This window comes from Sciurus vulgaris (assembly GCF_902686455.1).
Source record: "Sciurus vulgaris genome assembly, chromosome: X".
NCBI lineage: Eukaryota > Metazoa > Chordata > Mammalia > Rodentia > Sciuridae > Sciurus > Sciurus vulgaris.
The window spans coordinates 28,409,983-28,660,697 of NC_136471.1; the positions used below are offsets into that span (position 1 = coordinate 28,409,983).

General features: G+C 36.5%; 1 protein-coding gene and 1 long non-coding RNA gene across 6 annotated transcripts; one reads left to right on the forward strand and one right to left on the reverse strand.

The window, feature by feature from the left end:
* Positions 1-65,840: 65,840 nt before the first annotated feature.
* STAG2 (STAG2 cohesin complex component) lies at positions 65,841-213,616 on the reverse strand. Of its 5 annotated transcripts, none has more exons than XM_079123344.1 (34): positions 213,292-213,616; positions 174,650-174,726; positions 161,679-161,823; positions 158,053-158,131; positions 153,521-153,685; positions 146,407-146,503; positions 142,169-142,245; positions 140,133-140,337; positions 137,984-138,135; positions 136,531-136,604; positions 135,164-135,287; positions 134,647-134,745; positions 134,482-134,561; positions 131,465-131,572; positions 129,410-129,521; positions 127,333-127,450; positions 126,762-126,865; positions 125,503-125,595; positions 125,267-125,356; positions 124,412-124,615; positions 122,813-122,883; positions 122,391-122,478; positions 122,192-122,272; positions 120,228-120,320; positions 117,165-117,339; positions 114,193-114,332; positions 113,888-113,989; positions 110,507-110,655; positions 108,800-108,928; positions 105,732-105,955; positions 102,789-102,978; positions 99,097-99,223; positions 97,961-98,038; positions 91,180-93,115 (listed from the first exon to the last, which is right to left on the reverse strand). In XM_079123344.1, the coding sequence occupies exons 3-34, from the start codon at positions 161,720-161,722 to the stop codon at positions 93,092-93,094; spliced, it is 3,696 nt and encodes a 1,231-aa protein (XP_078979470.1). In that variant the 5' UTR covers positions 161,723-161,823; positions 174,650-174,726; positions 213,292-213,616; the 3' UTR covers positions 91,180-93,091. The 5 variants fall into 5 exon arrangements, with proteins under 5 accessions (XP_078979471.1, XP_078979470.1, XP_078979472.1 ...); XM_079123346.1 differs by lacking the exons at positions 174,650-174,726; positions 213,292-213,616 and adding exons at positions 102,588-102,698; positions 212,302-212,437; XM_079123345.1 differs by lacking the exons at positions 91,180-93,115; positions 174,650-174,726; positions 213,292-213,616 and adding exons at positions 65,841-65,867; positions 212,302-212,435.
* LOC306650957 lies at positions 65,878-151,968 on the forward strand. The gene is made up of 3 exons (XR_013761068.1): positions 65,878-66,210; positions 66,599-67,973; positions 150,326-151,968. It is a non-coding gene; the product is annotated as an uncharacterized lncRNA (long non-coding RNA).
* Positions 213,617-250,715: the final 37,099 nt, after the last annotated feature.

Sequence of the window (250,715 nt, forward strand, 5' to 3'; positions counted from 1 at the left end):
ACTCAGTAGTTAACTATGTAAGGTGACCAAATCATGATTTGGAGCCTGTCTGAATTAATACTGTGATTCATATAAACTAGGTCCCCTGGGACCTCAGGAGAATGGGTTCAGGGATGTGTTGAGGTAACTTTGAGAAAAGAAGAGCCTCACTTCTTTTCTCTGCTTTCCTTTCTCTTTTACCTTCTGCCCTCTGGTGGAAGCACTAATGAGTTTCATGAGTCAGGGAGGAAAGGGTCAGGGTTATCACTGACTGCACAGTTCACCCAGGTCTTATCTACGTGTAATTAACATCCAGTCTTGTCTCTTTCTCCACGGCGTGGAATCAGCTTGATAAATTTTTGCCAAATTTGTAGGTTACGTTTGAGATGATAGTCTTGAAACCAGAAATGAGGACAGGCAGTTAGTGTAGAATAGAGAATCTGGTCAAATCGAGGCATGGAAGGAAGCCATCAGAGTTTGGGAAGTTGGAGACCACCCCTGGGAGATAGGAATGTCAGTGTCTCCAGAGCCCTTTTGATCACAAATGTTATCTGCCTAACTGCCCCTCCCAAAAAGCTGCAGGCAGGGAATTAATTAATGTCACTGGACCCCTACCTGTATCTCCATTTGGCCCTTCCCCCTGCCATCTGCTTCTCACCTTTTTTACCATGTCACTGGTATCTCCTGGGCCTAGTCACATAGGCAGGAAGGAAAACAATAAGGGAGGAGAGAACAGAGCAAAGGAGACCTTAATCTATAAAAGATGTGGAGTGCACCACTTCTTGGGATTCTAGAACATCAGCCACGGCCCCCTTCTCACTCCTGGGAGAAGTCTGTGTTACTACTTTTAAATAAAATCAGCTTAATATATGCTTGCCTTGGGGTGCTTCTCTGGGTGTTGTATTTCAACACCTGAGGAAACAGAACTCATCACCAGTAAGTGGCAGTATCAGTCTCACTTAAAATACATTATATTGGCAAATTTTACTTTGAGACTCTATAGGGCAACTTGGTCGTTTTCTTCCTTTCATTGTGAGTTTTTTGGCCCATCATTTTACAGATTTGTATGAGTTATGAAATGTACATTCTTTTATGGCACCGGGAGGAACAAACATAGGACCCCACCTTCTGCCACTGAATTACAAATCCAGCTCCAAGGAATTTACATTTTTGAATGGATTGAAGATGACTTTCAATAACTTCATTAATTTTTCATAATAACATTTATATTTTTCCACACAATGATGAAATTAAATGCCACAAAATTCACTCCAGAGATGAATAAATCTTAGTTTCAAATCACCAAGAAAATTTTTAAATGAGAATTTTTACAGAGATGGAAACTGTATTTGAAAGGGACAACAATGTGAGGGCTAATGGGAAAGACAGACTACTTCAAGGACAAATGAAATTGCAATAAGAAGAATGTTTGGTGAAAGATTAGGAAACTCATGTTCTCCCACAGGCAATTGAAACCAAAGTCCAGTTCAAAGGGACATTTGGCTGCTGATCAACAGATATGTGAGATACAAACTCAGATGCTTCTGCTCAAGGAAATAGTGCTTTTAAATTTGAGCTCCAAATCAACTGTGCCAAAGAATCTACGCCAGTTCTATGTCTGGAATCTGAAAGGAGAGCCTAGGTGTTCCAGTGATAAGGTCATGTTGGAACCAATTACTAAGCCTCCATTAATTATATTCCATTACAGAATCATTATTAATGGAGTGGCATCCACAATTCCAACATCTTCATACTAATCTTGAAACTATTGAGAGGAGACTAGAGTCCCCACTTTGCCAATTTCCTTTTGGGTTCTTTTCTCACAAATTTTGAAGAAAAAAATCCACAGACAATAATGGAAGGGAGGAGTAAATGAAGCAGGACTGATATTAAGCAAGAAGAGAGAGAATTCCTGCCATGTAGGAGAGGGGCCAGAGAGCAGTGTGCTGACTTAGGAGTTTACGTAAGGTTCTTGGTAGAACATGGAACAAAATCTATGTTAAACAGGCATTGAAAACAGCACCAAAATCATTGATCAAAATCTGTGTAAAACAGACATTGGAAATAGCACCAAAGTTATTGCCTTCCTATAACTTCCTTTTGGGTTCACCCCCACCTTCTCCTTAATTTTCCCACCTTTGGGACAAAAGGGTTGGTTGGGGGTGTTCCCATAGGTGAGCCTCAATGTCATTTACATTTGATTTGCTGACACTCATTAATAGGTTAGCCTCCAGATGTGGTTTCTGCAATTGAATAAGAATGACCATTGATATTCCTATTCAATATTAGAATTTCAGCTGTATTTTTCAATGAAGTGCAATAGAGAGGAATCAGTATGTAACTCCCCCAATCTGCTGGCCCACTCAAACTACCCCTTCATCTTTCAAACGCCTAAAATACCAAGTGAGAATCCCCCACCATGGCTATTAATATATCTCAAGGGCAGATGGCTCAAATAATTGGCATTGGTTTGTGTTAGAGTTGCCTCTCAGATAGGCAACACTATGTAAGGTGTTGCTGAGTGGAGAGCAACAGAGATTTACTCAAAGGTGCTCCAGAACATGACAACAAATATGGCCTCTAAAGAGTCTATTACAAAGTCAAAAAATAGCACAGCTCCAAATTAATTATTTCAACTATAGAAAATCATTACAAGTTCAACACTAATGTTTTTATTGTTTCTATAAACTTTATTTAATGATATTTACCTTTTCTCCTGTGAAATTCTAGGAGTTTCCTAGAGTCTCTTTGTTTCTTGGCACTTACACTAAAGGTCTATAAAGTTATCTTTCAGTTTTCTGTCTTATTGACAAAAGAGATCAGCCTATTAAGAACTTGGAAAACCCTCCCCAGGGACTAGAACAGACTTTGGCAAATAGTAAGTACTTAATAAATATTTTCTGAATGACTTAATGAATCACCCTTATATGACTTGAGGTTTTGGGAGTATGTGTAACAGAATCTAACTCTGGCTAACTTGGGAGAAAGTTATTTGAAACTTATTTGAAGGATACAGGAGAGCAAACTGGTTTAAGAAAAGATTGGAGAACTTGGCTGTTGAGAAGCCAGAGCATAAACAAGACCTCTTCAGAAGGCACCAGCAAGAACCGCTTAACATCTCCTTCAATCTTTTCATCATTTTGTTCATGAATCAAACAAAAGCCTTTAATTGACCTATCTTGAGTACACATTGTAAGGGAATTTCCACGAAACCACAACGGACATGGGAAATCACATAAGGGAATTTATTAAGCAAACAGCGTCTCCCTGCAGGGTAAAAGAGAAAATGAGAGGAAAAGAGAAAGGAAAAGAAAGGGTGCACGCTAGAGAGAGTGGAAAGCCAGGAGGATAGAGAAAAGTGTGTAGGACAGACAGAAGAAGGGGAAAAGATGACGGGGTAGCTATAGTAAACAGTTGAATTCCGCCGGGCTAACAGGGGACCAATATTGGAGAAGGATACTTGCAAGCTGACTGATGAACCAATAGCTAGCTAGCATGTTCACAGACTGACAGTGGTTGGGAGGCAGGGAAAATTACTGCACCTGATGGGCAGGGGAGCAGCTTCATACATTACACACATAATTACTTCTAAACTGGGAGAGGACAGGGTATCTTCATTAATATTCCTGCCATACTTTATCCAAGAATGAAATCAGTGGCCTATTGCCAAAACAAGGTGAAATGGATGCAGAACAGGAAAGAAGGAAGGGGGTCATATTTTTTTAAGTATTAAGTAAGAAAGTACTGGACTAGCGGGGGTAGCTCAGTGGATGTGTATGCTTAATGTGTGCAAGGCCCCAGGTTCAATGCCCAGCACAAAAAAAGAAAAAGAAATGGAAGGAAAGAAAAGAAGGAGAGAGAGAGACAGCAAGAGATCTTAAAAGTAAGCACATTGTAAGAAAAATTACTAAGTAATAATTTAAAGTATTGCCTTAGAAGTCTGGGTTCCTGAGACCAGGCGTAATGGTGCATGCTCAGCAACTCAGGAAACTGTGAAGGAAGATTGTAAGTTCAAAGCCAGTCTCAGTAACTTAGTAAGGTGGAGGAGGAGGAGAAGGAGAAAGAAAAGAAGGAAGAGAGGAGGAGAAGGAGAAGGAGGAGGAGAAGAAGAAGTAGTTGTTGTAGTAGTGAAGCTAAAATTGGGGACAGGCAGTTAGTGTAAAAATAGGGGATCGGGTAAAATTGAGGAAATGGAGGCCATGAAAGCCATCTGCCTCTGGAAGTTGGAGACTGCCCCTGGGAGAATGGAATGTCAAGGATCTCTGGAGCTCATTGATTACCAAATTTACCTGCCCTTGTCAAGGACTGAAAGCAAGGAACTGCTAATTAATGCCCCCTGGGCCCTTGCCTGGCTGAACCACTTTGGCCCTCCCACTGGCCCTTCCCTTCTCACTTTTTACATCTCACCTGCAAAACCAGGCCTAGTCACATAGGCAGGAAGGAGAGATAAGGGGGGAGAGAACTGGAGAACAAAAGAGACCTTAACCTATAAAAGATGTAGGGTGTGCTCACTTCTGGGGACTTCAGAACATCAGCCATGTCCCCCTTCTCCCTCCCAGGAGAAGTCTGTATTATTACTACTTTTAAATAAAACCTGCTTAATATGCTTGCCTTGGTGTTCAAACTCCAACATTAGAGGGAGCAGAACTCGTCACTGGTAAACGGCGGTATCAGTAGTAGTAGTCATCATCAACATCTGGGCTCCTGCAAGTCCCTACTGAACAAACTCCAGAACACGGAAATTACTTTTAGGGGATACTAATGTGACAGGGTCTTTGCCATTCACTATGAACATAATGCTAGGAATTGAGAGGAGATATGCTTGGTTCAGAAAAGTTGATAAAGTCTAAAACATGGGCAGAAACAATGATCTTCATTATGTACATTCTCGGTTGTTGGGGGCTGTGCCATGTTGGCGGTGCCGGGATGGCGCCTGATCACATCGGCAGTGAGGAGGTTAATTGACATAAGCACACTCAGGTGATTTTCTCGTCCACGCACACAATGTATGCGCATGTGTTCTCGAGCACTAATCGCCTGCTCGGAGCGTCTCGCCTAATCTTTGCGTAAGAGGCGTAAGAGGCGTGGCCCTGCTCTCCACCTCCTGGAGGTGATATAAGTGTAGGCGGAGCGAGACAGAGACAGCAGCCATTAGCAGAGAAGCAGTAGCAGAAGACACGCGGTGCGGCAGTAGCCAGAGAAGAAGACACACCACAGCAGCCATTAGAAGCAGCCAGAGGGAAAAACACGCTACAGCAACCATTAGCAGAAGAAAAGCAGTAGCAGAAGACACGCAGCACGGCAGTAGCCAGAGAAGACACGCAACAGCAGCCATTAGCAGAAAAGCCAGAAGAAAGAACACAGCAGTGAGTAGGGGCAGCGGCGGAAGGCAGCTCGCGGAATGGAGAACTGAGACGTATCACTAGGGCACCTTGGGCGGACGTACCCTTAGTTCACAGGATGCAGGACTTTAAGGCGTAGCAAGTTTCTCTCTTAAGCAAAGTCTCTCTCTCTGATAAGCAAAGTCTCTCTCTCTCTCTCTCTCCTCTCAAAGCAAGTAAACCTCATTTCCTCTATCCTCTATAAGTAAACAAGCAAGAAAGCAGTGCACTAAAGAGAAAGATAGAAGTGCCTCAGTTTCCACTCCACCACCCATAAGACCCGTGCAAGTTGTTGCTGCAGGCGGTGACAAATATCCACGGATTTTGGAACCACAAAGAGCCAGCGACGCTCGGTAACAATGTTGAGTGGACAAGAGCCTATGATCTGAAAGACCTAGTCTTCGATTGTGATTTACTTTACGAAGACTAAACTTGTAAGATTTAACCTCTCTTGGGCTTCAAACTTATCCACCAGATAAATGGATTTAAGCCGGGTGTCAGGTGTCAGGCACACACCTGTGATCCCAGCAACTCAGGAAGCTGAGGCAGGAGAATTGAAAGTTCGAGGCCAGCCTCAGCAACTCAGTGAGGCCCTAATCCACTTAGTGAGACCCTGTGTCAAAATAAAAAATGAAAACGGCTGGGGATTTGGCCCAGTGATTAAGTAAGTGTCCCTAGGTTCAATCCCCGGTACCAAAAAGGAAAAGAAGAAGAAGAAGAAAAAAAAAAAAAGCCAGTGTGTTGAGTACTCTAACAGAAATGAGGGATGTTTACTGGAAACTGTAGAAAAGATGATCCTTGTTATCAAGTGGCAAAGAACTTGGCTGAATTCTGGCCTAATGTTTTGTGAAAGATAGAACTTATGAATGATGAAGTTTTATATTCAGCTGAGACTTCTAAGAAAAATGTTAAAGGTACAGCCTGGGTTTTCCTAAGTGCTTAGGGTAAAATGCAAGAGGAAAATGGTGAATTAGAAAAGAAATTGTTTAACAAAGAGAAACCAGGTAATATGTAACAACAAATCCCATCTTATGTACAACTATGATTCACCAATTAAAAAATGTGAAAAGAAAAAAATGAGCAAGCAAGGCACAATGGCACACACCTATAATCCCAGTAGCTTGGGAGGCTGAGGCAGGAGGATCAAAAAGTTCAGCACCAGCCTCAGCAACTTAGTAAGGCTCTAAGCAACTCAACGAGACCCTGTTTATAAATAAAATATGAAAAAGGACTGGGGATGTGGCTCAGTGGTTGAGCACCCCTGGGTTTAATCCCTGGTACCAAAAAAAGAAAAGAATGAGCAAAGAAAAAAGAAAAAAAGAAAGAAAAGAAAAGAAAAACCAGAATTTAAAGGCTTGAAAAAGTGTCACCCTGTCCAAATTGAAAAAAAAAAAAAAGTGGCCCCGTTATCACTCCATAAAGCAATTATAACATATAGGTATACACTGCCAGTTTGAACTGAAGATGATGGAGAAGACATGAAATGAAGACTATTGAGTTTCTTGCATCCTACAGGATGACAGTTACCCAACTGCAAACTTTTCTTTTGAGAAAAGAGAAGAATAACCTCAAACGTGACTTAGAGATCATCAGGCTGCCACCACAGGTCAGGGTCAAATGCTGATTCCTCCTTGGTTTCAGAGAGTGGTCCCACCTCTGGAGTATCAACAGGCCAGCCTGCAGCAGCCCAGAGACTTGCAGGTGGCACTACCCAGTAGAGTTTCAGGTACAGGATCCCTGCCTGGGGCTGTGAGAGCAATAATATGGCCCCAATGTGTTTGAAAGGTGAGTCTTCACATCAATGTTCATAGGAGCTCAATTCTAAATAGCTAGATTGTAGAACCAACCTAGATACCCTTAAACTGATGAATGCATAAAGAAACTGTGGTATATACACACAATGGAATATTACTCAGCCATAAGGAAGAATAAAATTATGGCATTTGCTGGTAAATGGATGGAGTTGGAGAATATCATGCTAAGTCAAATAGGCCAAGCCCAAAAAACCAAAGGCTGAATATTTTCTCTCATAAGAGGATTGGGATACATAATGAGGGCTGGTGGTGGCGGGGGAGAGAAGAATGAAGGAACTTTGGATGGTGTAGAGGAAAATGGGGCAGGAGGGGTTGGGGAAGGAAAGAGAGTAGACTGAGACAGACATCATTACCCTATGTACATGTATGATTACATGAATGGTGTGAATCTACATTGTGTACAACCATAGAAATGAAAAATTGTACCCCATTTGTGTACAATGAATCAAATGCAGTCTGTAGAAATAAAAATTTAAATTAAAAAAAAGAAAGGTGAGGCTTCATGTGGGAGTGGGTTATTCTCAAGTCTTAAGGTCTAATGAAACTTTCCTTGCTAGGTTTTACACTTGGGAAACATCACCTTTTGTTTCCTTCTAGTTTCTCCCTTTTGGAATGGAAACATCTATCATATGCCTATCCCTCAATCATATTTGAAAGTACAAAATGTGTCCAGTTTTATAGATTCATAGCTAGAGAAGAATTATGCCTCAAGATGAATGGTTCCTCAAGTCTCACTCACATCTGATTAGATGATATTTAGATGAGACTTTGGACTTCAGAATCTAGAGTTGATGCTGGAATGAGTTAAACCTTCAGGGGCTGTTGGGATTGAGTGACTGTATTTTGAATATGTGAAGGATATGTATTTCCTAGGCCAGGGTCTGAATGTTATGCATTGAATTTTGTGTCCCCCATAATTCATGTATTGAGCCTCAACCACCAGTGTGGCATTATTTGGAGACAGGGCTTCTAAGGAAGTGATTAAGATTAAATGAGGTCATAAGAGTGGAGTTTTAACCCTATAGGATTAGCGTCCTCATAAGAAAAGATGCCAGAGCACATAAACTAATTCCCTCTCTCTCCCCACTTCTCTTCCTCCCTCACTCTACACAAACACACCAGAAAAGGCCATGTGAGCACACAGAGAAGGCAGCTGTCTGTAGCCCAAGGGAAGAGCCCTCACCAGACATAAAACCTGCTGACAACTTGATCTTAGATTTCCAGTCTCTAACTGTGAGAAAAGAAAGTGTGTTGTTTAAGCTACCCAGTCTATGGTATTTTGTTATGGCAGCTTGAGCAGAGGAATGTGCCCATCATACAAGATTGTTGAGATGATCAAATAATTTAAGAGGCATAAAATTATCTCATGGGGAAGAACAGCTGCCTAGATGTCCTTATTTTATTACATCTATAATTAAAGTAAAATAGAATACACTGACCATAAATCATTACATAGGAATCTCTGAAATAACTAAGTGTGAAGAACAAGTGTGTTTTCAATGTAATTATCAAAATGTGATACTGGCAATATTTCAAATCAGTGGAGGTCATGATTTATTCAATGAATTGTGTGATGCCATTTGGGAAAAATAAAGATAAATTCTCACTTCATACTGAAGACACTGAAAAAATTCCAGATGCTTTTAAAACTCACACTTAAAAATAAAAACTCAAGAGCATTAGAGAAAAAAGTTGAAAACATTTCTACAATCTTAGGGTGGGAACTAAGTTCTTAAGTTTCAAATTCGGAAGCTATAAGGGAAAAGATTAACATCACAGGATGTAAAAATTTTCAGCTTCTGTGCATTAAAAGAAAACAAATAAATTTAATGGACAAGCAAAAGACTGGGAGAAAATATTTGCAGCATATAAATCAAAGGACTAATATCCACCATATATAAAGAATTCCTACAAATTAATAAAATAAAAACTGCACAATAAAAATATATACATTCACAATACTGTGCAACCATTACCACCACCTAATTTTAGAACATTTCATCACTCTAAAAGTATATAAGTATACATTAAGCAGTCTCTCCCATTCTCTTATACCCCAGCCCATGACAACCATTAATCTACATTCCACATAAATTTGGAATGTACATAGATGTATGGATTAACTTATCCTGAACACTTCATGTAAATGGAATTATACAACATGCAACTTTTTGTATCTGTCTACTTTTATTTACTACAGTGTTTTAAGGTTCACCACTATAATGTATGTCTTATCTGTATATTATTCATTCTTATTGCTAATAATGTTAGGGAACAGACAGATGTGGATGGTGGGAACATGAGATTAAGAGAATAATTCTATAAAATGGTCCCAGAGTGCTGACTCCCACAGGCTTTCTTTTCCAAGAAGCAATTAACCTGCAGCCCTGCCTGACCTCAGTGGACAGGATATGTCACATTCATCTGCAAACTACCTGTTAACTTCAGGGGAAATACAGGCCCAAGATAATGTTGATGGGAGGAACCCAGGAGATTTTTGTGACCAGATGCTGAAACTCTGGGAGATAAGGATAGTTCTTTCTAACCATAAAATCCATAAGAATGTATAGATAGGAATCCAATTAGAACCAGTCAGCATGGGCCAAAGTGACCTAGAGTTGCCATGACAGTGGGAACTTGAAAGTCCAATGTCACTCTGCTATCAGTCAAATATCAAGAGGAGGACCTGGGTGTGGCGGGTGAGACCCAGGGCCCAGGGTTACACTACATGCATCCAAGATGGCGACTGGCAGAGAGCCAAAGGGCATGCTGAATGCACCTTGAGAAAAACAGAAAGCGTTTACCATTGGCTGTATGATGATTAGTTCAGCCGCCTAGCGCATGGACAGATATATCTTACATGTGTGCTTGAGCTCGTGATTGCTTGACCTTTTATAGGATTGGATGGACATATCTGGTTACAATTGCTTATGCATGAGACTGCTTATATATTGAGGGTGTTATTCAAATAAAGCGGAAGCTGCTTCATGAACTTCTGAAGAGTACGTGTCGTTTGTCCCACCAGTCAGCGGGTCGGCGGCAAGCGGCACCTGGGTGGAACTCTGGAAAATTTTCTGGGATCCCCAATAAAACTGGAGTGCAGGAGAGGCATGTTCTCTCTCTCCCTTGAGAGTGTCCCCCTTCCACTTTCCTATCCCTTCAATAAACTCATTCCTATTGATTTGAGCAACAAATCTGAAATATTTCTGACTTGATCCCAAGAATCGGAGTTTGAAGAGGGGGTCTTCACACTGCCTCAGTTTCTTGGAAAGCCCTAGCTCTATGACAATAATAGTCTATTTTGTTTATCCAGTCACAAATTGATGGATATTTGGGTTGTTTCCACTTTTGAGATGCTGTGAATAATGCTATTTGTGTCAAAGTTTTTTGTATGAACATATATCTCCAGTTCTCTCAAATATATGTCTAGGAGTGGAATTGATGTGTGGTAATTCTATTTTGAATTTATTGAGGAAATGGCACACTTTGCTGCAGCAGCTATTTTTATTCACATCAACAATGTATGAGGGTTCTCATTTCTCCAAATCCTTGCCAAAATTTTTTTTCCTTATTTTTAAATTACAGCCATCCTAGAGAAATGGTGTCTCACAGTGGTTTGAATTTGCATTCTTTATGATGTTGAGCATCTGTTCATATTCTTATTGTCCATTTGCATATATTCTTTAGGAAAATATCTACTTCCTTGTCCATTTTAATTAGATGTTTTTCTTTTTGTTGTTGGAATGTAATAGACTGTAATTTTGTGTGTATGTGGTACTCAGAATGAAATCCAGGGTTTGACTTTTATAGTTTTAGGCTATTTTACTTGTTTTCTTATCCATTTTAGATTAATTATTTTGTAAGGAATATGGTTGGGGTCCTTTTCCTTTTTTTTGCATATGAATATCCTGTTGTCCCAGCACCAGACTATTTACTTACCTTTTGAAGATCTTGGCATCCTTATCAAAATCCAACTGGCCACAGTTGTATACATTTATTATAGACTCTCAATTCTGTTCTTTGATCTTTATGTATGTATATCCTTATGCAATTACTATCTTGTTTGATTACTGTAGCTTTGTAATAAGTTTTGAAATTGGAAAGTGTGCATTTTCCAAATTTGTTCTTCCTTCTTCAAGGTTTTTTTTTTGTTTGTTTGTTTTGTTTTTCTCTATTTGTGACCTCTTGCAACTCCATATGAATTTTAGGAATGATTTTTCTATTTCAGCCATTATCACCATTGAGATTTTGATTTTATTAGACCTGTAGATTACTTCAGATAGTATTGCCTGCTTAACAAATTAACACTGTAAGTCCATAAACACAGACTGTCTTTCCATTTAGTTTTTATTTCTTTCAACAATAATTTTTAGTTTTCTGTATATCTTATACTTCAGGGAATTTATTCCTAAATATTTTATTTATTTTCTACTATTGTAAATGTGATTGTTGTCTTAATTTCACTTTCAGATTGTTCATTGCTTGTGTAGAAAAATACAACTCTAGTTTGTATGTTGATCTTGCAAATTTGCTGAAATTTTTTATTAGTTCTAATTGTGTGTGTGTGTTTGTGTATTCCATAGGGTTACTGTATATGAGATTAAGTCATCTATAAATAGAGATAGTTTTAATTATTTCTTTCCAATTTGGATGACCATTCTTCTTGCCTAATCAATATGGACATGCTAGTAAAGAAAGCAGGCATCTTTTCTTCTTGATCTTAGGGCAGGAGCTATCAGTCTTTCACCATTAAATATGATGTTAACTGTGCATTTTTCACTTATGTTCTTTATCATATTTAGAAAATTCCCCTTTTTCCTAGCTTTCTGGCATTTTTCTCATGAAAGAATGCTGCATTTCATCAAATTCGTTTTCTGCATCAATTGATAGGAGTAGGTGGGATTTTTCCTTCATGCCATTAACATGGTATATTACATTGTTCAATTTCCATATGTTGGAATCACTTTTGTATTCCTTGGATAAATTCTATCTGCTAAGCATCTTTTAAATATGTTGTAGGATTGAGTTTGCTGGTATTTTGTTGATGATTTTTACATCTATATTCATAAAAATACTGGTCTGTATTTTCCTTTCTTGTCAGGTATCTTTGCATGGTTTTGTTATCAGGATAACACTGACCTCATAGGAGTTAGGAAGTGTTCCTTCCTGCTCTGTATTTTAGAAGAGCTTGAGAAGGATTGATGTTAATTCTTCCTTAAACCTGTGTTGTGCTATGGCCTGAATGTGTTCTCACAAAATTCAGACCTGAAGAGAGAATCAACAATATGATGGTATTAAAAGGTGTTAGAAGGGAATTAGGTCATAAGAGCAGAGCCTTTGTGAATGAGATTAATGACTATAAAAAAATGTCTTCAGAGAGCTGCCTTGCCCATTCCACCATGTAAGGACACAGAAAGAAGGCACCAAGTCAGTCAGTGTCTTGATCTTAGACTTCCTAGCCCCCAGAATTATGAGAAATAGATTTCTGTTGTTTAAAACCTACCCAGTTTATAGTATTTTGTTATCACAGCTTGGACATACAAAGATAGTTAATTCTTTAAACATTTGGTAGAATTCATGATGAAGTCATCTGCTTCAGGAGTTCTCTTTGTTGGAAGTTTTTTGAGTACTAATTCATTCTCTCTAACATTAGCATTCTATTTGAATTTTCCATTATTTCTTGCATTATTTTTGGTAGCTCATATGTTTATAGGAATTCATTCTTTTCACTCAGGTTATCTAATTTATTGCACAAACTATTCATAGCATTGTCTTACAATCCATTTTATTTCTGTAAGGTCTGTATCAATGTTCCCATTTTTATTTTTAATTATAGTAATTTGAATCTTTTCTCTTTGTTCTTTATGTAGCTACTTAAATATTCATCAATTTTTTTGATCTTTTTTCAAAAATCAATTTTGTTGATTTTTCTAATGTTTTTCTTCTCTGTTTATCTCCATTCATCTTTTTTCTCTTCTGTTTGCTTTAGGTATATTTTGCTTTTTATTTCTTTCCTTTCTTTCTTTTCTTTTCTTTTTTTTTTTTTTTTTTTTTTTTGGTTCCTTTGGTGTCGTTCAACTTCCCTATTTCCATATTGATCTTCTGTCTAGTTGTTTCATCCATTACTGAATTTCTGAGAGTGGGTCTTAAAGTCTCCAATCATCATCATTTTTGAATTATTTCTTTCATCAATTCTGTCAGTTTTGTTTCATGTATTTTCAACCTCTGTTATTAGATGCATATTTTCAGGCTCTCATCATGTGGTAATATATGTATATTAGATGCATATTAGGTCTATAATTATTATATATTCTTGAAGTATCTTTTTTACCATTTTATCATTTTATGTCTTCTTCTCTTGTGTTAATTTTTGTCTTAAAGTCTATTCTGTTAGTCCAAAGTTTATTAGTATTACCACTGTGGCAATATTTTGGTTATTTTGGGCATGGAATATGCTTTTACACCATTTTAAATTCAATGTATTTCAGTAATTTAATCTAAAGTGGATCTTTTGTAGATACCATAAAATTAGATCATGTTTTTTAATCCATCTGTCTTTTAATTAGAGAATTTTGTCCATAAAGTCCTAGAAAGGTGGGATTTATTTCTGCTATTTCACTGTTTTTTTCTCTGTGTCTTATGTGGCTTTTCTTCCTCAATTTATCTGTTCCTGACTTCTTTTTTTTGTTGTTGTTGTTCCTGACTTCTTTTATGTTTAATTAATTCAAAAATTTTTTTTGTACCACAGATTGAACCCAGGGGCACATAACCACTGAGCAATATCCCTAGCCCTATTTTTTTTTATTTTTATGGACTGCATTTTGATTCATTGTACACAAATGGGGTACAACTTTTCATTTCTATGGTTGTGCATGATGGTTGTGCATGATGTAGATTCTTACCATTCGTGTAATCATACATGTACATAGGATAATGATGTCTGCCTCATTCCACCATCTTTCATACTCCCACCCTCTCCCCCCTCTCATTTCCCTCTATGTAATCTAAAATTCCTCCATTCTTCTCTCACCCCCCGCCCACCACCCCCATTAGAATGGCTAATATCAAGAACACAGCAATAATAGGTGTTGGTGTGGATGTAGGGAAAAAGGTACACTCACACATTACTGGTGGAGTTGCACATTGGTGCAGCCACTCTGAAGAGCAGTGTGGAGATTCATCAGAAAACTTGGAATGAACCCACCTTTTGACCCAGTTATCCCACTTCTTGGTTTATACCCAAAGGACTTAAAATCAGCATACTATAGTGATGCAGCTACATCAATGTTTATAGCAGCTCAATTCACAATAGCTAGATTGTGGAACCAACCTAGATGCCCTTCAACAGATGAATGAATAAAGAAATTGTGTTATATATACACAATGGAATTTTATTCAGCCATAAAGAAGAATAAAATTATGACATTTGCAGGTAAATGGATGGAACTGGAGGCTATCATTCTAAGTGAAATAAGCCAATCCCAAAAAACCAAAGGCCAAATGTCTTCCCAGCCCTATTTTTTGAGACAGGTTTTCACTAACTTGCTTAGGACTTTGCTAACATGCTGAGGTTGAATTTGTGATGCTCTTGACTCACACTCCTAATCCACTGACATTACAGGTGTGTACCAAACTGCTTTACTGCTTAATTCATTTTTGTAGTGTATCCTTTTTATTTCATTACCATTTCTTTTACTATATTTTTAAATGATTTGCTCAGTGGTTCCTCTTGGAATTATAATTAATATCTTCATTAATAGCAGCCAAGTTTGAATTACTAACAACTTAGTTTGACTAATATAAAAAATCTTGCTCTTATGTAGTTCCTTTCCACCTTGAAATTGGTATTGTCACTAATTACATCTTTATGTTTTGTGTGCTCACTAACATAGATTATAATATATACTGTAGACATCTGGCTTTAAAATCTTAAAGGAAAGAAGAAGAGTTAAAAACAAACATGATACTAACTTTTATTTTTGTCTATGTAGTTATATTTAATGGTGTCCTTTATTTCTTCATGTGGATATGAGTTACTATCTATGGTAATTACATTTCAGCCTTGAGGACTCCTTTTAAGATAGAGAAAAATAAGAAATTTTAAAATGAGGGAGGATCTCATGAAAATAGTAGGGAGAACAGTGGAGTAGAGGAAGAGGAATGAGGGGAAGGGAGGAGGGATGGGAAGGGGAAAAAACAGCAGAATGAAATGAGTCAAACTATGTCTTCTACATGTATGAACATATTGCAATGAATTTCACTTTGTGTATAACTATAATGCACCAATTAAAAAATAGATCAATATTTTTTTCTTTGAATAACTACCCCTTCTTTATTGGGCGCACTTTTTTTATTATAAACAAATGGGATACATGCTGTTTCTCTGTTTGTACATGGAGTAAAGGCATACCATTTGTGTAATTATAAATTTATATAGGGTAATTATGTTTGACTCATTCTGTTATTTTTTCCCTTCCCCCCACCCTTCCCACCCCTCTTTTCCCTCTATACAGTCCTTCCTTCCTCCATTCTTGCCCCTCCCTAACCCTAAACCTAACACTAACACTAACACCTCCCACCCCCCCATTATGTGTCATCATCCAGTTATTAGCGATATCATTCATCGCTTGAACCAACCTTGCATCCCTGGGATGAAACCCACTCGATCATGGTACACTGTCTTTTTAATATGTTTTTGTATGCGATTTGTAAAATTTTGTTGAGAATTTTTACATCGATGTTCATTAAGGATATTGGTCTGAAATTTTCTTTCCTCCATGTGTCTCTGTCTGGTTTAGGTATCAGGGTGATATTGGCTTCATAGAATGTGTTTGGGAGGGTTCCCTCCTCTTCTATTTCATGGAATACTTTGAGAAGTATTGGAATGAGCTCTTCTTTAAAGGTTTTGTAAAACTCGGCTGAGAACCCATCTGGTCCTGGACTTTTCTTTGTTGGTAGGCTTTTGATGACTTCTATTTCATTGCTTGAAATTAATTTATTTAAGTTGTGTATGTCCTCCTGGTTCAGTTTAGCTAATTCATATGTCTCTAGAAACTTGTTGATGTCCTTGAGGTTTTCTGTTTTGTTGGAGTATAGATTTTCAAAATAGCTTCTAATTATGTTTTGTATTTCAATCGTGTCTATAATGTTATTTCCTTGTTCATTCCGAATTTTAGTAATTTGACTTTTGTCTTCTTTGTTAGTGTGGCTAAGGTTTATCAATTTTGTTTATTTTTTCAAAGAACCAACTCTTTATTTTGTTAATTTTTCCAATTGTTTCTTTTGTTTCAATTTTGTTGATTTCAGCTCTGATTTTAACTATTTCCTCTCTTCTACTACTTTTGGTGTTGGTCTGCTCTTCTTTTTCTAGGGCTTTGAGCTGTAGTGTTAAGTCATTTATTTGTTGATATTGCTTCTTTTGTTGAATGCACTCCATGAAATAAATTTTCCTCAAAGTACTGCTTTCATACCGTCCCAGAGATTTTTACAGGATGTGTCTTTGTTCTCATTTACTTCTAAGAATTTTTTAAATTGTCTCCTGATGTATTCTGTTATCCATTGATCATGTAATAATGAATTATTTAATCTCCAGGAATTGGAGAAGTTTCTGTTTTTTACTCTGTCATTTATTTCTAATTTCAATCCATTATGATCTGATAGAATACAAGGTAGAATCTCTATCTTCTTGAATTTGCTAACATTAGCTTTGTGGCATAAAATACGGTCTATTTTAGAGAAGGATCCATGTGCTGCTAAGAAGAAAGTGTATTCGTTCTTTGTTGGATGCTATATTCTATATATGTCTGTTAAGTCTAAATTGTCTTTTTTTTTCTTTTTTTTTATTGTAAACAAATGGGATACATGTTGTTTCTCTGTTTGTACATGGCGTAAAGGCATACCATTTGTGTAATCATAAATTTACATAGAGTAATGTTGTTTGATTCATTCTGTTATTTTTTCCCTTCCCCCCCACCCCTCCCACCCCTCTTTACCCTCTATACAGTACTTCCTTCCTCCATACTTGCCCCCCTCCCTAACCCTAACTCTAAACCTAACACTAACCCTTCCCTACCCCCCATTATGTGTCATCCTCCACTTATTAGTGATATCATTTGTCCTTTGGCTTTTTGAGATTGGCTTATCTCACTTAGCATGATATTCTCCAATTTCATCCATTTGCCTGCAAATGCCATAATTTTATCATTCTTTATGGCTGAGTAATATTCCATTGTATATATATACCACAGTTTCTTTATCCACTCATCAATTGAAGGGCATCTAGGTTGGTTCCACAGTCTGGCTATTGTGAATTGAGCAGCTATGAACATTGATGTGGCTGTGTCTCTGTAGTATGCTGATTTTAAGTCCTTTGGGTATAGGCCAAGGAGTGGGATAGCTGGATCAAATGGTGGTTCCATTCCAAGTTTTCTAAGGAATCTCCACACTGCTTTCCAGAGTGGCTGCACTAATTTGCAGCCCCACCAGCAATGTATGAGTGTACCTTTCTCCCCACATCCTCGCCAACACCTGTTGTTGCTCGTATTCTTGAAAATCGCCATTCTAATTGGGGTGAGATGGAATCTTAGGGTGGTTTTGATTTGCATTTCTCTTATTACTAGAGATGTTGAACATTTTTCCATATGTTTGTTGATTGCTTGTAGATCTTCTTCTGTGAAGTGTCTATTCATTTCCTTAGCCCATTTGTCCACTGGATTATTTGAATTCTTGGAGTAAAGTTTTTTGAGTTCTTTATAGATTCTGGAGATTAGTGCTCTATCTGAAGTGTGATTGGCAAAGATATTCTCCCATTCTGTAGGCTCTTTCATCGCATTGCTGATAGTTTCCTTTGCTGAGAGAAAGCTTTTTAGTTTGAATCTATCCCAGTGGTTGATTCTAGCTTTTATTTCTTGTGCTATGGGAGTCCTGTTAAGGAAGTCTGATCCTAGACCAACAAGGTGAAGATTTGGACCTACTTTTTCTTCTATAAGATGCAGGGTCTCTGGTCTGATTCTGAGGTCCTTAATCCATTTTGAGTTTAGTTTCGTGCATGGTGAGAGATATGGGTTTAGTTTCATTCTGTTGCATATGGATTTCCAATTCTCCCAGCACCATTTGTTGAAGAGGCTATCATTTCTCCATTGCATATTTTTGGCACCTTTGTCTGCTATAAGAAAATTGTATTTATTTGGGTTTGTGTCCGTGTCCTCTATTCTGTACCATGGATCTACCTTTCTATTTTGGTACCAATACCATGCCGTTTTTGTTACTATTGCTTTGTAGTAGAGTTGAAGATCTGGTATTGCAATACCCCCTGTTTCACTCTTCCTGCTCAGGATTGCTTTAGCTATTCTGGGTTTCTTATTCTTCCAGATGAATTTCATAATTGCTTGCTCTATTTCTGTAAGGTACATCATTGGGATTTTAATTGGAATTGCATTGAATTTGTATAGCACTTTAGGTAGTATGGCCATTTTGACAATATTAATTCTTCCTATCCAAGAACATGGAAGATCTTTCCATCTTCTAAGGTGTTCTTTAATTTCTTTCTTTAGTGTTGTATAGTTCGCATTGTAGAGGTCTTTCACCTCTTTTGTGAGATTGATTCCCAAGTATTTTATTTTTTTCGAGGCTATTGTGAATGGGGTAGTTTTCCTAATTTCTCTTTCTGAAGATTCATCACTTATGTATAAAAATGCATTGGATTTATGGGCATTGATCTTGTAACCTGCTACTTTACTGAAATCACTTATGAGTTCTCAGAGTTTTCTGGTGGAATTTCCAGGTTCCTCTAAATATATAATCATGTCATCAGCGAACAGGGATAGTTTGAGTTCTTCTTTTCCAATTCGTATCCCTTTAATTTCTTTGGTTTGTCTAATTGCTCTGGCCAGAGTCTCAAGAACGATGTTGAATAGAAGTGGGGAAAGAGGGCATCCCTGCCTTGTTCCAGTTTTTAGGGGGAATGCTTTCAGTTTTTCACCATTTAGAATGATATTAGCCATGGGCTTAGCATAAATGGCCTTTACAATGTTAAGGAATGTTCCCACTAACCCTATTTTTTCTAGTGTTTTGAGCATGAAGGGGTGCTGTATTTTATCAAATGCCTTTTCTGCATCTATTGAAATAATCATGTGATTCTTGACTTTAAGTCTATTAATGTGGTGAATTACGTTTATTGATTTCCTGATGTTGAACCAACCTTGCATCCCTGGGATGAAACCCACTTGATCATGGTGCACTATCTTTTTAATATGTTTTTGTATGCAATTTGCTAAAATTTTGTTGAGAATTTTTGCATCGATGTTCATTAAGGATATTGGTCTGAAATTTTCTTTCTTTGATGAGTCTCTGTCTGGTTTAGGTATCAGGGTGATATTGGCTTCATAGAATGAGTTTGGGAGGGTTCCCTCCTCTTCTATTTTATGGAATACTTTGAGAAGTATTGGAATGAGCTCTTCCTTAAAGGTTTTGTAGAACTCGGCTGAGAACCCATCTGGTCCCGGACTTTTCTTTGTTGGTAGGCTTTTGATGACTTCTTCTATTTCAGTACTTGAAATTGGTCTATTTAAATTGTTTATGTCCTCCTCGTTCAGTTTAGGCAATTCATATGTCTCTAGAAACCTGTTTTTGCCTTCAAAATTTTCTATTTTGTTGGAGTATAGCTTTTCAAAATAGCTTCTAATTATGTTTTGTATTTCAATCCTGTCTGTTGTGATATTTCCTTGTTCATTCCGAATTTTAGTGATTTGGGTTTTCTCTCGTCTTCTCTTTGTTAGTGTGGCTAAAGGTTTATCAATTTTGTTTATTTTTTCGAAGAACCAACTATTTATTTTGTCAATTTTTTGTATTGTTTCTTTTGTTTCAATTTCATTGATTTCAGCTCTGAGTTTAACTATTTCCTGTCTTCTACTACTTTTGGTGTTGTTCTGTTCTTCTTTTTCTAGGGCTTTGAGCTGTAGTGTTAGGTCGTTTATTTGTTGAGTTTTACTTCTTTTATTAAATGCGCTCCATGAAATAAATTTCCCTCTAAGTACTGCTTTCATAGTGTCCCAGAGATTTTGATATGATGGTTCTTTGTTCTCATTTACCTCTAAGAATTTTTTAATTTCCTTCCTAATATCTTCTGTTATCCATTCATCATATAATAGCATATTGTTTAATCTCCAGATGTTGGAATAGTTTCTGTGTTTTACTCTTTCATTTATTTCTAACTTCAATCCATTATGATCTGATAGAATACATGCTAGAGTCTCTATCTTCTTGTATTTGCTAACATTAGCTTTGTGGCATAATATATGGTCTATTTTAGAGAAGGTTCCATGTGCTGCTGAGAAGAAAGTGTATTCGCTCTTGATTGGATGGTATATTCTATAAATGTCTGTTAAGTCTAAATTATTGATTGTGTTATTGAGATCTATGGTTTCTTTGTTCAATTTTTGTCTGGAAGATCTGTCCAGTGGTGAGAGAGGCGTGTTAAAATCACCTAGTATTATTGTGTTATGGTCTATTTGGTTTCTGAAATTGAGAAGGATTTGTTTGACATACATGGATGAGCCACTGTTCGGGGCATAGATGTTTATGATTGTTATATCTTGCTGATTTATGCTTCCCTTAAGCAGTATGAAATGACCTTCTTTATCCCTTCTGACTAACTTTGGCTTGAAGTCCACATTATCTGAAATGAGGATGGATACTCCAGCTTTTTTGCTGAGTCCATGTGCATGGTATGTTTTTCCCCATCCTTTCACCTTTAGTCTATGGGTATCTTTTTCTATGAGGTGAGTGTCTTGCAGGCAACATATTGTTGGATCTTTCTTTTTAATCCAATCTGCCAGTCTATGTCTTTTGATTGATGAATTCAGGCCATTAACATTCAGGGTTATTATAGAGATATGATTTGGTTTCCCGGCCATTTGGTTCATTTTTTAAATTTTATTTATTTATTTGTTTCACACAACTTGTTTCCTCCTTTATTTGACAATTCCTTTAGGATAATTCCTCCGTTTGCTGATTTGCTTCTTTGTTTTTCATCTCTTCCTCATGGAATATTTTGCTGAGAATGTTCTGTAATGCTGGCTTTCTTTTTGTAAATTCTTTTAGCTTTTGTTTATCATGGAAGGATTTTATTTCATCATCAAATTTGAAGGTAAGTTTTGCTGGGTATAAGATTCTTGGTTGGCATCCATTTTCTTTCAGGGCTTGAAAAATGTTGTTCCAGGCCCTTCTAGCTTTTAGGGTCTGGACTGAAAAATCTGCTGATATCCGTATTGGTTTCCCCCTGAATGTAATTTGGTTCTTTTCTCTCACAGCCTTTAAAATTCTGTCTTTATTTTGTATGTTCGGTATTTTCATTATAATGTGCCTTGGTGTGGGTCTGTTGTAATTTTGTGTATTTGGAGTTCTATAAGCCTCTTGAACTTGATTTTCCATTTCATTCTTCAGATTTGGGAAATTTTCTGATATTATTTCATTGAATAGATTGTTCATTCCTTTGGCTTGTTTCTCTAGGCCTTCCTCAATCCCAATAATTCTTAAATTTGGCCTTTTCATGATATCCCATAGTTCTTGGAGATTCTGTTCATGATTTCTTACCATCTTCTCTGTTTGTTCAACTTTGTTTTCAAGGTTAAATATTTTGTCTTCAATGTCTGAGGTTCTGTCTTCCAGGTGTTCTATCCTATTGGATATGCTTTCTATGGAGTTCTTAATTTGGTTTATTGTTTCCTTCATGTCAAGGATTTCTGTTTGGTTTTTTTTCAATATCTCTAACTCTTTATTGAAATGATCTTTTGCTTCCTGTATTTGCTCTTTTAACTGTCGATTGGTGTGATCAATCAATGCTTGCATTTGCTCTTTCATCTCATCATTCAGTGCGTGCATTTGCTATTTCATCTCATCGTTTGCTTCTCTGATCATTTTAATTATGTACATTCTGAACTCCTTTTCTGTCATTTCTTCTGCCATGCTGTCATTGGGTTTTATTGATGTAACATCTAGATTTGTTTGCAGCATTTTCTTTCCTTGTTTTCTCATATTGTTCAGGTATCAGAGGACCGCTGAGATATTGCAGATTTCCTCTATTGACTTACAATGTCCCTGAAGATTTCTATATATATCCCCCCTTAGCCTTCAGTAGGCTGAAGTCTTGGAGGAAGTTGATAATGCGGTGCTCCACAAGGAAGCTGCCTCTCTAGGAGTGGTGGCCTTCAGGTGGGGTATAATCCCTGCTAGTGGGCAGAGGTGCCTCCACTTGTTGACCAATGGTCATCCAAAGGGGACCTAGGCTGTGGGCTGAGGCAAGGCCTGTTTGGGCCTGAGTCTCTGGTTTTACCGTCCTTGTGGGGAAACCTCACCCAGCAGGGAAGACTCACCTGGTGGGGAGGTCTCGCTGGTCAGTTCCCTCCTAGAGGTTCCTCTCAATTTACAGCTACCGCCTGGGCTGGGCTGCCTTCCTCTGCAAAGTTCCCAGGGGCCCGGCCCTACCTCCTGGGCCTGGGAGCCTCACCCTTTGCAGATGACTCTCCTTAGGCTGCCCTTCCTCAGAGAATCTGCCCACAGGCCTGGAACCTTCGCTCTGCCCTAAGCCTGTCTCTGTGCGGCTCTTCCACCAAGAAGCCTCCTAGATCCTGGGACCCTGCTCTGCACCTAATCGCCTGGCTATGTGGCCCCTCCTCTGAGCAGCCACCTGGGGCCCTGTACAATCGCTCTGAATCCCAGACACCCGCCACACGCCTCTTCCTCCAGACAGCCGCCCAGTATTCCGGTGGGGTCACTAGGAGTCCAAGAAACTCACTGCGTGCCTCCACCTCCACCAACCACCCGTAGCCCTGGGCAATCAATCACTCCGAGTCGAAGTGACCCTCCCCGTTCCTCCTCCTTCTCCAGATAACCCCCGGGTGTTCAGGAGCGGTCGCTCTGAGTGGCTCTGAGTCCACGTGACCCGCAGCACGGGTCCTCTGGGCAACTGCCCGGAGCTCTGGTGCGGCCACTCAAGACCAAGCGTCCCACCACGCTTCTCCTCCAGGCAGCCCCCCTGTGTTCAGGAGCTGTCACTTTAAGTCCAAACAACTCACCACTCGCCTTCTCCTCTGAGCAGCCGCCTGGAGCGCTAATGCAGTCACTGCGAGTCCAAAGGACCCGCTGCGCTCCTCCTCCTCCTCCTCCTCCTCCTCCGGGCAGGCCCCGGGGTTCAGAAGTGGTCTGAGTCCAAACAGCTCGCCACACAGCCCCTTCTCTGGCAACCGCCTGTAGCTCTGGTGTAGTCACCCCGAATCCAAGCGGCCGCGCTCCTCTTCCTCCTCCTCGTCCTCAGGGCACGCCCCGGTGTTCAGAAGCGTCGTTCTGAGTCCAAACAGCTCGCCGCGCAGCTTCTCCTCTGGCAACCGCCTGTAGCTCTGGTGCAGTCACTCCAAATCCAAGTGGCCACGCTCCTCCTCCTCCTCCTCAGGGCAGGCCCCGGTGTCCTGAGTCCACACAGCTGTCCTCGCCACTCTTCCCCTGGGCAGCCGCAGGAGCCCCAGTGGTTGCTCCGAGTCCCAGCGCTGTGCCGAGCGGCCTCCTTTACGACACTCCCAGCTGTCAAGTCTAAATTGTTGATTGTGTTATTGAGATCTATGGTTTCTTTACTCAATTTTTGTTTGGAAGATCTATGCAGTGGTGAGAGAGGTGTGTTAAAATCGCCTAGTATTATTGTGTTGTGGTCTATTTGATTTCTGGAATTGAGAAGGATTTGTTTGATGTACATGGATGAGCCAATGTTCAGGGCATAGATATTTATGACTGTTACGTCTTGCTGATTTATGCTTCCCTTAAACAGTATGTAATGTCCTTCTTTATCCCTTCTGACTAGTTTTGTCTTGAAGTCCACATTATCTGAAGTGAGGATGGATACTTCAGCTTTTTTGCTGAGTCCATGTGCATGGTATGTTTTCCCTCATCCTTTCACCTTTAGTCTGTGGGTATCTCTTTCTATGAGATGAGTCTCTTGCAGGCACCATATTGTTGGATTTTTCTTTTTAATCCAATCTGCCAGTCTATGTCTTTTGATTGATGAGTTCAGGCCATTAACATTCACAGTTATTATTGTGAAATGATTTGTATTCCCAGTCATTTGACTCATTTTTGTTTTTTGACATGATTTGGTTTCTCCTTTATTTGGCGATTCCTTTAGGCTAGTTCCTCCCTTTGCTGATTTGCTTCTTTGTTTTTCATCTCTTCCTCATGGAATATTTTGCTGAGAATGTTCTGTAATGCTGGCTTTCTTTTTGTAAATTCTTTTAGCTTTTGTTTTTCATGGAAGGATCTTATTTCATCGTCAAATCTAAAAGTAAGATTTGCTGGGTATAAGATTCTTGGTTGGCATCCGTTTTCTTTCAGGGTTTTAAAAATGTTGCTCCAGGTCCTTCTAGCTTTTAGGGTCTGGATTGAAAAATCTGCTGATATCTGTATTGGTTTCCCCCTGAATGTAATTTGATTCTTTTCTCTCACAGCCTTTAAAATTCTGTCTTTATTTTGTATGTTAGCTATTTTCATAATAATGTGCCTTGGTGTGGGTCTGTTGTAATTTTGTATATTTGGAGTCCTATAAGCCTCTTGTACCTGGTTTTCCATTTCATTCTTCAGATCTGGGAAATTTTCTGATATTATTTCATTGAATAGATTGTTCATTCCTTTGGTTTGTTTCTTTCAGCCTTCCTCAATCCAAATAATTCTTAAATTTGGCCTTTTCATGATATCCCACAATTTTTGGAGATTCTGTTCATGATTTCTTACCATCTTCTCTGTTTGGTCAATTTTGTTTTCAAGATTAAATATTTTGTCTTCAATGTCTGAGGTTCTGTCTTCCAGGTGTTCTATCCTATTGGTTATGCTTTCTATGGAATTTTTAACTTGGTTTATTTTTTCCTTCATTTCAAGGATTTCTGTTTCTTTTTTTTCCAGTATCTCTAACTCTTTATTGATATGATCTCTTGCTTCCCATATTTGCTCTTTTAACTGTTAATTGGTGCGATCATTTAATGCCTGCATTTGCTCTTTCATCTCCTCCTTCAATGCCTGCATTTGCTCTTTCATCTCCTCATTTGCTTCCCTGATTGTTTTAATTATGTACATTCTGAACTCCCTTTCTGACATTTCTTCTGCTGTGCTGTCATTGGGTTTTATTGATATAGTATCTAGGTTTGTTTGGGACATTTTCTTCCCTTGTTTTCTTATATTGGTCAGATGTCAATGGGCTCTGAGATATTGCAGATTTCCTCTATTGGCTTATAGTGTCCCTGTAGATTTCCAGTATATCACCTCCCAGCCTTCAGTAGCCTGAAGTCTTGGAGGAACTTGATAATGCAGTGCTTCTGAGGAAAGCTGCCCCTAGCCCGCTACTGGGTCCAGGGCTTGGGGTCTGGTTCTGCGTGGAAATTCTCTCACTGGGTGGTCCTGCTCCTAGTAGCTGGCTATAGACAGGCCCTGCCCCTGTCTGAGGGAGCCAGGTGCTCGGGGAAAGCCTCTCCCTGACCTGCCTTGGTCCCAGAAGCTGCCTGTGAGCCGGGGCCCGCCGCTGGGTTCAGGGCTTGGGGTGGCTCTGTGCGGAAAAGCTCTCATTGGGTGGGCTTGTTCCAAGAAGCTGGCTGTGGACCCTGCCTGCCATCGGAGGGAGCAGGGCTGCTCAGGAAAGCTTCTTGCTGCCGTGCCCTGGTCCAAGAAGTCACCTGCAGGCTGGCGGTTTGGGTTGGCTCTGTGTGGAAAAGCTCTCACTGGGCGGCCTGCTCCAAGAAGCTGGCTGTGGATCGTGCCTGCCACTGGAGGGAGCAGGGCTGCTTGGGGAATACTCTCGCTGCCCTGCTCCCAGAATCTGCCCACTATCCGGGCCTGCTGTCCGGGCCGAGCTTCACCTGGTGGGAGAGACTCACCCAGTGTCTCTGAGTTGGTCCAAGTCTCTCAATACCTCCCCTTCTTGAATCCTGGGTTCTGGAGTAATGGGAGATGCAGTCACCCTCTAATCTGCCATCTTGGATCTCCTAGATCAATTTTTAAAAGGACTCTTTTCAGCTTTTCTTATGGGGAAGGTCTAATAGTAGCAAACTCCCACAGTTTTTTAAAATTGTTTGTTTGTGTGTTTATTTATTTATTTATTTATTTTTGTGATCCTGAGGGCTGAACCTGGGGGGTCTCCATCACTAAGCCAAATCTCCAGCACATGTTTTTTAAATTTTGACACAGAATCTCACTAACTTTCTGAGGCTGGCTTCAAACTTCCAATCTTCCTGGCTTGGGCTCCTGAGTAGCTGGGATTATAGGTGTACATCGCTGTGCCTGACTCCCTTCGTTTTGGGGAATGTCTTGATCTTTCTGGGAATTTCTTGATTTTTAAATTTTTTGAGAATGTCTTACTTTTTCTACTTTTTAAGAAATTATTTTGCAGAATACTGAATTCTTGGTTGACAGATTTTTAATTTTTTTCTTTTTATACTCTAAATATATCATTCTGTTGTCTTCTGTCCTCCATCGTTTCTGATGAGAAATCAGCTCTTAACCTTTATTGAGGATCCCTTGCATATGATGAGTTGTATTTCTTGCTGTTTTCAATATTATGTCTTTGGCTTTGACTTTATACAGTTTTATTATGTTTTGGTGTGAATGTCTTTGAGTTTATTCTACTTAGAAATCATTGAGCTCTTTGAGTATGAAGATTAATATCTTTCACCAAATTTGGAAAGTTTTTGGCCATCACGTCTTCAAGTATTCTTTCCATGCCTTTCTCTTACTCTCTCCTACTGGAATGCAAATTGTTCTTATTTTGGTACTCTAGATGGTATCCAATAGATCACTTAGAAACTGCTCATTTTTCTGCACTCCTTTTTTCTTCTTTATAGTCCTTGAACTGGATTATCTCAATTGAACTATCTTCAAGTTTGCTATATATTTCTTCTGCCTTCTCAAATCTATTATTGAACCCCTGAAATTGTTTTTCGTTAGAGTTATACTTTTTGACTGCAGAATTTCTACTTGGTTCCCCATTTTTCCAGTACTGGGGATATAACCTAGGGCCTTATAGATACTAAGCAAGCACTCTACCACTAAGTGACATCTTCAGTCTCTCTATTTGGTTACTTTCTGTAATTTTTATGGGATGTTTTCCTTTTAGTGAGACACCATTCTCCTAGTCTATTTTAGCTCTTCATCTATTGTTTCCTTTAGATCTTTGAGCATATTTAAAATGGTCATTTGAGGTTTTCAAGATGGCAGACTAGAGGGTGGCTGCATTTCATGTTGCTCCAGGACTCAGGATTCAAGGAGAGGAGATATTGAGACACTTGGGGCCAACTCAAAGCCGCTGGGTGAGTCTCTCCCGTTGGGGAGGTGTCCCGGGTGGGGCAGTAGTCCCAGAATGCAGGGAACGTTGTGAAGTAGAGCTGCCCAGCGAGACACCCCTCCCTCTGCTGGAGCAGTGAACTCGGACAACTGGGAGCATCATAGAGGAGGCCGCTCAGCACAGCGCTTGGACTCGGAGCAACACACCGGGGCTCTGGGAGGCTGCACAGAGGAGGAGCTGCGCGGCAAGCTGTTTGGACTCTGAGCGAACACTCCTGAACACTGGGGGACTGCCCAGAGGAGGAGGAGCACGGCAGGTCACTTGGTCTCAGAGCGGCCGCGCCAGAGCTCCGGGTGTCTGCCTGGAGGAGGAGGCATGTGGTGGGTCACTTGGACTCAGAGTCACTGCTCCTGAACACCCAGGGGGCTGCCCGTAGGAGGAGGAGAAGCACAGCGGGTCACTTGGACTCGAAGTGACTGCACCAGGGCTACGGGCGGTTGGCAGGAGGAGGAGGTGTGCAGTGAGTTGGTTAGACTCCTAGCGACCGCACCGGAACACCGGTGGCTGCCCGGAGGAAGAGGCGAGCGGCGGGTCGCTGGGACTTGGAGTGACTGTATGGGGCTCCAGGTGGTGGCTCAGAGGAGGGGCCGCATAGCCAGGCAATTAGGTGCAGAGCAGGGTCCGAGGACCTAGGTGGCTTCTTGGTGGTAGAGCCACACAGAGACAAGCTGAGAGGCGGAGTGAAGGTTCCAGGACTGTGGGCAGATTCTCTGAGGAGGGGCAGCCTAAGGAGACTCGTCTGTGAAGGGTGAGACTCCCAGGCCCAGGAGGAAGGTCCGGGCCCCTGGGAACATTGCAGAGGAAGGCAGCCCAGCCCAGGTGGTTTTTGTGGATTGAGGGGAACCTCTAGGAGGGAACTGACCAGCGAGACCTCCCCACTGGGTGAGTCCTCCCTGCCGGGTGAGGTTTTCCCACAAGGATGGTAAAACCAGAGACATGGGCCCAAACAGGCCTTGCCTCAGCCTGCAGCCTAGTTCCCCTTTGGATGACCATTGGTCAACAAGTGGAGACACCTCTGCCCACTAGCAGGGAATATACCCCACCAGAAGGCCACCACCCCTAGAGAGGCAGCTTCCTTGTGGAGTACCGCACTATCAACTTCCTCCAAGACTTCAGCCTACTGAAGGCTAAGGGGAGATATATATATAGAAATCTTCAGGAATATTGTAAGTCAATAGAGGAAATCTGCAATATCTCAGCGGTCCACTGATACCTGAACAATATGAGAAAACAAGGAAAGAAAATGCTGCAAACAAATCTAGATGTTACATCAATAAAACCCAATGAGAGCATGGCAGAAGAAATGACAGAAAAGGAGTTCAGATTGTACATAATTAAAATGATCAGGGAAGCAAATGATGAGGCAAAAGAGCAAATGCAAGCATTGAATGATCGCACCAATCAACAGTTAAAAGAGCAAATACAGGAAGCAAAAGATCATTTCAATAAAGAGGTAGAGATACTGAAAAAAAAACAGAAATCCTTGAAATGAAGGAAAAAATAATCCAAATTAAGAACTCCATAGAAAGCATATCCAATAGGATAGAACACCTGGAAGACAGAACTTCAGACATTGAAGACAAAATATTTAATCTTGAAAACAAAATTGACCAAACAGAGAAGATGGTAAGAAATCATGAACAGAATCTCCAAAAATTGTGGGATATCATGAAAAGGCCAAATTTAAGAATTATTGGGATTGAGGAAGGCTGAGAGAAACAAACCAAAGGAATGAACAATCTATTCAATGAAATAATATCAGAAAATTTCCCAAATCTGAAGAATGAAATGGAAAAGCAAGTACAAGAGGCTTAGGGGACTCCAAACACACAAAATTACAACAGACCCACACCAAGGCACATTATAATGAAAATACCTAACATGCAAAATAAAGACAGAATTTTAAAGGCTGTGAGAGAAAAGAACCAAATTATATTCAGGGGGAAACCAATACGGATATCAGCAGATTTTTCAGTCCAGACCCTAAAAGCTAGAGGGGCCTGGAAGAACATTTTTAAAACCCTGAAAGAAAATGGATGCCAACCAAGAATCTTATACCCAGCAAAACTTACCTTCAAATTTGACGATGAAATAAAATCCTTCCATGATAAACAAAAGCTAAAAGAATTTACAAAAAGAAAGCCAGCATTGCAGAACATTCTCAGCAAAATATTCCATGAGGAAGAGATGAAAAACGAAGAAGCAAATCAGCAAAGGGAGGAATTATCCTAAAGGAATTATCAAATAAAGGAGGAACCAAGTCGTGCCAAAAATATAAATAAAATTTTAAAAATGAGCCAAATGACTGGGAATACAAATAATATCTCAATAACAACCCTAAATGTTAATGGCCTGAACTCATCAATCAAAAGACATAAACTGGCAAATTGGATTAAAAAGAAAGATCCAACAATATGTTGCCTGCAAGACACTCACCTCATAGAAAGAGATACCCATAGACTAAAGGTGAAAGGATGGGGGAAAACATACCACGCACATGGACTCAGCAAAAAAGCTGGAGTATCCATCCTCATTTTAGATAATGTGGACTTCAAGCCAAAGTTAGTCAGAAGGGATAAAGAAGGTCATTTCATACTGCTTAAGGGAAGCATAAATCAGCAAGACATAACAATCATAAACATCTATGCCCCAAACATTGGCTCATCCATGTACGTCAAACAAATCCTTCTCAATTCCAGAAATCAAATAGACCACAACACAATAATACTAGGTGATTTTAACACACCTCTCTCACCGCTGGACAGAGCTTCCAAACAAAAATTGAACAAAGAAACCATAGATCTTTTCAGTAACAAAATCAACAATTTAGACTTAATGAACATTTATAGAATATACCATCCAACCAAGAGCGAATACACTTTCTTCTCAGCAGCACATGGATCCTTCTCTAAAATAGACCATATATTATGCCACAAAGCTAATGTTAGCAAATACAAGAAGATAGAGATACTACCTTTTATTCTATCAGATCATAATGGATTGAAATTAGAAATAAATGAAAGAGTAAAAAACAGAAACTACTCCAACACCTGGAGATTAAACAATATGCTATTATATGATGAATGGATAACATAAGATATTAGGAAGGAAATTAAAAAATTCTTAGAGGTAAATGAGAACAAAGAAACATCATAACAAAATCTCTTGGATACTATGAAAGCAGTACTTAGAGGAAAATTTATTTCATGGAGTGCATTCAATAAAAGAAGTAAAATTCATCAAATAAAAGACCTAACACTACAGCTCAAAGCCCTAGAAAAAGAAGAGCAGACCAACACCAAAAGTAGTAGAAGACAGGAAATAGTTAAAATCAGAGGTGAAATCAACAAAACTGAAACAAAAGAAACAATACAAAAAATTGACAAAATAAATATTGGTTCTTCGAAAAAATAAACAAAATTGATCAACATTTAGCCACACTAACAAAGAGAAGACGAGAGAAAACCCAAATCACTAAAATTCGGAATGAACAAGGAAATATCACAACAGACACAATTGAAATACAAAACGTAATTAGAAGCTATTTTGAAAATCTATACTCCAACAAAATAGAAAATTTTGAAGACATCAACAGGTTTCTAGAGACATATGAATTGCCTAAACTGAACGAGGAGGACATACATAATTTAAATAGACCAATTTCAAGTAATGAAATAGAAGAAGTCATCAAAAGCCTACCAACAAAGAAAAGTCCAGGAACAGATGGGTTCTCAGCCGAGTTTTACAAAACCTTTAAGGAAGAGCTCATTCCAATACTTCTCAAAGTATTCCATGAAATAAAAGAGGAGCGAACCCTCCCAAACACATTCTATGAAGCCAATATCACCCTGATACCTAAACCAGACAGAGACACATGGAGGAAAGAAAATTTCAGACCAATATCCTTAATGAACATCGACGCAAAAATTCTCAACAAAATTTTACAAATCGCATACAAAAACATATTAAAAAGACAGTGCACCATGATCAAGTGGGTTTCATCCCAGCGATGCAAAGTTGGTTCAACATCCAGAAATCAATAAATGTAATTCACCATATCACCAGACATAAAGTTAAGAATCACATGATTATTTTGATAGATGCTTAAAAAGCATTTGATAAAATATAGCATCCCTTCATGCTCAAAACACTAGAAAAAATAGGGATAGTGGAAACATTCCTTAACTTTGAAAAGGCCATCTATGCTAAGCCCATGGCTAATATCATTCTAAATGGTGAAAAACTGAAAGCATTCCCCCTAAAAACTGGAACAAGGCAGGGATGCCCTCTTTCACCACTTCTATTCAACATCATCCTTGAAACTTCTAGCCAGAGCAATTAGACAGACCAAAGAAATTAAAGGGATACGAATAGGAAAAGAAGAACTCAAACTATCCCTATTTGCTGATGATATGATTATATATTTAGAAGAACCTGGAAATTCCACCAGAAAACTTTTAGAACTCATAAGTGAATTCAGTAAAGTAGCAGGTTACAAGATCAATGCTCACAAATCCAATGCATTTTTATACATAAGTGATGAATCTTCAGAAAGGGAAGTTAAGAAAACTACCCCATTCACAATAGCCTCAAAAAAAAAGTAAAATACTTGGGAATCAATCTCACAGAGGTGAAAGACCTCTACAATGAGAACTACAGAACACTAAAGAAAGAAATTAAAGAAAACCTTAGAAGATGGAAAGATCTCCCATGTTCTTGGATAGGCAGAATTAATATTGTCAAAATGGCCATACTACCTAAAGTGCTATACAGATTCAATGCAATTCCAATTAAAATCCCAATGATGTACCTTACAGAAATAGAGCAAGCAATTATGAAATTCATCTGGAAGAATAAGAAACCCAGAATAGCTAAAGCAATCCTGAGCAGGAAGAGGGAAGCAGGGGGTATCGCAATACCGGATCTTCAACTCTACTACAAAGCAATAGTAACAAAAACGGCATGGTATTGGTACCAAAATAGAAAGGTAGATCAATGGTACAGAATAGAGGACACGGACACAAACCCTAATAAATACAATTTTCTCATACTAGACAAAGGTGTCAAAAATACACAATGGAGAAAAGATATCCTCTTGAACAAATGGTGCTGGGAGGTTTGGAAATCCATATGCAACAGAATGAAATTAAACCCATATCTCTCACCGTGCATGAAACTAAACTCAAAATGGATCAAGGACCTCAGAATCAGACCAGAGACCCTGCACCTTATAGAAGAAAAAGTAGATCCAGATCTTCAACATGTCAGCTTAGGACCAGACTTTCTCAACAGAACTCCCATAGCACAAGAAATAAAAGCAAGAATCAACAACTGGGATAGATTCAAACTAAAAAGCTTTCTCTCAGCAAAGGAAACTATCAGCAATGTGAAGAAAGAGCCTACAGATTAGGAGAAAATGTTTGCCAATCATACTTCAGATTGAGCACTAATTTCCAGAATCTATAAAGAACTCAAAAACCTGTACACCAAGAATGCAAATAACCCAATCAACAAATGGGCTAAGGAAATGAACAGACACTTCACAGAAGAAGATCTACAAGCAATCAACAAACATATGAAAAAATGTTCAACATCTCTAGTAATGAGAGAAATGCAAATCAAAACTACCCTAAGATTCCATCTCACCCCAATTAGAATGGCGATTTTCAAGAATACAAGCAACAATAAGTGTTGGCGAGAATGTTGGGAGAAAGGTACACTCACACATTGCTGGTGGGGTTGCAAATTAGTGCAGCCACTCTGGAAAGCAGTGTGGAGATTCCTTAGAAAACTTGGAATGGACCCACCATTTGACCCAGCTCTCCCACTCTTTGGCCTATACCCAAAGGACTTAAAATCAGCATACTACAGAGATACAGCCATATTAATGTTCATAGCTGCTCAATTCACAATAGCCAGATTGTGGAACCAACCTAGATGCCCTTCAATTGATGAATGGATAAAGAATCTGTAATATATATATATATATATATATATATATACACACACACACACACACACACACACACACACATACACACACACACACACACACACACACAATGGAATATTACTCTGCCATAAAGAATGATAAAATTATGGCATTTGCAGGCAAATGGATGAAATTGGAGAATATCATGCTAAGTGAGATAAGCCAATCTCTAAAAACCAAAGGACAAATGATCTCGCTGATAAGTGGATGATGACACATAATGAGGGGTGGGAGGGGTTAGTGTTAGGGTTAGAGTTAGGGTTAGGGAGGGGGACAAGAATGGAGGATGGAAGGACTGTATAGAGGGAAAAGAGGGGTGGGAGAGGTGGGAGGGGTGGAGGGAAGGGGAAAAAATAACAGAATGAATCGATCATCATTACCCTATGTAAATTTATGATTACACAATTGATATGCCTTACTCCATGTACAGAGAAACAACATGTATCCCATTTGTTTACAATTTAAAAATAAATAAATAAATAAATAAATAAAATGGTCAATTGAAAGGTTTTTTTGAATAAATGCAATGTCTGGGCTTCCTCATGGATAGTTTCTATTAATTTATCTTTATTACCCTGCACATGTGCCATACTTTCTTGTTTGTTTGCATGCCTCATTTTTTTGCTGAAAACTGAACATTTTGTTTTTTTATTAATTTTTATTTGTTCTAATTAGTTGCACATGACAGTAGAATGCATTTATATATTTTGATAGATCATACATAAAGATTGTAATTTCTCATTCTTCTGGTTATACATATTGTAGGATCACATTGATCATGCAGTCATATATGAACATGAGGTAATAAAGTCTGTTTCACTCTACTATCCTTCCTTCCCCCATTTCCCCTCCCCTCCCTTCACTCCCCTCTACCTAATGTAAAGTAACTCTCTTCTTCCCTAGCCCCCCTTATTGTGAATTAACATCCACATATCAGAGAAAACATTCAGCCTTTAGTTTTTTGGGTTTGGCTTAGTTCACTTGGCATCATATTCTCTAACTCCATCCATTTTCCAGCAAATGCCACAATTTCATTCTTCTTTAAAGCTAAGTAATATTCCATTGTGTGTATATCCCACAGTTTCTTCATCCATTCATCAATGGAATTACATCTAGGTTGGTTCCACAGTCTGGCTATTGTGAATTGAGCTGCTATAAACATTGATGTGGCTGTGTCACTGTAGTATGCTGATTTTAAGTCCTTTGGGTATAAATCAAGATGCAGAAAAACTGGGTCAAATGGTGGTTCCATTCCAAGTTGAAAACTGAATATTTTGAATGTGATAACATAACAACTCTGGAAATTGAACACCTTCCCTTCATAATTTATATTTAGTGACTTTTCTGAGCTGATTTTGGAAAGACTCTATTCTTTGTTATATGTGGTCTCTTAAATCCTTGTTTCATATACTTGGTGGTCCGTGACAACTGACTCAACAGAGTTCTTGAAATGCCTGAAATTTTTTAAAAAAATCAACAACCTCCCAGTCTTTACTGGGGAGTTCTACGTATGTTTGAGGTATACTTTTTTTTTTTTTTTTTGGTACTGAGAATTGAACACAGGGGTACTTTGCTACTGAGCTATACCCCAAAATTTTTATTTGTTATTTTGAGAGAGTCTCACTAAATTGCTGAGGGCATTGCTAAGTTGCTGAGCCTGGCCTTGAACTTGTGATCCTTCGTGCTTCAGCCTCCCAAATCACTGGGACTACATGTATGCACCACCACGCCTGGCCTGAGGTATACTTTTAACATTCACATAGCTTTCTACTCTGCCTGATCTTTTACTACCTGATTTTGAAGAACCTAGAGGTGAGTTAGAGGGGAGATCTTGTGGCCTTTCACAGATATTTCCTGAGTATGTATGCAGCACTGGTCATATATGTGGTCATCTAGATTCCCAAGAATGTGTAGGAGTTTTTCAAAGTCTTTAATCCCCAAAGCATCTCACTTCTCAGCCTCTTCTCCCAAACATTTCAGTATTCTATTGTTTGCCTCCACTGTTATCCCCTGCCTTATTTGGGCAAATGTAAAACGTTTGTTTCAGCAAACAACCCAGAGTAGCCATCTCATCCCTGGAAGAATTTCAAGTTAGGAAAATAAAATCAAATCCTTTTAGCCAGTCTTCAAGGGAGTCACCAGTCAGGTCGAAATGATCAACCAAACTTCTTTGAGAGTAAGGTCTATTGTACTCCCTCCAGTTTTGTATATTTGTACCTGGAATAAGGTCTATACTCTTCAAAGCCACTGCCCATCAAGGGAGTGGGGGACAATACCAGAGTAAGTTCAAATGCCACAAAGCTCTCTTTCAGTATTTCAGACATATTTTCTTAATTAAGCATTCCCCTGGTTGCTATAAGCTTTTTTTGCGAGGGGAGGGGTACCAGGGATTGAACTCAGGGGCACTTAACCACTGAGCCACATCCCCAGCCCTATTTTGTATTTTATTTAGAGACAGGATCTTACTGAGTTGCTTAGTGCCTCATCATTGCTGAGTCTGGCTTTGAACTCAAGATCCTCCTGCCTCAACCTCCCAAGTTGCTGGGATTATAGGCATGTACCAACACACCTGGCCAGCCTGGGTGATTTCTAAGAGCCGGGGATATAGCTCAGTGGTAGAATGCTTGCCTAGCATGTGGGAGGCCCTGGGTTCAATCTCCAGCACCACAAAGGAAAAAGAAGAAAAAGAAAGAGAAAAAGGTGATCAATTGTCACAAATAGCTCTCTAACCTACCAGTTTTTAGTGAAATGCTGATTAAAATGATAATACTCTTGATCCATCAGATTAGGAAAAATTAAAAAGATTGAGAATATCTAGTATGAATAATGTGTGAAGAAATAGACACTCATGTGCTACTGGTAAAGTAAGAACTTTGTACAATTGTTCAATTGGGAGTGTTCCTCAAATTTTTTAGTGTGCATTCCTTTCAACTCATTAGGTTTACTATAAGGAAATTAACTTTGGACACACACATACATACATAAGGGTATACTTACAGGGATGTCTTTTGCAAATTGTACAATGAAAATCTGAAAACAAATGGGATACTTAATAAGGGGGTAAATAAATTATGGTACCATAAAACCCTGTAATATACATCCTATGGTAACAGAAATTTCAGTCTTATGTTGTTGGCAATTGGCTTTTCCTCCACTCGAATCTCGGATGGGGAGAGCAAATGTTCTTATAGTGTTGAGGGGAGTTTTGGACTTGGAGGGGAGGGTATAATCAGACATAAATATTTCTGGTAATCTCATAGAGGGAAGTGGGAAGTTGGAGATGAATTCCCTATCTCCAGTATTCTCTGGCTCACTCTCTTCAGATTTAGTCTATGAAACCAAGTCATATGCCAAGACCTACAGCATGATCCCATTTATACCTGTGTGTAGTGTATTCATGTATATGTATTTATAAATATATGTAAATATATTTTAAAAGAACTGAAAGGTAACATGAAAACTAATAACCATAGCTACATCTGAGAAGAAAAATAGGAATGGGGAAGGGATGAAGGATTCCACAATTTTTACTATGTTTTTTTGTTTTGTTTTGTTTGTTTTGTTTTGTACTAGAGATTGAACCCAGGGGCATTCAACCACTGACCACATTCCCAGCCATTTTTTATATCTTATTTAGAGACCCAGGGTCTCATTTAGTTGCTTAGGTCCTTGCTAAATTGCTAAGGCTGGCTTTGAACTCATCCTCCTGCTTCAGTCACTGGGATTACAGGCATGCACCACTATGCCCAGTTTACTATGTATTTTTTGAAACTTTGGAACAAGAGTGAATTAATATGGCTCAAAAAGTCAACTAATTTTAAAAACTTGTTTAATAAACTTTAAAAAAACAATGTTAAAGAAAATTGGGATAGGAAAACCAGTGGTAGCCCCCTCACTCTAGCAACAACAATGATAAAAACAAGCATAGTTAGAAAATGCCAGACCCAAATTTATGGATCACAATTTTAAGAGGTGAGGCTTGCTTAAGCTGATGTAGTTAGTCAGAGTTAAAGATACAATCTAGGTTTCCTTAATGCTATAGGAAAATGGAGTTCTAAAACCAGAGGAAATTTTTCAAATTACAGTGGGAATCAATGAACTGCTTAATCTGAGGAATTTGCAAGAGGTAAGTTGTGGCTCATCCCATCCTCCACATCGGTAAACAGCTGAGAAGAGAAGGCTAAAGTCTTGTTCTGAGCCACTGACATGTGTCAGGTTGTAAGTGTTCAGGAAGAAGCTGTAGCAGATTGTCTTCTCTGAGACCACCAGTACTGGTACCTGTCACTTAGAATTCCCCAAAAAGCTGTTTGACACTTAGAAAAGAAATTAAGCACTTTATTGGTATCTGTGGAGTCATTGACTTGAAAAGAGCCCCATGCCACATTTAGCACTTAGAACCAACAGCAGCTACAAGCTATCTTTCTCTGCAAGGTGTACTTGTTGCTAATTGTTTTACTTGAAGAAGCTACAAGAGGGGTAGTGGAATCCAACTCGTGCTAATAAGAATAAAGAGGGAATTTGTCAGAATGGTATGGTCAGTGGCACACTGGTAAATGTTTAATAAGCAGCTGTTCAGAACAAAACAATACCTGATTCATAGTTTTTGCCTATTTATGACATAAATACTTCCATCACAGTCTATTGTAAGTTCTTAGTGTGACTGAGTTAGTTCTCCTCTGTCACTGTGACAACATACCTGAGATAATCAACTTAAAAGAAGGAAAGGTTTATTTTGGTTCATGATTTCAGAGGTTTCAGTCCATGGTTGTTTAGCCCTATTCCATTGAGCCTGCAGCAGCACAATGCACCATGGGAACACATGTCAGAGTGACCCTGTTCACCTCATTGTGACTACAAACCAAAGAGAGACAGGAAGTGACCAAGCCCCATAATTTCCTCCAAGGGCATAGCTCCAGTGACTTAACTTCCTTCCATGGGGCCCCATGTATTAAATGTTCCACAACTTCCGGATAGTGCCACTCTGGGGGAAAATCCCTTAACATATGGTTCTTTGGGGGACATTCCAGATCAAAACTATAGCAGTGACATCATCTAGCTCACAAATTCTTGAAAAGTTAACAATAGGCTCTCATGAGTTGGTAGGCAGAAGCTCAAAGGGTGAAGGGGAGGCAAAAGAAGATCAGTAAAGGTAGTACCTGAGAGTCTTCATACCAAGAACTACTCAAGTGTTGTCAAGTCATTACCACATTAGCTTTTCTGTGAAGACCTCTGTACTGCTCCCACCATGTCCCATAGGTTTTATGACATCAAAGGGCAAAGCCATTCATTCACTTCATTATCCACAGACTCTGTGACCCAAAAGTAATGACTCATGTCACATAGTTGCATCTCGAAATGCCGTTAATAATGGGCCCCACATTATACTTGCAAGCCTAACCCTGCAAGATTCTAAATTGTAGGAACCAAGTTTATAACAAGAGATTGGGGAAAAATATGAATCTAGGATTTCTTTCTTTCTTTCTTTCTTTCTTTCTTTCTTTCTTTCTTTCTTTCTTTCTTTCTTTCTTTCTTTCTTTCTTTCTTTCTTTCTTTCATGATGGGCTGACAGATGTGGCTCCACGAGAATGTTATAGGCCAGACTCTAAGGGAAACAACTAAACAGACTCCATTTTGCTCCGAGACTCCATGTAATGTAGGAAATAAGTTTCTCCCATGGGAACACCCCGCCTCTGTGCCCATCATCAGTTACTTGGTGTGACATGTTTAATAATATACAATGGCAACTCCTATGTAGTAAAGAATTGCTCTCTTTTGATTCCTATTGCTCCTAAACAATGTACCATGTGAATGGTGATTGTGTGGATGTTAGCAAACATTCTTTAGTTTGTACCTAGGTAAGGGTCATTTTGACCCACTTCCCCCTCTGTCGATGATCTCATGATGCTAATGTGTAATTTCAAATCATAGCAACAGACACTTATGATTAATATAATTTTTGGTATAAGAACCCCTACAACCCTGTGGTCAGGGCTGTTCTACCAATAGCCATTTTGGGGGGCCTTGTGTGAGACAGTCAGTTGGCTGGCTTAATAAAGACTCTCAAATTTGGACTTATCAGTGGTGATAGGTCTGTTCTTAAGTTGCACCCCATAACTCTTCCTTCCTTCCTTCCTTCCTTCCTTCCTTCCTTCCTTCCTTCCTTCCTTCCTTCCTTCCTTCCTTCCTTCCTTCCTTTTCTTTTAAAAACATTTACTCATGGCCAGGTATAGTAGTGGACACCTGTAATCCCAGTGGCTTGGGAGAGTGAGGCAGGAGGATCACAATTTCAAAGCTAGCCTCAGCAATTTTTGAAGACCCTAATCAACTTAATAAGACTCTGTCTCAAAATAAAAAAATAAAAAGGGCTGTAGATGTGGCTCAGTAGTTGAGCACTCTGGGGTTCAATCCCCAGTACCAAAAGAAAAATTACCATAGAAAATTCACACACACACACACACAGAACAGTACAATGAACTCACATTCATATTCACAATAACCATCAACTGTGGCCATTTTGTTCCAACTCTATGTCCATTCATTTTTTTAATGTTTTTTAAAAATACTTGTATTTTGGAATGATTCTAATTTCCAGAAAAGTTGTGAAGATTGTACAGAGTTCTGTATATGTTATGGAGAGAGGAAAAACGGAAACTTTACAAAGGTGAAACCAATGGGCCAAGGTTAAAATCACCAGTCACAAGTCATGTACACTTAATATGAAGTGATGAGAGGACACTTTACCTCTGTGCTAGTTATTATTCTCCAAATGCCCGTTCATTTTTATAAGAAGGAAAGTATCATGAGAAAGATCATAAGAGTGGTTAAGACTGTTATTTAGAAATGGAATAACCTGGAAAAAATAATAGTTACAATTTTGAGAGTAACTATGTGCAATGTGCTTCACGTAGATGATCTTGTCAGATCTTCACCCACTCCTGCTAGACTGGCATTATTATCTTTGTAATTCAAATAGGAAAACTGAGACCAGGAAAAATTAGACTTGCCCAAAGTCTAAAAGCTTTGGCAGAGTCAGAATTCAAACCTGGAAGGATATAAACTATTGTAACCAAGGCAATAGGCATTAGCAGTGGTTGCCTCTGAATGGTGTAACTGTGGGGTTTTGTTATCTTCTTAATCATTTTTTTCAACATCCCTGAATGGCATATCCATGCAGATATGCTGATGGGGGCTATGGTGTTTTTCTTTAAAGACTACTTGTTTGCTGCTAGTGCATCCTCCTGAAACAGCTTCATGATAACCCACTTAAAGGAGCTTTTAGACTATTTTGTGGGGTTAGTGAAGCTCTAGGTAGAAGTGGGCTCAGTAGTCATCATGGAGCTATTGCTACCACGTTCCTAAATATGGTCTGAGTTCACTTGGCTGCATTCAGATAAGCATAGCATCCTAGGCAGACAAGTGATCAGTCTTATCTCTTTTACACCAGTTCTTTTGCACTAATGCACACAGTGCCAAATTGATTGCATCCCAAAGACTGACAAGGATGGTGATTCATATAGAAACACATAAATGGATGAATTATTAAACATCTATTCTGTGCCATGACCTAAGATACAGTTCCTGCCCTCAAAAAACTGACTCAAGTACGGCATGGAACACAAGGAACAGCTGAGGAAAGTGGGAAATATTGTTTAACTGAAAAAGAAATGGCTCTGAGATGGCTCCTAGATGGGGGAAAAGTAAGAGGTCAAACAGAATTTGAAGCTTCTTTTAAATTCTTGGAATGAGTTTTGTGTACAAAAATTGACTTATTATATGTCATTCAAATGGCAGACTACCTTGAGAACACAGCAGAACATAGTCTACAAATAGCACTGGGAAGGGCCACACTAGGGAATTTGCTACACTCCCTGTGGTAGGATAGAAATAATTGGGAAAAGGTGAAACTGGGTTGTGTTGAAGCTACTGTGGACAAGTTAAAGCTGTCAGGCGTGTAGTGAGCATCTCACTCTTGTTCACCCAGAACCTTCCTCCCCTGCATTTCTTATGATCCTATGATCTTTTCAATCACTAGCCCCCACAGCCTTAAACACAAGGATGGGCAAATGACTGAAGATAGGCAATTCAACTTCCTCTCCTATGAATCTGACTCACATGAAAACACTTAAGGACTGAAGGAGATGGGAGTTATGTAATCCAATGATAGTATTCTGAAGAGGTGACTTATGAATTCCTGCTCAGAACCTTCTCTGGTTTCTGGTTTCCCAGTTCTTCATGTGAGAACATAAGAGCAAAAGCATCCATTACTCAGGCCCCAGTGAACAGAACAGGAGCTTGAAGAGGAACTACACCTCAAGAGGGCAACTACCTAGTTATCAGAATTAGGACCTGAACTCAGGGATGGCCCAGACGCTTCTGAGAAAGAATCTCAGTGTACTGACTTCCTTATGGCCTGAGGAAAGGGCAAGTCCTGGAGCCTAGACACACTGATGCTGTGCCTAAGGGACTGGAAAATGCTCTAGCAAATGACCCAGGTAGGGGAGTACATTTCTCATTTCTTTATGCCGAAAACTTTCAAAATCCTTTTTTCTCCTTTTTGTTTAATTAAAAGAAAGCAGACCCAATAAGTTTTACCACAAACCTTCTTTTTGAGGGGATGGGGAGGATACTGGGGATTGAACCCAGGGGTGCTTTACCACTGAGCCACATCCCCAACCATTTCTATTTTTTATTTTGAGACAGGGCCTCACTAAGTTGCTAAGGGCCTCACTAACTTGCTGAGGCTGGCCTTGAACTTGTGATCCTCCTGTCTCGGCCCCTTGAATAGCAGGGATTACCACATACACCACCACATCTAGTTACCACAAACTTATTTTTCATCTATCTATATAAAAAGCTAAAGGAAAAATAAATAAGTGTTATACCTATATACAATGAAGGAGTTGTGGCAGAGATTTAACATTATGTAATGTGGAAGCCAGTTAAACAATGTCAATTTCTCTATAAGATTGTTATCTTTACATTTGATTTTCATATATGAAGTCCACAGGGCAGACAGTGGCAAGGGAATAAAGGAAGGAAAGTATAGAAGAACAAGGACAAATTGGAAACCATAAGGCTGGACTAAAGGCCATGTCAATTTTTGTTGCCTCTGGCATTCATTCATTTTCTTTTTTTTTTTTTTTTTTGGTTTTGACATTTATTTATTTTTTTTATTGTAAACAAATGGGATACATGTTGTTTCTCTGTTTGTACATGGCGTAAAGGCATACCATTTGTGTAATCATACATTTACATAGGGTAATGTTGTTTGATTCATTCTGTTATTTCTTCCCTTCCCCCCACCCCTCCCACCCCTCTTTACCCTCTATACAGTAGTTCCTTCCTCCATACTTGCCCCCCTCCCTAACCCTAACTCTAACCCTAACACTAACCCTTCCCTCCCCCCCATTATGTGTCATCCTCCACTTATTAGCGATATCATTCGTCCTTTGGCTTTTTGAGATTGGCTTATCTCAGCATGATATTCTCCAATTTCATCCATTTGCCTGCAAATGCCATAATTTTATCATTCTTTATGGCTGAGTAATATTCCATTGTATATATATACCACAGTTTCTTTATCCATTCATCAATTGAAGGGCATCTAGGTTGGTTCCACAGTCTGGCTATTGTGAATTGAGCAGCTATGAACATTGATGTGGCTGTGTCTCTGTAGTATGCTGATTTTAAGTCCTTTGGGTACAGGCCAAGGAGTGGGATAGCTGGGTTTATTTTAACTGATGCATAAAAACAAAAAAACCATACATATTGGTGGAGTATCATGTGATGCTTCAATGCATGTATATATTGTATAATGCTTAAATCAAGTTAAACATATTTACCTCCTCAAACATTTCTCATTTCTTTATGCCAAAAACTTTCAAAATCCTTTCTCCTTTTTGAAATGTACAGCACTTCCTGTTACATATGGTCACCCTATTATGCAATAGCACACCAGAATCTCTCACTCCTAACTATAACTTAGTACTCATTGATCAACCTCTACCCATCCCTTCCTTCCTGCTACTCTTCCCAGCCTCTGGTAACCACCATTCTTCTCTCAACTTCTATTAGATCAACTTTTTTAGATTCCACATATGAGTGAGGTCATGTAGTACTTTTCTTTCAATGACCAACTTGTTCTACTTAACCTAATTACCTTCAGTTCCATCCATGTTGTCACAATTGACAGGATTTCATTCTTTTCATGACTGAATAGTATTCCATTGTGTATATGGACCACATTTTCTTTATCTATTCATCAGTTGATGGAGACTTAGATCATTTCCATTTCTCGGCTATTATAAATAGTTCAGAAATGGATATGGTAGTGCTGATGTGTTTTCAATATACTGATTTCTTTTCCTTTAGACACACACCCAGGAGTGGGATTACTGGATCACATGGTAGTTTTATTTTTAATTTTTAAATGAACCTCTTTATTGTTTTCCATAATGGCTATACTAATTTACATTATCACCAATATTTTGCAAGGGTTCCCCTTTCTCCACATCCCTGCCAGCAATTATTCTTTTGTCTTTTTGATAATAGCCATTCTTATTGGGGTAAGGCGATATAATCACTCTGGTATGTGAATTGGAGTAACTGAAGATAGGGAGATTACCTAAGAAAATATTTTTAATAATACTACATAAAAGTGATGAAATCTTAAACTAGGGCAGTAGTGGTAGAGACAGTGAAGGGAGAATGAATTTGAAAGACTATGGTGGTAGACTTAAAAGGATTTAGCAACTTCGAGGTAGGAGAGTATATTAGATGCTTCTTGGTACTATAATAAATAATCATAAACTTAGAGGCTTAAAACAATACAAAATTATTCTCTTACAGTTCTGGAGGCCAAGTGTCCAAAATGAGTCTTATAGGGCTAAAATTAAGGGTCATGTCTGGTACATAGTAGATGCTCAAAAAATGTTTATAGAATGAATGGATGAAAGTAAGATCTCAGAGGAAATCAGAGGGGAGGGGAGGGGGGGAGGGAGTTGGATGGAAGGGTGAGCTTTGGATGGAAGGAGGAATCTTTCTTCTTTGGAAAAAGAAGAATAGGTGGCAGATGAGGTGGCTCTGCAAAATAATTTAGAAATGGACAGGATATATCACAAGATCTCACTTTGGGTAGTTTTGTTATCAAAGTGAAAGGTGAAATCATCCAAGAGAAATATTACTGAGGATGGGATTGAGGTTTGAGGAAAGTAAACCACAAAATGTCAGAACTTAAAATGACCTTGAAAGGGTGGTTTATAGTTAATAATGTTGTATTGTGTTGGGCGTCATGGCACACGCCTGTAATCCCAGTGACTCAGGAGGCTAAGGCAGAAGGATTGCAAGTTCAAGGCCAGCCTCAACAACTTAGTGAGACCCTAAGCAACTTAACAAGATGGTGTATCTAAATAAAATGAAAAAAAAAAAGGGTTGGGGATGTGACTCAGTGGTTGAACAACCCTGGGTTCAATCCCTGGTGTGGGGGGTTCCCCTGCCAGGTCCTGCGTGGATGAGAGAAAGAGTTTCTGTTGGAGGATGGTGCCAGTTATCAATTAATCATCAATAAACCTATCTATCAAATAAACACAGGAGCCAATAATCTTTTCAAACGGAAGAGAATGTGGCAGACTGGGCCATACCAGATCTGGCCTCCAACAAGATGGAGGACCCCTCCTTCACCTTTATTTATAGTCCCACAGTTAAAGAGACCCTGAGGGGAGGGGCTTCTTCTGTGAGGGACAGGATGGGGTGGAGTTAGGGAAGTCATTTGCTCAGAGAATTAGCATTTCCTCAGACAGTGAGCCACTCTGTACAGAGCCACCTACTCCATCCAGGCTGTCTGAAACAGTCTCCCATAACCACCAGTTCCTGGAAGTCAGACCTTCTATCCCATGGCTCAGCCGAGCCTGATTCTGATAAACATGGAGGGGTCCCCACACTCTGCCAAAAAAAAAGTTGTATATTTCAAAATAGGTAGAAGAGAGGAATTTCAATGTTCTCACTACAAAGAAAGGATAAATGTTTGAGATGATGTATAACCTAAATATCCTGATTTGATCATTATGCAATATATACATGTATTGAAACATCACACTGTATTCCATAAATATAAACAATTATGTGTTAATTAAATTTTTTTGTTAAAAAAGTACCTTGGAGGCCTGGGGTTGTGGCTCAGTGTTAGAGTGCTTGCCTCACACATGTGAGGCACTGGGTTCCATCCTCAGCACCACATAAAAATAAATAAATAAAACATAAAGGTATTTTAAACATTACCTTGGAGAATGAATACACACACACACACACGCACACACACACATCCCTCACTTTACAGATAGGAAGCTAGAACTTCGAAAAAGGAAAAATTACACAGGTCATGAATACAAATAGTTTACTTCATTTGTGCAATAAATATTTATTGATTGTTGACTCTATACACTATGCTTATACTCTATAGGCATATGGTGGATGAAGTGTTGGGGATTAAGTAGAAAACAGACAGACATAGGCTGTTCCCCATGGAGTTTTTAGTATGGTGGGAAAGACAGAAGTAACCAGGGTGATATGTACTGTGGTAGGAAATGCCTACAGTGCTTAGGAAAGCATAGAAGAGGAAGCATGAGAGTTAAAAAGAAATGAATAACAAGACTGATCAGCTGAAATGCCAGGACAGCTGAGGGTAGACAGTGACTTGGCTGTTAACCCAGGCAGCAGTTGCATGACCTAACTGATATTTATAATTCTACAGAGAAAAAAAGAAGGCAACTACCAGGGCCTTGACCTTGGTTGCAACATTCTTTTGTACTTCTTTTCTTCATGTTCCCCAAGCAGACCAGACACACAGGAAAAGGAGCACCAGCAAATTCACTGATCAACTGGTGGATTAAATTCTATAAATTCGAACAAATATGAGAAAAACTCGGGAATTTTGTTCTACTTTGCCAAGGGCATTCAGGATTAAAGGAGCTGCCAGAACAGGGATTAGCAGAGGACTTCCTGAGAAAAGTGAGGTTTGCAATGGCAAGATTAATAGTGAAGTTCACAACAGGCAAGATTAATAGAGAGGGCAGCCCACATTGGTTCACTACTTCAATATGTCATCACATCTATCTTAAGGCTAGTCATGCTTGAATCCAATAATAACTTGAGGCTATTATGCTTTGGAAAAGAACAAATGTGAAATATAAAATTGTGCATGTGTGTGTATGTAGAAATACACACACACACACACACACATATATATATACACGCATACACACATGCATGCACATACACATGCACATCACTTATTTAACTTATGTAGCTTGAAGTAAAACAATTAAATTTTGATTGCTTTATCCCTAGCCCCTCATTTGAAGTATCATTAGAATATGCTTCTTCCCTTCCCAGGGTGCTCCATCTCACAAGAGTTGTATGAATCTCAGGGGCACATACTCAGTTGAAAGGGTCAGTACAACCTTCTGTTGACCTGAGGAGAGAAAACTAGAAGCCTGCTCAGTCCACACAGGAATTCTATTTTCCTCAGCTGTTGTTGCTGTTGCTACAACATGGCATTGCTAGGAGTCCAGCAGTCCAGCCTCATTCCTGATGCTGGCGGGTGTAACTTGCACCAGCACAGCAGAAGCTTCTTGAGATATCAAAGGCAGCTGCAGAAGGAATGGCAGGCCACATCAACCACAAGCCACAAGCCTCAGCCCCAAAGCCTGCCAAGCCTGGGTAGTGGCAAGTTTCCATCTGCATCCAGATAAAGAAAAAAGAACACTCTGGAAATGATCTCTCTCTCTCCCTCCCTCCCTCCCTCTCTCTCTCTCTCTCTCTCTCTCTCTCTCTCTCTCTCACACACACACACACACACACACACACACACACACACACACACACACACACACAAGAATATCATTTCCCAAAGAAGAAGGTGGAAATGGGGGTGGGGCTGTAGAACCAATATATTGGAAGGACTTTGGAAATCGTGAGTGCAAATGGAACACCCCTCTTATAAAGGCTGAGAATGATGAGACTTTACCACATCCACTTGTGTACTTCTAGTGAGAGGCTGAACACATAAAGCAGAGATTCCAAATGATGGACTTTGACCCACTTGAGTGCTGCCAGTGAATTTTAAGTAGGGCAAGAATTATTGATTCTCCTAGGATTTGGAGTAGTCAGGCTGAGCTCAAGGGAGCCAGAGTTCCCATACCAGTCACCAACAGCTGCTATCAACCTACTCAGACATTTTCCAGAGGGCAGACCCTGTAGAACAGAATATGGAATTGTACCTTCCAGTCTCCATAGCCAGCCAGCACTGAAGGCACTCCTGGCCCTGCACGCCCCACTGTTTCATGCTGAATATACACTAGGACATATATTTGAGGTTAGAGGAGGGAGTGAAGAGACAAACAACTGTGGGTCCCAGCCACAAATATGTACCTTCATATATGTCATATATTCACATCAGTTTGAGGCTGATATGCCCTATTTGAGTTAATAGCATCTGAGTTAGCCACATGGTGACTGCATGTGTGTTCTGTGAATTATAGCATCATTATTACTTTAAAATACTGTGCTTGATGTGAAAATTTGATTGGATTTGGAATCTATCTGTATCATCACAAGATAAGTCATCATAATACTTACCAAGAAAAGATAATGAAGAGCTGTCAGACTTATTTTTTTCAGTGCTGGGAATGGAACCCAGGGCCTTGTGCATGCTAGGCATGTGCTCTACCATTGACTTACACCCCAGCCTTAGACTCTTTAAATATAATTTCAGCCTGAGCATGTAGCTCAATGGTCTTGCATTTGCCTAACATGTGCAAGGTCCTGGGTTCCATTCCTATACTACAAAAATTGAATGAATATAATTTCAACTGTTGCAAATTTTGAAATGATTATAAAACATGGTTTAAATTTTTTCATCACCTACTTGTAGGAACCAAGTTTTTTATCAATAGTGACAATGAAGAATTCTGTCATCATTACAATATCAATAGGGAGTAGTGTATAATTATTTCGAGGATACCACCTGATTGAAGGAAACAAGTTCAAATTTTTCATTAAATATTTTTGAAAATTTATTTAATATAAATTTTAACTTCTTTAAAAATATTTAAGTTGGGCATGGTGGTGCATGCCTGTAATCCCAGCAGCTTGGGAGGCTGAGGTAGGACTATCATGAATTCAAAGCAATTTATCGAGATGCTAAGCAACTCAGTAAGACCCTGTCCCTAAGTAAAATGTAAAATAGGGCTGGGATGTGGCTTAGTGGTTGAGTGCCTCTGAGTTCAATCCCTGGTAAGCCCCCCCAAAAATTTAATATTTATTTTTCTTATTGTAGTTATATGATACAAAAAAGTAATGAATGTTGCCAATGAGTCCCATATATACATACATAAGTCCCCTCCAGCTTACTACCATGTGCCATACAAATATTATCATTTTCTATTTTTGTCATGAGTTGGGAAATGCTGAAATAAAAATCACAATAAACCTGTAATCCCAGTGCTTGAGATGAGGCAGGAGGATCACAAGTTTGAGGCCAGCCTCAGTAACTTAGCAAGATCCTATCTGAAAGTAAAAAGTAAAAAAGGACTAGAGATAAAACTGAGTGGGAAAGTGTCCCTGGGTTCAATTCTCAGTACCATGAAAAAATTAAAAAATCATAATAAGATAGAAATAAGAAAAAAAGTTTCTGGGGCTGGGGTTATGGCTCAGTGGTAGAACACTTACCTAGCATGTGTGAGGTACTGGGTTCGATCCTCAGCACCACATAAAAATAAATAAAATAAAGGCATAAAAAAGAGTTCTTAAACCACTTTATTAATCAGGATTCATTTAGTCGTAAGTGGCTGAAGCTCAAATAGAGCTAGTTCAAGTCAAATAAGTGAGGGTACTCCTGGCCTTGGATGAGGATGGGAGAGTCCTTTTACTGATCCAAGAAACAAAAATGTAAAAATGGCAGTGATGCAGTTGGTCTCAGTGACATCTGGATGGAGGGACACAAATAACACTAGTTCACTCTCATTTGCCATCTCTAGATCTTCATTTCTCATTGCTACCTCTCTTGGAAGGTTTGTTTTTCTACCTCTTGCCATCCTATTTCCCACACAGGTCAGAGAAGAGGGCTTTCAACAAATCTAGGCTTAAATCTCTATATATTGTGTCCTGTAGTAACAGGAAAAATTCTGGAGAAGAATTCTGATTAGCCCACCTTGAGTTAGGTGGTCACCCATTGACCGAGGGTTCAGGTTCTGTTAGCAGAATAGTCACCAAGAAAATCATAACTCTGATAATCCTCAAATTTTTGTTTCCCAAAATCTACACGCAGTATGCCTTTGGTCTGGAAGAGACTTGATTGGAAGATTTCTGGAAGGGAATGCTATTGGCTTTCAGGTTACCTTCCAGGACTCCATTTACAGGATTGAGGGAGAACCACTTCTTCCCAACTAAATTATTAGAGGGAAATGTTGAGATTAACAGTTGTCTTCTCCTCTTGCACAACAGACTTTAACATCCTGATTTCTCCTCTGTAAGGAAAGAAGGAACCCCTTGTGGGACAGAAAGAATGACCTATTGTATACCTGGTATATCAATCTGGATAATCTAGGGTCTGCTGGAGTAATAACCTTCAAGTCTCAGTGACTTAAAATAATAAAGATTTATTTTGTACTCATGCAAGTTCATCACACATTGCAACAGGTCTCAGCTTATCATGGTCACACATGCACCCAGCCAGATACAAAGAGAAAGCAATGTGAAACCAAATGGATGTGAAACCAAACCAATGGAAGCTTTCTCATTGATAACTAGATTATCTGCCTTAAAAGTGGCATATCATGACCACTCAGAATTCATATGGTCACACTCAACCTCAAAGAGGCCAGGAAGTGAAATCCTGCCATGTGTCCAAGCAGAACCAGAAAAATGTGCTGAATTGCACTAACGTCTGCATCATTGGTTTACAACAGTATATATTGGAGAGTGGATGAATGGGCCTACAAAAAAAAATCACACGGAGAGGTGATCGCTCAATATTATTGTGCTTGATATTTAAAAGATCCAAAATGAAGATTGCAAATTATTAAATCAGACCAAGTACATGTTAATTATTCATCAGTGCATGAATTATTTATAATTTATAAAGGATTCAGCTCACTCTTTATAACTTTGACTTTTGTTAATACATGTAAATGTTTATTTAGAGATAATTTAACTGAGAATTCTGCAACCCTTGTATTGAACCATAAGTCTTATCACTTATACCTTTGAGATTTCACTGTACCTTGCCTATCTCAATGTTTCTCAGACATAACATATCAATTAATCCATTGGATCAGTAGACTGAGTTGTAAAAAGTTCATGGTAAGTCAGAACCCCAAAAGAGAAAACTAAAATAGTTAAATCAAAACTGTGACATTAATTATACAGAATTATAAATTCTCCCTTAAGGATAAGACACAAATAATTTCTTCCCCCAGATATAAAACTATTCATTGCCTTTTAGAAGTGACTGGTTGGATTGTCCAATAAAACTCAGTAGTTGGCATATTTACACGTTAAAACAAGTAACAAAGGTATGAAAAGAAATGTTATTCCCCCAGCAATGTTGTGGTAAAAAAAAAATTCAGTAATAGTATATGGGAATACCTTCATCCAATGGTATGCCCCACACTTTGATAAACCAAAGACCAGAGCATACTTCTAGTCCTGTTAGCTTTACCAATAAGCCTAAAATCATCTGAAACAATACATAGTCAAACTTTGCCACCTCTGAGAATATGAGCTATAAAATGCCTTCAATCTCAGCCTAGCACAGTGGCATACACTGGTAATTCCAGCAACTTGGGAGGCTGAGGAAGGAGGATGGAAAGTTTGAGATCAACCTCAGCAACTTAGTGAGGCCCTCAGCAACTTAGTGAGACCCTGTCTGTAAATAAAAAATAAAATGTGCTAGGGATATCAGTCAGTGGTAGAGGGCCCTTGGGTTAAACCTACAGACTGCAAAACAAACAAAAAAGAACAGTGCCTTCAGTCTCCCTGCACACAAACTGTCAAGCAGTCCCTGGGGCAACTGCTTACAATGAGCCAGAAAAAAAGCCAGCAAATTGATGCTTTCCAAACGTGGTAGAAAACATGGCACAGATCCTCAGGGAATTTACACTTCATTTGAAAAAGAAATGATATAAAGAAAAATCACAATTACAAATATGAAAAAAAGAACAGCCTTCAAGTCAGGCATGGTGGTACATGTAGTCCCAGCTACTCTGGAGGTTGATGCAGGAGGATCACTTGAATCTAAGAGTTCAAAGCCAGCCTGGGCAACAGTGAGAACCCACATCTTAAAAAGGAAAAAGCAACCTTCAACTATTCAGGCAATATCACTAACCCAGCAGGAAAAATTGCCCCATCCTTCAACCACTTCACTAGGCTGCTTTCTCCAGGTTGTATATGGAAAATTGGGCTGCATGTCTGGGGCAAATCAAACAAGATGGGTACAAGTTCCTTCCCAGGAAAAAACAGACATTTCATTAGAGGCCTAGGCATCAGGAGAACCCTGACGCCAGGAGATACCAAAGTCTGACATTCATTCATTACTTAGGCATTCATTCACAAATGTTTTGCTAAGCCATGTGCTGTAAATTGGACAAGACAGATAAGGCCCTGGCCTTTTTTGGGAGGTGGGTATGGAGATTGAACTCAGAGGCACTCAACCAATGAGCCACGCCCCCAGCACTATTTTGTATTTTATTAGGGACAGGGTCTCACTGAGTTGCTTAGCATCTTGCCATTGCTGAGACTGGCTTTGAACTCGCAATCCTCCAGTCTCAGCCTCCGGAGTCACTGGGATTACAGCTTGTGCCACTGCTCGGGGCAGAGTTCACGCTCTAATAAGGGAGACAACTGTTAATTAATGATGCCATGAAGTTAGTCTCACAACAGAAGGGCTATGGGAGCACAAAAGAGGTGACCCCAGCACAACCTAGAAGGCTCAGGAAGAGATTTTTTGTTGGGGGGAAACGGGGTTTGAACTCAGGGGCACTTGACCACTGAGCCACATCCCCAGCCCTATGTCGTATTTCATTTAGACACAGGGTCTCACTGAGTTGCTTAGCGCCTCACTTTTGCTGAGGCTGGCTTTGAACTCATGATCCTCCTGTCTCAGCCTCCTGAGCCACGGGGATTATAGGTGTGCACCACCATGCCTGATTCAGGAGGAGATTTTGGTGACATCTAAGCTGAAGCTTAAAGGATGATAGGAATTTTCCTGATGAATGAGTTGGAGAAAGACAGTTGTGAGCAGAGCAAACAGTATGTGCAAAAGCATGGAGATAAAAACACAATTGAACAACTGGAAAAAGAATGCATAGAAGGATCTTAAGAGCACAATAGGGCAATGAGAGACTAATAAAAAGTGAAGTTAGAAAAATAAGGAACAGGGATTGAAGAGTCTTACAAACTATGTTAGTCAATTTTTCATCACTGTAACAAAATACCTGAAATAACTTAAAAATAGGAAAGTTTAATTTTGGCTCCTAATTTCCACCCATGGTCAGTTGGTCCATTGCTTTAGGGCCTGTAGTGAGGCAGCACATCATGGTGGAAATGTGTGTGGTGGAGCAAGCTCCTCACCTCATAGCTAAGACAGGAAAGAGGAAAAGAGACTGAAGTCCCACTATCCTCTTTGAGGGCATACCCCCCAATAACCTAATAACTCATACTAGGCCCAACACCTTAAAGGTTCCACCACCTCCTAATAACACCAACCTGAGTACAAACTTTTAGCACATGGGTCTATGGGGGACATTCTAAATCCAAACTATAGCACAAATCATGGAATCAGAATTTGGACTTTATCCTAATGGCAGTAGGAATTGTAAGCTGAGTGCATCCTGAACAGGTTTACAACTTGGAAAGATAAATCTGGTCACACTGGGAGGAAGGGATTGGAAAAGGGCAAGAATAGAACGGAACCCAGTTAAAGGATGGTCACCCAGACAAAAGATGATGGTGACCTGAAGAGGGTGACAGATGATATAACATACTGAGAAAAACTGATGAATTTGTGAGGTATTTTGGAAGTAGATTTGACAGCGGAGGTCATGAACTTTCAGGTCTCTGGCTTAAGCAATGAAGAGTGCTACTTTCTATGCTGGGAAGAGCAGGGGAGTTATAAAAACAAGAGAGAGTGCAATAGAAAATAAAGACATGGGAGCTATCAGCATAAGTGGTGATTGGAACCAAAGGCATAGAGGAAACCACCAAGACTCACTGCTCAAAGTGTGGTCCAGGGCCCAACAGCAGGGGCATCACCTGAGAGCTTGATAGAAATAAACGAATGTTGGCAAGGATGTGGGGAAAAGGTACACTCATACATTGCTAGTCGGGCTGCAGATTGGTGCAGCCACTCTGGAAAGCAGTGTGGAGATTCCTCAGAGAACTTGGAGTGGACCCACCATTTGACCCAGCTATCCTACTCCTCCATTTATACCCAAAAGACTTAAAATCAGCAAACTACAGTGATGCAGCCACATAAGTGTTTATAGCTACTCAATTCACAATAGCCAGATTGTGGAACCAACCTAGATGCCCTTCAACAGATGAATGGATAAAGAAACTGTGGTATATATACACAATGGAATACTACTCAGCTTTAAAGAAGAATGAAATTGTGGCATTTGCAGGCAAATGGATGAAGTTGGAGGATATCATGCTAAGTGAGATAACCCAATCCCCAAAAACCAAAGGTCAAATGATTTTTCTGATGTGCAGATGCTACTTCACAATAAGGGGGGCTAGGAAAAAAAAGCGGTACTTTGGATTAGGAAGAGGAGAGTGAAAGGAGGGGAGAGGGTTTGGGAGTAGGATGAACAGTAGAACAATCAGACATTATTACCCATATACATATATGATTACATGACCAGTGTGATTCTATAACATGTACACCCAGAAGAATAAAAAGTTATACTCCATTTATGTACAATGCATCAAAATGTCATGTATAACTAATTAAAACAAATAGAAAATTCATTTGAGAACTTTAAAAAATACATTATACTGCCATGTGTAATTAAAAAGAACAAATAAAAATGGGTGAATGAACAAAGAAAATGTGTTTTATATGCAAAATGGAGTTTTATTCAGCCATAAAGAAAAATGAAATTATGTCTTTGCAGGAAAATGGATGGAACTAGAGACCATTGTGTTAAGTGAAATAAGTCAAACTCAGAAGGACAAGGGACATATGTTTTCTGTCATATGTGGAAGCTAGAGTGGAAAAAGGAAAAGAAAGTTGGAGATGAATATAATGGAATTCAAAGGGAGATCAGTAGAGGAAAGGGATCAAGGGGTGGGAAGAGGGAAGTGCTGGGGAATGATGTTGCCCAAATTATATTGTTATATTTTGTGCATGTATAAATATGTAACAGATTCCATCATGATATTCAACTATAATGCAGCAATACAAGAAGCACTTTAAAAAACCACTGTTCTCAGTAAAACCTATAAAATAAATTTTTGTTCTATCAAGACGTAGTTTAGCCAGGTGCTGTGGCACACACCTGTATCCCAGCAACTTGGGAGGTTAAGGCAGGAGGATCTTGAGTTCAAAGCCAGCCTTGGCAATTAAGCAAGGCCCTGAGCAACTCAGTGAGACCCTATCTCTAAATAAAATATAAAATAGGACTGAGGTTTTGACTCAGTGGAAGAGTGCTTGCCTAGCATGAGTTAGGCCCTGGGTTCGATCCTTAGCACCACATGAAAATAAAATAAAGGTATTGTGTCCGCCTCCAACCAAAAAAAAAAAAAAAAAATATATATATATATATATATATATATATATATAAAGACATAGTTTATTTTTTATTCTTAATAAAAATTTTCACTCATCCAAAAAAGAAAAAAAAAACTCCTGTCCCACCCCAGGCCTTCTGAATCCAAATCTGTATTTTCACAACACCCCTAGCCATCTGCAAGCATGTTAAATTCTGAGAAGCGTTGCTCAACCTGAGCTATAGATGAAAACTGCCTGTAAAGTACTTTTTCTTCTCTCAAATGAAGTTGCTCATTGGCAATAAACAAAATTTTGAAAGGCAATATCATTTTCACATACAAACGTTTTTATTATATACATTACAGAGAAAGGACTCAGAGGTCATGTAATCATTCAAAATATGTGTGCCTTTCTAAGAAAAAGACATAGATGTATTTTTATGAAGAAATGAGCCCCCATGATAGAGTTACATGTCATGCAATCTTCTAATAAAATAAAGAAAGTTATTTTCTCAGTAACTGGTAGATCCTTAATCTTTCACTAGACAAATTTTGTGATTCCACTTAAATGCATGCACTCAATATTCTTTATGAATAGACTTTTGAAGTGTTAACCTATGATTATAACATTCATAAACCACATCTCCCCCTACCAAGGTTCCAGCAATCTAATCTTTTCCCCTGGCTCTTTGTGGAGTTGTCCCTGAGAACCTAAACAGGGTATCAGACTAACAATGGATTTTACCATTTTTTCAAAATGCCTTAAAGCATGGTTATTAGTTACAGAGGTTTTGTTTTTGTTTTTGTTTTTGTACCAGGGGTTGAACTCAGGGGCACTCGAACACTGAGCCATATCCCCAATCCTATTTTGTATTTTATTTAGAGACAAGGTCTCACTGAATTGCTTAGTGCCTCACATTTGCTGAGGCTGGCTTTGAACTTGCAATCCTCCTGCCTCAGCCTCCCAAGCCACTGGAATTATAGGCCTGCACCAACACACCCAGCTAGTTAGAGTTTTATTGATAACTTGTATAACTGAACTAAAAAGAATAAAAATTTTAAAAAACTTAGTAGATACTCTTTGTGTTGATCAAGATTCTTCTGAGAAACGGGGGGCGGGGGGAGGCAGTTTTAAGGAATTGACCAATGCAATTGTGGTGACTGAGAAGTTTGAACTTCTTACAGCAGGCCAGCAGGTTGGAAATTTAGGTATGAGTTGATGTTCCAGAATCTGCAGAGAAGGCCAGCAGGCTGGAAACTCAGGCAGATTGTCTATGTTGCAATCTCAAGACAGAAATCTTTCTTCTGCAGGAAGCAGTCTCTGTGCTTAATGCCAATCCCTTGAAAGTGTTTGGATGAGGTCCATCCACATTACAGAGTGAACTGATTGTAAAGGTTAATCACATCTAAAATATGCCTTCATAGCAACATCTAGACTAGTTTTTGACCAAATGTCTATGTACAATAGCTAACCAAGTTGACCATTAAAACGTTCACTTCTGGAGCTGGGGAGATAGCTCAGTTGGTAGAGTGCTTGCCTTGTAAGTACAAGGCAAGTTCACTTCACCACAATATCATAGTAGCCTGTGAAAACCTAAAAGGATAATGTTATTCCACATGTCCTTCTTTAAGAAGTGATAGTAGGTTGTGCCCAAGACAAATGATTCCTTCCTCTCTACCATGTACCACAGCCATACATCTGACAGGTTTACATTCTGTGACTAGGAACCACATATACTCACTTATTCTTTATGACACATCTTGCACAAAAGGAAAGAATCTTGGGCATACACCCACGTGATGAAATTTTAATATTCATCTGTGTCTGGTTTTCCTCTCCTTCCAAGCACGTGGAAAATTATACTTCTCTATCCATCATGAAGTTGGGCATGGCCATGTGGCAAGTCTGGCCAATGACCTGTGGGTTGAAGTGATGTGTACCACTTGTAGGATGGAATATTAAATCACTTTTGCAAGATCCTCAAATTCTTCTGTCCCATGTTACATTAATCAAGTTTATAATAAGCATGTGTTTAAGATGGTACAATTAGTAGATGGTGAAGCCTCCCTCAGCCTGGACAGCTTAGCTGCCTCATAGAGATAGATTTTTTAGAATTCTCAACCCTCAGACCTATGATGGTTTTGAGGGACAAAGCTTTGCTGTGTTAAACCACTAAGATTTTGAATTATTAGTTACTATGTCATAACCTATCATAACCTCAACTAATTGTCCTTGCAAACTTGGAGGACAGAAGCCGGTGACCATCTTTAACCAAATTGTTTCTTCTTTGACGAAAAAGTAGCTGCCTCCCTTCCTCCCTTTGTCCCTCTTTCTGGTGCACTTTCTACTATATACAGACACTCTCGCTCCATTTTGCATCCATACTCAACATTCAAATTTCCTTGTTTAAAGCAGATTGTTCTAAAAGTCACTATTTTGAGATGTCTCCTGTACTTCTATCAAATAATAGATGAATACATGCTGGACAGTGAGTACTAATTTTCCAATTTTAAAAACCAAAAGTTTCTTCAATTACTACCCTCTTTCTTATTCATAAGAAATTCAATGTGTCACTGATGTATTCAAACAACCTCAGCTTGTTGTTCTTAGCCAGTTGAAACACAGCTCAAAATGTTAAAGCTGGGATGGCAGGTGTAGCTCAGTGGTAGAGTGCCTAGTACATGTGAGGTCCTTGGTTCCATTCCTAGTACCACACACAAAAAATAGTTAAAGCTGAATATTCACTCTATTGTACTAAGGGATATCCACCAAAATTATTGCATTTCTGGCATATTATGGTAGAATGAAAAAAACATCATTGGAACAAAATATCACTATGGAGGTGTCCATTTCATAAATAAATATGTTCACAAGACCTATTTTGTAGCAGACAGCTTTTATGGAAAGCAGCATTGTAGGCTATTAATATTTGTTCCATTGAAAGTACTCAAGGTTGGGAAGGGGAAATATGGAGGAAAGAGGCCATTGGAATCTGCTGTTTTAATGGGAAAACAGCAGATTTAACAAACTGTCTAGGATGAATTATGAAACTTAAGAATTTTTTTGAAAATACTGATGAGGGATAGGGATGTAGTTCAATGTTAGAATATTTGCCTAGCATGAGCAGGGTTCTGAGTTCCATCCCCAGCACCACAAAAAAAAAGAAGAAGAAGAAGAAGGAGGAGGAGGAGGAGGAGGAGGGGGAGGGGGAGGTGGAGAGGAAGAGGGAGGGGAAGGAGGAGGATGAGAAGGAACGTTGAGAAAGCTTATTTAAAAACTACAAACACTGAGCTTAGAAAGTGGAAATGTGATTTCATCTTCAATTCTAACTAATTCTTTAGTGGAAGACAGTTGGAGAGAATCCTTAAATGGACCCTTCAGTTCCAGACAAGAAAAGAAAATAGCCAAGTGCAGTGGAGCACACCTGTAATCCCAGCAACATGGGAAGCTGAGGTGGAGGATCTAAAGTTTGAGGCCAGCCTCAGCCTCAGCAACTTAGTGAGACCCTCTCTCAAAATAAAATATAAAGAGGGCTGGGGATGTGGCTCAGTGACAAAGCACCCCTGGTTTCAATCCCTGGTACCAAAGAAAGCACCTCTCCTTTGTTCTTGAAACTATGAAGCAATCTGAATGAGATTCCTTATATTCCTTAGATTAATGAACTGAGTTCTCCTTGGTAATATAAATTGTTGACAAATTCATTTTGTGTAGTTGAACTAGGCTTACCTTATGTTTCTGCAGAACATTTTGCCCTGACGTACTATCCAGTGTCTTGTAACTACCGCTTATTCTTGTGGACATAAGTCTTCCTCTCTTTGAGTAATCACACACAGAAGATGAGGAACTGAGCCACGATGGGAAAGTAAAGCAGAAGAGACAGAAGACACTGAATTAAATACTAGCTTCCTGATTATTCAGATTACCCTCCTACTTAAAACAACTAAAAAAGTTGAATAAAATATAAAAACCAGTCTTAAAAACATAAAAGTCCTGACAAAAACTAAAGAATTACCAAGCCAAAATTGCAAGGGAAATATTTACCAGAAAGATGAATAAAGTCAAAGAAAATTTTCCTCTGAGGGTTTTTGTCAACCCCAAATTATTGAATTTTCACTTTGAACAATTCACAGAACAAGCGACAATGGAAAAGAAGTCAAAGCCCAGAACCCCCACAAATTGCAGATTCTCCTATCACCACACCCGGACCCTCAAAGTGCTACACCCTCAGAAAAGGGTGAGCCAGAATTGGGACAATACTCATGGAATTAGCACCCAAACCTGATTCTCTGGGTTGTTCAGAGAACTTCACACCTTGAACTAAGTTTAAGGTAGGGCCATACTGCTAGTGCCTTCAAGTGCCTAAAAGGCAAATACATAGCCTCTTTGGAGGAAGATTATATTATCCTTCATCTCAAATTATTCTTCCAAATAATATTTATTTATTTATTTATTTATTTTTGCAGAACTGCAGATTGAACCCAGTTACTCTACTCCTCATCTACATCCCCAGTCCTTTATACTTTTTTTTATTTTGAGACAGGCTCTCGCTAAGTAGCTGAGGGTCTTGCTAAATTGCCTAAGCTAGCCTCAAACTTGGAATCCTCCTGTGTCAGTGTTCCAAATCACTGGGATTACCAGTGGGTGCCACCACACCCAGTTTACAAATAATGTATAAGTACAGTGAGCAGCCAGGCATGGTGACTCACGCTGATAATCCCAGAGACTTCAGAGGCTGAGGTAGGAGGACTACAAGTTCAAGATCACTCTGGTCAATTTAGCAAGATCCCACTCAAAACAAAAAAATTACAAAGGCCTGGATATATATCTCAGTGTTAAAACATCTCTGGGTTTAATCCCTAGTACCTCAAAACAAACAAACAAACAAACAAGTAAATTAGTACAAGGAGCAGCACACAAAGATGACCATGGACTCAAGGAAACTAGACTCCAGGAGCAAGAAACAGTAACAAAAACCAATAACAAAAATAGACCCTCAAATATTTCAGATATTGGAATTTACAGATGCAGGATATGAAATAACTATGAACTATATTATACTTAACAAAATAAAAAACAAACTTGATGAAATTGGCAAAAGTACAGGAAACTATAAGAAGAGCCATTGAAGATTTTAAAAGGAACCAAATAAAACACAGAAAAACAGTAAAACAAATCTGAAGTTTAAAATTCAATGTTTTAGTGATCACATGGTGTTCCTGGAGGATAAATTAGGTGAGAGTAAATTATCAGGCTGCATAGAGAGACAAAGCAATGAAAAATACAGAAGAAAGTTACTCATACTAATACCTCTTGCTATCAGCAAGTGTTATCATTTATAAACAAACTGGATATAGTTTATCTTGTAAAATAATGCCTGTAAGGTATAAAGCCACCCTTCTCTCTGTTACAGGAATTTCCGGGCTCCCCATCACCTGTCAGTCTGCGTTCTGCCCGCCTCTTACATTACAGGAATTTCCGGCTTATGCTGCCGTCATCTTCCTGCCTCCCAAGTTACGTCCTAACATGTTATTGGTCCATCAGTCAGTCTGCAAGAATTCTCCTCTGCGATTGGTTCCTCCCAGCCCCCGAAATTCCAATATCTGGGAGAAGCGGTACTCCATCTCTTCTTCTTTTTCTTTTTTCCACCCCAAGCGGACCTTATCCGTCCGCAAAAATAAAGTCTTTTGCGTGAGATCTCCTATCTGCGGAGCGTTTTTTCTGGGAGCTACCCGTTAGCCACAACTGAGCCAGCAACCCCTAACGATGCTCATTTGGTCCAAAGAGACCTTTATTTGCATGTCTAAAAAAATAATAAAAATGTCAGTAGCAATTACAAGCTTTAAAGCCTTCTTAAAACTGAACTAAAAACATGGCTAACAGAAAAGTGCTTATGCATTCAAATCCTTTTTCTGAAGGGAATTGTCATTTAAATCTCTTTGTCACATACATTCCTCAGGGTCTGTTGTATTACCAATGACACAAGTTGGCTTGAGTTTTGTCAAATTATTCTCCAAGTTATCAGTGAAATTTTTAAATTTTTATTTAATTTTGTTTTAAAATTTTATTTATTTTATTATTTGGTACTGGGGATTGAACCAAGGGTGCTTAACCACTGAGTCACATCCCCAACCTGTTTTAAATGTTTTATTTTGAGACAGGATCTTGCTAAGCTGCTTAGGGCTTTGCAAATTTGCTGAGTCTGGCTTTGAATTTGTAATCCTCCTGCCTCAGCCTCCAGAGCCACTGGGATTGCAAGTGTGCTCCGCTGCACCTGGTGAAATTTCTTAATCTCAATATTTCACTTTAATTTTTTTTCCTTTTAGCATATTTTCTGCCATCTTCAACCATCATCTAATATTATAGGGGCAAAAGAAAAGGTGAAGCTATTGCCAGGTGATGAAGATGTGACTGGTTTATATTTAGGCTAGCAATAATAACTCCATAATTCTTTTTGTTTAATTTAAACATATTTCTTAGAAATGAAATATATAGAGTTCCTTAAACCTTGTATATTTATTTTGTATAATTTTTTCTGTTGGTTTTTTTTCCAGAATGATAGAGAAAAAGAAATGCTTGTATGGATGAGTTGCTTTTAATAGAGTAAATCCAGGAAGTCTACCTAGTGAGTTATTTCCATCCTCTGAGGATTTATTGAGAGCGGCTGAAGAGCGATGAGCAGTAACTTTGTATATTTCACTTTGGCAGAGTGATCCAGCCCAACCACTGGTCTTATCAGTAGACATCAATTGGCTGGCGGCTGGGAATGTCATGGAGGAAAGGAGAAGCTATGTGATATGGTAGTGGGAAGCCTCTCTATAACGCGTTGTTCATAGTTTCATTTTGTTTACTGTCTTGTGCTTTTGAAATGTGCTGGTTTACACTGTCATGGAGTAAATAGAACCATGGCCTATGTATTTTACGGTCCACTCCCAACCTCTTTTATATGGTTAACCTGATCTCATTAGACTGAAATATATTCACATTAATCCCTGATATCCTCACTGTATCTTTCAACGAACACTATTGAACACCATCTACATGTCAGAAACAGTTCATAATATCCAAAGACATATAAGCATGGACTCAAATAGAAAATTTCCTGGCACCAAGACAACCAGAGAGCTATTTGGGGGTAGGAGAAAGGGGCTACACCGATGACTGGCCCTTCTGATGGAGTTCAAATATCTTGAGGCTCCTCCTTTCTTCAATCCATCCCCTAATCTCCATGCTTCAGTCAACTGGAGATTTACAAAATTCCACAAGAATGAGGAGAGTCAGTATGGGGACAATCATTTTTAAGAGTTTAAAGAGAAAACAGAGAATCTAATCTTTGCCTTTAAGATTTTTACAGAAGCTTTCCTGGGACCAAAATTGCTGGAGGAGTTTTCAGAACTCTAGGCCTGAAGAAACTGAGGCAATTTTCAATGGTCTCTCACCATCTTATTTTGTAACTCATCATTCACTCTCATAGTCTCCCAAAGAGGATATTGCCTACCCTCTGTGCTCGAGGTCTTTTCTTATTCATCATCAAAGTTTACCAGTATCTACCATGAGATAAACCAGTCTATGTTAAGGTACTGCTGGATCATACAGTATTCCAAAGAATGGTTGTACTCCAATAGGGGACCCCAGAGGCATATATACCTGTCATTGGAGAGAAGTCAATGGAATAAAATAGTAACCATTCAGAAAGCCAAGAAGTTGTGATCTAAGGCCCAGTCATCATCTACGGACTCAGGAATCATGAAGTCCATGTCTCATGATGATGTTTCTTGTATTATATGGTTAAAAAACAGAACAGGTTGGGAGTGTAGCTCAGTGGGAGAACACTGCTTCATAAGGTGCAAAGCCCTGGGTTCTATCCCCAGTACCACAAAAATAAAAATAAAAACAAGTGGATGTGGTTTATAATCATTTTTGAGCCTGTTTAATATTAAATTATTTTGTTGAGGTATGATTGACATATAAAACCTTTACATATTTAATATATACATCTTGGTGTACTTGGGGATAAATATATACCCATGAAAACATCATTATCAAGATTATAAACATCACCTCCCAAAGATTCCTCTTATACTTTTGCTTCTTCTTCTTCTTCTTCTTCTTCTTCTTCTTCTTATTATTATTATTATTATTATTGTTGTTGTTGTTTTCGAGTTTTTTTGGTATGTGTGTGATAAGAACATATAACAACAGATCTATTCTCTTAGCAAACTTAAATTATACCATATAGCACATGCACTATGCTGTACAGGAGATCTCCAGCACTTATTTATCTTGCATAACTGAAATTTGGTACCCTTTAATAATCACTTCCCTATTTTTCCCTTCCTCTACTCCCTAGCAACCACTATTCTATTTCTGAGTTCAATTTTTTTTGTTTTAGATCTCATATATAAGTGAGATAATGCAGTACATACAACACATATTTGTCTTTGTCTGTCTTACTTCACTTAATATAATGTCCTCCAAGTTCATCCATGTTGTAACAAATGTAACATATGGTAGTTTTATTTCTAGTTTTTTAAGGAACCTCATGCTGTTTTCCATAATGACTGTACTAATTTATGTTCCCACCAATAGTGTACAAGGGTTTCCTTTTTTTTTTCCCCACGGTACTGGGGATCGAACTCAGGGCCTTGTGCTGGTAGAGGCAAGCACTCTACCAGCTAAGCTATCTCCCCAGCCCAGGGTTTCCTTTCTTCCACGTCCTCTCTTATGTTTGTTATATTTTGTCTTTTTGATAGTAGCCATCTTAACAAATGTGAGGTGACATTTCATGATGTTTTGGTCTGCATTTCCCTGATGTTTTAGTCAGCCTTTTCACTGCTGTGACTGAAAGGACCCAACCAGAACAACTGTAGAGGAGGAAAAGCTTATTTGAGGGCTCATGGTTTCAGAGGTCTTCATCTACAGACAGTTGGCTCCATTCCTCAGGGCTCGAGATGAGGTAGAATATCATGGCAGAAGAGTGTGTCAGAGGGAAGCAGCTCACATGATGACCTCATAGCAGCGAGAGAGAGATCTCCACTTGCCAAATACAAAATATATAGCCCATAGCCACACCCCCAATGAACCACTTCCTCCAGCCACAACCCATCTGCCTCTAGCTACCACTCAGTTAATCCCATCAGGGATTAATTTATTGATTAGGTTAAGGCCATGACCCAATCATTTTTTCTCCTAACCTTCTTGCATTGTCTCACATGTGAGTTTTTGGGGGACACCTCATATCCAAGCCATAGCACCTGATGATTAGTCATGTTGAACACCAGTTCATGTACTTGTTGGCCATTTATAAGTCTTCTGAGAAATATCTATTCAAGTCCTTTGCCTATGAGGTCATTTGTTTTTCTACTATTCAATTATATGAGTTCCTTGATGTTCTGGGGAAATCTGGTGTAAAAGAGTCAACCACAAGGTGCTGTGAGATCAAAGTAAGAGGCAGACAGATCCAAGATTGAATGCAGTTTATTGGGAACTTATTAACAGAAGTATGATCGAGGGGCAATAGTAACGCCAGGAGATCCTTGGAATTTGGGTCAGAGGAATGAGCTTCTATAATGGTCAGAACAAAAACTATGAAACATGTCAAGAAAGAAAAAGTTGAACCATCTCACTCAAAAAGTATAGTTTAACCATGGTTCATACTTATACAGAAGGGGAAAATACATCTTTTCTAACTCTTACCAAAGGTGGCAGATGTCAATTCCATGTGAACATTGAAAAAAGACTAAAAGGATAACCTGTGTTAGAGAATGAGTTTATATTCCATCATTGCTGTTCATTGTAATACACATATTGGTATGGAGATAATTTCACCAAAACTTATACTCATTATCTTGAAGTGATTCTTTTTCTTTTCTTTCAGTTGTGTTCCATTACCTTACTTCCCGGTCCATGTTTGGAGCAGTCCTTACATCTTTCCCATCAGATCTTCTCTGTTGGCTCTACCTTGTCCTGAGGATAACACCTCCCAACAAAATACCACTAACCTGCTTTCAAATCCAGGCCTTCTTATTTTCCCTAGTTTTAGGTGTTTTTAATTTTGGAAAAATTTCAGAGTTACAGAAAATCACAAGGATAACACAGAGAATTCTCATACCCTGCCCCCCAGTTTAACACCTTATGTGACCCTGATCCATTTGTCAAAGCCAAGAAACCAACATTGATACATTACTGTTAAGTAAACTGCAGGCCTGGTTTTCACCAGTTCTTTCATTAGCATCTTTTTCCTGTTCTAGGATCCGATCTAGGATACCTTATTACACGTAGTTGTCCTTCCTTTTAATCAGCAACAGAAAACCAGAAGTTTGAAGGCAACCTATCTATTGTTCAGGTTCATATGGAAGATTTGTTCTTGTTTTTTAGAAAACCACAAAAAGCATTAAAACTGGAAAGTCTGCCTAGTATGTATGTTTTCTGGTTTCAGACGACATCATCAGTCTATTGGTTCTTCCTCTCCACTCTTGAGATCCTGCCTCAGCAGTTTTCTCCAACATTTAATGTGGCTTCTTCCATCACAGAATGTTTTCCTTAAAACCTGCTATTTTCACATCCATACCTAGGGGAAATTAGAAACAGCAAGTAAACCCCAACAATTATTCAATGACTCTAGTGATGCTTTACCTCTGCAGCCTCTTCTTTAAAGAAAACACAATCCTCTTTGAATCTTCTCATTTCCTGTCTCCTACTTAAGTTCTTTCATCTTCTCACTGGTACCTTTTTTTTCTCCTTACACTCTGCTCATTCTGCTTAGTTACCCACCCTAATAGTCTTTCAAGGATCCAGCTTACAAAAGGAAGAGTTTTGGGCTGGGGTTGGGGCTCAGTGGTAGAGAGCTTGCCTGGCACGTGTGAGGCACTGGGTTCCATCCTCAGCACCACATATAAATAAATAAAATAAAGGTATGATAAAATTATGGCATTTGCAGGCAAATGGATGAAGTTGGAAAATATCATGCTAAGTGAGATAAGCCAATCTCAAAAAGCCAAAGGACGGATGATATCGCTAATAAGTGGAGGATGACACATAATGGGGGGAGGGAAGGGTTAGTGTTAGGGTTAGAGTTAGGGTTAGGGAGGGGGGCAAGTATGGAGGAAGGAAGTACTGTATAGAGGGTAAAGAGGGGTGGGAGGGGTGGGGGGAAGGGAAAAAATAACAGAATGAATCAAACAACATTACTCTATGTAAATTTATGATTACACACATGGTATGCCTTTACGCCATGTACAAACAGAGAAACAACATGTATCCCATTTGTTTACAATAAAAAAAAAAGGAAAAAAAAAAAAGGTATCATGTCCCTCTACAACTAATGCATATTTTTTTTATATAAAAAGGAAGAGATTTATGTCTCCTGGGACAGTGGTGGCAGGAGTGGTAATATTGAAAGCACAGGATGCTATGTGGAAGTAGATGTGAATGGAACAGGATAATATGATGTTCCTCTGTGTGCTATTATGTATTAGAATCATCCAGGACAGTTCTGGAGCAGAGCAAAAGTCAGGGTTAACTAGAGGGATGCGCTGAAATTTAGTTTTGGCCTGTATATTTGGCCAAAATCTGCTTTCAGTTCTGTCTGTACACTCCTATGATCTCCGAAACTGTGCAGGATGTGATCATGTATATTACCCTCATATATAATTAGTATCAAGATGTCAATAATACAAAACATATAATTTAGAATATTTTTAATATCTGAATGTTTTCAAATATAGGAAAAGCAGTCAATTGGGGTAGAAATCACCCCCCACATGCTTTAGATGTTGATGTCTTTCAGTCATTTTAAGTACAAACACATACTTCTATGGCAGGAGCAAAAATGCTGTAATAATACTGATTGTGGACGCTTTTAATTTTAGGTATAAATATAATTTTGGAATGTACAAAAAGTTAAATGGGGAATAGAGAAACAGTCAATACAAATGTTGAGCTAATATGCAAAGGCCGAATAAATTTAAGTTCATCATAATCTTTTATTTATTTATTTTTGTATTAGGTATTGAACCCGGGGGTACTCTACAGCTGAGCTATACCCCAACCCTTTTAATTTTTATTTTGAAACACGGTCTCCCCAAATTGCCAAAGCTGACCTCAAACTTGTGATCCTCTTTTATCAGCCTCCTCAGTAACTGGGATTAGAGGCATTCACCACCATGCCTAACCATCATAATCTTTCTGGGCCAATAATTTTTTAATTTAACATAAATCCAATATTAAAATTAGATATAATTCTAATTTTGTAGAATTTTGTATTAGCCTTCACAAAACAAACAAAATAACTTTTAGGGACTGTATTTAATTTTTAATTAAAATTAACTTTTAATTTTAATTAAATTTAAATTTTTAATTATTTAATTTATAATAAGGTCATGGGTGTCTTTAAAAAGTCTGGTGGCACAAGACTGTAATTCCAGCTACGTGGGAGGCTGAGGCAGGAGGACTGCAAGTTGGATGCCAGTTGGGGCAACTTAGTGAGTCCCACTTTCAAAGTAAAAAGGACTGGGGATATAGCTGAATGGCAGAGTGGCCCTGGATTCAATTCCGAGGAGAAGAGAGGAGAGGAGAGGAGGGGAGGGGAGGGGAGGGAAGGGGAGGGGAGATTAGGGATGAGGGAAGAGGTGAAAACAGGACAGGACAGGAGAGAGAAAGGGTGGGGAGGGGGGAAGTGAGGGAGAAAAGTCTTACTTGAAAATCCTTGATAGCTTTGAAGATCAAATAAAAGCTAAATGTCAACTTTTCTACCTCAGAATTCCATACGGAGGAAAATCTCCAAAATCACACAATAGCCATGATAAATCATGTTCTTCCACATCTAGTAACAAAAAATATAATGACTATAAAAAGAAGAAAGCATTAGAGACAAGTGAGATATCCAAAGTTTGATTGTCATTAAGGCAACTTCAAAACAACAGACTTTACAGGAATATGTTAAAATACTTATTGTTTTGAGCCTATTGAGTGTAAAAATAGAAACAAAACTTGTTGAAAATGATGTTATAGACTACCAACCATTTTAAGTAGTTGAAATTGAAGGATTCTCAAGATTTACTTAAGCTATGAATCCCAGCTATGAAGTTCCTTCTATAAATTATTGGAAAACATTTTAATTTATATTCCTCAGTGCTCAAAACCATTAGTGATACTATTAGATGTGCTACTTCAAATTTTTTGTGTATTGTAAACTTTGACATGAAGAAACAACCAGAAATCTTTTAAAAAATTAGACAACACAGCTGGAAGCACTGGAACATGCCTTTAATCTCAGCAACTTGGGAGGCTGAGGCAGAAGGATTGCAAGTGCAAAGCCAGCCTCAACAACTTAGTGAGACCTTGTCTCAAAATAAAATATAAAGAGTTGGGGGTGTGACTCAGTGGTTGAGTACCTGTGGGTTCAATCCCTAGTACCAAAAAAAAAAAAAAAAGAAAGAAAGAAAAAATTAAACAGCACAATGGATTAATGCCCTTGTTTTATTTGCTTACAGTATTAGCCAGCTATTGCTATGTTAAAAACCAATCCAAAACTTCATGGTTTAAGGGAACAATTATTTATTTGGCTCACAGTTCTGCAAGTTGGCAATTCACTGTGGGCTCAGTGGGGCTCCTCCATATGTCTATGGTCAACTATGACTCAGCGTCTGTGCTCCACCATGGGTCAGCTAGGAAGATTAAAATCTGGGGGTTCAATTTATATATACATGCAATCAATGCTAAGATGCAGGTAGAAATTCATACATGATTTTCGTATCTTGAGTCTGTTACAGGGCTGGGATTGTGACTCAGAGGTAGAGCACCCGCCTAGCATGTGTGAGGGGCTGGGTTCAATCCTCAGCAGCACATAAAAATAAATAAAATAAAGGTATTGTGTCCATCTACAACTTTAAAATTTTTTTAAAAAGTACATTACAGCTGAGCACACCCTCCCAGGCCTGTAATCCCAGCAACTCAGGAGGCTGAGGCAGAAGGATCACCAGTTCAAGGTTAGCCTCAGCAACTTAGTGAGATCCTGTCTCAAATTTTAAAAATAAATAAAAAGCCTGGGGATATGGCTCAGAGGTTCAGTGCCCCTGGGTTCAATCCCCAGTACCAAAAAAAGGAAGAAAGGGAGGGAGGGAGGGAGGGAGGGAGGGAGGGAGGGAAGGAAGGAAGGAAGGAAGGAAGGAAGGAAGGAAGGAAGGAAGGAAGGAAGGAAGGAAGGAAGGAAGGAAGGAAGGAAGGAAGGAAGGAAGGAAGGAAGGAAGGAAGGGAGGGAGGGAAGGAAGGAAGGAAGAAAAACAATAATAAGATAAAATTAAAAGGACTGGAGAAGTAATTACTAAGGGGTAGAACATTTGCCTAGCATGTTCAAGATCCAGGGCTCAATCCCCATTACTGCCAAGAAAAAAAAAGGAATGGCAGAATGGGGTGACTATAGTCCCATCTTTCACTCCAGAGGAGTGAATATGGGCACTCTAGAAACTAAAGTACTAGAGAGAAGGAGGGGTTCAGGAAAATGATCCCATAAAGTTGTTTTTTGAACTCCTTAGAGAACTATACACCAAAACCAGCCAAATTTACTATATGTTAAATTTTAAAAAATGCTGCTTAAAATTAAAATTAATCAAAAGGTAAAACAGCAACAGCATATACCATATCATCAATAAAAATATTAATGAGGGCAATAATCTTAAAACTGCTTCTGAAAATATTCAGAAAGCATTTTATTCAAGCAGTGCACAAAATGGATAGTGCTAAGAAATTAATGTTCCTGAATTGTAATGTTAACTGGTTTGATTTAATCAATCTATATTGTATACATATAGAAAAACATCATTGCATCTCAGAAATGAATACAATTATGATTTGTCAATTTAAAATATTAATAACATTTTTACATCTGAAAACCTTATTTTTAGGACAAACAATTTTTTTATATGCTTTGGATTTACTGTTGTTTTGCAAAGAAATTTTCTATGATGAGCATTATTTAGTTTTGGCCTTGGCTTCAGGTAAATATTGATTTTAACACTTGACCATTTTACCATTTTGCCTAAATGTGTTTTCAGACATTTCTAGTCACCAATTAAATAAGAACAGCAGAATCCATCTAACCTGCTGTAAAATTTCTGATTCATCCAACAGGCATGTGTTGTGGCTCTTCAATTTCAGCATTTGTGTGTGTGTGTGTGTGTGTGTGTGTGTGTGTGTGTGTGTGTGTCAAAAAACCCAGGGGTGCTTAAATACTGAGCCACATCCCCAGCCCTTTTTATATTTTATTTAGAGACAGGGCCTCACTAAGTTGCTGAGGCTGGCTTTGAACTTTGCAATCCTCCTGCCTCAACTTCTCGTCTCTGGAATTACAGGCATGCACCACCTTACTTGGCTCAGCTGTAAATATCACTCAGAAGTAAGAAGATAGATGTTTTTACTATCCCCACATGCAGAAAGTTTTATTGCCACAAACTAGGAATTACAGCTATAAAGAGGGACTTTGAACCAACCTTTAAAAATCAGTCACCATTTTGGGTGAACATTGTAATGTAATGTGTAAAGCTGCTCCCCCCGCCCTTTCCGTTGCAGCCATTTCCCAGCCTCCCAACCACTGTCAGTCTGTGAACATGCTAGCTAGCTATTGGTTCATCAGTCAGCTTGCAAGTATCCTTCTCCGATATTGGTCCCCTGTTAGCCTGGAGGAATTCAACTGCTTAAGGGTAGCTACCCCCCATCTTTTCTTATGCTTTTCTCTCTCCTACTCACTTGCTTTCTTTCTCCTCCTCACTTTCCACTCTCTCTAGTGCACGCCCTTTCTCTTTTCCTCTCATTTTCTCTCGTACCCTGCAGGGAGACTCTGTTTGCTTCATAAACTCCCTTATGTGATTTCCCGTGTCTGGCGTGGTTTTGTGGGTTTTCTTACAAACATTCCCCAACATATGTCAGGTTCAGTACTAATAATCTCATTGAATGAGTAAATTCATTCATTCACATAGGCATACCTTTTACAACTAGTTTCTGTCTGGTGGCCAGTTCACCAAAAAGTTACTGATGTTCAAAGCTAAATTTTCCCTGACCTTTTGCATGAGTCATATTTGATTACTGCTTCAAACTTTTTTCCAGTCTAAAATTGCTATGATCGTACTCTCTGATTTATAATTTGGGGATCCAGTTCATCTCTGTGCTAATAAGGCAGACCACAACCTGCTTTTTTCTAAAGAGTTACATTGGCCTTGACAATGAGTATTCCCATGGCCTGCCTTCACACAGAAGGGCAGTGACTTTCTATTCAAGGATAGGTTCTTGTTGGGCTCATCTTTCACTTGAGTTGACTTTTCAAATGCATGTCCCTGTACTTTGGCAAACACAGAAGAGTTGTGCTCTAAAGGTCTTGTCAGAAAGCATACCCTCAAACCCAAAGTTGCTCAATACTTATCCAAAGGTCAGACAAGAGAAATAATATTTACAGAAGATTGCCTGAAGGCTATGAGGTCCATTCATTTCTGAAGTCAAAAATTCATACCTGAATAAAAGACAATCAAGAAAACTGAATCTATGAATTGATTTGTCCCCATCCCCCACAGAATTGCTTCTTAAAAAAAGGACTTTACATTTTTTAAAAAATTTAAGATTCATGACAAAATTGAGAAGAAGGTACAGATTTCTCATACACCGTATACTCCCATGCATGTACAGTCTCCCATATGTTAACAATCCTCACCAGAGTGGTACATTTGTTACAATCATGCTCCTTCACAGACACATCATTATCACCCAGAGTGCACAGTTTACATTAGAATTCACTCTTGGTATTGAATATTCTACGGGTTTTAACAAATGTATAATGACATGTATCCACCATTATAGTATCATACAAAGTAGTTTCACTATCCTAAAATCCTGGTTCTGCCTATACATATCCCCTCCCACTAGCTCCTGGCAATCACTGATCTTTTTTACTGTCTCCACAGTTTTGCCTTTTCCATAATGTCTATAGTTGAAATCATACACTATCCTTTTCAGATCGGCATCTTTCACTTAGTAATACGCATTTAAGATTTCTCCATATCTTTTCATAGCTCATTTCTTTTTATCACTGAATAATATTCCATAATCTGTCTGTATCACAATTTAGCCATTCATCTATAGAAGGACATCTTGTTTGCTTCCAAGTTTGTGTAGTTATGAAGAATATTGCTATAAACATACATGTTCAGGTTTTTGTGTGGACAAAAGATTTCAACCCCTTTGGAGCATGATTGCTGGATAATATAGTAAGAAAAGCATGCCAAAATATTTTCCAAAATAGCTGTCATTTCCACTAACAATGAATAAAACTTCCTATTGTCCCAAATTCCCACCAGTATTTATTCTCAGCATTCTGGATTTTGGCCATTCTGATAGGTATCTAATGGTTTCTCACTGTTTTAATTTGCATTTCCTTGACAACATATTATGTGGACCATTTTTCACGTGCTTATTTGTCATCTATATATATATTTGGGTGGGGCATCAAAGTTTTGGGGCTGTTTTTTAATTGGATTCATTTTCTTATTGTTGAGTTTTAAGAATTATTTGTATACTTTGGATAATGGTTGTGGGGAATTACTTTTTATTGAGATATAGTTTATATAACATGGAATTCACCTCCTTAAAATGTACAATTATGTGGTTTTTAATATAGTCACAAGGTTATGCAATCATCATCCAGTTATTCTTTGGGACATGTTCATCACCCCTCCCCCACAAAGGCCCATACCCATCAGCAGTCATAGCCCCTTTAACCTTACCACCATCCTCACCTCTGAAGACCATTGATCTCTTTCTTTTCTTTTTTTTTTTTTAGATTTACCTATAGTGGACATTTCATTTAAGTGGAACCACACACATATATGATCTCCTGTGACTGGATTCTTTCATAAACATAGTATTTTTCAAGGTTTGTCCATATTTTCACATGAAACATTCTTTTTTTATGGATGAATACTATTCCATTGTATGGATATACCACCTTGTATATTCATTCATCAGTTTATGGACATTTGAGTTGTTTGTACTTTTTGGCTATTGTAATACTACTATAGATTTACTTTTAATGAATTATACTATAGCATTATGCTCATAGCCTCTGCTGAGGGATATAATAAGAACAAAACTACAGATGTGAGGTTTGACTTACTGTTAGGTTATTCTTTGCACTGCCAACATGCTGTTTAGGATGATTTATAAGAGGTACACTTAATATGAAAAGTTCCTTATGTTTTATATACTTACACACACTGGAAATTCTGTAACCACTGTCCACTCTTGATGATCACCTTTAGAAATCTCAGAAACAAATTCATGGCCCATTTCTAGCAGGTATGCAGTGCTCATTCCTGATTTTCTTACTTTTTTAAGATGTGTATTTTTTAATATACTTTTTATTTGTCAATCAACCTTTATTTGTTTTATTTATATGCAGTGCTGAGAATTGAACCCAATGCCTCAACCATGCTAAGCAAGAACTCTACCACTGAGTTACACGCCCAGCCCAGTTTTCTTATTTCGAATCACCTTTAGTCCTGATTATGTGCTCTTTTTTTTTTTTTTTTTTTTTTTTTGGTACTGGGGATTGAACTCAGGGGCACTTTACCACTGAGCCACATCCCCAGCCCTATTTTGTATTTTATTTAGAGACAGGGTCTCACTGAGTTGCTTAGCACCTCACTATTGCTGAGGCTGTCTTTGAATTCACAATCCTCTTGTCTCAACCTCCTGAGCCGCTGGGATTACAGGCATGCAACACCGCGCCTGGCTACTCGCTCATTTTTATATTGAGGCATTATTCTTTTTTTTAACCAAATGGGGTATAAACATTAGTAATCATTTATTGCAATCCACAGGACATGGGTGAACAGAAACGGGGCCTGAACAGTGAGAGAAAACAAACTGGAAATCAGTTTGGCAAAAGACCACACTTCTTCCCTCGTGCATTTCAATAATTACCTTAAAGTTGTAACACTGTTAAGTTACCAAAACAAACAATTCTTTTGCCTTGAACCACATTTTCCAAAAGAGGTTCTGAGAAATATTAGAGGTTGTTCAGTAAATATTTTCTTTTTAGGAGGGGGTACCAGGGATTGAGCTCAGGAACACTCCATCATTGAACCACATCCCAGTCCTATTTTGTATTTTATTTAGAGACAGGGTCTCACTGAGTTGCTTACCACCTCACTTTTGCTGAGGCTGGCTTTGAACTCGAGATCCTCCTGCCCCTGGGGTTACGAGGTGTGCACCACAGCACCTGGCCAGCAAAATATTTTCTACCAAACCTGCAGATTTAAACAACCTACAGAATAAATTTTTCTTTTGGTTGGGGTCTTTTTTTTTTTTTTTTGGTCTTTTCTTTCTTTGGAACTGGGGATCAAACCCAGGGCTTCATGTATGCAAGGCAAGCACTTTGCCACCGAGCTACATCCCAACCCCAGAATTATTTTTTTATCTGTTTTCCATATAGAGGTTCTGTGCACTATTTAAGAGGTAATTCCAAAGTGCCAGGTGTGGTGTTGCATGCCTGTAATCTCAGCTACCAGGGAGTCTGAGGTGGGAGGATCCAAGTTTGAGGTCAGCCTCAGCAATTTAGGCAGACCCTGTTTAAAAAAAAAAAGGATAGGGATATAGCTCAGTAGTAAAGCACCCCTGGGTTCAATACCCAGTACCACACACACACAGATAATTCTTCTGGTATATATGTTTGGAAACTCCTGAGAATGATGAAAAAGAGACAGGTGAGCAGGAAAACCTGGATTCCCATCTTGGCCTAGCCTTTAACCCACTTTGTTATGCCTGCATATGCTTCCTTCTGTGTAAAAGGAGATAAGCTGGATTAGGTATTTCTGAGGTTCCTTCCAGTTCTGCCCTCTGTAAGTCACAAAAGTTATGAATGCAGCCACATTATCAATTGTTAACATGGCACAATTTTACTTAAATAGCTTAGGTTGATTAAAGTTTGAGGGGTTCTACCATAATGGAGATGAATAAGCTAGCAGTAGTGTTGTTTTATTCCACCCCTGCTTTATAAAGGTACAACTGACCAATATTGTACATATTTAAGATGTCCAACATATTTTTTATGGTATTGGGGATAGAGCTCAGAGGAGCTTTACAACTGAGCTAAATCCCTAGCCCTTTTTTTATTTTTTATTTTGAGATAGGTCCTGTCTTAACCTCCCAAGTATCTAGGATTGCAGGAGGGTGCCACCATTACCTGGCACGACACATAAATACACACACACACACACACACACACACACACACACACACACACACACACAGTGATTACCACAATCAAGCTAATCCACCACCTTATATAGTTACCATTTTTTAAATGGTGAAAACACTTAAGATCTATTTTTTTAGCAAAGTTCAAGTATACATTCCTATTGATTGTCATCACCATGCTGTACATTTATCTCCAGTATTCATTTTCTTTCTAATTGAAAGCTTGTACCATTTGACCAAAGTTCCTTCAAGCCCCTGGAAACCCCCTTCTCATTCTGAGTTTAATTCTGTTAGATGCCACATTTCACATAAGTAAGCTCATTCAGTATTTTGTCTTTCTGTCTGCCTTATTTCAATTAGCATGTCTTCTAGTTCCATCCCTGTAGTAACAAATGACAGGATTTCCTCTTTTAAGATTTTCGTTCCTATCCTAATTAAAATGTTATACTCCATGTATGTATATGTCAAAATACACTCTACTGTCATGTATATCTAAAAATAATTTTAAAAATTAAAAAAAAATCTTGTTCCTTGGGTGGGGATGTAAGTTAGTAAGAGAGAATTTGCCTACCATGTGTGAGACCATGGATTCAATCCCTGGCATATCAAAAAAAAAAAAAAAGTTTGTCATTTGATCTCTAATTACAGTCACTCATATTTTTAAAACAATGGTCAGTTAAATGGTTTTCCAAAGCCACCATATATTTCCTATTGTATGATTATGCCAGTCTGTTTAGTACCAGGAATGGGTTTTCATAGATCAAATCCTCCTAGCTTAGAAGAATCGATTCTTTCTTTTCCTCCTCCCTTCATCCCTGCCTCCTTCCACTCTTTTTCAACACTCTTTTAATTTTTTTGTTGTAGATGGACTGCATGCCTTTATTTATGTGGTGCTAAGGATCAGACCCAGTGCCTCACATGTGCTAGGCAAGCACTCTACCACTGAGCTACAACCCCAGCTACCTCTTTCAACATTTTGCTATAGAAATTCCCAAACACAGAAGATGGAAGTATTTTATGGTGAACACTCATATACCCATAACCTGGAGCCTATAACTAATATTTTAACTGCATCATCATGAAATAGTCTTCTTTTTTATACACCTTAAGTTGAACACATCAGTACATTTCATACCTAAATACTTCAGTATACATAACTAGTTTGTTTTGTGGTGCTGGGGATGGAACCCAGGGCCTCACATATGGTAGGCTGTAGAGTTAGACTTTTGTTTATGGTTTTTGTTATTAGATAAAATATAATGTACAACGCCCAAATCTTTAAGTGTAAGGGCTTGAGTTACATAGATCATAATTTATCATGTTACACAGCAATTACTATCACCACAGGAAGTTCTCTCATCTCTCTCCAGTTAATCCTGGCCCATACATTCCAGAGGCAACCACTGTTGATTTTTTTCCAGATAGTTTCATTAATGGAATTTTACAATAAGTACTCTTTTTAGCTTAATAAGACACTGCCAAAGCATTTTCCAAAACAAAATGAGAATTTCACTTGTCCCACTTTGTGTTGCATTTAATCATTCTGGTAGATGTGTAGTATGTCATTGTTTATTTCCACTTCCTTCATGAGTAATACCGTTTATCATGTTTTTTTCATGTTTATTGTCACTTTATTTCCCAAAGTGAAATATGTGTTCAAATTTGGGGGGCTGGGGGCACTAGGGATTGAAACAAGGAGTCTTCTACCACTGAGCTACATTCCAGCCCTTTTTATTTCTTGAGACAGGTCTTGCTAAGTTGCTGAATCTGGCCTTGAACTTGTGATCAGCCTCCTGCATCACTGGGATTATAGGCACATGCCACCACGCCTGGCTCTTTTGCCCATTTTATTGAGTGTTCATTTCACTAGGCTGTTAGTTCTTCATATATCCTGGATAGCAGTCCTTTTTCATATGTGTTTAGTGAACAGTTTTCCCCAGTCTATAGCTTGCCTATATATTTTAATGGTGTCATTTCAATAGCAGAAAGTTTAAATTTTGATGAAGCCTAGTTTACCTGTTTTTTTCTTTGATAGGTATATGTGTCTCTTCTATAAGCTTTATAAATTTGGTTTCTGCATTTAGATTTATTGTCCACCACAAATTGATTTTAAGCACAATGTGAGATAAGGGTTGAGCTTAATTTTTTTTATGCTTATCTAGTTGTTCTAACACCATTTTACTCAGGTGGCAAAATGTAAAATTAAAATAAGAGATGTCAATAACCTTCATATCCATGAACAGTAACCAGTTAGAAAAAATATGGGAGAGGAAAACCACATTTTAATAACAATAATGAAGATAATAGTAAAGGTAAAATAAACTTAACAAGAAATGTGTAAAACCTATGTGAGAAAACTTTAAAACACTGGAAGAAACACAGTAAAGATATCCCTTGTTCTCATACCTCAACATTGTAAAAGGTATATGTGATAAACCGAAGGCCAACACCATTCTAAATGGAGAAAAACTGAAATCATTCCCTCTAAAAACTGGAACAAGACAGAGATGCCCTCTTTTACCACTTCTACTCAACACAGTCCTTGAAACTAGCCAGAGCAATTAGGCAAAAGAAAGAAATTAAAGGGATACAAATAAGAAAAGACAAGCTCTATTTCTGTTTGTAACAACATGATTCTATATTTAGAAGACCCAAAATCTCCATCAGAAAACTTCTAGAACTCATAAATGAATTCAGCAAAGTAGCAGGATACAAAATTAACACCCAGAAATCAATTGCATGCTTATACGCCAATGACGAAACAGCTAAAAGAGAAATTAGGGAAAACCATCCCGTTCACAATAGCCTCAAAAAATATGTAGGAATCAGTTCAACAAAAGAGGTGAAGGAATTTTACAATGGAAACTAGAGAACAAATTTAAATTTTTTTTTAAATCAACAAACCTGGGGATTGCAATGGAGCAAATTATATGCATTTATGAATATATCAAAATGTACCTAATTGTAATGAATACAATGCACTAATAGAAACATAAATAATTTTAAAAAGCCCTACAGAACACTCAAAAAGGAATTGAGCAAGACCTCAGAAAACAGAAAGATCTTCATCTTCTTGGATAGGCAGAATTCATATTGTTAAAATGTCTGCACTACCAAAAGCACTATACGGATTTAATGCAATTCCTATTAAAATTCCAATGACGTTGTTCATAGAAATAGAAAAAAGCAGTCATGAAATTCATTTGGAAAAACAAGAAAACCAGAATAGCCAAAGCAATCCTTAATGAGAAAAGTGAAGCAGGAGGCATCACAATACCATACCTTAAATTACACTACAGAGCAATAGTAACAAAAATGACATGTTATTGGCACCAAAACAGACATGAACACCAGTGGAACTGAATAGAAGACAGAGACAAAACCTACATAAATACAGTTATCTCATACTAAACAAAGGTACCATAACCATACATTGGAGAAAAGAAATCCTCTGCAACAAATGCTGCTGGGAAAACGGGAAATCCACATGTAGTAGGATGAAATTTAATGCCTCTCACCTTTCACAAAACTCAACTCAAAGTGGATCAAAGATCTAGAAATTCTGAAAGAAGAAAGACCTGAAACTCTGCACATACTAGAAGAAAATGTAGGCCTAACTTTCCAACATATCAGCTCAGGTACTGACTTCCTCAGCAAGACAAGAAGTAAAATCAAGAATGAATAAATGGGGTGGCATCAAAATAACAAGCTTCTTCATAGCAAAGGAAACAACCAAGAGTGTGAAAAGAGAGCCTACAGAATGGGAGAAAATCTTTGCCACCTGCACCTCAGATAGGGCTTTAATTTCCACGATATATGAAGAACTCAAAAACTTAACACTCTAAAAACAAATATCCTAATCAATAAATGGTCAAAGGAACTGAACAGACACTTCTCAAAAGAAGAAATATGGTTAACAAATATATGAAAAACTGTCCAACATCTCTAGCAATTACAGAAATGCAAGTTAAAATGACACTGAGATTTCATCTCACTACAATCAGAATGGCAATTATCAAGAACTCAAGTAACAACAAATATTGGCAAGAATGTGGGGAAAAAGGTTCACTCATACATTGTTGGTGGGACTGCAAATTGGTGCAACCACTCTGGAATGCAGTATGGAGATCCCTCAAAAAACTAGGAATGGAACTACCATTTGACCCAGCCATCCCAACTCCTTGGTAGATACCAAAGGATTTAAATTCAGCATACTACAGTGAAACAGCCACATCAGTGTTTATAGCAGTACAATTCACAATAGCCAATCTATGGATCCAACCCAGGTGCCCTTCAACAGATGAATGGATCAAGAAAATGTGGCATATATACATAATGGAATATTACTTAGCCATAAAGAATGACCTTATGACATTTGCTAGTAAGTGGGTGGATCTGGAGACTATCATACTAAGTGAAATAAGCTGATCCCCAAAAATCAAAGGATGAATGCTTTTGCTGATATGTGGAAGCTAAACCACAACAATGGGGGGAGGAGAACAGAAGTTCAGTAAATTGTCTAAGGAGAATGAAGGGAAGGGAGGGGGGGTTAAGAAAAGCAAAGATAATGGAATGACTCTGACAATCTTCCTATGTACATATATGAATACACCTCAGTGAATACCAATATCATGTACATCCACAAGAATGTGGTCCTAATTAGAATAAGATATAGTCTATGCTTTTATAATTATATTAAAATGGACTCTACTGTCATGTATAACTTAAAATATATCCCTTGTTCTTAAAGAGAACAACTAAGCCTCACTGGTCCTTTATTTTTCCTCATGAAAAAACAAACATGCAAAACTAGCTTGCAAAACAATGAAAAGGAAATGATATGTGGAATGCTAAAGCATACTATAAAGCACTTATATCTAAAATTGTGTGGTACTGTCTACATGAAGAGAAAGACCAGTGAAACAAAAGAAAGTCCAGAAATATACACCAAGTACATTAAGAAAATTTAGTGTGTGGTAAATGTGGTATTTCAAATTACTGGCAAAGATGACATTTTTTCATAAACAGTGCTGGATAGCCATTTGGGGGAAAATAAAACTGTATTTATACCTCACATCATACCCAAGAATATGGAAGAGATCTGAAAAGACACTAAACCACATACATCCCAGAAGAAAACTTGGGTGAATTTCTATATATCCTGTGTATAGGAAAAAGGTTTGTAACTATGCATCAAAATGAACATGCAATAAAAGATTGATACATTTGACCAAATAGAAATTAAAGAAAAAAAAAATCTTGGAGGGCAAAACTAAAGCAATAAGCAAAGTCAAGACAAATGATAAACTGGGAGAAAGTACTTGCAATGTATATATCAAATAAAGGACAATATCTAAAGAACTCTTAAAATTTGAGATTAAACAGAAAAAAAATCCTGATAAAGCAAAATTCAAACAAAATTCACAGAAAAGAACTAAAAATTGTGCTTAAATAATACAAAACATTTTGGCCCCATTTACAGTAACAGAAATGTCAAGTTAAGACTACACTGACATATTACTTCTCAGTTATCAGACTGGTCAAGACTGAAATGTAAGATGACACATTCAGTTTGCAAGGCTGTGGAGAAACAGGCACTTATATATTCTGCACATGTTGGTAGGAATGCAAACCAGTACAATCCTTACAGAGAGGTTATTTGGAAATACATAACAGAAATACACATTTGCCACTTGAAATGGCAATTCCACTTCTAGGAATTTGCACTAAAGGTACACCTTCAACAATGCAAAATTACATATACACATTCACTTATTCACTATAGTATTAATTTGTAGATGCAAAACAATGAAAATAACCTAAATAACTATACATCAGGGTGGTTAAACTACAGTATAAATAGGATTATTAAAAGCAAGAAAGAATAAAAAAAAACTATGAGTGATATGGAATGATTTCTAAGTGGGGGCAAAATGGAGGGAAGAAGAGGGGAGGCAGAGGAAAATAAGAAAATGCATGCATTGACTCATACAGAAATACAGGAAAAATTAGCCTGAAATAAAGAGAGTACTTCCCCACAGAGGGTGAGTAAGAAGAGAATGTAAAGAATGGGGGCTAGGAATGAGAAGGAATCAGGTAAAAAGAGAATTCTCTCAGAAAGTATTTCTGTATAATTTGGACTTTGTTAGTGATATTCCACATATACAAAACTAAAATTAACAAGGATAGGGGAGGATCCCAAAATGGAGTATAAACAAATGAACCTAAGTATATGTCAAATGAATAATAACCACATTCCACATTGCAGTGGTAGTGTGGAGGTGGTGGGGGAGGATAATCACAGAACACAGATAGATACACAGATATAGAAGCATGCATACATCTGTCCATACATACATGTATTTCCCAGTTCTGTCCTTCAAGGCAGCCTCTACAATCAATCAAAAGCCAGTACCACATAGTGACATAAAATAGTTGTAATTCAGGCAAGAATCATAAAAGATGAAAGTTGGAAGAGTAACAGGACATTTTTAAAAGATTCTAAGTATCTCCCCATAAGATACTTACTAACTACAAAGCCCAAACAGTAACTTCACAGTCAAGAAACCCAGCATCACCTCTATCACATAATCAAAATTAAAATCATCAGTAATAGGACACAACAACATCATGTGCCTATTGATATGAAGCACTGAGAAAGACACAATATCAGGTTTGTGGTACTCCTGCCAAAAGTGCAGTCTCAGTCTACCTAATCGAAAAGGGTTATGAATGGTTCTAGACTAAGAGAGACCAGAGACATGACAAATGTCACACATCATCATAAATTAGTTTTTAGATCAGAGAAAAATTTTCTTGATAAAAAGAATGTTAACTGAATATCAGCAGGAAAGATTTGAATAAGGTCCTTAAATAATAGTATTGTGTCAATATTAATTTTCTAGTTTTGTCAATCACATTGTGTTTATGTAAGTAAATATCCTAGTATATTAGAAAACACATGTTAAAGTATTTAGGGCTAGGTACTGGGGTATCAAATTGACCAAATTATGTTATGTACATGCACAAAGATATCATAATGAATCCCACTATTTTGTATAATTATAATAAACCAATAAAAAGTAGGGCTAAAGGGAACATACTCGAACTTTTCAGAAAAAAATCTGTACACATTGAGAGGGAATAATAAACATGGTAAAACGTTAACATGTAAGGTGTCTGGGTAAAAGGTATACAAAAATTCTTTGTAGTAATTCTACCAAGTTTGAAATTATTTAAAATAAAAATGTAATTTTTACAGCAAAAGAAAACTATAAACAAATATTGAACTCTAGCACAGAGGGCTGGAGATATAGGTCAGTTGGTAGAGTGCTTCCCATGCATGCACAAGGACCTGGGTTCAATCTCCAGCACCACCAAAAAAAAAAAAAAAAACAGAGCTTCCCACTGTCAGCTTGGATCCCTGGATAACCACACAGGAGACCCTAACCTAGAATAGCTACCCTGGACTTTCAGAAGAGCAGAGAAACAGTGCCTTGTAAAACACCTTATGTAAGCTATTGTTGTAAGCTAATAGAATGAGTACCTCAAAATAGATGCTACCAAACAAAGCTTTATGGAACTGCCCAATTCAGAAACAGTCATGTCCAGTAACAAGGATAAACATTTAGTTGGCGGATACCTCATACAGAGAACAGAACCAGAATGTGACCAGAAGAATTCCTCCACTGTCAAGGCCCAAATTTTTCACAATTTCTGGCTAGCAGGATTCCTATGGGCCAGTGATTGCTTTCCTTCCCCTGAATGTCAGATACTGGGGTTATTCTACTCATGTTCTATCATTCTATATGACATAAGCTATGATTTAATGTTTGTCCCTCCAAAACAGTATTATGAGGTGTATCCTTTAAGAGGTGATCAGGCCTGGAGGGCTCCACCATCGTGGGTGGGATTGGGGCCCTTATAAAAGGACCTTTGTGTTCCCCTTCCTCTCATCTTCCTGCCTTCCACCATGCGATGATACAGCAAGAAGGCCCTCAACAGATGCTGACACCTTGGCCTAAGACTTCCCTTCCTCCAGAACTAAGGAAATAAATTCCTATTCTTTAGAAATTCCCAGTGAATTTTACTGCAGCATGAACAGGTTAAGACAGGGTGTTAGAGAATATCTGTACCTGGACCTGATGGGGAAGAGTGAGCATATTACTGAGAAACTGGACTTGAGCCACAGTAGTAATGGGATAAAACTTTTGGGTGTTTCCCTTGGGAGGGGAGTAAGCATGTCCTGAGAATGGCAAGGAAGATGTACACAGATTAACATAAGGGAAAGACTGAGGCACAGACAGCTAAAATCCATTATTACTTTCTTCTTATATGTGGCTAGGTTACATGTTCCAACACCCTTGCAAGTGAGGTATGATCATTTAAGCGCTCTCCAGTGAAATGTGAATACAAGTGATAGGTGCCACTTAGAGAATGGCCCATGAAAACCACCCATATACACTTCTCCATGTTTCCCCACCTACTATGGGCTAAAATGCTGATGACCAAACAACCTTGGAAACTATCTATTAAAGATGTCAGAGTCACTTGCCATTAGCCTGTCTCTCAACAACCATATAGAGAAAAGGATACGTTATCATCAAACTGTCAAAAATAAAGACAGAGGATCCTGAAAGCAGCATACAATGTATTCAATAAGGCTAGCAGCAGACTTTATATCAGAGACAAGTCAGGAGAGTGAAATGATAAATTCAAAGTGCTGAAGGAATAACTGCACCAAAATCACTGTACCCAGCAAAGATGTCCTTCAGAAATGAATAGAATCCCAGACAAAGGGTGTGGTAGTTCATGATAAAAGAAAATTATGCTAATTAATATGAAAACATATTAAGGTATAAATCTCACTGATAAAAGAACAGTCAAGTTATTACAGTACACTCTAATACTATAATGATAGCTTATCAATCACATTTAGTATGAAAGCTAAAAGACAAACTAATTTAAAATAACAGCTACAATAATTTAAGAAATACACAATATAAAAGATGAAAATGGTGACATCAAAAACAGAATATGCCAAGTTGCAAAGTATAACTGTAGAGTTCTTTATGTGATAAAAGTTAAATTGTTGGGCTGGGGCTGGGGCTGAGGGGTAGAGAGTTTGCTTAGCATGTGTGAGGCACTGGGTTCAATCCTCAGCACCACATAAAAATAAATAAGATAAATTTATCATGTCCATCTACAACAAAAATTATTTTTAAAATTAAGTTGTTACTAGCTTAAAATAGCCTGTTATTAACTACAAGATGTTTTATGTAAGTCTCATGATAATCACAAAGCAAAAACCTATAAAGGCATACCTTTGTTGCATCGCACTTCACAAATACTACATTTTTACAAATTGAAGGTTTGTGGCAACCCTGTGTCAAGCAAATCTAACATCATTTTCTCAACAGCTCAGATCATCATTAAATTTTTTAGCAATAAAGTATTTTTTAAATTAAGGAATGTACTATTTAAAGACAAACCTATAGTGCAAAGATAACTTTTATGTGCATTGGGAAACTGAATCATTCACGTTATTTGCTTTATTGTGATGTTTACTTTATTACGGAGGTCAATTCATCAAGCAGATGTAACAGTTCTAAGTCCATCTGCACCCAACATTACAGCACCTGGATATATAAAGCAAAGACTAATATACCCAAAGAGAGCTGGAGTTGTAGCTCAGTGGTGCAATGCTTGCCTCACATGTGTGAGGCACTGGGTTCGATCCTTGGCACCATATAAAAATAAAGGTATTGTGTACATCAACAACTAAAAATATTTTTTTAAATATATATACACCCAAAAAGATAGAATGTAGCACATTCATATGAGGGTACTTCAGTACCCATCCAATCTTCAGGGATGGGCAGATTATCCAATCACTAAGGGCACATCAGACCTAAATGCACTTCAGAACAAGTGGACCCAAGAGACACATGCCAAAAATTCCACCCAGCATCAGTAGCTGCTACTATGATATGCTGCTTTACTCTTGATTTTGGTGTTGTTTGTCCACCGTGGTACTGGAGATCAAACCCATGGCCTCCCACATACCAGAGAAGTGGTCTACCACTGAGTTACCCTCTCAGTTCAGAATATTCTTCTTGGTGTTTGTTTCATTTTTATTTGTTTGTTTGTTTGTTTGTTTTTAGTAAGAGGGTTGAATCCAGAGGTTTTCTTCCACTGAGCTACAGTTCCGGCCTCTTTTTATTTTTATTCAGACAGGCTGGCCTCAAACTTTCAATCCTCTTTCCTCAGCCTCCCAACTATCTAAGATTAACAGACGTGCCACCATGGATCACCAGAATACATTCTTCTTTAGCAAAAACCACATTCTCCAAGGGAGATCATATGCTGGGCCACAAATCATGTCCTAACAAGTTTCTTTTCTAACTACAATGAAAGTAAACTAGAAATTAGTAACAGGAAGAATTTTTGGAAATTTCACAAAAACACAGAAATTAAACATGCTCCCCAACGACCAATGGTTAATGAAAAAATACAGAGAAAATATATCTCAAGACAAATGAAAATGGAAACACACCAAAGCTTATGAAATGTAGGAAAAACAGTTCTAAGACAAAATGGAACTGATACTACAGAAATACAAATAATCATAATACACTACTGTGAACCGTTCTATGTCAAAAAATTGGATAACCTGGAAGAAATGGGTAAACTCCTAGAAATATGCAATATGCCAACCCTGAATCATGAATACATTTTAAAAAATCTGAGCATGTCAGAAAGAAGTAAGGATATTTAATCAGTAATAAAGAAGTTTCCATCAAAAAGTCCAGGAACTAATGGCTTTGCTGCTGAATTCTATCAAACATTTGAAGAACTAATACAAATTTGTTTCAAACTCTTCCAAAAAACTGAAGAAAGAATACTTCCAAACTCATTTTATAGTGCAAGCACTATCCTTACACCAAAGCCAGACAAGGACACTTAAAGAAAAGTACATGCCTGATGAACAGAGATGCAAAAGTAGTGAACAGAAGATTAGCAAACAAAAAGATTAATATAATCAAGTAAGATTCATCTCAGGGATGCAATTATGACAACACACGCAAATTGATAAATATAATACACCACATTAGCAGAATGAAGAAAACCACACAAACCTCTAAACAAATGCATTTGATAAAATTCAACATCCTTTCAGAATAAGTATTTTCAACAAAACAGAAGGAATATACCTTAACACAATAAAGATTATATCATAAAACAGCTAAGTAAAAAATTTTAAGTTTTTCCTCTAAAATCAGAAACAAGACAAGGATACCCATGCTCATCATTTCTATTCAGCATAGTACTGAAAGTTCCAGCCAGAGCAATTAGGCAGGAAAAAGAAAAACAAAGTATCCAAATTGGAAAGGAAGACATTAAATTATACCTATTTGTTAATAATGGGATCTCATACATAAAAACCTAAGGGCTCCTTCAAAAACCTACTAGAACTAATAAATTCAGAAAGTTGCAGAATAAAAAATTTCAACATGCTAACAACAGACTAATCAAAGAAGAAAGAAATAACATACAAATGGCCAAGAGATATAACAAATGGTGCTCAATATCACTAGTCATCAGGGAAACACAAATTAAAACCACAATGAAATATCGCCCTACACCCATTAGGATGGCTATTATCAAGATGACAAAACAAGTATTGGTAAGGGTGTGGAAAAAAGGGAACCCTTGTACACTGTTAGTTTGAATGGAAATTTGTACAGCCATTATGGAAAACAGTATAGAGGCTCCTTAAGAAATTAAATATAGAATTACCAAATGATCAAGCAATCCCTCTCCTAGATTTATATATAAGAAAATGGAGTTAGTATGTTGAAATAACTGTACTCTTATGTTCTTTTTGTTGTTTTGTTTTTATAGTACTGGGAATTGCATGAGGGTCTTGCACAAGCTAGGCAAGTACTCCACTACTGAGCTACATTCCCAGCCCCTGTATTCTCATATTCATTGCAAGATTACTCACAATAGCCAAGAAAACGAATAAATCAAAGTACATAAGGGTATGAAAAGATTAAAAATGTTGGGGCTAAGGATGTAGCTCAGTTGTTGAGCAATTGCCTAGCATGTGTGGGGCTCAGGTTCAATTCCCAGCACTGCAAAATGTAAAGGATATGTGGAATATTATCTACCTCAAAAAAAAGAAAATCTTGCCATTTGTGAAATGAACCAGGAGGACCTTACAGTAAGTAAAATAAGCCAGGTATAGGATAAAATACCAAGCAATGTCACTTAGGTGTGAAATCTAATATATAAAAAAAATCAAACTCCTAGATGCAGGGTAGAATGGTGTTGACCTGAAGTTAAGGGCAAGGACAAACCCCCAAGGGAAATGAATAAAGGCTACAACATTTCAATAAGTTCAGAAGATCTGCTGTTCGACATGCTATTTTTAATAGCAATGCACCAATACTGAAAAAAATCATTGAGCGTAGGTATTAAGTGTCATTCCCACAAAAAAATGAGTATTTGAGGTAATGAAGTAGTTTGATTTCTACAACATATGCATACTTCAATCCATCATGTTTTGCATGATGAATATATGCCACTTTCATCAATCAAAATAATTTTTTAAAAAACAGTACATTTATAGCAGCTAGCCTTTCATTTTGTTTACATTATCAGCCCCAAATTAACTTCAACGAAGAACTCATTTTCAGGAACTTACAGCTTATTATAGAAACAACTACATAAATGATCAACTGCTAAAAGCATATTATTTTCCTCAATGGTAGAATAAGGTCTAATGTAACCAAAACAACCAAATCACTAGATAAATCAATTTATCATGACTTACTTAAAGGCATTATACCTTTAAAAGAAGGACCTTTGCCAATTCTGACATCACATATAAAACAAATACGCTAAAGTGACAAGAGAACTTGTATGGGGACAAGGCTCCCCAAAGAAATGATGAATGTTTTAAGATGGAAATGTACTGAATTATCACACTGTCCCTTGTAAGTATGTACAACTATGTCAGTTAAAAATTCAAAAAGAATGAATAATGAGAAAACACTCCTTTAAGTTACCAAATGTACAAGTTACAAATGCCTTTTTCAGGTGTATTTATGTAAGGTATGGGATAAAAACCAACACTTCATCTTGCCATACCCACTCCTAAGCATTTACTAAACAGTTCTTACATCAAAGATATCATTTATGCTGTTTCCATTCCTGGAATTCTAGGTTGTGGTCACCTCATCCCCCCTTTCACCTGACTGACCTCTCAGCATTTAAAGTTGCAACTGAAGTAGCAATTTCATTTTATTCATAATAGTCCAACAATAAAAACAACCTGAATGACCATCAACCATTCAATTGATAAACTATCTTTGCAATGACTACTACTCAGGAATAAAAGGAATAAACTATTCATACACACAAGGTGGTTAAATCTCAAAAAGAAAAAATTCTGCTGAGTTAAAGACCTTACACAAAAAATAATGTTATGATTCTATTTGCATAGGTTCTAGTACAGCCAAGTTTAATCAATGATGCAAAGAAACATAACAGCTGTTGCCTGTGTAAAACGGATAGAAGCAAACTGAATAAAGAGCATAAAGGAACATTTTGGGTTGATGGTAATATTCACTACCTTTGACAGGAATTTGAGTTAAACAGTTTTAATCATTTGTCAAAATAGCAAATATATACTTATAGTTTGTGTATTCAATGTATATAAATTTTATACTAACAGAAAGTTGATAAATATTAAACTCAATATGCATGCTGAAGTATTTATGAGGTACTTCACCTGTGTTTGCAATTTACTTTGAAATACATAAAAAGTGAGACTGATGGATATGCAGTAATACCAAGTATAAAGTGTGTTCATTATAAAATTCTTTTCACATTGTGTGAAACTTTTTGTAAAAAAAAAAAAAAACAAACAAACAAAAAAAAAAAAAAAACGGGGAAAAACTCAAGACTCAAGTGTCAGTCTTACAGTAAGGAAGGCTTCATGAGCACATGTGGAGTTACTGCCTCTGCTCTACGCTTTCCTCACAGCCTGTAAAAACAATGTACTTAACTCCACTTTATTAGTTACATCTGTATCCCAAACCCTAGGCACTGAGGGCAGCTTCAAAACAAGATCTGTCTTGTTGGTCTTTGAGTACCCAGCAGTACACAGTAGAGCTGAAGATTTATTGACCTGCAGAATATTTATTCAGTGAACTGTATTACCTAGGTTCTTCATAACCAAAGGCCTTGTGTTTTATTGGCTCATTTTCTTTTGCCAAATCATGACAGCTACCAGAAAAATCTATCTGACCTGGTATTCATTCACATGTATCCTTACAGTTTCCCTTTGTCAGAAGATACTGAAGACACCTCTTTTGGGCTATTCTACTTTCCCCAGTCTCCCAACTTTTAAATTAACTATTGATAGGATCAAAGCCCAGATTTAATTTATACCTTCTTTATTGAAGCCAGTTGGGTCATATTAAGGACAATGTTTACTCACACTACTCATTCTATAGCCAGTTGAGTTTCTAAAAGATGCACCATGGCACAATGAATAATGTGCCATTTTATCTTTTTTGCAATTTGTGTATATTATACTATACTTATGTATTAAAGTTGAAATGGTATATGGGACATAATGTAACCAGGTTGCCTGGCCTTGAATACTAAAAATATCACTTACTTGCCATATTACCTTGTTTAAGGTATCTTGGTTGTGCCAATTTTCCCCTTCCTTTTGATTTGCTAAAGTGTGTGTGTGTGTGTGTGTGTGTGTGTGTGTTGCACTCTTGAAATCCCAGCTACTTGGGAGGCTGAGGCAAGAGGACTAAAAGTTCGAGCCAGCCTCAGCAACTTAAGCGAAACAAACAACAAAAAAGTAACAGGTCTGGGGATATAGTTTAGTGGAAGAGCACTCCTGGTTTTAATCTCTAGTACCACAAAGGAGGAGAGGGGTAGTAACATGTATTACCACCTGACATGAGGTTTAATCAGCTATTATATGTAAATCACTTCAAACAGTAGGTAGCTCTTAGCTCTCATTTCACATATTCAGTTCTGAACCAATGACAAAAGATTCCTAATCTATAAACTAGCTCAAACTCACTGATGTCTCTTAAAGAGTATAAATACAAATCTTGCTAATAGACCTCAGACAGTTTTCACAAAGAATTCAATTATTATATTCTTTTGCAAATTTTGGCTTTTACCTCCATACCATGCACCCATTACCTAAGATCTCTCTCTTATTCTCTCAGTACTCCCTGCTAGTTTCCTTCCTAGCACTTACTACAAGTTTGTTTTCTCCCCTGGATCTGAGGGAAGGACCTCTAACACATTCCTGGAATATAGTAGGCACTAAATGTATCCTTAACAAATAATGAAGACAGTTCAAAGTTTGTTTAACCCATACCAGATAAAAATCAAAGCGATAACTATTACAGGTTCTTATTTTAAAGTAATAACCCAATTAGGGATTTAGTCTCATTTAAAAATACATATGATTTATTAAAAATATAAAGTGATGCTGTTTTCTATAAATATTCCCACTCAAACACATTAAAAGATGTAATAGATATAATCTGTAAACCACTTAATGCCACCCTCCCCCTTTAATTACAAGAGATAAAACATACAACATACTGTAGGTTTATTTTTATTCAAAAAGTTACTGTCTCAAGACATAAATACAAATCAGAAAACAGTACAATTAGGACAATAGAATGTGGAGGACAACAGGTTAGAGTAATATATAAAACATTTTTAGCTGGTTGAAAACAAAGCTGTAAGAACTGCTTTCACAAAGAAGTACTCCTTTCAAGAGTGAGGAAAAAAATCAACTTAGGTTTAAAATCATATATACAGTCCTCTCAGCAGTTCTAGTAAATGCAGTGGTGTGTAAAACAACAACATATGCAATACTTTTGCACATAACAATATTTGTTGATGGAAAATCTGTTAGACAAGTCTGGTTTCATTTGTTATTAACCATGATTTAATAAAATAATTGTATTTCATCAGGATCTTTTAGCTAATCTATGGTTTTTGGCTACCACAGCCCAATGCTTGTTGATTTCTGACTCTAAAAACTGGAAGCCTTTTGGTATTCACCCATCTGAAGATATTCTTGTATTGCAAGCATATTAAGGCATGGAATGATTAAAATAATATACCTCAAGAACTGAGAGACGACTGACAAAAAGATAGATACACATGTAATATAAGTTAATATTTTGTTTTAAACGATGTCTAGCTGCCTAAGCCTCGCAAAATGAGTTGATGTCAAAATGGCAAGTAGCCACTTTCTGTTTGAAACTAATTCATTTGTGAAAGGACATAAAATGAAGTTTAAAGCTTAGCTTTCAAAGAATATTATGGGTTATGAATTCTATTATCCCATCTAATTTACATACAGAGGAAATGTACTGTAACCTGTTAGAAGTATCTTTAACCTGAAGACTGCTTGCAAAGACAGATAGATAAAACAATATAAAATACAAATTTAAAAATCATTTTAAAGCATGAACACTCATGCTTTTCTATTTTTAAACATTGTTAAACTTTCAATATATTTCTGAAACCTCATAATTTTAAGTTGGAATTTAAAAGTAAGAAAAAACTAAACAAACTGCGCAATTATAAAATCAGCACCAATTTATATATATATATAATTTTATTTAAAATTTAGATCCCTATTCCCACACTCTAATAAGCTGTATAATTTTTGTTTAGAATTTTTCTGCAAACATACTACAATAAGCTTCTTTTATTTGGAGACAAAATACAGTGGCACTACTGGAAGGAATATCACAACATTACATTTTTATCTTAAAGGACAAGCAAACTTTCAGGGTTGATAGTGGGATAAGCATGTTTGAAACTGGTTACCTTCTGGCAGTTCACTGCATCTGGATAGTTCTGAAAAGTATAGAGAAGCTCTTGGATTTTAAAAATATCTTAAAATACATTTTAGATGAAAAAATTGTAAAAGTTCTGCTTATAAGTTTAACTTTTCTCCACAATTACAATATTTAAAACAAAGTTTTGTTGATTGATGTTTTAAGCATTTAAATTTAGAATGCTAAAAACATTCCTATCCTACAATTTCAGGGTCAGGGAATAAATTCATCCTTAACGTTTCTTAGATGTAAACAGAAATCCAGCAGAGGTCATCATTAATTAGTACAACCAGTAAATAAATGTGAGAGGATTCTTATCTGTACCAAATGCCTCTTCAGATTGTTATAGTTTTTTAAAAAAAGCATGAAATAATTGATTTAAAAGCCAACTAACAGCGCATAAATAAAATATTTACTTTCTAAGAAAAACTGTAGCTTATCATCAAATCGTTTACTTGTCCTTTACTTTTTTCAGGCAAACAAAACTGCCCCTCAATGCACTTGGATCTTGGTAAGCATAAGCGTGTCATATTCTCCTTAGAGAAAAATCTGTACAGAATTTCACTGTATCTACCACACTTTTATTTTAAAATTTCCTCTTCCACTTAGAAAATGACTTCACCACAGATTTATTTGTGTACTGGTATTAAAACATTGACACCCCAAGAACCTAATGAGAGAGGGAAAAAAAAAATCTCGTTAAAATAGTCATTCATTTATTCATAAAAATCTGTAAACATTACATTAATACTTTACTAATATTGTTAAATAACATGCCAATAAAACCACTTGATTATTAATTTCAAAATCAAAGTAATCATTAATAAATAATGAAATAACTATATCAGGACTAATCAAGATGCCAATTACCTCACAAATAAAACTAAGAATAGGGACCTTGGCTTAATTTTGTTTATATACACCATTAAATGCCCTGAACAAATTAAGGCACTCAACATTTGTTAAATGAACAAATGAACATGCTTCCTGACATACATTTCTGGCACAGGTTCACTGCAAAAAGTTTAATTAAATATTTTATAAACTTGTCCATTTGCACTCTGAAGTGGGTATAGTTTTTAAAAAGGCATTTGAACATGCAAAAAACAACAAAAATCCAACAATAATAAATGAAGAGGAGGACGCTTTCTTTAGAATTAAATATTGCCCGAATTAATGAACAGAACTATAAAGTTTTAGAAATCAAGTAAGGTGAAATCTGGGCAAAATGACATATTGGTACTTTTCTGTATATTCCAGTTGAGGAAAGCATGTTAGGTAGGTAAAATCTAATAATTACTCATCACTAAAAGTAAAAACAGATGATGAATGGAGTAACTCCCTTATTCATTAAGCCATAGCAGCACTTAATTTTTTGCATACATACTGTTAGGTAGCTCAATTAAGTTCCAGCACTTATTATGCCAATTAAGCAATATTTTAGAATACTATAATGAACTAGTTAGAACTGTTCTCAAAGCCAGAGGTAACGAGCTGAGATTGTGATCACAAAGGGCTCTTACTTGTAAGTTAAATCTCATTTGAATAAGTCAGAACTCATGAATTATTAAAGGAACTGTATTTTCAGACCAGGAAAACAAATATCTATGTGATTGCAGCTTTGCTGTGATGAATTATCAACTCAAGAGTTTGGAATATCCAGTAATAAAAACAAGAGGATTCATGCACCCCACTTCTTACCCCTCCACTAACCATAACTACTACACTACTCATCCCGACTTCCCCTCTCTTCCAGGAAGTTTCAGGGTTCTCCTCGGTTAAGGGTCTGAGTTTGGGTGTTTGGGATATTTCTGCTGAAGAGACCTAGCCTTTCTAGCCAAAACACTCTATGACTCTGAGTAAGGAAAGGTCTGACAGTTAATGAAAAGATAAAATCTTAATTAGCCTATTCTTAGTGTAGAGTAAAGATGAACAAGTTCTTTTCAGAGTACCTAACTAGAAAGCACCTGAATACCTGAAATTCTTTTTGCTATTTTGTATAGACTAGGTCGTAACTAGATTTTCTTATGAGACCATTAAATTAGTTCTACTATACTAAGCCCTTCTTTTACCAATTTTATACTACAGATAATTCCAATAAGATAATCTCAAAACAGGAAAAAAGTGACATGCTTTTTTCTGTGCTAATACAATACAAACTGAGTTTCTGATGTTGACATTAATTAATAATACATCTACTTAAATATACAAATATCAAGCTTTGGGGTATTTTATCAATACTGGCAGAAAATAACTACTATCAGAATGGATAAAACAATTTTGTTTCCAGATGAAAAACAACTACACCTTCAATCTAGAATCCTATATATATGTAACTCCAAAATGATATGCTTGGAATTTTTATATTATCACTTCTAGATGATGCGAAAATTATGTTGGGATTTACTTTAGTAATAACCTGAAGTAACTACACTAAGATGCTTTGAGTTACTTCACTTAGAATTGGAGAATCTGAGATTCAAATTCTAACTATACTATTATGATGACTCACTGATTATAGGTTTCATTATACTATATTTATTGCATTAAGGCAAACCGATTTTTATATTTAAACTTTTCTGTTATCCCATTTCTAACATTATGGTTGAGACACTTTGGGGTGTGGGTATTAAAAAAAAAAAATCTCATTAACTAAAAATACATGGTCAAAGATTTCTAAAGGTGCCCGAACCTTTAAAGATTAGTTAGCACTCAGTTATGTGACTGCTGCCATCATGTGGTAATACTACAATACTACAGATACAGGTACATGTACTCGTTTCCTTATTTTAGAAGCAGAGGCAAAAAAAAAAAAAAAAGGCTTCTCGGTTATAATATAACCAATATGCATGAGAATTCCATAAAGTTGCTATAAATAATAAATATTATTAGGTCCTTATTTCTGATCTCAGGTTTTCATTTTCTCTAAATGTTAAATTTCAAAAAATATAGTCTATAGACTATATCGCTATTTCATTAGTTTAGTTATCTGAAGAGCACTTTTTGAAAATCTATTGTGTGACTAAGCAAATACTTGAAGAACTTAAAGTTCTGACAACAGATTAATACATAAAAATGTTGATCTCTTCTTATATCAATTTTAACTATAGCTAATCATTTCAATTTCATAATTACTTTTCTTGGTATTTCATCCAAATGAGATCTGATTTTAGTTTTGGAAAACATAGAAATGGTAGAGACAGCATGAGATTACAAAATCAAAATAACTGGCATCAAATTATACTTATTGTATAACTCTTCCTGAGTCACAAACTACCTCTTTGGTCTCAGTTTACTTGGATATAAAAGTGAGAATCCCACCATCTTTCTTACAAGGTGACTGCAAGGATCAAAATAAATCATGCCTAGTGTCAGGCACATAAGCTCTTATTTCAAAATGATAGTCAAAGTGCACTAGAAAATGAAATCTTAAGGACAGGGAGAGTGTCTTATGCATTTAACACCAACTTCCAGCTCAATAAACTGTTGAACAAATGCATTTCATTATAACTGCTTGAAAAGATTCTCTTTTATTCCTAATTACAATCCTACCTTCATATTTTATGTAACAAATTGGGAAGATATATTCTCCTAGTCTATCAGGAAAACCACCTACTTCAATATGCACTTAAACTATAAACTTATGGATAGGATAGGCCATCTATGTACTATAAAGCCTTGTAACTCAAAAGATGGTCTGCAGACCTGAAGCATCAACAGCACTTACTAAAGATACAGAATCCCAGACCATGCTCTAGACTTACTGAAGGTGAATCTAAGTTACATTTTAGTAAGAATTATGGATAATTCAAATGCACTTCAGGGATTGAGAAATGCTGATTTAAAAGATTCTAAGGTGGTCTCTTCAACATTTTTTTTTTTTTTTTTGGTACCAGGGATTGAACCCAGAGGTGCTTTAAACATTGGGCCATGCCTCCAGTACTTTTTTATATTTTATTTAGAGACAGGGTCTCCATGAGTTGCTTAGTGCTTTGCTAAATTGCTGAGGAATAGCTTTGATGCTCCTGCCTCAGCTTCCCAAATTACGGGGATTATAGGCATGCGCCACTGCACCAGGCTATCCAAATATTTCTATACTTGCTGCTCTGAGACTTTTTTGGTTCAAACAACTGATTTTATTAACATAATCAGGTGGTGTGAATTATTTTGTTAAAATATTTCTAAGAGTTATCTCAAAGTAGATTCTGAGGCAGGAGAGCGCAAGAAAGGAATGGTGCCTCAGAGGATGGTACAATAATCACTAAGTAGTGGGTGTCATGAGGAAGGAGTATAAATGGATGGGCATGAAAAAGTGAGTGAGATGGAATATCACTTAAATGATTTCTTCGTCTGACAAAACCAAACACCTACTGTGTTAGACAGAGTTCAATAAAACCATCACTGTTTCAAGGAGTTCAGTCTATTGAGGGACTGGGACAAGTAATTAACGTATCTCACTGCACCAGTCTGGTAATCATCACAATGAATTTGTATGCAAAATGTTAAAGGGAGCAAAGAATAAAATATCTGAAGAGGTCAGCAAAAATACCACTGGTAATATTAGAACTGTGTACTAAAGGGAGAATTCCATAAGAGGAAAAGGAAAGGGGTATTACTGGTAGAGAGAAAAAAAAAAGCTTTCATGCATTTATGAAAGACATATTGTGTTGTAGACAAACTACAAGATTTGGAATGGCTAGAGCACAGGATACATGTAATAGTAAGGAAAAGGTCAAGGTTTAGGTGTCATCAAAGACATTATTTGCCATGCTGAGGACTCAGAATTTTTCTTGAAGGCAGTGGAGCAAGGGGGATCAAAAGTACTCAGAACTGTGGATGAAAAGACAAGATCTGCATTTTAGAAAGATAATCCCAAAAGATATTTAAAAAGGAAGAGTAGGGCACCAAGAATGGTTTTAAAGCTCTGCAGCTCTGCAATAGTCCAACTGAGAACATGAGGCCAGGGCACAGTCAGGGAGAATATGGAACAGTGGGCTGATAGAAAGTATTTAAGAAAAAGAACTGACAAAACCCAACAGCAACCAAGTAAGGACTGAAGGGAATAAGTGACCCTTCATTCTAGATATCTCAATACCTGGATTTTGTTTTCAAAACCTTTGTTCGAGTTCTTATTATTTACTATGCCTTTATATTATAATTATTCTCCCATTCATTCTATCCATCCATAAATGCCATGGAAATTTCATGAAATACAATTCTGATTCGTGTCATCCCTCATTTAAAATCCTTCAATGGATAACACAATCCTATGAAAGGTCCAAATTCCTGAACATTCCAGTTCCAGTTGGCCAGAGATTCAACAGCACTTTTAATATTTTATAACTATTGCATCACCACTACCTTCTGGTCAAAATCCCCCCTGCCAGCCTCTTCTTCTCATATCCAATGATTTTCATCCATTTTCAGTATACTGCCCCAGCTCTTCAAACTCAAACTTAGGGACTGCCTATACTCCTGCTTTTGCAATCCTGGGGTACATTTAAATTAAACCTACTGATTCATCCATAATTGAAGCTGGATCAAAGAAATCAGGCTTCAGTTCTGTTCTCTCTCGTCTGTTCTTTGATGGTGGCTAAGGGAAAAAAGGAAGTAAGTTGACACTTGCTAAATCTATAAACCAGATAGTAACTGAAAATACCCATATTAATTATCATAAAGTGTTTGCATGGCCTACATGATTCCAAGTGTACCTTACAAAACTTCAAATATTGGATACTCAACTATGCAATGTTTAAAAGTACAAAAAATTCATTTGTGGAAAAATTATTCTGAAAGACAAAAATTAGAAGCTCAGTTTTTCATTTAACTTTAAAATTCCCTGTCCTCCAATCATTTACTTTAAAGATATCAAATTATATTATTCTAAAGAGAAGCCATATTTAACTACTTCTTTCTTTTAAGGAGAATATACCATGGTATTCTAAAAAGTAGACTGCAAGACCTGGTTTATAGTAAGTCTCAGCTTTACCAATTACTAGATCTTTCTCCTTAGATAGGCTAACTGTTCAGGCTTCAATATCCTCTAATCCTCTCAACCTACTTTTTTACTACTTAAATGAGACAGTTGGCAAAATGAAACATACTGAAGCATTTTGTGTACAATAAGCTCTAACTACACACATAGTTATTAATGAAGAATATTTCCTTACATATACTCAATTTCTTCTCAAGTCTAAGTAATTTTACTTCATTGTTTGAAATGGAACTTTGTCTTAATAACAAGGTGGTATCAAGTTAATAATATACTATTGTGATAAAGCAAATAAATGGTAAATTACAAGGTGATGTGATACTTAGAATATTAACCCGTTTTTTAAAAAATTTGACATAAAACCATTAAATATCATGACTGAGTCAAATGTATATGCAAAATGTATCCTTTAACTCTATATATTCCTAAAATTAATCTCACAGGTTAATACACAATTTTATCATCTTAAACTAGGATCTAAAACCTCCACCAACTTCAAATACCACTTAACCCCATCTCATATAACCAAACTTCTGGCAACTGTTTTATTTAATACTTTTCCAGAACTTATTTTCCAAGGCAAGTATTACTCTAATAAATATCCATCTTCATTCCCAAAGTCTCTAGACAGAGAAATTGTATTTCTGTAACTTTCTTACCAAGTCTATATCCATGGTGTCAAAATCCATTCCCTCATTAAGATCCTCAATCCTTCCTTCTGAGGACATCATAACATCTTCAACAATTGGCTCTTCATCATCTTCCATTAGGCTTGTACCACGCCGACTAGAGAAATATAAAACAAAGTCAAGATCTAAGCCAATGTCATGACAATTAATATATAGGCAGCAACTACGTAGCTCTTTACATTCAAGTATAATGGAAAATGATGGAATTAAAGGTCAGGGAAAATGATTAGGCATTGATCATGTCATCAATGATGAAGAAATCCCAATGTTCACTTGCTTAAAAATGCTAAGAAGTTACGTTTATTCTACGTTACTTTGAAACATTTAGATAGACAGTTCTGACATTCCATATATAAGATTCAATGAGAATTTCCCACATGGGAACATACTAGATACCTCAAATCCTTTTTGAAAGTCGGCAGGGTACAAATTAATAAACAAACATAAAACAGAGACCAAAGAAATCACATTTTCAGAATACATGTATTTTCATCATATATAATGCTAAATTTACCCATGATTCAACTCATTTAGTATCTAATGTATGCCAGGCACACATGCACTCACTCATTCACAGAGTAACTACTCTGTGATAGACTTCTACTGTGCTCTATGGATGCAAAAAAAAAAAAAAAGAAAGAAAAAAAGACATGGTTCCTGCCCTCAGGGGAGCTCACAGTCTACTACGGGAAAACAGATAAACAATTAATTGACATAGCAGTAAGTGTTACAATAGAACCATGCACCATGTGCTATAAGGGTATACTGAAAGAAGGGATTAATTTTGCCTCAGAAAAAAATGAGCAACACTTAATGTTGAAACTTGAATTCTTGCACCCTATTCAACACAAACTAAGATATTATATAGAAATAAAAATAAAGACCAAAAGGCCTACATGTTATCACATAATCATGGGGAAAATAAACTAAGTTCACAAATTAGCCCAGATCAACATAAAGCAGCAAACCCAAGAGTAAAATCGAATGTGAGTTCTTGTTTCCTAGTTTGGTCAACATTACTTTCTTTTGTTATCTAAAGATCCCTCGTCCAAGAAAAGAACTCACCAAAACGCCAATAATTACTACTAAATGTTTACAATGTACATAATGTTATGTTGGATCATAAAAGATACAAAGATAACAAGACATGATATCTGATTAAGGCTACTTGGACAAATAGGTTGATAATGGTCCTAACAGTTCTGGATAACAAAAGACAAGACAATCTCTTTTTTAAAAGTGTCCCATATATCGAGGGTCAATCTGCATGGTGTTGACTCTTTTTTTTTTAATACGTTGTGGAGGCAGATGTGCAGTGAATACGTATGTTTTGCGGACCATGTTACCAAAACCCAGAAATCCATGATGCATTTCATTTGGAGCGCACACAAGATGTATGTGATAGAAACTACAGGAAAATGATAATTTGGAAGTAATTTCAATTATAAGGTGATATCATTAGAGAAAAACTTGTATTTTTAAAAAAAAGTACTTTAAAGTCCTAGGCAAGCCCAGTGCAGTGGTACATGCCTATAATTATAGCTACTGGGGAGGCTGAGGCAGGAGGATCACAGTTCAAGGCCAGCCTCAGCAATTTAGTGAGACCCTCAACAACTTAGCAAGACTCTGTCTCAAAATCTAAACAGGGATGTGGACGAGGCTCAGGAATAAAGGACTTCTCCAGTCAATCACCAGTACCATAAGATAAAAATAAAATTAAGTTTCCATGGGCTAGAGATGTAGCTCTGTGGTAGAGCATCTGCCCAGTAGGTACAAGGCCTTGGATTCCATGCCCAGCACTGTTTAAAAAAAAAAAGTTCCAAGCAACAGACCACATATGAAACAACAAAAGAATTCTCTGGTGACAATTATTTAACTAAGATAACCCCTTGCAGTTGCCTAGGGAAAATGACCTATAACTGAGAATTAAAACAGTACAAACAGAAGGATAATGATAAATGGTACTATGTAATGAGATGTTCTAGAAGATCTTGGGAACCAGTACCAAATTTGCAGGGGAGAGACATAAACCAAATGATTATATGGCCAAATTCTGGCATGTTTGAATCGATGACTGACTCGAAGCTAAGGAATTAGTTGTAGGATACAGCATGAAATAAGAATATATGTTAAAGGGATTATGGCCAGAGAAAAGAGGACAGAAATCAAGTGATAGTATAGATGATGACCTTATTAACCAAGTTAGGATCAGAGTCTACACATGTAATAGAGTATATTTTGTGCTTCCATAGTTTCTTAACGGGCACTACAGAGATAACTGAAGTGAATTTAGACAGGTCAGAATTTGTGTGGTAAATTATCACTTGTTAAGAAAGACAAGTAGAATTCTTGTTTAAAAACAACAAAACAAAATATAAAAAAAAGAGCAACAACTGCTACCTCCTAGCACTTAAGCAAGTACCACATTATAATGCTTTCAAATGGAAAAACTTAATTAGAATCATACTTTCCCTGTATATCAATCAAGTCATATAAAACATTATCTAAACACTACTTGTTTGCCATTTCTTATAGAGTCGAAACAAATGAAAATTTCAGAAAGCTAAGTTTTCATACAATATCCAGTAAAAACAAAGTATTTAAAAGATTAACTACAGTTTTTTAAGCACTGAACATTTACTCAATCAATAAACATTTACTTGGCAACTTTTATGTGCCAAATACTAACAGGCAATGAATGGGGTCCCTGCCCTTGAGGAGCTCACAGTCTAAAGAAAGGGACAAACTCATAAACAGTTTTCATACAGTGTGGCAAGTACTCTAAGAAATATGAATGTACATAGTGCTATGGGAACACAGATGACCGCAGCTTCACTTAAGGTGATACCTGAGCTTGTTCTTTCACGATGATTTTACCAGACTCCAGGGAATGAGATAAACTAAAACACAGCAGGGGCCATATTTTGAAAGATCTTGCATGCCATGAACTAAGGAGTTTGAACCTTCCCAGCAGGCAATGGGGAGCCATGGAAAGATTTTAAGTAAGAGGTTACATGGTAAGATTTTTATTCTAGAATAGTAATTTTTGATGGCAGTGTGAATGATGGAGTGGTGGGGGGTGTGAAGGGAAGGGTTTGGTGAGAGGATAAATGGGGGATTTGAGGGAAGAAAACCAGTTAGAGATGAGGGCCTGAACTTAGGTGGGAAAATCACTAAGATGTAACAGAAATGTATTTTTTAAATTCTGTGTACCAAAATAAACAAGGATTCATATTTAAACTTTTCCAACAGATCAACCTAAGATTGGTCCTTTGGCTATCTAGTTCATATTTAACTTAAAACTTATTTTTTCTGTTGGAAAGACCGATTTTAGTTCCTTGATTATTTCAGCTCAGTTACTCTAGAGAGTTTGCTGAAATTTTATATAAGGCACACATTAAAATATGTTAAAATGAATTAGTGAACTTCCTAGACTCAGACAATAAGGCACTCTCACTTACATGGCATGCTGAAGATTAGTTCGCAGTTTAACATAGCTCATTGCTGCTCTCTCCTGCTGTTGCCTTGCTTCCTCTTGTTGTCTTTGAGCTAACATCCATGTTACCTGCGTGCTTCAAGGAGAATTTTATTCTTCTTTTAACTTAACTTTTTTCTATGTAATTAATAAAGTTCTAGTACAGAAAATGATCAAATGTACTTACTTATAATCAAGAGGAGTTTGATGATGCTCAGTCTGCATTGGATAGACACTCATGAAGCTATCCTCAGGCCGTAATCTTTTGGGTTCTCTCATAATAGTGGACGTGAGCTGGGGTGTCTGCATCATAACAGGGGTGTGCAATGTTTGTTCTCTGCTTAACCACATACTGTCACTACTACTGCTTTCTTCAGCTGAAAGAAATTTACATCAATGAAGTTCAGTCACTAATTTTGAATAATCAGGTACCTAAAACTACCCATTCAGGTAAACAAACTTTTGGCTACTTTCAAAATGCTAGTGCTAGGAACTGGGAGACTCAAAAGTATGTAAGGCAGTCTCTACCCTGCCCTTATAATCTCAATGTACAAAAAGAACCAGTGTATAGTTAAAATACAGTGTGGTAAGTGCTGGAGAACAGAGGGGTAATGAAAGTTGTTAGAGAAATCAGACACCTATCCAGAAGTGACTTGTCAAGTGGGCTGCAAAAGCTTTTCTAAGCAGGAGGAATGATATAAGCAAGAGCACTGAGGCATGAAAGATCAATGATTAAATCCTCTTAATCTGATATCTGACCTATAAAAATGGAAATTTCATGTGATTGAAACTGATACTTTGCTGTTATTGGGTGTATAAAGATGAAAAGAACAGGAAAAGACTGGATAAAGAAGCAGGAATCAGTCAGACATGGTGATGCACACCTGTAATCCCAGTGACTCAGGAGGCTGAGGCAGGAGGATTTTAAGTTCGAGACCAGCCTGGGCAACTTAGTGAGACCCTGTCTCAAAAATAAATAAATAAATAAATAAAAAGGTCTAGGGATCTAGCCCAGTGTAAAGTACCCCTGGGTTTAATCCCCAGCACCAGGGTGGGGGGGCGGGGCGCAGAAAAAGTAGGAACCAGTTTATGCAAAGTCTGGTGATATGTGCTAAGGTGCGAGGAAATCACTGCTGAGTGTTTTAAGAAATGGAAGCAATTTTGTGAATTATATGTTTTAGTCAATGTGGTAGGGCTATGGAGGGTGGACTTAAGAACAGGAAGACTTATGAGAAAACAGGCCAGTTAAGAGACTAATTTTGTGCCACAGGTAAGTGAGACATAGTACTAAGAATTGGTACAACAGGAAAGTGGACCCTAATCTATGGGATGCAGACCACTGAGAGGTTTTAAAAATTTCTTAAGCTGCAAGGGGACCACAAATTCATACATACATTAAGTACTGGACTTAAGAAAAAGCAGATTTCACACCTGCAAAAGCTTCTTTTATACTAATTCACATATAAACATTACTGAGTTAGGTTTTAGATTTTGTTTTGATACTGAGGATTGAACACAGGGGGGCACTTGACCACTGAGCCATATCCCCAGCCCTGTTTTGTATTTTATTTAGAAACAGGGTCTCATTGAGTTGTTTAGCACCTCACTTTTGCTGAGGCTGGCTTTGAACTCATGATCCTCCTGCCTCAGCCTCCTGAGCCACTGGGATTTCAGGTGTGTGCCATCGGACCTGGCTCTGAGTTAAGTTTTTAAACCACTGACTTGGGAGATAAAATTGAGAGCATTTGGTAACTTACTCTGAGCTAAGAGGAAAACTAATTTATTAGTAGATTACAAATGTGAGCATATATCTAAGTTTTAAAGGAAAAACCTGCAAAAATGTACTAATACTCTAGTAATAGATGGTTTAGATGTAAATTTCACTTTTCAAAATATAATTATATCATATTCTTCTATGTTCAGAGTCCAATATGGCATTGATCTGGCCAACCTATCAGTATATATCCTTCCTTCTTCTAATTTATTAATGCTTTAATTTCTATGGCTGTCTTGAAACACCCAAAAAAAAAAAAGCATTGACTAAAACTTGTTGTCTGGTTTGGCAATTCATTTCTAAAATATTATATAAATATCAATGCCAAAGTGCTTCATGATGTTTAAGGGAAAGGAGAGATTTGATACTCCAGCATAAATCTGTAACTATTAATCATTGATTCAGATGAGAAAAGCTTTTAAGTAAGATTTACAATGATACACAGGAAACTTTTAATTGGATAACTTTTCTATTTAAAAAAACTTAACTTTAAAACCAGAAGCTTCCATTTCCTCTCTCTTACGATACTTAAGCTCTTAGACGTGAATAACATGCTAACATGGAGAAGTTTTTACACATGCTCTGGCACAGTCCAGCTGAGTTTAGATATACAGGTAAATGTGACTCCATACGATTCTTGCCACCAGCCATTGAGTCTTCCAAGCTGAGGCACAAATATTACAATGCTTGCTATATCCTAAGTTTTGAGGTAATTTATTACTCAGTAAATGTAACTGCCACAAATTTTTACATCTATACTAATTTGGTTAAAGCTTCCAGTGAAAAGGAAAATATTCCTAAGACACATACCAAACTAACACTGGAATGCCAAGAGTGCAAGATCATGTAACATCATAATGCATTCCTATCTTTAAGGACAGATAGTACTTTAAATTTCCATCAAGTTCTTCACAATTAATGACATCTTCATAGAGATCCAGAGGTTGTTACCTCTCTCAATCTGTTATTCCACTTAAAATTACATGATCTGATCTCTTCACTTAGTAATAACTAACACTATAATATTGAGTCTATTTCCCTATATATAGAATATAGCACAGTGATTGAAAAGCAGGCACTCTGGAATCAAATTATCTGACTATTACAACATATCTGTGTGACGTTGGGAAGGTTACCAAATCTGTTAGTTTTTTCATTTGAAAAATGAGGATATACCTGAAAACGGTCAGAACTGAGTTTATATATGTAAAATACTTAACACATTCACATGCAACTGATACACTGTGCAAGCTATTGTTGAACAACACATATCGAATGAAAAATAAGGTGAATCCTAATAACAATTCAGTTGGTGAAGAGTAGGGAAAATATAAAGAGAATAAACTATATCCTTACTGAGTGAAAGTTGCATGCCCTCGACTACTTTCCGTTTTCCTGTAGATGGTTTTGACTTTTTACTCCGCACAGTTGACCCCCTACTGCTGATTCCACTAATGACAGACATGGTGTCATCGTCACCACCAGCTAGCAAAGAATTTCGGTAAGACATCAGTGGAAGCCACACATCTTCTCTTCGGAGTGACATCTGAAATGTCATGAACTTTTCCAAGTAAACATACCTTTAAAAAAAAGTAGAAACTGTTAATTTTGATACATAAAACTGCTTGGCTGTCGGAGCACTGCACATATTACTCAATCTCAGCCTCATGACTATCACATTGAATGAAACAGAGCATTTTAGCTCTACATTTGTTGAGTATGTCCCATGCACAGGTGATAAGTATAGATGAGTCACGTTCAATTCCTATATTAAAAAAAAAGCTTCATGCTGATGGAAATCATAAATCTACCCTGGGGAACAAGTGTGATAATGATTTTTTATCATTTTCAATTAAAATACAACCAATATTCATGTGACTACTATGTGCTCGGCATGTTTCTCTCAGGTTCCTTAACTATCCTTTAATTCTGTAAGGGAAACATTCTCTCCATTTAACAGATGAGGAAAAAAGGATTAAAAAATGAGAAGGAATTATGTATCCATAGTCGTAAAAATGATTGAGCAGCTGGGCGTGATGGTGTACACCTGTAATCCCAATAGCTTGGGAGGATGAGACAGGAGAATTACAAGTTCAAAGCCAGCCTTAGCTCTTAGAGAGGCCCTCAGCAACTTAGCAATACCCTGTCTCAAAATAAAAACTAAAAAAGGGCTGGGGATTTGGCTCAGTGGTTAAACACTCCTGGGTTCAATCCCTGGCACCCCTTCAAACAATGAGTGAACAGCATAACTATGATTCAGGTCCCAGGTTCTGACAATAAGAGTTCAGTAAGGCTATCTTCTACTTAGAATAAAAGAAAACAGTTATTTACCAACTAACTGTAAGGTGCAATTCCAACATCTGTTGTCATTACAATGACCTATGACTATCAATTCAGACTTATCAGCACAAAAAACATGAATTACAAAATACTGCTTTGTAATAACTATTCAATACATCCTTTTAGTTACGATTACACTTCAGTCATGCAGAGTAGTACAGTACTCCTTAGTGCAGTCTGTGAACCAGTCTGGCAACTAGTACCAGTCCATAACAACACACTGAGTTGGAGCCAAAACATACTCACTGAGAGATTTAAACCCCTGTAAACAACACATACCTTAATAGACCATTACAGATTAGTCCACACTGAAGCTATTTCTATTTCTCTTCCTCTCGGCCCCAGGGGTTCCACTAATTTGAAATTAGCTATTTATCATCTCCATGCATACATTTTGTATTTGTGATATATGGTTGATATAGCAGCATAGCAGTTTTGTACTTTTCTATCTGTGCTCAACATGTTTTCTTAGAAGCTATCCATTTTGAACACTGTATGGTATTGCGTAATCTATCAATTGATCCATCTTGTACTTGATGAGTTTTTAGGTTTTGAATTTTTCCCTATTCAAACAATCCAGAAGTCAACATTCTTTTACAGATCTCCTTTGTACATGTTATAAGTTTTTGTAGGATATCTCCCTATGAATGAAATCACTGGATAATGCTTGCAAGGTAGGGAAAATCCCAAACATTACTAGGCATCACCAAAGAGCTCCAAAAAGTGGTTTTATGTCAATATACCCTGTCACCTACAATATATAAAAGGTTCTATTGCTCTAAATCCTTGGTGATATTTTAACACTACCAGACTTCTTAATTTTTGTTAACCTGCTTACATGACAAATGATATTTCATTGCTTAATTTGTATTTCTCTGACTGACAGGGTCTATGCAATTCTTTTTTAAACAGACAGGATCTTGCTAGGTTAAAGGATGGCCCTAAACTGCTGGATTCAAGCAATCCTCCTGCCTGAGACTCCCAAGTAGCTGGAACATACCACCACGGCTAGTCTATGCAAGTTTAAAAACAGGTTAACACATCTTCTGTATAGTTTTTTTTTTTTAGGTGTAGATGGACACAATACCTTTATTTTTATGTGGTGCTAAGGATCAAACCCAGTGCCTCACACATGCTAGGCAAGCATTCTACCACTGAGCTACAACCCCAGCTCCAATGTATTTTTTAATAGGGATAAATTCACACACAATAAAATGCATAGAAATTAAAGAGTACACTTGGATCTCTTTTATAACTATCTAACTCACACACTTAACAAGATTCAGAACATTCTCAGAAAGTACTTGAGTATCACTTCCCCTTTAATAAATCCAATCCTATAAGTAACTACTATAGTACTTATAATACTGTAAGTAGTATATCGTGATATTATCACATATTATTGTGATATTGTGATATCATGATAGAGGTAAGTTTTGGCAACTTTAAAATTTGCAGGGAATCTATAGTTTTAAATGTAAAATACTAGTGGGTTTTCAGAAGAAAACACTATAAGGTATTACGTTCTTCTGCCATTTCATACATCAAAAACAAGGGAAGGGAAGTTAGAAAGACTTTGAGAATTTAAATCCACTTTTTGGTCTCTCTTGTATGTCACCCTTTTTGGAGACTAAATCACACAAGTGCCCTGTTTAAATGGTCTGTTGAGGATAGAAACTGTAGATAAAGTAAAATGATAAAACAGGGATTTCCACTTTGCAGTGTAGTCACAGATAAAGTTACATACTGACTAAGATGTTCCTGATGGATTCTCAATATTACTGCCTTTTTAAACGTTCCTTCCTTAGCTGGGCTATGGCAAGAATGGAAGTAAGAATACATAAAACATTCAAGTTATACCTCAAAGCCATAACTACACTGGAAGGGGAACTCAAAATATTAAAATAGAGAATTATGCAATGAATATATTTATAATCCTTGAATTATAAAACTGGTAATGTATAAAGTTTTTGTACAATATAATCCTACAAATATGTGTATAGAAAGCAGAGAAATCAGGTGTAATAATTACTCTTAAGAATTCCAAAATGAAATCAAATGGGACATTTCTAGCAAATACATACACTGTTCTTTTGTCTTGTCGAAGTAGTTTAGAAGAAAATTCGCTCAAAATATCAAGAAATGCCAAATTTAAAGGTGGATGGCTCTCCCCTTGTGGATTAGGCTCTTTAAAAGCAAATTCTATGCCATCTCTGCAAAGAAAAAAACTGAAATAAATATTTAAGAAACTATAATACAAAAATTAAGTGAACTTAGGAAATGCCACTCTATACTTTCTACTACCAAGATATTTCCTTTCTCATGATTTTATTTGAGGTATAGAAGATATGGTGGCTATAAGTGTGAGAACGACAAAGGATCTTTACATTTTATATCACACTTCACTTTCTTTAGAATTACATACTCACACACCAGTTAGCCTTCAGTTAAATGCATATGGCTTGGTACATTGACATTCTTTCCTCAAGTATTCCTTATCACAGAAAATAGCCCAAATTCGATCACATAATGATCAAAAAATTATCTCCATTTCTCAATATCTAAAGCAGGTCTACTCTAATACATAGAACAAAAATAATGATTAATGACAATTTGTAATGATTCATTTAACAGTATTGTTTTAAAATTAAACTCTAATCAGGGACCATTTTAACTATATTCATGTGGTAACAAATACCTCTATTAATCTAGACAAAAAACCCATCATTATACTCTTATCGAAAATGTAGAGGGTGGGCTGGGGAGATAGCTCAGTCGGTAGAGTGCTTGCCTTGCAAGCACAAAGCCCTGGGTTCGATCCCCAGCACCGCAAAAATAAATAAATAAAAATTAAAAAAAAAAAGAAAATGTAGAGGGTAAAAAACCCTGGCAGAACTAAGGAAGAAAGAAGGAAGGTTATTACATAACAAAATCATGTATTACTTTTCAATTACTACACATGTAGTAATTATTACTTTAAAATAACCACCAATGTATTAAAAGGCACAAAAATAAATGAGGGTTTTAGAACAAAGTAAAAAGAGAGTAAATTAAAGTTGGGCAAGGTATGGGTAAAATAAAAAAGAACAGGGAATTTTTTGCAGGAAAACATTTAAGACTTTTTAAAGTAAGTATGCAATAGGAATTAAGTAAGAGACAGACACAAAACAGGGAACATTCAATGAAATAGACAAACCTCTTTCCCAAAGGCAATATTATTTATGCCACAGTTAAGGGATAATGGAATTTAATATATAAATGTTGGTTATGTTAAAGCTTTAAAATGTACCCACACCTAAAAATGTTTAACTGATCACTAAATTGCAAGTCAAATATAAAATCAGATGATTTACAATTTTTATAACGGTAAGAAAATATGGAGGCAAAAGATTATGGCTCAACACAAGGGAAAAGGTCATTACAAAACAGAAAACAGAACTAGAAAGATAAAACTGGAAACCCCAACCTCAAAAATTTATCTGGCAAAGAGATTGTGACAAAAACTAATAAAAGAGATTTTGTAATGTCTGATAAATATATGCTTCTTTGCTTCTCATAATTTGTAAAGCTGTTGTTTAACATGAAACTGACTTTCTTATAAAGGAATTTTAGTCCCTACTAAGTTGAGATAAGATAGCACTATAACTGGTTTTTAAATGAAGATACAATATGGATTTATAAACTAATAATAAAATATATTTAACATTAGCTATTCCAAATGAAAGGTCTGGATGCAAAAGAAGTTTTATGATTAAAAAAAAAGAGCACTGAATAAAATATTGGGAGATTACTTGTGTAGCATGGCAATGGCTTCTCTTGTTTTCAATTGATCAAGTCCAAAAGTTAAAGCAAAACGTCGAGCAAGTTCCTTTATGCCACTAAATGTTGAAGATGATCTATCAAAATTATAGCCATTTTCCTGTATCATTTCATTAAAAAGCTGAAAGAAAGAAAGCATGTTAAAGTTTTTTTGAAAAGTGTGCATTAACATATTTTAAAATATAATATTTTCTATTCAAAAATATAGGTGTTCTATAAATGAGGTACCATATTTAATTCTAAAACATGAATTTCTGAAAACATGTAACAATTAGCCAGGCATGGGTGGTATATGACTGTAATCCCAGTGACTCAGGAGGCTGATACAGGAGGATTAACGTTTGCCTCAGCAATTTAGCAAGACCCTGTCTCAGAATAAAAAATAAGAGGTCTGGGGATGTAGCTCAGTGATAAAGCACCCCTGGGTTAAATCCTCAGCAAATAACCCCCCAACTAAACAACATGTAACAATTGACCAAAATTGGAGCACTTCATGTTTCTAAACTAGTGGTCATCATTGATGTCAGAACTTTTTGTTTTGTCAGAATGCTATTCTGCTAGTATTAATTAGGAATTAATATCCTATGAAAATATAAAGAAAAGACACTAAATTAGGCAGTTTTGTTCTTTTGTTACTCTTTCTTCCCCTCAAGTGCTGGAGATTAAACCCAGAGCCTCATAAATGCTAGACTGTTATTAACATATTATTAAATTATATAGTAAGTGATAAATCTTCACATCAAGAACTTTCATCATGAAGTGGCAAAAGCATTGGAACTGAAGTCCTTTGACAAAGAAATTCTAATTAGGGGACTTTATTCAAAAGAAGTAATATTTATGTGCAATACCATGTAGAAAAATGTTTGTTTTAGCTGGGTACAGTGATGCATGCCTGCAATATCAGCAAATGGAGAAGATGAGACAGGAGGATCCAAGTTCAAGGTCAGCCTTGGCAACTTGGCAAGACCTTGTTTCAATAAAAAATAAAAAGGGCTGGGGATATAACTCAATGGTTAAAACAAAACAAAAAACCAAAACTCCCAGTACCAAGAAAAGAGTCTGTTTTCGGGCTATTTATAGTGATAAAAATTGTAAAAGACTTCAACATGAAACAGAAAGAAATTTTTTGGTTAAATTATGGTCCACGTATAAAATGAAATATTATAGTTATTAAAAATGCTGAAGACATCTAGGTATATATCCAAAGAAAATGAAAACAGTATGTCAAAGAAGAATTGGTACTGTGTTCACTAAAACATCATTCACAATAGCCAAGATATAGAATCAATCTAAGTGTCAACTGATACATGAATAAAGAAAATATGGTCCTTGTATACACATGCAATAGAATATTACTGAGCCACAAAAAAGAAGGAAATTTTATCTTTGCAAAAGCATGGGTGAGGACTGGGGTTGTGGCTCAGCAGTAGAGCACTTGCCTAGCACATGTGAGGATCAATCCTCAGCACCACATACAAATAAATAAAATAATGGTATTGTATGTCTACCTACAACTAAAAATTTTTTTTTTTTTTTAAAAGACGTGGGTGAATCTGAAGGACATTCATTACATTAAGGGAAATAAGCCAGGAACAGAGAGACAAATACCACATGATTTCACCTATACATACACAGCACCCAAACAAGATGAATTCATAGAAACAGTAGAATGATGGTTGCCAGGGGCTGAGGCAGTGGAGCAGAGAGAATGTACAGATGTTGGTCAAAGCATACAAAGTTTCAATTAGACAGGATGAGTACACTTTGGAGATCAACTCCACTGTGTAGCGAGTATAGTTAATAAGATTTTATATGGGAGTGCAGCTCAGTAGTAGAGCATTTCCCTAGCACATGCAAGGTCTTTGTTTCAACTGCCAATGCCAAAACTTGTATTCTTGAAAAGTCTTGTATTCTTGAAAACAGCTAATAGTGGATTTTTTTTTTTTTTTTTTTTGCACCAGGAATTGAACCCAGGGGTGCTTTACCCCTGAGTCACATTCCTGGCCCTTTTTTATTATGAGGCAGGATCTTGGAGGTGCTGAGGCTGGTTTTGAACTTTCAATTCTCCTGCCTTAGTTCCTAGAGCAGCTGGGATTACAGGTGCGTGCCACCACGCCCAGCTCTCATTAAACGTTCTTAATACAAAAAAGTATGCAAAGTAATGCATACATTAGCTAGCTAGATTTAATCATTTTACTGTTTATGTAACAAAACCTCACATAGTGGGTCATAACTATACACACAATTTTTTGTCAATTATACCTTAATAAAGTTGGCAGTGGGGGTAAGCCCCTCATGCCCCCCAAAAGTACATTTCTAAAATTTCTACAGCAAGCAGCTATTATTTTTTAGGGAAAAAGTTATTTTTATTGGTATACTATATTTATGCATAATAGTGGGACTCATTATTCCATATTGGTACATGCGCATAAACATAATTTGATCAGTCTCATTCCCGAGTACCTTCCCTTCTCCTCCTTACCTCTGATCTGCTTGTCTGCTCTACTGATCTCCCTTACATTATTTATTTACATACACATATACACACAGACACAAATAATCGAGATTCACTATGGTATATTCACACATGAACATATGATAACTTTGCAGAAAAAAGTTATTTAAAGGCAATCTTTAAAGCCTTTCAAGCTTTACTAATTTTTACAAAGAATATTTAGATTTGAAAATGGCTACATTTCTAAGGAGAAAATTTATCAAATTGAATTTGAGTATGTTTTATACACAAACTTTAAAGACATGTATACCAAGCAAATAATTTCACCTAATAAAGTGTGTCCCTGCCAGTGTCAAAACCAAAGGACTGTTGTTTTGGTTATAAAATTCATACATGCTCACTAAAATAAGTTAGGAAATATATGAAGAAAAAAAGTAAAATTCACTTGAAATCTACCAAGCAAGTTGACAACTGTAAACATTATGGCAATTATTTTTCCAAATAAGAGACATGTACAACTTAATAAGGATGCTGCTCTTCTAATTTTTTTTTGTTTGTTTTATTCTTAAACTACATATTATGGAGATTTTTACATATTAATGAAAATATATTTACATTAATTCTAAATGCTACATAGTGGCCACTACATAAGTATAATATACATTTATTGATAAATTGCCTACCTCACCTATTTCTTCCATATCTTAGACAGTTTTGGGTTTTGCCAGTTGTGCCACAGTTGGAAAGCAAAAAATGATCTCTCAATTCTTCTCTACAAGTGAGGCTGAATATTTTGTTTCTACTTATGATCTGTCTATTATATCCTTTGGCTGGTTTTAACTATAACCTTAGTAAGTATTAATCATATTAGCTAAAGCTGGTACACTTGATGTCTTACCTGCTGCAAACTGAGAATAAGAGTCTTTGCACACTGAATTTTGTCTATTTGCCTTGTTTTACTCATTGTTTCTTTGATGATATCTCCGTAATCATTATAGTACTAGAAAAGAAATTTATACAAATTAGAGCTTTATCTCTTAAGCTATGTAATGTAAGTATTCTTAAATAAACTTCTTTTACACTACAAAATAATTTTCAAAATTCAATGCAAGCATAAAAATTCAATTCAAGAATAAAACTCAAATGTCATCATTTCCTTTTAAGTGTTCGAAAACTATCTTGTCATCTATTTTTCACCTTTACCTTCATATACTGTTTGAAGATATCTGCAGCTGTATTCATCTCCACCACAGTATATACAATTAGCTTACAAAATGCTGCAAGTAAATTTCTCCTCTTGTGCAAAGCTTCAATTTTACTGGCTTCATCCTCCTGTTGACCATCTGGGGAAAAAGTTCCAAATATTATGCCATCTTATATTTTATTTCAAGCATAGATTTTTAAAATTCATATTATATCTTCACCCTTCTATTGGAGAATTTAAAAAAGGAAAATACACTGAAATTAAAATTAAAAATTATAGCCACTCAATTTATTCCAAGAGTACATTTTTGTGACATCAAATAATAATCAGAAGGTTGTGAACATGGAATAAGAACAAATGGAATGAATCAGAAGAATACATGCTTAGTGAAGTCAGGCTAAGCTTGCCTAACATAAACTTCCCTAACAGAATGCTTTGTCAATGAGATCTGCATATTCAACATCTGTTAGTTAAGGATCCTTCATTCATGAAGGCAACTGACATCAGATTTCTCTTTATGCTTCTAAGATCATCTCACCCCAACTCACTTGCAAATCTTACTTATGCACTCTTCCTTTATATTTATTAAATATATTCAGTTGGACTCGCCTAGGAATATTCTTTTTAATATAATTTCACATGTTTCTGCTCTGGTCCATTATATAAGTACTTGACATTTAATTTTCAAAATGACAGACTTATTTCCAAATCCATAGTCAAGGGATACCCATGGCAGCCTCCTAGTACTGACTAAGAATGGCTTCTAATTACTTATGAGGTAAACAAGAAAAAAAAAACACTATTTACATTTCATATATTCCTAGTAAAATAAAGTTATAATGGGGTAACCCTTATTGTATGTAACCCCCTCTCATCCTGCAAGAATTCCATCTCTTTTCTTTTCACTTAAATAAATCCTACTCTTTCATGCTCAAAAAAATAAGTAAATTAAATTAAAATGTATAGGTATGATAAACACCAAATCTAGATAGTAATTATGTCTAGGGAAAGGGCTGAGTAATGCAACTGGGGAAGAGAGAGGAATGAGGGTGTCTTTAAACTGTAAATTATTTCTTTTTAAAAAATCTGAAACCAATACTTTGATAAAGACTGATGAATTGATATGTACAAATATGTTAATATTTTATAATTTTCCAAAGGACTGGAAGACATTTCATTTGAAAAGTGTAAACAGACAAAAAACAAGTCCAAGGAGTTAAGACTCTATGGGGAATCAATTCTAGGAAACTCCTAGAATATTCAGGAAAATTGGCAAATTTATTCTTATTCAATTTACAATGGTTTAAATGAAGCCAAGGTAGTCCCCAACTAACTAAAGGGTTACACACCAAAACTAATTTTGCATCAGATTTTATAATGTAACTATGCTTTCCCCTACAAGTTTAAAAGTCCTACTCATCTTTTCAGATGTTAGGTTCTCTCAAAGATGAAGACCAGTTAGAACTTCATTTATATGACCCATACTTTGTACATGCCTTCATTACTTATCAAATTGTAATATAACTATTTGTTTTTAAACTTCTTTTCCACTTGAATTTAATTTTTGGAGGAAAACACTTTTAAATTTTTTTTATATCCATGCCAAATAGTATAGTGCCCGCTAACCAATAATGTCTCTGTCAAATAAATATTAAGAACTGAAGTTTAACTAAACCAATGGCTGAGAGGGAAAGGAGAAAACCTGAAAGCATATAAACTTTACAACACAGACTTTTGACAACTATTTTGACTACTCTGGGCTTCTCAATTGTGTTCTGAGTAAGTTTTTACTATGTGAGTACAAAACTCTGCATTGCCAAAAATAGGCTACAAGTCATGTCTAGAATTATATGTTTACTTCGACTGTGACATACAGTGATGTGTCAGTTTATGTATGAAGAGCAATATGTTGATGTTTTATTTTCCTTCAAGTGAAACTTTAAATTAAAACAAACCCAGAAAGAATCTAACAAATACTTGCTTTTCTACGACCTCATATTCAAGAAAAGCATCTGGTATGCAATTAGGGTGTGAAGAATAACTTAACACTAGGCAAATTTGATTTGATTATTGTCCTGTGAATATTCAGTACTGCCCCTGACTTCTACAAAGCAGTTTCTAACATTTTTTTCAAGCATCCAGAGGTCACATAACACTCTCAAATTACAAAAACCTGTGTTATCCAAAGACATAACAAAAAGTAACTTAAATATTTCATTCTCCTCAAATTATATGAGCACTGAACTTACCAATGAATGAGGTACGGGAGTAAATATAACTGCACCTATGATATGCTCAGATACTGTACTAGTACCTTTGCTCAGTTTTAATTAATCCTCATATTTCCATGAGGTAGCTACAAATTATAAACAGGATTAAGGCAAGGGAGAAGCAGAGATCTGATTTGAAAGTCTATACTCTGCAATATAACGTTGTCTTTACAATATCACAAGAAAAGGAACACTACTGTTATAGAACATGTTTCATGTTTCAACCTGTTTTGTCCCATTGTCCCATATGTGGAACACCTATAAAAACATAAACTGAGCAACAAATATAACATCTTTTTTTTTTTTGGTGTGGCGGGGGCAGTACTGGGGATTGAACCCAGGGGCTCTCTACCACTGAGCCTCATCCCCAGCCTTTTTTTTATATTTTGAGACAAGGTCTCACTAAATTGCTAAGGCTGACCTCAAACTTGTGATCCTCTTGCCTCAGTCTCCCAAGTCACTGGGATTATAGGCATGTGCCACCATGCCTGGCCAAATATACCACTTATGGTAATTTTGAAGTAATTATTATATTCACAAAATTCAAAACTTGAGAAAATTATTACATTCCCAAATTTAAAACCTGAGATGTAGTGTATTAAGGGTAAAATGTATAATGGTGCAAGACAAGTACATCATTGCTACTTAAATGGGATATATGGTAGAACACAGAATTAACAAAAAGATTGCAATAAAATTACCTGCACTATTATTATCATCATCCTGTTCAATGAAGACATGATCCAAAATAAAGCTGAGCAACTCAGACTGCAATGAAGAATCAGGGGTGTAAACTAATGGCTCTAACATATCACGCCCTCCTGACATAATCTGATGGCTGAAGATCATCAAAATATCACATAGAATAGTGAAGGCCTAGTAAAATAAAGGAAAGCATGTTATAATTTAAGGGCTTTTTAATCAACATTCACAAAAATCTTATATATCTAAAACCAAAATAAAATTTTTTAATTATTTGAAACTCTTAAGGAAAAGCACTGTTTAGTATTTTCCTAAGAGACTGAAACTGTGAAGTTTAATTCTGTAATACTGGCTATTAATCTTGCATAATGCTTTACTACCTAAAAAGTAATTTCACAAATATTGTATTTAAAAAAATTTAGCAATATTAAGTGGCTTATACAAACTGTCAGAATGCAAAGAGTCAGGAATTAACCTAAGGTTTTCTGACTCCAATTCCCTGTACTCTGTACTATACTAAAATCCTTTTTTTCAACTATGGAATAATGTATAAACTTGGTATCAGTTTTTGTTCTATGGGAGAAAATAACATATTAAGGAAACGAGTATTAGATAAGGATTGAAAGGCTATGGTACATTCAGAGTATTCATTGTTCATAGGCAAAGGGATTAACTACAAAATATATAAGGAGGCATTACACATCAGATAATCCTGAGAGTATCATTTAATAAACAAAGGATGAGTTATATCTCAAGGAACTTAAAAACTCTGCCAAATGAAATCAAACACTGCTAAAATAATTCAAAAGGTAACTGCAAAAATTTAATTGTCTATTGGGAAGGGGAAATAAAAATAGAACTTCTGGCTCACAAAGTCAACTGGCAAATATATTTTAAATTAAGACCACTGATGGAAAGACAGGTTATAATACAGGGCACGAAGCAGATCTTAATAATTTTGACTTATTGAAATTAACCACATTTACTTTTTTCTTTATGATTTTTACCTGTTCATTCAGTATCTTGTCATCTTACTACTACAGTAGTAATTTATACATTAGGATATTTCAGTTTATAAAAACTTGCAACATAACACAGTAAAGACAAAGTGTTAGGTATGATATTTACTCATCAGGTAAATAGGCAGTTCAAGTGAACTGACCAGGACATATTCCTGGAAGCTGTTAAGAAAACACAAGCTAACAACCCAATAATTAATCTCCAAGGCCTGACAAAGAGATTTATATTGGAGGTTACAAAAGAAAATCCACAAATATGATGTGTTTACATTATGGGGAAAAAAACCCAGGGAATATTAGGTTGACTATCTTGGTGGCTCAAGCAATAATAAAACAGTATTTGGTATATTAGGTTCAGAACTATGGTTAAATTTACTTTCAAAGAACTTAAATCTAACCTCAGTTTACTATTGTTAGAGATCATGTTTCTTTCATGTCAGCTGTAGACATGAATATTAAGGTTCCATACCATTTATTACTATAGTTCAAAACTACACAGTCAAAACTAAAACAACTTTGCAATATAACAGTTATGGCAATATACTTTATATTTTGTAAGAAAATTGCAAAACTCAGCAACTGCATCTTGGCCATTGAATATCTTCCAATATATATGTGCCTGAGCTTGTGTGTGTGTATGTGTATGGAACAAGAGGAAATTGGAAATAAGAAAAAACAGCCTAACAGCTTGGCACTGAATATAAATTTTAACTATTAAAAGTCTAAATATATTTTATTAAAATCAGTTTTGAGCTAGGTACAGTGGAGCACACCTATAATCCCCCAGCTCCATAGGAAGCTAAGGCAGGAGGATCACAGAGTTTGAGTCCAGCCTCAGCAACATTGCAAAGTTCTATCTCAAAATAAAAAATAAAAAGTGCTGGAGGTGGGGCATATAGCTTGGTGGTAGATCAACCCTGGTTTCCATCCCCAGCACCACACAAAAAAGTTAATCTTAGTAATATAAATGAAACAAAAACAAATGACAAGAGGGTTGGTAAATCTGAACAACTTTCTCTGTAAATTTAAGAAGCAATACACTGAATTAAATTAAATAACACCCAATATAACACAGTTTCCAAATATAGCACCTCAGGGTAACAACTACTTTGATAAGAGTTAATCCATATGAAATATTCAAAAAACACTGAAATTACCATAAGCATTTTGACTAAAAATATTAATATTTCTTAAGAAATGTTTATGAAACATTTAACCTAACATTTAGAAAGAATGTTCCCACAGGCATGGTGGCGCATGCCCGTTATCCCAGCAGCTTGGGAGGGTGAGACAGGATCCTGAGTTCAAAGCCAGACTCAGCAAAAGTGAGGCGCAAAGCAACTCAGTGAGGCCCTGTCTCTAAATAAAATACAAAACAGGGCTGGGGATGTGGCTCAGTGTTGGAGTGCCCCTGAGTTCAGTTCCCAGTACTTTCCCTCATCCCCCTAAAAAGCATGTTGCCAATCAAGTTTTATCCTCTTTGAGAATTAGAAGTAAACATGATCTTAGACCCAGGATCAAACTAGATCTATTTAGAGTTGGGAATGTTTGAAAAAAATGAAATCAGGAAGGCACGGGGTAAGAAGGTAATACTGGGAAGAAAAGTATAGTGATTAAAATAAATTTTTATTCTGGACAATAACCACACCAAGTTTAGGATGGGCATTAAAATGTCAATATCTGATATTCTCAAAGATGACAAAACCTTATGGACTTTTCCTCTCTGAGCCAACTTATTAAATTTGTTGTTTTCAATAATGACTTCTATAATTTCATACACTTATAATTTATATAAATGAGTTTACCATGTATTGTAAAGAAACATCACAGAACAACTATCATATTAAGGTAATCTATAATGCAATTACAAACTCCATATGAAATTAATAAATCAACTTTATACTTTGCAAGCTCAAAATTAATCTGCCTTTAAAAGGCATGGTATACACAGAAAGATTCTTAATCTTAGTATTACTTAAATTTGTTTATATTTGTTCAGATTGTATAAAGATTACTTATGAAAGATCTATAGCAAATACTAACCTGTTCCTTAACAGTAGTATTCACGTTGGTTAGGTAATGCTGACATATCTGACAAAATACCCTCATCTGTTTCTTTAAACGCAGTAAGTCCTCCTTGAAAAAAATATAACAAGAACATTTTGAAACACTGTATAAACAATGTATTTTGTTAAACTATTTTAAAGCATATAAATTACTGCATGTATTAACTCTACATGTGCACTGATGAAAATTTCTACTTTATAGCTTTATTAGAAAGGAAAAAAAAATCATATTTCTTAGAAACCTCACGAAATTGAAGCCTTAAAAGTATGAGTTATGTTAATGTACAATATTCTAAGTGGTCTGGATCCTTCAGAATGGGAAACTTACATATGGTTATCTTTTTAAAAAGCCACCAGCTCAGAATACTTAAAAAATAAAAATTTAAGTTCCATGTTCGCTTTATTAATTGAACAGTGGCCAACACATGAATGGAAGAAAATAATTTTTATAAAGGGATGGCATTATATATTGTGTGCATGAATGAATACTTAACAACAAATCCTATCATATGTACAACTATAACACACCAATAAAAAAATGAAAAAAATTAAAAAGGATGGCATTTTCCATGTCTTATTTGAAAGATACTGATTGTACTTCTTAAAAACTCAGAGGGGGTAAAAATCAGTTCTGTGGTATTATCATAAACTTTAATTTGTCTCAAACATACCGCTAAAAAATCAAATCTTATTTTTATGTTGTAAATATTTCTAAATATTTAAAATATAAAATTATCTTATAAAGATTGACTGTATTAACTTATTTAAGTTACAACCTTTGGTCCACCTTCTGATACTGTATGCCAAATGATAGAATATCAGTACTTACTTGGTTTATGTAATAGAAGTTAAATAAAACAAGGTTTAACTTGGAGATCACATTTGGTGAAAGCTCAACCAATCTTCAGTACAAATAATTTTTTACTCACCCTTTTCCTCTACTCAAAGGAAATGCCTGTTTCCCATTTTAATTCTTAACTTTTAACATATGTGAGTAATCAAATATATACTAATATGATCACTACTCCCATTATAAGCCTGATATCTAATTAAATAAACTTTTCCCAGGTATTTGACAAAAAGTATACTATTTTACCAATAATACTGTATTGGTTTTTCAAGAATAAAAATCCACTTGTATAGCATCTCAAATACACAAAGAACTAAGCTTTTAACATTATTGTGTGGATTTAAGCAAAATAACAATTATCAATGTCGATATGATTCATTTTTAAAGGAAATACCTATGAACAACTAAATCTGTATATCAAAGAAACTGTTTAACGTTTATAAAAATGAGCCTAAACAATACTTAAGGCAACATCTTTTGACTATATATACAATATTTAATTAAGGTTTCCACTTACAAATAGAAAATGTGGTCCTGGTTAGTAGTTCAATTACTAAACACATCAAAGACTGACATTATGGGTAAAGTTTTAAGAGATTTATCACCTAATAGCTGGTACATTATACTCAATCAGAAAATAAATTTTCATGAATCTGGAATATCACTAGTGATATCTTGAACATGAATACTGTGATACAAGAACATAAGACAATTCAGGGAAGCTGGCTTATCATCTTTAATTTACATAATCTAATGGCTTTATCTGTTTCAAAGGTTCTTGGTCATTATTTATAAAATACTTTCTATGTACACTCATAAATTGTGAGAATAAAGTCATAAATTATGCTGTCACATGTGAACCTTTATTTTTAATTAAAATCATACCTTGAAACAAACAATATTTAAAGCTTTCATTGAGTATACACCAAATTAGAAACAGAACTGCTTTTTTAAAGGTATTATGTTCATACATAGCAGAACAGAAATAAACAATATTTCATTGAAACAACTAGCCTTATTAAAGGTGTAAGTTTGCTGAAAATCCTGAATGATACTTAATCTAATAAAAACGCTGTTGAACCACCACAAACCTTTGTAGAGCTACTTTCCGTTATCTTAGCAAGCTGCCAGAGGATTACATAGTGAGTACACTGCAGTGCATGAATAACGATCTGTAAAGAAAAAAAAAAAAAGGACCAACAGAATACAGGTAAAACTTAAAAGTCATGAGCCTTCATTCTCAAAGTTAAATATGTATCTTGTAAATAAATCTTATAAATAAATAAGAACCTGCTCAGGCATATCTCCATTTTCAATTCCGGTTTTCAAGAGTTTGTAATTACAAGCAAACAAATCCCACTTTGAAAGATCATGGGCACTGCAAAAAAAGAATTAAGTTATATTAAAAAAAAAAAAAAAAAAAAAAAAAAAAAAAAAAAAAACAACTAAACACAACTGTTTTGGAACTGAGTGTTAACTAAATTCTGCTACAGTAAATACAGAAAATATTTTAACATGCCCCTACAACAAAAAAATAAAGGTATCTTTTTTTTAGAAGTGTTAGATAATTTTTCAGTCATTCCCAATTCCAAACCTGACTTTCTTCTGCAAAGCAAGGAAGTCTAGCAAATAATTTGAAATTATACCCACAAAACATACAAGTTGATTTTGCTACAGTTTAAAGAAATCAAAAACTTAAGTATTCAACTTACTTATGAAAAGCGGTGATCCTCTTCAATGTTGACAATACCTGATATGCATCATCTTCATCGGGCTCTTCCCCCTATGAATGTGAATTATATATTAAGAAGCACCGAAGTGAAAAAAATCCTAGATATCAAAATAGTGATGCCACCTTAAAAAATAAACAATATAATAAAAACCACAAATTAATCTCATCATTCAATACCTAGATCTGGCCAAATTTAAGGCTACATGGCTGGGGTACTATGTCAACACAAGGTTATTATCACTGGTACACTGTGACCAAGAGAGAAGAAAAAGGAATGACATTCTTCTTCCATTTCCATTAAGTAATGCTGACATGAAACTATGAAGATATCTACTACTTTACCATATTAAATGTACTGAGTCAATAAATAAAAATATAGAAGATGATAAGTAAGAGATCATAAAGGACAATACCTAATGGATAAAACCTCAGTACAGTAAACATGGTGCTTGAGAAATCTACATAAGACCAATCACAAACAAAGGGGTGGGGACCCTCTGAATACATACTATATATGCTGGTTCTTTCACCAACATTTGTTAATATACTTTCCAAGACAGAGTTATGGAAGTTTTGGCAATTTTTATGAGTCTTACTACATGAAACATAAGATTATTTAAACACTACTGAATCTATATTCAATTTCAGGTCTCTCAAAAACATACTGATTTATTTTTAAACTTCAATTTTTCTCAAAGTGAGTAACACAACTTAATAAACTATCGCTTCATGTTAAATTAACTTGTCCTAATCACAATCATATTCAGCCCACAGTAGAGCCACTGAAATTCTCAACTAAGAATGTGATCATTGTACATTAACATATTTTCACATTCTCCAACTAGTAAAACTTAATAAGCCTACCATGTTATATACACACAGAGCTAAATAATTTGATAAAATAAGAAAACTGGAAATTATGAAAAAAGCCCAAATATTACAAAGTCCATATAATTTTTCCAGCATTAATCACAACTAGTCACAAAGTGATCTAGAAAAGGCTAAAGGCATTGACAATTAGGACTTTATTTAAATAAATTAAAATGTAAATATATATTTCAAGAAAAAAAACAGTAAAATACAAGTACACTTGCGTGTCAAAGCCTCTTTGGAAACACAAGAAAAACACAGGAAACTCCAAAAGCAACAGTTGCTACAGTGGCAATTTATGAAAGCTCTATGATATCAAAGACCAAACTGGTCTCTCACTTACCATCACCACCAAAACACTAAGACATGCCCTACTATTTGAAGCTACTTGGCCTTAGTCTATTTTCCTGTTTCATAAACACCTAGCTGCCTAATAGCGTCTTATTCAACTAAAACCAGGTAACCAAACAGATCACTGATTTAAAACAAAAGGAAAAGATGCAAGTTTGTTTTCCACTCTTTCCAAGTCACAGATTTTTACTACTTTCCTATTTTGGTGAAAGGTAATAGTAGCCTAATGATTCACAGAATTAAATGCCTGAACATCTTTTCAACATACTGCTAGACTATCACCAGGACAAATACTTGGATGAATAATTAGGTTGCTGGAGAGGAAGAGCCCAACTGACATAATACTGGTAATATGTACCTCTTGCAGAAAATCTTCAAGAAGTCGGTTAAATTTATCTGCCAATTCATCTATCAGTTGACTTCTTGAAATATCTACTCTGTTGAAGATTGTGAATTCCTCGTTACAGAGTGCATGGTAAGTTTTAGAACATGCTTCCAAAACATCTGTATCTGTGTGCTTCTCTACAATATTTCGTATCTGGCGCAATAAGGCATCCAAATGCTGCAAAATAAAATTGTTTTCATTGAAACTAAGGAATAAGTCTGGAGTGTAGCTTAGCAGTAGAGCGCATGCCCAATGTGTGCAATTACCACTAAGGTATATACAACAGGAGTAAAGTGACTATACAATCATACCACCATAGTGAAAGTTTTCATATATAATAATGTTACAACATAGAACACACATTTAAAGTTGTTTTTCTAGTCATAGTAAATAAATACACTAATATGTTCATACTTATTTTCTCAACTTTGATGGGAATAATATAACCTATTTCTTAGGACTTTGTTGAGAATGTTACTACATATAAAGAGCTTCCAATATTTCCCGGAACATATTAAAACTACTTGATAAATATTAGCTCCTTTTGATATTATTTTCCAATTACCCATGCCAACTCTCCATAAATGACCAATGATAAAGTCACACAATATGTAAGAATGAAGATAATGTTATGGACATGAAGCAAAGGGAAACCTAATTAGCACCATCCTATAAGTCTAATTAGTCTAAAATATAAAAGATATGTAAGACACAGACTTTATTTTGTATTATTAAAAATATTTTAAAAACATAAACAAAAAGCATGATTAAGATGAACTAGACTAACATTTTCTCTCCAGTTTTTTTTATAAACAGAAAACACCTTACCTTTTCTAATCGTCCAGTGGTGTATATTTCCAAATCAAAGTATTGAGGCAATTGCAACAAGTTAGTCACCTTTTCCGCATCTACAGAGTACTTTGAAATTAAAAAAAAAAAAGAAAAAAAAAAAAAAGATCATGTTGAACATCTCACAATGATGCTAAGTGAACATTCTAATATTCTGAGACATTGTGAAAGACCTGTGATTTCAGAATAATACTATGATATAGACATAAACTTACTTTTGCTAATAACTGAGGAAGGGCCACAGCAAATAGTTCGGTGATTTTTGTTCTATCATCCAACTGGGTCTTCTTTTCCTTTGCTGTCAACACCTAAAATAACACAGTCTTTCATAAATAATTACTAAGCTCACTAATTGTTGAGCTCAAGTTTTAACTAAAACATATAAAGTAAGCAATAGAACTATATTTTAAATGATGGACATACAAGTGTCTGCTATAAAACTTTAACCCTAAAAGTGACACAAAAGAGAATAACTTACTCATTACCTTTAAAAAAGAAAAAACAACCTGAAATAATTTTTAAAAAATAATTGAGTAGCCTTACAGGGAAAATCAATACCCCAGTAGACTAACCAACACTACCTTTGGATGGAAGAAAGATCAGTTAGCAATAAGGAATGTAACATAGAAGCTCATATAATAAAGATATTGAACATTTTAGCTTATTATAGCCTTTGGGTCATGGCAAACAGGTTATGAATTCAGAAGAGTAAGTTGATAACAGTGATTTATAAAATCAAAACCAATTTTTATAAAACAGAGTGCTAGGGGTCTGGAACTATGTAAAGCACTTGCTTAGCATGCACAAGGCCCTGGTTCAATCTCTGACACTAAAATAAAAATGACAGCAACAAGAACAACAATAATAAATAAATTGATTAAAATAATAAACATAGAAATAGAAAAACAGAATGTTTCATTATGATTTCATGAAATTTTTATTTATACACAAATACACATATATTTATGTGTACTATTTTACAAAATAAACATCTATTTTTGTGCTTCTTGGTCAAAAATGTTTGAAAGTCTGTGGAATTATTGGTATGAATTGCAAATACATGTGAGCTTTGCATTAATGCATTACGGTTTAATCCCAGGAGATAGGAATCTCCTGAATTTAATTAATGATTATCTCCATTACATTTGTAGTTTTCTATGATAAGGAAAAGAGGAAAACCTACAAATAAACTAAAACATACAAATGCACCATTTAAAATGGTACACTACATTCAGTTGTGAAGACATAACTGTAAATCACTGTATCTCAGGTAGTAACAAAATATCTTACAGAAAGAATTTGAACTTCTAAAAATTGCTAATGGTTTAAAATTTAATTCTAACGCACACATATATGAATAAGCAAAAGTCATCTGAAAAATAAAAGGCAAGAATCATGAATTTTTGTTCCATGATCAAAATAAGAATGTTAAAAAAGAAATGCAGTCCCAAATATTGAAAATACATTAGCATACCCTTTTTCCTGTCCCTCTTCCCACAGGAGGATGACACTCAGCTGCTTGTCTAATAGTACAAAGCATTATTTCAATCAGAGCACTCTCTTGTCTATCTGTTAGAGCTTAAAAAAAAAAAAAAAGAGCGAGATTAACCTACTTATCCCTATATGCCACTTGTAACTTATATAACAGTTTCTGCTGCCTATGAACAAAATCTGACCTGATATATAAAAGGAAATATAGCTACTTATCAAAGAAAAGATCAAGACAATTTAAACCTTCCCAAATCCCCCACCATTAAGTGAAGTAAGTGAATTTAGAAAGAATCCCCCAATATTCCAAATCTATCCACCATTTATCCACACATCTGAGCAAAGAAAATATGAACTCATAGACAAAAAATTAAATATTGACATCAATTACATCTTGCAACACAGCATAATATTCACATATATGAAAATAAAATTATGTACAAGGTAGGTTATCCTATCAATTGTTTTACTACTTACAAACAAAAAGAAATGGAATGAGTAAGATCTATTTTCAATACTGTCTAGACAACAAAAATACCATAATTAAATATCCTTACCTTCCTCTCCACTAAGTGGCTCCTCTAGCAACAAGCTATTCATACATTCCCAGTCTTTCAGCAGCTCAGTAGCACAGTCCCACATGCTATCCACAAGGTATGCTGCATGCTCATGTAACTAAAATTTAAAAAGAGCAACATGTTCTTAAATAAATAGCATACTAGCCTTAACTCCAAAGAATGGAAGCCTTGTGGCACCATGCACAAACTCTCAAATATCAATCTATTTTTTTGAGGGCAAATGAAAGGGCAGAGAAGAATCTGCCTTAGCTTGCTATGAATAAATTAACCTTGTTAGGTAGAAACATTAAATACTTTTATAATAAACACTAAAAAGAAAACTTTTATATAAATAGAATATGCACTGGGAGTGTAGCTCAGTGATAAAAAGGACTTGCCTAACATATATGAAGCCCTGGGGTTCAACCCAGTACTGCCCCCCCCCCCAAAAAAAACCTATATACATACTTACTGCTTATTTTGACCAATTAATATTACATGAATTAACTCCTCTCGATTTTTTTTTTTCTTTTGGTGGTGCTGGGGATTGAACCCAGGGCCTTGTGCATGCGAGACAAGCATCCTACCAACTGAGCTATTTCCCCAGCCCTCAATTCTTAAATATACTATGATTTTTCACTGAATGGGAGTGGATAAAGGTTAATCAAAACAAAGTACATTTCACTTTTCAATTCAATTTATAAGCATTATAATTCTCTTCCTTCTGTGAAGTACAAAAGACCTTATGGCTTCCCAACTCATTTGAGGAACTGAGCATAACCATGACACCAAAATCTATCAAGAATATTATAAATTTCAAAAATGTTAGACCAGTGTCTTTCGAGAATATAATAGTAATATTCTATTCTCAAAGCTGCCAAACTGAATACAGTAATATATAAAAAGGATTATGAACAAGTAGCATTTACCATGGGAATGCAAGGTTGGTTCAACACTGGAAAACATCATTCAATATATTAACATAATAAAACAATCATCTCAAGGGATGCAAAAAAGGCAATTTACAGAATTCAATATCCATTAATGCTAGACGTGCTCAGCAACAGAAGGATACAAGGAAACTTCCTGAAACTCATAATAAGTATCTGCATGATACCTATAATGTAAAACATAATTATGTTTCAATACTGGATATCTTCCCAATAAGAGCAGGAACAATTCAAAGATGTCTACCCTTAACATTCTATTGGAGGTCTTAGCCAGTTCAATAAGGCAGAAGAAAGATAAACGGAAAACGTGTTGAAAAGGAAGTAGTAAACTTAACTTTTTAGGAGATCCTAAGAAATTTATCTTAACATTACTAAAACAAGTGAATTTAGAAAGTAGCAAAGAGGTCAATATTCAAAAACAACTAGAAAAACGAAAGGCCATAAAACTAACAACAAAAATTAATTTTGAGACTTCTCAAAACATTTAACAAGTAGGTTTTCAACTTAAGACAGACTGATGTAAACCCAAATCTACCATAGTATTAATAGTCAGTAATAATTTGTGAGAACTTACAATATGATAGGTCTGTGTTTTATATGGATTATCTCAGTGTTAACTGAGAAATTGTTTCCCGCCTTTTTATTAAGAAACTAAAGCTTAGAGAGAATAAGTAACCAAATCAAGGTTACAAAAAGAGCAAGCAGAGGTGTCCAACCAATAATCAGAATTTTCTGACTTAAAAATTTACATTTCCAGAACTACACATAAATCCTATTGTTTGAACTAAAAGAAAAAATCCTATTGTTGGGTGCACACCTATAATCCCAGTGACCCAGGAGGATCAAAAGTTCAAGGTCAGTCTCAGCAACTTAGGGAGACCCTCGGCAACTTAGACGCTGTCTCAAAGTTAAAAAAAAAAAAATGAACTGGGGATGTAGCTCAGTGGTAAAGCATGCCTGGGTTAAATCCTCAGTACAAAAAGGGTTACTGAGGGAGATCTCTGTTATATTCAAAATTTATTATTATGTGGAAGATTTAGAAAGTATATAATTTTAATGCCTTCTGAAAAAATTTCTGAACATAAATATGTTCAAATATGAACTATACATATATAATATAAACTTACCTCACTTTCCAGAAAGAAAAAAACCAATGTCTTAACAAGGTTGGCATTTGGGCCTTGTCTTCCCCTTCTTTTCATCATTCCATCCTCCTCTGGATCTCTACGACTGAAGAGTCTATGAACAACAACAAAATTATCATTTCAAAACAAAAACTAGGGGCTGGGAATGTAGCTCAGTGGTAGTATTTGGTAGCATTTGTGAGGTACTGGGTTTGATCCTCCGCACTGCATAAAAATAAAATGAAGGTATTATGTCCAGTTGTAGGACTAAAACAAATCAAAACAACAACAAAAACACATTTGCCAATCAAAAATATGAACCGGATTCCATATTCGATCATCTAACAAAAGAATATTGGGAAGCAGGGTAGGCACAATAATAATGTCCAACATATAAAAGGCAGCAAATAATCACTATAAACCTTTTTCATTCTACTCTTACTGGTACTTCTAAGTCCTTTTAAACTTACTTCTCGAGTAAATTATACTGTTATAAATTATTTCTTTTTAAAAGCCTTATGACATTTTATATAACTATCTCCTTAGAGGGAGGGGAGAAGGGGGGGGTGGGAAGAAGGAAGGAGAAGGAGAGGTACTGGGGTCTGAATAGAATAAGATATATTCCATGCTTGTGTAACTATATCAAAATGGATCCTACTGTCATATATAATTAAAGAACCAATAAAATTTAAAAAAGAAAGAAAGACATGCACTGGACTGGGGGCATAGTTAAGTGGCAGATCCAAGGCTCTGGGTTTGACCCCAGCCCTCAAAAACTATAACAAAAAGGAAAATACTGACTAACCTAAAACATTTATTGACAAAAATTATGATGTATATGTTTCTTTAACCTGAACATGTTATTTCCTTCTTCTTACAACATCATCCTAACTAAGTGGCCTTTTTTCTATGGCTATTGTGGCTGTTTCTCCTCAGAAATTACAAAATAGAACACTGGATAACAAAGAAAACTGTATAGTGAATGCTTTACACTATTCTTTCTAATAAATGCTGCACTCCAAATGGGCATTTTAATAAAAATCTTACAAAAAAATTAGTCTGTGTAGTTTGAAATGTTCTCTTTAAAAGGCATAATATAACATTTGCTGTGATCAGATATTCACACTACTATTTATACTACCTTATCTGAAATGATAAAGAATATCATTAAAGAGACCATAGGATTCTTGGGATTCTTAACCCAAACTATACTTAGTAATCGAAGCACAATTTTTAAGGTCACTTTCAAGCAAAGGAAAAGTTGGCTTAATACTAAATACTATTTGGAAGTTGAATTAGGTGAAAACATGAGTAAGTAATTAGGCAGAGGTCATTCTTTATGAATACATTTAGGTGAATGTAAAGAATATCCATTAGGGGTTGGGGAAATGTAAGTTCAGTGGTAGAGCATTGCAGAGTTCAATCCCCAGCATGGAAAAAAAAAAAAGTTTATCCACTAAAAGTCATGGGTACATTTCCCTTTAAAGATTTAACTTAAAGAAATCAAAGCAGGTGAGCATGGTGGTGCATGCCTTTATCCCAATGACCTGGTAGGCCAAGGAAGGAGGATCACAAGTTCAGGGTTATCCTGGGCAATTCAGTGAGACCTGTCTCAAAATTTAAAAAAAAAAAAAAAAAAAAAAGGACTGGGGATGTAGCTCAGTGGTAAATCATCCTTGGGTTCAATCCTGAAAGAAAGGAAGGAAAAGGAAGAGGGGAGGGGAGAGGGGGAAAAGAAACCAAAGCAATTTTTAAAACACAGTTTTAGTTGTAAATGGGACACAATATCTTTATTTATTTACTTTTATGTGATGCTGAGGATCAAACCCAGTGCCTCACACATGCTAGGCAAGCACTCTACCACTGACCTAAAACCCCAGCCCTCAAAGCAATTTAAGAAATCTAAACTTTAAAAGAGAAATAAAGTATTAAAGTTTCAACTTGATCCACACTAATATTTCTAAATATATATGTATATATTGAATAAAGTATATCACAACAAATTACTATCACAAAAGCATACTTCAGAACATGAGTAAACATAAAATATAGGTTTACTTTTTGTAGAGAAATTCTCCAGCTGCTACTGCTACTGGCCGGTGAGCTGAATAAACCAGATGATAGACATTTTCACAGTCTTCTGCAGTAAGAACTTCTTCACTACTCCTAAAAGGAAGCAGTAACAAGTTTCTTAGTAATATCATAATACTAAACATAACAGTAATGCAAAAATCCATGCGCTTATATTTCACAAATTTGTGTTAAAATTTTTTTAAAAAATCAGACTTATCTGATTAACATCTTTTGATAAGACTTTCCCTAATAAAAGAACTAAGTAGTTTTTCTATGATAAAAAAATGAATGGGATATAAAATTAAGAATACAAAATGTATATAAATAAATGCTTCAGAAAAAGTGTAACATGGATGCTAAAAGGGAAATGAAGACAAAAAAATGAAAACATAGAAGAGGCAGCATACAAGAAGCTTAAGAGTTAATAATCATAGATAACACTTTCCATATATTTCATAGTAATATTTAGGAAAGACAATGAAACTACTTAAAAATATTAGTACATACTAATGCCACTGAGGAAGATTACTTCGATCACCCATGTTATTGAACACAACCACATAAATCAATGCAAGTGGATTTTCCAAATATGAAAATTTTAAGTGCCAAGGATTTTTGTGTGTCTGTCTGTGTGTATGTGTTAGTACTGGGGGTTGAACTCAGCCAAGGTTGCTTAACTACTGAGTCACATCCCCAGCCTTTTTATAAAAATCTTGAGATAGGGTCTTACTAAGTTGCTTAGGGCTTCACTAAGTTGCTGAGGCTGGCTTTGAACTACCAATCCTCCTGCCTCAGCCTCTCGAGTTGCTGGGATTACACGCATGCACCACTGTGCCCAACCCAAAGACTTTTAATTCCAATCCATAATGGGAAAAAAAAAAATTTCACTAAAATGTAGTGCTTGTTTTCCTGAACTTACTTTTAAAGAACAGATTAAGCCTAACAAAATCTTCTTGGTAAATCACAGTCATTTTAAGGGCCCATAAATCATAGTACCTCAGGGTAAACATTGTTGGGGGTCTTCCCTTTGGAGTACATTTGGGATCCTGGGCTGCTGGCAGTGCTTTCCCTCCTCAATATGCTTCTAGTCTAGTATGAGATAAACCATCTAGGTTTTTACCATTATATGTAAATTAAAAATCGAAAGACTAAGAGAAGTCTAAGAAAATAAGATAGTCGAAGAATACAATCTTTTCTATTTTTACTTTTTGGTTTTCTCCTGTAGTAAAGGCTTAGAGAAGTCTGATTTCTAACAAACATCATTTCTTTTTGAAAATTCAAGTTTCAATGCACTCTGATTTTAATTCCTCTATGTATAATACTGATTTTAATTCCTCTATGTATAATACTGAAGTATTGTGTGAAAAACCACTTCTGTCTTATTGGAATAAAAAGACACCGAATCAAAGCAGTTAAAGTTTTGTAAATTTGCAGTAATCATTCACATTAACTTTTTTTTTAATATTTGAATTTTTGGTATTTATTTTTTTTTTTTTACAAATGAATAGATTCTACATTAACTTTTTGAAAACATATGTCTCTTGCAAAGTTCAGTTATTAGGTATATACATGGCTGGAAAAAAATACCAAAGTAAATGGCTGTATATCTATTTTCTTTATTAAAAGTACCAGAAACAATAAGGAAAGATGTCTGTAATATGTTATGGGGAAAGAGGGAAAGAAGCTATAGAAATATGTAGACTATGATTGACTTCTTTATTCCAGGAGTCTTTTAACATATATTTATAACTTTTAGATTCAATTAAAAATTAAGGAAAAATGTAATAGTTGTGACTCCTCCAAACACCCCCCACATAAGTGAAATCTCAAAAAAATGTCGCTATGTCTATAACTGCCTTCTCTGTAGTTACTGCAATGAGCCCCATTTCACAAAAACAGGAATAGTGACCACTATAACTTCACAAGACTGTTACATTAAATGATAATAATCCACAAAAGTGCTTATATTACCTGTTATCAAATATCCTAATTTAATTCTTCTATTAAACACCTCAATTGTTTTATCGGTTCTGCTACCACAAACAATGATGTATTAGAGAATGTGACCATTTTAAATTTTGATAGATAACTGCCAAGTTTTTCTTCAAGGTGTTTAGACCAATTAATGCTCCCTTCAACAATGCATTAAACATTTCCCTTCCCCTAGCAAATAAATAAAAAATGGTCCCATTTAATGTACGTGTCTTTAAATAGCTGAACATCTTTTCATGTATTTCAATTTGTATTTCCATTCAGTCAATGATCTGATTCATAACTTTTCACTCCTTCCTTATTGGACTTCTGCTGGGTTTTTGATTTGCAGAAATCAACATATCTGATGCAAATACTAAACCATGTGAACCTTACATTTTAAAATGTTCAAAATGGTACGTTTTATGTTCTACATACTTTATAATTTTTTTTAAAAAAAAAGGAAAATAGGCATAGCAATACTATCGCATATTAACATAGAATATCTTACATTCACACTATTTACCAGTAAATAAAAACATAAGAGAAGGCTCAGTAAATGCTAATTCTCGGAAAATGACCAAAAAAACAATCTTCTTAATACATGCAAATGTTTTTGACTTCTTTTTTTTCAAGAGCATCTAAACCAGTTAAATAGGAAGAAAACTAACCAAAAGAATGGGAACTCATGAATTACTAACTCAGATTTTCACAAGTCCTTTTTGCTTTGTTTTCTCAACTTTATATGAGGAAATTAAATTTCTAGCCAGATACAGTGGCACATGCCTGTAGTCCTAGCTACTTGGAAGGCTAAGGCAGAAGAATCACTTGAGCCCTGGAGTTCAAGACGAGCCTGGGCAACACAGTGAAATCCCTCCTTAAAAAACAGTAATAATAAAAAAATAATAAACTTCCAAGCTATAAAACCACATGATTTAAGCTAATAAAATGTAAATCTAGATGAATTTGAAACAAGTAATGTATTATTTAAATATCTGTACTTTAGTAATATATAACAAATGTATACTTACTGTAAAACAAGAGTGAGTAATTTTATTGCTTGTACTGCAACATCATATTCTTTGTCAAGGGTCATAGACACAATTCTATCCTAAAGGCAAAAAAAATTGAAATATTTTTAAAGAGAAAAAAACATTTTCAGATTTTAAGTAATTTTTAAAATGCATAATACTGACCTTGAACCGACTGGTAAATAGCTCCAGTTTGGAATTAAGCTCTTTGTTATAATAAAGCCCTTGTAGAGCAGTAAGACATTTGAGTCTTACTTCACCTTGCTAAAAGAAACAAAGAGAAAACACACTCAAAGTCTATATTTCCAACCTGAACATTCAGTATCTATGTGGTATGTTATACTTTAAAATTTATTAGCATTTCATTGAAAACTCATTTTGGGTAATGTAAAAATAAAAATCAGTACATATGTTTAAGATTAAATACTTAATGGGGATGGATAATATTTCTCATCATCATCATCTACAAACCACAAAAATTAATTCAACACTGAAGATTACATCAGTTGCCAGGATTCAAAAAACCTAAGGGACTTTATGTGATAGAGACCAAGTTTTCATGGAGCAGATAGGAAAGAATAAAGTAGAGAGGCTTATAGGCTTTTCATTAACTCAAAAACAAAAAGTACAGAGAGCAATGTCTATATATAGACAGACAAGCAGTCTATAGGGCATATCTTACCTTATCATGCATAGTCCAACCAACATATTTTAAATAACTGTCATTAAGAAAGGCATCACTGTACATCTTCATCCAAATGCCAATCTCTTCAATGCATATAGCACGAATTTCAGCTATTGCATCCCTATATGGAAGAAAAAAATATACATCATCATTGCTGCTATGCCATAAAGCTTAGTTTATTCATGAGATGTCAAGTATTGTTATTTAGAATCTACTAAATATACCACCATCTTAAGTATTAGAGGAGATTTAAAAAGTAGAACTGAAACATGGCCCCAAATGCCAAGAGCTTATAGTCTCGTTAGCAAGGAAGAATTAGGAACACATAAATATTTAAAATTAAACACAACTACAAACAAAACCCCACCGTCACGTTTTACACAATACCATATCCTAGCCTTTGCTCACACTGTTGGGCTTAGTGTGTTCAGAAGATAGCAGGCACACTAGTCTAGCTAGACCATAATTTTTCAGGTGAAAATTACTTACGCATACATTTGAGGACAAGCTCAATTTGGATTTAAATGGCAGAATAAATAATCTTAGCCTGTGACTGTTCTCTTTTTTTTGAGACGAAGTCTCACTTTGTTTCCCAGGCTGGTCTTGGCCTCCTAGACTCAATTGCCTTACCTCAGGATCATGAGTACCTAAGACTACAGATGTATATTACCATGCACAGCTCAGACTAAACGATTTAAAATCCATCATGTAGGTATTGGTGAGAAATTAAAGACATAGGAATAACAATAAAAGGATGTCCTAGGAAAACTGCAATAATCTCTTAAGCACGAGGATATAGAGGAAACAGACTAAGATAATGGTGACAACAAAAATAAAAAAGTGTCAACACAGGGACATTACAAGGCAAGCATTAAGCTTATTCACTAACTTCCAAGTTCAGGAAATAAAGAACTTGAGTACATTATAAGCAGAAATTGTGTAAGATCACCTATTTCATTCCTCTGCTCATTTAAAATAGCATTAAAAAAACCAAAATTTTGCTTTAATCTACTCAAATTTTCCCAATGATATTCAAATGGATCAGGAGTCAGCATGTGCAGTCTCTATCAACACAGTTCATCCAAAAGCAATTAAGTGTTTTGTACCCTGACTCCTAATAATAGCAGTAGCTTCCACTTGCTAGGCAGCTGTAAGTCAAGCACATCATTATCCCATTATTAAAATGGGAAACATCAAGTTCACAGGCGTTGAATCATTTGCCCAGAATGACTCAGTGGTAGAGCTCAGATTCCTACACTGCTCTTACTATAACACTCTTTCCACTAATTCTTACTACCTGAATCCAATATTAAAGAGTGAAAATTACATAACATTACTTATTTTAAAAAATGGACTGGACTTACCGGTATCTATGTACAAACACTCCTTTAAATATTGCATTCATCATATTTTCTATTTCATCTTGATTTTCCTGAAGCTATAAAGAAGAACATACCAGTTCTCTTCAGTTGTAGAAGACACTTTTTAGTACATCAAAAAGTTTTTACCACTACCAAGAAATACATGTTTCTCCACTATTTTGGTGATTTCATCTAAGTTTTATTCTACTAGACAAATGAAATCACAAAAAAAAACTAAAAGCTGTACAACATGTAATTAAGGTCCCATGAGTCCTGAAATATTTTTGTTGGCTCCTAATATTTGGCTGGGAGGTAATTTTTTTTCTAATGCTAACAAATTTCCATTGTATAAAGAAGCAGATAACAAACTGTTATGCAGTTTATTTTCGTTTACAACGTAATGCATATGTCAATATAAGAAAATAATTTTTCATTCATCTTTAGAGTCTGAAAAAGAAGCATCATGCTAACTAGTGCCTGCTCAAAGAACAAAAACAATTAGATTAAACTAAGTAGGCTAAAATATTTAAATCAGTACTAAATTCTTTTGAGGAAAAAAATTACCTAAAATAATCAGAAAACATTTCAAATTTTGGCTAACTGATCTACTCACATATATTTTCAATTCAGTTTCACAGTTGACAGAATTGGCTGGGGGAGAAAGAACTAGTGGTGGTGTACACCTGTAATTCCAGTGACTCAGGAGGCTGAGGTAAGAGGAACACAAGTTTGAGGCCAATCTCAGCAACTTAGTGAAATAAAATAAAAAAGAAAGGGGCTAGGCTAGGGGATGTGGCTGAGTGGTAAAGTGCCCAGGGTTCAATCCCCAGTACAGGGGGGAAAAAAGATTTTATTTACTTATGATTTAGCACAAGGCTAATAAAATATTTTTTCTTATTCAAAGCTGAATTTGGTGGGCAATGTTAAAAGTATTGCCTATTGTAAAAAAATAGTGATCCAGATGCCAATATATAGCTCATAATTTTTCAAAGTGACTTCACATAATTGTGAAACCTCATTCCATCCTAACAACAATCTGAGGATGATAGGAGAGACTATCACAGTAAACATGAATACTACACTACAACATAGACAGCTTTCCAAACTGACTCAGATTACCTTACTTAAAGCATAAAACAATATTAGTCCACACAGATTGAGAATATACAACAAGGCATTGTTAGTATAAATATTCAACAAAACTTTAAGTGAAATGCATAAACAATTTTTGAAATGCTATTTAAAATTAAATCCTTCATGGGGTTGGAGTAATATATCTCAATAGTTAAAATAAATGCTTAGCAGGCACAAGGTCCTGGGTTCGATCCCTAGCAAAGTTAAATAAGTAAATATATAAATCGTTAAAACAAATTATCTGAGAGACCAAGCAAATAATAATTAATGGTGACCAAACTCGTCACACATTAATAGCTTAATACTAAATTTAAAAATTTACCTCTTTCCGCTTTTGTAGCAGGAGTTCTAGCCTCTCATTGGCTCGTTTTCCAATCATTTTATTCCGTTCTGCCTCATATTGTCTTTGTGTATTATCCATATTAATGCTAAGATTTAGTGCCACGTTTACCAAAGCTGTCATCAACTTCATAGCTATTTTTAAAAGGGTAAAATGTTGAAATTAGTCTAACAGATGCAAAAATGTACAATTTAAGATCAAATTAAGAGAAATTAAGCAGAGATGGGCTGCTCTGCATCTGACAGAAAGGAAAAATACAGCTGCTACAAATGACAACAATAAATCAACAGCTAATACTATATGGAATACTTACTATATGTCTGTAAATTGCTTATGCCAATTATTTTTCACGGATTATATCCTAATTCTCATAACTTCCCTCAAAGTTAAGGGCAGAAGAAACTGAAGTTCAGGGAGATTAAGAAATTTACCTCAGATTATACAGCTCGTAAGTACTTAATCTGACTCCAGACTATGCTTAAATCCCATTATTCTATATTACATGTCCTACAATGATCTCTTTTAGAGATCGTTCTAAATAAATTTTAGTTCATGTAGAAGTCATTTAGCTATCACAGTAACCAAAGGTAGCCTGCCTTATATCATATTATATTGCACAAAAAATGCTCCAAGAGTTTTACCAGTATTTGCTTTTGATTACTTTTACTCCATTACATATAACCACAAAAACAATGATGCAATTATAGATTTATGTAAAATATAGAAAACAGAAACAATGAAAGGTTCCTGAATATATAATTTATCATAAAACTTCCTCTAGATTCTACTCTTCTGTTTCTAATACCTTACTCTTGAGACAATACTACTACTACCTGGGATTTAATTGAAAGATCTCATCATGTTATGCCTTCTTTACTTCACTCCAGACTATTTCTCACATTTGGTAAATTGCATGATACAGCATTTGTGGCTACTGGCTCTCTAAAAGGACAGTTTCCAATTTTTGCTATAAGCTATATCACACCCTCAGCAAACCAATATTGTCATTCTGATCTAAAATTATTCATCATACTTCTTTTAATTGATTTTAGCCATTACATTCTTGACAATGAATGCCACCTTAAAGCAAGACAACCACATTCATATTTTATGACTTCAAATCTAATAAAACCCCACAAAACTCTATAAGGAACTATAAACATTTTATTTTAAATAACAGGACATACAGAAATACATCTTTAATGACAGCTTTAATCCTTCGAAAAATATTCTAAAGAAAAAATAAAAAGAGAAAAGTTTTTGAAGAGAAATCAAAATTATTAAGGCTTATGATATTATAACAAAGCCAATTTGATTTATTCAAACTCAAAGCAAAAAGCAATTTTAGGGACTAGGGCTGTAGCTCAGTGGTAAATTGCCTGCCTAGCATGTGTGAGGCACTGGGTTCAATCCTCAGCACCACATAAAAATAAATAAAGGTATTAAAAAAGATTTAGGAAAGACACATCACACAATTAAAAAAAAAAAAAAAAACCAGCAATTTTACCTTTAGTACAAAGGAGAACGTACACAATTTTATTCACTGAAACCAAATATCTCTGTTCTATAATAAACTATTTGAGATGAAAAATATATCTACTTCGACTAAAATTTAAAGATCAAAATATTTGACCTGGCTTAATGTTACCCAGAAACATGAGAAAACATCACTTTTTGCAGCATGATTGAAAGAGTAAGCACTGCCCAATAGGGGTGCTATGCTACCTGGAAGGGTTACACATATCAGAGACAAATGATAGGGTCAACAGTACTACATATCCAAAATGACTATGACAGTCTCCCCAAATCTGCTATCAATATCCTCCCTGATAAAACACCTTCCAAGAGCTCAACACATATCTATCTCATTTTTTCCATGCTGTGGCATAGTAACCAATCAAGTTTACCACAAGAAAATTACTATACATTAGCTATAAAAAAAACCTTTAAAGAATCAAAACAAAGTACCAATCTGTTCAGAGTAATTCACAGGGGGCAGTGTGGAGATATTGTTCTCTTATTGGTCACTTTATAAATAAAATTCATGTCACTATCATTTCCTTTCCCTTTAATAAGCATCCTTTCATCTCTAAACTAAGGCAATACACAGAAGATACTTCAAAATACTGACCTGCCAGGGTGCTTGTATGTCGAAAAGCTCTGACTTGTGAGTCAGACAATCCTGTAAGAAGTGAAATGACTGTATCCATCATGTACTCATCATATATGATACTATATTGACATTGCCTTACTAGTACACCGATGAATTCACAAAAACTGGATTTGAACTTCTTCCACTGAGGACCAGCCATGGTAAGTGGATAATCTCCACTATCCTAAAACAAATTTTTGAACAGCAATTTCATTTAAAATGCATGAAAAGATTTCACTTTTTCAAAAATATCCTGGGCAAAACTATGAAAAGATTCCTTTAACTTAACTTCTCCACTAAATCCTCAAAGCAAGCAAGAGAATAATATGCAAAGGTAGGGGTACTTTTGAATACTTCTGCCTTTATTTGAGACCAAAACTGGTATTCTGAATTCACTTTCACCAATGAAATTATATTACCAATTACTGAGGTTAAAAATATTCTCCTTTATCAAAGGCAAACATTCTTCTGATAAGCACAAATATATTTACTAAATTTCTTCAAAACAACAAAAAAATTACATTTTTAAATGGATTCAAGTGTCAATCTCACTTCCTAATATCTTCCCTATACACTAACAGTCACCCCTCCTTCTTTTATGGCTTCCCCCTTATTCCCATTTCCCCCCCACCCCAGCTACCTCATAGTAAAGAAAATACATAATACATTTCTAGGTCTGATATTTCACTAAAAATTATGGTCCCCAGTTCAATTCACTTTCCTACAAATGACAGAAGTGCATTCTTCTTTATGGCTGAATAAAACAACTTTGCATACACACACACACCCCACACATGCATCAACATTTTCTTTATCCATTCATCTTTTGATGGATACCTAAACTGATTCAATAACTTGGCTATTGTCAATTGTGCTGCACTAGACAGGTGTATGCATGTAACTCTAAAGTACACTGAGTTTTGATGGGCATGATGGTGCACTCCAGCAACTCAGTAGGCTGAGGCAGGAGGATCACAAGTTAAATCCCCAGTACAGAAAAAAAATTTACTCATAATTACTTCTTAACTACTGGAAACTGATAATAGCACTTAGTGGTTATCAAAGCCATTTTACAAAATTATCTTATCTTTTAGAATGATCGTTTTTTTAAAAAGCTCCTTCATTATAGAGAGTAAGAAAGAAGCTGAACAAATGAAACACGATTTTTACGGAAAAACTGGTAGTGAAAAAGTTTGGGAAGTATAAAAACCACTAGTGCTGGAATAGATCTGTGAACAAAACAAAAATCCCTGCCCTGAAGTAGCTTACATTCTAACAAATCTACAAATGAATTTATTGGTAATAATACTTCAAAGAGATCACTGTGATAATGAACTCATCTAAATTATTTTTTATTGCACTTATTGTACATAGTTTAAAGATAAAGGAGTTTTAAAATCAATAAAACAACCTGTATTATTCCTTTGTTTAAGCTACCTGGCTCATCAAATATCGACCAAATTTTCCATTTACAATATTCCCAGAATGTTATGTTCAAAATTATGTTTTTCCCACAGGGCACAGTGGCACATGCCTATAATCCCAGCAGCTTAAGAGTCTGAGGCAGGAGGATCAAAAGTCTAAGGCTAGTTGCAGCAACTTAGCATGAACCTGAACAATTTAGCAATATCTTGTCTCAAAAAATAAAAAATGCTGGGGATGTAGCTCAGTGTTAAAGCATCCCTAGACTCGATTTCCAGTACAAAAAATATTATGCTATTCCCCTGAAGTTTTAATGTTCTTACAAGAAGAATAATTACTATGTATTAAATCCTTGTTATGTGCCAAGAATTATAAAATGCTATGCAATTTTCAAATTTTACTCAATTCCACTTTTTTAACAGCCTTAAAACCATTAGCCCCATTTTACAGATGATGAAACTGCTAAGATAACTTGCTGAAGGTCACACAGCCATTACTTGCTTAATGCCGATGCTCATATCAACATTAATATATAAAATCTACAAACATTTGCAAAGTAAGACAAGATCAACATGCATAAGGTAAGATGTTACCTCATCAAATTCTTCAGTCATTTTTCGAATTATCTCAGAGTTCTGCATATGTCTAAACATTTCTGCTGTAACAACTCCTGAAATTTGCAAGTGTCAGAAATTAATACATGGTGTAATGAAATAAAGAGTACTTCTAAATCAGTCTCTAACAATAAGTCTAGAGTCACATAATAGAAGCGTGCTTCTTCATTCCATTTTTAGTATGATACTAAAACCTATAAATAAAGAACAACAAATGCTACTATCAGCCATATATAAGGAAACAGCCCCAAACTTCTGACAAGTTCCTTTTTCACTAGGACAATCAGTCTAGCTATTTCTACCTGTCTTATTTTACTCATGCTATAGTATTTATACAGTCTCCCCTCTGTATCCATGAGGAATAGGTTCCAGGACCACTCCCCCAGGATATTAAATCCTCAGTTGTTCAAGTTCCTCACATAAAATGGCACACTGTTTGCACACCTTCCTATATATTTTAAAACATCTCCAGATTACTTACAATACCTAATACAATGTGAATGTTATATAAATCATTGTTATACTATATTATTTAGGGAATAAGGATGGGGAAAAACGTACATGTGCAGTACAATATTTTTCAAATATTTAGAAAATATTATCTATAGATAAGAAATCTGTGGATACAGAAGGCTTTCTGTACTAGCTTTGTCCCTATTAACACAAACCACATGTAATCAAGGGTGAGGCAGAATCCAGAATAATATTTAAAATCGTGAGGACAAGGACAGGGGATGCAGCTCAGTGGTAGAGTGCTCGCCTAGCCTACATGATTCCCTAGGTTTCATTCCCATCCTTGATGATGAATCTGAAGATGACAGGGAAAAGAGTAAAAGGTAGAGTTCACTTTAGCCATGTGTGTGAAGCAATTACATCCTAACATCCTTGAAATGAGCTATAAATAAATATAAATAGTTAAATTTTAAGTCTCACCCATCTGGAAGCCTGTAATTTAGTTGGATGTGAAAAATAAAGAATAAAAAAATGAATTTCAAAAAGGTACACAACAAATGTTCTAATGAATGATAGTGTCAAGGAATACTGTGCTCACATGGAAGTGAAGGGAAAACTAGGAATTAAGATCTGTTTTGAAAGAGAGAGAACTGTTTCATTAAGAAAGAATTTGACAAAAACCTTTAGAATTTTCAAGTTATCAAGGAGAAGAAAGGGTCCACATTATAAGCAAAAGACCAAACACCAGAAAAGAGATTTCTATGAAAAAGTTATGCTTTAAGATAATGCAAGAAGATGAAATAAATTTCCACCGATGAGGCATCATGAGATTTACAAAGAGGGGAAGAATGTAAAAACTGGATTTTTAAAAACCATATATTTATAGATGGATCATTTACTTGCTTACCTGCCTCATTACAATACCATTAATATAGTAACAAAGAATGCCTTGGGACAGAAGATGAGATTTATAATAATAAATATTATTTAAAAAATTATTATAAGATTTCAGTAAAAGTACTATTTTGTATATACATGTATTTACATGAGCATTTTGTATGTATACATTAACAAATGTAAAACATGACCTCTGTTTCACAAGAAGATGCTAAAGCTAAGAGAAGTAACAATTTTTTGAGATTATTAACCTATATCATGCTTCTTTCCCTGTTTGAGATCAACTTCTAGTGGTATCCTGGAATAGCCCTTACTTACCACAACCTTAAAGATCCAAATGATTATTTTATAAATACACAAATTCAGAAGAAAGCACCATTTCCCTGGGTAAAGAAATGCAGTCCAAAACCTTCTGAAGGGTTTTTGTTTTAGAATCATGAGTATCTCCTTCAAAACTTTCCCATACTTTAAAAGTGCTAGATACGTGACAAGTAACTCAATCCCTGAAACAATTTCTATGAAAATAATCATTTACATAAAAATGATTTCAAAGCAAACAGATTGCACACTTTTTGAGTAATTCAATTCTAAAGCTCCTTTTCCCTCCTCACAAACTATATGACAGCAACAAACTTTAACCAGAAAGGAAACTCACAGCAGAAAACAAAGTAGCTCTGACAAGCTCTGTGCATTTAATTCTGATGTAGGTGTGAAGCCACCATTAGGACATTAGGCCAGAGCCCACTGCCATTTAAAAAGTGTGGAACTGAGGCTGGGGTTGTGGTTCAGTGGTAGAGTGCTTGCCCAGCATGTGTGAGGCACTGAGTTCGATTCTCAACACCACATAAAAATAAATAAAATAAAGGCATTGTGTCCATGTACAACTAAATAAAATATATTTTTTTTAATTTTTAAAAACTGTATAGAACTGCTAAAAACTGGTAAATTGAAAAGTGAAAGCTGCCCAGAAACAAAGGAGAAAATAACACTGGCCACAGAACCATCAATAACTCAGTAGTCTGTAGTCATTCAGTATAGGGCCAAACATCCCTTCATGTCAACAACTGCAGAAAGTATCATTGTACTACAGTAATGACTGATGCTCCTAACCACCCTGAATCAAGATGAAAGGTTAAATAAATAAGTATATTTTTTCTATGTTTATATATGAATACATGACCAGTGTAATTCCACATCATGTACAACCACAAAAATGGGAAGTTATACTTGATGTATGTTTGATATGTCAAAATGCATTCTACTGTCATGTATAACTAAAAGAACAAATAAAAAGTTTTTAAAAGTACACTTAAAGAAGTTTCTAACTCCTATATGTACAAATTCTATCAAAATAATTTTATGTGTAAAAGGACAGAATGAACTTAACTTTGATTATATGGTTAATTCTACTTCATGGAGGTTGAATATTGTGTCAGTACTTAAATCTACCTGATAAACTTACTTTTTAATACCTTAAATTTTTAGAATTCCTGACAAACCTGCTTTGCAACAAGTTATATTCAAATGCTGAGTTAGCAAGCTCCTTATTTATAAACAATGATGCCAGAGGAGGGATCAATCTGATAAAGGGAAAATGCTCAGCCTGTGGGCTCATTTCAAAACTATAATTCACAAATCTAATTAAACCAATATCCTATACTACTTACTATATTATCTAATACTGAATTGCAGCAAACTTTAAGTAAACAAGGTAGCTCCTCCGTACTTTTCAGTAAAAGACAGTCTTCAAAAGTTTTTAACCTTCTCAACACTAACCATCTTAGGCTCAAGAATTCACTATACTGTTTATCTCTCAGACCTCATACATAGGTAACATTTAATATGCATACTACATAGAATGTGATCAATCTCAAAATGCCAGTGTTACTTGTTTTTCAATTACAATTTAAGTATTTTTAAATGAGTATTTAACTATTAAAGTAAATTGCTTCTTAGAATTTTTCTACATTTGTTTAAATAAGTCATGTTTTAGCATCTTAACTTTTTAATTCTAGTCTAACCAGCCTTCCCTCATGATTACTAATATCCATGTTTTTGGTGCCCTTTTCATTGAAACTCTAAGACCCCTGAGAATTCTATTAAAATGCATTTACGTGGGCATCCTCTAGGATTTTAAGGTTGAACTAAGTATTAGAGAGACATAAAATACATCAGAACCTATCCATGATCATGACTCATTTAGTGATCCATGTGGTATAGAATCCCAACATACATTATTTTGTCCCCTTACCAAATGCCTGTCCTAAAAGTTTTTGTCCTAAGAAGAAATTTCTATATTTTTAACTTTCCCCACTCCTACTTCAAAATCTTTTTAAATAAATTAAAATCACTTTAAGGAAGACTCCACTAATGACCACGATTTTCTCTACCTTTTAGAAGAACTGGCAATTTCATCAATACCTTACTTAACTTACTTACTTACTTAGTTACTTACTTACCTACTAACTTACTTACTTACTGTTATCCATGGCACTTTTTAATTCCCTATACCTTACAATTCCCTGCCTTTTGAACCTGTATCTATTTATTATCTTCCTCCTCCCTTCTTAATCCATTTCTTTGCTCCTAAAACCAGATGCTGAAAGTGGGAAATATAACTAATAAAGGCAACGACAATTAGAAATTGCCAAGTTTTTAGCTAAATTTCAAACATGAATATAATTATCAGGCTTTTTCTCTTATTTTGTTCTTTTCTTTTTTCCTTATACATTTTGTATGAATATAATGAAAATAATTTACTGCATCTTGGTATTAATTTCCATGTAAAGTGCTAACATCTTTTTAGGTGTAACAAACAGGAACATGACTATTTGCGAGCTTCTGCTTCCAAAATAAATGTATCTTACCTTTACAGCCTGAACACTGAATAAAAAAGTTGATGAGGTCAAGAAGTGCTATATCTCGGTCGTGTTTGTATGATTCGATCCAATCATCTACCACCGACTAAAACAGAAGGGAAAAAATTTTTTTAAATTAGCTTTTTCGAATGATCTGAGAATCAATGAAGTCTTATGAAAGTCATAAAATTCAGCTTTATGTAGTATCAGATCACTTCAAATTAACAGACATAAAGATACAAACACATACAGGTGTGTGTGTGTGTGTGTGTGTGTGTGTGTGTATGGTGTGTGTATCTCCCAGCTGGCTTATTTGCAAATATTAAAAATATCCTAAAATTTTCATGGTAATGGGATGGAACCTGAATAGCCAAATCAATTTTAAAAGAGGAGAAACCCAAGACTCATGATTTCATGATTTTAAAACTTAATTACAAAGCGGCAGCAAGCAAGACAATGAATGTAGTAGTACTGGTTTAAGTATGGGAATTTAGATTAACATAATAAAATTCAGAGTCCAGATATAGATCTTTACATGGAAGGATATTTGATTTTCAATAAGGATGCTAAGACAATTCAATAGGAAAAGAATACTTTTTGCAACAAATGGTACTGAGATAAATGGATATGATTATGCAAAAGAATGAATGAAACTGGATCCTACCTCACACCACACACAGAGTATTTAACTCATATGGATCAAAGAACTAAATATAAAAGCTAATAATCTAAAATTGTTAGAAAAAAAATAAAAGCAAATTTTCGTAATGTTACATTTGGCAAAGCCTTCTCAAGAGCTAGATCAAAAAAGCACAAAGTAATCAAAGAAAAAGTCAATTCAATTTATTCACCTTTTATATTTCAAAAGATTCTATGAAGAAAGTGAAAAGATAATCCATATAACATGAGCAAATATTTGTAAATCATGTATCTGATAAGGGATTTGTATACAGAATATAAAAGAACTCCTACAACTCAGTAATTTTTAAAAAGCCAGACTAGGATGTATTTCTATAGGAGAGCAAATGTTCAGCATACATGACACCTGGGTTCAATCCACAGCACAAAAAATAAAAAGTTTAAAAAGCCCAACAACCTAATTGAAAACTTAAAACATAAGCAAAGAACCATGTGTGGTGGCACACGTCTATCATTCAAGCTACTGGGGAGGCTGAGGCAGGGGGATCCAAGTTCAAGGCCAGACTCAGCAATTTAGTGAGACCCCATCTCAAATTATAAAACAAAAAGGCCTGGGGAGTATAACAGTAAAGTGTTCCTGTGTTCAATTCCCAGTACCACAAAAACATTATTTACACACGCACATAACCAAAGGATCTAAATAGGCAGTTCTATAAAAATATAGGAATGGCCAAAAAACTCATGAAAAGATGCTCAAAATCATTAGCCATCAAGGAAAAGCAAATCAAAACCATAATGAGGGACTGGGTATGTGACTCAGTAGTAGGGAGTTTGCCTAATATGCATTGAGGTCCTGAGTTCACAAAAAACCAAGAAAATAAAACAAACCACACCATAATGAGACACCATTTCATTCCCAGTAGGAGCCACTAAGATGGTTATAATAAAAAATATCAACAATAACTATCACTGGTGGGCTGGGGATATAACTCAGTGGTAAAGTGCTTGGCTAGCATGTACATGAGGCCTGGTGTTAAATCTCTAGCACCACACATACAAAAAAAAGTACAAAACCAAAACCAAAAATACAATCACATATGAGCAATAGATAAACGGAACACTCAAAACACTGCTGGTGGGAAGTAAAATGGTACAGCCACTTTGGAAAAACTGGCAGATCCTCAAAAAGTTAAATATAGTATTAACATATGACACTGCAATTTGACTCCCAGGTATATATTACCAACAAGAAATGAAAACATACGTCCAAACAAATACTTGTGCAGCATTATTCAAAATAGCCAAAAAGTATTTCCAGGATGAATAAAAGAAATGTGGTATATATCTATAAAATATAATAGTTTGGTTAAAAGGAATTAAGTACTAATACACACTATGACATGAACAAACCTGGATTGTATTATGCTAGATCAAAGAAAACACTCATGAAGAACCACAAACTGTATGATCCCATTTATATGAAATGTCCAGAATAGACAAAAATGTAGAAAAGTAAATTAATGGTGGCCTAGTCCCAGAAAAGGGGAAGTGACTGCTAAAGGACATGAGAATCCTTCCCAGGATGGTGAAAATGTTCTAAAATTAGATTTTGATGGCAGCTGTACAATTCTGTGAATGTACTAAAAACCACAAAATTTACACTTTCTGCAAACATCTATGAACAGTTAATAGCTTAGTCCTCAGTGCTGCACTCTTGGAAAATCATGGAAACATTTAAAAGGTGGGGCCTAATGGGAGGGTTCAGGTTGTTGGAGGCATGACCCCCTAAGAGGATTGTGGCACCTGGGTCCCTTTCAGCTGCCATGAGGTGAACACCTTGTTCCACCACACAATCCCTGCCACTTGCCATAGGTCCAAAGGCAATGGGAACAAATAACCATGAACTAAAACTGCTGAAACGTTGAGCCAAAATAAACCTTTCCCCCTTATAAGCTGATTATCTCAGGTATTTGTTACAGTAACAGAAAGCTAACACAATTAGTTTTTACATTTGAATACTTTTCTGTATAACAGTTTGAACAACACAATTTACACAAGAAAATTTTCCCACATATATCTACAACAAAAGCAACAGAATATATTATTATGGCCCCAAAATCTATGACATTTCTCCAGTAAGAGGTTAGGTCTATGTCCTCTTTCCTAGAACAAAATGAGGCAATGTGTCCAAATTGAGATCACAGAGGACCAAGCATCTATCTGCATTGGTCTCTTGAAGCACAAGTGAACTGCATACTCTCAAGACATTCTCTCCAATACCAGAAGCCATACTATAAAATACCCAAGTTACAGAGAAAAGCCATTTGTAGGTGCACCAGGTAAAGTTCCAGCTGAGCTTAGTCTTGGAATTATGAACATACTATATACCAAAAATTAGTAAAGAAACGCATGAATGATTATAGTCCCTATGTTACTACCAGGCATTTAAACTGTTCCAACTAAGACCCAGCCATCATGAAGCTGAGACAAGTCACTCCTATTCAGTTCTGTATGGATTCTAGACCCATAGAATCATTAAGTCAAATAAAATAGTTATTGTTGCACATCAATCAGATTGTGATAGTGTGTTATATAGCAATAGATAACAAAAATAAGAGCTATATTCATCAATAATGCTTCAAAAATATTTAATAAAATCTTACGAAGAGACTACCCCATCACATAATATTTATAAAGCTCAAATAAATTTACATTAGGAATACAGGTCTATTGTAATAAAAATAAATGCAGGCTATTAGTATTAAATGGTTAAAATTGTTAGTTACTAAATAATATGCAAAGAACTTATTCAATAAAAATTCAACATCTATTATCTAATAAAATGAGGAGGTATATGCATGGTTTCTCTTTTCTTTAAGAATTATTTTGGGGTAGCAGCACTAGGGAACTCTATCGCTGAGCAAAATCTCCAGTCCTTTGTATTTTTCATTTTGAGACAGGGTTCACTAAGTTACTAAGTCCCGAACTTATGATCCTCCTACCCAAGCCTCCTGGCCACTGGGATTATAGGGGTAAGCCATTGTACCAGGTAATAAATTTTTTAAAGCCAGCAGTCAGTCTTGGGTTTAGTCACTCTCACTTATAATTACTGAGTTATATATCTGTAGGGAAGCAAAAAATGATTAACACATAGTTCCTGATCAATAAATTAATAATCTAGGTGAATTTCACCATCATGTACATCCACAAGAAATTAATTTAATAAATAGTTATCTATTGGTAAATGGCATAAAGATCAATAGAGGGAAGGGAGCGAGGGGGTGGGAAGGGGAAGGAGAGGTACTGGGGTCTGAATTAAAATAAGATATATTCCATACTTGTACGATTACATCAAAATGGATTTTACTGTTGTGTATAAACAAAAAGAACCAATAAAAAAACATTTTTAAAAACCTACAAACAAAACCTATACATAATGATAATACAACATGGATTAGTGTTATAATGGAACAGTAAAAGTTAATATAATGGCTAAGTGCAATAATGGATGGCTAAGTATAAACAATACATTTTGGGAAAAACAGTATTTAGGAATATTTTTTAGAAGAGAGACATTTGATTAAATAAGCCTTATTTGATATGGAAAGGGGGAAAATGAAAACCATTCAAGGCATCTAGAAAAAAACAATGAAAGCCTAAGGGCAGAGCAAAGTATGGTTGGAGAATAGAAATTATGTCATAAGGAAATCTGGGCTGGATTTTTTGTGCATAAAGATGAACCCTGTTTTGAACAGGGAACATCCTCAATCAAATCTGGTCTTAGAAATGTAAGGCAAAGCTGGGTGCAGTGGCACATGCCTGTAATCCCTGCAGTTTGGGAAGCTGAGGCAGGAGGATCACAAGTTCAAAGCCAGCTTCAGCAACTTAAGGTGATCCTGTCTCAGAATACAAAATAAAAAGGGTTGGGGATGGGGCCCAGTGGTTGAGTGTCCCTGGGTTCAATCCCTGGTTTAAAAAAAGAAAAAAAAAAAAGACAGGAAAGAACCATAAAAGGAATGAAAGGGGTTGGTGCCCTATACCTGAAAAATCTCCTCCCAGTCCCAGAAATACATGAATATTCATCCTCTTTCTCAGCCTATCCCCTCCCCAATTTCTTTTACCCTATATCTATCTATAACCTCCCCACCAGCATGAGGTTGAGTGTCTGATCTGTGAGCCTTTCTCCCTGAAGAATAAACCTTTCTTTACTATTTAAACAGTGCTTGGTCTTATCACTGTTTCCACAATTCTGAGAGGGGGAAAAAAGGATCCAGCTTGGGGTCAAAACTTGGCAACACAAGCATTCCTTTGCAAGATAGAAACAGGACAATGAATTATATAAAGGTTCAATCTAAATAAAGAACAAACTATAAGCAACGGAACTACGGAAAATGTTCATTCTTTAAATACTAAGATACCATTAACAAAAGAATTAAAGAGGAAAACCTTCATTATAAAACTGTAAAATTTAATGAGCCAAGAAGTTCAACAAAAACCCTATAGACAGGATGAAATTAGAAAAGCTTAATTAGCTGTGGCTATAAGTTTAAATTTCTGGTGGTTTGTACCCCCAACTCAAACTTCATATGTTGAGCCCTAATCATTAATATAATAATACTAGAAAGTGAGGCTTTTGGAAGGTGATTATGTCACAAGGGTTCTGAATGAAATTAATGCCATTACAAAAGGTGGCCCCAGAGAACTTCCTTGCCCGCTTCTACCATGTTAGGATATAATAAGAGGAGTCTATGAACCAGAAAGTGGGCCCTCACTAGACACTGAAATCTACTAGCACCTTGATCCTATACTTCCCAGCATCCAGAACTTTGAGAAATCCATTTCTGCATTTTAAATGCCATCTAGTTTATGTTACTTTTTTATGGAAGCATGAATAGACTAAATAACTGATATTAGCAAAAACAAAAGGTACCAGAAAAATACTACAGAGAAAAGGAACAACAACAATAAAAAAGAAAGTAATGAACTAAGAGTACAATGTACGAGATAACGTATGTTCTTTTGGTTAAATTAACCTAAAAGGAGAACTGGAGAGAGGCAATTTTTTAAAATCAGGGAATGACTAAATAAACCAGAACACCATAAAATAACAAGGTGTTATTTTTAAAAGGTAAATGTGCATATGCCCGGGTTCCATTCCCAACACACATACACAAAAAGCCAAATGTGTATTCAAAACAATTATTTAAAAAAATAGAAAAATTCACACCCTAATTGTAACTATAGAAAAGAAAATTTTAGTAGATGGATAAATAAGGATCAATTAGAATGATGTGAAGGAATTTGATATCTATTAATTTCCTTCCACTGTAAAACTGATGAAAGCTCAAAAAACTAATAACTAGTATTTTATATGTAAAATTGTTTTTATTATTCCCAATTGATTTAAATTTTATTTAAATAAACCACACATACTTACATAATTATGTATTTTATAAACAAGTTTTGCATGTTATTAATAATAAAAAGTCAGGGCTGTAGCTCAGTGGCAAGGTGTTTGCCTAGCATGTGTGAGGCACTGGGTTCCATCCTCAGCACCACATATAAGTAAATAAATAAAATAAAGGACCATCAATGACTATAATTAAAAAATATTTTAAAAAATAATAAAAGTCTAAATGACTTAGTTCTCAGAAAACCATCCTTGTATACCTATTACTAACTGTTACTTCTAAGAACAGAAACTTTCCCTATAACTTTTAAAAATTAAATGAAACTTTATTATGTATGTATATTAAAGGTCAGGCACAGTGGCACATACCTATAGAACCAGCTACTCAAGCGGCTAATAACACGGGAGGATAACTTGCACCCACAAGTTCAAGACCAGCCTGGGCAACACAGCCAAGACCCCATCTCAAAAGAGATTTAAAAATAATATATATTCCTTGAGTATAGTATTTATTTATTTTTTTAAAAATCTTATAGGCTTGACCAATACTGTAAAAACTAAATGCTTCAACTGTCATAAAATTATGCATAAGCAACAAAATTAGGATAATTTGCTATAGATATTCCTTCACCTATTCTTTGGCTAAGAAATAAGCAAAAGTAATAAAATCCATAATGGACAACAGTCACTATAATAATTCAATTCATTAAAGTGACCAGTGATTACAGTATATCACTCAACCAACAATTCTATATGAGCAGAAGATGTCATATTTAATGGAAGCTAAATAAATTCAGGAGAAATTGAACCCTCATAGCCAGGATTTACTTCATCATGTTTTTCAACCAAATAATATTTTACCTTGTTACATTAAAACAGAGCAGAAAATGACTCAAGATACAGCTTAAAATTCTTATATAATGTAGACATTCCTGGAGTTTTGACTAGTGTTTTTTTTTTTTTCTAATAAATAGTGTATTTTTAAAAAGAAATAGAAAACTCAGGACTATACTTTTTATAAGTCACTGAAGTTTAGAATACACAAATAAACTGAGAAGAATTCTGTAAATATACCTGCATAGCACTCTTGCCCATTTTTACAACTTCAAACAACATCATGTTTTCCACTCCATTCTGTTGGTGATGACCATTCATTCGGTTTGGACCAGAAGGAGGTTTTCCTCCTCCATTTCCACTTTTGCCCTTTTCTCCTGGGCCCTTTTTGCCTTTTTTACAAGTCTGCATAAAAAATACAAGTTGGTTAAATTACATCACTATCCTTGAAAGTTCAAAGTTACTGAAGCAGCTGATACAATGATATAATTTCGATACATAATTATAACATTCTTAAACTTGACATATAAAGAGAATGCCATCCAAACATAAGAAAACTATGATTCCAACAACCTCTTTTGGTTTAATTCTTTTATTTATACTAACCATAAGCCTAACTTTACATTGCAGTTAATAGCACAGCCTCAACAGACAGACTATGAAGGTCCAAATTTCTATCCCTGTTAGCTAAGTGACCTTGAGAGAGTTAATAAAACACACTGCTTCAGAGACTTTTTTTTTGTCTAAGTTGTACAGTGGAGCATAAAACTATGCCTGCTTCACAGGGCTGCCGTGATAATGAAAACAGAAAGTAATTATTAGCAACATACACAGCTAATAATGATATAAAAATATCTGCTATCATTTTAAAATGAAATATACATTAAAAGGAACTCAATGAACATTACTTGAATCTAAATCTGCTGGATAGACCTACTAGATTTGAAACAATTTCCATATCTGAATTAATTTTAAAAATTAATATAAATAAAAACTGTCAAAATATAAATAAAATTTGAAAACTACTGCATAAAAAGTAAAATCAGAAAAATTCCTAGAGCATACCAAATCAGACAGGCTGTATCCAAGCTTTATAATAGTTCCTTATGCTGTGTTAGGGTACAGAGTGGAATGGGCAGAAAGAAAAACTAAACTTATAACTCATACTTAGTTCAATGCTTTAACTTGATTTGTACTGTTAGCCTTATAAATCCTTGCACTGCTCTAAATAAAGAAATCTTGAACAGTATAAATAGGCCTATCAGTTTCCTTCTAGTCCTGGGCCCTCTCTCCAACACTTATCATGAAAACATGATTAATAAACACTACAGAAACAAACCCCAATATAAACTGTCAGTATTGAGAGTAGGGGCTTCAGCAGGGTGTGGTGGCACACACCTGTAATTCTATCACATCAGGAGGCTGAATTAAGAGGACTCAAAGATCAAGGTCTGCCTCAGCAACTTAGTAAGACCCTGCCTCAAAATTAAAAATAGAGAACAGGCTGGGGATGTAGCTCAGTGGTTAGGTGCCTCTGGGTTCAATCCCTGGTATGAGAGAGAAAGGGGAGGGAGGAGGGGGGCAGGAGGGAGAGAGGTGGAGGAAGAGAGAGAGAGAGAGAGAGAGAGAGAGAGAGAGAGAGATAGAGAGAGAGAGAGAGACACACACACAGGGCTTCATAAATCAGTGAAATAATTAGCTGCACAACTCTGTTACAAATTCTCCCACAGTTTTCATACCTTGTTAAAGAAAAACAAGCAATTCACTAACTCATTTGTAAAATGCCAGAGCTGGATTAACATCTTTACAGAAAAAGTTTTCTGATCCCTTCAGCTGACGAATTCAAATCTCTTTAGATCTACAGTGGTCTAGACAGCAAAGGTCAGTAAACTTTTTCGTAAAGTACCAAACAGTCAGTATTTTAGGCTTTGTGGGCCACATACCATCTGTTCCATATCCTTTATTTTTTACTATGCTTTTTTTTTTGAGGGGGGTGCTGGGGATCAAACCAGGGGCACTTTACCATTGACCTACACCCCCAGTCCTTTATATTTTGATACACGGCTTTGCTGGGTTGCTAAGGTTGGCCCTTCAACTTTTAATCCTCCTCCCTCGGCCTCATGAGTTGCTGAGATGAAAGTGTGCATTATCACACTCAGCCATTTTTAAAAACTTTTTAAAATGTAAACACCATTCCCAGCTAGCTAACAGTACAGAAACAGGCCATACTTTGGAAATTCTTGATCTATAGTCACACCTACAAATTTCTTCCCACTAATGGTCTGTGTGTATATGTATATCATTCCAGAGGGTCCTTCTTCCTCCTTCAAGAGTCCAAAACTACCCTAATCTTAATAATTACTTCAAATTCTTTCTCAGCACCTGAAATATATTGCCTATTAGTTTATTTTGTTAATGATATTCAGTCTTTGTGAACCTAAGCCATTAATTCCTAATTGTAAAATGATATGCTTTTATACCCAGTAAAAGAATTTCAGCAACAAGTGTACAAAGAGTACACTAAAAAAATTATAAAAGGTTCATTAACATGGAGCAATATATTTGCAATTTATTATATGTCTCAATAATTCCTTATCAGTATGAAAAACTAATTAGCACAATTAAAATGGCTCAAAGGATATGCTGTGCTATAGGAAAAAATGTGCAAGAAGTAATAATACAAGGGAAGTATAAGAAGTAAACATGCTAACCTGAAAAATCTCTAAAGAAAAAAAGAGTTTAGGAAGTGGAATAGTATAACAGGTTAAGAACACAGACCTGGACTCAGATCCTTCAGAGACCTTAGTTTCCTTTCTTTTAATTTCTTTTTGACCAGGGATTGAACCCAGGGGTGCTCAACCCGAGCCACATCAGCAACTTAGCAAGACAGGGTCTCACTAAATTGCTTACAGCCTTGCTAATTTGCTGAGGCTAGCCTTGAACTTCACATCCTCCTGCCTCAGCCTTGAAAGCCACAGGGTTTGTAGACATGAGTCACTATGCTTGGCCTCCCTTTCCTATCTAAAAAAATAAGGAAGTTTTCTAATTCATGGGGTTGTTAAATATTTAAATTAGGTAACATACACAAAATTAAAAGAACAGTGGCTGGAGCATATATGGTATAGTGTTAAAATGTAGTTGCTCTTTTTCCTATAATAAAAATCCTTCATCTGACCCCTAACACCTCACCCACACCAATAGCTATATAAAGTTAACCAAACTATGGCACAAAAACTTCAGAGGGTCTGAAAATGCAGCATAATGATAGAAAGCATGTTTAGTATATGAGAAGTCCTGGGGGTTCAACCACCAATATCATACACACAAAAAAACACCTTTAAAGGGTCCTCTATTCAGATCCACAGGTGGTATTGTTTTAGTTTATAAATTAAATAAAAGGAAAAAGTAAATTATTTTCTAATGGACAACCATATACTTCCCCTTAGAATGATGGATATGTTTGTTTTAGATAGTCAAGAGGTAACATTTCAATTCACACGTCTCTCTCTCTCTCAAAACTTCTACTTTCTATGGAACTAACACAGCATACTAATTATGAACTCATGAATTATGAGCACTACAGAAAATGTTCCAAGGGCTAGCTGAATAAATTATGTACTACATATAAAATGTGATTCTATGCCACCATTAAAAATTATGGAGTTAGCTAGGTGTGGTGGTGCATACCTGTAATCCCAGAGTCTCAGGAGGCTGAGGCAGGAAGATCACAAATTAGAGGCAACAAAGTGAGACTCTCTCTCAAAATAAAAAAGAATACAGATGTTGCTCATTGGTAAAGCACCCCTGGGCTTAATCCCCAGTACCAAAAAGAAAAAAACCATTTTTATATTCACTGATGGGAAAGTTGTTGACAAAATACCATTGAGTTTTAGAAGCATGTTATAAACAGTTTTCATGGTATGATTCCATTTAAGTAAAATTCTACATCCAGGTTTGTACATAGGCATATGTATAAAAAGTATGTTCATCAAAACGTCTAAGGAATAAATTATCTCTGGATGACAGGATTACGGGAAAAATTCACTTTGTTCATTGTACATTTCTGTATGATTTAGATTTTTTCAAAGTTATGTCATGAGAAAATATAAATCCAAATTCATTTGGGGGGAACAAAATGCTCAACAGTAAAAACTAGTCACCTTTTTCAACAGGTACTTATTAACCCAAATGCAGAGAGACAAATGTAGGTTCAAAAAAAGCAAAATGATTTAACCATTCTCACCAAGTTATACAAAGCTCTTGGGCTACCCACTCATACTTGAAGCTTGCATTCTAGTGACTAGAACTAAACTTTGTTAGTTTTTATCCTTCACATAACTTATAGGGCAAAACACCTGTCCCCTGAAACTTACTGGACATAAATTGGTTGTATGTTACATGTGTAGGGTGCTTTCAAATATTACTTTGTCTATACTTTGGGAACTATAACAATATATTTACGGGGAAATAATAATAAAGCCAACAAAACACCACATTTTGCTTATAATGCTATGCTTTTACAAGATAAAACTACTAGAAACGATGTGGCATTAATTTCAACTTTAGAGCAGTGCATTATAGCTGATGAAAAGCTATTTGGTCAAGAAACATAAAGGAACATGAACATTCAATAGTCTTGACATACGTATCAGTCTGCAAAACAACACACTTTTAAAACATAAAAATCTCCACCCCCTCTTCCCCAATGCATACATAATACACATTTGCTCTCTCAGAAACCAACAAAATAAAGTCATATAGTTGGCACATACTTTTCCTTTTCCTTGCTTTTGGTTTTTTCCTTCGATGTCCTCAAAATCTGTGTCAGAAGAAAAATGTGTTTCTGACTCCCTATGAAAAAAGATAAGCAATATTAAAAATACTCCTTAGAAATATAGATAGAGGTTCTAATTATTGGCAACACTTTCTAAAATGTTTGTTTAACTCATTAAAAATCTAAATACTAGCATTAAAAGTAATTAAGATGCTTTCTCAAAACATTCCACAGCATGTTACCAAACATATAAGATTACATAACCAACTACGAAAACACTAATCTAAAATACAAGTCGCTAAACACTTCCTTGTTTTGTTAATTTTTAATCAAAGCATAAAAACTAAATGAGTGGTTCTCAAAATTTAAGCCTAGTGACTGTGTGGTGTTCTGTAGTAGTGGCTGGTTCCATTTTCTGGTTCAAAGACCATACATAGTGCTTAGGGAAAACTATTCTAACATTCAGTATTAGATTAACTTTATTAGGAAATTTAACAATATCCTGGATCTTCTGATCCCTCCTACCTCACTCAAAAAATTTATAAATTGAAGTATGAAGCATTATACAAAACATTATTTCTGAAAGGATTATGTATAAAACACTTTTATAGTCAGGTGTGGTGGTGCACACCTGTAATCCCAGGGGATCAGGAGGCTGAAGCAGGAGGATCTATCTCGGGTTTGAAGCCAGCCTCAACAACTCAGAAAGGCTGTACATGGCCTAGTAAGATCCTACCTCAAAATTAAAAATAAAAAGGGCTAAGGATGTGGTTCAGTGGGTTCAATTCCTGGTTTAAAAAAAAAAAAAACTTTTATAAACTAAATCATATGAAATATAGTAGAGAAGTAAACTATGTACTCCAAATCCTTTATAAAGAAAAGAAAAGAGATAATGAGCTAGTTAGGATAACTAATTCTGGCACTAAGTAACTTTGTGATCTTGTACAGGGACAACATCTCAATCCTATAACAACATATACGCATGAAAAAAATCTCTAAAAAGTCTCTTCAATCTCCAACATATAATCCTACACCTCTAAAATGCTGGCCCTTGCTTTGTATAATCTTGATTTCCTAATATATGTAACAAAGCAGACTGATTTTAAACATGTGTGATGTTTTCTACATGTAAACATGAGTTTACCTAAGTATTAACATACCCTCTTTTAAATGCTTAAAGAAAGGCATACTTACCTTGGTATTTGGGTCACACTGGATTTTAGAATTGAGTCACACCCATAGAAGATAAAGGTTTTACCCCTCTAAATGTGTAATCCTTGTGCCAATCTAGTGCCCGTTTTGCTTCAAACAAAAGGAACCAAAGGAAAAGGCTACCTTTAGAAAGCTAGTCTTCTCAATCTAGAAGTCTTCTATTGCCATTTTTATTACTACAACAACCAGTTGTTCAGAGGCCGTGAGGAAGGAACAGTTCATAAATCTAAAGTAAAAGTGAAGATGCTAACAGGAAAAAAATTTCTATTTATGGAAATTACTTACAAAGTAATTCAAACAATGTACTGAAGATAGCAGAATCCTAACTATGTCCTATCATGATGAAAAAGTCCTATAAAATAAATATCATTTCTCAGAGTTAATGCACAGAAACTGAATGACTACTATAATACTTAACCTTGAAACTTATGCCTGTTCCATCTTAAAAAGATTGTTGTCATCAATATTCCTCTCACATGCCTATTTGTCCAGATCCCCCCAAAATCCTAATGTATAAATAATATTCTTTCTTCCCAAGATGCCTGTGGGATACCAGCTCTTAGCTCAGTAACTGCTATAATCTGTAAGCAATCATTAGTCCTCACAATATTCCAATAGCCAAAGAGTAATCAAAAGCTCAATTATACTCTTAATCCTCCAGGTTATCCTAACTAAAAGAATGAGCTATTACAGATTTGACTACTAACTGAAAAATCTTCTGAAGAAAGGTGAAATGAGTAATCTGGAGTCTAAAATAACCCTCAATCAGAAAAAAACACTCTCCTAAGCCTTTTCTTTCTCCAATGCTTTCCTGTGTTTTAAGATCAAAAGAACAACTATAATAATAAGCTACCCTAGGTGAAATAACATGTTTATATGCTGACAAGAATGAGTTAACTCTTTAGGGGTTTGAAACATGAGTCATCTATTGCATGATCAAATCATATATTCCTCTTTACTGTGCCCTCTACACTACATACCCAACCAAATGCTAGGTTTATTATAGCCCCCTAACACCAATTCTCTTTTATCCATCATCCTATTTTAGTTCCTATTACTCGAGATATTCTAATAGTCAACAGAATACCCTACAATATAAAGCTTTTAAATACTCACTAATCTTAAAATATTTTTAAAAATTTCATAATCTTCTCTTACATCTTTAAAATCAGAGCTCATAAAGGCAGATGAATCTAACTTAACTCTTCACATCATTTTGCATAATGCCCTATACATCAGCCACTTAGTACTTTTAACAAAAGTAATAATATTTACAAAGAAATTCAAAATCTGGAATACATGGAATTCTCCTACTAATGATGTAATTAAAAAAATAAATTTTAAAAGATGCTATTTTTGAAAGCCTGAATGTCTTTGATCAATGAATTTGAGACTAGTCAAACCAAAATAGAATTTCTTTTTCAACAATTTCATGTCTTCCCTGAAATAAACAAAAAGAAAAACAAGAATTTTTTTCTCAAGAATCTTAAAATAGAATAAAGGTACACTAGGATTAAAATCACGTTAAAACTATACTTTGGAGTTGGAGGTATAGCTCCGTGGTAGAGTATCCGCCTATCAGGAAAAGGACCCAGGACTCAATTCACAGCACTGCCTCACCACCCCCCATCATATTTTCAATATTAGCAATATCCTAATCCTTTTGGTGGAGAATCAATCTCCACCAAAGAGAAAATAGTTAAAATATAAAAACTACCTACAATCAAGACAGATATTAGCTGTCATTATGTGTACAATGGTTATCTATCTGTTGTGGTTAAAGTTGTTAGCAACTGAACTCTTTTCAAATCAAGTCTTATAAGAACCTAACAGGAAATTGTGTGTGTGTGAAATAAAGTTAGGGCGAAGTGCAGTGGTGCATGCCTCTAATCCCAGCTACGTGGAAGGCTGAGGTGGGAGGATCACAAACTTAGGGCCAGCCTGGGCTAAAACTTAGTGAAATGCTGAATGAACCAATATGCATGGAACTTGTTTCTATAAAAATTATGATGCCATGTCCTACCTTCATAAGGCTTATCTTAGTCCATCATAATTTAATGGAAATCTGAAATTGCATCCTAAAAAACAATGCTTATGTACATTCCCCACTAATGAGAAGCCTTAACTTATCAAGGCTATTATGATGCTACTCAAAAGAACTACTATTGAGAAATCAACTATGGCCTCAGAATGGCACAGTAAAAAAATAAAATTCTATATTATGTGAATTAAAAACAGCACCTTACAGTGTATAATACTAACTACTATAGAGCCCAATGAACACTAATATAAAACTGTTTCAAAACATAAATACAATCTTATATAGTAAGTCTTCTTATTCAGAAATAAATTGAACCAAAATTAACATTTCTCATTTTGTGAGAAAAAATTATCAAAATATAATTTACTTACTGTAGTAGATTAAAATCAGTTGGTATTTCTGGAGCTGCTATCATTTCTTTATCATCTTCTGGAACACTCCAATGTCAGAAATAAATTCATATATTTAATGTGAGTAAAATACTAGTTTGCTTCTTTCTTCTAAGAAAGACGACTCCTTTAAAGAAAATAAAATGTCACGTTTATTATAAATATACCAAAAATATCGGGAAGGGATATTCATACTCAAAATGTAAATTCCCTGTGTCTGACAATATGTTTTCATAAATAAGGATTGGGTTCCTTTGCATTTGATCACGTTTTTTTTTCCTAGATAGGGATTTGTTAGAACTCTTGCACAGCTCCACAGTAATAACATCACATGGACAAAAAAAGGAGTTTGCATTACAATTATGCTTAAAGTGTGTTATGATTCTCTAGCCTAGTTTTATATATGTATGTGTTTGTGTCTATACAGATACATATACTTACATAAGTATGTACATACATATATATGCACACACCCTAAAAAACAGGATATGACTTATTAGACCTAAAATCCCTATGACAAGTTTAAACCATAATATGAAATGCCTGAAAACATGAAGCTTTTTGTGTGTATAGATATGGTTAAAAGGAGCTGGAAAAAAAAACCCCTAAGATATAATTTAAAATAATTTAAGAACAGGTTTTTCTACCCTTGAGGACACAAGTACAAAGACTGGCTTAAAAAAAAAAAACCCTTCATGATAATGTCACACTGTGCTGAGTAAGAAGAGGGGGAAAACGTTAGATCTGATCTATTCCCCAGCTCAAGGAATTTACAACCTCAAGGAATTTACAATCAGTTTGAATACTAATAATATGTGGCCCAGAATGTGCAAGCCCCCAAGTTTGATACCCAGGACAGGAAAAAAAAAGTCTCAAGGACAACTAAATGGAGTACTTGTAACCAAAATAAGTGCAAGTTGACCAAAGCAAAAGTATTGCTTCTATATTTGAAGGTCAAGATATATTTCCTAAATGAGAGAGTAACCTAAAAGCAAATGACCAGTCTATAACAAAAAGGAGAAAGCGGGCTGAAGCTAATAAGGTCTGAAGTTCTTAGTCTTGTGCATATTTTCTCATAATTTTGTGTTTTATGTTTTTTCTTTTATTCCCAAGAGAATCTGGTAGTTGGTGGCTACCGAAAGAAAAAGCAGGAAAGACTAAACATATTCAACTAATAATAAATGTCCCAAATACTACACACTGATGAAATTCAAATGATCTCGTCCAACAGAGAAAGCATTATATAAGAAAAAGATGGTCTAATTTTTCCTTTAACTTGAAATATCTAAGAAATATCACAAATGGTTACTGGTTTTTTCATTAATATACAGGTGATCAAAATTCTGCATTACCTAGCTTACTCTAATTAAGCTAAAACAGCAAAAAATATTAAGTTTTGCTTACAAAACTACTTTGTGAATAGCAAAATAACAAATGAAGTAATAGGAGAAAACAGGAAGGATGAATAAGCCACAAATTAAGCCCTGAATAATCAAGAATTATATATACTACCACAGTATCTTTTTTCCTGAACGGTACTCAGATTGCAAAATCTTTAGCTATAACTATTAGTATGGTCTTTCCCTTGCCATAAATCATTGCCCTAGGATTGTTCCCCTCCAATATCACTAAACATTAATCTGGCTTTATTCTTTGAACTACATACACCAGAGTTCTGAAGTTTGTCATCACCCATAGGACACACACCTTTGTCTCCTAAAATCCTAACTAATTTTACAAAGAAAACTAATTTGTTTTTTGAAGGAACCTGGAAAGGCACAGACCTAATAAATTTTAACCAACAGATCCGATTGTCCAGATGGCAAAATGGAAATAACAAGTGGTCACATGATTCTTGCTGCATCTCTTTGCCTCTCTGAGCAGTTCATAAAAGCCAAATTTACTGGGACAGGGGATGTAGCTCAGTGGTAGAATGTGTGTTTAGCTAGGGTACTGTCCCCAGGATAAACAAAACAAAACACTTTGCTGCTCCCCTTCAACACAGGTTTTAAGCAGACTTGAAAGACTTTTCATGGATAGTGTCCTAAGGAATCACAGGTGAGGAACATAAAAAATGCTTTAACTCTGAAAAACACTATATGTGTGTGTGTGTGTGTGTCTCTATGTAGATACAGACACATATATATACATACATACACACTACATTCCCTTAAATAGCAACAAAATTAATTTATAGTGCAAAAAATGTACAAAATTTTGCCAGGTTGAGCATCCCTAATCCAAAAATTCAAACTCTTCTGAAATCCAAAACTTCTTGAGCACCAACATGATTGTTCAGAAGTTCCAGATTTTGGAATATTGCTGATTTCAGAGTAGGGACACTCGACCAGTAAGGTCTTTGCAAATATTCTAAAAAATAAAGTTCTCCAAAATCTGAAATTCTGAAATATCATGGTAAGGAATATTCAACTTACACTAACGAGTATGTGGCCATTAGAAACCAAAGCAAAACCTCGATGGGAGTCTCTCAAGACCAGATGAGTATTTTTTAAATTTTTTTTCAGTTGTCGACAGACACAATACCTTTATTTTATTTAATTTTATGTGGTACTGTGGGATCAAACCCAGTGTCTCATGCTTGCCAGGCTAGTGTTCTACCACTGAGATACAGCTCCAGCCCAGGTGCCTATATTTTTAAAAGAATGTTGCCTCAAGAGTCTGATAAACTTAAGGAAAAAAAATTCAACCGGCCAATTTCCTATCCCAGTGAAATACTTATTTTTAAAAGTTTCTAAATATTGGGGCTGGGGATGTAGCTCAGTGGTACTTACCTAGCATGCTTGAAGCCCTGGGTTTCATTCTCATTACCACAAAACAAATCAAAAAAAGTTTCTAAATATTAAAAATCCATCCAACAAATTAATAGTATCTATATACTACCATGGTATCTTTTTTCCTGAATGGTATAAACATTAATCTGGCTTTATTCTTTGAACTACATACACCAGAGTTTTGAGGTTTGCGTCAAGTGCAGTGCTGGGCACTGGGAACACAACAGTGAACAGGACAGCAGTGATTCTTGCCAATGATATAGCTGCCTTTACAAGAACCATGAAAACATTTCTACTAAGAATCACTTCCTTTAATACCACCTAATGTTATAAATGTAAGAATGCTAAATTCCACAGAAATCAATGTGTTTTTACTACTTTAATCATTTCCAAATAACTTGTTCGCCACCAAAATAGTTTATCACATCTCAACAAAAATGGTAAACATTATAGTTGTTTTGTAATTTAATTTAAAGAGGGGCACAATGAATAAACTGGGAATTTCTTAAAGAATGTAAACCTTAATCTACAGAAACACTGAGAATGTTTTGGTTTTATTTTGAATACCTACACCTGCACATAAAATTTGCGTTCCCCAAGTATATTATAAAATTCATAAAAGATGTCTTTAAATGTGCTTGATACAATTTGACCTAAGATGGGAAACCCAAAACTGTAAGAAGTAATGCTCAAATAAAAGTGTGAGTTTAAAAATCCAAACTTAACCATATCATTTCTGGCTCCTGCAGATTATTAATTTTTTTAAAAAATATGCTCTAAGATCACAAGGTGGAGCTCTCACCTAGTATCAAAGGAAAACTTTGAAGTCTTTATCACATATAGCACTTCTCTAGAACTATAAAAAGTTGCCATTCCAATGGCTTTGGAGGATAAAGCACAGAAATGACATCTGCATCAGGTCTCAATCATTGTTTTCCTATTTGGGGAAGTGGGGGCCTTATCTAGTAACAACTAGCTTGCTTATTACTGAAAACTAAGCTACTGCATTCATAAGTAACGGAACCAGCATATATTAACATAAAACTATTTCCTTGGGTTCAAGTGTATACAGCAGTTTGCCCTCTAGTCCACTCTTTAGCTTTCTTTAGTTTCACTTTCCCTCAACCAACCACTGTCTAAAAGTTATTAAGTGGGAAATTTAAGAAATAACAAATTATGAAGTTTTATACTATTTGTCATTCTGAATAGCAGGATGCAATTTTGCCCTATCCAACCCAACCCACCTGGAATGTAAGTGATACCTTTGTCCAGAGTATTCATGAGGGATATAACCTACCTAGTCACCTAGTACCTGTTATCGGTCATCAAATCTACTCTCAGTATCACAGTGCTTGTGTGCTTGTGGTCAACTAACCCTTGTTTTACTTACTGGCCCCGATGTGCAAACTTTTAAACAATATATTGTTATAACTGTCCTATTTTATTATTGTTGTTGTTAATCTCTTTGCCTGATTTATAAACTCAACTTTATCATACATATGTAAATACAGGGGGAAAAAAAGTACAGTGTATAAATAGGGTTCACTTTTATCCGTGGTGAGTTTTCCACCCAGGGTCTTAGAACATATATGGATGTGGATAAGGGGGGACTATTGTAGCATGCTGCCATTAATTTAAATATATTTATGTACAACTACTGGATTAAAAAGTAACAGATGATCATATATATTGAATTATAAACATTAAATTCAGGTAAATATCATCAGTAGCATGCTTTTGATATAGAGATCTAAAAGCTGAAACTTGCTGGGTGCGGTGGCACATGCCTGTAATTCCAGCAGCTCTGGAGGCTGAAGCAGGAGGATTGAGAATTCAAAGCCAGGCTCAGCAAAAGAGAGGCACTAACCAATTTGGTGAGACCCTGTCTCTAAATAAAATACAAAGTAAGACTGGGGATGTGACTCAGTGTTTGAGCGCCCCTGAGTCCAATCTTTGATGGTTTTAAAATATTTTAGAGTAGATTTTTTTCCTATAAACTGATGATTTCCAAATGTCTTTCAATTCAATCCCAAATGGTCTCAAAAGAGAAATAGAGCTATCAATTAACAAGTTCCTCAGAATCCATATATTACTGGGAAGCATGGCGGGGAGGGCACTTCAATAGCTAGTGTGTTAATTCTCTCATTAAAAATGCAGAATTATTCAACCACTAAAAGCTGGCAAATTCATACACCACAAGCCATCTCCTTACTTTAATACTTCCCTGAATAGGGTCCCATCCTATCTATAAAGATCACATCTAGGTATACCTAGTATATATACCTTCCTAAAATGTCATCTTCAGTGTAATACAAACAATTAAAATTAGGAATTACTTAAATGTCCAACCATAGATTACGTGATGTTACCTCAGTGTTTAATTACTTTAGCCTTCATACAATTGAAACTATTTATGACTGTGTATCAACATAGGTAAAGTTTGATACATTAAAAACCATACATTGACATGTAATAGTAACAAAAACAAAGCAATGGAAGAGAGCTAGAGTGGTGGAAATCTGAGTGCCTTTTTAAAAAATTTTAATTTAAAATCTTACTATTAGTACAAGTAAATTATGAGAAGGAACTGTACTCTATTAAAATGAACTATCTGAGGAATTATAAACTGATGCTGCTCAAGCCTCATTTATTCATATTTCAGGTTCATGACCTTCTAAAATTAAACATATAGAAACTCTGAGTTCTATCATAAAATTATCTTTATGATATTTGCCAACTCAAGATTAGCAGGGAATAGAAATTTTCTTACAGACCCTTGACAACAGCATCCCAAAGTATGTTCCATTTATTGGCCTATCTACTTTGTTAAGAAAGAACAGACAGAGCTCTGTCATTGAGCTAAGGCTGTGAATGCCAAAAAGTACAGTAGTTCCCACAACAGTACCATTGGTCAAAAGAAAAGTTACGATCATTCTTGTCAAATGGTAAGTGGCAGTGTTTGAATTCATAGGGTAAGAAATGAAAGTTCACAGAATTTTAAATTAGAAATAAATACCTGCTTTTAAAAGGAGAGAAAAACCTACTGCCCCCTTTGATGATTAACGTCCTTAAAAATTCTTATTACTCAGGAGATATTTTTCCTCCCTCTGACAATCTCCCTAATTTGTGGTCTTCAGAGTAAATGACAGTGAAAAGAATGACAAAGCAAGCAATGATCATGTGTACTCAAATCAGTTGTAAGACCTTAATTTAAAAGTTTGACAACACACATTACATCTTATACATATACTACTTCTAAATATACTTTCTATTTCACAAACCTGGGGCAAGTCCTAAAGAATTCATGTTAGCCCTAGCTCTTCTGCAGGATTAAGTAATCTACTGCCTGAAAGAGACCAAAAAATTAATGACTCTGTCTACATTTCCTAACTAATTGGAGGATAGGTCCAATATCTGTACTTACAAATTTTAAAAATAACATAAAGGGAAGAGGCTAAAAATAGAAGCCCTTTCTAAAAAAAAAAAAACAAAAACAAAAACAAAAAAAACAAAAAACTAAGACAAACTGAACACACCCCGAAGGCCACAAGACATCAAAAATAACTTTTACTTTCATGAAGAGGGGAAGGAGCAAGCTGGGGCATTCTACACAGATATGGCATCATTATACACTGCCAGAAACTAGAGCCAGACAGAACTGGAAACATCCACCTGTTCCCCTACTATTTTTAAGAGTATGATAGTAGTGTCTCATTGCTCAGCAATTTTCCTAGTTTCCTTATCCACCCACATTCTCCAATATTTTCAAAATGTAACACAAGCCCTTACCACATTGTGACCACCTGGCCCAACCTACATACTCAGCCTGTCCTGGTTCTTAACCATCAGTTATATTTTCTGTATACTCAGAAACAAATAATGACCAACTAATTTGAGGGGGAGGGAGCAGGAAGATGCAACAAGAAAAAGCTTCTACCTTATTCCTGCAGACCAAATATTCTAACAATTTGAATTCAGTTGGAACCTGTTCCCCAAGGATCCTACCCTATCTGAAATATTCTTGCTGTAATGCATCTATCATCCCATTCCAGGAACTGGAATCCTGCCCTTATATAAAGCCAACCTAAAAAGTTTTTCTGGGTCTCTCAAGTTGCCTTAAACTAAATGCCATATTATTGCCCTGTCTGACCAAACTGGCACTGGTTCTATGAAACTGGATACCAAATTATACTGGACATAATAAATAAATAGCTATTAGCTAATTCCAAGTTACCTAACTCCTGAGTTTGCCCTAAAAAGCTGCAGCTGACCAGACATTATCAGTTATAACCCAAAATAAATATCAAAACAGACAAAATATGTTTTATCACATATTATCACCTTAAAATCATCTCTCAATCTGCCTAGGTAAACAACCAATAATTTTTAAAAAGAAATATCAGTGCCCACTCATGAGCGTTCCCCAAAAGTTTCTGTGTTAAAGACTTGGTCCTGAAGGTGGTGCTACTGGAAGGTAGTAAAGCTTTTAAGAAGTGAGGCATGTAAGAGGACTTGTCATGCCCCTAAGGGCAAGTTCGTACCCAGGGTCTCTGCTTGTTCTCTGGCTCATGATGGGGTAAGCAGTCTTGTTTTTCCACACACTCCCACAATGATGTGCTGCCTCACCCACAGGCCTAAAGCAACAGGGCTAATCTATCATGAACTGGAACCTCCAAAACTGAGCCACAATAAAACTTCTCTTTAAAAGTTGACTATTTCAATTGTTTTGTTAGAGTGATGGAAAGTTGACTAACACAACTCACATATTTGAATATCACATTGAAATTTTTTTTTTTTTTTTTGGTACCAGGGACTGAACTCAGGGGCACTCAACCACTGAGTCACATCCCCAGTTTTATTTTGTATTTTATTTAGAGACAGGGTCTCACTGAGTTGCTTACCACCCAGCTAAATTGCTGAGGCTTGCTGTAAACTCTTGATCCTCCTGCCTCAGCCTCCTGAGCCATTCAAATAAAGACATTCAAATAAAAAGTGAAATCATCTATTCCCAGATTACAGGCGTGTGCCACCATGCTGAATTTAGCCATTAAAACGAAGTTAATTGAAATATATATATGTAATTGAAATATATATATCTCCCCACACAAACATACATATATATCCCACATTAACAATTTCCCAGATGTTAAAACATCATAAATAAACAGGGGTAATTACAATCGGATGTAATGACTATCAATATTTCAGGTGAGATGCAAGTAGCTTGTAAAAATGTTATCTAGAAAAATAAAAATCAAATTTACAAGAAGATATATTCTGTGTTAACAGTACTAAATGGTATACAGCATGATTTAAGCACAATTCGCTAACTTTGTTAAAACCATTTCACACTGGACACCACTGGCTCATTAGCAAATTTCAGGCTATAGCAGATAAAGGTAGATTTCATAGCAAAGTAGATGAATAGAGGATAATCTTGCCTGGATTTCAAGGGAAATTTAAATTTTCACTTTATACTCTCTCAGTAGATTACATCAAAAGTCTCCACATGTATTTATTCAAAGTAGTAAAAAGTATCCAAATGAAATATTGAGCATTCATTAATAATTGGCAAGATGGAGATATAATGATAACAGATACAATTCAGTAAATTAAAGACAATAAAACTAAAGTGTAAAATAAACCACTTTAGAGAAAATAATAAAAAATTCAAACTAAAATTTAGAAATGCACTATTAATAAGCACATTACTTATTTTTTTCATTTTAGCATAACCACCATACAAAACATACAGATTACATACCTAGTTTTTTCTTTCACTTCTAATTAGTTAAGACCTTATTAAAACATCTGACTTTACCACTTACTTAATATAACCCACTAATATTTTTGCTAACCACAATGTAACAATCCATAGGCATAAATTAAATTGATATTCAAGTTCAGAAATCTAATAAGCTTTCACAATTCAGTCAGTTAACACTATATAGTTACTTCCCATTTCTAAAGTCAGATTAAAGAAGTTGGTTCTTCATTTGGTAATTCCAAACAGTAGGCATTACAGAATACCAGTCACGCATACATGGTACTTAAATTTATCTTAATTCTAATTGCTAACATTCCTAGAAAAAGAGTAAAACATGCAAATTGATCTATAAAAAATTAAATTTAAGCTGGGCACATTACCACATGCCTATATTCCCAGCGACTCAGAGGGGGAAGCAGGAGAATCACAGGTTCAAGGCCGGACTCAGCAACTGCCTCAAAATAAAAAATTAAAAGGGTTGGAAAGGTAGTTCAGTGGTAAAGCACCCTGGGTTCAATTCCAAGTACCAAATTAATTAATTAAATTTAAGCCAGAAAAGTTTAAGAATACTATGTATCAATATCCTTGATGAACACTAATGCAAAAACTCTCAACAAAATACTGACAAATTTAACATACAAAACTCAATGCAATATCCAACAGCAGAACCCATGGAATGTAGCCTTTGAATAGCCTCTTTAAAAGTCCCCTGTTCCTGCTGATGGGCAGATCACAACCTCTGGGACAGGAGTCCCCTGTGTTTCTCCTTTGCTGGCAAAGCAATAAAAACTTCTTTTAACTTTTTCTCAAAAAAAAAGAAAAGAAGAGAAAAGAAAAGAGAAAAGAAAAGAAAAGAAAAGAAAAGAAAAGAAAAGAAAAGAAAAGAAAAGAAAAGAAAAGAAAAGAAATCAATGTAATAGGTTCTCTCACCCTCTGGAGATAGTCTGCATTCTCCCTTGAGTATTTCTTGCTTTACTCCCAAAGGCATCGCTCTATTGTGATTACCTCCCTCTCCATTCTTCCTTCAATGTGTATCTACTTTCCTAAATAAACCTATCAATGCCTTAAAAAAAAAAAAAAAAAAACACCCAGGTAATATGGCACATTAACAGAATGAAAGACAAAAACCACATGATCATCACAATTGGTTTAGCTAAAGCATTTGACCTGTTGGCCATTAAAATACTCAAGGAATTAGGACCAGAATAAAACTACCTCTACACAATAAAGGTCAGTTAAGAAAAGCTCAAAGCTGCAGGGAGCAGTGGCGCATGCCTGTGATCCCAGCAGCTCTGGAGGGTGAGGCTGGAGGATCAAGAATTCAAAGCCAGCCTCATCAATGGTGAGGCGCTAAGCAACTCAGTGAGATCTCCAAATTAAATACAAAATAGGGCTGGGGATGTGGCTCAGTGGTTGAGTGCTCCTTTGTTCAATCCCAGGTACTCCCCTAAAAAAAGAGAAGTCCACAGCTAACATCATACTCGATGATGACAAACTAAAAGCTTTTCCTCTAAGATCATAAACAAGGCAAAGATGTCCACTCTAACCACTTCTACTTAACCATAGTATTTTAAGTCCTAGCCAAAGCAATTGAGCAAGAAAAATAATAAAAGGCATTCAAATAAAAAGGAAGTAAAATTATCTGTTCCCAGATGACATGATCTTCTATGTAGAAAATTCCCAAATTTCCACACACAGACACAAAAATGCTAGAATAAATCCAGTGAAGTTGCAGGATACAAAATCAATACACAAAATTCAGTTGCACATCTATACACTAACAATGAACAATCTGAAAAGGAAATTAGTAAAACAATTCTATTTGCAAAAGCATCAAAAAGAATAAAATATCTGTGTGTAGTGTGGCACATGTGTAATGCCAGATACTTGCGAGACTGACACAGAAGGATACCAAGTTTAAGGCCAGCCTGTGCAACTCAGTGAGACACTCTCTAAAAATAAGAAATACAAAGAGCTGTGGATGTAGCTCAGTGGTACAGCACACATGCCTGGCATGTACAAGGCCCTGGGTTCAATCCTCAGCACCAAAAACAAAAAAAATAAAATACTTAGAACCTAACTAAGGAGTTAGAAAACTTGTACAATGAAGACCACAAAATGCTGCTGAAAGATATCAAAGATGACCCAGATACAGAGAAAAGGCTTAATATTTTTATATCCACACTAACCAAAGTGGTCTATGGATTCAGTAAAATTCTTATCAAATATTAATTGTAGGGCTGAGGAGATAGCTCAGTTGGTAGAGTGCTTGCCTCGCAATCACAAGTCCCTGGGTTCAATCCCCAGTACCACAAAAAAAAAAAAAAAAAAAAAAAAAATTTAAAAACAGAAAAAAAATCTTCCTACAATTCATACAGACTTCCAAGGGACCCCCCAAATCGCCAAAAAAATTTTTAAAAAGAAAAACATTTGAAAGACACGCACTTCCTGATTTCAAAACATAACCAACAGTAACCAAAACTGTGTGATGCTCACATAAATAAATCAATAGCACAGGATTAAGTGCCCCAAAGTAAATCCTCATATACAGGGCATAAATGATCTTTCACAAGGGTACCAAGACCACTCAATTGGGAAAGAACAACCCTTGAACAAATGATGCTAGGGAAACTGGATATCCACAGGATAAAAAAAATGAAGCTGAACCCTTAATTTATATTATATATAAAAATTAACTCAAAATGGATTAAAGACCTAAATTTAACACTTCAAACTATGAAACTCCTTGTAAAATCAGATGCTTTGGCACTCTCCTGTAATTCTAGTAACTTGGGAAGCTGAGGCAGTAGGATATCAAGTTCAAGGCTACTCTCAGCAATTTAGAGAGAACCTGTATCAAAAGACAAAAAACAAAGGGCTGGGGATGTAGCTCAATGGTAAAGTACCCCTAGGTTCAATCCCTAGTACCCAAAGGTGGGGGGAAAAAAACTTCTTGTAGAAAATAAGGGAAAACTTCATGACACTGCAGTTAGCAATGCTTTCTTAAACAGATAAGGAAAGCACAGCTAACAAAAGCAAAATTAGACAAATGTGACTCTATCAAACGACAATCAACAGAGTGAAAAGGCAAACTACAGAATGGAATAAAAAATTTAAAAATCATATACGTGAGGGCTTGAGGTATAGCACAGTGGTAGAGTGCTTGCCTCGCATGCACAAGGCCACAAGCTCAAGTCCTAGTACTGCAAAAAGGGAAAAAATTAAAAATCATATATTTGAAAAAAAAAAGTTCATATATTACTCATTAAGCAAAAGCTGCAAATTATTAGATTTGTTCAAATGTTCAATAAATATTAACTAAACCCAAAAAAAATCATATATTTGATAAGAGGGTTAATATCAAGAATATATAACAAATCCTACAACTCAACGAAAAAAATCAAAAAATTCCATTTGTTAAAGTAGGCAAAAACTGTTGTGTTGGAACAGATATTTCTCCAAATATACAAATGGCCAACCGTATATGTAAAGATGCTGAACATCACCAATATCGGAGGAATGAAAGCCAAAACCAGAATAATTTATCACCACAAATCAATTAGGATGGCTACAACCGAAAAAACAAATAACACTTGTGTAAGGCTGTGCGCTATGTGTGTTGCTGGTGGTATTATAAAATGTTCAATCTCTATGGAAAACAATATAACAGTTCCTTTAAAAATTGAAAACAGATCAGGCATGGTAGTGCACAACTATGATTCTAGTAACTCTGGAGGATGAGGCAAGAGAATCACAAGTTCAAGGCAAGCCGTGACAACTTAGCAAGACCCTGTCTCAAAAAAATAAAAAGGGCTTGGGATATAGATCAGTGGTAGCCTGCCCCTGAGTTTAATCCTCAATTTAAAAAAAATTACATACAATCATCATGATTTAGCAATCCCACTTCTGAGCACATACACCCAAAAGAATTGAAAATGAGGTTCTCAGACGTTTGCACACCTATTAACATTAGCCAAGAGGAAAAAGAAACTCAGATGTGCATGCACAGATGAATGATAAACAAATGTGGCATTACACATGCAATGGAATATTTATTATTTAATCTTAAATGTGAACGACATTCAGTCACATGGTACAACATGCATGGAACCCAGAGGACATTATGCTAAGTGAAATATGCCAGTCACAAAAAGACAAATACTTTAAGAGTGTACTTATAAAGTATCTAAAGTAGTCAAACTCATAAAAACAATTTAGAACAGTGGTTATCAGAGAATGGGAGAAAAGGAAAAAAGGAGTTGTTCATTAGTAGAGTGTTTCAGATTTTCAAGATAAAAAAATTTTTAGAAATGTTTCATAATATGAATATATATAATACTACCAATCTGCACACTTAAATATGGCTAAGATGGAGCTGAATGTGTGGTGCATACCTGTAATCCTAACAATTGGGGAGGCTGAGGCAGGAGAATCAGAAGTTCAAGGTCAGTCTCAGCAACTTAGCAAGACCCTGTCACAAAACAAATAAAAATAAAAAGGGCTGGGGATGTGGCTCAGTCATTAAGCACCTCTGGGTTCAATCCCAGGTGAAAAAAAGAAAACACCACAAATACATTAAATCATCCATCTTTAATAGTATCTAGTCAAAAGGACTATTTAGATGCTAGGAAAGGAAGCAAAATAATGATTCAGCAAGCACTTAATACATTATTAAAAACACATACTAGGACCAATATTTCTATTTGGGGTAGACTAAATGGTACACTGTCCTGCAGCTAACTTGAAACTACTATCTTAAACTTATGCTACTGTAACCTGATGTTATGACATCGCTTGCTGTACCAATGGTTTATCTGCTAAGTCATCAGTTAAGAAATTCAATTAGAAAACTTTTTCTACAGAAAAACATGTTGTAATGATTCACTTCACAAAAAGGCATCTGCCAAACAATGTAGCAATACCGAGAACATGTATGAGGAGATTCTTCATACACAAGATTCTCCCATTTTGTTATGATTATTATTTTTGCAAAAAGTACTCAAAACGCCCTTTTTATCAAGATAAACAATCTCCTCGCTCCCTTCTTCCCACTCTCCCCTCCCTTCAATGACTGTGCTCATCTCCCCTAATTAACAAATCCAAAGGAAAACTTTTCTTTGTTAACCATTTCATGCCAATTATTCTGTTGAAGTTTGCCAAATATCCTGCTTTTATATCATTTTACTTCATTATGTTCCCCATACAGGTTAGTCCCATGTCATCTGCTTTAACTAACCATAGTTTTACTAGATATTCAACTATATTTTATCAGTCCATTTTCCATGCAAAGTTAGAGGAACAAGAAGTGTTTATTCATTGCTATATTTTGGGGGGTACTGGGGATTGAACGTAGGGGCACTTTATCACCAAGCTACATCCCAGCTCTTCTTTCATTTGTTTTGCTGGGGGGATGTTTACCAGGGATTGAACTCAGGGGCACTCAACCACTGAGTCATATCTCCAGCCCTGCTTTGTATTTTATTTAGAGACAGGATCTCACTGAGTTGCTTAGCGCCTAAATTGCTGAAGCTGGCTTTGAACTCATGATCTTCCTGTCTTAGTCTCTGGAGCCACTGGGATTACAGGTATGTGCCACCTCACCTGACTCTTATTTTTTGAGATGGTTTTGGCCAAGACACCATGAGCAATCCTTCTACCTCAGCCTCCCAAGTAGCTAGAATTACAGGTGCAGTGTTACCACACCCACTCATTGCTATGTATTTTTAACTCTGTTACTAGTAAACTAGGAATATCATATTGATTACAATTTGTAGATCACAAAATGGTTCAGGAGTCAGTGTTGCAGATTCAACTCTCATGACACCATGTAAAAAGGGATCCAAAAACTCTGAAGATCTTTTGTTAGATCACTTAAAATCAAAAGTCTACATCAGGTGGAACTAGAATGTAGGTCAGTGGTAGAGTGCTTGCCTAGCATGTATGAGTCCCTGGGTTTGATACCCAGGTACCACACAAAAAAGAAAGAAAAAGAAAAAAGTCAACATCAAATTGTGTTGATCAATGTTCACACAAGAAAGGCATATAATAAGAATGTATCTGTGGATGAATATATTTGTCTACATAAAAAGAAATAGAGTGGTTGGAATATAACTCAATGATAAGTGTGTTTATCTAGCATACCTGAAAGCCTGGGTTTTATCCCCAGTACCACAAAAACAGAAACAGACAGAAAGGATTAACAAGCATTTTTTAAGTTGCCTGTCAAGAGAGGGAATGATAAAATGAATATAGAAGGTAGGAATCTGTGGAAGACATATATATACATAGACATAGACACAGACACACAAACACACACACAGTTCCATATAATTTTAAGTTTTGAATTAGGAAAATGTATTACTCATTCAACCATTTTTTTATGGCAATAGTGGAGACTGAACCCACGAACTTTCTACCATTGAGCTACACCCCCTGTCATTTTTATTTTTTGAGACAGGACCTCACCAGTATGGATGAACCTGGAAGACATGCTGAGGGAAATAAGCCAGTCACAAAAGGACAATTATTTCCCTAATACAGAATATATGTGAGGTATGGAAAGGAATCAAGTTCAAAGAAAAAAGTAGAATTACAGTTGGGTTGCTAGAGGCTGAGGGAATGGGGAATTAGTGTTAATGGATACAGAGCTTCTGTTGGAGATGATGGAAAAAAGTTCTAGAGATGGATGGTGGTGATGTCTGCAAACAATGAAAATGTACTTTATGTCACTAAATAATGGCATAAAAGTTTATAATGTCACCTTTTTGTTGTCCATATTTTAATAAAAAAAAGTGGAAATATAAATAAAACTCATGGTTTTAAAATTATAGCAAAAACATAATGACTGCAGTTTATTGAAATATACTAATGAAAATCTACATAAATCTCAAAACAAAAAAATCCACATTATCATTATAGTTTTAAATCGTTCCTTAATCTGAAAACTGGTAACCAAAAAAAAATAAGCATTTACTCTGCCTTTCCACTAAGAATTTTATTTTAGGGTAAAAAGCAATCACAATTGATGAAGGAATGCTCTCCTTTTGAAGGAAACCAGTGAGGCTGGGAATGTTGCCCAGTGGTAACAGCATTTGACTAGCATGAATCCTCAAGGCCCTGGGTTTGATAACTAGCACTGCAAAAAAATAAATTAATTAAATAAATAAAAGGAATCCAGTGAACACAGAATGAGTGACAGACTTTGAAAATTAATCTATGACTTCTAATAAAATTGGTGACTCCAGAAAAGATTATCAACTTAAATTAAAATGATTAGGTTGATGCAAAATTGGCCCATCTTGTAGCTCCCAAGTTAACACTACACAGATTATTTTCTACTTACAAGGTGAAAACCAAGCAGCGCAATGTGAGGATCAGATGGCCAACACCCTAATATAAGGATTAGTATAATCTCTACTGTGTCTCCTGATGAAATACAATATCAAATACACAAAACCACCTAACCAAAAATTATTAACTTGAATTCATGAAGGCTTCAGATGTAACTTCCATTGCAAGAAATACAGGGGAAAAGGGAACAAACCTATGACACTTAAAGAACAAAAATATCCAGAAAATGGAAATTATATAGAACCCTGTTCCCTTCTATTCAACAAAATGGTGTCATTACAAATAGGGGCAACATGGCTGACTCTCAACATGCCAAGTGAAAGAAGATAGGCACGAAGTATCTATTCTATGATTTCATTTATATAAAATGCTAAATACTAAAAAATGCCAACTAATCTACCATGATAGAAAGGAAATAGTGATTGCCTGGAGCACAAGTAGAAGAAAAAACTGACTGCAGAAAGACAAGAAGAAATTTGGGGGTGGTGGGGTTACAGGAATGTTATCTTGATTGTTGTGAATGGTTACAAGAGAGAAGAAGACTGTCAAAATCAAAGAATAGTAGACTAGGGGCTGGAGCTATAGCTCAGTAGCAGAGCGCTTGACTATCCATGTGTGAGGCACTGAGTTTGGTCCTTAGCACTGCATAATAAATAAATAAAATATATTTTTATATATTTTAAAAAAAAGAATAAGACTATAAATGGGTAAATTTACTACATGTAAATTATACCTTAATATAGTTGACATAAAAGAATGGTTGGGGCTGGGGGTAAAGTGTAGCAGAAGACCACTTGCCTAGTAAGCAGAATGCCCAGAGTTCAATTTCCAGCACCACAAAAAATAAAGAATAAAAACAAAAAATAAAAGGAGGGTGGGCTGTGCTAGATTATCAGAGTTAAAACTGAAGGCACCAAATTCAATGCATGGCCATAGTTTGGATAAAACAAGCTGTAAATGACATTTATGGAAAACTGGAGAAATATGAATATGAACTGGGCAATAAGAAAATGATATTTGGGGGACGGGGAGTATAGCCCAGCAATACAGTTATTGCTCAGAAAGAGCAAGACACTAGGTTAGATCCCTAGCACTCTTCCCTGACCCAAAAAAGAAAATGAAATTTTGTTAACATGGAAAGATTGACCTAAAAAAGGAAAAGGAGCCAGGCATGGTGGTGCATGTCTATAATCCCAGTGCCTCTGGAGGCTGAGGCACGAGGACCTTAAGTTCAAAGACAACCTTAGCAACTTAGTTGAGGCCTAAGCAAACTAAGCAAGACCATGTCAAACTAAAAAAAAATAATTTTAAGGGGATGGAGATGTGGCCCAGTGGCTACACACCCTTGGGTTCAATCCCTGATACCAAAAAATAAAGAAACAAGGTTCAGAAGGGAGGGAGGTAGAAAAGCACATGTAGAGAAAGAGCAATATCTTTTTTAATCACACACGTGTACACTGAAAAATAGCTGAAAGAAATAGGATGGATTTTGTTTCCTTATTTTTAGTTACCTGTATTTTCTAAGGTTCTACAATGTACATATACAAGTTTTATAATATTTAACTTTAATTGCGAAATTGGGAAGTTATAATCCACGTATATATGATATGACGAAATACATTCTAGTGTCATGGATAACTAAAAAGAATAAATAAAAAAAAGTTTTAAGTATATTTAGGCCAGGCACAGTAATGACACCTGTAATCCCAGCAGCTCAGGAGGCTGAAGCAGGAGGATCCCAAGTTCAAAACCAGCCTTGGCTACTTAGCGAGGCCCTAAGCAACTTAGCAAGATTGTGTCTCAAAATAAAAAAATTTAAAAAGGAGCTGGGGATATGGATCAATGGTTAAGTGTCCCTGGGTTCAATCCCTGGTAACCACTCCAAAAATAAAAAGTACATTTAAAAATATACATGGCCAGACACAGTGGCACATGCCTGTAATCCCAGCGGCTTGGGAGGCTGAGGCAGGAGGATCACGAGTTCAAAGTCAGTCTCAGTAAAAGCGAGGTGCTAAGCAACTCAGTGAGACCCTGTCTCTAAATAAAATACAAAATAGGGCTGGGGATGTGGCTAAATGATTGAATACCCCTGATTTCAATCCCCAGTAACCACCAGCCCCCCGCCAAAAAGAATCTCAAATCACTTATTACTAGGGAAATATAAACCTAGCCATGATAAAATACTATTTCACACTTAGAATAACCATTATTTACTTAAATAAGAAACAAATACTGGTGAGGATAATGGAAAAATTGGAACCCTTGTGAATTGCTGGTGGCAAAGTAAAATGTACGTGCAGGTGCTGTGAAAATTCCATGAGTGTTCCTAACACAATCGAACTATGATGCAATTCCAGTCGCTCAAGAGGCTGAGGCAGGAGGATCCCAAGCTCAAAGCCAGCCTCAACAATTTAGCCAGACCCTCAGCAACTTAAGGAGACACTATCTCCAAATGAAAAATAAAAAGAAAGAGGGATATAGCTCAGTGGTAAAGTGCCCCTGGCTTAGGAAAGAGGAAGGATGGAAGGAAGGAAGGGAATGAACGAACCAACCAACAGGCAGGCAGGGAAGGGAAGGAAGAAGAAATTAAACTGAATTACCATATGATACAGTAATTCCACTTTTGGGTATATACCCAAAGAATAGAAACTTGAAGAGGTATTTATATGCCCATGCTCTTAGCAGCATTATTCACAACAGACAAAAAGTGGAGGCAACTCACATGTACATTCACAGAAAAATGGATAAGCAAAATATGGTATGTACATACAATTAAATATTTTTCAGCCTTGAAAAGAAAACTCTGCCAGGCAAGGGGTCAAACACCATCAATTCCAGCAATTTGGGAGGCTTAGGCAGATGGATCACAAGTTCTAGGCCAGCCTCATCAACTTAGATTGCCCCTATCTCAAAATAAAAACAGCTGGGATGTAGCTCAGTGGGAGGGAGAGGGAGAAAGACAATTAATTCTGACATATACAGCATGGATGAACATGGAAGATACTAGGCTAAGAGAAATAAGTCAGTCACAAAAGGACAAAGATTCTATGATTCTACTAAAAAAGAATAAATATTATGAGATGCCTAGAGGCATCAAATTCAAAGAGATGAAAACTAGAATGTTGATTGTCAACAGTACTAAACACTTAATGTTTCTGCCAATGTACTAAGAGAAACATAGTAACTTAGTATATAGGTGAACCTCCTACACCAAGTTCCACTTTACAAACTCAGAAACCAACATATAATTTCAAAAAATCCCTTGTTATTCAAAACTCATAAACAGATTTGGATAAGGTAGTATTCACTATCTGGGATGCTTTACCACTGAGTTACATCCCTAATCCTTTTAATTTTTTCCTTTAAATTGTGAGATAGGGTCTTGCTAAACTGCTTAGGACCTTGCTAAATTGCTGAGGCTGGCCACAAACTTGTAATCCTCCTGCCTTAGCCTCCTGAGTCGCTGGGATTACAGGTGTGCACCACCGCATCCAGCTCACCATTTGAACTCCTGCTAAAGAAAGTGGAAACCAAACAATTCTGATTAAGAAGGGGTACTTGTAATCTGAATTCGCACTCCTCTAATTTTCTTGTTTAAAGTGTTATTTGTATTGTATTTTTCATAAAACGATTTCTGATAATATCTGTTGCCTATTTTTCCTAAAATGTCTTATGTTCTCTTTCTTACTGACTCTAAAGAGTTATTTTTGTGTTATCTAAGACAGATAGTTATTCAGGCTTCATAAACCAAAGGTTGTCTCTACTACTTCTGCAGAGAGAGAAAATTTCCTGCTAAAATGGATTCTTTGTGCAACAGGTGTTACATATAACCCTACCAGCTCTCCTTGTCTGAGTAATCTTGTCAACCAGGGCTTTATCTTGCAGCATGCTTATGCCTTTAGCTGCTCCACTGCCATGTATGAAGGATATTATTATACTCTGCACTTGAGCTTTCTGAGATCAGCCATCCCCAGGCTAGCACACTTCTCCATGCTTCTTTGACATTCTACCTACAACTTACACACTTTTTTGTAACTTGCACATTTTCTCTGTCTCCAAGTATGCTAAAAACAGGAGTTCACAGAGGGTTTCTTCTGCTCATGTTGTTGTTTCTATAGTATATCGAAGGGGGGAAAGCACTCTCACAAAACCATAGTAAGACCAGAAGTCTTATCAAAATACTTAAATAAAATGGTTTCTATAACACATCAACATGCCCTAAATACTACTCAACACTGAGTATCTTCTTAAATGGATAAGAGATTTGCTCAAGGTCATACAGCCATTTAATAGACAAAAGTCTGGGCTTCCACCCATCTTTTGCACTACTGTCTCACAAATATATGGCTGTCTTGTTAGAATAGTATACATAATAGTTCTTCAAATCATAAATCACTGAATCACTCAATTTCAAACAAAAGAAGTGTGAGTTTCCTTCCTCTGTATTTAAGTAAAATATCTAATGGTATCACACAGAAATCACTGAATTATATTAGACCTTGTTCAAATACATGCAATAAAAATATTATACCACCACAAAAAAATTGTTTCCTTACAATTGAACACACAAAATGACCTCAAGCAAATTTATGAGCAGCAGCCAGGCTCAAGTGACACACACCTGTAATCCCAGCTATTTGGGAGGCTGAGGGCAAGAGGATCAAAAACTCAAGGGCAGCCTGGACAACTTAGTTGAGACCCTATCTCAAAATAAATTTAAAAAAAAAATAAGAAAGAGCAGGGAATGTCAGAGGCAGTATGCCCCTGGGTTTGATCCTTAATACCAAAAAAAGGATACAAAATCTCCACTTTACCATCAAACTTACTATAAAGCAATATTAATTTGTTGCCTCTAATTTACTTCTTTAGCTCCCTCACGATAAGTATTGGTTCCTTTAGTTCATAAAGGATGGAAAATTTCATCTATAAACAAACAGACAAACAGTTCTCTCTTGGGCTGGGGTGTGTAGCTCAGTGGTACAGCACTTACCTAGTATGTATACAAGATCAATCTCCAGCACCATAAAGCAAAAGACAAGAGGAGGGGGAGAGGAGAGAGAGGTTCTCTAAAATCCCAGCCTGCCTAAGAATCATATGAAATTCTTGATAAAATGTAGGGGTCACAGGCCTCACACCCAGGGACTCATTCTGTAGATCTATATACAAGTTTCAGTTATCTATATTATTCGCAAATCCCCAAATATAGATGAAACCATACCCCACTTTAAGAAAAGCTACTGTTAAGTCATGGAATCAGCAACCTATGATGTATAGGATGACCCAGTTTTAAAGACACAGAAGGCATGTGTAGCTAGGAAGAGAACACACTTCCCCCTTTTTGCCTTGGTCCACTTAATCATCTGAACCTTATTCACTCAAATGCCAGGAATCCACAGCTCAGTGATGCATTTCCCCCAGAATGTACTAAAGATTCTTAGAGACTAAGCCATCAATGGCCACCACATCACTCTTCTTCCCACAAGAAAGAAATGTGCCTTTTCTGAAAGGAACTGGATAAATTTAAACTAACTATAATTGAAAAATCTCCAGGAAGCTCATTCCAAATAAATTTCTCCTCAAAGTTGGGGTCTTCCTTTATGCATTTTCTATGTTCTACAGAAACACTAGGAGCTACCAATTTCTAAGTCAGAAAAACCCAAGACAAAAGTTTACTCAACTGAAAAACAGTATCAGGTAAAAAGGTATAATGTTTAAACACTGAGTTTATGAAATATTAAAGGTAATCTTTGGCACTTATATTTTAATACCATCAATCCCAACAAGGTCGTGCAAAGACCAAAACCCAATGTTTTCTTAATTAATGAAAGTTAATCTACAGCTCCAATTACAATGCTTATCTCATTATTCCATGAGAAGTATTCATTCACATCTCTGCTTCTCCAGCCTCTAAGCATTAACTGCCTTTCCCTATTCCACCTTAAAATCATTCTTAAAGGCCCAGTTAAAACGCCAGCTAGGAGAATCAGTGCCTGGCATCCTCCAAACCTATCCCTAAATCTCAATGCCCTTTCCTTTTCTGTACATTTTTATTTAGTTTTTGAGAAATGATCTTGCTAAACAGCCAAGACTGTCCTACAACTCACCATCCTCCTACTTCAACCTCACAAGGAGCTAGTATTATAGGCATTCAGCACAGCCCAGCTTTTGTTTACCTAACATTTATTTCAGTCTTTAAACAATAAATTCATCAAATAATCAAATAATTATGTTTCATGAAATCTTCTCTACTCCAGTCCTCAAAGAACTGTTCCTTTTAAGTGCAATACAATTATACTCAAATAAACAAAATTAAGAACTTCAACTCTTAAGTAACTGTACCAACACTGTGATAGCCTGATAATAAAAACAACATACACAATTAAGATGTAAAAATTAGAGTAAATAAAATTTGAGGACCTTAATGTTGAAGTCTTTAGGGGTATGGAAATGTCTCCATCTTACTCTGAAATGCTCTTTTAAAAACAGATGAAGAAAAAAAATAGATGAAGGGGGCTAAAGACAGATGGACAGGTATTCAATAAAGTAATGTTGATGTCAAAGATCAAATCTAGGCAACAGGTATATGGGTGTTCAAATTATATATGCTGGAAGGTTTTATTATCATAATAAAGTGTTCAAGGAAAATGAATAAATCATCCCCCCATGAGTTTACAGTACAGTGCAGTTGTTACACAAGCAATTACTACAGAGTACACTCAAAGTACACTGACATAAATATGCACAGGCAGCCCCACAGCACAAGGAAATGACTCTTAAGGGAAAATAGGGGAGCTCAGAAATGGTTTCCAAGTAATCCCAATCGAAATGAGAAAAACATACACTGTTGTGCAGACAAGAGGGTGCAAGAGTATTCAAGGCAGTAGAAACAGCCAAAGCAAAGCAACTTCTAGGCATCAAACAGCCTGGTGTCCTCAGGGAACCAAGGTAGTTGGATATTAGTCCAATATACAAGGGAAGAAAGGGAGGTAGGTTGGTTTGGAAGGCCCTGATAAATACCAAATGAAACTCAATCACTACCTCCTCTGTAAGACACACTGCTGTGAGTCTCCCAAATAAGCCCTACCTCTTTCTGTTGTTATAGTTTGTAAAAGCTTCTGTCATTCCTCAGATATCTTCTTTAACAAGACTGTGAACTCTGAGGACAAAAATTGTGTCATACAAGCAATCAACTCTGAAAAGACATCATTATAATACATAGTAAAATATGTTCTTTTAATATAAAGAATGCCCTAAATCACATCCTGATGAACTTCTCACACAATTAAAAACATCAAGGCTAACAGTATAGAGAAATCATTATAAAATACCACTTTCTGTAAGAAAAAACACTAAATCACATATATTTACCCAATATGTATGTATGTGTGTGTTTAAAAGTCATGAGAATAATATATATTGCTAAAAATTGTGCTGAGGGTTGGGGATATAGTTTAGTGGTAGAGTGCTTTCCTACCATGTATGAGACCCTGGGTTTGCTCCCCAGTATCACCAAAAAAAAAAAGAAAAGAAAAGAAAAGAAAAAATGCTGATGTCATAAAATGCAAGATAGCATAATTAAGTGAAAAGAACACAAAACAGAGCTATATGTGCATATGCATTTTATATATATACACATATTGCGTGTGTGTGTATACACTTGCAATCCTGGTTGTTTATGCTTAGAAAATCTCTAGAAGGATACAAAGAAACTATCTGTGATTGTTATCTCTGAAAATTTGGAATGGAGAGATCAGAAATTTCACTTTATGCCCGCTTTGTACTCAATTTTTACCATGGGACAGAGCCATTATTTTTATAAAATTAATAATAAAGTTCTTCCTTCCTTTGAGGTTATATACTCTGAACATTCAAAAGATCATTTCAAGGCATGAAAACTATGCTACAGAAACTAAAGTCTTCTGGACACTACCTACTGTAAAATACAGAACAATCCTAAAAAAGCAAACATTTCAAAGAATTACAGTACAGAGTATTCTCAATGCATTCACCTGCAGACAAACTCCCTGACATTTAGTTTAAAACAAAAGAGTTGAGCGTGGGTGGTGGTGCACACTTGTAATCCCAGCAGCCCAGGAGGCCAAGGAAGGAGGATCACAATTTTAAAGCCAGTCTCAGCAACATAGTCAGGCCCTGTGTCAAAATAAAAAATTTTTAAAAGGGGCTGAGAATGTGGCTCAGAGGTTAAGCCCCTCTGGGTTCAATCTCTGGCGCACACACACACACACACACAAAACTTAACAAAAACAAATGTAAGATGAAAGAGACAGAGACTCTACCGATGTGCATATACACACAGAGAAAAAAGTCTCATCAGTTTAGTATGCTTAACTGGAACAAAACTGAAAATTGAAAAATCATTCTGATAAGAAACATTTGATAAGTTTTCAAACCAAGACCATGGTACCATTAACTCAGGCAAATTCTTTTTAACAAATTTCTTTTAAAATCAGAATACAAATGAGGAGTGCAAGAATCAGTGATGATGCACTGTGTCTTTATAATACAGAAGAATGGAAAAAAGGAATCAAACAAACACCTTAACCAGTCTTTTTTATGGAAGCAATGAAATAGAAAAGAACACACATACCATAAAGTATATCAACCATAAAATACATGAAGTAATTTGGAAGGCAGAGAGCAGTAAAGTCTTTGCTTTGCTGATTGAGAAAACAAGCTACACAAAAAGCAACGGACAAAGAAAAGTATAATGGTAATTCCCCTTATGACACTTGTAATGGGACATATTATCTCAGGCTTAAAAACATGTTTCTTTCATGGTACCACTAAGTTGAAGATTCTCAAAAAGAAATCTATTATGATACAAAAATACACAACATATCATTCTACTTATTGTGGCTACAATTTTCAAGACCAAGAATAAAAGAGAAATACACTAAAATTCCATGATAAAATGTAATGAGTTGAATTATAAAAATGCACTGAGTTTACTAATAAAGTAGCCAGGGGTGGGTAATTCCAGCAACTCCAGATCAACCCCTAGTACCAGAAGAAAAAAAGAAAGAATATATTGCACAATGTTTTCTAGGCCGAAACTTTGAATGCTTTAATGCTAATATTCTTCACTGTACACTACATGTGAATTGTCTCACTTTGACATTCCCATCTCTGACACAAAATCATTTTAAAAAATCAGAACAGGGGCTGAAGTTGTAGCTCAGTGGTAACAGCACTTGCCTGGCATGTGTGAGACACTGGGTTCAATCCTCAACACATTAAAAAAATAAATTAAAATAAAAAGGCATGTGTCCATCCACAATTTAAAAAATAATTTAAAAATAAGAATCAGAACAGGCTGGAAGTACAGCTCAGTGAGTGCTTAAAGCACATCCTTCCCAAGTCCACAGCCATGGACCTAATTCTGTTTGCAGGTGCACACAATGTGCACTCACATGTGCATTCACATGTGCATTCACACACAAACACAAAATCAAACCAATCACACAGCATTCTAATAACCTTGAAAATCACCCATTTTCTCCTTACCTCCCAGCCTTTGTCTATATATACATGTGCATATACCTCTATGTAGATTTTTCAAAACTATAACCCAATGGTGGGGATGCAGCTCAGTAGTACAGCACTTGCTAGCATGCACAAGGTCCTGGATTCAATCCCCAGTACTACACACTATAACCACAAAATGTATATAATTCTATACAATTTTTTCATCTCCATATACATTTCTACCATTTCTATAATATCATGATAAAAACTTCTAATAAAGTTTTATGAAATTTCAGATATGATCATTTACTTGTAGACATTAAGACTGATCCCAATATTTCATTATAATAACACTGCTTGAGGTGCATAGATTTGATGTTGAATTTTTATGCCTTATTTTCTCATTATTAGATTCAAGTCAAACAACATTTACTTTAGGGCTCATGATGAGAAACAGAGTACATCTCTATAATTTTTGCTACTTTTAAAATTCAGAGATTTTTCACCTACTACTTACAAGGTTATTAAGCATTTAAAATTACAAGTATTACACATCTAGTTTAACACTAAGTAAATCTCAATAATCTGTAGCAAGAATATTAAAAACTTATGTTCCCTAACATTAAATATCACAAATTATTCATATTAATTTGTATGAATGCTACATAATATAAAACCTTTGATCATATTTGCTACAAAAGCTTTCCCAAATTTGTCTGCATCTTACTTATCCCTTTCTGACCTATAATGAAATGAAATTCATCTCTGTAATGTTCTGTAAATTACCACACTAACAAGCACATCCTGTCACACACGTCATACAGTCAAAATAACATACTACCTTTAATTATTTCAAAATAGGCAATCACCTTTCCATTTTATGGATGAGAAAACAAGGTCATATAGTTAATAAAGAAAAGTGTCACAGGAAACTAATTTAAATCTGCTTGGCCCTAAAGCTTAAATTCTTTCCACTATTCCAAGCTACCTCAATGCATATTCAGTTTTTGGAAGCTATTCACCATTATAAGTACAAACATGTACCAGAAAAATATTTAAAAAAAAAAAAACCCAAGTATTTTAGTTATCAGTCAATTCATGCAGAAACAAGTACATTTCCAGGATCAAAGACACTGAAGTTTAGAGAGAAAGAATAGAAAATTGAAGGGAAATCAGTGAAGGAAAGGAAAGGGACGAGAGGGAGGGGGAGAGTGAAATGGGAAATACTGGAGAATGAAATCAGTCAAAAAATATTTTTTATTGTGTGCGTGTACAAATATGTAACAACATATCCCAACATTATGTACAACTACAATGCGCCAATAAATATATGGAAAAATATCCATGTTCCATGATTCACTCCTATAATCCCAGCCACTTCAGAGAAATCCCAAGTTCAAAACAAACAAGATCCTAAATATCTTAGTGAGACCCTTAATATAAAAATTAAAAAACAGTACATGTGGTGGTGCACACCTGTTAATTCCAGTGGCTCGAGAGACTGAGGCAGGAGGATCACAAGTTCAAAGCCAGCCTCAAAGTCAAAAATCACATGATTATTTCGATAGATGCAGAAAAAGCATTGGATAAAATACAGCACCCCTTCATGCTCAAAACACTAGAAAAAATAGGGATAGTGGGAACATTCCTTAACATTGTAAAGGCTATCTATGCTAAGCCCATGGCCAATATCATTCTAAACGGTGAAAAACTGAAACCATTCCCTTTAAAAACGGGAAGACAGGGACATCCTCTTTCCCCACTTCTATTCAACATTGTCCTCGAAACTCTAGCCAGAGCAATTAGACCAAAGAAATTAAAGGGATACGAATAGGAAAAGAAGAACTCAAACTATCCCTATTTGCGGATGACATGATTATATATTTAGAGGAACCAGGAAATTCCACCAGAAAACTTTTAGAACTCATAAGTAAATTCAGTAAAGTAGCAGGATATAAGATAAATGCTCATAAATCCAATGCATTTTTATACATAAGTGATGAGTCTTCAGAAAGAGAAGTTAGAAAAACTACCCATTCACAATAGCCTCACCTGGGAATCAATCTAACAAAAGAGGTGAAAGACCTCTACAATGAGAACTACAGAACACTAAAGAAAGAAATTAAAGAAAACCTTAGAAGATGGAAAGATCTTCCATGTTCTTGGACAGGCAGAACAATTAATATTGTCAAAATGGCCATACTACCAAAAGTACTATACAGATTCAATGCAATTCCAATTAAAATCCCAATGTTGTATCTTACAGAAATAGAGCAAGCAATCATGAAATTCATCTGGAAGAATAAGAAACCCAGAATAGCTAAAGCGATCCTTAGCAGGAAGAGTGAAGCAGGGGGTATCGCAACACCATATCTTCAACTATACTACAAAGCAATAGTAACAAAAACGGCATGGTATTGGTACCAAAATAGACAGGTAGATCAATGATACAGATAAGAGGACATGGACACAAACCCAAATAAATACAATTTTCTCATACTAGACAAAGGGGCCAAAAATATGCAATGGAGAAAAGATAGCCTCTTCAACAAATGGTGCTGGGAAAATTGGAAAACCATATGCAACAGAATGAAACTAAACCCCTATCCCTCACCCTGCACAAAAATCAACTCACAATGGATCAAGGACCTCAAAATCAGACCAGAGACCTTACATCTTATAGAAGAAAAAGTAGGTTCAAATCTTCAACATGTCGGCCCAGGATCAGACTTCCTTAACAGGACTCCCATAGCACAAGAAATAAAAGCAAGAATCAATAGCTGGGATAGATTCAAACTAAAAAGCTTTCTCTCAGCAAAGGAAACTATCAGCAATGTGAAGAGAGAGTCTACAGAGAGGGAGAAAATCTTTGCCACCCATACTTCAAATAGAACACTAATCTCCAAAATATATAAAAAACTCCAAAAACTCTACACCAAAAATACAAATAACCCAATCAACAAATGGGCTAAGGAAATGAACAGACACTTCACAGAAGATCTACAAGCAATCAACAGATATATGAAAAAATGTTCAACATCTCTAGTAATAAGGGAAATGCAAATCAAAGCTACCCTAAGATTCCATCTCACCCCAATTAGAATGGCTATCAAGAATATAAGCAACAAGAGGTGTTGGCGAGGATGTGGGGAAAAAGGTACACTCATACGTTGCTGGTGGGGTTGCAAATTAGTGCAGCCACTCTGGAAAGCAGCGTGGAGATTCCTTAGAAAACTTGGAATGGAACCACCATTTGACCCAGCTATCCCACTCCTCAGCCTATACCCAAAGGACTTAAAATCAGCATACTACAGAGATACAGCCACAATGTTCATAGCTGCTCAATTCACAATAGCCAGACTATGGAACCAACCTAGGTGCCCTTCAATTGATGAAGATAAAGCAACTGTGGTATATTTATACAATGGAATATTGCTCAGCCATAAAGAATAAAATTATGGCATTTGCAGGCAAATGGATGAAATTGGAGAATATCATGCTAAGTGAGATAAGCCAATCTCAAAAAAACAAAGGAAGAATGTTCTCGCGATAAGCGGATGATGACACTATGGGGGGCGGGGGGGCGAGGGGGCAAGAATGGAGGAAGGAGGGACTGTATAGAGGGAAAAGAGGGGTGGGAGAAAGAAAAAAAAAACAAAACGAATCAAACAACATTACCCTATGTAAATGTATGATTACACAAATGGTATGCCTTTACGCCATGTACAAACAGAGAATCAACATGTATCCCATTTGTTTACAATAAAAATTAAAAAAAAAAAAAAAAGCCAGCCTCAGCAACTTCAAGGCTCTAAGCAACTCAATGAGACTCTGTCTCTAAATAAAATACAAAACAGGGCTGGGGATGTGGCTCAGTACCCCTGGGTTCAATTCCTGATATCAAAATAAATAAATAAATTTTTTAGAATAAAGATTAGAAAGAACACAAAACTGACTGAGGAGACTCAGGTTGGAATCCTGGCTCTGCCACCCATATATTATCCTTATAATGTTAAGTTTTCCTCATATATATTAAGGAGGTTAGAGTAGTAGTCTTTAAACTTTTTTCTGTTCAACCCAAAACCAGGAAACACAGGATTGTCACTCCAGGGCTTATTTTACCAATTCTACTGTGACACCCTGGGCCAAGTTGCTTATTTTCTATGAAACTTAATCCCTTCTTTGTAAAGCATCATGAATACGCCAAGACCTCCCTCTGGAAAGGATTATTATGAGGACAGAGTGAAAGTACTATATAAACTTCACAGTGCACAAAAAACTATGATGGAATCATTACTACTATTACATTTAATTAAAACTCATAAAGGGGGCTGGGATGTAGCTCAATGGTAGAGTGCTTCCCTAGCAAGCTCAAGTCCCTCGGTAGTATCCCCAATAACGGGGGGGGGGGGGGGGAGGGGGGACACGACTTAATGAGGAGGACATTCAGATTTTTTATTAGTCAATTCCATCGACATTAGAGAATACAAAGGAAGCACACATACATCCTTCTCTCCAAATCTTACAAGATGGATGGTGACTACCCAAAAAGCAATATACTGTTTTGGGGTTTTTTGTTTGCTTTATTGTAGTACTGGGAATTAAACCCAGGAGCACTCTCAATGAGATACACCCCCAGCACTTTTTAATTTTTCATTTTGAGACAGGGTCTTACTAAATTGTTGAGGCTTGCCTCAAACTTTTTTCCGCACTTCTTCCACCTCAAAATTTTGATCCCCATGTCTCAGCCTCCAAAGTCACTGAAATTACAAGCATGTACCACCACCATGTGGTTTTTAACTACTCTTCTCTTACCTGCTTCAGATATCCTTTTTTTTTGAGGGGGGGAGTCACTGGGGATTTAACCTGGGGATGCTTAATCACTGAATTACACCCCTAATCCCTTTTTCCTTTTTTTTTTTTTTTTTTTTTTTTTTTTGAGACAGGGTCTCACTCACTAAGTTGCTTAGGGCCTTGCTAAATGGCTGAAGCTAGTCTTGAACTTGCGATCCTCCTTCCTTGGCCTCCTGAGTGGCTGGGATTACAGGCATGCAGCACTACACTGGGCTGCTTCAGTTTTCTTAACTTCTTCAAATACAAAACAAATCTAAGTTTGGAAATACCACACCAAATCAGATGCTTAAAAGCTTGTCTTGTGAAGATAAAACTGATCCAGAGAAAATATGCTAACAGCCATAGTTCAAATAATGAATTCAGACATAGTTAAATACAGCAAAAGATTTATTTAATGGTCATTGAACTGTGTATTTTTAGCCTTCACTCCAATTTCTTACATTCTATAGTAATACTGAAAAGCTCCTCAGATCTCAAAACTGTTTTCCTTCTCAAGTAGATTTTACTTATTTATTTGACAATACTGAGGATTAAATCCAGGGGCACTTTACCCCTGATCTACATCCCCAGTGCTTTTATTTATATACATACACAGATATTTTTTTTTTTTTTTGGTATTGGGGGTTGAACCCAGGGGTGTTTTAACACTGAGCTACATCCCAGTCCTTTTAATTTTTTTTTAAACATTTTTTAGTTGTAGATGGACACAATACCTTTATTTTACTTTTATGTGGTGCTGAGGATCGAACCCAGTGCCTCGCATGTGCAAGGCAAGTGTTCTACCACTGAGCCACAACCACAGTCCCAATTTTTTATTTTGAGACAGTCTCACTAAGTTGCTCAGGATTTCCCTAAGTAGATGAAGCTGGCCTCGAATCTGCACTCCTCCTGCCTCTGCCTCCTGAGTCCCTGAAATTACAGGAATGTGCCACCATGCCCAACTATAATAATTTTTTATTTTGAGAAAGGGTCTCACAAAGTTGCAGAGGAAGCTAGCCCCAAACTTGTGATCATCCTGCCTTAGCCTCAGCTTTGGGAACTGCTGGTATTATAGATGTGTGCCACCACACCCAGCTTAAACTGTTTTTTTTTTTTTTTTTTTTTCTTTTCTTAAAGAGATTTCTAAAAGGTCAGAAGTTTAGTTACTTTCACAACTAGAACTGAGCAACACACCTATAATCACAGGCAGAAGGCTGAAGTAGGATCTCAAATCCCAGGCTATCCTGAACAATTTAGTAAGATCCTGTCTCAAAATAAAAAATAAATATGGCTGGGGGTGTATTTTAGTGGTAGGGTACCCCTGGGTTTAATTGGAAGGAAGGAACAAGAAAGAAATCAATCAACTTGGGCATTTACAACTGATTCTGTCGTACCCTATTTACAAAGTACTTGAACTCAGCTCATCCACAAACTGGCTGTCCACTAAATGTAACTTGGCACTACTGGGCTAGACAAGAGTATGGATAGATCAATTCAGGTTTCCTAAACAACTACTGTTTGTAAACTGAAATGAACTTGGGAACCACAAATAAGGTGAAGACATTACAAAATAATACACAAAGCCAATTTAAAACAACCAGATACACCTATTTAATACTAAAAGACACCAACACCAGTAATCAACCAAAAAACTACTATCCTCATAATTAAAAGACCCTCAAGTTAAACTTACTTGTTGTCAGCCATATTCCAAATACCTTGCTAAAAAACAAAGGAAAAGGGCTCATTCTAGCTGGTAAACAAAGAAATGTAAACTAAAGGAGTCTCAGATACCACAGGCAAAGACTATTTAAAAATAACATTTCCAGGTCAAGCACAGTGGCACACACCTGCAATCCCAGTGATTCAAGAGGCTGAGGCAGGAGAATCACAAGTTTGAGGTAAGCCTCAGCAACTTAGCAGGAACTTGTCTCAAAAAAAATTTAAAAGGGCTGTACAGATATGACTCAGTAGTTAAAGCCCCTGGGTTCAATCCCCAGTACCATAAATAAATAAATAATTAACATTTCCAAAGCAGGGACACTGTGGTTACTACATATCATAGCACGGGTGGCATTTGCTAAATGGGTACAACCCTATTAGAAAACAATATAGCTTCAGTTATCAAGAGCTTTTTTAAAAATGTTCATGCTAATTTACAGTGTGATCCCAATACTGGGCATAATTAGAGGAAAAAACAAAGCTATATCTAGAAGCAGGGCTATCCAAAACACTGGACAAAGGTGGGAGGGGGGATGGGTCACTGAATGGTAAAGCACTTGGCTGCCATGCACTAGGACCTGGCACTTCAAAATAAACCAAGGACAAAGACACAAATAAATACCCAAAAAGAACGTAATCAGGTAGCTCATGATATGACAAAAAAAAGGGCAATCTGTATAGCCCTCACATCATTTTCAAAAGTAAATTCATGATGCATTAAATACCAAATAAAAGCAGAAGAGATGTTCAAGTAATAGACACAGGGGAGTGGGGTACTACAGGGGATTACATTAGTATTCTCTTTTCACTTAACTACATATAAATACATTTGCAACCATATAAAATGTACATATGGCACTGCATACTGCCCCTTTTGTGGTACTTAACACACTTAATTGTAATTGCTTATTTAACGTCTTTTTTCCCCACAAGACTGTAAATTCCACAAGGGCAGAAAGCATACCCTTCTTGTTCACTGCTACATTCCCAGTGCTTGCTTGACACAGTACCTACCACATTATTAGGTATTCAAATATATGTGGAACAATTCTATTTGGGGGAATATACACCAAAGAATTGAAAGCAGGGACTAGAATAGATATTTGTACACAAAATGTTCATAAAAGCATTATTCTCAACAGCCAAACGATAGAAGTAGCCCAAGCATCCATCAAATGACAAGTGAATAAATGAAATGGAATATACACAAAATGGAATATTATTCAGCCTCAAAATGAAATGAAATTCTTATACATGTTACAACATGGATGGACTAAGAAGAAATTATGCTAGGTCAAACAGTTAAACACAAAATGACAAATATCGTATGATTCCACCATCGATGAGGTGCCCGAGATTGTCAAATACAAAGACAGAAAAGGAAAACAGTGGTTACCAGACTGGGGGTTGGGTTATAAGCAGAGAGTTGTCAACAGGTACAGGTTTTTGTTTGTTTTTACAGTAGGTATTGGGGATCAAATTGAGGGCTTCTCACATGCGACACAAGTGCACCTACCACTGAGTTACATCCCCAGTCCTTTTATTTTATTTTTGAGACACGGTCTCATTAAGTTGTCCAGACTGGCCTCGAACCCACAATCCTCCTACCTCAGCCTCCCAAGTAGCTGGGCTTAACAGCATGCACCACTGTGCCTTGTTTTATTACAGAAAGATGAAAAGGCTATGGGGACTGATGGTGGTAATGGTTGTGTAAGAACAGAATGTAGCCAAGTGAGGTGGCAGGTACCTATAATCTCAGTGACTCAGGAGGCTGAAGAGGATAGCCAAGTTAAAGCCAACTTAACAAGATCCTGCCTCACACAATAATCAGGGCTGGGGGTATAGCTCAGTGACAGAGCACCCCTGAATTCACTTCCTAGTACCAACCTCAGCAAGTTAGCCACGCCTTGTCTCAAAATACAAATAAAAGGGCCTGGGGATTTAGCTTAGTGGTGAAGTGCCCCGAGTTCAATCCCCACTCTAAAAACAAAACGACTGAATGAATATATAAATAATATTACTAAAAGTGTAAATTTTATATATATTTTATCAAATTTAAGTTTTTGGAATAAAAAAGTAGAATTAAAAACAGGTTTTCATGCTGATAACATTAATTTCTCCTGCCAAGAAGCAAATTAATTTTGGGGGGTTTACCGGGGATTGAATCCAGTGGCACTTTACCACTGAGCTACATTCCCAGTATTTTTTTTTAATTTTTTTTTTTAGTTGTCAATGGACTTTGGTTTTTTTTTTTGGTTTTTTTTTTTTGTATGTGGTGCTGAGGTTCAAACCCAGTGCCTCACACATGCCAGGTAAGCGCTCTACCACTGAGTCACAACCCCAGCCCTGCATTATTTTTTGAGACAGGATCTCACCAAGTTGCTAAATTGCTGACAATGGCCTTGAACTTCTGATCCTGTCTCAGCTTCCACAGTCACTAGGGCACCACTGTCCCGATGCAAATTAAAACTATAAGATACCCATCTCCAGCATTATTTCTATACCTGGTGGCTTTTCTACACAAAACTTGAAGAAAATTAAAGTCGTTACCTATATAGTTATATCACTTGGAATTACATGAAGAGACTTTCCTTTTTAAAACAGACTCCAGAAAGTTCTATCATGTAACAGCTACTTTGAAGAAAACATCAACTGAAGCATTATATTATCCTAATACCACTCATATATTTAAGTAGAATCAATTATTGGATTATCCACACTAATGTAAGAGTTCTATACAAACTTTTATTTGACTTTTTAAAATGCAGTAAACCACATATGCCCTCCCTTCCTATCTCTGGTCACTTAGCTTAATCCGATTCTTGGTAACTTTGGATTCGGGGTGGAAGAACCCAACTTCCATGACAGTTGACAAAGAAAACAATCTATATAAGATTGTTGATTATATCGATTTTAACGGTAATTTTGACTTGACATAACTGGAACAGTTTTATAATTTATACAATTTAGAAGTGTCTCCCAGATGGGAGAACACGTCATCTGGATTCTTTTCAAATTTGAGATGAATAGGGATTATATGCTACATTATGCTAGACTTTTCTCCATCCTACCTGACCATTCAATCAATGGTCCTACTTTTGCCTAGTTAACAATAAGATTTTCTCCTCTGACCCTCTGCTCTTTAAGTTCTCCACTCTAAAAACCAATGTATTCTATGAATAGTGACCACCTACACACACACACACACGCATGCACACACACACACTTTTACCTCTTAGGGTTAAAGCACCTAAAATCTAACATCTCACCAGTCATGATAGCACATTGACATTCCTGTAACTCCAAGGGACTCAGGAATCTGAGGCAGGTGGATCACAAGTTTAAGGCCAGTCTCAGCAACTTAGCAAGACCACGTCTCAAAATAAAAAATAAAAAGGGCTGGAGATATAGCTCAGTGGTAAAGCACCCCTGGGTTCAATCCCCAGCACCAAAAATAAATAACTTTTATTATTTATTTATTTAACATCTGTTTCTCCTAAACAGTTACCATTTGGATGCAACAGTACCATACAATAGTATCACTACTGTGTTTCAACTACATACAAGATATATGTCAAGAAGCAGAAACAAAGAAAAGGCATGCCTTCCAAGACATCAGAAAAAAACATCAAAATATTAAAAATTAAATAAACCTTAATTACTACGTTTTGAAATATCACATTTCCTTGATACACACACATATGTATGTATCTAGGAATATGTTATGTTATGCTTGTTATCTCCTACCAAGATAGCCTCCTGCTTAAAGCCAACTTTATGCTTTACATCTAGTTCCATACTGGGGATATTACAAACATACTTTAAATGGTCACACAAGGGATCTTTAAGAAAAATGGGGGACTGAAAGTTAAGACAGATGAAGCGGCTTTAAGGCAGACCTGTATAAGAGATAAAAGGCTCCACAGAACCTAGAAGCTGAGCTGGGGTCACATCTTCCTCCTGGAACTCAAGGTAATTCATGAGAACAGACCTCAGAAAACTGTAAGAACTGTCTCCCAATTTCCACCTGAAAACAGGGCCAAGCACCTGCCATGGGTCAATTAAAGATTAAATCAGTTTACTTCAGAAACAGCTTACAAGTAAGTCTAGTGTTTCTCAGGATACCACATTAAATATTCACTTAATGAGTATTAAATACCTACTAAGTCCCAAGCTCCGTTCTATGTGCTTGCTGGAGTAAGGGCAACAAACAAAACTGGCAAGCTTGCCCTCATCGAGTTTACATTCTAGCATGAAAAAATAGACAACCCATGTAAACATGTCTGGTACTAATGAGAGTTATGAAGAATAAAGAGGAAATGGACAGCTCCAGAGGCGAAGACAGGAGGATCATGAGTTCAAAGCCAGCCACAGCAAAAGCAAGGTGCTAAACAATTCAGTGAGATCCTGTCTCTAAATAAAATACAAAATAGGGCTGGGGATGTGGCTCACTGGGCAAGTGCCCCTGAGTTCAATCCCTGGTAACCAAAAGTAAGTAAGTAAATAAGAGGAAATGGAGGGCTGGGAGCAAAGGACACCATAATTATGCCCTGGTCAACAAATACTTCACCTAAAGGATAATATTTAAGCAAAATATCCTGAAGAAATAAGAAACCAAGACAGGCAGAGGGGCCAGTAAATACAAAGACTACAAGGTGAGAAATTATTTGGACGAATTTTTTAAATTCCTTTAGGTTTATAATTTCTTCAGGTTCCGTTTTTCATCAGTAAAATGGGTATAATATTCCCTCTGCCATATAAGAATAAAAGATAGTAAATTATATTAAGTACCTGACACAAGGAATATACTTGATAAATGAGAATATTAGTTATCTGGGGCCTAATATGCCAGTAAAACCCTCAGCATATTCTCTCTCTCTCTCTCTCTCTCTCGCACACACACACACAAAATGTCCAAAAAATTACTGTTATCTCATCTCTATAATAACCCAAAGACAGGTAAATTAAATCTACTTTATAGTTGGGGAATCTGAGGATGAGAGATTTGCTCAGTCCTTTGCTAATCCCTAAAATTATTTTAAGGATGCACAAACATACTCCACAACTAAATAGAAGATTTAAAATGCACTGCCAGAATGAGAAAACCATTCACATTAATATCCACTTTGCAGCGCTATGATGGTGAGGCACTAAGAACATGGACTTGGTAGCCACAATGTCAGGGTTCACATCAAGGCTCTCCCTCTTCCTAGGTAAATGTCCTTTGGTAAGTTTAAATTCCCTGCATCTTTTCCTTGCCAGTAAATAGACAATAATGATAGTAGCTATCTCAAATGATTGTTGGGAGGATTAAATTGGTTATAATTTTTTTCTATTTCAGTGCCTCCATATAGGGTTATCGACTATTTTAAAGTAGCAATAGAAAAAAAGTAAAAAAACAAAAAAGAAAAAGAAACCACCATCAAAATGTTAGTTTTGCCAAACCCTGTGGCTCATGCTGTAAACCCAGTAGCTTGGGAGGCTGAGACAGGAGGATTACAAGTTCAAGGGCAGCCTCAGTAACTTAGTGAGGCCAAGCAGCCTAGTGAGGCCCTGTCTTAAAAAATAAAAAAGGGTTGGGGATGTACCTCAATGGTAATGTACCTCTGAGTTCAATCCCCAGTATCCCCCTGAAATAAAAAGTAATAATTAAAAACGTAGTTTCTATAGAGAACTTCAGAAAATATAAAGACACTGAAACTGAAAAAGCAGCACAAGAGAAGCTAGTGGGTGGATGGGGATGCGAGCACTTGCCTAGCATGTGCAAGGCCCAGCACTGCAAAAAAAAAAAGGGGGGGGGGGAATAAAAAAAAGAAAACAAACTGGCAACATAATGTTGCCTGATTTAGACCAGTTTACCTGAACAGATTGTTCCTATTGGAATGGTTGCCCTTCATTTTTAGTAGAAACACAATCTTTGAGCTGAGATATAAGCCAACAATGCTTTGGATAACATTTTGTTTCAAAGTTTGTTATAAAATGGTTAAGTCCTCAAAATTATTTCAAATGTCACTTTACCAAGAATAAAAACAGTATGATATAACAAACTATCATCTCCCCTCCACCCAACCTTTTTTTAAATATCACTGGCTATTTATTAAAAATAAAATGTATCCTGTACAACTGCAGACTGAGAATGATTTATCCTCCACCAGCTCTCAGGAGAAAATAAGCTTTTCTCCCATCCAATCTGCTAGTTTTCTGAATTATGTGAGAAGTTTAACTTCCTCCTCTGTCCTGTCTATTTAAGATCTTTGTCTTCTTTTCTTTCTCCAAAGAAGGCATCACTATGAAATCTATAAATCATCCCACTGGGAGGCAGTGTATCACCGTGTAAAGAAGTACTCTGGAATCAGGCAGAATTAGATTCAAAAGTAAGTTCTGCCACTTATTAGTTGAGTGATCTTGGGCAAGTCATTTAACCATTCTGAACTTCAGTAAATGAAAAGAAACACCAACTACCTCACCGGGTTGTTTTAAGAAACAAAAAACTAAATGTTAGGAAGCCTACTACAAACTGCCATGTTAGCAAACTGACACTATGAATAGTATCCTGTCCGAAACAAACTTCACAATTAATGCAAAGCCAAGTGGGGGAAACTGACTACTTCTCTTACAACATACAGTTACTGAATGTGAATACTAATACTACAATTATAATCCAGAGTTACATTTCTAGAAAACCTAAGGTTTTAATTCAATTATCATTTGAGAACCTGTGTAATACAAACTGTACAATGAGATCAGGACTCAGTATCAGATAAAAACATGGTTCCTAGACTGAGAAAGCTAACAATTTATTTATGAGATAAATTTAGATATCCACTGATAGTATACATTTAAACACTACATATTTATACACCAAAAAATTACTTCTCAGGTTTTGTTTTTCTACACTGCGGAATAACTGCTTCAGTTTGACTTCAAAGGATTAGGAACTAATTCCCTATTAAAGGAACTTCCCTAATAAAATTCCATATTGTCCAAATGAGTCCTCACCCAAATATGAATGCAACTATTGAATAATCCTTAATGAATAGCAGCACTTTATGCATTGATATTTAATCAAGACTCAAAAAAGTACATATACTCAGAACTGGAAAAATCCATTTGTCATTGACAAGTTTGCTTTCAAAAACATACCTTCTTGTTTCTGCTTCCTTGCCAGCCATGGCTACCACCACTTCCTCAATTTTCCTGCCAGGAGTCAAGTCTAAGGAATGTCTTTTTTGGCCTGAATGAATGGTGGAAATAGGGAGGGACATATCCCAAAGGAAAAATATTACGGCTCTGCTAATATTTCCTACATTTTCTCTCTTTTATTGTAGAATGGAAATTCTTAAAGATTAATGTTCCTAAATATTTTTAATACTATTTCTTTAGACCACAAAAAATGTCGCTTTTTAGTGAAAGGACATTAAATGTGTTCTTTGTAGTAACATTTTAGTCACCATAAAGTTTGCAAATTAGGTACAAGGCAGTGGAAAAGTTCTCTTTGCTTTCGAAAAGGCAAAAAGATTAGAAATCAAAGAGAATATCACACATCCAAATCCTGAAAATACTTCAAACATACCAAACCTCAATAACTGTGTGTGCCATATATAATCAATTTTGTAAGTATTATATACTGCTACCAAAAATATCAAGCTAGCTGGGCACAGTGACACATGTAATTCCAGAGACTCTGGAGGCTGAGACAGGAGGATCGGAAGTTCAAAGACAGCCTCAGCAACAGTGAGGAACTAAGCAACTCAGTGAGATTCTGTCTCTAAATAAAATACAGAATAGGGCTGGGGATGTGGCTCAAGGGTCAAGCGCCATGGAGTTCAATCCTGAGTTCAATCCCCCATAGCTTCCCCTCAAAAAATTCAAGTTGACATACAGCAAAGCAACCAAGGTCAAAAATTAAAATGTGATCATGTATAAATTTAAATTCTCATTTAAAATTCACATTTAGCTAGGCACCATGGCACATACCTGAAATCCCAGCAACTTGGGAGGATTATAAATTCAAAGGCAGCCTCAGCAATTTCGTGAAGCCCTAAGCAACTTAGGAAGACCCTGTCTCAAAAGTAAAAAGGGCTGGGGATGTAGCTCAGTGGCAAAGCACCCCTGGGTTCGATCCCCAGTATCAAAAATAAATAAAATTACACATTTAGAACTTAAAGACCCAAGAGTATCCCATAAAACGAAGTCATTAATGGTGTGAATCTACAGCGTGTACAACCATAGAAATGAAAAGTTGTGCTCCATTTTTGTACAATGAATTAAAATGCATTCTGTAAATAAATAAATAAACAAAATAAATATTGCTATACTTTAAAAAAAGCCATTGGTGGTGTGTTGCCCAGGTTGGCCTCTAGCTACTGCACTCAAGAAATTCTCCTGCCTCAGCCTCCCAATACAGGACTATGCCACCATAACCAGCTAAAAAAAAATATTGTTGACTGCTGATTATACACAGAACCATGATACACCATTTATAAGGCCTCAACTTTTGAGTAACAGTAATTTGTTCTAGGAGATCATCATGGACTCCTTCAACTTAGTTTATTAACCACCAAAGGCTGAATCTTTCCAAGACTACATTAGAGTTCTCAAACATTATTGTTCCCCTAGAGTTTTTATAAAATATTTTTACGGCTGGGGAGATAGCTCAGCTGGTAGAGTGCTTGCCTTGCAAGCACAAGGCCCTGAGTTCGATCCCCAGTACCGCAAAAAATATATATATGTATTTTTAGTTGTAGATGGACATAATACCTTTATTTATTTTTATGTGGTGCTGGGCATTGAACCCAATGTCTCACACATGCTTGGCAAATGCTCTACCACTGAGCTACAACCCCAGCCCTCCCCCAAAGTTTTTCAGAGCAGTACTTATTTTTAAATAAATGTCACTAATTTCAAATTAAGGACATTTATGACTAAACTGCACTGATGGCAGGTTGGGGGTCGGAGGCCCTGGGTTCTATCCCCAGTACTAAAAAAAAAAAAAAAAAAAAAAGAAAGAAAGAAAGGAAAAAAATTGCATTGATAGTTATTGGTTTTAGTTCAATATTCTATAATCCAGACCAATTCCAGCATGTAATATTTTTTAAATAGGAACTTTTAGTCCTTTTGTGGTGATAAAGTCCAACTAACAATATTCCCTGGGGGCAGAGATTATGTAATCTAGTATATTATTGTATATCCCATCTCTAATATGCGATTGAAATACCAAATGATCTAACAATATATGAATCCTTGAGAATCTGTTAAAATTCACACATTTTATACATCATTTGAGTACTCATGAACCTCATCCCATCTGTGAACTCCATCTTGGAAACCAGCAATACAATTTTAAAACTGCATTAATTTCATATACTAAATCGCCCCAAAAATATTCTGTCCACTTATCACTATGCAACACACAAACTCAACCTGGTCGGAAATGTAGTCCTCTTTCAAGATGTATCTTCTCTTCCTGATAATTTTAAGGATAAGGAACTAAATAGAAGACTAAAAACTTGTGCCAGGCATAGCAGCACACACCTGTAATCCCAGCTACTAGGGATGCTGAAACTGGAGGATCAAGAGTTCAAAGCCAGCCTGGGCAACATGGTTAGACCCCCGAGACAAAAAAAAAAAAAATTAATGGGTAGTAACAGAGACTTAGGAGCCTGAGGAAGATCACAAGTTCAAGGCCTGCCTAGGCAATTTAATGAGAATCTATCTCAAAATTAAAAATAAAAAGGGCTGAGAATATAGCTCAGAGGTAAAGCACCGTTGTTCAACCCCCAGTACCACAAATAAATAAATAAACCTATTTAATGATGCTTCAGTCATGTTAGTAAGATAGAATACCACCTACAAAACTGAACTAGCTCTAAGTAGAAAGAAGAAATTATTCCATAAATATTAAAACAGCCAAGTATGAAAAAAAACTGGAAATATTTTCACTCAGATCTCTACAACTCACCCAGACTCAAGGGAAAAAAATCTTAGTTTACAATACAGTAGGTCCATCTTTGTGCCAAAATCGTTTTTCCACTTTCAAATTCACCTTCAGAAAGTTTTTGGGAATGGGGGCTCCACAAACAAACAAGACAAAAATACAAAATAACTACAAAATTCTCCATAAATAAAAGTGAAGTTTATTTATGGGTTTGGTTGTGGTTTTTGGTGCTGGGGATTAAACACAGGGCCCTGAAAAATGCAAAACACATACTCTACCTCTGAGCCCAGCCCCAAGAGGACTACTGATTTTATGAAATGACACATCAATCTCTACAAGGCATAAATCTCAAATTGTTACAGAATCAGTTTAACTTTAGATAAGTCTCTAAACTGGACCTTCTTTCTTTTCTAATACCACTTCTCTCTAGTCACAAAATAATTTCTCATCTTTCAGGTGTCTTCTCAGAACTCCCATGAAATATACAATCCACCATTTCCTAAGAAAATGGTAAAGGAAACCTAAATAATATGAAAGGAAAATTCAGATGGAGTGCTTTATTTTATTTTACTTAGGGGGACTCAGAAAGTTGCTTTACACACTGATCTATAATCACCCTAGTCTAATAGTCACTTAGGAAAAAAAAACAAGTGGAAAGTCTCCTGGGTTTTAAAAAGCACTATCTTGTCTTTTACTACTGATCCTGTACCAATGAACTCCGCCAAAAGTGTAAAAATAAGCACTCATAATACAACAATTTAAAGTAACTCAAATCATTTTCATGCCCACAGAAATTTCTGTAGGGATTTCAAATTCCTTCGTACCACTTACTAATTGGGCAAGTTACTTGGCCTCCCTATGCTTCAGTTTCCTTTTCTGAAAAGGGGGGTATTAATTAGGGTCAATCATACATCCCAGTTTCTGTGGGACAGTCCTAGTTTACGCTATTATCCCAGCATGCCATCTGGTTAATGCCCCCTTTCACTTTCAAAAGTATCCTGGCTCATAGCCAGGGATGAAGCTCAATGGTAGAGGACTTGCTCTACATGTACAAGGCCCTGAATTCAATCCCCAGTATCACTGGGGGTAAAAAAGAATGCTGGCTTAAACAATGAATCACATGCATATCACATGGTCATCCTACCTCAAAGGGTTATGAAGATTAAGTGAGCAAATACATATAAAGTATCTGTAACATGTATGACATATAAAAGTCCAGTTAGTATTGGTTACTGTCAATATTAATCACTACCAGTAAGTTTGATAAGATTTTGCATTGTATAATGAACAGGGCTCCCACAATACTCCTTTTCACAAATAAAATTATGCATTTAACTTCCCATTTTCAACTCTGTAAAACAACTAAGTACTGCTAACTGCCTGAAATCAACACAAACCAATTTATCCCAGAGATAGCAATATTATCAACTGCATTCACATTATATCAAACATAAATTTTAAGATACTATATTAAGGTTACCAAAAGGAAAATGACTCAAAAGTAAAACTATGTTTAATGCCAATCCAAGTCCCTTAATATTTAGGCAGTCTTTCTTGACCAAGTTTCCTCACATTAATTACAAAACTCAGAAAATTATTTGGGTGGCTATTTCCTATACTGAACTACCTTTCAAGATGTGAAGAAGAGCCCCAGCACAGAGGCACACACCTATATCCCAACTACTCAGGACCACTGAGACAGGAGGATTCCAAGTTCAAGGCCAGTCGCAGCAACTTAGTGAGACCTTGTCTCAAAATAAATACATACATACATAATAGAGTCTGGGGATACAGCTCAGTGGTAGAGTACTCCTGGGTTCAATCCCCAGTACCAAAAACAACACAACAAAAGAAAGTGCAGTAGAGAAACTAAACATTACATCTGATGTATGCCTTGGGATGTAATTGTCTGGGTACCAGTTCTTGGTGTTCTTGGTATTCTTGGAATACACAGAGGAAATATGGATGAAAAGATTCAATACTGAAGAGTTTGGGTGGAAGATTGTTTATGACCTAAGAAAACTATTTCCTACAGGATGAAGCTTAAGAGAATAGTAAACATTAACTGTATAAACTCAACGCATGGCTATGTAAAGTGTGTGTGTGTGTGTGTGTGTGTGTGTGTGTGTGTGTATTAAAAATTTAATTTTTTTTTCAGTTTGACTTGGTCTCTGCTAATTTGTTAGGTCAGAAATCCACTCCTTCAGATAAAAAAAAAATTCTAATTATAGTGTATGAAAAACAGGAAAGAAAACTGAGACAATGATACTTATCACTAAATAAATCTAATAACCTGGGGCCCTGATAATATCGATCACCTGATACAAAAAAAAAAACAACAACAACAAAAAGAAAATTAGTAAGGGAAAAGGTGAACTAAAATAAAAAGAAACAGCAAACAAAAGATATTCAACAGAAGCAACAAGAACTGCAGGGGAAAGGAATTGGGGATTGAACCCAGAGCCTCGCACATTCTAGGCAAGCAACTCTACCACTTAGTCACAACGAACCCTTTTTTCTTTTGAGACAGTTCTAAGTTGCCCAGACTGGCCTGAAACCTTTGATCCTTCCCCCTCAGTCTCCCAAGTAGCTAGATTTACAGGCATGTGCCACTGCACCCGGTCTGAAAAAGGATATAGGTACTATTAAATAATGGGAGTGGGGCACAGTGGCACACAACCTGTAATCCCACCTACTGAGAGGTGAAAGCAAAAGGGCTGCAAGTTCAAGGTCAGCCTGGGCAATTTAGCAAGACCATGTCTCGAAATTAAAAATAAAAAAGGGCTGGGGTTGTAGCTCAGTGGTAGAGCATCCCTGGAGTCAATCCCCAGTGCCACAAAAATAAAGATCTCCCTACAAAACAAGAGCAGTGCCTTATTTTCCTAAATTTTTAATTCAGCTCTAACCACTCAATAAAGCTGAAGGACTGGGAAAATATCCTCAGACACATTTAAATTCCACTTTGGACAAAGCATGATTGACCAAAAGTAGGGAAAAAAAAAAAAAAAACTATTGTGAAACTATTCTAGATACCATAGTATTACAGCACCCCCGCAAAACACACACACGCACACACACACACACAAAAAAAGAATTCGACCTATTATCCCAAAATCTTTAATAAGTATGTTCAGACAACATCAAAGCTCAGATTCAGGCTGGGGATACAGCTCAGTGGTACATCATCACTTGGCTAGCACGTGTGAGGCTCTGGGTTCAATCCACAGTACCAAAACAACAACAACAACAAAAAAAGCTAAAGTCTTAACTGGGCACAGTGGCACATACCTGTACCACTGAAGCAGGAGGATGGCAAGTTCAAGGACAGCTGAGGCAATTTAGGTAGACTCTGTTTCGATTTCTTTTTTTATTTGTGGTACTGGGGACTAAACCCAGGGACACTTTACCACAAAGCTACATCCCCAGTCCTTTTTTTTTTGAGACAGGGTCTTCCTAAATTGCTGAGGCTAGCCTTGAACTCTGGATCCTCCTGCCTCAGCCTCCTAAACTGAGTCGCTGGGATTATAGACATTGGCCACCATGCCCAGCCCCGTTTAGAAATGTAAAAGGGATGGGGATATATCTCAGTGGTAGAGAGACAATGGGTTCAATCTCCAGTGGGGGGAGGGTTCAGCTTTATTTCAATTATTTTGCCAACTGGTACACAATATAACACACACACACACACACACACACACACACACACACACACACACTTTTTATCCAGCTGCAATTCGCCTGACCCTGGCTAAAAATCTGTATTATCTTACACTGTACATGAAAAATATCTTGATTTTACAAAATTAAAATAATGATGCATGCTTTCTGGTGATAGCCCAAGAACTAAACCAGATAAGGGAAACAAATGAGCTTAACCAAAAAAAAAAGCACAAAAGGATTTGGGCCCAGGCTAATCCAGTGTGACTGGGGACAAGTCATTTACTCTCTAGAGCCTTAATTTCCTCATCTATAAAATGATAAGGACCACCTATCTTGCAAGGTGGCTGAGAAGATTAAACAGTTTATATTAAAACAGTTCTTTACACTTAAAAAGGAATTCAAATTACACTCAAAGTATGCTTCTTTGAATACTCCAGATTTCAAAAAGTTAGGTCACACACTATTTACAACAATGTTCTTCTTGAAAAACTATAAGGAAGACTCATTCCCAAAAATGCCCAAAAGAACTTTTTATAAAGGGATTTTACCTTTTGAGTTGTACATTAAGTTATCGAGAGCACACAGAAATTTCCAGTTCCTCTCATCCAGCCTAGTTATGTATTTTCCAATTAAAATTAAATTTTTTAAAAAAGAACATACCATTTTTCGTCCTATGGAGTAAGAGCGTAAAATAATTTCAATAATCTCTTGACTAACACTAACTTCTTAGTATCAGTACCCAAAAACTCTAGCAAGCATATATATATAAAAGCACAATTCAGGAAACAGTTTACCACAGCTGCCGAAAATGTGTAGACTTTTTAAATGCACACACACAAAAATCAGACTCCACAAAGCAACACAATTTACACCAAAAATATTTGGTTGAATTAAATGCAAATAAGGCAATTCGGGAGACTGAGAAAAAAATCAAACTGACAATTTTGTTTTCTTATATCTTTGTCAAAGGGAACATGCAGTAACTACCACATAGAATATCCAAATGATATAAAAAACTGTTATACAGGCACAGTACTGCACCATACATTAAGTCCTAAGCACACATCAAAAGTGAAAAATGTGAAGAACTGTTAAAGTAGCCTGTAATTTTAAAATATCTTCAACAATCACGTTTCAATATATGCTAATGTTCATATCTAAGACCATCCCTTTTCTTTGTTACTCTGAACTCCCAAAACAGTGCTCTATTATATAGTAAATCATAAATTTTAACTTAATACAAATTTTAAGTTCAAAAGTTAACTTACAGCATTGAACACTGAAGTTTTCCATCTATTAAAAGAACCCAAAGCAAAAAGAATATGTCTATTCAGTGTTTACTACCTTCCCACACATGACATTAAACATGCACAATATTAAGCATTACTAAACTGTCCAAAGCATATCTTCAGATCTAACTCTACATTCCCAAAGGAATAGATCTGAGCCCTAGCCTGACCCCCCCCCCCCAACTACAGTACTTTAATTCATAGGTTTTCAGGCAACCACAGAAGTTGATAAGGGTAAAAAGGAAAGCAATGAAAAGGAAATGTAGAATTTAATTTCATTAAAATCTTATCAGTGGACTTTCAAAAAATCCAAACTAAATAAACTTCAAAGTTACCAAACTCATAATTTGTTGGCTTAGCAGTTTAGCTACTGCCTCACCACAAGAAAATAAATCTGATACAATCATCTACTTAAGAATATTTGCATAGGAATAAAAATTTGAAATGTGTAATCTGTCCTCCTTTAATATCTTCCTAAAGCTGAAATATGAAATACACAGACTAATGTTACCAGATGAAAACTATATTTTCCCTGACTGGGGTAGAATTTTGCCGTAATAATGATTAGGGAACATTTTACCATCCACAAAAATTAAATATTTTGTATTTTCTTCCAAACTTTGACATATATTCAAAAATACAACCCATGGGGAGGAGGAATAAACCTGACACTTTACAATAGAGAACTGCAGAAAATAAGACACTTACCTTAGACTTTAGGGGAAGTTCAAGAATACACTAAGAGTTGGAGGGTTTTAATTGCAATGAACTTTTACTGCCAATGGGCAATGGTAAAAAATATTACTAGCAGAAAATAATAAAATAGTTTAAATATCAACTTCTAACCAATTACAGCACCAGATCGCCGAAGGGGAAACGATTTAAGTCATTTTGAGTGTAAACACTCATTTTCATATTATTTTTTTAAAAAGAACCTGTTTTGTCCTCCCTGCCAGTCTGATACCTTAGAATACTACAGTTATTTCACAGTGGGAAGGCATGGGTAATAAGTACATTTCTTTTCCAATCTGCTTCTCTACCCAGTCATTAAACACCAAATACTGGAGCTGAATTCAGTTACCTTGATCTTACCAGGAATGCTCCCTATGGCACCCCAATCCCTTCCACTGTGTCTTACTCCGACTGCCAAAGCCCCTCCTATTAATAGTAAATCCCTTTCATACTGACTCACTCTAACTCCAAGTTGATGAAATAGACACCAAGCAGAATTTTTAAAATTTACAAATGGAATTTTCCTATTTTCAAAGAACTTAAAAGGAAACTAAAAGTAGAGCACATTCAAACTAAGTTAAAGTTCAACCAATGTAAAAGAACTTATGTTGCTTGTTCTATACTGGTTCAGTTTAAATATTTTTTGAAAGTTCATATGCCAGGCACTGTGAAATTACTTATACGCAAGGCTGTTTCCCATGTAAATAATTTTGACATGTAAGTATAAATTTAAGTCATCACAGGAAGATTGCAAAAACAACTTTGAAAATTTTCTTCAATATTTTTTTCTCTTTAACTATGGAAATTTTCAGCACACGAAAATAGAATAAGAGCGACAATGAACTCTCCTGTACTCATCTAGCTACAATAATCAACTCAAGGCCATTTTTGTTTCATCTCTACCTCCTGACCACTCCCTCCCCTCATTATCTTCAGAAAAAAGAATACACTGTGCTTAATAAGTACACAGAAAAATTTCAAAGACACAAAATATCAAACTAGCAGATTAATAAGTCCAGAATCTAACAACGTAACTATACAGGCACCCAATACAACTCCTAGATAAAATAATAAACTTCTTTTAAGAATTCGGTTAAAAAAAAGAACCATCTTCAAGAATTTTAATGAAATCCATAAAACCCAGTGGATATATTTTAAGTTATATCTGACAGGATAAACAAGAATATGTGGTGAAAATGAACTCAAAACATTTACAATTAGCTCGCATTCACATAGCACCTTAGCTGAAAACGAAAAAAACCAGACTATTTAACATAATGTGTCATAAAATTACAATTCAACCACTTGAAAAACCGCTGAACACTTAAACGCCTTAACTGGTCCTTCTGATCCCTAATTATAGATTGATATCAATGTAGCAAGAAAACCAGGCATTTTAACCTAAGTGGTTTAAAATGTTCAAAATTGACCCCACTGTTCATTGGAAAACATCTGAAACCAAGTCTAAACTACCTGAATTGCATGTCATTAGACAGAAATGTATCCACTTTCCAGGGCCGGTGTTTTTTTTTCCAAAAAAAAAAAAAAATAAGTTCACATATACCCTTAAACGCAACGCGCTAGGCTACAGACAGAATTAGGAGACCGCCTCCTGCTTTTGCTCCTAACCAATACGCAGAGAGAGAAGGTTGGCAGGAAAGTGCTGCGAGGACAGTAACAAACACCAGCAGCTCCCGAGCAGGCCCTGCTAGAGCCAGGAATGACGCACTTCGGTAACCCGACTCTTTCTCCCCTCCACCCCCCGCCCCCAGCAGCGGTGCTGACACCGCCAACAGCCCGGAGTAGGAAAAAAGACAACAGAAAAAAGGCAGAGCTTGGACCGCACCAGGTTTCATCAAGAAACCTCGATTATTCCTCTTTCGACACTAACCACTAGGACTAAACAGGAAAAGAAGCTTCGTGCTTAAGCAAGTCCCATCATGGTGGTTTAAGAGTCACTAAATTAAGCTGATAATGAGTCCGATCCACGGAGACAAATACAGGGTGTGGCTGCTGTGAAATACGGCGGTCCGTGGGAGAAAAGGGGCATGGAATTTCCACTCCGGTGTGAAGGGAAGACTGGGCTTTACGGGGGGCGGGGGGAAGCGGCCCGCGCATTTTAAGGAACCACTGCAAACCAACACAAGCTTCTCGTTCACTTAAACCTAACCCTACGGATCAAAAGTTTCTACCAGATACAGCCTGTGACCTGTAAATAACCATTTCGCCAAAACCCGTGACCCTCGATTTAAAAACTACATCCAAGAGAAAGGGAGAGCGAGGGCGAAGGTGGGGGGTGGCAGGCAACATAAAAAACATCCTAGGCCACGGAGGAGAAAGTCTCACAGACCGGATGAAACTACTAATGCAATATTAAGAATTAAGGGTGCACACCGGAGCACGAAAAATCACACGATAAGCCATTACACTTACGGATTAAAAATAAAATGACATACACACCGAGAAGGAGCGGAACCTAAATGTCGAAAGTACAGCGGTTTATAAAAAACTAAAGGCAAAACAAGACATTCTCGCGACGGGAGGGGGAAAAAGGCCGAAATCAACAATACGTTTACGGTTGTAGGCCAGAAGAAAATGGGAACGGGGCTCAAAGTTTTGCGGAACTACTTGATGCTGTTTCCCACACCTTCTCTCTCCCATGGCCCATCCGACCCTTTTCGTCCTCAAATTGCCGTCCACGGAGCTCCGGATACGTGGGAGAAGAAAAAAGAAAGTCGCCCTCAAGCAAGAATAAAAGTGTGGAGGGAAAAAGCAGAGGCTGCCTACCTGGGGCAAGGATCAGCTCAGTTCGTGCCTTGAGAAAGACAGTGCGGGTGGGGGTGGGAATGAAAAGCAGCACTAAAACTAAAACAAAAGTGGCGCCAAAACCCCCCAACAAACAGCCTTCCACTCCCGCCCTTCCCCCCTCCGCCCATGCCAGGCAGGCAGGGCCCCCTTCGGGGCAAGGTCTGCGCGCGGGGGCCAACGCCGCCAGACCCCAGCCTATTTATAAAATTGTTGCCCTAAGAAAACTGACCGAACTCGGGCCTCGGAAGGGATGGAGAGATCGATGCCAACCGCTTTCCCAAGCAGTTCCCCCACCACGCGCTGGAGATGATGGGGCGGGGGAGAAGCAGAGGGGCCCGTCACATGAATGTTGTTCCCTCTCTAGGAAGGGAGGAAGAGAGGGAGGGAGGGGAGGGGAGGGAGGAAAGGAAGGAGGGGAAGGGAGAAGGGAGGGGGCACGAGGGAGGGGTGTGATCAGAGTAGATTTTCCCTCGCCTCCCTCGGTCCGAGGCCCAAATATACACAACTGAGCCTCCTCATTCTCCCCTCCCCCCAGGCTCCCAGCACCACCATTTTGCTCTCTTCCTTCCCCTCTCCACGATACCGCGCTCTCCCCCACCCCAGCTACGGCCTCCCCAGCTTGCCTCCCCCGACTACGGCTCGCACCCCACCCCACCTCCAGTTTTGGGTCTCCCTAGGCTTAAGAGCCTGCTGGAGAAAAGGAACCTAAATCTAATGCTACACAGAGAAGCGGAGCCTCCATCTTGCGCTGCTCCGCGTTCTCCATTTTGGGCCACCCATGGGGGGGGTCCTCCGTAGAGGCCCCGAGGGAGAGTTGGGCGAGGGAAGGAAGAGAAAATCTTCAGCGAGGGTAGTCGGAAAGAAGAGTCCTGCGGTAGAAAGCGACTCTAGGAGTAGGAGGTAGGGAGGAAGGGGGGCTGGAAGTTCCTTGGAAGTGTTGGGGTGGCGACTTGGGGGGAGAAAGGAGGGCTGAGGGTGATGCGGGGGCGAGGAAGATTCTCCCCGCCTGGACTTAAAACACTCACTCCATGGCTGCCCCCCATGGGGGCAAAGGAAGCAGAGAGGGAAATTAAATGGCAACAGAGTGCCCAGCCTCTTTTCCCTCCCAACTCCTGTCTGTCGCCCTGTTTCAACCATACACACCTCACGGTGGGCCCCGCGCCCTCCGGGTGCCCCTCCAAACTTCTAGAAGCTTCGCCTCCGCCATTTTATAACTTACCTCCCCCCTCAGCGTACACAGAGGCAGCAACGAGACTGTTCGCCTCCCCCACTCCTTCCTTCTTTCTCAGGCCGGGGGCTTCTTCACCCCTGGGCTGGTACAAGATTTTTTCCCCTTCCTCTTCTTTACACCCTCGAATTCTACTCAGGGACGGAAGCTCCCGCGGTTCTAGAGCGGTGGGGGGTTTTGAAAGTGGCGGTCGGATCCGGCGGGTTTTTTTTTTTTTTCTTTTTTTTTTTCTTTTCTTTTTTTTTTATTTTTTTTTATTTTTGGTGGCGCTTCGGGATTGTTTGGGGTGTTCGCTCTTCGGCGACTTGGAGGCGAATGGAACGCGCAGGCGCCATCTGTCGGCCACCAACACGCGCCCGGCTCCTGTTGGGAGGGAGCGGCATCTAGCGGCAGAGAGCTGCCACTGCAATAGTTGGCTTCTGGCCCGCCCACCCAGAGTTCTCCTCCCAATCACCAACCAATCGTGGCCGACTGACTCCCGGGTTCAGCGTCTCCGACGCCTTCTGTAAACCAGGCGCCCGCAGGGGCGCGCCGCCGAGTGGGGTAAACAAGGTGCCGTGCCCGCGCCTGACTTACTCATTCGTTTGGACGCGCTTCCCCCGGGGATTCGGTGGCACCAGGGTTCCTCTGTCTTTCCTGGGGGGACGGGGGGAACGGAGGAGGGTGTAGAGTGGAGGGCGGTAGGAACGTCCGGCAGAGCCGCGGGCCGTGGGAATTCAGAAGCTGGGCTCGCTCAAGAGACTCATTGCCCTGGCTCTTGCGCCCCTCGCGCAGCCCCAAGGTGGCAGCCCAGTAGGACATCACCTGTCAAGTCCCCTCCTGTGACTGTTCCCAGCGAAGGAACTGAGGCCCTAGTTCCAAGGACCCTCCCTTCACTCTGATCTCTACTTCCCAGGAGAAGAACCCAACTCCATGTACTCTGGCACCTGATCCTAAGTGATTTAACGGGGCTTGAGTTTGCTGCGGTTTGTTTTGCTTTTTGCTTCGGGTGTGGAGAGAATGGGAGCTGATCTCTTTACAGGAAGACCTAGTACTGGAAAAGAAAAAAAAAAAAATGTTTTTTTCTTTGCCACTCACAGTTACTGTTCCAAGACATGGTCTCTATCTCCAGGATCTAGGAGACTTAGGGAACTGGGCTACTGGGCTAGGCCAGGCGCGCCACAAATTTATTCGCCACTCTGGGGGCGGAAGAGGAGACTGGACTCAACAAAGTGAAGAAAATGGAAATGTGGGGGAAAGGAGTGATAGGGTACCTACCGGTCTTCCCCGCGTCTCCCGATCGTCCCTGCCTTCCTGGAAACGTGGGCGGCCTCAAGACATTGTTAGGAATTTAGGTTCCTAATCCTGCCTCCCAGTCCTCCCCGCAGTACATTTGAAGTAGGAAAGGACTCCTTCCGTTCCTTCCGCTGCCCATTAATTCTAGTCTATCACCCTTGTTTTTTGTTGTTATTTATTCGAATCCAGCGTACTGAACCTTTGACTGCCAAGAGCTCTACACGCGGGAGAAAACCTCTGGGAGGGCCTATCCAGCCTAGGAAGCGTCGCTTTTCCTAGGACAGAAGAAGTGACCTATTACAGTGTCTCTTTTGCTGTTTTAGAAGTTCCTATACTGATAAAGTGGAATTTGGTTAAAAACTCTTAGTTTCTGTTTCTTTTGTTAATGTTTAATGATATTTCAATTTCAAGAAAACGTATTTAATAACAAATAGTGTGAGCTCGTGTGAATTATGGACATTGCACCCTATATCGAATCTAAACATTCCTAATGCAATATAATGATTAGTTTGAGTCCTTAAATTATATTTCTTCCACGTCCGTGTCTTAGTTTCTCTCTCATCTGGTGTGCTCGTTGGTTTTTATCCTGCAACTTTAAAAAAAGAATTATGGTATATTTAATCAACCAAACAATAAAAGTTAAACAGAAACATCTAAATATCAATAACAAGAAATAAAGCCTGAGACATTTTTACTTACCTCTAAAGCTATGAAAAGTGGAATACTATTCAAAATAAATTTACATTTCTTTTATAGACTATCTTTGATAGAATGTTATACAGTTTTTAATAGATTCAAGTTGCAAAATGATGCAGCTAGAACATTAAATAGGGAGTAGTGGAAATTTTACAGAGTTATATAAGTTAATGCAAAATTCCACTTGAAGTAATAGGAAAATTGGGCCATGTACCAAATCGTTTTACATTAATTTAGTTCAATTGTGCCAATTTACTATCAAGTGATATTAAATGATTTACTGGGTTTTTTTCTCTGTTTTAGTATTAGCTGAAAACTACTGATTTTCTGCTCCAAACATCACATTTATGATATATGGTACAGTGTTTCATCAATTTTGTAAATTTAGGTTGTCAAGTTCATCATGTAAAAAATGAGACTTTAAAACAATTTTACCCTCTGAACAAAATTGAAAAGTTCTAGTTTATAAACTTGATTTCATTTTGTAAAAAATGAAAATTAATAATTGTAACTAGTGTAACATCCAAAATTATTTTTGTGGCAAATTTATACTGACATTTAAGAATGTTTCACAGTGGCCTCTCTCTTCTTTTTGCTAAAGCTTGTTCAAAAAATATTTACAATGTGGAAGGAATATAATAATATGCGCAGTTTACGATGCTATATGCCCCACTCCTATCCTAAGAAATGGTGTTTCTTTTGTAGGGTACTGAAAGACCAAAAACGTGCACCCTTTAAAATCAAGGGCAAAGTGAAAAAAAAAGGACATTAAATGAAATATGTCACAATTATAAAACATCCTTAATCTTAATTATCTGTAAACCCAGTGAGGGGAGGCTGAGACGTGAGGATCACAAGTTCCAGACCAGCCTTAGCAACTTAGCAAAGCCCTAAACAATGTACAGAGACCCTGTCTCAAAAAATAAAAAGAGATGGAGATGTGTCTCAGTGGTGCTGTGCCCCGAGTTCAATCCCTAGTGCTGGGGGTAAAGTGAGGGACTGGAAAAAAATTTTTAAGTATCTTAGAACAGTAAAACATAACTGACCTAATAATTCTATTCCTAGAAATCTATCACATATATGTTCATACTAATTATACAGATATACACACATATATAAAGATTTTATTATAACTTTATAATGGAAAATGACAATAGAAAAACTATGATACATCACAAAAGTGAGTCCTATGCCTTCCATTAAAACAGATATAGGATGGTGTTTAATTCATTCATAGAGCACTTGACTAACATATGCAAAGCCCTAGGTTTGATCCCCAGCACTTCCAAAAACAAAAGTTAAAAACAAATATATTTATCTAGAGATATGCAAATATATATGTGAAAAAAACAAATTGCAAATAGCTTGCAGAGTAGATCACATTTGTTAATGGGTGTATGTGTATTTTTATTGGTTCATTGTAATAATACATGACAATCAAATTCATTTTGACATATTTATAAAAGCATGGAATATAATTTGCTCTAATTCAGTTCCCAATACTTCCCCTTCACCTCCCTTTCTCCCACCCCTTTTTCCCTTCCCACTACTTTACTGATCTTTCTGCTATTTATATTTTTTTTAATTAATGTCTTGTGGATGTATATGATGGTGAGATTCACTGTGGTGTATTCATATATGTACATAAGAATGATAGGAATGTTAGGTCAGATTCATTCCACTATCTTTTTTTTTTTTCTGCTGCTGCTTGGATTTAACCCAGAGCTTCACACATGCTAGGCAAGTGTTCTACCACTGAGAAATACCCCCAAACCCTCAACAAATATTTTTTGAGTATCTGCTCTATTTCAGGCTCTATACTAAGCACTAGGGACACAACAGTGAACTATACAGATATTACCCCAACAGAGTTCACAGTTAAGAGAGATCAAATGCATAAAGCATTCTTGAAGAATATATAGAAAACCTAACTGTTACCTTTCAGGAAAGAGGCAGTGCAAATTTCCATGGCTTGTAATAATACTTTTTACTTTATGTAATACTACCTTATTTTAATTTTCTTTTACAATGAATATGTGTTACTTATGTAAGTTTGAAGATTTTGGACTGGGCATGTAGCTCAATGGTAGAGCACTTGCGTAGTGTGGAGGAAGCCCTGGGTTCCGTCCACAGCTCCACGTACACACACGTTTTTAAAATGTCATACCGTTTGCTCTAGAAAACAGTTTGATACTTTCTTATAAAGTTAAATATGTACTTAGTATATGACCCAGCAAGCTTACTCCTAAGCACTTATCCTAGAAAAATGAAATTTTATGTTTACACAAATGCTAGTAACAGTTTTATCTGTGATAGCCAGAAACAAGAAACAACATAGATACCCATCAATTGGTGAATGGTTAAACAAAGCGTGATATATTCATAGAGGGGAATGCTACTCGGCAATAAAAACAATTTTTTTCTTTTTTGGTACTGGGGATTGAACTCAGGGATACTTTACAACTGAGCCACATTCCCAGTCCTTTTTATTTTTTATTTTTTATTTTTTATTTTTTATTTTGAGACAGGGTCTTGCTGAGTTGCTTAGGGGCTTGCTAAATTACTGAGGCTGGCCTTGAACTTGTGATAATACTGTCTCAGCCTCCTAAATCACTAGGATTACAGGCATGTACCACCACACCTGGCATAAAAAGGATTTATTGATACACACAGAAACTTGAATGACTCTTGAGTGCATTATGCTTCATAAAGAAAAAAAGGCAACCTCAACAAATTATACACTATGATCCCAGTATATAATACTCTCAAACTGACAAAAGAATAGTTGTGGAGAAGTGGAGAATAGATCATTGGGTGAAAAGGATTAAAGTTGGAGAAAGCACGTGACTATTAAGGGGCAACACAAGAGAGTTTCTCTGTAGTGATTGAACAATTGTTTATCCTGATTGTGGTAACAATTATTCAAATCTACACATAAAATGTCATAGAACTATATGCACTTAAGTTCATGAGAATTGAATACTATCTGTACATTAGTTGATAGCATTATATTAATGTTGATTTCCTAGGTTTCACAATGCACTGTTATGGATACTAATTATCATTGGACAAAGGTGCGTGAAGAATACATGGAAATTCTCTGTACTGTATTTGCAACTTCTTGTGAGCCCTAAACTATCACAAAACAAAAAGTTTTAATTAAAAAATTCAGGCAGTTTATAGTGACCCACACTTGTAATCCCAGCTGATGCAGGAGAATCAAAAATACCAGGCCAGCCACAATTTAGCCAGACCCTCAGCAACCTATCGAAACCCTCTCTCGAAATTATTAAAAGTAAAAAAGACTGCGGATTTAGCTCAATGGTAAAGTACCCATGGGTTCATCCCCAGTACAAAAATAAAAGTTTAGCCAGGTGCAGTGACACCCGCCTGTAAGCCCAGATACTTGGGAGACTGAAGCAGGGGCACCCCTGGGCTCAATCTCCAGGACCACACACACACACAACAGAAAAATGAAAGAAAAAAATGTCATCTGGACAGAGTGATGCATGCCTATAGTTTCAGCTACTCAGAGACTTGGTCCCAGGACTTTGAGACCAGCCTAGGCAATGTAGCAAGACCCTATCTTAAAAAAAGTAATAATAGGCTGGAGTTGTGGCTCAGTGGTAGGGTGCTTGCCTAGCATGTGTGAGACACTGGGTTTGATTCTCAGCATTGCATATAAATAATAATATAAAGGTTCATTGACAAAAATATTTTTTAAATATAAAATGGGTAATAAAAGAAAAAAATCTCTAATTAGTGAAAATATAATTAAGTTACTCCATTTCATTGCAATTTTGTTTTTGGTGTTGAGCTTTGAACCCTGGGGCACTCTACATTCCCCAGCCACTCCCACTTTTTTTTTTTTTTTTCTTGAGATGGCGTCTGGTTATGTTGCCCAGGCTAGCCTGGAACCTGTGATCATCCTGCCTCAGTCTTCTGAATAGCTAGCATTACAGGAGTGCACCAACCTGCCCAGCCCTCTATTGTAAAAGTAATACATTGAATCTCTAGTTTACAAATTGCTTTTTGTGAATTTGGATACATTGATTTAATTTCAAAGATTCCTATCGCCCTTATATGAGCTTATGTGATTAAAAGCCTGATACTGCAGTGCTCAGGAGTAGACCTGGGACCTGTGGTATCAACAGGAAATAGACATACCAATAAACCTTGTCTAAAACAAGTAACTGGTACCTTTGAAGACATTTTAAATACCATATTACTGGATTCATTGAATTTTTCTTTTTATTTTGAATAACATGCAATATTTTTAATTTCATTAACTTTAATTAAGAGCTATGAGTTAAGGGAACTGAAGGTATATCTCATAATAAAGATTCAATATCTCATATCCAACCCCTCCCACTTCTCATCTGAGCTAACAGTAATAGTCCCATGTCCAGCTTCTCACCCAGTCCAATACTGGTTAGATTACTAACTTTTGTGCTTGCTTGTTCACTTATTCACTTTCCCACTCACTTATATACATTTTTGACTCACTACTTCCACAACCATCCTCCTCTACCTTTGCTGTACATAAGAATCACCTGAGGATCTTGCTAAGATGTAAATTCTGATTGAATAAGTCTGAATCTAGGGTGGGACCTGAGATTCTTCATTTCTAACAAACTTGCAGGACATGCACATGCTGCTGATCTAAAGTTCACACTGAGTATTGAGGACCTGAAGAACCAAGTATAAACTCTTTAGGAGAGTTCTCAGTGCCTTCCACCCTTTTATCCAAATTTAATCACTCATAACTGTGAACTCCGCTGGGGTAATATCTGTATAGTTCACTGTTGTGCCCCAGTGCTTAGTATAGAGTCTGAAATAGACTAGAAGCTCAAATATATTTGTTGAGGGGTTGCGGGTGTTTCTCAGTGGTAGAACACTTGCCTGACGTATGTGAGACTCTGTGTTAAATCCCAAAAGGAAAACAACAACAACAATATATATATATAAATACATATATATATACACACATATGTATGTATGCATATACATATATATATATATACACACATACATATAACACATATATGTGTGTGGAGCCAGATTACCCTTTAGAAAAGACAGACTACTGTCAGTGTGTTGTGTGTGTGATGGTATTGGGAATGAAAACTAGGACCTAGCACATGGTAGATAAATGCTCTACCACTGAGCTACACACCCAGCCCTCCATACAGTCTAAGCAAACTAAATCACTTGGCATTTTCCAGGAACTTTCTTACCTCTATATTTACTTGTACTGTTTTTTCTACTTTCCTAAGATTACCCCCATTCAAATTTTCTCCATCCCTAAATGCCTAGCTTAAATGAGAATATCTCCAAAAAGCCTTCCCTGCTGTCCTCATATGGAAATAATTTCTCTCATTTTGGAAGTCTTGTCCCTATCCAATGTTGAATGCCTTGAAAATAATACAGTGATTTTTGGGTTTTGTTTTTCATTTTGTGGTGCTGTGGATGGAACCCAAAGTGTCACACATACTAGGAAAGTCTCTATCACCAAGCCACATCCCCAGCCCCAAGCCTTGCAAAAAATAATCATAATAATAATTGTTTTGTTTACATTTGTTATAACCACACAAATGTTAGCATATAGTAGAAAATCAATAAATGTTTACTGAATTGAAATAGAGAATAAATAATTATCTGGATCAGCACTATTAGAACTTTTTGCAACCTGTGTTGTCTGGTGTGGTAGTCACATGTAACTACTGAGCACTTGAAATTTATCTACTACAAATGAGGAGTGGATTCTTAATTTCATTTAACTTTAATTAATTAAAAGCTAAATGTACACCAGACATGGCAGTGCATGCCTATATCCCAGGAATTTAGGAGATTGAGGCAGGATGAAGCCTGGGCCACTTAGTGTGATTCTGTATCAAAATTAAAAAGATGAAAAGGTCTGGGAATATTGCTCATTGGTAGAGCGCTTGCCTAGCATGTGGGAGGCCCTGGGTTCAATCCTCAGTACTGTTAAAAAAAAAAAAAAGCTTAAATGTAAATAGCCATATGTGGCTAGTGGTACTGCATATAACAATGGCTATCTACATGATTCTGGTCATAATTTTTCTTCAATCACAGAAGGAGGTGGTGTGCACATATAATCCTAGTTTCTAGGGAGGCAGAGGCAGGATGATCACAAATTCAAGGCCAACCTGGGCAATTTAGTAAGACTGTCTCAAAATGAAAAAGGCTGGGAATGTAGCTCAGTGATAGAGTGCCCCTTAGTTGTATTCCTAGTGCAAAAAAACAAAACAACATCAACAACGACAAAAAAAAAAAAAAAAAAAAAAAAAAAAACCTGTTTTTTAACCGGGTATGAAGGCCCACACCTATAATCCTAGCAACTCAGGAGTTTGAGGCAAGATCTCAGGTTTGAGCCCAGCCTCAGCAATTTAGTGAGGCCCTCAGCAATTTAGCCAGACCCTGTCTCAAAATAAAAAAGGGCTGGGGATATAACTCAGTGTGAAAACACGCTTGGGTTCAATTCCCAGTACCAAAACCAAAAAACAATTGTTCTTAATTCAACAGTATTTACTGAGTACGCCCTATGGGTCAGACACACGATACTCCTGGAACTGTTGATAGAAAGATGTACAATTTATGGTCCTTGACCTCAGAGAGCATACAGACCATTTAAAAAAATAGCAAGGCAGTGACTCAGGAGACTGAGGCAGGAGGATCACAAGTTCAAAGCCAGCCTCAGCAACTTAGCGAGACCCTAAGCGACTTAGCAAGACACTGTCTCAAAAATAAAATAAAAAGGGCTGTGAATGTGGCTCAGTGGTTAAGGACCCCTGGGTTCAAAGGAAAAAAAGTAAGATCAAATAAATCCAATCAAATGTTATAGGTGCTATTATAGAAGATTAACAAAGTAAGAGGTATGCACAAAGGAAAATGGGCAGGAATCTGTGAAGGAAGGTAATCATTGAAATGACATAGTGTTCATTAGACAAACAAAAGAAAACACTTTGCCCAGAGAGGAGTGTGAACAAAAGCATGGAAAGTCAAAACACAGAGCCCCTTTCTTTCTGGAACTACAAACATTGTAGTTCGTTTGGCTATCACTTAGAGAGTGGAGGGCAAGGAGCACAGTGAAAAGAATTGGAGGAGGTTTGGGAATGTAGCTCAATGGTAGAGCATTTGCCTACCATGTGTGAGGTCCTGGGTTCAACCCTTGGTACTGGGGGAAAAAAACTGAAGCCATTTATGCTGGTGATACAAGTAGAAACTCAATCACTTAAGCTGGGAAGAAGTTTGCTATGCTGTAAACAGTAAGAGCCATGGAAAAGGCAGGCTTAGATTGGCATCATTTTAGGATGACATCTCTGGGTGATGGGGCTTCAACTAAGTCACAGTGAAAATGTATATATAGGCTGCTTAGCCTGAAACATGATGACGCCCAGCCTGAGTGAGGAGAATCACAAAGTTCAGGCCAGACTCAGTAGCCCTGTCTAAAAATAAAAGAGCCAAGCATGGTGGCACATGCCTGTATTCCTAGCAGAAGAATCTAAAGCTGGAGGCCAGCATTCAGCAACTTAGTGAGACCCTTTCTCAAAGCAAAGTCTGGGGATTGTTGCTCAGTGGTAAAGCATTCCTGGGTTCATTTCCCAGTACTACAAAAAAATTAAAATTTTAAACTTAATTATGAGGGCTATTGGTATAGCTCGGTGGTAGAACATTTACCCAGCAAGGCCCTGGGTTCCATCCCCAGCACTGTAGAGAGAGAGAATTACAGTGGAACATCTTTTGTCTTTATTTAAAAATCCAGTTATCTCTGTGAGTGTATGTGGGTGTACACATAGAGTAGAGGCACATCCTTGACTTAATGGCCACATCTCCATAGGTTCACATACAAAACTGGTGTATACCTTCTTCCTAAATTGTTTAAAATATACTAGCCAAAAAAATTTGTTCCTATCAACAGCTAATTCTTGTACCACTTAATGCTGGCACTCGTCCTATTTGTAAGTGTTAAGTAGTTAAATATGTCATGGGTTTTGTTTGTGTAGACAGATGACATTTGCATTATTTTTGAGTGTCACACTTTAATAAACAACAACAAAAAAGAATTATCAAGGCCTAGACAGACCTATCAACTCAGACTTACAAACTATTCTTTAAAGTTCTGTTGTGTTTTAGGATTTTTCAATGTGTTCAGGAGACATTTATCACTTTAAAGCCATACACATTTAATGATTACATTATTCTTCATTTTGTTTGTTTCCATTGCGGAACTGTTGCTGGGTATTCATTTTTTATAGAAATAGCCATCAGTTTTAGAAGTAAAAGCATTGCTGATTGCAGAATAATAGACCCTATCCACCCCCCAAAAACAAACATTTTTGGCTATCTCCCAATAGTGCTGAAAGGAATTTGGTTAAAATTAGCATTGCCCAGAATTTCTAATCAGACCCTCTTTTGTGTGTTGGAGGGGTACTAGGGATTGAACCCAGGGGCACACTACCACTGTGCTATGTATCCAGCCCTTTTTGTTTTCATCTTGAGATAAAGTTGCTTAGGCTGGCCTTGAACTTGAAATCCTCCTGCCTCAGCCTCCCAAGTCACTGGAATTACAGGTGTGCACCACTGTACCTAGCCAAGACCCTCTTTTATTGGCATAAGCTTATAAGCTTCAAAAGCCAAGTTCATATTAATGAGACACTAAATAACAACAAAGACTATTAGTTGACTTTTTTTAAATTTTTTTTTATTTTTACAGACTGCGTTTTGATTCATTGTACACAAATGGGGTACATTTTTCATTTCTTTGGTGTGCTACTATTTGACTTTAAGAGCAGTATTTGTTACTAGTTAACTACCAACACTAACTAAAATTCAAACACTAGAATCACTGTCAGCATTTGATATTTATTATTGGTAGCAAGTTTTCTGTATGCTGATAGCACTTCAAATGTTAGATACTAGAAATTAATGTTAGAACTGCTTGTGGAGAGATTAAGAGGTATGAAGAGAGGACGAGTGGATATTTGCAAAGTAGAAGGCTAGACATAGAAACTTCTGAGAAAATATATTTTATCCTCAAAATATAGACAATGCTGGATTAAATCCTGAACCAAATCTTTTTTTTAAAGCTATAGGGAACACTACTCGGACAACTGGCAAAAGTTAAATAAGATCTCGTACATTGTATTCCTGATTTATTGTGGTTATATAGGCCAATGTCTTTTGGGTTTTTTGTTTGTTTTTATGGTACTGGGAATTGAGTTCAGCGGCACTCTCCCACTGAGCTACATCCCCAGTTCTTTTTATTTATTTATTTTGAGACAGGGTTTCACTAAATTCCTGACGGTCTCGCTATGATTAAGATGCTGAGACTGACGTCTAATTTGTTGTCCTCCTATCTCATCTTCCTGAGTCTCTGGGATTACAGGCATGTACCGCCATGCCTGGCATCCCCAGCCCTTTTTTTTTATTTATTTATTTATTTATTTATTTATTTATTTATTTATTTATTTATTTATTTAGTACTGAGGATTGAACCCAGGGTCACTTAACCGTGAGACACATCCCCAGCCCTTTTTTATATTTTATCAAGGGTCTCACTAAGTTGCTTAGGGCTTTGCTAAATTGCTGAGGCTGGTTTTGAATTAGCCGTTCTCCTGCCTTAGCCTCCCAAGCTACTGGGATTACAGGCATATGCCATAGCCTGGCTACGGCACCTGGCTATTTTTTATTTTGACAGGGTCTCAGTAAGTGGCCCAGACTGGACTGAAAATTACAATCTGATCTTCCTGTCTCACCCTCCCAAGCTGCTGGGATTACAGGTGTGTGCCAGTGCACCCAACCAATGTCTTTATTTTTTAAAAACACACTGAACCAGGCAAGGTAGCACACACCTGTAATTCCAGCTACTCAAGAGACTGACACAGGAGGATCGTTTGCACCTAGGAGTTCCAGACCATCCTGGGCAACATATGGAGACCCTGTCTCAGAAAAGAAGGAGGCGGAGAAGAAGAAAGAAATAAACACTGAAATATTTAGAAGTAAAAATAGAATTGTGTCTGCAACTTACCCTCAAATGGTTCAGAAAGAAGATAACATATATATTCCTCATGAATGAATACCTTACATACTGCACTGGTGCACTAGAGCCTGCTAGTGCCAGCTCACAAGAGCACTTGTCTTCCCAAATCTGGTTCAGTGATCTCACATCAGTAACTTAAAATCAGCCACTGTGAGAGCATTTACATTATGAAAATCAGCAAACACTATAAATCAAGACTATCCACCAAACCAAATAGAGTCAGTTATTAAAACATATTTATCATATATCAGAATCAATGATAATGTCCACATTCATGAAATGTTTTTGTGTTGTTACAATTGATAGGTAATTCTATTTTGCTTTTTACCCGACTTGATAAATTTCTAAAAAGAAACTTATAGGCCAGGCACCATGGTGGACATCTATAATCCAAGTCACTCTGGAGGCTGAGGCAGAAGGATAGAAAGTTCAATGCCAGCTTCAAAAATCTAGCAAGACCCTCAGCAACTTGGTGAGACTCCATCTCAAAAAAGAATTTTAAAGGGGGCTGGGGATGTAACTCAGCGATAAAGTGACTGGTGGCAAAGTTCAATTCCCAGTACAACAAACAAAAAACCTAGTACTGTAAAATACCTAATAAGAATATTTTATTTTCAGGACTAGGGTTGTGACTCAGTGGTAGAGCACTTGCCTAGCATGTGTGAGGCACTGGGTTCGATTTTCAGCACTGCATATAAATAAAAGACTAAAAATAAAGCTCTATCAACATCTAAAAACAAAGAATATTTTATTTTTCCATGTTTTTATTGATGTATTATAGTTGTGCATAATGGTAGGATTTGTTATTATATATTCATACATGCACAAAATATAACTAATATAATATAATTAATATAATATAATTTGGCCAATATCATTCCCTAGTGTTTCCCCTTTTCTTCTCTTCCTCCCTTCCTGTGGTTCCTTTCCTCTATTCTACTGACCTGCTATTTTCATGAGACCCCACACACACATATAACATAATATTTTAATATGTTATCTTCTGATCACCTGAAAGTATCTTTCAAACTCATAAAGAAAATAGCTAAATGTATACATTATCCTAGCTTTCTTGTTATTTATTGTACATGTAAACTAAAACAATCACATCTCTGGCAGTAGGAGCTACTTTAGCTATATACCCAAACACACTGCTTGCCTGTCTGATTGTCTCCCAGGTACCTGAATCCTTCACAGGACCTTGTTAAGCCTTGTGTTGCGCACAAAGTCTCTCTCTCTCCTTTTTTTCTAGCGGGGGCGGGGTGCCTGCGATTGAACTCAGGGGCAATCGACCACTGAGCCACATCCCCAGCCCTACTTTGTATTTTATTTAGAGACAGGGTCTCACTGAGTTGCTTAGCACCTCACTTTGGCTGTGGCTGACTTTGAACTCGAAATTCTCCTGCCTCAGCCTCTCAAGTTGCTGGGATTACAGGCGTGCACCAGCATGACTGGCACAAAGTCTCTCTTGAATACATTTCATACTTGTCCTTACTTTCAACTCATAGAATTGTGTGGAAGATACATAGAAGGGTATCCAGACCAAACCCCACCTTTTTCAGAGGATAAATTGAGGAGTCAAGAGATTGGCTCCCAGAGTATAACACAATGTCCAGAAACAGAGTTGAGGAGCAGCATGGACTGGGGTTGTGACTCAGTGGTAGAGTGCTTGCCTAGCATGTGTGAGGCAATGGGTTTATCCTCAACACCACATAAAAATAAATAAAATAAAATAAAGGTATTATGTTCATCTACAACTAAAAAAAATTTTTAAAAAAAGGAACAGCAGCCTAGTCTTCTCATCCTCAAGTCCTAGGCCATTTCTCTACACCATTAGATATCACATTTTCCAGACCAATTTAGATAGAAGATCATAGTTTTCTGTTTCCTAGCCAAATTTATAATGCTTATTCATTTCACAAGTAGGAATATCTATCTAACACAGTAGATATTCAATAAATAAAACTTGGTGATCAATAAATACTTGATATCTCCATTAGTTTGGAATGTCTTTCATATAGTCTCTTTTTTCAAAGATGTCTTGATTTATTTATGAAGCCATAAAACCTGACATGTATTTTCTAACAGTTGTAAATGAAGAGTTGCCTGATGACTTGTTGCACAGGGGTGGTGGGACATTCAAATGTCTAGATGCCAAATTATGAAATAATATCAACCTCGGAGTCTTTACTGAGGTTTTATTCTTTCAGATTTCAATATGGCTTATAGAACACTTTGAGAATCAATTTAAAGTCACCTTATAGGGCAAAACATTGTAGCCAATTATATATTCTTAAAGGGGAAGTATGTCATTAGTAACACAAGAAAAAGTAGCCAGGTCTGGTGGCACAACTCTGTAATCCCAGCCACTCAGGAGGCTGAGGCAGAAGGATCACAAGTTTGAGACCAGATCCTGTCTCAAAAAAACAAAAAAGTAGTAAAGCACCCCAGGTTCAATCCCCAGCACTTAAAAGAAAGAAAGAGAGAAAAAAAGAAGAAATATGATTATCAGAACTGTTTGTTGAGGATACGGGCATAGCTCCCTGGTAGAGCCCTTGCATAGCATTTGTGAGGCCCTGGGTTTGAGCCCCAACATTGGAAAAAATAAGTCCCTATTTTTTTTTGATTCATTGTACACAAATAGGGTACAACTTTTCATTTCTCTGGTTGTACATGAAGTAGAGTCACACCATTTGCATAATCACACATGTACATAGGGTAATGACGTTTGTCTCATTCTATTATCTTTCCTTCCCCCCACTGACTCCCCACCCCTCATTTTCCTCTACACAGTCCATCCTTCCTCCATTCTTGCCTTCCCTCCCATCCCCTGTTATGTATCATCGTCATTTGCAGGTGAATGGATGGAGTTGGAGAATAGCATGCTAAGTGAAATAAGCCTATTTTTTAAAAATAACGCTTTCATGGATTGGGAGTGTAGGTCAATGGTAAAGAACTTGCCTGGGAATCCCTAGCACTGCTAAATGAATAAATAAATCATTTTCTTACCATCTTCAGGAAGAGAATGATTACATTTGAGTAAGTTTCCAAAAGGACTACCAGATGAAACTTAATGAAGTTAGTAGTCTGTTTAAAATTCTAATCATCAGAGACTTTTTAACTGGGGTCTTTATTCCTTTATGAGTTGTTGAAACATTCTTAAGGTTTATAGCCTACCATTCAGCAAGTTAAGAGCAATAAAACACCTACTTGACAAATTCAGTCTTATTTCCCAAGAAGAAATAAAACAATTTGAAAAAAAAACATTCATTTGTTACAACTATTATGACATAGAGCTCAAAAACCTTTGAAGTATAATGATTAATCAGATTTTTATACATAATATAAAAATGGTAATGCTATTTAATTGGAGGTCATGTTCTATCCTTCAATTTACTGATAGCAGTATGTGAAAAAAGAATAAAAATTAATAAAAAAACAGTATTTATTCTCAGGACATCATTACTTCAAATTAAATTGTGATTCCGATACTCAAGAGGATAGTTATAAACACTTATCAATTTGGAATTTTTTTTCAGGGCATGTGTGTTTGTGTTACTGAAAATTGAGCCCAGGGGTATTGTATCACTGAGCTTCATCCCCAGCCCTTTTTATTTAGGTTTTTTTTTTTTTTTGGAGGCAGGATCTCTCTAATTTGTCCAGACTGGACTTGAACTTGCAATCCTTGATATCAAACTCCCTAGCAACTGGGATTATAGGCATGCACCACTGCACTTAGCTAGATTTTGAAAACATTGAAATGGAAGACATAGTTCCTTTGCCTAGGAAAAAGAAATCAAATGTATGTTTATTTACTTATTTTGGCACTGGGGATTGAATCCAGGGGTGCTTTGCCACTGATCTACATCTGTAGCCTTTTTTTTTTTTTTAGCGGTGCTGGGGATTGAACACAGGGCCTTGTGCTTCCAAGGCAAGTACTTTACCGACTAACCTATCTCCCCAGCCCTCTGTAGCCCTTCTTATTTTTTATTGTGAGACAGGGTCTTGCTAAATTGCTGAGACTGGTCCTGAATTTGAGATCCTCCTGCCTCAGCCTCCAAGTCACTGGGATTACAGGTGTGTGCCATCACACCCAGCTGAAAGCCATTTTTAAATGTATCTTTCTACAAATATTTAAAGATCAAGAACTATAAAGAAATTATCTCACATCTGTGCACATGAACACATGCACAAAGATCTTCACTGCAGTACTTTTGTAATAGACAACCTAAATGCTTATCTCAAAAAGGTGGACAAATATATTTTAGTATATTCATATGATGCAATACTAGACAATAGTGAAAATGATTAGTGTTACATGTATCAACATAGATAAAATTCAAAAACATTATATAAAAAATTAAGGGGGCTGGGGATATAGCTCAGTCGGTAGAGTGCTTGCCTTGCAAGCACAAGGCCTTGGGTTCAATCCCCAGCACTGCAAAAAAAAAAAAAAAAGGGGGTGGGAGGGGTGGGGGGGAAGGAAAAAATAACAGAATGAATCAAACATCATTACCCTATGTAAATGTATGATTATGCAAATGATATGCTGTTACTCCATGTACAAACAGAAACAACATGTATCCCATTTGTTTACAATACAAATAAATTTTAAAAAAATTAATGTGCACAATAAGAGCCAACAAGAGCTTTATTGTCTGAATCTTTTCTATGTATCAACTCATTTAATCCTTCAAACAACCTTTGAGTTAAGTACCATTATGAATTCCCATTTTATAGATGAGAAAATGAGGCAAAGACATTAAGTAATTTCCCCAAGGTTACACAGCTAGTAACATGTACAGCATACATTCCAAAACAATTGTGGCTCCAATGTTGGTGCTCTTATTCCCTGAACTATATACTGTCTCTATTTCACATTGTATGATACCATACTATTTACATAAAGCTTAGAATATGTAAAACAATGTTATATACAGTATATGGATATATATGTATGTGGCAAAAATATGAAAACATGCATGGGTACAGTGGCACATGCCTATAATTCCAGCTACTTGGGAGGCTGAGGCAGGCAGGTCACAAGTTCAAAGTCAGCCTGGGCAACTTAGTGAGACCCTGTCTCAAAATTTGTAAAATAGAAGTGGCTGGGGATGTAGCTCAGTGGAAATATGCCCCTGGGTTCAATCCCTAGTAATGCCAAAAAAGAAAGAAAGAGAAAAGAAAGAAAGAAAAAGGAAACAATGATGCATGGAAATTAAGGCATCAAATCCATTATTGTGGCTACTCTGACAAAGGGAAACAGGAAATGAATGAGGAAAGGGAACTTAGTATCTGTAAAGTCTTATTTCCTTTTAAGAAAGATCTGCAAATATGGGAAACTTTTAAAGTTTGACAGTGCTTGATGGTGGATATATCAGGTTTTATTATATTATTCTCTATATTTTATTCTCTATTTTCTGTAAGCCTAAGACATTTCATGATTTGATTGATTTATTGCAGTGCTGAGAATTAATCCCATGGGTGCTCTACCAGCAAGCTACATACCCAGACCTTATTTTTTAAATATTTTTTTAGTTGTAGATGGACACAATACCTTTATTTTATTTTTATGTGGTGCTGAGGATGGAATCTAGTGCCTAACATATGTGAAGTGAGGACTCTACCACTGAGCTACAACCCCAGCCCCCAGACCTTATTTTTTATTTATTTATTTATTTTTGTGTGTGGTGCTGGGGATTGAACCCAGGTCCTTGTTCATGCGAGGCAGGTACTCTACCAACTGAGCTATATCCCCATCCCAAAATGGATTTTTTTTAATTAAGTAATTTTTTTTTTGTGGTGCTGGGGATTAAACCCAGGGCCTTGTGCATGCAAGGCAAGCACTCTACTGACTGAGCTATCTCCCCAGCCCCAAACCTTATTTTTGAGGCAGAGTCCAACTAAGTTGCTGAGACTGGCCTTGAACTTGCTGGCCTAGAACTTGCAATCCTCTTGCCTCAGCCTCCTGAATAACTGAGATTACAGGCATGCACCACCATGCCACCATACCCAGATTATTTAATGATTTTAAAAACAAATTTTTAAAATGAAGAAATGAAAAGATGTAATATAAAGCTGGAATATTTGTCTTGGATCACAAACATACTGAACAATTCATATAGTAATTTTAAATATTTATATAGATATTTAAAATTATGTAAAATAAAGAATCTATGACATTCAGAAAGTCTTTTTCATTTCAATAGAAATACACTAGGATTTTAATAAAAGCTCAATAAAAGAGTCAGAAAAATTAGATTCTACAGATAAAAGTAATAGAAACCTCACAAAATATTATTAGTATACAGTCATATTAGCATCACATATATAAAGCCTCTTGAAGATCATGTCCAAATTCAAACCAGAAGTCCACATATCCATTTAGGAAAGACACAGGGAAAAGGAATAAGTCTAAGAAACAGCTTTCAGTTTGGTAAGGTACATAATTTTATTGAATAATAGAACATTTGATGTAACAACAATTATAACATTTTTTGATTTAAAGATCAAGCAATTGATTCGGAGCAGGGAGAAGAGAAGAGAGACTGATCTATGTCCTTGTTTATAGACATTCAAGTAATTGTATGAGACCTCTGAAGATCTAAGACAGTTACTTTTTCTTAACTTCTGTAAAGGGGGTTTTAAAAGGCTGTTAGGGGACTGAGGGGAACAGCTCAGTGGTAGAGTGCTTACCTAGCATAGATGACACCCTGGGTTCTATCCCTATCATAGCTAAAAACAAATAGAACAACAACAAAAAGTCCCTGCTCTTGATAGCAGAAATACCTTTATTTCTTTTTTCCCCCTTTTAAGTAAAACAGAAAATCTCCCAAATAGGTCCAAATAGATTTCATATCAATGTATCTTTCCTCAGAAATAGTCAAGAGAGCTGAGGATTTTATAAATGTTCATGTAAAGGTTTCCCCCCTTTTAAAATTTTTCTGCCTTCCTCTTATTTATATATTTCAAAGCACATTTTTCCTGTCCAGAATAACTATCCCCATTCTTTAACCTGGGAGTTAGGGGAATTTTGCACTGCAAATGAAGCTATCTAGTTACTGTGCCCAAAAATTAGGTTTTTAAAGCATTGATTCTCAATGATTTCCAAAGCAGTATTCACTCCACACTTTGGAGGTCAGACAACCTTTGGCACATCCTCAAATCTTGAAAGTAACATGGAGTTAATTACCACGTTTATGAGACATTTGTTTCCTCCTCTCTCTTCCTCAAAGTGTGTGAGCTCACCCTTTTGGTGTGGAGGAACTGAGAAAAGAAGGTGAGAAGGAAAATTCAAGGAATGATAATACCTCTAATTTCTATGTCCTAAAAAGGAGCTCCATTTTTAAATTGTATTTATATATTTATTTAGTGCCAGGTATTGAACCCAGGGGCATTTTATCACTGAGCTACATCCCCAGCACTTTTTTTTTTTTTAATTTTGAGACTGGGGCTTGCCAAGTTGCTGAGGCTGGCCTCAAACTTGCCTGAAACTTGTGATCTTCCTGCCTCAGCTTTCCAAGTAGGTGGGATTACAGGCATGTGCCACCATGTCCAGTCCAAATACTTTTATGTGTAATGTTGCATTTGTCTTTACAACGTCCCTGCAAACTGTGTGTAAGACCCCAAAGGAAAGCCTGGATCAGTCGTTTAACCTTTCAATTTTATTGTATATTCATTGGAAACAACAATATAGGTTTGACATACTTTTGTTCTTTGAAGATAGAGTTAATGATAAATTTAATACATGAATCCTTTCTCCTTTCTAAAAATCAGGACATTAAAAAGATAAAGCTAACTGAGCACAGTGACATACACCTGTAATCCCAGTCACTCTGGAGCCTGAGGCAGGAGGATCACAAGGTCAAAGCCAGCTTCAGCAATTTAGTGAGACCCTGTCTCAAAAATTAAAAATAAAAAGGACTGGGGATATAATTCAGGAGTAAAACACCCTGGGTTCAATCCCCCGGAAAAAAGAACCAAAGAAGGAAGCTAAAAATTTTGTGGTAGTCAGGGTTTTCCAGAGAAAAAGAAAAAAAAAAAGTGGTGGTATGTATGTGTGTGTTCATTGGTTTACTTATTATAAGGAACTGGATCACAGGATCATAGGGACTAGGAAGACCAATATCTGCAGTTGGCATGCTGGAAACCCAGAAGAGACAATGGTATATTTCCAATCTGAGAGCCAGCAGACTTGAAATCCAAGATGAGCTGATATTTCCCATTTGTGTCCAAGGACAGGAAAAGACAAATTTCTTAATTCAAGCAATCAGGTAAGAGGATTTATGCTTGGATGGACAGCCTTTTGATCTATTAGGCCCTTCAACTGATTCATGTGGCCTACCCACATTACGGAAGGCAATCATCTTTACTCAGTCTATCAATTCAAATGTTAATCTCAACCAGGGGGGTGCCCCCCTGTAATCCCAGCTACCCTGGAAACTGAGGCAGGAGGATGACAAGTTTGAGATCAGCCTTGGCAATTAGTGAGACTTTGTTTGAAAATTAACATTTTTTTTTATAAAAGAACCAGGATTGTGGTGGAGTGTTACAGTGCATGCAACCTTAGGTATAATACCCAGCACCCCCCAAAAAATTTTATCCCTGTTGATACACATGATAGTTCATGAATTTTAACTACTGTATAGTGTTCCTTTGAATGAAGAAGCTACATCTTATTTATCCATTTCTCTATTGATGAACATAGAGGTTGTTTCTTTTCATTATTAACTGTTACAGTCCCACAATAAACAACCTTGTGCTCATTTGGTGTTTATCTACCTAAAAATACAATATATGCAATTCTTTTTTTTTTTTCTTCTGTATGATGGGTCTGCTGTACTCTTTCACTGAGTTATACCCACAACCCCTTATGTAATCCTTTTGGGGAGAGAACTAGTTTAAGAAAAAACACATGTAAAGTTTTAAACTCATTTTTTTGGATTATATGTAAAGTTATGATTTTTTTTTCATGGTGCTGGGGATTGAACCCAGGGCCTTGTGCTTGCAAAGCAAGCATTCTACCAACTGAACTATATCCCCAGCCCAAGTTGTGATTTTATGGTGCTGGGATAAAACCCAAGGCCTCAAGTATGCTAGGCAAAGTGCTCTACCACTGAGTTACACCCCCAAAACAATTATTGCTTTTCCCTGAGATGTGTACACTATGGCAAGAGGCCAATTATCTATCCAAACAGGGCTTTGAGAAGTGGCTATACTTTTGGAGGGAACTGACATAATTCCGGGTCCAAAACTCACTTCTGCAAATCCAGGACATACTTTTTGTCATTTGAACACCCTGTTTTCAGTATCTAGGCACCAGTGAAGCCATCTGAGGTATTAAAAGGTAGATTCTTCTCATTTCATATTTTCCAGAGTACTTTATATGCTTCCTCATCCCCAGCCCTGGGTACTAGGGATGAACCCCAGGGACATTTTACCACTGAGCTACATCCTTAACTCTTTCTATTTTTTATTTTGAGACAGAGTATTGCTAAGTCGCCCAGGTTGATCTCAAGCTTTTGAAGGCTGGCCTCAAACTTAAAATCCTCCTGCCTCATCCTCCCAAATAGCTGGGATCACAGCTGTATACCAGCACCCCTGGCTCTTCTTATGCTTTTTTAAATTTATTATTATTTTATTTTATTTTTTGGTACTGGGGATGGAGTCCAATGGTACTTTACCACTGAGCTATATCCCCAACCTTTTTATTTCTTGCTTTGAGACAGGGTCTCCCTCAGTTGTTAAGTCTGGCCAGTAACTTATGATCCTCCTGCCTCAGCCTCCTGAGTCACTAGGATTAGCAGTGTGCACCACTGTGCCTACCAGCAATTTGCTTTTGGTCACACAGCTCAGAAATAACTGAACCAGGAATTAGTCTCAGATCTGTTTAATTTCAAACCCAGTGTTTTTTCCCACAGTATACTGCAGCTCTGCATGGCCTATTTTCTTTATCCCTGACTCTGTGACTATATATGTGAAAGTGCTTTGAGACAAAGTGCCAAATAAATACTAAATGAGCAAAGCTACCATTCACTGAACATCTTTTCTATATCAAGTTCTGAGCTAGGTGCAGTGCCACATTTCTAAACCTCAGAACATACTCCTAAGGTACTTATTATTATCCCTATAACATAGATGAGAAAACTGAGGTTCAGAGAATCTAAATGACCTGTACAAGGAGGTCTGATTCTGGATTCAACTCGGTTTTATTAGGATGCAAAATTTATGTGATTTCCACTACAGCTAAGTTATTTTGGTATGTTGTTTGTGTGTGTGTGTGTGTGTGTGTGTGTGTGTGTGTGTGTGTGTGTGTTGCTGGTGATGGAATCCAGGACTTGGTGCATATTGTTAGGCAAGAGCCATACCACTGAGCACTACTCCCAACTATTATGCATTATTAATATCTTCATTGGGGTCGAGTTTATGTTTTTCAAACATCCTTTGTGTCTCTCTCTAGTTTCTATTAATAGATTTCATTTCTTACCTTATTGGGGAGTAGTTGAAAGATGGAACCCTTGAATTATCTAGTAGCTTCTTTATTCCACTGTCATATATTTCCTCTTAATAAAATGATTTTGCTTACATTTTTTCAATTGCTGACAGACCACCAGTAAACCAAAAAATTACCACCTGTGAGCAGGCCTCTATTCTTTTTCTTAATATAATTTGAGTCTTTATCAAATAATGCATCCAGTTCTGTAGGCATTTTTATCTTTAAAAAGTGGCTAAAACAACAGAGCAAGAGGAGTCACCCATAAATTTCAGGAGTCATTCACTCATTCATCGATCTATCCATTCAACTTGTATTTATACAGTGCCTATGATGTGATAGGCACAGTGTTAGGTTCTGGGGATAAAAGGATATACGTGGAGCTTAGGATATGTTTTGTGGTAGAGTCCTTGCCTAGCATGCACAAGGCCCTGAGTTCAATCCCCAGCACCACAGGAAAAACATGTATGTAATACAATTCCTTTTCTCAGGGAAATTCACAATAGGTGTTACAAGTCCTACAGATAAGTTGATAATTATAGTATAGCATAATGAGTGCCATGCCTGAATAAGAGTATAATATAGCAATTTCAAGAGTAGGTCCTTGAGCCAGGCACCAAGTTTCAAATCCCAGCTTTGTCACTTACTGCCACTGAAAGAATCTACCTCATGCAGTTAGTATGAGAATCACATGAATGAGCAATAACTATTATTACTATTATGAAAGCAAGAAGCACTGAGGAGATACACCTGTCTCAAGTAGTACTCCTAGAGATTGAGTCTTGGACAAAACCTCAGCCAGAGCCAGGGGCAATAAGTATTTGAAAGGGAGTCTAGCATGGGTGAAGGCACCAAGACACAAGGGAGCAGAGCATGAATTGAGGTATTACAAAAAGTTTGGTATTATTGAAGTATAAAGGGTGAGGGTGCGGGTAGGTGGAGGGAGATTTTGGCAGGGGCCAAACTATGCAGGGCTGTTGCAATTATTGCTAAAGACTGTTAACTTTATCTTGAGAGCAGTAGGAATCCATGGAGGCTTATAATCAGGGGATTAAGATCAGCAGATGATTTTGTAGAAGTATGGAGTACTGACAAGGGGGCAATACTAATATGGTGGGAACCTGTTAAAAGGCTGTAATAGGTTATGTAAAGGTAATAGGTTAGGGGAGAAATGACAGGCTGGTCTCCATGTTGCACATCTGTAATCTCAGTGGCTCAGGAAGCTGATGCAGGAGGATCTCAAGTTCGAAGCCAACCTCAGCAAAATTGAGGTGTTAAGCAACCTAGTGAAACCCTGTCTCTTTAAATAAAATACAAAATAGGGCCGGGGATGTGACTCAGTGATCAAGTGCCCCTAGTTCGTTCCCCTGTACCCACCCCAAGAAAAAAAAAAGAAATGACAAGACCCTGAACTATAGCTGTGGCAGTGGAGATGGAAGAATTTAACCAAATCAAGAAATATTCATGAACTGTGATAGATACAACTTGGAAGCCATTTAGATGAATGAGATAGGTAGCAGGTATGAGTCCCTGCTTCTGTAATTCACCTAGGCAGGAAATTTGTAGAAAGAATATATTCTGTTCTTACTTTTTAAAAAAAAATTTGTCACACTGGGAATTAAACTCAGGGCCACATGCACGCTCGGTAAGCACTCCACCACTGTGCTATATCCCTAACCCTGTTCTTGTTTTACACCTAAGTGGTGACAAAATAAAGTGCAAATTCCATAGCTTGGCATTCAAGGTCCTTCATGATCTGGGTTCAAACTACATTTCCAAATTAATGTCCCAAGTATAGCTTTCCCTATGTCAGAATACTGAAAGCTACCCTTTTAGACTCGACCTTTTTCTTAAAAATCCTGCCTTCTTCAGGTGTTTGGATGCCAGGAACATATGAGAGTATAAAAGGGGAAACAGACATAGGAACAAGCAATTAGACTGTGATGAATATATATATATATATATATATATATATATATATATATATATATCACAATTGATAAATGAAAATATTGATGACATTTCAGCTGTTAGGATTGTTTCTCATATGTGTGTGTTTTGTTTTTTGATACTGGGTATTGAACCCAGGGGCACTTTACCAGTTGGGCTACATCCTCAGTTCTTTTTTATTTTTTATATTGAGAAAGAGTCCATCTAAGTTGCTGAGGGCCTCAATATATTGCTGAGACTGGCTTTGAATTTGCAATCCTCCTGCACAGCCTCCAGAGTTCCTGGGATTAAAGAGGTGCACCACCATACTCCAACTCACCTATATGATTGTTTTATTTATTTTTTTTACCTGTAGGATTGTTAAAAGTGGATTCCAGTAAATTATCCGTGTCCATTTCCCTTTTCAATGTGATTCTGCCACTCCTCCTATTAGGAGATGGAATTTGTTTCCCCTCCCTTTAATTTTTTTCTATTTTGTAATTGGAATTGAACCCAGGGGAAAAGTCTTTTTATTGTTTTATTTTGAGACAGGGTCTTGCTAATTTGCTTAGGGCCTCACTAAATTGCTGAGGTTGGCCTTGAACTTGGGGTACTCCATCTGAGCCTCCCAAATTGCTGGGATTACAGGTGTAGACAACCACACCAGCTCCCCTCCCCCTGAGTTTTGGCTAACCATATAACTTGCTTTGGCCAATAAAATGCAACAGATGTGCCAGCACTGTGTCTCATACCTGTAATTCCAGTCACTCATGAGGCCAACAGGATGATTTCAAGTTCGTGGCCAGCCTCAGTAATTTAGCAATACCCTGTCTCAAAATAAAAAATAAAGATCTGGGGATGGACCTTAGTGGTACAGGTGTACCTAGGTTCAATCTCTAGTGCCAAAAAAAAAAAAAAAATGCAGCAGATGTGACATCCTAGAATTTCTGAGCACAGATGTGCCTTAGGAAAACTAGCAGCTTCCACTTTTGTTCTCAGAATTCAATTGCTACATAAAGAATACCAGGCTACCCTACTAGAAAAAGGCCAGGTGGAGAGAGAGGACCAGCTATGATAGTGTCTCAGTGGGGTGGGGCAGGTGACCCACCACCTGATAGCAGCCACATGAGTGAGCTCAGGCAAGACCAGCACAACTGCCCAGCTAATCCACAGAATCTTTGGAAATAATAAATAAAGCACATTATTGTAAGTCTCTCAGTAGTTTGGGGAAAGTTTGCTGTGCAGCAGTAGGTAAGTGAGACAAGCTAATAATGAAAATGTGAATAGCAATTCTCCAGGAAGGCAATGGAGGAAATAGTGTTCCAGGTAGAGGGAATATTATGAGTGAAGGTGGAGAGGAGCGAGAGTGTACAGCCTCGCTCAGGAATGGCAAGTGGTATTGTGTGGTTAGAGGAAAAACAAAAGGTGCATAACAGAGAGTAGTTGATGAAAGAGTAAGCTGAGTCTAAGACTGGCAGAGAAAAGTTGTCACCATTTGTAATTTAATGATGAACTTTAGCTAGATGGCATTTAGAACATTGTACAGGAATTGTTTTTCTCCTGTGGTATTCCTTTCAGTTGTGAACTATTTTCTACCAAACTTCCTCAAAGAAATTATTAGGGCATTATCTAATTTCCTTCAATGCCATCATGTAGAGATTACTAGAAGCACTTTCAGAATTTACCTGCCTGCCCAGTGGGTAGGTTAGTGTTGCCTTTCATTTTGCTGTTTGCTTTGCTGTTCACTTATTTAAAAAGCAAACATTTACTGAGTTCCCAGCATATGCCAGACACTTGGGATTTAGAAAAAGTAAGCCACAGTCCTTACCTTCTAGTCTGCCTGATGAAATTGACAGGCAGTAGGAATTACAATATAACACATTTGGAACAGAGACGAAGGAGGGATTTCCATATGAAAGTATACTATATAAGACAATATATGTGCAGAAAAAACTCCCATCAAAATTCTTCATTTGTTTCTGAAATAATAGACTCTGGGTTTTTCATTGGCCATGAAACTGTGATTGGCTAAATATTTCCAGATTTGGTTGGAGACCATCTAGAATATTTGTATGTCAATGTAAACTTTACTCCAAAAAGCCAAATTACGCCTAGTTAGACTTTCTCTCTTTTTCTTTTTCTCCCCCACCCCACCCCCACAGGACTAGGGATTGAACCCAAGGGTGCTTTAACCTGAGTTATGTCCCCAGCCCATTTTATTTTTTATTTTGAGACAGGGTCTCACTAAATCACCCAGCCTTGCCTTGAATTTGCAATCTTCCTCCTTAAGCCTCCTGAGTCACTGAGATTACAGGTGTGCTAGACTTTCTTTTCAGTTCCTGTATAATACATTTTTGAAAACCTCACTTTCTAAACTCTTATTCTTTTCATTTTTTCCCTACAATCTAGGGCCATTTCCAAGTTTTATATATTTTTCACTTTGTGTATCATTTCTCAGCCCTTTGGAAATCTTGGAATCTGCTCTGTACTAATGCTGGCTGTTTCTGGATCTGGAGCCCCTCATTAGTTCTGTCCCCTTTTTTTCCTTTCAATAACATTTTCTTCAATTCCTTCCACCTGTCTTTCTCCTGGCTCATTAGAAATGACTACTTAGGTCTAGGGATATAGTTCAGTGGTAAAGTATGTGTTTAACATACAGGAAAGCCTGAGTTTGATCCCCAGTATACACACAAAAAAATTATAGTATAGCCTTTTATTTATTTACTTATATTTTTGTGGTGCTGGGGATCAAACCCAAGACCTCATGTATGCTAAGCATGTGCTCCACCATTGATCTACACCCCCAGCCCTGCCCTTTAAGTTTTGATAGTATACCTGACTTTTCCTTTTTTGTGGGGGAGGGACCTGGGATTGAACCCAGGGGGGCTTAACCACTGAACCACATCCTCAGCCCCTTTTATTTTTTATTTAGAGACAGGGTTTCACTAAGTTGCTTAAGTCCTCACTAAGTTGCTAAGGCTGGCCTTGAACTTGTGATACTCCTGCCTCAGTCTCCCAAGTGACTGAGATTACAGGTGGGTGCCACCACACCTAGCCTGACAGTTCCATTTCGCCCACGTCTTTATAAACCTCTAGAAGAGCAGCCCTCCCATTCCCCCCTGTGTTTTCCCCAATTTGGTATTTTTTTCTTTGTATCAGGGATTGAAGCAGGAGTGCAGAGTCACATCCCCAACCCTTTTTTTTTTTTAATGTTTTATTTTGAGACAGGGTCTCACTAAGTTACTTAGGGCCTGGCCAAGTTGCCGAGGCTGCTTTGAACTTGTGATCCTCCTTCCTCAACTCCCGAGTCACTGGGATTACATGCATGTTGCACCATGCCTGGATCCCAATTTGGTAATCTTAATCCTGTCTGCTAGGTCATGAGCTCTTTCCTACTTTATGCTAATGCTGAATCCCTAATTCAGTCTACATGAAATTATTTTACTTCTTGCTTGAATAATATCCCTCAATTCTTGGTGGGATGGAAACTATCATCATGCTGAGCCTTCAAGATGCTGTTTAAAAGAATTTATTTTTGGCCAGGACTGTGTACAATAGGTGGACTTTCAGTATTTGCATTCTTCATTACTCAGCCACACCTAGTCTTTCTTGAATATTGTACCAGTAGGATACTAAGCAGAGATTCGACTTTGACTTGGAATTCTTTTCAATTCTATATCAAGTTCATTAGTTTAATTCAATATGAATTACTCCATTATTGACTCACACAGAATAATTTAATTGGAGAAGGTTTTAATAACTTAAAAAACTGGGCCAGGCCTGATGTCATGGTGCATCCCTATAATCTCAGCAACTCAAGAGGCTGAGGCTAGAGAATTTCAAGTTCAAAGCCAGTCTCAGCAACTTAGTGAGGTGTTAAGCAACTTAGCAAGACCCTGTCTCAGAATAAAAAATGAAAAGGGCTGGGGATGTGGCTCAGTGATTAAGCACTCCTGAGTTCAATCCTGGTACCAGGCGAAAAAAAGACTAGGGATATATCTCAGTGCTTGCCTAGTATGCACACTGGGTTCAATCCCCAGTACTGAAAAAAAAAGAAAGAAAGAGATAGGGATATGGTGCCACTCAGGAGTAGAGTGCATGATGCCTGAGAACACCTTGAATTCAATTCCCAGCACCCCTCTGAAAAAGACAGAAAAAAATTAAACAATATTATATCATTCAACATCTTTCTTACTAATTGGTAACCTAAATCCTTTATATGGAAATGTTAAGTTAATTGAAACATTTTTTCTTCATTTCTGGTTTATTAAACTTTGGTTCAGAGTTACTCAGTCCTCAGAGGCCAGCTTCTCTCTTAGGATCCAGCTTTCTTCTCTTTGTCTCAGCCGTGAGACCATATGTCTACTTGCCTACTTACCTCTGCTGTTTGAGTGGGAGCTAGAAAAGAATGTAGTTTTGTGTGTCTGTGAATAGGGACATGTACGGGGGATTGAACTCAGAAGCACTATACTGGTTTATTTTTTTCTCTTGCTCTCTGGTTTTTGTTTGTTTGTTTTGTTTTATACTGGGGATTGAACCCAGGGGCACTCACCACTGACTACATCCCTGGCTCTTTTTATTTTGAGACAGGGTGTTGAGAGCGGTAACTGAGGATGGGAGAGCAGTTACTGAGATCAAGGGTCTCTGATGCCCTCATGGCTGTGGCATGCCCAGTTCCTGGGAATGTTTCTGTGCAAGGGCACAGGATGCCTAGCTACTGTAGCAATGCCCTGCAAGAGGAGGCTCTGTGCAAGAGCCCTATCAGTTCTAACCTTGATCTCAGGCACATAGTGTCCACCCAGGAAGGAAGGGATTCTTCTGCTAGAAAACCACAATGTTTCACCAGCTCCGCTTCTCCAGTTCCTGCCCACTTTACAGTAACTTTAAACAATGGACTTTCTTGAGAGCTACACAAAGCTCCTAACATTGTACTTTGCAACTATGGATTGCAACTGTGGAAAAGCTACATAGGATGTCCTAGTTTCTGTAACTTTCTTAAATACAAAGAATAATGGTTGCATAGTCTTTAACCTGATAATGAGACATATATAATTAAAGATTGCTGGAGTAATTCTTTAGATCTCCATCAGAGAGCAGAGCTCCATATGATCCCAGCTTAATCTTCAAGATCTGTGTCTGTGAATCTTTTATTTTCCAATCCCCCTTAGCCCCTCGCTGGACCTGAGAGTTTGGTCAAGCTGGTCACAACAACAGGGTCTTGCTAAATTGCTGAGGCTGGCCTTGAATTTGAAATCCTCCTTCCTCAGCCTCTGGAGTCACTGGAAATACCAGCATGTGCCACCATACCCAACTCAATTTTATTTTTATATCAATTTTGTATACGATCCACATATCCACCATCAATCAAGATTCCAGTTCCAGCATTGTAAAGACTCCTCCTGAGCTGGGCATGGTGGGCACATCTGTAATCCCAAGCACTTGGGAGGCTGAGCAGGAGGATCAAGTTTGATCTGGGCAATTTAGCAAGATCCTGTCTCAAAATAAAAATAAAAAGGATGGGGATGTAAATCAGTGATCAAGTGCTTGCCTAGTATGCTAGAGACACTGGGTTCAACCCCCAGTACCATACACACACAAAATGTTTCTGTTGATGTTTTACAATCACACCCACCTCCCTCCAACCACCCCTTGCCAATCCGTAGCAACCATTAATCTGCCCTCCATTTCTTAAATTTTGTCATTTCAAATATGTTATATAAATAGACACTTTTCAAAAGTTTTCTGCACTTAGAGTGAGAAACATATGCAGTGCTACAGTATTTCAAGAAGGGAAAATGCCCTCTTGTGTTTCTTCTCCATTTGAAGAAAAATATTTCCTACCAGTGGAGTAAAAGAGTAAAATCGACCAACTCTGGTAAAATTGTATTTTGGTGATGATAACAAGCCCCTAGCAATGGGCACTGCTTCAAGCAGTGATTGCTATTAAAGGAAACCCACCCCCACACCTCAGTCCCTGGAGTTCAGACAGATCGTGGGGGCTGAGAGAAAGGAAAGAATGTTTTTGCCTGAAACTCATATCAAAATTGTCACACATTGATAAAGGACAAAATTCAAATCTAGCTTAGGGAAAAGGCTTGATCTATACTCATAGTCTCATGTTCAATTTCATAGTCCATGTTGGAACAAAGCATTCACATTCTTTAGGCCATCAGAAAAAGTATGCTTCATTTTGTTTTGGTTTTCTTTTCGCAGTGCTGGGAATAGAACCCAGGACCTCATGCATGCTAAGCAAGCACTCTACCACTGAGCTACATTTTCCAGCCAGCATGCTTTCCTTTGAACATGAAGATGTCACAAAAGGACTGAGGATGTGGCTCAGTGGTAGAGCACTTGTCTAGCATGTGAAAGACCCTGGGTTCCATCCCCAGTACCACATAAAAAGAAAGAAAGAAAGGAAAAAGGTGTTATCAGGATCCAAGTTTATTAGGAGATGTAAGCATGACCTAGTTTTTCTTGTAATAGGGATGGATACTGTGTTGTCTTGTTCCCTTCTCTCAAACAGCAAGCTGGCAAAAAGAGTTTGTGGGAAGGTAGACAGGTTAAGGGTCAATGGTTCTCTTTTCAGTCAGCTTTGTTGTTTCAGGTTTCCCCTTTGAGAGTCAGGATGTCATCACAACATGTTCTTATCTCCCCTCTTGTTTTCTGCTTGGTCAATTCCAGCCCCTTTCCTTTATCAACTCAACAACTGAACATTATGATTTCAGCATCTCTTTTCTTCTGTTGTGTAGTCATCTAAAGAATTTCACCTGCTGTGCATGTTTCCAACACTCCAATTAAAACGAGGAGTGGCGAGAAGGAAAGGAGAGAAATAAGTATGGCAAACAAGAAATTACCAAGTATTTGCAAAGCAAAGGACCTCTTTCAAATGTTTTAGGTTTTATTCGGTTTGGTTTGGTTTGGTTTGGTTTGGTTTTTTGCTAACCCCAGGGCGCTCTATCACTGAACTGTAATATACAGCTATACCCTCAGTCCCTTTTGTTTGTTTTATTTCTGAGGCAGTTCTAATTAAATTGCTCAGGCTGGCCTCAAACTTGAGATCTTTTTGCCTCAGACTCCTGAGTCATTGAGATTACAGGCTTGCATCTTTACTCCCAGCATCCTTTAAGATTTCAAGGAAGCCATTGAGCTGATCTTTTACCTTCTTTAGGGATTGCTGTCACAGGGAAGATGAGCGAGTCAACTTAAGTGGAAAAATTGAGAAATGAAAGAAGAACAATCTGAAAAATTATACTCTCACAAAGGAAAGATTCTTACTTTGGTAAGAATCCCAAAGCCCAAAGGGTTAGTGGTGGGATACATTCTGTTTTAAAGGTACCTGTTATCAGTGGTAAATAATGTGGTAGTAACTTGAGAACAAGGAAAACCTACTGGAGCTGTGTCATTTTGAATACCTATTAAAGAGTGAATAGAGGGAGCAAGTGTGAGAGACTCACTGCAAGGTATAATTATACACTTTGAAAGCAGGATTCACTCATGATCTTAAAGCACATTACCAACTTTAATTATTTTTTATAACATCTCCATGAGACCATTATTCCTTATAAACAGATGAAGAAACTGAGACACAAGGGTCACTAGGAACCTTCAATCACTATGAATCACCTTCTTAGTTGCTCCTATTCCCAATTTGTCATTTGAATTAATTGACCATTTTGAAATGAAGGAGTGCTTGAACAATGCATTTTATTTGAGGGGGTACCAGGGATTGAACTCAGGAGCACTTGACCACTGAGTCACATCCCCAGCCCTATTTTGTATTTTGTTTAGAGATACAGTCTCACTGAGTTGCTTAGCACTTCGATTTTGCTGAGACTGGCTTTGAACTTGAGATCCTCCTGTGTCAGTCTCCTGAATCACTGGGATTATAGGCATTGCCACTGGGCCCAGCCTGAAGAGTGCTTTTGAGTGAATTTTGGCTTCAGATTTTTTTTGTTTGTTTGGAAACAAGGAATGCTTAATTCATTTTAAGATGGAATGCTGTTTGAAGAGTTGTTTGTTCAATGAAATGTGTATGGAAACATTAAAATATTGAAGATGCATGCCAGCACAAACATATGGGTCTATAGGGAAATAGCCCAAGTGGGTCTCTTTGTCCTTCATCATTAAAGTTACACAGAAAACAAAACAAAGTAACAACAAATGTATCATATACAATAATATAGCTTTAGGATCTGAAACAACCTCAGATCCTTTAGGGTATTTTTTTATTTTATTTTTTTTAGTTGTCAATGGACATTTATTTTATTTATTTATATGTGGTGCTGAAGATCAAACCCAGGATCTCACACATCAGGCAAGCCCTCTACCACTGAGCCACAAACCCAGTCCTGATCCTTTAGTTTTAATGGCACTACTTCATGAAATTTATTCCAGTTATTGGGCCACATCTTTGTTTTTTCTATGTTCCTATTGTGATGATAGTCTATGCCACCCAATCTAGCTCTGTCACAGAAGAGATGTCTCTGAAGAAAGGTCTGGGGAGTTCCTAGAGAGAAGGGATGCTCCACTCAGAACCTGTGGGGTTCTTGTCATTTGTGATGGAAAAGAATTTCCGCATGCACCAGTCAGAGACATAGAGGAAAGCAGAGGCACATTTAAAGGAGAAGGTGGGCTATCTCCAGAGGGAGAAACAACAAATTGTTGGTGTGGGGTGTTAATATTTGTAGAGGGATGGTTGCTAGGGGCTAGACTAAAGGTGGAGTCAGGGTGGAGTTACACAATTTTGTTCCAGTTTCCCGAATGCTTGCACATTGCTTTTCAGTTACTTTTTACAAACAAGGGCATGGGTTAAGGGTACAGGCCAAGGGCACTAACTGGATTATTCAGGAGTTACAGCTGTTCATAGGCGTTTTCTGCATTTCATTGGTTCCTGGGCACTTCCTTTGAGACTGAGTTATCTTTCTCTTTATCCCCAAATTCCCGTCTCAGCACTGTATAACACCATATTTACACTCTTTTCCTTTTACCTTTTTTTTTGGGGGCACTCTGATGGGGATCTTTCCCAGGGCCTTGTTCATGCTAAGCAACTGCTCTACCACTGTGTTATACCTCCAGTCCTGAGTCTCATTTTCTCATATCTACCTTCCAGAATTTCTAAGTACACAGCACGTACTTAATACACGATTTGATTTAATGGGATAAAAAGAGTAACAAAGGTAAAGGCTAACGATGAAATGAAACAAGGTTTCATTAAACAAGGTGGCTTAATTTGAATACATATTTCAAATACAAGGAACCTATGTGAGACCCATACAATTCATTTAGCCCCAGCAAAGGCTTAAAGCAGAAGATGATTACCTGGTGAATGCATATTCTTTTCTTATTCCCCAACATACCTCACAAAACTTGGTTTAGAATAACTGACTAGTTTCCTGCTCAGAAATTCAAAACCCATTGTAAGAGCTTGAATTTCTCTAATCTGTGGAGGGGAAAGAGAAACCAAATTTATCCTAAATATGAAACCAAGGAGAACTAGTGCACATAAAGAATTCTCAGGGATTCTCAATAAATAATTTTGGACCTCTCATCCAAAACCTCCATTTTTAAGGCTGAGTATGATGGCCCATACCTCAGGAGGCTGAGGCAGGAGGACAACAAATTCTCAGTCAGCCTGGGCAACATAAGTGAACAAAGAAGCAAACCAAAACAAAACAAAAAACCCTCCCTCTTTAGTTCTTCAGACATTCTAGACTTTGATTCCAAGCTCTGCATTGTTTCTCTTCCAGCCTGAAGTCTCTACCTCCTCCAGAAATCTATCCCCAAGATCCTCCTCCAGTTTAAGTTACATTAGTTCCTATTGCCCTTCAATGCTCTATGACAAATGGTCTAGCACAAAGCCTGCTGGCACTCAGTAGATGTTTAATGTTTGTTCAAAAATAAATGAAGCCAGGCTGGGCATGGTGGCACACACCTGTAATCCCAGCAACTTGGTAGGTAGAGGCAGGAAGATCGCAAGTTTGAGCCTCAGCAACTTAGTATGGCCCCATGCAATTTGGTGAGGCCCTGTCTCAAAATAAGAAAGAAAAAGAGCTGGGATGTATCTCAGTGGTAAAAGCATCTCTGGGTTCAATCCCCAGCACCAAAAATGATAGATCGATTGATAGATAAATAGATAAAGCTGGGTGCAGTGGCACATGCTGGTAATTCCAGCTACTGGGAAAGCTGAGACGGGGGATCACCAGCCTTAGTAACTTAGCAAGATCCTGTCTCAAAATAAAACAATAAATACAACTGGGGATGTTGCTCAGTGTTAAGCACTCTGGGTTAAAATCCCTGGTATCAAAAAAAAAAAAAAAAAAAAAAACACTGTCTCAAAATAAAAAGGGGGGGGGGGTTGGGGAATATAGCTCAATAGTAAAACAACCCTGGGTTCAACCCCTAGTACCAAAATAAAAGGAATTTGTAGAAAATCAGTATTGATACAAATTGTATTTATCAGTGCACAGTTTTTAGATGGAGAGGTTTTCCCGCTGTTTATTCATCTGTTCATTCATTCCTTCACTCATATATCAATATACTGAACAAAAATTAACCCAGTCTACTAATAGACTAGATAGTTTACCAATCATTGGGAACATAGTGACTAGGGAATCATGGTTCCTGACTTCCAAGATTGGCCTTGATAATGTAGTGGAAAGTGTTCTTTCCCATTTTCAAAAATGTTTTCCCTGCTGGGGCTGGAAACTAGAGCCTTGAGCATGCTAGATAAGAACTCTATCATTGACCTACACCCCAGCCCATATTTCCAGATTCTTTTTTTTTTTTTTTTTTTGTATTGGGAATTGAATCCAGGGATGCCTGTAGCACTGAGTTACATCCCCAGTCCTTTTTTTTTTTTTTTTTTCTAATTTTGAGACAGGGCCTCCCTAAGTTGCTGAGGCTGGCCTTGAACTTGTGATGTTCCTGCCTCAGCCTCCCAAGTTAGAGTCATGCACCACTGTATCTGGTTCCATTTCCAAATTCTTGATCAGAAATGTAGTTATAAATTTTGTTTCTTTGAGAATTACTTTATGCAATTCTAGTTGGTTAGACAGGTTAAGAACCACATAAAACTACTTATCATTTATAATTTGGTTTTGTGGTTTGGTATCATCTGGTCAGCCAGATCTTGCCATCTAAAAAAGAGCCTGGATTTAGATGTATATATGTCAGACAGTGAGGCAGCCAATTTAGCTAATTCATAACAAAAATTAGCTAGAAACAGCTTCACTGCCTATAAGAACAGCTTGACTGGTGATTCACCATATGATTTAGGTGAGTCACATAACCTCTATGTCTGGGGTTCCTCAGCTGTAAATTATAGGATGGTAAGAATATAATGAATAAGAGACACAGTGGCATAGTGCAAGCTTAACCCAACTTGTGAGGGTTCTTGTCATGGCTTTGCCTGTACTTACCTGATGATCTTGGGCAAATCACTTAACTTTTCTGTGACTGTTTCATTATCTGCAGAATTATAATGAACTGCCCATTTCAGAGGGATGTTATGAAATAATGTAGGCAAAGTGCTTTGAAAATTAGTTTCAGAGATGTTGTTAAGTTGACATCACTATCTTGTATTGAGAATACAAATTATGATCTCTAAATTTATGTTTCATATATACTTTTTCTCCTTTTTAAATTTATTTGTCTGTGTATTTATTTGTGGTCCTAGGGATGGAACCCAGGGCCTTGCACATGCTAGGCAAGTACTCTACCATTGACCTATGCCCCTCGTCCCTGTTCTTATATTCTTATTTTCACATGTTAGAAAACAACTGATTTGACTGCCCAAGTGAATCTATTTGAGGGTCACTTGTTTTTCTCTTTTATTTTAGCAGTGATGGCGATGGAACCTATGGCTTTACTCATGCTCAGCAAATGCTCTACCATTGAGCTACACACCTAGCCCCTATTTCAGGACAACATGAATGGTAGGGTCTGAAAACACCATTTCCACCATTGTACACAGCAATAATTTCTCCAATTATCCCCAGGGCATTAGCCATATACTTCTGATTTGGACACAAAGAGCAACAATGTAGAGTAGAGGGCAAAGAGATAATATATGTGAAGGATTTTGAGAGATATGAAAATGGCCAAGAAACTATACAAATGAATTTCATCACCCTACATCCCTGATTAATCAGACACTGATCTACATGTTTCATTTGGTATGAAACTAACCTGTAATTAGTTCAATAAACCCTAATTAGAGGCATGATTCCTCAGGCTTATGTAGAGGTTTTATACATTTTGAATCCTTTCATGTACATTTTCTCATATCATCCTCACAATAATTCTCTAAGGAGTTATGATCCCCATATAGTAATGTTTTTGTTATGCTTCATTTCATATAACTGAGCAAACATTGATTTATAACATATTTAACATAGGCATTTTCACCTAATTCCTTTTTAATGTTTTTTTTTTTAGTTATAGATGGACACAATACTTTTATTTTATTTATTTCCTTTTTTGTGGTGTTGAGGATCAAACTCAGTGCCTCACACGTGCTAGGCAATCACTCTACCAATGAGCTACAACCCCAGCCCTTTTTCACCTAGTTCTTATAGATCACATAAAATATAGCATATCAGAAGAGTTTCCAACAAAAAAACTAAGAAAGGAATAAGGGCAGCACAGAGTACATTCGTTTTAGTAATCAAATAGCACACACACAAAAAAATCTAGCTGAAGGAAAAACAGGTTTTTCCAGATGAGTTAGGTCACTCTCTTTCCTTAATGATTAACACAGTCCTTTGTTAAATTTCTACTAAGAAATCCATGTATGATGTTTGTTTAATGAAAAATAAAATGGTTTTAGCAAGTTTTTCCTCTACTTCAGATTAATTTTATGGGGGGATTTGGAGTCTTTTGTTTTTAATACTAATTCCTCTGAAACATCAGTTATGTACTCATGAAGATACTCATGTGTTCTTTTTTTCCCTTCAATACAAT

Excerpts from the sequence above, each read along its gene's own strand:
- STAG2 (XM_079123346.1), bottom strand. The coding sequence starts at position 161,722 with ATGATAGCAGCTCCAGAAATACCAACTGATTTTAATCTACTACA. Across the intron at positions 129,522-131,464 it reads GGAGAATTTCTCTACAAAAA|ACTCTTCAGTCGTAGAGATC; the intron begins GTAAACCTATAT and ends TGTTGTTCATAG. Across the intron at positions 102,699-102,788 it reads CAAACTCCTCTTGATTATAA|CACGCAGGTAACATGGATGT; the intron begins GTAAGTACATTT and ends TTCTCCTTGAAG.